The sequence below is a fragment of the Canis lupus genome, chromosome 5 (assembly GCF_048164855.1).
Source record: "Canis lupus baileyi chromosome 5, mCanLup2.hap1, whole genome shotgun sequence".
Lineage (NCBI taxonomy): Eukaryota > Metazoa > Chordata > Mammalia > Carnivora > Canidae > Canis > Canis lupus.
The window spans coordinates 56,349,997-56,565,327 of record NC_132842.1 but is presented as its reverse complement, the minus strand read 5'-3'; the positions used below and the strand labels follow the sequence as shown (position 1 = coordinate 56,565,327).

Here is a 215,331-nt window from a genome sequence, read left to right as displayed (position 1 = left end):
CTGATGTGGGACTCGATCCTGGGATTCCAAGATCAGGCCCTGGGCTGAAGGCACATGCTATACCTCTGAGCCACCAGGGCCGTCCTTAATATCTTTTAGGAAAAAAAAAAAAAAAAAAAAGAATGTCTTTTAGAAATATATAGGCTGTAACAATTTGCTTTAAAATAACCCCACCCCCACCCCCACCCTCCCTGGGCAGAGGAACAATGAGTAGGGGCATGGTAGGACTGACTATGAGCTAGTGATTGTTGGGAGCTGGGTTATGGAAACCTGGGTACAGTACTACACTCCCTTTGTGTATGCTTGATACTTCCTTTTCTCTAAAAAGTCTTCATAACACTGTCATTTACACCAAGTGTCGGGGGAAGGCTCAATCTGCTACAGTTCTCTGAACCATTAGTCTAGCGCTTTCTTCATCCTGAAAAAAAAAAAAAAACTTAAAAAAATACAGCCATCTAGATCTCTCTGCAAATAAGGTTGGCATTAAAATCCTAGTATCACCCAGCTGAGACGTAGGGAGGAGAAGCCTTATCCTAGACTCACGCTTAACAGGACCTCACATGTTACAAACACATTAATTTATTAAAAAAAAAAAAAAAAAAAAAAAGACAGGTAGATGTCTCAGGTAGATCCGGATCTGATGCTGAACTCTGGCCCATAACTGTATGTACCCTCTCCCATGACCAACCCCAGTCAGGCCCCTGGGAAAGACTTCTTCATTAGCTCTTGACCTCTGTCTTCAGAACAAAAGGTGTAACTCCAAGTGCAGAGAGAGCGGTGGGTGGGAGAGCTGCCCACATCAGAGACAGCCTCCTTGAGGGTCAGCAGTGTCTGAACAGCAGAAGTGCTTAAGCAAGTTAACTCGTCCAATTTTTCCCCCCAGCAGGAATGCAATAGATTCTTGCATAACAAAGTGCTGTTTTGCATAACAAAGTGGTGTCAAGCACAGACTCTCCTTTTTTTAGTGTTCTAACACTGACAGTTTAGCCTGGCACTCAAATAACTGCACAGGGAGCATTCCACTTGTACTCATACCTGTGGTCTCATCAATATATCAGAGGCGGGGTTACCAGAAAGACCAGTATTCCGCGTACTTTGGGGATTTACAAGACTCAGTAGGGCTGAAACCCCATATTCTGTAATTGCCTGATATTTAAATTGTGGGAATTTAGGGTAAACACTGATTAAGGTGTAAATTTCAGCCAAATAGAAGAAGAATGTGGGTTGTGTCCAGCGCATTCTGTTCTCTCAAGTGAGGTTTGCTGGGGTGCACAGACATGCTGGCAGAGCATAGATAAGGCCACCAGAGGGTAGCTCACTTTTGTGCCATTAAGTATTTGTGACCCACACACTTAGCCCTTGCTTATCCAAACACATTTTGAAATTACTAAGAACTGACACACATAACAACACTGTTCCACTCACTGCCTATAACACCTGGTACTTAATAGTCACTCAATAAACATGCGGTGAGACAGTGGATGAATGACTGCACCTATCATAGAAATGTCACGGTGGATGAGATTTTGATTATGCAGTGACTCCATTCTTTTACTCATACCCTTGGTGCTAGGTCTTAGAGTTTTATAAAAAAATGGCATTATTTACATTCTACTTGATATAATTTTCTCACATTGATTTTTTCGAAAGAATTCTTTGGGGCTTGAATATACTTTTTTTTAATTTCTTAAATGTTATTTATTTATTCATGAGATACAGAGAGAGAGAAAGAGAGAGAGGCAGAGACATAGGCAGACGGAGAGGCAGGTTCTCTGCAGGAGCCTGATAGGGGACTCGATCCCAGACCCTGGGATCATGCCCTAAGTCAAAGACAGACACTCAACCACTGAGCCACCCAGACATCCTTTGAATATACTTTTTTTAAGGGTTATTTATTTGCGAGAGAGAGAGAGAGAGAGAGAGAGAGAGAGAGCAGATGGAGGTACAGAGAGAATTCTCAAGCAGACTCCCCACTGAGCACAGAGCCTGACCCCAGAAGCCTGAGATCATGATGACCTGAGCCAAAATCAAGAGTTAGCCACCTAACCTACAGAGCCACCCAGGCACCCCAGCTTGAGTACGCTTCTTAAAGGATAAGCTGCCTTTTGTAATAAAAATTGAGATAATAATATTCAAAAACTGGCTTCCAGGGGTTGCTGCTGGTCCCCACTAAACTCTGCCCCAAGCATGTGCGTTACTACTAACGCGGTAACAAAACACCCACGACTTGACAAGTGGTAGCAAATAAGAGAGGAGAAATTAACACAAAATTACCTAAATCTACATTCTCTGGTTTTACAAAATATGGCTTGTCTCCCAGATTTGAGGACAAGATATCCGTTTTCATTCCTTAGTTTGATCTTGTACTTCCCATCTTGAGGTCACAGCTCACACCTCCTTAATCAACATTCAGTTACAAAGGCCATTTCCTCATTACTTCATTCGAAACCAGTTCTATTCCCGGAGAGTAGGCTACAAAATAAAACACATTTTTTCCCATTTATTTTCAATACAATTTTGCAAAGGTGCTTCTATGTGTTTCCAAGATGAGAGTGGAAGAGGAGAAGCTGCGCTAACCCTCTCCTACATCCTGCTGATCTCTTCAAGGGCAGCATCCAGTGCGGGATGCAGTAGACCCTGTATGCAACCCGCATCTTGTACTGGGCGAGAACAGGGGGCAAAAGAACTAAGCTCCATTGAAAGAAGAGAAAGAGGCAGATCCCTGGAGTCTGGCGCTCTCCTGTTTGTCCCCACTCAACAACAGCATATCGAAAGCCAGAGCTTTACGCAAAACAGAGAGAAAAGCAAAAGCTTAACAGATGGTGTGCAGCCAGACTGCTCTGCAAGGGCGGGGAGACACAGACACGCTCATCAAAGTGCAGACTGGAGCTAAATATCATCCTCCACGCGCTGGTCTGTGTCAGAGCAGCTTCTGGGCACACCCGGCTTCTGTCCTGAGTGCACCCGGGGTTCACTGGCTGTTCTTCGGTGTGGCGTCCTCTCTAAATCCAGAATGAGATGTGCTTTCTGATGGACTCTATCATCATGCTGTGAAACAAACACAGAACACCTGACAGGTTGTTCAGGGGTTTACAGTGCTGCTGACCACAGGAAACCCAACACAAGTTTCAAAAGTGGAAAAAAAAAAGAAAAAGATAGGGGCACCTGCCTGATTTGGCCGGCGGAGCACGCAACTCTTGATCTCAAGATCATGAGTTCCAGCCCCACGTTATGAGGGGCACTGAGATGACCTAAATTTTTTTTTTTTTAAAAAGTAAGAAAGGAGAGACACCTGGGTGGCTCAATGGTTGAGCACCTGCCTTCGGCTCAGGGCATGACCTCGGGGTCCTGGGATCGAGTCCTGCATCGGGGAGCATGGAGCCTGCTTCTCCCTCTGCCTGTGTCTCTGCCTCTGTGTGTGTGTGTGTCTCTCTCAGAATAAATAAATACAATCTTTAAAAAACAGGTAAGAAAGGAGAATTTGCTCAATTACAGAAAGTCAAAAATGTACGAATTACAGAAAGTCAAAAAGGTACAATACTGTAGACACATACAAAAATGTTAAGTGGAAAGAGAAGATGATAAGGAAGATACATTAAAATGATGAGTGTACAAATATGCATATAAATGGACAAAATCAAAAGAAAATGGAAAATGTATGCGTTCAGGTGTTGAGATTGTGACAATTACTAAACACCTAAAATGTATTCTAAAGTAGGATATAAAGAGCAATCACTGTCCTTTGTTTTGATTTGAGTATAAATGTCACTGGGCCAAAAAAAATAAAAAATAAATAAAAATAAATGTCACTGGGCCATATCTTCCTAGGTCTTTCATTAACTCTCTCCTCTCAGTCATTCAAACAATGAACAATTATTGGGCACTTAACACAATGAAAAGACTCTCTGCTCTTACAAAATTCACAATCTGGGCAGCCCAGGTGGCTCAGCGGTTTAGCACCGCCTTCAGCCCAGGGTGTGATACTGGAGACCCGGGATCGAGTCCCACGTTGGGCTCCCTGCATGGAGCCTGCTTCTCCCTCTGCCTGTGTCTCTGCCTCTCTCTCTCTGTGTCTTTCATGAATAAATAAATAAAATCTTAAAAAAAAATTCACAATCTGACATAGACTCATAAGAAATAAGACAATGGAGACAATGACAATCCAAAACAATGTGCCCAGAAGAGTGCCTGGTGTACAGTTGGCAATAAACATTTATTAAATGAAAAATGAACAAAATGAACAAGTCACTGTTTGTTCAGAAGGATAACCTCAAAGAAATTCAATTTGTCCCCTTTTGTTTTTCTCCCTCCCCACCTCTCTCTCTTTCTCTCTCTCCTTCTTTTCTTTCTTTTTTTTTTTTAAGATTTATTTATTTATTCATGATAGACATAGAGAGAGACAGAGACAGAGACACAGGCAGAGGGAGAAGCAGGCTCCATGCTGGGGACCCAACGTGGGACTCGATCCCGGGACTCCAGGATCGCACCCTGGACCAAGGGCAGGTGCTAAACCGCTGAGCCACCCAGGGATCCCTCTCCCTCTTTTTAAGAAAGTGACAGGAAATTGCCCTGGATTCACAGGGGCTTTCTTCCATTAGCCCAGAGGTCTCTAGTCCCTGGGACAGTGGGATCCAGAGCAACTTTTAAAACTCTGCGCTTCTGGGTTGGGCTAGCCTCCTAGGGGCTAACGGTATATGGGGCCTGGAAGGACAGAGCCCTAGGGATTATAACCATAGGAACCCACGGGAAGAGGCATCTTTGATCAGCTCCGAATAGAAGGAGTGGGCCTGGTCTCCCTTGAAGATTTGCTGCAGCCTGAGCAGAGAGCCGGAGCCCGTTGTACACGCCCCGTGGCACTGGATTTCAGGGGCAGCAGTGCGCCCGGGAGAAGGGTGGGCTCTGCGTCCAGGGAGGGGAAGCAGGGCGCCGCACCCCTCCGTTTGTGTAACAGACGTTTCGCGAACACCTATATTAAGCTAGACCCTCTTCTACACACTGGGAGGTCCACATAATTCACTCCTTCCCACTAAGTGTGGGAAGACAGTCCCTAAGGATGAGATCCTCTAGCATAGTGATTCACTTGGGATGGACTGTGGGAGGGAGGGTGACCTCTTCACCCACCGTAGCATCTCTAAGGAAGTGACGTTTGAGCCAGGACCTGAGTGAACCAAAGGCAACAGCCATGCCAACATCTGCCCAGAGGCCCCTCCAAGGATCCAACCACGTGAAGGCCCAGAGTTAGCAGTGAGCTCCCTGCGTCCGAAGGAGTGGAAAGGAGGCCGCAGGGCAGGAGCAGCAGGCCAACGGGGGAAGACGGGAGATGAAGCCGGAGAGGAAAGCAGACCCGAGGGTAGAGAGGCCAGCGCGTAGCCCAAGGGGCCTAGGAAGCCAGGGGAGGGCTTACGGCCTCAGAGATGCCTGCTTTATGCTGTGAAAGATCGCATGGACCGCGCCGTGCCAAGGGATGAGGAGGGAGGGTCGTGGCTGGTGACTCGGAGGCACCTGCAGGAGGGATGCAACAGTCAGGGCGGGAGAGGAGAGCAGCAGGCTCCTGCGGGCAATGGAGGGGATAGGGACGCAGCAGCCACCCCCAGATGCGCTTGGATTGTGAAGCGGACGGGATGTGCTGCTGGCGGGGTATGGGGCACGCGGGGAAGCAAGAAATCCAGGATGATACCAGAGGTAAGATGGTACCGATGGAAAAGACTCAAAAAGCAGCTGTTCCGGAGAAAGGGAGGAAGACCCAAGGCCTCTGATTGGCCGGGTTGGGTTCCAGGTGCCTGCCCGCTGGAAGTCCAAGTGGCAACGACTACCAGGCAACTGGGCGTGTGGTTCTGGAGCTCAGGACAGAGGCTGGATAGATGCCGCACCTTTCAGGGTCATGGACAAATACAGATGAGACCACAGAGAGAGACAGGAGAGGAGGGGGGACCTGAATAAAAAGGGAGGAGCTGAGCCAGCAAAGAGATTAAGGAAGAGTAGCAAAGTAGAAGGGTCAGGACCAAGGGGTAACGCTGAAGCCAAGAGAAGGTTGTAGGACTGGTCAGTGGGTGACAAACACGGGGAAATGCCCACCGCAGTCAGCCGGAGCGAGGGACGGGTCTGCACACGCCGCCTTCTCCGCGGCTGTGTGACTGTGATTCCAGTGGGTGGAAGAGGGAAGGGGAAGCAAAGACCACCAGGAAAGCCAACTTGTTCGAAAAGTTTTGCTGTGAAAGGGGAGGGCGAGGTAGGCGGCTCCTGAAAGGAGCAGGGACGGAAGGGGGAGAGCCTGAAGATGAGCTTGGACGCCAGAGGGGATGAGCCAGAGATGGAAGGGGGAGATAATTGTAGAAACGGGGTCCTTGAGTCAGAAGAAAGGACGTGGAATCCAGAGCAAAGTTGGAGCTTCAGGAGGGTGCTTCTAGCTTTATGGCCAATAAGGATTGTGATCACATAGTTGGAAAAAGTCGTCCTAATTGCATCGCGCAATTGTACTTCTGCACGGGCAGCGTCCCCTCCGTGTGTGACCTCCCCGAGTCCCCACACTGACCCTTTGAGGCCACACTGTTAGGATCCCAGGCTTACCGATGCTCCAGAAGATTAAATAAGTTGCCAAGGTCAAACGACTAACGGATGGCAAACTACTGCTGGCTTGTGGTAGACTTACTAACAGTGGTAAACGCGTGACCCAAGTATTATGAAGAAAGGTGGGCAAGTCCTCAAGAAACAGGTTAAAAAAAAAAAAATATATATATATATATATATATAACGGATCAAGGGTGAACGTTAAATTCATCCACCCAGGGCTTTTATTTATGTTTGTTTTTTTTTCTTTTTAACTCATGGCCTGGTGTTCATTCGACAGCTCCTTCGAACCTAGGTGCTCTGAGTGAACGTGAATGTGAACTAATGAGGATCCCATAAAAATTTCCAACAAATGTATTTACATCTTACTCTTTTTTTTTTTAAAGATTTTATTTATTTATCCATGAAAGCATGAAAGACACAGAGAGAGAGAGGCAGAGACAAAGGCAGAGGGAGAAGCAGGCTCCCTGCAGGGAGCCCAATGCGGGACTCGATCCCAGGACACCAGGATCATGACCTGGGCTGAAGCCAGGCGCCAAACCGCTGAGCCACCCAGGGATCCCAACATCTTTCTATTTTACTAAGTCTTTCCTCAGGGCTCCTGGGTGGCTCAGGGGGTTAAGCGTCTGCGTTCAGCTCAGGTCCTGATCCCGGGGTTTTGGGATTGAGCCCCGTGTCTGGTTCCCTGCTGGGTGGGGAGGCTGCTTCTTTCTCTCCCTGTGCGCCTCCTCCTCCCTGTGCTCATGCTCTCTCTTACTCAGCTTTCGCCCTCTCAAATAAATAAATTAAATTAAATCTTAAAATAAATAATTAAGTCTTTTCTCTCCACACCGTCAATTCTGAAACACGCAAAAAATGTAATTGTCCAAAACTCAGATTCCAATCAAAATCTAGGGCTGTCCCACCCTAAACAGGATGTCTGGTCATTGTACTAGAAACCAGTCACTTCTGACAAGCAGAGGGAACAAACAACCAAGTCCGTCTGTAGGCAGGACTGCGATGTTCCCTATCAAATCCTTAAGACCCGGGAATTCTGATGAGCTTGCAGGGAGGCAGCTGGTCTGGGCCAAACTGGCCAGATCCAAAGATGACCCAATAAAGCTTCATGTCTAGTTTTACAAGTCCACTGGATGACATCTGCCTTCATATGCTTTTTTAATATTGTTTCAAGAACAAACTGTCACCAATTAGTTATTTTTCTTTTCATTTAGGTCCAGAAGATGTATGTTATTTTTTTTCTTCCCACTTCCCACATACTAGCTAAAACCACTTCTTTCTTCAAGCTGTCTTCAAGGATAACTCCTCCAAAAAAAGAAACTGCCAAGCCATTACCTTCTGGGTAATCTCACTTATATTTCTTGTTTTCCCCATGTATTTACACATATAGCCTTTAGATTAAGGTTTTTTTTAAGATTTTATTTGTTTATTTTTAAGATTTTTATTTATTTATTCATGAGAGAGAAAGAGGGAGAGACACAAGCAGAGGGAGAAGCAGGCTCCATGTGGGGAGCCTGATGCAGGTCTCGATCCCAGGACCCCAGGGTCACAACCTGAGTCAAAGGCAGACGCGCAACCGCTGAGCCACCCGGGTGTCTCTAGATTATTAAGTAGTTTTTATCTTGACACAAACAGCTCTATGCTGTTCTATGTGGCATAATTATTGTTTTTCTTTTTCTCTTTTTTTTTTTTGCAGGTGCATGTGCTTGTATTGGTGGTTGTGGGGATTCGTCCTTCTTTGTTCACTCTTGAAAACACATCATCTCCTATTTCTCGATGTTTCCATATGGGCTCCCATATTGGGGGTGTGGATATATCTACAAGTACACATCCCCATTCACTCATTCAACAATTGTGTGTTGCGTGTTGGTACTGTTTTACGTGTATGACACACGGTAATGAAGAGAACAGGTAAATCCTGCTCTCAGAAATCTTACAGCACAGTAGGAATGCCAGGCAAAAATAAAATAAAATATGTAAGTAAATATAGAGTATAATGTCTGCACTATGTTAGGAGACACATAGTCTAGTGATAAGTATTACATTAAAAAAATAAGACAAAAAGAAATAAGAGAGATCAAGGGCCATAAAGTATTTTATGTTTTATATATTTTTTAAAGATTTTATTTATTAAAAAAAAAGATTTTATTTATTTATTTATTTATTTATTTATTTATTTATTTATTTATTCATGAGAGACACAGAGAGAGGGAGAGAGAGGCAGAGACACAGGCAGAGGGAGAAGCAGGCTCCAGGCAGGGAGCCCAATGTGGGACTCGATCCCAGGTCTCTAGGGTCAGGCCCTGGGCTGAAGATTTTGCTAAACCGCCGAGCACCCAGGCTGCCCTAATATTTTATTTTAAAATAGCAGATGAGAGAGGGACCTGGGTGGCTCCGTGGGTTGAGCGTCTGCCTTCAGCTCAGGTTGTGAGCCAAGGTCCTGGGATCGAGGCTCCCCAAAGGGAGCCTGCTTCTCCTTCTCCCCCTGCTGCTCCCCCTGCTTGTGCCCTTTGCTCTCTCTCTCAAATAAATAGATAAAATCTTAAAAAAAAAAAAAAAAAGCAATTGAGCGACTAAATAAAATATGGCTCTGGAACTAAGATTTTAATCCTGACGCTGATACTCGTGAGCTCTCTGATCTCGGGGAAGCTACTCAACTACTTGTGCGACCCAACCGCACGTCTGTAAAGTGCAGATAATACTAGCACCTGCCCCAGAGAGTTGCTGTAAGGACTTAATTCTTTAAAACATGGAAAATACTTAGAATAGTGTCCGGCATATAGGAAACGTGATAAATGCAAGCTGTGCATGTTATTAAGAGGCCCAGGGGTGACGGGGGCACTATTTCAGGGAGAATGTTGGAGGAAGGCCTCTCTGAGAAGGTGAGTGGAGTCACCGGCTGTCTGGGGGCATAGTCCCTCCAGGAAGAAGGAAAAGGGGTGCATAAAGCAATGAAGGTGGTGTGGCTTAAGCAGAACAAGCAGGTAGGAGCCGTAGAAAACGAGGAAAAACCAGAGACCAGGTCACCCAGAGCCTCGTAGGCCACAGAACAACTTCAGGTGTTGTTGGGAGAATCCTAAGAGGCCATCACAGGGCCTTCAGCAGAGGAGGATCACGACCCAGCAAGAGCACGCTGGCTGCTAGAACAAGCTACACAGGGGCAAGACAATGTGGTGCTAACTGTTCACCACCACACCTCTCCAGATATACTACCATGGTGTTCAAGGTGTGTGAATAAACAGAAGCAAGCAAGGTGCACAGCAAAACGTATGGCATGTCCCATTTGCATGAAAAGAAGAAAACTGTGGGAGCACCAGGCTGACTCAGTCAGCAGAGCAAGCGACTCTTGATCTCGGGGTTATAAGTTCAGGCCCCACATTGGGTGTACAGATTGCTTAAAAATAAGATCTTAAAAAAAGGATACTGTATATGTGTACACATATGCAAACGTATATGCTCACATGTATATATATATACACATAGACATTTTATACATATATATACACACACACACAATTTATGTATAGTGTGAGTATTTTCTTACGCGTTTACATCCTATCTTGGGAAGCATATATAAGAAACTGGTACCTAGGCTTGTCTTTGCATTTAGTCTGAGCCAAAAGACCCAGAAGCCTTTGTGATTATGTCCGAAGAGGGGAAGTAGATCATAGGACGGCTCTTCTTCACATAGGGATGCAGGGAGTCCAGCCGGATGCCTGGCTCTTTGGAAGAAGGGGAAAACAAATTTTGGTAGCTGGCAAGTAGATTTGGCCAACGATACGTTGTGTCTCTTCAATCCGTTAGGATAAGTCTTTTGTTACTGGAATATTCTTTTGAATTATATCTTAAATACTTCCTAAATGTTCATTTGAATGATACCTTCACTAGTTTATTTCAGTGTGTAAACTGACAGATACCAATCGTACATATATAGGTTTTCTTTTCCCTGTTTTCCAAAAATGATAATTTTGTTTTTTCATTTTGTTCTGTTTCTTTTTTTTTTTAAGTCCTCCTCTCCTTTGTGTGCCTACCTCATTGTGCTTTCAGCAACACCTATTTTCCATTGTGCTGCCTCTCATGTCAGGTTCCTATCTGCAAATGTTTTTTCTAGCTTTTTTTTTTTTTTTGAAAGATTTTATTTACTTATTCATTCATGAGAAACACAGAGGAGAGAGAGAGGCAGAGACCCAGGCAGAGGGAGGAGCAGGCTCCATGCAGGGACCCCAATGCGGGACTCGGTCCCAGGACCCCAGGGTTATGCCCCGGGTTGAAGCCACCTGGGCTGCCCTTTTCTAGAAAGCTTTTTAAAATGTGATCTCTACGCCCAACCTGGAGCTCAAACTCAGGACTCCGAGATTAACCGTCACATGCTCTACCGACCGAGCCAGCCAGGTGCCCCTCAACAATTTTTTTCTTTTCTTTCCATTTCTCCCTGAGCCCAACTATCTTGTGTCACAACACAAAGAAACACATGTCTTCATGTTATTACATGTTATTACATTCCTTTAAATATTTCTGCTTTGTGCTCTTATTTTACACAGATCAATTTAATAGAGATAAAAATTTAAAACTTAATGACAACTTGTTTTGTCTCAGTTTTTATCTGCTCCACGGTGAGACTTCTTCATCTGTCATTTGGTTTGCCTGCCCCCCCACCCCCCCATCAGCATTCTTTCTTCTCTCTTTCTATTGCTCCTATGATAGCACTTTTTTCTTTTTTTACTTATTTAGCTTTTTTATTTTCCTTTTCTTTCTTTCTTTCTCTCTCTCTCTCTTATTTTTTTTTTTTTTTTTTTTTTTTTTTTTTTTTTTTTTTTTTTTACTTATTCAGCTTTAAATAAGCTATTTGGATAGCCATTTACTGGAATTCCGTGTGACAAAGGCCAAGACGCCATTCAAGGTCAGAAGAAACTCTCCTCACAGCACATGGTGATGCGTGTGTATCAGTTCCTTTAGATTTTGCTCCTCCGTAGCCCACCAGCGTGGCCTCAAAGGGGTGACCCAAGGCAGTCTCTCTCCCTCTCCCCCCTCCCTCAACAACAGACGGCTTCCTGGAAAATATGATTACTCTATGATATTTTTTGCTTAAGTCAACTTCCTTAGCTTTTTCTCAGGAACAAACTGATGCCAGAGAAGTTCCCACCTCTTCATTACATTGTTGCAAAGGAGGGACTACCAATTGTCCCCTTAAGCCAAGCTCTCTACTTTGGAGGGATGGTCCCCACCGGCCTGTTCTCAGCTCTGCAGCTCTGGGCCCCATGCTCCCCTGCGTCCGTCTGACCTTTGCCAGGCTGGCAGGATTCCTTCCTATTTTAGCTACAGATGCCTTCTAGTTTCATCAGATATGGAGTTGGCGTTACTGCTTCTCATTCTTTGCATTACTCATGGGTGGTTTCTAAAATCAGAGACAGGGAATGACTTAACTTTTCTTTGTCAGGTTAATACGCAGATACCTTCAGAAGATAATATTGCTTTTACTCTGCCTGGCATTGAATAGGCCCCTTCTGTCCATGTCCCTCTTTAGTTCCAGGAAATGTTCTTTTCTTATTTCTTTGATAATTTCTTCCTTTTAATTCTCACAGTCCTATACCTATAGTTTTTGTTGTATTTATCTTCCATGTCTTTTAACATTATTTTTTTCTTTTCTCCTTCTTTCTCCCTCTCTTCTTTCTTTCTCCCTCTCTTCTTTCTTTCTCCCTCTCTTCTTTCTTTCTCCCTCTCTTTCTTTCTTTCTTTCTCTTTCTTTCTTTCTTTCTTTCTTTCTTTCTTTCTTTCTTTCTTTCTTCTTTCTTTCGTCTTTCTTTTCTTTCTTTCTTTCTTTCTTTCTTTCTTTCTTTCTTTCTTTCTTTTCCTTTCTCTCCATCCCATCCTTCCCTCCTTTTCTCCCTCTCTCTTTCTTCTTTTTTCTTCTTTTTTTTCTCCTTCTCCTTTGTCTTTTCTTACCATACCATTTTGGAAGAATTTTCTCTCCTTTTAATAAAGATTTTATTTATTTATTCATGAGAGACACACACAGAGAGAGGCAGAGACACAGGCAGAAGGAGAAGCAGGGTCCCCACAAGGAGCCCTGATGTGGGACTCAATCCCGGACCACAGGATCAGGACCCGAGCCGAAGGCAGACACCCAACCACTGAGCCAACCAGGCATCCCAGGAGAATTTTCTCAACTCAGTTTTCCAACTCATTTGTTGCATATTCGCTGCAATTATTAGGTTTAGCAATCATTTTAAAATTTTCTTCAGGGGATCCCTGGGTGGCTCAGCGGTTTAGCACCTGCCTCTGGCCCAGGGCGTGATCTTGGAGTCCCGGGATCAAGTCCAACATTGGGTTCCCTGAAGGAGCCTGCTTCTCCCTCTGCCTGTGTCTCTGCCTCTCTCTCTCTGTTTCTCATGAATAAATAAATAAAATCTTAAAAAAGAAGAATAAAAAGAAAAAGAAGAACTGTTTACATGGCAGCGAATGCATGTTTGGTTACAGGAATCGGCCTCATGGGAGAGGCTAAGTAGGTAAGTTCTCTTTTTCCCTCAGTCTCCCTGACCGCCGGGGCATTGTCCTTTCTCTGTGACCTTAGTCCCCCCCACACACACACACACTGTCATCTGCTGGTAAATGTTTAACCGCGGCTCTGGGAGGAGGGGAGCCCGCCTGGGTTTGCAGCAGCTGCTGATCGCTGTGTCCTGGTGCCTCCCTGGGCCCATATCAGGCCTCCCCGGGCCCTGTCAGGCCAGCAGCACCTCACTTGGGGGGTGCGTCGGAAAGACGTGCACGCCAGCCCCCAAGCCTGGGAGAGCGGCCAGCCGACAGAGCAGACTTCCCGGGACCAGGCCCTTGGCCTTGTGGAGCGCACCCCGCTGGGCGCGGCGGAGGCCTCCAGGCCGGAGCAGCTGGGCTCAACCGCTGCCTTGTTTCGTTAACTGCTCCGGGGCCCCGGCTCGGGAAGGGGTTCAGGTTCTGCTCCGCTAGGTTGGTCTGGCGGCCGATCCTCATTTCCTTTATCGCTTTCCTTACAACATGGCCTTTCTGGCTTTCCTGCGCCGCCTTGAATTTGTTTTTCTATTTCTTTGCTGTTTATGGGGATTTGGAGAAGGGGCGGCAAAGCAGAAGTTCTCCTGTTTCATGTCTTGACTTGTTTTCATTAGAAGTCACTTCCTCTTATTTCTCAAAGGCTGATTGTCCTCCTGTGACCGCTGGCCTTCCTGTGGGCTCATTGTCCTGCCCAGGCCCGGAGGCTCGAGCTGGCCGCTGGGAGGTTGCTGGGAAGCCTGGTGGCTGACGGGCTCTCTGCCTCTCCCCGTGGGCTCCCGATGGGGACACCTGCTGCGCTCCAGAGCCTCACTGGCCAGAGGGCAGCAGCCCAGCAGGTGCCCCCCTACGGGGTGGACACGGTGAGCGGCCCACGATGGCCAAAGCAGAAGGATCCAGGTGAGTCTCTTCCACGCTCACAGACCAGCATTTTCCACCCTCACGGACCAAATGAGATAACTACTCAGATTTTTTCAGAAACTAGTAGAAGGCGGTCAACCCCAGATCCCCTCCATGCAATTCTTTGGTTGACACAACTGGGACCATGACACTTGGAAGAGCCTCTCCAGCCAGGAGGAAATTTACTCCATCCTGGAAACATGGGGGGGCGGGAGCACAGGACCCAGTGAGTTTGTCCCTGGAGTAGACTCTCCTTCAGGTTAACTATATGGCAGACACTATTCTAAGCCTTTACACGAGTCAATTAACTTAATCATCATGACAACCTTCTAAAGCAGGCATCATTATTATCCCAAGTCTACAGATGGAGCAACTGAGACACAGAAAGGTCACACGGTCTTTAAGTGGTTGAGGCAGTATTCCAAACTGGGAAGTATTGTGAGGGTTGTCGTGAGTCAGTGCTGGTGGTAGATTCCAGGTGGGTGTGTGCCTAAGGTACGCAGTCGCTTCCTGTCAATGGCAAACTCCCAAAGCCCCATCAAATAATCGGGTAGCAGTAGTTTCAGGTCCTCGGGTGCACAGGCTCATCCATGAGCTCAGCGGCTACCTCCCGGGTCACGTTACAGAGGCAGGTTTACAGCCAGCTTATCTCCTTGTGAGAGAATGTATTTTCCAAAAATGGGCAAAACAGCATCTCCCATCCCATATGCTCTGCTATAATGTGCCTCTGACACTCTTGCAATTTAAAGGTGTGGCAGGGAGCGGCCTATGTTTTCTTTCCTTGAACCTGGGCAGGATTGTGACCTCGGTGTCATCATACCATGTGACTTTGGATGCTAGTTCATAAAAAAGCAACACAATGTCCATCTGGTTATCTTGGGACACCACACCTTGAAACCAAACCATCACACTGTGAGGAAGCCCACAGCCTGTGGGGAGGTCCGTACAGCCAGAAACTGAAACCCAGGGAACACATCCTCAGCTGAGAGGCCAGCCGACAGCCAGGACCAACTTGCCAGTCCTATGATGACACATCTTGAAAGTGGATCCTCCAGTCCTCAGGCAGGTCCCACCAGCCAATGAAATGTTGAGTAGAGATGGGCTTCCCTTCTTAGACCCACCCAAACTGCAGATTGATGAGCATAATAAAGGGCTGTTGTTTTAAGCCACCAGGTTTCTGAAGTGGTTTGTTTTGCAGCAGTAGCTACACTCCTGGATGCCACCTGCTTGACTCCATAAAATCCAAAACAACAGGCTCATCAGTGGGACTTGCCCCAAGAGCCCTAGAGTGACCAAGTTTGTCCCATTTCCGCCAAATCCTTGAGTTGCGTCAGAAGAAAAAGAATATAAAGAGTATATTTATAATCTTTCCCCGATTTCACTTTTCACCTTGAAGTCTTTAATCTCTCAAGAATACATCTTAAGGCACGATACAGGGATCTAACTGAATTTTCTTCAGGTTATCACACAAGTGTTTACCAACTTTTCATTCTGTTATTGAGGGATGCCTGAGTGGCTCAGTCGGTTAAGCGTGGGGCTCTTGATCTCCGCTGAGTTCTCCATGTCAGGGTCCTGAGTTCAAGCCTCGAGTTGGGCTCCAAGCTGGGCATGGAGCCTACTTATTTAAAAAAAAAAAAAGCGTAGAGTCATTCTGTTATTGATTTACAATGTCACCTTTGTCATAATTTAAGACATCAAAGGCAATGCCATCAAGGTGAAGGTGAACTAGAAACAAACCTACTGTGAAGAAGGGAAGAATGAAGAAACTTGCTAATCCTGAACTTCACACTGGATGGAGAAGGTAAATCTGCTAAAATAAACACAAGCTAGCACTTACATGAACTTGTCCTCTGGATTCATGCTACTTGAAAAAGCAAGCAAACAAACACCTCCAGCAGAACACTTATTTCAGGGGCCCTGGGCTACTCATATGGCAAGTAAGTAGTGGAGGGAAATAAAAATCCTCTCTGGAGGACAGTCCTTTAAACCCCAGCTCAAGAATTTCTGTGAATAAAATTTCAAGGAATATGAGAGCAAGGGTGAACATCACAGAACACAAGCCAACCAGGCACCCGCAGTGAGAGATATCAGAGATACCAGAGTCAGACACACAATACATTCAGATATCGAAATGATCGGACAGTGAAATGAGTATGTTGAAAGGCAAAAACAACAACAAAAAATGATTGAAAATAATGAGCAAGGAATTAGAGACTATGTGAAATGACCAGATTTGAAAAAGAGTCAAGTAGAATTTTGGTCAATGCTATAATTATTAAAGCTTAAAACTCAATTGGAGGCTGGGGCGGGCGCCTGGTGGCTCACTCAGCTGAGCATCCAACTCTTGGTTTTGGCTGAGGTCATGGTGTCAGGGTCATGAGGTGGAGCCTCACTTCGGGTTCCACGCTCAGCCTGGAGTCTTGCCCCCTCCCATCTTCATGTATGTGCTCTTTCTCTCTCTTTCTCTCTCTCTAAAATAAATAAATTAAACCTTTAAAAATATTTTAGAAAAATATCAATGGGAGAATTAAATGGCCAATTAGACAGAACCAAAGGTAGAATTAGTGAATTGAAAGCTAAAGCTCTGAAGACATTGAGAAAGAGCTAAAATCGTAAAAGAATATTAAACGATATAGATGATGGAGTACGTTCTGACAAACATTTATTTATTTTTTTTAATTTAAATTTTTATTTATTTATGATAGTCACACACACAGAGAGAGAGAGGCAGAGACACAGGCAGAGGGAGAAGCAGGCTCCATGCACCGGGAGCCTGACGTGGGATTTGATCCCGGGTCTCCAGGATTGCGCCCTGGGCCAAAGGCAGGCGCTAAACTGCTGTGCCACCCAGGGTTCCCTCTGACAAACATTTAATGGCAGTTCCAGAAGTGAATAAGAGCTTTAAAAAATGAAAGTGAAGTTTCAATAATTTTAAGAGAATGGATTGGAGGTGGGTGAATGGGCAACGTGGGTGAAGGGGACTGGGAGACCTACATTTCCAGTTATGGAATGACTAAGTCAGGAGGGTGAAATCCTCAGCATAGGGAAGAGAGTCGAAGGTAGGAGAATAGTGTTGTGTGGGGACGGATGGCCGCTGCACGTGGGGAGAGCACGGCATAGCATATAGGGAATCTGAACCACCATGTTGCACATTGTGTGCCAGCTCTACTTCAATAAAAATATAATAAAGTCATTCGTTTTAACAAAGAGAATGGATAAAAATTATTAGTAGATATTTATCTTCAGACCTAGCAAGTCCAGTGCATTACGAGCAGGATTCATTAAAAATATTTCCATGTGCAGATTCATCATGGTGAAAGGAGGCACCAAAGACAAAAAAAGACCTTAAAAACAGGAATAGATCACCTAGCCCACCACCCCTTTGCCTCAAAGGCAATTTATACTGAAGATTGATGTTTTAACAGCAACAATGTAAGGCTCAAGAGGGTGAAAAAATACCTTCAATGTACGAAGAGGAAATAAATGTCAGTCTATAATTATCTACCAGGCCAAAATATCCTTCAAGAAAAAAAAACAAAATTAAGAGGTTTTTTGTCTTTTTTTTTTTTTTTTTCAGACAAGCAAAAATAGAGCTACTACAACTAAAGGAAATTCTAAAATATATACTTCAGGCATGTAAAAACTGACTTTAGGCAAAAGATTGGAAATGATAAGGAAAGATGATAAACCCAAAGAAAAGTAAAATATAAAAGTAAATATAATGTATACTTTATAGAGTTTTTTTTTTTTAAAGAGCAAGAGCTTAAGTAATATTCAATAATTGCACATAAGTGGGAGATGGTGAGGGCCAGAGTGGGCAAGATCCTAAGATCCTGGCACTGTTCCCCTCCACCTCAAAAATACTAGTTAATTATAGACAGCCTTGGATGACATATTAGGTATGCACATTAAAATAGCTGAAATCACCGTAAAAGAATGCAACTTTCAAACTAATAGGGAAAAAAGGGATTAAAGAAAGAAGAAAAATGTCTAATCATTCCCCCCCCCCCAAAAAAAAAAGTCAAGGAGAGAAAGAGTTGAGACAGATATAGAGATAAATCCACACACAGCAGTAATCATAATATATGCAAAAGGATTAAACTCTCATGAGACGAAAACTGTCAGACTGGATTTTAAAAGCAAATCCAATATGCTTTCAGATTGCCATTTTCTTCCCCCCCCCCTTTTTTTTAAGGTTTTATTTATTTATTCATGAGAGAGAGAGACAGAGAGAGAGACAGAGACCCAGGCAGAGGGAGAAGCAGGTTCCATGCTCGATCCCAGGACCTGGGGTCACAACCTGGGCTGACGCTCAACCACTGAGCCACCAGGCATCCCTCAATTGCCATTTTCAAGTGGTTCATATAAAGATAAAGAAAAGATAAACAAAAGAAGTGGGATGCCTTCGTGGCTCAGCGATTGAGCGTCTGCCTTTGGCTCAGGGTGTGATCCTCCGCCTGGGTCTTTGTCTCTGTGTGTCTCTCATGAATAAATAAATAAAATCTTTAAAAAAATAAATAAAATAAACAAAAAAGAAACATAAGAAGAAAAAAGATGGAAAATATACATCAAGCCATACAAGCCAAAAGAAATGTAATTAATAAGTAAGTGTATTTACTTGTTTATTTAACAATTAAGTCAATCGTAATTTATTAATTCGTTAAAATCATAACATTTTAATGCCCCGGGCAATCCTGACGGTGTATGATTGACAGGACCTAAGGACCTAAGGGCCTTTCTCCGACGTGGGGCAGCACCGCCGGCTGAGCCGTAGGAGCCCCAGGAGGCCAGCGGCCATCGCAGGAGCCACGGTCCCCGGGGCTGTGACCCGGGCAAGCTCCCAGACGCGCACCGGAGGGCGGCAGCAGCACTCAGGGGGCCTGGGCCGGGGTCGCTCCCTGCTCCCGGGGCGCTGCTTCGGACCGTCGGGCCTACTGGGGACATCGTGTCCCTCCTTTGCCTGCGGGCCTAGGAGGAGGAGGTCGGGGTGACAGCAGCTTCTGAGCCGGGCGCGATCCGCCGCCATCCGTGCGACAGCGTCTGGGGAGGGGACATCCAGGTCCACGGAGCCCGGAACCTGGGAACCAGGAGCGCTGCCCTGGGGGCACCCGGCTGCTGGGGGACTGTCCCCGCGGGCACAGGCGAGTGGGGCTGGTGGACCGCCGCTGCAGGCACAGGAAGGCGGGGCTGGGGGACCGTCCCCACGGGCACAGACGGGCAGGGATGGGGGACCGTCCCCACGGGCACAGGCGAGCGGGGCTGGGGGACCGTCCCCACGGGCACAGGCGTGTGGGGCTGCGGGACTGTCCCCAAGGGGAACAGGAGGGTGGAGCTGGGGGGACTTCACTCCATGAGGAGGGCACCAGGTCGCTGAAGGGGGACGGCCGGGGCGGCCCGGCTCCTCCTGGTCTCCTTATTGATGTGCCGAGTGTAGGGCCCCACCTGCCCCCCTCTTCTGCGGCTCGTGGACCCAGGACACAGTAGCAGCGGTTACTTCCGACCTCAGGATGCAAGACAGCGGGTATGGATGACACTGGGGGTAAGAGAAAAAAATCTGTTCAGAAATCCACTCGGGAGACGCCTGGGGGGCTCAGCTGTTGGGCATCTGCCTTCAGCCCAGGGGGTGACCCCGGAGTCCCAGAATCAAGTCCCACATTGGGCCTCCTGCTCAGGGGACAGCCTGCTTCTCCCCTTCTCTCCCCACTGGCTCCCTCTCACTATCTCAAATAAATAAATAAATAAATAAAATATTTTTTAAAAAATCAATAAAATGGGACACCTGGGTGGCTCAGCAGTAGGCGTCTGCCTTCGGCCCGGGGCATCTGCTTCTCCCTCTGCCTGTGTCTCTGCCTCTGCCTCTGTGTGTCTCTCGTGAATAAATAAAGTCTTAAAAAAAAAAAGAATAATCAATAAATGCTGAGATGAAGGAGTGAATTCTCATTAAAACAGAATATGTGCATAATTTCGGGCTATCGGCCCACAAGATATTTATCAGTTACAAAGGGAAAAATAGTGACTTGATGGTTGAGAAATAGAGCAAACATCACCTTAATTAAGAGATCAAAGTTGGTGCCCCTGGGTGGCTCAGTCGATTAACCATGGGACTCTTGATTTCACCTCAGGCCATGGCCTCAGGGTTGTGGGGTCGAGCCCCTGGTCGCCTAGCATGGAGCCGGCTTCAGAGTCTCTCTCTCCCTCTGCCCCACCCCACCCACCCCCTGTCTCCACTCCCTCTCTCTCTCTAAAATATAAATAGATAGATAGATAGATAGATAGATAGATAGATAGATAGATATAGATAGTACAATTTTGTCGGCCACCAGTGATATATATAAAAGCACCCTAATGCTAAAAGTCCCAAATCTGAAAGCATCGTTTAAGCAAATCTGTAAGTTTCCTTAATGAGTTTGTGTGCTCTCTAAAAAGAGAGAGAGAGAGAGATCAAAGTTGACATCACTAATAGCAGCACAAACTGGCATCTGCCAAAAATGCATATTTCTGAGTCCAGTAGTAAGGAAGCAGTAAATAAACCCAAATTGTGGGACATTTTATAAAATAATTGGTTTATCCTCTTCAAAAATGTCAATATCATGAAAGACCATGACTGTGGAGTGGTTCTCGATTAAAAAGAGACACACACCTGCCTGACTATAAGGAGGGATACAGACATTTTATTTTGTTATAAATGACATTATTGGGACCATGGGTAAAACTGGAATCAGCATGCAAATTAGAATCTAATTTTGGTTACTTTTGTGTAAAAGTACGCTCAGGCAAGAGCGTATTTTATGGAATACCTGCTGAAGTATGGACAGATAAGGCGACACCTGCAACTTACTCTCAAGTGGTTCAGGGGAGAAAGAAAGTACCAGTTACCATCGCTGTGTAACCAATTACCCCTGCACCTAAAGACCCCAAACAACAATATTTCCCCAACGGAGTACCTTATGTTCACACAAAAACCTGTATGTGCAGGTTTAGAGCAGCCTCATTCGTCATTTCCAAAAATTGGAAATGACCAAGATGTTCCTCGACAAGGGAAGGAAAAAGTAAGCTGTCGCACATTCATACAGCGGAATAACCCCTAAAACAACAAGAAATGAGCCCCCGATTCATGCAGTGTGGATAAATCCTAGAAGCATTTATCCAAAGTAAAAGAAGCCAGACTCAAGAGCTCTCCACTGCATGACTCATTTATAGGATGGTGCCGAAGAGGCAAGACTGTAAGGATGGAAAACACCGGAGGCGGCCAAGGCCTGAAGCGACAGAGCGTAGCTGTTCACAGGGACAGTTTTTGGGGTATTGAACTGTCCTGTCCCGCATAGTACAGGGTGGCAGAGAAATGATGTGCTACATTTGTCAAAATCCATAGGATGTTTACTGGAGGCAGTTTTTTTTTTTTTTTAAGACATTTACTTATTTATTCATGAGAGAGAGAGAGAGGCAGAGACCCAGGTAGAGGGAGAAGCAGGTTCCCTGCGGGGAGCCCGATGCGGGACTCGATCCCGGGACCCCGGGGTCACGGCCTGGGCCCAAGGCAGATGCTCAACCACTGAGCCCCCCAGACGCCCCCCTGGAGGCAGGTTTTTTAAAAAAGAAATCAACCAAGAAGTTGGGGGGGGGGACGCAGATGGGCTCCCGGGTGCAGACGGACACACGTGGGCCTCCATGTCTAAGCAGTAGGGTGAGCACCAGGCAAGCTCGGGTGGGGTGAGGACATGGGCTCCCGCCGAGCCCAAGGCTGAGCCCGGAGAGCGGGGCAGGGAGTGCGAGCTGGTTTCTCGCCGTGGTCAGCAGTTCGGGTTACGGATCCTGGAACCACTTTACGGGGTCACTGGAGGTGAGGGAGCCAGTGAGTGCAGCCTGCGTGGGCCGTGAGGTTCGGGCTCTCAGGGCAGCAGGTGCGAGGTGAGCGAGGCAGGGGTGCAAGCGCAGGCGGGGGCTGGATCGGATTAGAGTTGGAGGGACCCCTATACACCTGTGTTGGTTTAGGGGCCCCTGGGGGGCTGAGGGGAGCGTGTGCCTTGGGCCCAGGCCGTGACCCCGGGGCCCCGGGATCGAGTCCCGTGTTGGGCCCCCCGCAGGAGCCTGCATCTTCCTCTGCCTCGGTCTCTGGTTCTCTCTCTCTGTGTGTTTCTCAGGAATAAATAAATATAATCTTTAAAAAAAATTGTTGATTTTTACATACTGGCACGGAAATAAATGCAGGTAGGCGCGTATGCGTGGGCTAGTGCGTATCCGTGGGTTCCTTGCCCTGCCCAGGGAGAGGACGCAGGGCACTCAGCACGCCCCGCACCCGGACCTGGGGGCTGAAGTCCCAATCGCCAATAAAAGGGGGGGGGGGCTCCTTGGGGAACCAGCTGAGCCTGGCGGGAGCAGGAAAACACAAGGTGAGCCCGGAGCATCACTTAGGGCCAGACGGGAGCAAGGGCTAAGGACAGAAACAAGAAAGGATGGGGGACACCTGTCAAAGCGTACAGACACCAAGCTGGCAGAGTTCCCGGACGTCAAAGCTGGAACAATCTGAGCAACAAGCGACGGTGGCACTGGGCTGGGCCCCGGAGAATGGATGAGCGTCTGGGGGTCCGTGCGGGTAGCAGCACACGGCCGAGCGAGGGGGGAGCACGCCTTGCGTGGGGGGCCTTCCCGGAGCACAGGGGGCTCCGCAGCCTCTGGGCCGTGAGGTGGGTTCCCTGGCTTGTGGACTCTGCACCCAGGCCCCGTCGGGCGGCTCCGTGTGGCCCGACATGGGAATGCTGCCGCTCACAAGCTCACGCTCAGGAAGGGCAGGCAGCCTTCCAGATTCTCTCCCTGGAGGAGGACTGGGGGTGAACCGCAGGGGCGGAAAGCTGCTCCTGCGCCACCGGCCTAGCATGGCCAGGCGCGGCCCCACCTGCTGGCAACCTCAGCCTCAAGCCTCCTCCGACGCACTTCAGGCCTAAAGGGACCTCAAGAGCATCGAAGTGTGTGTCCAGAACCTTCAAGAGAATGCACAAGGATTGACCAAAGGAGGAGGAGGCCTAACAAAAAGAAATTCTCCTAAAATCCTAAAGTTCAAGAAAAAAAAAAAAAAAAGAACCACATTAACTCCTTCCGCCCCTCGTGTCCACAGTGGGCCTTGGAAGGGGGGGCAGGGTTTGCGTGGGGTCCGGCTGCGGCAAGGGGGTCGCGGTAGGAGACCGCCAACTAGCGGGCCCCGTGTCCGGGCCGGGGGATGCTGACCCGGCCTCGTAGAAGATGTGAGGGCGCCGGGGCCAGGCCGCCAGTCCTCACAGCTCTTCGGTCCCTAAGGCCACGGCTCCAAGTGCCCCTGAAGCGCTGCCGGACACGTGGCTGCTTCCTCAGTGCCGGTCTGTTTCTGCTCTAAGAGGAGGACGCGCGGTGGGTGGCCTGGGACGTGTCCCTGAGCCTCATCCCCGGGCCCCCTGGAGAGCAGCCCCCGACCTGGCCTCCTGGCACCTGCCGTGGCTCTCTGGGACCCGTGCTCCTGTGCACCTGTGCTCCTGTGCTCCTGTGCACCTGTGCTCCTGTGCTCCTGTGCACCTGTGCTCCTGTGCACCTGTGCTCCTGTGCTCCTGTGCACCTGTGCTCCTGTGCTCCTGTGCATCTGTGCTCCTGTGCACCTGTGTTCCTGTGCTCCTGTAACAAATGTTGGCTGTTTCTGAGTTGTATGGAGATGGTTTTTCTGCAGGTGTCCTACTGCAACTGGCTTCCTGTGTTCAGGACTTTTTTTTTTTTTTTTTAGGTTTTAATATTTATTAAAGATTTTATTTATTTATTCATGAGAGACAGAGACAGAGGCAAAGACACAGGCAGATGGAGAAGCACATTCCATGCAGGGAGCCCGATGCGGGACTCGATCCCGGGACCCCGGGGTCACGGCCTGAGCCAAAAGCAGATGCTTAAGCAGTGAGCTACCCAGGTGCCCTCTTTTTTATGTTTTTATTTTTTAAAAAAAGATTTTATTTATTTATTCATGACAGACACAGAGAGAGAAAGAGAGGCAGAGACACAGGCAGAGGGAGAAGCAGGCTCCACGCAGGGAGCCCAACATGGGACTCCATCCCGGGACCCCAGGGTCACGCCCTGGGCCGAAGGCAGGTGCTCCACTGCTGAGCCCCCCGGGATCCCCTTTTCTGACATTCCCAGGTTGCCCTTCCCACTGGCGGTGTCCGGAGCTGGGCTCGCATCCCCAGGGAGGGCACGGGGCAGCCGTGGCCCCACACTCACCCACGTGAGCGCACCTGCACGGTGAGCGCCAGGTGCCGTGTGGAGCCCGTCTGCAGCTGGTTCATCCCGTGGACGCCTACCGCCCTCCGCCTGCTTCCCCGCTGGCACTGCCTGATGGGTCTTTAGAATTTAAGAAAAACTTTTTTTTCTGTGGAAGGAGCTGCAAAGTTTCTTCCAAGTTTTTACTTTGTCATGTAGAGACTTTAAGGCTTTTTAAACTAATCTTTGAGACTTTTAGGGAGTCCGACCTACAAACGCCTTCCCACACTAAGACTATATATAGTTGTTAGTCTCCGTTTTCTTATTAGTGTTTTTAATGTAGAGCTATCTAGAATTTTCTTACTCAATTTGAGGAAGGATTTTTTTTTGCAAATGTCTACCCAGTTTTGCTCAACAGTTGTCAAATAATCCATCTTTTTTTTTTTTTTTTTCACTTAAGTGTCATATACTAGTTTCATGTGTATTTAGAGGTTTCCAGATTTGGTTCTTTTGAGCTATTTTTTAAAGGTCTTATTTGAGAGAGTGAGAGAGCGCACGAGCTGCGGCAGAGGGAGAAGCAGGCTCCCCCTGAGCCTGGAGCCTGACGCAGGACTTGATCCCGGGACCCTAGGATCCTGACCTGAAGGTGAAGGCAGACGCTTAACCCCTGAGCCACTCGGCAGCGAGGCCTGAGCCGCCGTCCTTGAAGTTCCACCTCTGCAGGTGTCATTAAAAAAAAGAAGTGAGCGGCTTGGGACGGCCCAGCCTCCTGGCACGGCCTGGCCTTGCTGGCACCTCCTGCTCCTTCACAGCAGCCCTGGGACGCTCCTGCCTTGAGACAAACACCCGCTGCTCGTCTTTTGGGCCAGTTTCATCGTCGGGGAAGCCCTGTTACCTCTCTGCTCTTGGAAAGCTCCCACGATCCGTGAACGACATCAGGTTCCAAGAAGCGCAGCTGCTCGGGGACCAGGGCGGCCCAGGGCGCTCCCGCTCCACCACGGAGGACCTCGGCGTGGGGGTCTGGGGTCATCGCTGCCAGCTCTGCGCCTGCGGCCAGGTCGCCTCCCGGACCCCAGGGGCCTGCCCTCCACTCCCGCCCCCAGCCTCGCGTCCACAGGCCTGAGTTCCCCAAACCCAACCCGGTGGAGGAGCTCCCCCCGCCCGCCCCCCGTCCGCGGCCCGTCCGACCCCTCCCCTAAGGCACCTCTAGGAGCCCCGGCGGTCCCTGGGGCCTGTGCCCGGCCTGGCGACGTCGCGGGGACAGTCGCCCTCCACGTGCCCCGACCGCCGAGGCCCGGCTGCCGCTTCCCTTGGCTTGCGCTCGGCGGAGCGCCACGGGCTCCTCCTCCAGGCTCGGGCTCCACAGCCACCGTCTGCACTGTCCTCCCTGCCGCCGCCGCGGCCGCCCCCCGGCCCCCGCGTCACCCCGCGGCCCCCGCGTCACCCCTCGGCCCCGCGTCACCCCCCGGCCCCCGCGTCACCCCGCAGCCCCGCGTCACACCTCGGCCCCGCGTCACCCCGTGGCCCCCGCGTCACACCCCGGCCCCGTGTCACCCCCCGGCCCCCGCGTCACACCTCGGTCCCCGCGTCACCCCGCGGCCCCGTGTCACACCTCAGCCCCGCGTCACCCCGCGTCACACCTCAGCCCCGCATCACCCCGCGGCCCCGCGTCACACCTCAGCCCCGCGTCACCCCGCGGCCCCGCGTCACACCTCAGCCCCGCGTCACAGCTCGGCCCCCACGTCACACCTCAGTCCCGCGTCACCCCGCGGCCCCGCGTCACACCTCAGCCCCGCGTCACACCTCGGCCCCCACGTCACACCTCAGTCCCGCGTCACCGCGCGGCCCCGCGTCACACCTCAGTCCCGCGTCACCCCGCGGCCCCGCGTCACACCTCAGCCCCGCGTCACACCTCGGCCCCCACGTCACACCTCAGTCCCGCGTCACCCCGCGTCACACCTCAGCCCCGCGTCACACCTCGGCCCCCACGTCACACCTCAGTCCCGCGTCACCCCGCGGCCCCGCGTCACCCCTCAGTCCCGCGTCACCCCGCGGCCCCGCGTCACACCTCGGCCCCGCGTCACACCTCGGCCCCCGCGTCACCCCGCGGCCCCGCGTCACCCCGCGGCCCCGCGTCACACCTCAGCCCCGCGTCACACCTCGGCCCCCACGTCACACCTCAGTCCCGCGTCACCCCGCGGCCCCGCGTCACCCCGCGGCCCCCCGCGTCACACCTCAGCCCCGCGGCCCCTGCGTCACACCTCAGTCCCGCGTCACCCCGCGGCCCCGCGTCACACCTCAGCCCCGCGTCACCCCTCAGCCCCGCGTCACACCTCGGCCCCCACGTCACACCTCAGTCCCGCGTCACCCCGCGGCCCCCACGTCACACCTCAGTCCCGCGTCACCCCGCGGCCCCGCGTCACCCCGCGGCCCCGCGTCACACCTCAGCCCCGCGTCACCCTGTGGCCCTCGCGTCACCCCGCAGCCCCCAGCGCACGGAGGGCGCTGCCCTCGGCCCCCGGCCCCGCAGGTGCCCCGGAAGCCCCGGGGACCCGATGTCCCGCAGCAGGTGGCTGCCCGGCCGCGCCCGGTGTGCGTCGTCCTGGCGCCCAGGCCAGCGGCTCCCAGGAGGCGACGCGAACCCGGGGGGGGGGGGGGGGGGGGCGGGGGCGCGCCCGCGGCCCACGACCTGTGCACAGAGTGAAAACATCGACTGTATTTCAGTTTCCCTAAAATGTTAGAGACTTACCAAAAAAAGGTTTTGCTGTTTTTTTTTTTCAGCTTCGGGTACAACTTCTTTTGCGATTGATTGCCGCAAAAATGGGGATCCTGAGAAATAATTCGGCGGCTTCGGGGCATCTTCGCCCACAACCCACGTCCTAGATTCCGGAATCTTTCTTGAAGATGTGGTTTGTATTTTAGAGTAAGATACCACCCAAATTGCAAAGCTGTTTTTCTTTTTTCTTCTTCTCTGCAACACGACGGAGATTCTAATATTCCATGAGCAGGTAACAAAAGGAAAGAAATCGGAGGAGCCTCATTTCCCTTAACGTTTTTTTTTGTTGTTGTTGTTGCACTCATCTAATTTCAGGTTCCTCCCTTGTTCTGAGATGTCCTAAAATCTCAAAAAAGACCACTCAACAGCTGTGCACACATTTCCCCTGAAATGTATTAATATGTTTAATTTGAATTAGTCACATGCAACCGTAATAACTGGATTACAACCTGAAGAGAAGACGGTCATATTAACTTCCAAATTCACAAGCCTGAATTTTTTTGAAGGATAAATAGGGAGCCTTAATAGGACACACATTCATACACATTCATGCAATCTATCCGTACGTGGTTTTATTTATTCAGGACTTCGTCTTTCAATTCCTTTTACAGAGCAGTATTTTTCCCTCCTTGCCCACCAAGAAATGAACCTACAACCAGCTGTTTAGGAAACACACCACCGAAAGCAGTTAAAGTAAAACATGGGCAAATGTTCCTTCTTTTTTTTCTTTTTTTACTAAATTATACAAATAAAAAAATAATTTAAAAATGGTTGTCAAACAAGAGCGTTCTATGTGTAAGCTAAGGAAAAGAAAAAAAACCCCTCAAACAAAAACCCCAAACCCCAAGAACAACACAACAAGACTTATCAGGACCCAAAGTGGGGGGAGGAAAAGAAAGCTCATTTCCTTTCATTAAAAATCAGAGTGAAACATCTATAGTTAAACAACTTTATTAACATAGTCAAGCAGTGATTAACATTCACATCTATTATGTCACATCATACAAATGTAAATACAAAATTACTACAGTACAATATATATTCTCTGCATGATCCAAAATATTTGGTGGCCCCAAAAAACTCTCTTTAAAATTCAGCAGCTTATCAAAAATTAAAACCATATTCTATTTAAAATGAAGATCTGTTAGCACAGAGTTAGACTTCAAGAAATATCAATTTAGTACAGTTTGAGAAGTTGCAGGAGGATATATTTGAAGGACACATTCTAACATAGTGTGGCAGGTACAGGAAACATCAGATTTAAAGCTTTTAAGCATAACTCATACAACCTAAGTTGTCAGCAGAAAGATCCAGTTATTTATAACTAAAGCTAAAACTACTAAATTATTGCACCCAATGTTAACATGAATATTAATTGTAAAACTGCTTTAATAATATGAAGTGAAGTCATTAACCACGTTTAAACATCTCTTCTCACAGATGATAATCTATTAAGTAAAATTAATTACACAGTATTGTCTAATTATTATCTCCATAAAAATCATCCAATCTTAATTTGGTTATATATCCACATAGGAAAACATCAATAAGGTAATACGGGGAAAGTAGAGCAAAACCCCTTCAGGAGGCTGGTATTATTAGGAGGGGACAAACACTGCCTTATAGGCTAACCATGTTATAGTAGGCTTTGAGGAAGATAATTAGATTTGCAAAGTAGATAATTCTGCGTAATACCAAGCCATAGTAAAAGGGGACTCTAAGGTAGATGAACAAAAATTGTAATGAGAGGGAAAATACTATTTTCCTAATTAGCGATACAATGCTTGGCAAATAGATTTGGTATGGTTTTAAAATGTACAAGAGGTGAAAAAAAAATCACCATTTTAACTTCCCTCAAAATCATGCATACAGGTTTTTTTTTTTTAACACAATACATTCTGGGATACAAATCACAATAAACAGTTGCTATAATTTAAATGTATATCTTAAAATTAACATGTATAATAATTAGGCATAAAGATAAAGAATCCTCTACATATAAGTAATACCAATGGGGGAAAGGTCTACTTTAGACTGAAAAAATTAGTCACAAGTCACCTGGAAAGTGTACAAGTGAATGAAACTTTTATGCAAAATTTCAGAGGCATTAGAAATATCTCCGTATTTAATACAGTATGAAATGTACTAAGCAGGTATACAATGCTCTTGCACGGCATAATTACTAGATGATATTGTTACACAGCGCTTTACTGATCTGATTTTTCATCTAGATTATCCCTTAATCTGAAGACCACAGTTTTAAGATTCCAATGCCTACACTTCAGTAACAGTACTAGTAGCAAGTTAGTGTTTTCCCCCTTGTAATATTTGCAAAAGACAAAAACAAAAACTCAATAAGCAAAGCTGTGTGTTTTATTTAAAGTACTACTAAAGAAGGATTTAAGTTGCAGTTATGCATGGCACACTCTTCTCTTGGGAAGAGTGTCTTTTGCACCGTTATCTGTTAATACATTCAATATGAATAATATAGATTAATTATATGAAGCAAAAAACCCACTTTTTTTTTTCTTATGGCAAAGGGCTTAAGTTAAATTTAGACTAAAGGGCTTAAGAGATAATTAGTTTAATTCTGGCATTTCAGCTATGCAGGGTGATTTAATACAGGACAAAAAAAAAATCCATTTCCCTATCTTAAAGGTTTGGAGAAAAGGAGGACCAAATTGAGCTCACTTTCAAGGTAAACCTGCATGCAAAAGGCTTGCCAGGAGGGGTCTGTATCACCCTAGTCTGCTAGATAAGAACTGGAAAATCTGACTAAATGCAAAGATTCTTCATGAAATACACTAAGAAACAAAGGATGACGACCCCTTATAAGCATATGTCACCAAAGCAAAAAGGATACAAGAGTATTCACCTGAGATAAAACTTGTATCTGAATATTCCATAACTGAGTAGACAAAGCATTTCAATAGAGGAAAGTCAGTTGAAATTATTTTAAAATATACATCTGATCCTATTTTACAATATATGCAATTTAAGCAATTCAGATCAATGAAAAAGTCTTAACAAAAAATCACAGTGTTTATCAATATGTTAATTACAAAATGTATGCTACTTATTTCATTTTTAAGATGTAATGGCTTGGTTAAGTGTCTTAAAATCTATTCTTCTGAAACCTAACTTGCGTCACAAAATCAAGTAGCAATAATGTAAAGCATCAGAACTGGCTCTTAAAGATTATTTACATGTTGATTATTTGGGAAATAACCAACTTAAAAATATAAAAAAGTGATTTTTTTTTTACACAGTATGAAGTTATTAAAGAGATTAGACAATACAAAAAGCAAAATTCTTTCCTGAATAAATGAATTCTGTGTCACGTGCTAATGGACTGACTACAACACTGAACTGCCAAACATGCATTTAAATTATATTAAATACACTTTCTGTTTCCAACTTAGGTTGATCAGCAGCTTTTGTTCTGTTAGAATCCTTCAAAGAGAGAAGCTCGAACAGGAAAAAGAAGGCATATATAAAACAGTAAACACTGACCTCCTGAGGTTCCTACAACATAAAAATATTCAAGTAGAAAATCTACATCACTTAGCAGCGGCTATTTCTGTAGTTGAGCACACTAACAGCACTTTAGTGTGTAAGGAGCAGATGAAGTAAGCCGTGCTTTAAGCATGCCAAGAGGCAGAAAACACTGGAATGTAACAAAGACAAACACAAGTTCATAGACATTCAGTCAACATTCAAAACTAGTAAGACTACACCACAAGAATTAAGTTGCTTTATATATATATCCCATGATGTATTTAGTTTTATCAGAATAATAAACGCTAAATCAGAGCTTACCTCAAAAGATAACTCAAATGGCTTCTGCAAATTCCTATGCTATACTATGCATCTGAAATATAAATTAGGAAGAAACAATAACCTGGGGGGAGGGTGAGGGGAGAAACACAAAACATCCAACCCCAATTAGGTTGCCAGTCGTATTTACTTATTAGTTTTACCGTCTATTTTTAAATTAAATTCCTTTTAATTTAAAAACAGGTTAAGGGACAAAAATGGGCACATTCTTGTGTTACATATCTGCTTAATTGGAAACCAGTTCTTAACCGAATAGGTGACAAATTGCTTTTCAGTCAATATAAAATGGTCAATCACAGGTCCAGATACCTTTATTGAAGGTTGTTTTTATGTTTGTCTTAGTCAAGTGTTTAGAGAAGACTTTTGCCATTTCTTTCAACTTAAATTTTACTTATTCCAGAATACTAAGATATCTCTCATGTTAAATTCTAAAAAATATTTGAAAAACTACAGCATATCACTAGGATTTAAGGATAAAACAGCTACTCTCATCAGGTTTTCAAGACTATGAAGCAAATTTTGAGCTCCCAGTGAAGCAAGGTACTAGAAAGCAAAATGCTACATACCCTTTGGATCCAACTTATAATTAAAAAAAAAAATTGGACATTATAAAATAGGATTTGATTTCAGGCTCTACAGACTGAAATTTGCAAAGCCAAAGTAGAGGAAAAAAAGTGAAAGAACATGTTTAAAAAAATACACACACATATATACACACACACACACACAATAACAAAAACCTTTTCTGCATGCTACCATGCATCTGAAATTTTTTTGAAACGGTATTTTAAAATTCACACGCATACAGCTCAAACTTCGGTGCAATGGCTGTATCATTCAACACCTTTAGAAGAACAGAACCATGCAAAGAGGAGCAACTGCTTATAAAAATGGTTATTCAGGATTTATTCTGCAATGCAAAGGTGACAAACTAAAATATAAAAAGGTTGTTATGGCTTAACATTTTTGTTGCAGATTAAATATGCAGCATTGAAAAATGGAAAGGTGTGGCTTCATCTCTGACCAGCAGAGTTAAAAAGAAAAATCTCTCCATTTTCCTTCATCATCATGGGATACACTGTTCAGGCAATCCAAATTAATAAAGACTTGCACTTTCATATGGACACAAGATCAAGTGTACCAGTTAGGTTTTCACATTCACAGTATATAAGAAAATACACATGGAAGGAAAAGTAAAGGGTTAACTTAACAAGGATTTATTCACAGGAATACATGTAAGTAGAGAAAAATAACAGAAAAGCTAAACAAATGAAATGAAGAGGATCCAAACCAACTTTCACTCTGTAGCTTTTTACTTGCACCCTGTGTGCATATATATCTAGGGCACAGAGGGCCACCAACATGCGCCAATACAGTGTAGGAACCCTGCATTACATCCATTAACTTAAACATATCTTTAAGATCATGCTTTGAACAAAAAAAAGAAAGCTTAGAAGGCAATATGTTGAGTGGGAATAAACATTGAAATAGAGCAATCATGTCTTCAACTTCTACAATTGTCTTTATGTGCCAACTAACATTTATGCAGCCTCTTACAGATCTTTTACCATGTATTTTAAGGTTTAGAAGTTTCGATAAAATCACTAGTATATAACCATGCAGAAAGCACATCACACTGACAGCACAGAGGCAAGGATTTTGCACAGGTATATCAGCTTTCCACATTGTGCGGGTTACACACAATACAATATCAATCTTACTCCTAACAAGATCCTAAAAAGATATTTCAAGGCCTAGCTGTAAACTACAGTACTTTATATCTATATTCTTAATAAAAATAAAAAATCCACAAATCTTAAAAAGGAATTTTAAATGCAGGGCTATATTGAATTGGTAAACCGCAACACAAACTGGCGCAACAGAGGTAAATGAATACCAATCTCACTCTATGTGATGCAAGCATGCTACTTTCCCACTAATTTAAAGTACTTTCAATCACTATGAGCCAGAATGCATGCCTGAACCTTAAACTGCACTTTAAAAAAGAACATCTTGGCCTAGAAATTAAATCTAATGAAGTACAACCATCAAATTATATCCACTACATTAATGTTTTAATGCAAAATCAAGATGTCGATCTTTAGTCTGATACGCCCAACCCCATTTATTCCCTCCTCCCTGCCCACCCCACAAAGGTAAAAGGAGTGACTCATTTGGCATTTCACAGGGTGCTTCATTGTTTCAATTTGTTTTGTTTTATTTCCAACTTTTTTGGGGTACCTTAAATTGTAACTTCCAAGAACCTGCTTCTGCTATGGGTAGGCAAGCTGATTTTAATTCTATTAGCTTCATTTGTGTAGTTCTTCATCAGCATGCAAAAACAAGGCCCCAACATGTGGGAAAATTTATAAAAATTTTTAAATAATAATAATAAAAAAAGCTTCTTTACTGTTTGTAACCCCCATTCTTAGGTTTCCTTTATTGTGCGCTATAGAATTTTTCCTCTTTCTCATCCCTATGCATCATTTATGTGGTTCTTGTTTTGGTACAATTCCCCATAATATTGCAGGATGTACTGTTTTGTGAGTAGACTGAATAGGTTTTGTTTTTTTTTGTTTTTGTTTTGTTTTTTGCTTCTTCACATCCAGTGTGGAGTTGTAATTGGAGACAGATTTCCACCCACAAAGGCTCCAGATGTTAAAACATTTCCCAACATCGACTTAATACAGTGACGGCAACACCTCCCTCCCGCCCCTCCCAGTAGGGTTGGGATTGTACTGTATTCCCTACTGGTTTACCCTTCCCCCCTGTAAAGGGTAACATTTTCCCTGGGTGCAGAGGCTCCCTCATAGTCTCCAAGACTGAAGGACCTGTAAGAAAACAAAACAATTTTATATTTTAACATTTGTTTCTCTTAAAGCCAGTGAAACAGAAGACTAATTAAGAATGCTATCTCTAACTAAAGAAAATGAGAAACGGGACAAACTGCCTAAGATCATGCTGGCAGTCACTGATAACCCATTTGGTACCTTCCCCTATGGTTTTCTTTTCTTCCCCCCTTTTTTAAAAAAATATTTTATTTATTTATTCATGAGAAACACAGAGAAAGAGAGAGAGGCAGAGACACAGGCAGAGGGAGAAGCAGGCTCCATGCAGGGAGCCCGACATGGGACTTGATCCCGGGTCTCCAGGATCATGCCCTGGGTTGAAGGTGGCACCAAACCACTGAGCCACCCGGGCTGCCCTCCCCTATGGTTTTCAATGGCCATGGCATCAGATATGAAAAGTGACACCACGCTAGGGACATGCAGAGAGAGGTGTGGAGCTCTACATCATATAGATGCAATTCCGGTGGATGCCTTGTAGGATGCTATCCATCTCGTTTTTTTTCCCCCTTTGCATGAGGAGCCCCGAATAGAATTGGTTATTCCTCACTTATTTAACAAGTTGCCGTACTTTTATCAAAATCAAAGAATGTTTTCTTTTTTAAAATAATCCTTTACTTGGTGAGAATGAAAACATTACCTTTTGGGGGGGGGTTCACAATATGCCCAATATTAAGCAAACAAAGAATCTAATTCATCAAAAAATAAAGGAGCATTACTGTGTGTTGGCTGTCTGAGTTCTAGCTTAGGAGGCACTAAAGGTGTTCACACTGCACTAAGGTCACTACATTCAGCAAAAAGTGAATTTTAACACCTGCCTTCTTGATATTTATTAATAATTCTTCGGATCCTATCCTAGTCAGCCATTTCCTATGCTCTCAGACCCGATTTTCCTGTTGAGGACTTTTTCAACACTAGCAGTTTTAATGGTAAGAAACACATTAAGAAATAAGATTACTAGGATATTGTAATCAGTGCCCGATAGTGGTCCTTTCACAACAAAAATCTACTAACCACTCATGCCAAACAATGGACATTTATGAAGACTGATATGAATTCACAGAGGACGATTAGCCCATCTGTGGAAAAGTGCAAGCAGCAACTTTTCTCTGCCTCTGAAAAAAAGAGTATAAAAAAAGGAAGAGAAGATACTGATCCACTTTTATCTCTAATTAGCAAACTGGTAATTATTTTATACTTTGTCTTAGAACATGATCAACTTGGTACAGATCACGGAAGATAATAAATCTGAAAGTGCTAATTGAAGATTCCACTCACTGTTCTATCTTTCAGGCCTTGATGTTGAGTCATTCTCATCTATTCCACTTTCATGATTTAACATAAAGACAATGAAGCACTATTCCCAAACGCCAAAGCCACAAAGACTCAAAACTACAGGGAAAAAAACACATTCAGGGCTCTGAGATAGTCCAGAGGCTGCAAGTCCATTCCCACGGCCTTGTAGGTTACACAGCCTGGATGGGGAACTCTTTCCAGGGTTAAAAACTAGCTCTAAGTAAACAAGCAAGGCAGAGCCAACAAAAATTCCAACTGAGAAGATAATTAAGTTTGGGGGACATCTTCTGGATGCACACCGAGTACACTCTCTGGCCCTCCAGTCAAGTATGTCTCAGCTCATGTTCAGGACCTACAGAAGTGTATCCCTGTTCACTGTACTGATCCGTATTCCTAACTAACGTTTATTGAGCTTACTTTACTAAGCTCAATTTAGTAAAATAAATTTAGCAATATGCTAAATTCTGGCATCACATATAGTTCACTATTTACAAAATAGCTCAAAGAAGGAAGTGAAGCTAAGAGATCAGGACTGTTAGTTCGACTTCAGTACAGAAGAACTGAAGGAACAAGAGTCCATACGGACTTACCCCTCTACCACCCCAAATCCAAAAAGACTCATCCACTGTCCAATTTTAAAATACTGTGCTGGCCGCATGGTAGGTGCTCAATAACAGAAAAACTGAAAAAAAAAATGAGTATTAAATATTCCTATCTACTGAGCCCCAAAGTGTAACAATACTAGTGGGCTCTTCCCTAAAGCTCACAACACAGAAGTCCTTGATATATCAGGGACTATAAATTTTTCATGCTTCAAAATAATTTTTATCCCGCCAGTGAGTTTGGGTGAAATCTTACAGGAGGAAAAAAAAAAAAAAAAAAAAGGACTAGTTTGTTTAGTTTCTAAAAAAATTCTCTAGCCTTAAGTAATTTCAAATTTCAAGTCTAATATAGCATGAGATATATTTAATATCTGTGGAAAACACATAGCTTTTATGCTGCTCAGTGATTTTAGATTGTAGACCTAAATCTCTTCACCCTGAAAAACTCCACAAAATTCTTGCAACTTACCCCTAATTATGGGACTGCAGCTTAAGTGTATGACATTAAACACCATAAAAAGCTGCAAGACGCTCTTTTAAGGGAAGCGGAAACTGGTCAGAGAAACGCCTCCAATTTTCATCCCCAACTTGATTTTTAAATCCATGAAGGATCTGCAAAAAGTAAAAAGAAAAAATCGTTAATTTATCAGTAACAAGAGAAAAACAACAATTTGCATTGCTTCTTAAGTAAAACACTACTTATTGACTTTCTTTTTCTAAAGTTTATCTCTTTTGAAACAATGATTCTCAAACTTTGTTGGATTCTATAACATTCTGTCCGTGTCTTGCCTAAAAGCACCTCATAATATATTCTAAGCTTTGCTTTGAAAAGTTTAGAATTCAGCAAGGGTCCCACTAACAGATGTATGCTAAGCAAACTCTGACCTAATAGTAATGAACAATGAATAAAACACTACAGAATTCATCCAAGGCATAAAACTTCCATGCCACATTAAGTTTTTTCAAATTAGAAATATACAAAGCTTTAGGTACATGTCTGCAACCACAGCTGACTAACTTCAGTATCAGAGCATTCAAGTGATTCACTTGATTTCTTATTTTGTGATAGCTGAGTCCTGGTTGGAGTTAATCCAAAGGGACGTGACTAAAACAAAGAACTAAACAGATTTAATCCCTGTGGAAACCACTTCAGATTTACTTTGTTCAACAGTTTACATTATACTCCAAATCTGAGTCAGCTGTCATTGAAAATATGTGCTATTTTGTCTAAGGTGTGATAATGGGACCACACGAATCCGTGGTATTGCCCGAGAAAAGATTTTTGAGGTGTGTGTGCTGCCGATACTGAGTCACTGCCGTACCTTAAGATCAAGCCAACTTCTTTGCCAAAAACAAAGGTTATATAGTCTACCAATATTGATTTGGAGAGTCTAAGTTTCATATGAGCTTTAAAAATAATTTACACTTTCCAACTAGGATTGTAATAGTCCCAATATGTTCATCATAAAGACTTTCTAGTTACCTTACCTTACAGAACATGTCTCTCAGATCATCTTTTGGGTTAATCCACGATGCAACAGCATCACAAAAAAATATAAAATCCTGTAACAAGCAGGAAACACACCTTAGGTTGTTATTTGTCAAACACAGCAAAACGAATGAATTCATGACCGAATCCTGCCTCAAACAAACTTAAAAAAAAAAAAAAAAATCAACTATGCTTAAGGAATTTTAAAATAACGGTTGTCTTCATTGTTCCACCATCAAGGAACCTCTACTCATTCAGTTTATATTGGAATTTAATGCCCTTTTGTATTTCTTTTTACATCACAAAATGCCCATCTCGTAAGCATGTAGCACACCAGCAACGGACTGAAACTATCAAATGAGCAACCAACTTAAAAACCCTTCATATATTGAACACATAAATTCAATAATCTCACAGTTCTGACTGGCCTAGAAATAATTTAAAGCTACCTAAGTATATTCCAAATAAGCTTGATCTGAACTATGGGAATGAACAGATCTAAATTTCAAATGGAAACTTAAAAGGAAAAAAACTTAGAAGATTAATTATGTAGTTATAAATAATACCTAATTCAACCCAACCCAGTGCAAACAAACAGGAACAAAAAATCCAATGTTCAATTAGTAGAATAAATTGGGTTATTCTCACTACAAGAACAAGGAGACAACAGGTATATGCTTTAAATGTTTCGTTTAAGTATTTTTCAATCTTTTTTTTTTTTTTTTTTTTTATGATAGGCACACAGTGAGAGAGAGAGAGGCAGAGACACAGGCAGAGGGAGAAGCAGGTTCCAGGCACCGGGAGCCCGATGTGGGACTCGATCCCGGGTCTCCAGGATCGCGCCCTGGGCCAAAGGCAGGCGCCAAACCACTGCGCCACCCAGGGATCCCAGTATTTTTCAATCTTGACTATCATACTGAAACAGATCAATAGAGCATTGAAGACATCGCTTATGTTCTGATGTCAACTACTTAAGATTTTACAAATGTCAAAGCGCTTTCTTAATTTTGAAATTTAGTGACTGAAGTATGTGCATAAAATATTGAAGCAAATAAAATTCCATGTGCCTGAAGTTCATGGTTCATTTGAATTATGATTGTCTTTCAAACATCAAAGTCTGATGTTAAAAATTTAACATGTGTACACATACATCTATAATTTGTGATTAAAAACGTAACTAATAAAACTGAAGATATATATATATTTTTTATTTTTATTTATTTATGATAGTCACAGAGAGAGAGAGGCAGAGACACAGGCAGAGGGAGAAGCAGGCTCCATGCACCGGGAGCCCAACGTGGGATTCGATCCTGGGTCTCCAGGATCGCACCCTGGGCCAAAGGCAGGCGCTAAACCGCTGCGCCACCCAGGGATCCCAAGATATTTTCTTTTAACCACATTCAAATAAAAATATATAAAAAGCAGGGATTTCTAACCAACTCTTTAAGTTGGTAGTGATTTAATGACCACACCTATTATGTGTTCCTTTCACAGTCTTTTTTTTTTTTTTTTTTTTTATTTATGATAGTCACAGAGAGAGAGAGAGAGAGAGGCAGAGACATAGGCAGAGGGAGAAGCAGGCTCCATGCACTGAGAGCCCGACGTGGGATTCGATCCCGGGTCTCCAAGATCGCGCCCTGGGCCAAAGGCAGGCGCCAAACCGCTGCGCCACCCAGGGATCCCTCCTTTCACAGTCTTAATGTTAATTCAAAAACAAACAAAATAATAAAATCCTGATGGGAAAAGGATTCTTCTTAATATAGTATACATTGTATCAGACAACTCTAAAAAAAAACATTTAAGATGACAAAAAGTTCTTGAGTATTGAAAAAAACCAGAAAACTTAATGCCAGGAACGGGATTTTTGCAACTAGGGACTATTTCCAAAGATAGTTCCGGTTTAATACTAAGTTATTGTTTTACAAATGTGAAATCAGTCAAAAGATTTTTTTCCACTTCTGATTTATAAGTTTTCAATGCCTAACACCACATTAATTTGAATCTTACAAGCCAGTAATTAATAATGTTTCTAAACCTGAATTAACAAACAACACAGTCACATTAACAGAAGAGGGAAGGTATCAAAGGTATTAATTAAAAGATGTTTGTCTTGGAAATTAAAGGCTATTTTGCTGGAAACACCTCCCATACTTTCTTTTCCTTGCAATTCATCTGCTGAGCAACCTGGGATACTTTAACCTAGAGTTCCACGGCCTGCATTTTATTTTGTTGATCTCGTACACATGGCGCCAATCAAATGTTCCTCTGTTTTGTGTGTCTTGCAAATTTCGTATCTGATACTTTTGCCAAATAACTTTTTGAAACGCTAAAAATGTCTAGATATTATATGAACTAAGAAACGAGGAATAAATCGTAAGCTCTCCAAGTTAAAACAGTTTCAATGGCTAATTCAGTATTCTATTTTGTGCACTAATGAATTTCTAAGTAACAGAAAGTAACCTAACTACTTGGGTCACTCTCTTTAGTGTAGATATCTGCAAATTCAACAAACTAATATTCAATGGAAGGAGGCGTGTGCAAAGATAATGGGGATGAAATATGCTCTGGTTTAATTTGAGACAAGAATAATAACTTTAGTATCCCAGTGCTATTTATTTCATGACAAAAAGTTTCAGGAAATCATAAACAAGCATTATCATCTCAAACTATTAGAAAATATACAACTTTTTAAGAACTTAATGTTTTTGGTATCTTTGAAAAAATATGTAATATATGTGACATTTTCCTAATTAAAGTGTTTAAAAGTTCACACTTTAAAATTTCATTAATTATAACATTAAAAGTTAGAAAATCTTTGTGACATCTTACTTGGATTACTCCACTGGGATTCACACTGATCATGGTACAAATCCCACGAAATGCTGAATCCTTTTCCTCATTGTCCCTTATGTTTCTGAGAGAGGTGCACCTATTAAATTATAGAACTGAGTTTAGCATTTAAGTAAAAAGCAGGTTCAATCACAATACTAATGGACAGTATTTAATGGAATAAGCACCACAGTATAGATAATGTTTAGAGTCAAGGAATTTTTCATCAAGTTCACATTTCTCATTCTTCCTGCATGTCTGGCCCATCTAATCTCAATGTAGTGGAAGCCTTGAAATTCACATTTTCTTATTATAGAAAGATTGCATCTATAAAATGGACAGCTGATTTTAATCTATTTAAACTGTTAATGAGGCTGAGCCAAGAGTAAATTATGAATTTTTAAAACTGTATTATGACTTGTATTCCATTAAACACTACTAAAAATGACTTGAATTGAAAGATTATCAATTGAAAGAAGCAAAACATAGGATATACTGCCACAATATAAACTACTGTTATACAACTTATGGTGTAGATGTTTAACTTTACATTAACAAGCAAATAAGGTTTTTATACATAACGTAATTTAAACATGTATTTCTTAATGCAATCCAAGTTTTCAAATTAATTCTAAAAAAGAATGCAAAAACCTAAATTTATAGAATTTGCATGCATCTTTATTTTACTGGTGGATATTTAAATGCTTTTCATGTATAATCAAGCTTTTTAACACAGCAAGCATGTGACAATCTTATCCCATGCATCAATTAGTCGTTAGCCACAACATAAAATAAATATACATGACGATGCTACTGAAAAACCTCACAAACCTGATAGGACAAGATTAGTCACATGGTTGGCAATGATTAAGGATTGTGATTTTTGTAACCAACTGAAAATATATCTAAAAGTGAGATAGAAAGAGAAAGAAAGAGTGAAGAAAAATGAATTAAAAAAAAAAGATTGAATAATACACACCAGGGTCTTATAAACTGCTGTAGCATGGGGGCCACCTCTTGAGGACAAACGTAACCAAGACGACCAATTGTTATTGCTAAGGTAACGCAATCACGGTTATACACCACCAAACGCCAACCAAGACATGAGCAAATGAGGGGGAAGGAGAAAAAATAAAGAAAAAACAACAAATAACTCAGAAACAGAAACCAACAGAATTTGTGTATGATAATAAACATAAGATTTCACCAGTGCTGTTTATTACCACCCCCTAAAATAAGGGGCAGCAACATATATGGCATACTCTTGGAAAAAGGAAAACAAAAGGAATTAAAAAAACTTTAAAGATTGAGAGAACACCAAAAACCATGATGAATTGCTTTTCTCGCTCAATCTAATATGAAGATACTCTGTTATTAAAAAGATGAGCGATTAAATGCATGGATTTAGAGATTTTCCATTCAGAACCAGTTGAATTTTCAGAATTTAATAATGAAATCTATGTTTTTCCCCCAAGAAATATTAGTAAATGTGAATGATTACATTTCTGAATTGTTTACTCAAACACAATTCTCAGAAGTTAAAAGTTAAAATTTCTTTGCTTCTCTATGTCTTTTTAAATAAGTGATTTTCAATCTTTTAAAATCATCTAGGAATTTAATCCCAATTTAGGTTGTTTTGTTTGTTTGTTAACATTTCTAAAACAAACCAGTGGACTATCTGTTGCCTGATAGAAAAATCAACCATCAAATTTTAGGTGTTGCAGTATACACTGAATAAATCAATTGGTCAATCATTTGATGCTGTGTCAAATTCCGTTCCAATAAACCTCTGATGGTGATGACCAATGGTAACAACTCAAATAGCCCACTAATTTCAAACCGTATTTGACATGAAGGAAATTTACAGTCCACTGTAATGACGTGATATGTGGACGGAACAAATAATCTGTCTTTGCTATAAAAGGCATAGCACAAAATAGATAATAAGACATTATACTGATCACATGCTAGTACTTTACTTAAAAAGAATTTCAAAGTGGGAATTACTTAAAACATATTCACCATCAAAATTCAGGAAGTTTTTAAACTTACGAAGAGCTAAAAGAAGTTGCAACTCAGAACTGCATTCTGCAATTCAAAGGTACATACATATAAATACATTTATACACAACGGGAAAAAAAATACAAACAGAAAACAAACCATAAGGTGCTTTAATGGTGTTCTCTCAAAAACTTACAGGTTAACCTTTCATAAAAAAAGGGTGGGGGGGAGGGGTAAAGAAAAATGTTTTAAGGATTACTTGAAGCAAACTACACAGATAATACTAAAATCCAGCAGATTCATATGAAGCAAGAGAAAGAAAACCTATGTTCAAAAGACACAAACTATGCAACATTCTCATTAAACAGGCAAGTATGAACAATCCAATGAAACATGCGATAAAGCAGATGATGGTCCATTGAGAAAGTTCAGTGTAGGATATACTAATTGGAAAAAGAGCAAATAACCGCATACACTAAGGAATTGGCTTTATGAAATATTAAGAAAATGTAGAGCTGCTAAAATCTACAGACATTAGCCTCTGACAATGATCTTATTTTAGTAATTAACACCCACCCCGCCTTTTGGATAAGGAAAAATGGAAACATTTTCTGCAGCCACTTGTGATAAGATTAATCCAGTGAATCCCAAGTGTTTTTTCAATCATATCAATTTAATCTGTCAACCTGATGGGCGTTATCAACTACTTTTGATTTAGAGTAAAATCATACTTAGAATATAAACTTATAAATAAAGCCAATTTGTTAAAGGAACTATAACAAATTCACAAGCTGATATCCCACAAGAAACTTTAATATACATTACATTCAACATTTATTTGCAGTTATGCATTCACATTTAAAAATAAATAGGAAGTTTCTTTAGGTTCAACAGTAATTTTATAATGGCAAGTGTTCCAAATCTGAATGTCATGTATAGGTACTGCATTCTAAAGAGATAAAAACCTGACAAGATTTCATAACCATCCTAATACACAAATTTTTGTACTTTTCAGCAAGACAATCTAATTCACTTTATGATATAAACAGTACCCATACAGCCAAACAGCTATAAAACTGTTTTTTAATTCAAAGATTTCCTTCCATACCAATAAACATATCAACTTTAATCACATTAAAAAACTTTCTATATTCAAAAAATATAAAATTAAAATGGCTTTGAAAACAAATTTTCTTATTTAAGAAATCTTATTTTAAACTTTATCCAGTATTTCAGTAAATCCCTGACTATATTTACTGGAATTCTCTTATAGTTACATAAAGAAAAGGATGTGCCTGATTTGAAAACAAAATTCACATCTTTTATCCTTATTAACAAAATTCAGGGAGGGTGGGAAGAAATCACCCTGAAATGTGTTCTATAGTATGGAAGGTACTCTTTAATATCAACATGCTCTCTATAAATGCAAAAGAGAAACAAGCCTCCTGAATAAAAATCCCACAAAATACTGCCTAAGTTCTCAATTTGAAGGAAAATATACAGTAAAATATGAAATACACATGCATTGTTAACCAATTATAGCCCCTATACTGATGTCTATTTTTGGTCACATTTTTATAGATTAAAAAAATTACTTCCCAGCTGCCAGTTACTCTCTGAATTAACATAAAATTAAAATTCATATTGCTCAATAGTTATTTTAGCTGGGGTCCATTCTAGGGAGTATTAAAACACATAGAATAGAGGAACAGTGTTTTTTGAAAGTCTCTGACAATTGGTAATGCAATACAGTTAAAACAGTACATATCATTACTGAGAATCTCAAACAGCCGTTAATAATAAGCTGTGTTTCTATAGCTAGCTTTGCTTTGGTTTCTCTACGCATCTTAAACTTAAAAGGCAAATAGTTTTCTCTTCACCATAACAGTTCAGTCATGTGGTACCTGTATTCTCTAACAACGTCTTTGGTGTGTTGGGTCTGTTAATGATTTCTACAAGCTGGTGCAACACCATAGGAATATAAGGCTGCATCTCTATACCTAAATCACCCCCAAAAGAGAAAACAAAGAAAGAAAAATTTCAATGTTAAAATATATCAACATAAAATACTTTTGTTGCCTTTATTAACTGTGATATAAGTTTATAAACATATGTAAATAACTCATTTAAATTAAAAAGAAAAAGCAATTACAAAAATACTAAGGAGTCTAAAAAACTACAGTGCATTTAAAGGGGAAAAAGATCTTACCCATTTGAATGGAGATTTCTCCAATTGCCCATGTGGCATTATTGCAGACTGAAATGAACTCTGGATTTAGGTTGGTTCCCAATATAGGCATGAAATCAGCTAGAAAAAAAATTTTTTAACAACTATGTAGTAAACTTTTCAACAGCAGTGTATTGTGCTTTAAAGGAAATCTACTAGGTAGAAACTGAAATCTAGGCAAGAAATAGCAATTTTTAAAAGGTTTTCATAATATTTAAGAAAGTGAAAGAGGCCAATATCTGGCCACTGAACTTTTTATGAAGTAGACCAGGAAACATCAGCTTTGGTCTATTTTAGGTATCATTAAAACGAGTTGGTCAGAGTAATTACTCTTGTTTATCAGATGGAGAAAATTTAAATTAAAAATGAGGAAAACATGATACAACTTTCTTCAAAGCTAGTTTTTCACACACACAAATTTCTTAAAAAAAAAATAAATCCATGATTTTGGCTTTTAAAGTGACTTTTACCTTAGTGCTCAGATGGTGGTCTCTAAATATCATTTTCCACTTAAAAGGAATGAGGGCTTTCAGAGAAATGTCTCATTGCAGGCTCAAAGCAGGAAATGTACAAAACAAGCCTGGACTATTTTGTCATACCAGGAAGGACCAAGGAGCCAATTGGCTTAAGCTCCCACTGCCAGTGGTAGGACAATTTGAGCATCGTGAATTCATACTGACACTCAAAAAGAACCAAACACACAAAAAAACTAAACTCTGAAACACAATATAGATACCTGTGGAAGATGCTGGGTATCATTTCATTATTTTGAAAACTGGTAAACAAAGAGAAAGAATCAAGTAATTATCCTGCCTCCCCTATATGGTTTGTACCTCACGGTAATAATACTGGTATGAGAAAAGTCTTTATGTATGTATTCTCACTGTTAAGTCAAGAATTATCGTTTTTAAAAAACCCCCAATGTTAATAGACTTAAGCCAGGGTTTCTATATCTCAGCAATACTAATAATTTGGTCTAGATCGTTCTGCCATGGGGAAAGGGGGGCATATAGAGAGGGGAGGGTACTTTATCACTCATTGATGTTTAGCAACATTCTTTGCCTCCACCTACTAAATATGAGTAACACATCCCCAGGGTTAAGTAAAATGTCTCCAGACACTACCAATTGTTTGGGGTTGAAGGTATCAAAATTGTCCCTGGTTGAGAAACTCTGATCTAGAAAATAATAACCATGGTTGATAACAAAGAAAGAGAGAGAGAGAGAGAGAGAGAGAGAGAGAGAGAGAGGTAACTAGATAGTGTACCTCCTGAAAAAGATACACATGGTTTATGAAGTCTTAAAAAAAAAAAAAATCCCTTCATACAAGTTTAAATTCATAAAAACTAAATCATGTGGTAAATATTTGTAAAGTAGCTATTCATAAGAATTCATTAGTTTCACTCATAGTAGTACATTTAAACATGAGGGTTTAATATAGCATAATTAATGTTATTATCCAAAGTTCAGAAATACACTTGTTAACTGAGAACTGGGTGAAGTTGGTCAAAGTTGGTCAAAGGGTACAAACTTCCAATTATAAGTTTTGGAGATGCACTGTACGACATGATGATTGTAGTTAACGACATTTTATGTTTGAAAGTTGCTAAGAGAGATCTTAAAAGTTCTCTTAATAAGGAAAAAAAATTCTTTTAAGTACATGAATTGATGAATGTTAACTAAACTTACTGTCATTTTGCAATAGATACCTATATAAAATTATTATGTCATACACCCAAAACTTACACAATGTTGTATGTCAATCATATCTCAATAAAACTGGGGGCAGGGAGGGAAAGCTAAAACACCCAGAGTATACCTCTATCAAATGAAAAAACCATTTCAGGTCCGTGTTTTAAACCATGGTCCACTAAACTGTGTATTGTAAGAAACTATCATCCAAAACATTGGGATATAGAAGTGAAAGAAAACAAAAACCCATTTAAATCCATGATTCTGATAGCAATTCAGTTTATGTTATTCAAGGAATCCCTTAGTATCGTCACAAAAGGCTAAGACAAATGCTATACTATTAGAACAAAAACAAATCATTAAACTGTTTGAAGAGTTTCCTATGATGGCTGAAGAAGCACACTGGTTTATCATTAGAAAGACTATTATTACTTCTGGGTACCTCTAACCCCCCAAAAAGAGGCTACTCAAAAATTACCAGGAAACTAGCATAAAGGTACCAAGGTTTGATAGGTGGCTTGTCCTTCACACTAAAGTACTACTTTTCCAGCTTTTCTCCAGTCACATGAGTGAGTGCCTAATGAGCTGCTGGAGTGATAATGAATTCAGCAGAGCAAGGGGGTTCCCGTCCTACCTGCTTCACTCGGAGCAGCTTTAAGTAGTAAAATGTACATTTATAAATGTTGGGTTCCAGGACATTTCAGTCTAAGGATACAGAAATATAATTGATGTAAAACTAATTTAAAAAAGCGCATCATGGCAGTAGTAAATACTCATACCTATACAAGGCTTAACATGCTGAAAGCAAGCTTTCGTCAGGTCACCTAACAGGGCGAAGGAACTCTGTCGAACTTCTGGCATTTTATCCTACAAGGAATAAGAAGAAATTAACCCAATGTGACACAGAGAATCCCGTTTTAATACATTTTAATTTAACAAGTCTCACCTGCATGCACTGATACATTAGTGTTAGAATGTTACTTCGGGCTACTAGCTGTTCAATGTTGCCTCCAAGTCCTTCAGCCAGGCCACTCAGTAAATCAAGAGCCACTATCATAAAATCTTTATCAGGAGCCTCATATTGATCTGGTTGAGCATTGTTCAGCTGAAATTAGACAAAGGGTTTAAAAAAACTTACTTTGATCAGTTAAGTGAAAAGATTTGTATACATTATGTCTATCCTTAGAAAAATGTTTATGATGCCAAGGAGGGCAGGTATAAATAGTCTTTAAAAATACCATGGCTTGTGCAAGAGTCTTCTGTACTAGGTTTACGCAGCGCTGGTACACAGGTTCACAGTATGGAAGGAAACCAGACTGCAGGGCTGTGGCAACTGAAGATAGGCACTAGAAAAAAAAAATCAGGTACAAATGTAAATTTCTGGTTATACTTAAAATGATGATAAATGCTTAAGAGCGTACTCAGTAAAATTCTGGTCATTTATGAGTTCATTCTACTATTCTATAATAGGTCATCTTTGCAAACCTCTCCTCTTTGGATGCGACTCACTGTTGTTTAGTTTGCTGCTGGTAAGGGGAGATTTCCTCCAAGAAAAAAAAAGTTTCTGTAATGAATATTATCCTTAGAGAACCAGACTAAGTATTATGTATTCCTATTTTTTTCCCTCAAATATAAGAGGTATTTGTTTATACTCTCAACCTGCTCAATGATGTAGGCGGACTTTAATGGGCACCTTCTGAGCCCTGCCTGAAAATAAATCTATTTAATCAGAATGATCCTTGTTTTGTTGGGCCCAGAATTAGCCAAAGCTCTTAGTTATGGAAGTTTTTACTTTGGCTACGGACAAACCATGGCATAAGTGGTGACCACTGAAATGACAGGGGAAAGAAGAATGATAATGACTGAAATGGCTCTACCAACACCAATTCATTTAAGTTATTACATTTGATTATGTAATAACGTAACTGAATTACGTTCAGTTATTTGAATAACTTATCAAATATCAAGCCTCAACCTGGACAAAAAAGGGTAAGTCCCTCTTTATTAGCACCAAGGCTTGATGCTACTTCACATTTGACTATATGTGTGTATCTACACAATAGGTATGTAACACATAAAATAATTTGAACTATATTAATTATTGTGGCGTAGTTATGTTTCCATATAAAGAAATGCAATTAAATATAGGATATTAATAGGCTAATACAGAAAGATCTCCAAGATATTTGATTACCAGTGAAGCAAAGCAATCAAGAAAACATGTAATATAATCCTTTGATGACCTTAAAAATACAAACCCAACCTAACACATCCATTATGGTTTTTCTATTTTACAGTATTTCTTAGTATGGATGTACCATAATTATATTTTTAAAAAAGATTTTATTTATTTATTCATGAGAGACACAGAGAGAGAGGCAGAGACACAGGCAGAGGGAGAAGCAGGCTCCCTGTGGGGAGCCTGATGTGGGACTAGATCCCAGGACCCCGGGGTCACAACCTGAGTCAAAGGCGGATGCCCAACTGCTGAGCCACCCAGGCATCCCTGCATGTCCCATAAATAAGGAAGGGCAGTTAACATACTTATTCAGCATTTTAACAGGAATGGTTCAAAATGTACATCTATTAATATTTTACTTATCACATATACCCACATTTTATACTTACACAGGTGTTTCTGATTAAACACACTATTAGATTAATTAAAGGTTACCAGATTAGCATACCTCAAGTAAAGGGAAGAGATCTTTATCTTCATCCTTTAACATGTTCCATTTCTGGATCAGCGGAGGCATTAGCATCTGAATATATTCCTATTTATAATGATGAAAAAACACATAAAGCTCCACTATCATATGTAAATAATTCCATTTTGGGTCTATGAAAATTAAAATCCGTTTAAAGTAATTGTGTAAAATCATTATGGAATGCATTTTAAGTCTCAGTCTGCTCCACTTAACACCTTAAAAAATTTTTTTTCTGCTTTTCATTTATATAACCTTGTTCTATTTTTAAGTCATCTTATACCCTTTTTTGAAATAAAATGTATACAAATGTACCACTACACAAAAATTATTTGGTCATAATCAGGGATAATTTGCTTAAGTTTTACTCTGATTTTTTTCTGTCCTGGGGCTTAAAACATGTAGCATGGCCCTTGCTCTAGAATGTTATAAATGACAGATAAATTTAAAGAGACATTTACAGAAGATTCACAATCATTTAAGTGTTTTTATTTAAATTTTAAAATCCACAATATACTAAATAATAGTTGTGTAAACAAGAGGCACAGATTCCAAAGGGTCTAAGACATTCAGAAACACTCCTCACTCCCCTGCACACAATACAAAACCAACTAACATCAAAGCAAACCCACAAACCAAATGTCCTGTACCAAGTTTTAAGTATAACTTATAAACACAATTTCTTAAGAATTTTCATATAGCAATCACAAATATGTATCTATTCTTCTGTTGGGAATTTCGAACTATACTGAAATTCTATTATTTAAGTCCTATTTAGACAAATGCAATTCTATCCTCCTCTTAACCCTACAGGAAACAGAATTTGAATCTTTAGCCATACATACTTCTTCCATACCACTATTTAGCATTTTTAACTTATTATCCCGATTTCTAATTGTTTTATCTTAGTATATGTTCCCCATGCCTGTACATTCCAGTGACAAAACAAGTATGTCTAGATGTGGTATTCTAAAGCTTCAATATTTATGAAGTGGTAGATATAAAAATACTTGGAATTAAGTAAAAGCTGAAAGCCACAGTGTAAGACCTCAATCCTTTCCTAGATAGTGTTGGTGCACTCATGTGATATGATAGGATTTTCACACCAAGAACGTATTTACTTTTATTATTTATTTATTTTTTAAGATTTTATTTATTTATTCATGAGAGAGAGAGAGAGAGAGGCAGAGACACAGGCAGAGGGAGAGAAGCAGGCTCCATGCAGGGAGCCCAACGTGGGACTCGATCCCAGGTCTCCAGGATCACATCCCGGGCTGAAGGCGGCGCTAAACCACTGGGCCACCTGGGCTGCCCACCTATTTACTTTTAATACCATCTAGAAAGTAAATATACTTGCTGCCTTCTTCAGATACATTCTTAAAGTACAACACTAACTGTTCACATCTCCCCAATTTCATTTCCAGATATATGTTAATGTATTGATTTTAACTGTGGTACATATTTACTTTTTTTTTAAATAATCACAGATACTCACTGGTTTGTTTAAATGATGTCCTACTGAATCTGCTAAAGTTCCTATGGCATCATAAAGAATGAGCAAGTTCTTATGCTGGTATTTACTAAATGCGAAGACCAAGGTATCAAGTATATAAGCAAGGTAAGGAACAAGTTCCGTACAAGCCTCCTCTTCTAAGGTAGCAAAGGCACTACAGTTAAAAAAAAAAAAAAAAAAAAAAAAAGAGAGAGAGAGAAAGAGATTATTACTGTTGTAGTTTATATAATAGAGATAGAAAACTAAGTCTATAGTTTATAGAACATTTATTTACACTTTCCGTGCCTATCACTTTACTTCACCATACCAGAGGCTTATTTTTATTATTTCTTCCCCATTTCCTAACACTTCTTTCAAAAATGCTGGAACCTATGGGCATTTGCTTCACGGCAAAAGTAAAATCTGAAAGTGCTGTTGGTTCTTATGTCAGTCATTCAATTCATTTATTTGGTATTTACTTTTTATTTAGTCACTTAGTGCTGGGGCTATAGCAATGAGTGAAACAAGCTTAAAGGGAGCTTAAATTCTAGTGGCTGTTCCAAATTAATGAAAACAGAATTAAAACTTTAACTTCTAATCACCATTCAGATTACACTCTAAGGGTCACAAAAGGACACAGAAACATTTTTAATTGTGTTTAAACACAATTTAATTGTGTTTTAATTGTGTTTAATTGTGTATCAAACACAGTATCATGACCTCCTAAATGTTTGTTAGCAGGAGGGGGGAATGGGATGATGCAGGTGGTCAAAGGGCACAAGTTTTCAGTTACAAGAATAAATTCTGAGGATCTAATGTACAGCACGGTGATTATAAATAATAATAGTGTTGTATACTTGAAAGTTGCTGAGAGTAGACCTTAACCATTTTCACCACACAAAGAAGACTTATGTCAACTCTGTGAGGTAATGGATGTGTTATCCTGATCTTGCCAATTGTTCCATAATGTGCATGTTTAGCAAGTCATCGCGTAGTACACTTTAAATATATGGATTATTTTTGTCAGTTTTTCCTTGGTAAAGGTTAAAAAATGTTGGTCTGAGTCCTACACTATACATTAGAATGCACAGTGTGTTTGTGAGGACAAATCTGCCTCATTTATGGCTTATCTATTAAGACAAATATATATGAAAGGCAAACACTCCCGGGTCTGAGGAGTTAACTTCAATCTAGACCTAAATTTATCCGGACTCTAAGGTGTACCTGGCTCTTCATTTCTAAAATGAAGGTTTGTATTATTTTCTATTCTAACCACTCAGGAATTTTCTAAAATGATAGGCTTAAGCTATTTGTTAGTGAAAACCCTACCTTAAATTATAAACTATTTCCTTTACAGCACTTGCCATGAATTATAATTATATGGATGTTTGGTATTCTATACTAGCCTCAAAGTTTAAAGATGGCAGGGACTGTAAACTCAGCACTTAATATATCCCTAACAACTAATAGAGAGTTTAGAAAAACAAAAACAAAAACCAACAACAAATTTGCAGGAAACCAAACATAGTCTGTATCCTTCTCTCGTTAAAAAAAAAAAGAACAACAACAAAAGGTAGTACTATTAATCACCAGAGCCCCTTTAGTTCAACTTTCTTTTATTAAGAATGAGAATGCATCTAGGTATTTTTGCTTCACATCTGGTAAAGTACAATTCCACTTAAATTTATTCTCCTCTTTTTCAACTATTTCTTTTTTTTTTTTTTCAACTATTTCTTATTAACAAAGTCAACCATAAAGCAATTCTCGTTAGAAAGTTAAGAGCTGTAAGTGTGTCAGGACTTTTCAAAACAGAAAGGTTTGTTCCAGAAAACTGGAATATTTATAGTAATGAAACTAACTGCTGATCTGATACAAAAACACAGCAGCAAACCCAAATGACAGAACAGCTGCTGGAGCAGATTCACTAAGTGACGGAGGACAAGTACTGTAGGGCTTTCTAATGGAGTTGTGGTAGCTGGTTTTTACACTAATGATGTGAATCTGCTCAAACTTTGTTATCCCTTCAAAAGCGAGACGTCCACCGTCACGTCACCACTCCCGATGTCTGCAAGAATTAGGGTGGAAGAGAATTCTATTGTTACCATAGCCACTGAGAAAAAAAGAAATGAGTTGAAGGAACAGCAAACACTGATGCATAGTTGACTCACATTTTGATTTACAGAATCATCAGATTAAAAAATACAGGTAATAAAAGCTCCATTAATGGTTTAATACCAACATTCCTCCACAAAGCTGAAAATTAATTTCTCACGGAAAATGTCCCCTCCCTTCCCCGCCACAATTAACAATGTTATGGATTTGTCCCACCTGCAGGCAGCTTCTTGTACTCTCTTGTTGCTGTCCAGGATTCGCTTTAGCAACTCTGTCATTAATGGCTTCAGGTACGTATCGGGGGGCTGGCTGACTACCCAGTGTGCATAGCGGCTAAGAGTCCAGCACGTTATGGAACGCACAAGAGCCTTTTTATCAGAGAGGCACTGAATAAGGTGAGGAATGAGCTCAGGCAGGTATGGAATCATGCCTTGCATACAACCTGGAAAAAAGGTAACAAATCTCTCAGAAAGTACTAAAATTCGGTTAAAACAAAATTATTTCAGCTGAATACTAAATAAACATATCCATAAAAAATATCCAGTCATCTCCACTGCAATATAGTACAATAATCTGCTCCAAGTTAAAAACAAAACAAAACAAGCTAACTGCTCCTAAGTATCTTCTAGTAGGGTTAACAAAGTTCACTTTACATCTGTTACACAAATAATGGCTTTCAAAAGTACCTACCAAATACTTCGATTTCTTGTGTATACAAGCCTAACAGTCAAGACACATTAACCCTCTATAGAGGATGATGAGACTCTCCTACCAGGCTTTTATACTTAGCAAGGGAGAAAATTATTTTTCTAGCAATGGGGATGCTTCTGACATCAGTCCTCTCATTCTGTTCCCTTTATTGTAACAGGAGCATTTGTAAAATATCTGGGAGGGGTTATAAGTTAAGCCTATAGCTGTTTAATAAGAGTTAACTGGTTGAAGGTAAAAGCTTATCCTAAGATAGCTTTTGGATTCAAATATCTTTTTTTAAGGTTAGTGTAGATCATGGTGTCCTTTATTCCACATCAGCAACACCAAGAGAGCAAAAAAAGTATGTGAATTCCAGACTGAATGGTCTTTGCTTATCAGAATAACTACTCCTCAAAGCGGCCCATCTGCATTAGGGTCCATCAAGGAGTTCACAGTTTAATTTTGACTTAAGACTTACCTTCAGCAATTGCTCCTAAAACCAAGATGCCGGATTCTTTAACAACCCATTCGTGATGAAAAAGCAACTCTTTCAAAAGGGGCAAAATATGTGGCAAAAGCTCATCACGATACACATTTGCAAGAACGTCTAGGGCAGCAGCAGAACATTTTCCTAAAGAAACATTTAATTCAGGAATATTAGATTAAACTCTATTATCATGAGTATTTATTATATGTGTACCGCCTTAATCATACATCTAAAGTTTAAAATAATTAAATAGCAGGTAGTCTGTCTCTATTAACAAGAAATACTTTTTTATGACCAAGAATTAGCAAACTAATTACGAAGATCTTCTATTCTGTATATGACTGCCACACAGGATTTATCTATCCAGAAAAACCAAAACAAATACTGTTCCACTCAATTTCATGCTTCTACAATATGATGTCCAATTCTACAAATCTGCAGCAAAATGTGTACATTTATTATTTCTACTTAATATTTCTTAGTGGTAGATCATTCAGGATCAAATACATAATGATTCAGGAGGAAGTTAAGCAAATAAATCTCACCAAGTCACCAACACGTGAAGCATAAAATATGCCAGAAAATATTCTTTCCAGACAAAGGAACCTATTAGCCATGGAACTAGGTATCAATTCAGATTGCATTTAATAAAATAAATAAATAAATAAAACCAAAAATATAGTTAAGTATAAAAATTTTCCCCAATGTGATTAGGCATACTGAATAGTTGGTCATGAATTGTTCCACAGTATTAAAATTCATATTTAAAAAAATCCTTTTTGAAAAAAGGCTGTTAAACTAGAAGTGACACCTTACTCAAAGAAGGGTCTTTGTTGTACTGCATGGTAAATCCATACAAATGAGTATTACATCACCACAAAAGAGAAAGAAATCTTTTTTTTTTAATTTTTAAATTTTTTAAAAAATTAATTAATTTATTTATGATAGTCACAGAGAGAGAGAGAGAGAGGCAGAGGGAGAAGCAGGCTCCATGCACCGGGAGCCTGATGTGGGATTCGATCCTGGGTCTCCAGGATCGTGCCCTGGGCCAAAGGCAGGCGCTAAACCGCTGCGCCACCCAAGGATCCCCAAGAGAAAGAAATCTTTATGTACTAATACAGAAATGAGTTACATGATATATGGAAAACAACCAATAAGTACATTTAATCTCTAGAAAGTCAGTCTTTTCTCCAATAAAATAAAAACAAGGGTTTTTTTCCCCCTGCATGTTCATAGAGAAACTTCTGGAAAGATATAAAAATGGGATGTGAAGTAGTAGTTCCCTTCCCCAATTCAACATATGTTATATAGCTTGTGTAAAGTTAACTATATGTTATTATCTTTTTTAAAAAAAAGATATATTTGAGAGAGAGAGAGACAGAGCAGGAGGGGGAGGGGAGAGGCAGAGGGAGAACCAGACTCCCCGTCCAGCAGGGAGCCCAATGACACAGAGGCTTGATCCCAGGACCGCAGGATCATGACCTGAGCCCAAGGCAGACACTAAACCACGGGGCCGTCTGGGCGCTCCCTGTACTGTAATCTTAACCCATCCTGTCTCCAGCCTCAAAGTAGGGACACCCTGGGAGAAGGTCCAGTAGCCCCACACAGCGCAGTTTTGCTTTTGATGGCTTTAGTTACCTTTGGTTAAGTGCAGTCTGGAATGGATGATCCTCCTGATACACCACCCGAAGGCTAATAGTAGCCTAATGTTCTCATCATGTCTATCTCATACTGCCCCCCAGCTCATCATGCAGACATTTATTATCTCATAGCACCACAAGAAGGGTGAATGTTGCACAGGAAGAAATCCTGAGAGACCACATTACATAATGTTTACTATGGTATGTTCAATGCTCTACTTTATTATTAGTTATTGTTAATCTCTTACGGTACCTAGTTTATACATTAAATTTTATCATAGGTATGTGTAAGAAAAAAACCATATATACGGGGTTTGGTACTGTGTGTGATTTCAGGTACCCACTGTCTGCAGATAACAGGGGGCTGGCTCTGTGATAGCAGTGAAGAACTAGGGTTCTCTTACTGTGAGAGAGCTGGGATCCAAAGTTAAGTGTGCCATCAGTACTAGCCATGGTAACCAACCTTGGGCAAGTTTCTCTTTCTGCAGCTTCCTTACCAACCTAAGGCTGTTGTAAAGATTAAATGGGAGGTGCATGCCAAGTCCTTGGCTTAGTGCTAGGCACACTGGGCACTCTAAGGAACTGTTACAGGAAACTAAAGGGGCAAGAGGAATTAACGTTTAACCAAATGAATTACACAGTCCGGCCTGATGATTCATGTCCCTAACTGCTTTATCAGTTAACTAGGGGAATTCTGTTTCCCAGGGGACAACAGGCCATGTCTGAAAACACTGCTGGTTGTCACAACTGTGTGTGTGTGTGTGTGTGTGTGTGTGTATGGTGCTGCTGGCATCTACTATAGAGTCATGGCTGCTGCTCAACATCCTACAATGTACATGACAGCCACCACAACATAGAATTATGTAGCAAAAGGTCAACTGTTGAAGGTTGAGAAACCCTAAATAGAGCAGCAAAGCTTTAAAAATCAGCACACAAACAAAAACAAAACACGCGTCTCAGTTCCTCATCTCGTTAGACTGTGGCCTAGAATGCCAGTTCAACAGATATGATTTGCAGCTAAGGTTGAAAACAAGACATTTCTAAAAGCTTTTGAGTATGACAAAACAATTTATGTTATTTTAGATTTATCCTTGATGATCAACTAACACTCATGCAAATTATCATGAAAAATAAGTTTATGTTAAGAAAACAGGGGTAGCCTGTGTCCAGTGTTCCTGTTTCATAATGCCAAATAAAATGTATGGCCTTTTGAGAAATGGCAGTTTGAGGTAAGAATTCTTTAAGCAATAGAATGAACATTAAATATAAGAACAGGTCCACCAGGAAAATGCAAACCAAAACCACAAAAAGATAATTGTATCTACTAGAACTGCTATAATAAGATAACAGAAGTTGGCAGGCATATGGAGAAACTGGAACCCTAAGACAGTGTCGTAAGAACGTAAATGGTGGGGCCACTTTGGAAAACAGCCTAAACAGTTCCTCAAAAGTTTAAACAAAGACTTATCATATCCTACTCCTGTTTTATCTCCAAGAGAAGTGAAACCTATGTCCACACACAAACGTTACATAAATGTTCAAAGCATCATCACTCACAACAGCCAAAAGAGAGAAACAAATTGTTCACCAACTGATGAACGGATAAAAAACGTGTGGGATACCCATATAATGGATAATTTTTCCACACTACAAAGAAATGAAATATTGATAATATACCGTAACCTGGACAAACACTGAAAACCTGCTAAGTGAAACAACAGAGTCATGAAGGACCAGATATTGAAGGACTCCATGTACAGGTAATGTCCAGAATAGGCAAATCCAGAGAGACAGAACAGATATTGGTAGTTGCTTTGGGCTGAGGGATCGGAAGAAAATGGGGAGTGACTGCTAATAAAAACAGGATTTCTTCTTAAGGTGATGAAATGTTCCAAATTTTATTGTGGTGATGGTTGCGTGTAACTATGAATATATGAAAAACTACTGATTTGTGCCGTTTCACGAGGGTACTACATGATATGTGAGTTAGCTCTCAATAAAGCAGGCAACCGTATTTTTCCTTTTGACTTACTTAGATTCCAGTCAGAAATTGTATCATCATCATCAATTTCATCGTCGTCATCATCTTCCTCTTCAATTCCATCTTCATCATGCTGCTGAGCCACTGTCCTTGATCGATGAAAACGTGGCCTTATATCCTGTTCGCTATCAGGAATTGTTTCATCTTCTTCAACATCACCCTATTGTGTTTTTTTTTTTTAAAGAAAAGTTTTGATGGTATTAAAATGTTATAATAATATATACATGAATAAAAGAATCCAAATACTGAGAGATGATGCCATGCAGATGAAGGTATATACACCTCTTCATTAAGAACCACTCCCCTCTGCAGAAAACAGTTCTTTATTAAGAGGAGAAGAAACTATTCTGTAACCCATGGTAGGTATCAGGCCTTTTGACTGTGTTATATGGCCTCCCATCAGCTAGTATAACCCAGAGTACCTGAATAAAATTCAGACTATATTTAATAAATTTTAAAATAAACTATAAATTATTTGAATCAACAGGAAATTGATGCTAACTCTGCCAGTGTCACCAGCTGGTTCCAATGAAGTTAGAATACACTAGCACCCAAATTCATTGTGTACTTCTATCTTTGAACTCTGTAGCATATTTTTTATACACACACACACACACACACACACATATAAATAAAAACCTTACTTACACAGGGTCTATTTTAAATGAATATTCTGTTAATCAAAGATTCTCTAAAGTCTAAAAAACAACCTTGCCTATTCACCAGAATATAGTTTCCTTACCTTAAGTAGGATAATATCTATATCTGAGTACTTCATGCCATTCACTAATACAGGAATCAATCTATAAAAAAAATAAAACCATGAAATATATATTTAAAGATCTCCTAAGAATTATTAAAAAGTCTTAATGACCTTACGTATACTACTAACACCAAAGAGACAACCACCACTGCTACTCTGGTCTTAGACCATACCGTGTAATGTCTGCCCTTCTCAAATGACGAGTATTCCTAATACAAAGCTGAGGCCTTTTACATGCTCATGCATGGGATCTACTGTTGGAATCTTAGTAGCTTGTCAACACTTAGAAATAAAACCAGTAGCAAAAAATTTACAATTTCTCCTCTAAGAATTTATCCTGAATATGCTAACACACATTCCCAATTCTTAAAGATTAATAATGTTCCTTGTAACAAAACTGGAAACAATATGAATATCCATCATTTAGGGCTTCGTTAGAAATAGGTTAAAAATGAAACACATATAGCACGGTTCAATTGGAGTTAAACATGAGATTACCCATGTCATTACTTGTATAAACAGACTATATAGGAATGATACACAAAAAATGCACACAAAAAAAGGTATTTTTGGGGAGAGAACTGAATAGGCAAAAAAGGGATAAAATTAATCATGTATTTCTAAATATTGTGACATTTTTACAATGAGCCTACATTCAGTATTTGCACTCCTTTTAATGAGAGATGATAGTGTTTAAAATGCAAAATATATTAGGTCTAAAGTAATTTATCCTAAATAATAATGCAAAAATGAAAGAGCTTTATCAACAAAGGTTATTATAGTCTTCACTAAAGAACATAGGAAATTTTAATACATTAAGAAATAAAGAACTTAAATTTCCAATAAAAAATTATTGAAATTGGGATATCATATCCAATCTGAAGTATTAATGTAGTGATTAAGACACAATCAAGATGTCTGTAAACGTGGGATCCCAGGTATCTGGGATAGTTAAAAAAATTTACCAGTTCATGTAAGAAAAGGTCAAAATACTAACTTCGATTCCTTTTGTAGCTATGAGAATTTTAAGCTTTGACTAGTTTTTTTTTTTTTCTTTTTTAAAGATTTTATTTATTTATTCATGGAAGACACACAGAGAGAGGCAGAGGGAGAAGCAGACTCCATGCAGGGAGCCTGACGTGGGACTCGATCCTGGGTCTCCAGGATCATACGTCCTGGGCCGAAGGCGGCGCTAAACCGCTGTGCCACCGGGGCTGCCCCTGACTAGTTTCTTAAGTTTTGATGATTTCCTTTCTTACTGGCCCGTCACACACTTAAGAGTCTACTGGGGGGATCCCTGGGTGGCGCAGCGGTTTGGTGCCTGCCTTTGGCCCAGGGCGCGATCCTGGAGATCTGGGATCAAATCCCACGTCAGGCTCCCGGTGCATGGAGCCTGCTTCTCCCTCTGCCTGTGTCTCTGCCTCTCTCTCTCTCACTGTGTGCCTATCATGAATAAATAAAAATTAAAAAAAAAAAAAAAGGGGTCTACTGGGGATAAAAAGTTATGAAAACACTTGGGAAGCATTTAAAAAGTTCACAGTTCTAGGGACGCTTGGGTGGCTCAGTCAGTTGAACGTCCAATTCTTGGTTCAGGCTCAGTTTATGATCTCAGGGCCAGGAGATCAAGTCCATGTACACCTCTGTGCTCAGTGCTCAACCTGAGTATGCTTGGGATTCTTTTCTCTCCCACGCTTCTACCCTGCCTCCGAGGGTACATATGTGCTCACATGTGCGCTCTCTCAAAATAAATAAAATCTTAAAAAACAAAGTCCACAGTTCTCTGGCTTCTGAATTCTACCTTTCACTGTTCGTGGTGGCTTGCGAAGTGTGAATAGATAAAAGAAGTTCATACTCATGACCACCAGCAGTGGGCTTATTAATAAGCACTTCCCTTAAAACCTATTGAGAAAGGTATTATGATCACCATTTTACAGAGGAGTCAACTAATGCTTAGAGAGGTTACATTATTTTCACAAGGTCATTAATTTTAAATAATGGGAAAGTCAGAATTCAAAATCAGGCTGGCCTAACACCAAAAGTAATTTTCTTCCCCCATACCAGACATAAGAAACGCTCACTCTCTACATTCATGTGTTAGGCCTTTGTAGAGGCTTTATTCAAAGAATTAACTCCTTTAATGTCAATTAAATAAATATATGTGCAATACCAACTGTGAGTACAACTCTGTCATCAAGGAGAGAATATTATAAACCCTTGTTAACTAAAGGAATAGTAATAGGGAAAAGAAAGCAGTGGGGTTTAAAATTCCCTAGAGATATATACATAAAAAAGGGGGAGGGGGGACAGCCACACTTTGTTTAAAGTCCTTCTAAATTCTAAAATACAGATTAATAGTAATTTAACATTATAGCTAATATAACATGACTATATAAAATTTATAATAAAACCCAATTTCATAAGCTATAGGCATTTTGCAGCTGAGTCAGATTCATTTCCATCACCAATACAAAAAAATCATTCATCTTTGGGACGCCTGGGTGGCTCAGCGGTTGAGCGTCTGTCTTCAGCTCAGGAAGTGGCCCCGGGGTCCTGGGATGGAGTCCTGCATCGGCCTCCCTGCAGGGAGCCTGCTTCTCCCTCTGCCTGTTTCTCATGAATACCTACCTAAAATCTTTAAAGAAAAAATCATCTTTGGAACTTCAGGGAAATAGGGAGGACAGATGGCAGACTATAAAGACAGTGAGGCCCTCCGCCCCTTTTTAAGATTTTTATTTTATTTATTCACAAGAGACACACAGAGAGAGGCAGAGACACAGGCAGAGGGAGAAGCAGGCTCCATGCAGGGAGCCTGATGTGAGACTTGATCCCGGGACCCCGGGGTCATACCCTGAGACAAAGGCAGACACTTAACACTGAGCCACCCAGGCGCCTCACCCTTTATTCTTTTTAAGATGGAAAAAATGGTAAAGTTATGGAGAAAGAAGTAAAAGATCACGTTCAAAGAGAGAATGTATCTATATTTGATAGAGTGAGGTCCCTGAAGAAAAGATTATGCTATCCAAGACCATCAGGAGAAAGACTGGTTAGGTGAAGACAACCTATGTGAAAATCTATCTTTAAGTTGTGGGGCAAGATGAAGGGTCATTTATTTTCCCTATAAAGCAGAAGTGCTCAGGATGAAAGAAGAGAATTCAGAAGAACAATGAAGGTTTGAACAGTTGTTCTAGTGAATGGAAGATAAAAGAGGATCTGAAAAAAGAAAAGTTGGCAGCATGAAGAGTCCACGTGACAGTAAAAACCATGGATTTCTATAGCCATCAATTCTCCTGGTGGTGTAATTTTCCCAAAAACACAAGACAAGAAGCAAAGACAGTTTTTAGAGCAGAGCAGGGGAGATGCAGGGTAGCTGGAGGTTTATGGTCAGTAGAGTTGACCTGTGGATTATGATGTCTGTGCCAGAGAAAGAAAGAACGAAAAAATGTGCAGGAAATAAGGGAATGCTAAGCTGGTCAAGAAAATGAAGCTGGAAACTGAGATATGGAAATTAACTCTGACCATGCGGCAATGTGCCACGTGTCTGATGAATTCCAATCTTGTATGGCAGTTTATTATTTTTAGGTCTAATTGCCTCATGTAACCAATGGGAAAAAAAGAAATTTTTTCCCTTTCTTTTTAAAAGTAAGCTCTAGGACAGCCCAGGTGGCTCAGCGGTTTAGCGCCACCTTCAGCCCAGGGTGTGATCCTGGAGTCCTGGGATTGAGTCCCATGGCGGGCTCCCTGCATGGAGCCTGCTTCTCCCTCTGCCTGTGTCTCTGCCTCTCTCTGTGTGCCTCTCATGAATAAATAGATAAATCTTAAAAAAATAAATAAATAAAAGTAAGCTCTATGCCCAACATGGGGCTTGAACTCACAACCCTGAGATCAAGGGTCGCATGTTTTACCAAATGAGCCAGGTAGGAGTCCCAACAGAAAGAGAACTTTTAATGCAACATCATGGGAAGGCAATAATGTTAACTGCAACCATGAATGTATCCTGAGACCTAAAATATGGACTAGGCATTAGGTTACTTGTTTTATGTGGATTAATCCATTTAACAGTGTCAGGAGATATTACTGCATAAGAATAAAGGCGAGGAAAAGCCAAAATAACTGGGATAAAAAAAGAAATGAAGACTTGCTCTACCAGATAGGAAAATATATATGATTAAATATTTAATAATCAAAAGAGAATAGTGGCTAAAAAAGAAAAAAAAAAAGAAAAGACCAAGAGCCCAGAAACAAGTAAAAAAAAATTTTTTTAAAGATTTTATTCATTTATTTATGAGACAGAGAGAGAGGCAGAGACACAGGCAGAGGGAGAAGCAAGCAGGCTCCCTGCAGGGAGCCCAATGCTGGGATGCCAGGATTGTGCCCTGAGCCGAAGGCAGACATTCAACTGCTGTGCCATCGAGGTGCCCCCAGATAAAACTTACCGTCATCCCTTGTCACTTTGGTGCTTTGTGAGTTCACACTAATAAGAGAGTTCTCACTACATATACAATTTTTACTCCTAAGCAAATAGTTTTTGCTCATAATAAAAACGAGTCTAGTTAACAATGCTAGGAAAAACTAGTATCTTTTATTATATTTTCTATCTCAGCATCAGATCAATGTTGATATTCTCCAGTTCTCAAAATATATTATTCAAATGAAAAATAAAAGCCTTGTTTAATATAAAAATGGATCCCAAACCAATGGTTTGGAAGATGTATAAATAAAAGCCAGTTATCACGGACTTGGGTTATTTAATATCAGCAGTAATTAGCACAGCAAAATGATTGAGTTCTGCTCTTATAACCTGCTACCAAGTTCTTGCCTGCTTTAAAGATATTTAGGTTTTATTAGTATAATGACCGAGTAGGAGCATGAAGCTAAAATTGCACATTATCAAGTACTTCCTAATGTTATAGCTTGGGTTTAAATTAACAGAATTTCTTCAGTTTATGTGAATCAATGTTTATATGACTTTTGGAGTCATACAGTCCTATAGTAAGAATCCAGCATATAGGGGTGCCTGGATGGCTCAGTCAGTTAAGCGGCTGCCCTTAGCTCAGGTCATGCATGATCCCAGGGTCCTGGGGTCGAGTCCTGCATTGGGCTCCCTGCTCGATGGGCAAGCCTGCTTCTCCCTCTCCACCGCTGTGCTCTCTTGTGGATAGATATCCAGCATATTATAAAAGTGGCATCATAAGTAGGGAGAAAAAACATTAATATATGGATTTCCTAAAGAGAGAAAATCCATTTAGCACAACACCTGGCACTTTATTCCCAAATAAACTCCAGAGAGTAGAACAAAATAGAGGTGCAACTGCTGCTTTCTGGGTGGAAAAAGGATTTACTGAAAAAGAACTTTATGGACATGAAAATGAGATCATCCAAGCAATGTAAACATCTGGAAAAATGTGACCCCACCAATATTGTAACAAACTAAACAAGTGGCTTTGGTTTTTGCTCATCCAGATTGCTAAGACTGCATGCAATAGGCTGGGACACTGGTGCTGACTTTACCACACAACAGTTTGAAGTATTTATGCCCCTATGACCTTGGTAAAATTCACTTGTAAAGCTTTCTACCTGAGGGGCACCTGGGTGGTCATGGTCTCAGGGTTGTGAGGTTGAGCCCCGGGTCAGGCTCCACGCGGGCCATGAAGTCAGCCTCAGAGTCTCTCCCTCTCCCTCTGCCCTTCCCCACTGTCTTTCTCTTTCTTCCTCTCTATTTTTTTTTTTTAATTTTTTATTTATTTATGATAGTCACAGAGAGAGAGAGGCAGAGACATAGGCAGAGGGAGAAGCAGGCTCCATACACCGGGAGCCCGATGTGGGATTCGATCCCGGGTCTCCAGGATCGCGCCCTAGGCCAAAGGCAGGCGCTAAACCGCTGCGCCACCCAGGGATCCCTCTTCCTCTCTAATAAAAGATTTCTACCTGGAAGAAGTAACCACTTATGGACAAAGAAAGATGCTGACTCGGCCATTATTTATGATTTTAAAAAAAGGGCAAACAATTTAAATATTCAATAACAGAAGAGTCAATTAAATATACATACATAGTATACACACCATGAGGGAAAAGTACTCAAAATTTAAAAAATGATGATACAGAGGAAATTGCATAAAACAGAACTGAAAAGAATAAAAAAAATAGTATAATCAAAATTTTAAGCACTAAATATAGCTAGACACCACATGAAGTACTTTTTACAGACTAATACATTTAATTCCCTCCCCAATACCCTGAATAAATAGTATTTGGTGTATGGTACTAACACAGAAAAAAAAAAATCAAAGACAACATATCAAAACTACTCTTACTGATTACTCAGGGTGGTGAAAATTATTATTATTATTTTTTAAAGATTTTATTTATTTGAGAGAGAGCACAGTGGGGACAGAGGGAGAAGCAGACTGCCCACTGAACAGGCTGCCATGGGGCTCAATCCCAGGGTCATGACCTGAGTGAGCTAAAAGCAGACACTGAAACAACTCAGCCACCTGGGTACTCCTGAAAATTTCCAATTTTAATGTTTTTCTACGAGGCTGTATTTATTTTAAAAAGAAAAAAGCATTACTTTTAGAAGTAATTTTAATATATGTATCAAATCATTATGTTGTACACCTAAAACCAACACAATATTTTATGTCAATTATATCTCAATAAAATTGGAAAAAAGTATTTTTAAAAACCTGATGTAACAGCATTACAAATGGGCTTAATAACAGGCTAATAAAAAAACTAGAAAGCATCTATAACTATTGGAAAATCAGTTTTTGAGGGGAAAAAAAAAAAACCCCATCAGAGTCCAGTCAAATTGAAATAATTAAAAAAGAACTGTGCCATGAATTATCCAAAATTATGATTTAGAATAAACCATGTAGTTAAAAAAAAAAAAAAAAAAACTGAAAACAAAAAACAATGGCTTCCTGAAAAATCTCTTTAGTTATAACCAAGTTATGCCAAGTAAAATTAAGTCTGACTTTTTAGAACTTCATTCCCTGATGGCAGAAGAATGTCATCTAAAAAATGTAAAAATGAGGAATTACTGTTAATTTTTTTTAATATATTTTTTTAATTTTTATTTATTTATGATAGCTACAGAGAGAGAGAGAGAGGCAGAGGGAGAAGCAGGCTCCATGCATCGGGAGCCCGATGTGGGATTCGATCCCGGGTCTCCGGGATCGCGCCCTGGGCCAAAGGCAGGCGCCAAACCGCTGCGCCACCCAGGGATCCCCGAATTACTGTTAATTTTAAGAACAAGGTAGCATGCAAAAGAAGGAACACTTACTTAGGAAGATGCCTGACAAGTACATCTTTGCATATGGGTTGCTCAGCCAAAGTGAGCCAGAATTCACAAGCTTCTAAAGCCACATTTTCATCTTGATCTTGCGTCCTCTGTAGCATGTACTGAAAACAAAGCATTAATGTTAATCAATTTAAATTATAAAACTAAAATAAACCTAATTATTTTTTTAGCAAATTAAAGGTCCTCTGCTACTGCCTTAACTTTACAGTGATTCTCAACCCAGGGTTTGGATTTTTCAAAAAGTTTCCGAGTCAACTCGAAAATGCAGCCAAACTTAACCACCACTTTAGAATGCTGCCTAATGAAAAGTGTTCAAATCACGAATGGTGTATCTGCTTCTATACAGGTGTATTTTATGAAACCCTTGAGATTTTAAACCTGTATTAAAAATTGTCTTCTTAGATCAAAATAAAAAACTCCATTGTATCTTTCTTTAAAATGAAAAATCTTTTAATAACATCATAACTCAAGCTGTCTCTTGTATATATTTTCACATATGTAAAGTGATATACTATACAAATACAAAAGTAAATTTTTTAATATTTAGAAAGAAGTAGGGACATTTCCTAGTGCAACTGTAGTTTCCAACGCCAAACCAAATTCACTCTTAATTGTAGGAATAACTGATCTTAAATTTACCCAAAGGCAGCGCCTACCCCTCTTAAAAAAAAAAACAAAAACAAACTTTACGTGTTAAAACAAAATAAATCTAATCAAAGGCACACATATGTTTTTCCAATGTACCCAAGCCTGGAAATGAGGTCAAGTGTTGCATGAAGTCTTTGTATTTATCCTTTGCCTGATTAGAACATCTCATGTGGCAAAACGTGGCAACACAACAGTCGTGATAGGCCAGCCGCTATTACATTCCACATGGTGTCCTACTACCTAGCTGAGTATTGCTAACTAACTGTGGCCCTGTAAGTTAGGCTCCCAGCTGTGACTCGACCCCAGCAAATGCTAAAACTTTCTGGTTAGCTCCGACTTACACTGAACTTTCAACCAATTCAACCTGATTCTTTCTAAGCACTTCAGGGAGAACAGGTTCATCACTTATTCCCACCTAATCCTGCTGCCTATCTTTACCTCTACAATGATCTTTCCTTAGGTTTTGGAAAAGGAGTTGCTGTACGCTGTAGATGCTGGCCTTTTTCTTACAACTGTTAGACCCCCATTCTTTAAAAAAAGATCTTCCTTCTGCATACCATATCTCTGGAAGTGAAAAGAGGATCTACACCTTATTTAGGGGCTCCTGGGTGTCTCAGTTGGTTAAGTGTCTCCCTTCAGCTCAGGTCATGATCCCGAGTCCCAGGATCAAGCCCCACATTGGGCTCCCCGCTTAGTGGGGAGCTTGCTTCTCCCTCTGCCTCTCACCCTGCTCGTGCTCTCTCTCTCATAAATAAAATCTTAAAAAAAACAAACACCATATTATTTAATACACTTGCAAGCTATATACTAATGTACAACTATAGCCAGTAATATAAAAATTAGGTCATACAATTTGATTCTAGCAGGACTATTGTCCAAACAAGTTTTGTTCTAATAATAATTTTATTTTGTTACTATGTATTACTTCCTTTAAATATGGTTAACTCTTGATCAACGTATACTCAGAATTTCCTAGTAAAATTATTTTAATTGCAGAGGGATTGAAATAGTCTTTTAATATCTAAATGGTTTGCTGCAACTAACTATAACAATTATGTATTTTTGTCTCAGAAATTTCACTTTTACCATAAATCGTTAAGTGGGTCAGATCAATACTACCAGCAATGGATGGAAAGCAAACACTTAACTTTAATTCCAAACTCCAAAGACATAAGAATGTGCCACTTAACAGTTTTAGTGATCATTTGGTCTAACACATATCTAATTAACATAGAAATATTTAAATTATTTTGTGTTCTTCTGGTTAACAGCTCTTTTCCTTTAAGTAAATTTCTCTCTTTATAAACCTCTTTAATCTCACGAAAATCACCATAAGATATTTTTAAGACCATCATGAAGTGTTTTTCAGTTATTCGCCAGCAAATGTCTTAAATAAATCTAACATTATACATTTTGTTCCCAAGGTTTTTCTGGGGGGGGGAAATGGAGGAATGAGCTTTTAAGTCCCCTGTATTACCTCAACTATGTTATGCATGTGAGGAAGCAGGCGATCCATTCGAACTTCAAGCAACATCACAAGTGCCCGGCACACATTTTTCCGTACCTCTGGTTCTTCATCACCAGCCAAAGCAAAGAGATTCTATTGCATAAGAAACATCGTTTTCTAGTTAAGCATCCAATATATTAGAAAGGTTTATACATAACAACCAGTCATCTGTAAGTAACATTTAAAGAAACTCTAAGGTAAGGTACAAATAAAGACTGAATCAACTGAACTGCAATATTAAGTTGTAAAAACAATTAATTAAATGTAGGATGGTAATTGCCAGAAACTGTGATTTTGATAAAATGATCTAACGCCATGCTTTTGGAAACAATGATTGGCTGTGTTTTAAGTTAACTTTTAGTTTGTGAGAATAAAATCGTATCATTAGGACACGGGGCATTCATCTAGCTCACCCAGAGGATAATCTTTAAGACACAATTTGATTTTCCTTCAGAGGTACTGTCTGTCAAGAGATTATTTCTACCAATCCTGAGTCTTAAGGTAGTAACAGGTATAAGTTCTTAACAAGCATCAACAATGGAGAAATAGCCTTAACCCCAAACTGCTGCTGCTCACCAAGTCAACTACTGAGGAAACAGCAAAAGCAGCCACTGGTCTCAAGCTGTTCTTAACAAGCTTGTCACCAAGGTTATGGGGGAAAAAAGCCTGAATAAACAACAGGCTATTTCATTTCATCTTCAAGACATTATTATTCAATTTTACAGATAAAGTAAAAGTTTAGAAGTTATGTAACTTGCTAGGCAGGGGGAATCTGAATATGGTTTTCATGGAATTTTAGGTCCACACTCATTTCACTGTACCAACCAGCCTCCACTAGGAGAACAAGTTGTCTTTTGTACGGGTTGCAAAATGGACATGTGAGAAGAAAAAACAGCCTTCCCCCTCTCATTTCTGAATTTTTCTTTAACTGCACAGACTTCAAAGTAGTAAAAAGATCATTAAAAAGACAGGAAAAATCCAATGTGTCCCATCTTTTCTCAAAAATCACAGACACATCTCCAAATAGATGAACCTGAAATCTTATTACAAGGGGGGTAAGACAATGGAGAAATTCAAGTATCAAATGTGACAGCATGTGAAGTATTGTGGCAAAATTTTAAAAACTTCACTTCCCCAAGTCCTGCCTCTGCATTTGACACTCTGTACTTCCTTTTTAAATGTTTTACATGCACATTCTTTATTTAATCTGATATCTTTGTCTTAAGTACAATATCTATCTTTGCCAAGGTAGGTCTTAGCCACTGTTAGTAACCAATACACTTTTCATTCAATATTGTCAGACTCAGCAGACTTAATATTTGCCCCTGAGGAAAAAAAAAAAAAGAAATAAACGATTCTTTTAGCAAATGGTTTGAGGGCCTACGATGTGTCTGGTGGTTTACTCCTCCTATAGGATGGAAAACTGCTCGAATCTTTTAGGATTACCAAGAAGCAAAGAAATGTTAACATGGTATTTAACACCAATGGGAATATTTTAAAATGTTGGTAAACGTTTCTGCTCCACTTGCTAAGTGCTAAAGTTCATGTGGAATGCAAAAGCTTTCAGAAGAGAATTTTATTTCTTTTATTCTAAATTATATTTCTGTGTAAGATTTTGGTATATCTATCCTTGTTCCCTTTTTAAGCTGTGAAATACTAAGAAGAGCTACTACTAAAATTACGAATTCTAAAAATAATAATAGCTGTAGCTAACCTGTACGCTTGCTTATTCTGTAGCAGGCATTGTTCTAATTTAGTTACAGCAAATATCTTTTTAACAATCCAAGAGGTAGATCTATTATTAGCCTCATTTTACAGATGATGAAACTGAAAACATCAGTTAAATTATGTGCCCAAGGTTAACGGCTGTAGGGCTGAGCTTTATTTGAACTCAGGTAGTCTTATTCTAAGACCTCTAACATTATCCACTACCCTCTACACCAAAGTGTAGGCATAAAATTTATGTATCCCTAGCACCAAGCACAGAGTCTGATTCAGAGTATGACTCAGTAAATATACTGAAGACTCATGTTTTAGTTTCAGCTTTTAAATGGCGAGAGGATCTTTATGGCTACTACTCCTAGTCTACCAGTAAGAAATGATCAGAAAGAAGCTGGTCAATTTAAGTTTTGAGGAAAAATTATGACAGTATTCCCCCCCTTTTCTCTTAATTGTCCCAACAAGAATACTAGCAGGATGGCCTCCAAAATTTTTAAGAACTGGGGCTGGGGAGTGGGGAGTGTGTGCCTAGGATGGCTTAGTCAGTGAGACTATTGATTCTGGCTCATGTCATCATCTCATGGGTGTAAGATCAAGCCCTACATTGGGCTCCACACTCAGAGGAAGTTTGCTTGAGAAGTTTGCTCCCTCCTCCAACCCAAGCTGGCTCTCTAAACCTATGACAAGATGTTCAACATGACTAATGACAGAGAAGTAAACCACTGACTTAATAACAAAACACAATTTTTAATCTATTTGACTGGCAAAAACTAAAATATATGACAATACTAAAGGCTGAATGTGTGCATCCCGAGAATCTTGTGCTTTGTTAATAGTACTATTTGATGCAACCGCTCTGGACAATTCTGGTGGTTCTCTCCTTGTTATTTGCCTTATGTCCCAGAAGCTCCTCCCCCAAAATTTTATGTCTTCCTAGAGAAACTCTTGCAAATAGACCAAAGGAGACAACCAAAGCAACTCAGAGGAAGTTTGCTTGAGATTCTTGCCCCCTCCTCCAACCCAAGCTGGCTCTCTAAAAATAAATAGATAAGTCTTAAAAGAAAAAAAAAAAAGCTGAAGGAATAGACTTTCATTTAATGAAAATATAAGTGAAGTGCTTAGAGAATTTTAATGACTTGTTCACAGGACGCCTGGGTGGCTCAGTGGTTGAGCGTCTGCCTTCAGTTCAGGGCGTGACCCCGGGGTCCTGTGATCAAGTCCCACATCAGGCTCCCTGCATAGAGACTGCTCTCCCTCTGCCTATGGCTCTGCCTCTCTGTCTCTCTCATGAATAAATAAAATCTTAAACAACAACAACAAAACCAACCTGTTTACGATTGCTGTTACCAAGTAGTAGTAGTTCTGAAGAATTCTACTGCTTAGGGTTTATGGCCAGAAAAACATGCTTACGTTGTCTTTCTGCTTTTAGGTATAAAGTATAAGGTATAAAAGGGTCTTTAGAAACACTTGCTGAGATTTAAGAGTCAATTTTTTCCTGACACCTCTAATTCTACAATGGTTTAGTCTGTGCCTTCAAATTCTTTGTTAAGATTATTCAGATTCACTGATGTTTTATATTTCAAATACTAAAGTGAACTGGGAGATTCAATTTATATTTGGAATTTGAATAGTATATTCAAATAAAAAAATCTCTAGTCAAGATATTAAACACCCACATACCATAATCAATGTTTGTATTGTACATTAAAAAGTTTAACAGAAGGAAAATGCTTTAATATAAGTCAACAAAAGTCACAAAGTCTACACTATATCCAATTTTAATACTACCAGAAATAATTTAACATCTAACTTTGCTAAAACCAAAGGGGGTGGGGGGGAGAGGGAGACAAATCTTACCTCAATAAAAGAATCAATGTGCAACATCAGAGCTTGAGTCCTACTGATGATAAACTGATTGACACATGCAACAGCATGAGACCTAGAAACAAAATTTAAAATTTAACACATGCACACTGCAGCTTTTTTCTATTTACAGAAGACTGACAGGAACTTAAAATATTCCTCCATAAAATAATTATGGTGTACATATAGCTATAAATATATGTATTCATACATATGTACATATATACACAAATACATACTCTTAAAAGAATAAACTTTGTATATTCAACACAGAATATGAATATTAAGTGAAAAACACAGGTTCTAGAACATTGTTAGTACTTCTCTGAAAGTACAATGTGTCAGAAAGGACACTGCACATTTTTAATAGTGGATACCTCTGAAGAGTGGGAAGGCGGATGGAAACATAATGGAAATTTATTTTATATACGTACAGATTTTAAAATAGTGAGTTTATATTTATTCCTTTTAAAACTAAAAATGAGAAAAACTCTCCGATCTTTATGTTTAGATCTAGCCAATTCAACTCCACAGCAATTCCTAATGGCACCACCTTTAAAAACACACCCATAATCCAATCACTTCTTACCAACCTCACTTCTTCCCTAGTCCAAGCCATAATTTCCTACCAGGATTACTCCAACGGGCTCTAACTGGCTAACTTCTGCTATACCAAACCCTACCACAACCTTTTAGATACACATGAATATCACATCACACCGTTGTTCAGATTACTCCAAAAAACAAATAAAAAAACCCCACCATAATCTACTTTTCCTACAGAAACTCAGATGGCAAATATTCTAAGACCTCTGTGGCACTTCATCCCCCATTCCCCAAACACAACCTTTTAAAATATAAAATCACTCTTAGCTCCTATTATGGGCTGAATTTGGCCCCATGGGTCACAGTTTGCGGACTACAGACCTAGACATTCCATTATAATGTGGTTACTCTGCTCTCCTAAACTTCATTTCTTACTGTACTACACAAAGCTTTCTTCTTTTGTCACTGTAAAAGGCTTGTCCCCAACTCCAGAGCCTTTACACTTGCTGTTCCCTGTTTTAAATGTCCTTCTCCTTGACCTTTCGAAGATTTGCTACTTTACTTTGTTCAGAGTCTCTGCACATGCTACCTTTACAGAAAACGTATGTACGATACCTGTGAATCACAGTCTAACCCCTTAGTCTCATTACTTTTCCACAGTATTCATCATGGAATTTTATCGTCTGTCCTGTTTGCCTCTTCTGATAACCCAAGAGAAAAAGACAAAAAGGTACCACAGCCAGCCAATAAACCTATGACAAGATGTTCAACATGACTAATGACAGAGAATTAAACCACTGACTTAATAACAAAACACAATTTTTAATCTATTTGACTGGCAAAAACTAAAATATATGACAATACTAAAGGCTGAATGTGTGCATCCCGAGAATCTTGTGCTTTGTTAATAGTACTATTTGATGCAACCGCTCTGGACAATTCTGGTGGTTCTCTCCTTGTTATTTGCCTTATGTCCCAGAAGCTCCTCCCCCAAAATTTTAGGTCTTCCTAGAGAAACTCTTGCAAATAGACCAAAGGAGACAACCAAATAAATGCTTTCAGCACCACTATCCACAACAGCAAATACCTGGAAGCCACCCAAAGGCCAGAAGCGGAGAGGAGGGTTGAGGAAAGAGCATGAGTAAATAGTGTAATCGTCATGCCTAGTAGTATACCATAGTCAAAACAAATGAGCTATAACGACAAAATATGGATGAATCTTAGCAACATAATATTAAATTTAAGAAGTCAGATCAAATTCAGTACAATATTTTTATAAAGTTAAAAACAAAGACCTACATACCCTTTATATCTATACGCAGTAAACTTATTTTTTAGCAATGTAAGAGAAGGAAAAAGTTGGGATTAGATGTGGGTTATGGTCCTCAAGACCTCAGCTCTTGTTCAGGGTGGCAGATTTGAGTGCTTATTGTTAAAAATAATAAGTAATTGAAGACTAAATGGAAGTGGGCCATGATGACAATGTTATGAGCTAAAAATCATAACCCAGGCAGCCTGGGTGGCTCAACGGTTTAGCGCCTGCCTTCATCCCAGGGCATGACCCTGGTAACCCCGGATCAAGTCTTACGCCGGGCTCCCTGCATGCAGCCTGCTTCTCCCTCCACCTTTGCCTCTGTCTCTCTGTCTCCTCTCTGTGTACTCTCATGAATAAGTAATAAAATCTTTAAAAAAATAAAAAATAAAAATCATAACCCAACTTTGTGTACCTGTGGTACGATTTAAAAAATAAAATAGTTCTGATTTTTCAATAGCTCATTCCTTTGCCTCATTCTATATTCTTAAAATTCAGTAGTGAGCTATTCAACATAGTATTAGAAGTCCTAGCCTCAGCAATCAGGCAACAAAAAGAAATAAAAGGCATTCAAATTGGCAAAGAAGAAGTCGAACTGTCCCTCTTTGCAGATGACATGACACTGTACATAGAAAACCCAAAAGACTCCACCCCAAGATTGCTAGAACTCATACAGCAATTCAGCCGTGTGGCAGGATACAAAATCAATGCCCAGAAATCAGGGGCATTTCTATACACTAACAAGAAAGAGAAATTAAGGAGTCAATCCCATTTACAATTGGACCCAAAAGCATAAGATACCCAGGAATAAACCTAACCAAAGAGGTAAAGGATCTATACCCTAAAAACTACAGAACACTTGTGAAAGAAATGGAGGAAGACACAAAGAGATGGAAAAATATTCCATGCTCATGGATTGGAAGAATTAATATTGTGAAAATGTCAATGCTACCCAGGGCAATTTACACGTTTAATGCAATCCCTATCAAAATACCATGGACTTTCTTCAGAGAGTTGGAACAAATCATCTTAAGATTTGTGTGGAATCAGAAAAGACCCTGAATAGCCAGGGGAATATTAAAAAAGAAAACCATATCAGGGGGCATCACAATGCCAGATTTCAGGTTGTACTACAAAGCTGTGGTCATCAAGACAGTGTGGTCCTGGCACAGAAACAGACACAGAGATCAATGGAACAGAACAGAGAATCCAGAAATGGGCCCTCAACTCTATGGTCAACTAATATTCGACAAAGCAGGAAAGACTATCCACTGGAAAAAGGACAGTCTCTTCAATAAATGGTGCTGGGAAAAATGGACATCCACATGCAGAAGAATGAAACTAGACCATTCTCTTACACCAGACACAAAGATACACTCAAAATGGATGAAAGATCTAAATGTGAGACAAGATTCCATCAAAATCCTAGAGGAGAACACAGGCAACACCCTTTTTGAACTTGGCCACAGCAATTTCTTGCAAGATACATCCAGGAAGGCAAGCGAAACAAAAGCAAAAATGAACTACTGGGACTTCATCAGGATCAAAAGCTTCTGGACAGCAAAAGAAACAGTCAACAAAACTAAAAGACAACCTACAGATGGGAGATGATATTTGCAAATGACGTATCAGATAAACGGCTAGTTTCCAAGATCTATAAAGAACTTATTAAACTCAACAGCAAAGAAACAAACAACCCAATCATGAAATGGGGCAGAAGACATGAACAGAAATCTCAGAGGAAGACAGAGACATGGCCAACAAGCACAGGAGAACATGCTTCGCATCACTGGCCAACAGGGAAATACACATCAAAACCACAATGAGATACCACCTCACCCCAGTGAGAATGGGGAAAATTAACAAGGCAGGAAACCACAAATGTTGGAGAGGATGTGGAGAAAGGAGAACCCCTTGCACTGTTGGTGGGAATGTGAAGTGGTGCAGCCACTCTGGAAAACTGTGTGGAGGTTCCTCAAAGAGTTAAAAATAGATCTGCCCTACGACCCAGCAATTGCACTGCTGGGGATTTACCCCAAAGATACAGATGCAGGGAAACGCCGGGACACCTGCACCCCGATGTTTATAGCAGCAATGTCCACAATAGCCAAACTGTGGAAGGAGCCTCGGTGCCCATTGACAGATGATGGGTAAAGAAGCTGTGGTCTATGTATACAATGGAATATTCCCCAGCCATTAGAAACGACAAATCCCCACCATTTGCTTCGACTTTGATGGACTTGGAGGGTATTATGTGGAGTGAAATAAGTCAATCGGAAAGAGACAAACATCATATGTCTCATTCATTTGGGGAATATAAAAATTAGTGAAAGGGATTAAAGGGAAAGGAGAGAAAAATGAGTGAAAATATCAGTGAGGGTGACAAAACATGAGAGACTCCTAACTCTGGGAAACGAACAAGGGGTAGTGAAAGGGGAGGTGGGCAGGGGGGTTGGGGTGACTGGGTGATGGGCACTGAGGGGGGCACTTGGCGGGATAAGCACTGGGTGTCATGCTAAATGTTGGCAAATTGAACTCCAATAAAAAAAAAAAGTTCAGTAGTGATTTTGAGATGAAAGAACATGTTTACTTTTAATGCTAAGAACTGGTCACCAAAAATTGAGTTTCTTAGAAGTATGCAAATTACACTTTCTTTCATCACCTTAATTCAAAGATTAAATAACAACTTCCTAGGGAACATGAACTCTATCTAGTTAACTATTTTGGAAAGAGTAACATTTTATTTTGGGAATGTTACTATTTACTTCAATGACACTACCATAAATGACCAGCTATTAAGTTCCTTCTCTGAGAACCACACTGTATTAAGTACCACCTAAGATAAAAAGTAACTGAAATAAAATTGAGAAAAAAAAAAAAGAACTAAAGAGGATTTAAGCAAGAAAAAGATTCTTGATTACCCTCTGTTCACACTTTTGAAAACATAATCCTTTGAATACAGCTTGGAATCTGGGAGTAAGCTCCAAAGGACATCTAAACTAACAGTTAATGGCGTATGCATTTAGGTTCCTGCTGTTGGCTATCCTTAAATAACTGCCTCTAGGATTCTGCACAACTTCTATTTTAAATAGTAATATGGTTTTTGATTATTCTACACAAAAGCACGAAGCACTGACAACTGGAAACAACAAAATCAAAGCAACAATCAAGAGCAATGACTCAAAAAAAACAAAAGAGCAATGACTCTTACACAATAACAAACAAAAAAGACAAGTTAGATTAAAATATGTTAATTGGAGAGGAGGGAAAAAACATACGGCACAGTTGGGGGAACCTCTGGTGAAGTAACAGGAGTCTTACATACTTTGATAGTGCGAAAGCATCATCGTAATTATAGCTTGATAGGATAATAGATGATAATCAAATTGGCCAAAGGTTAATATTTAAATATTTAAATATTTTAACAACTATATGCTAGGCACTATGCAATAAACTATAAATATAGAGGAAAACAAAACAGGCCATGGTTAATTTCTGGCCAAGCAGGCCTACTGGTTTCAGAGTGTATTCAAAAATCGTCCACCTTCATGCTCAAAACATTAACTAGATGTAAGACTCTTAATCTAGGGCAGCCCTGGTGGCTCAGCAGTTTAGCACCACCTTCAGCCCATGGCGTGATCCTGGGGTCCCGGGATCAGGTCCCGCATTGGGCTCCCTGCATGGAGCCTGCTTCTCCCTCTGCCTGTGTCTCTGCTTCTGCCTCTCTCTCTCTCTCTCAGGCATAAATAAATAAAATCTTTTTTTTTTAATAAATAAAATCTTAAACAAAAACAAAAACCTCTTCATCTACAATTACTAAATAATCCAGATGTCATACTGGAGCAATTTTTAACACAGTTGCAAATGAAGGTACCTGTACATGGCAAGATCCATAAATTAAAAACAACACAACCACCACAAAACACTATGAATTTCAGCCTTGTTACATAAAGGACCTGAAACGCATGCCTGTTAATCATTAACAAATGTCATTAACCATCTAGAAGGTAGAGAACTACTGTATACAATGAAAATTTCATCAGAAAAAGTTAATGTTTCATGGTTTTGCTATGAAAAGAATAAATTTCAACTACTGAAGTTCACCTTTGTAGAATATCATTATCTTTTGCCAATCACAAATGTATTAGGTAATGCAAACTAAAGTGGTCAGGCTTAGAGTTTACAAATTAATTTAATATTGGCTACATAGATACCTTATTTTTGGACTACTGTGCTTGAAGAACTGCAAAAATTTGGGGATCATGATGTTGAGAGGACGATCTAACACATCACTATCTAAAATCTCAGCAGAATCTTCACAGATCTTCTGAAGGGCACCAAACGCTCCCTGTGGAAGACATTTATATTATTAGGATTAATTAAAAAAGAAACCATTTTAAAAGGAAATTGAGGAAATATTGACTCATTTGTATGAATTAATGTTCCCAGCCCACATAAAATACTGCCTCATAAAGTCCATAAATTTAGTCATCAATTTTAAGACAGAAATCATTATGCCACTGAGTTATCTAAAATCTCAGTTTATATATATTAGTACATTTTTAGCATTTAATGGCTTAAAATTAGAGAATATTCTGGTTGGCAGAGACTGCAATAAATATTATCTAATTCAAAAAGTTAACTTCTCCTGAAATATTCTTATCAATTTTAAGTCAGAAAGAAATCTTAAAATCATTTAAAAAATTCCTTATAGGGCAGCCCGGGTGGCCCAGTGGTTTAGCGCCACCTTCAACCCAGGGCCTGATCCTGGAGACCCAGGATCGAGTCCCACATCGGGCTCCCTGAGTGGAGCCTGCTTCTCCCTCTGCCTGTGTCTCTGCCTCTCTCTCTCTCTCCCTGTGTCTCTCATGAATAAATAAATAAAATCTTTAAAAAATAGAAAAAAAAAATTCCTTATATGTAAAACATTAGCTGGATAATGGTGACAAAATCCGTAAGAAGGGCAGAAAATTCAAATTACCAACTACTTCCCTACAACCATTTTTACACCAAAGGGGCCAACCCAGAGCTCCTATATATAATATGCAACCTACTAATTACCTCAAACATCTAATTTACTGTTTATAATTCCATCAGCAGCAGAAACCTAGGGCTTATTTTCATGGTACAGTTAGCTGAAGAATACTTTAAGATATAACTTATTAGAAGCTCCATAATTTCATGTTTACTGCAGTTTTAATTTTTTGTAATTCTTGATAAATGCTTGTTTTTTTAAAAAAATTTTGACCTCCTTTCATGTTATTACCACTATACCAAAGCACAATTTAAATTTTATTCAATTCTTACTTGATGGCCGAACAGATTATTTTAGTTTTTCTGTAATCTTAGTGTATTTCTAAAGGCATTATTGGAAAATGTATATATGAGAAAATAAGATTTTTTTTTTAGGGAAGGAGAAGTGTGATTTTATTTTTTTATTTATTTTTGTTTTTTTTTAAAAGATTATTTATTTATTCATAGAGACACACACAGAGAGAGAGAGAGAGAGAGAGAGAGAGAGGCAGAGACAAGGCAGAGGGAGAAGCAGGCTCCATGCAGGAAGGGTGGGACTTGATCCAGGGTCTCCAGGATCACGCCCTGGGCTGCAGGCGGCGCTAAACCGCTGCGCCACCGGGGCTGCCCGAGAAGTGTGATTTTAAAGACTACTTTTGGGGCAGCCTGGGTGGCCCAGTGGTTTAGTGCTGCCTTCGGCCCGGGGCCTGATCCTGGAGACCCGGGATCAAGTCCCGCATCAGGCTCCCTGCATGGAGCCTGCTTCTCCCTCTGCCTGTGTCTCTGACCCTCTCTGTCTCTCTCATGAATAAATAAAATCTTAAAAAAAAAAGAAAAGAAAAGAAAAGAAAAAGACCCATCTGATTTTTTTTGTTAGGTTATTTCTTTAAAGAGGCAAAAAATACTAAAATGGTTTCCATTCAAAACAGATTTCTAAACAAACTAGAGGCCTGCTAATCAAAGAGATTCTTAAAAATACTCAGTAGCAAGTGAGAACTCCATACAGACTCCCTTTTCCACATGGAAAGGTCACCACTTATCAGTGGCAAACAGAAGATCATAATTACTACATGATTAAAACTAGATTACATATACTTTAGCCATGTCATAAAGTATGAGGAACAAAAACAATTTAGGGAAGGCAAAAAAGTACTCATCGTTGGTAAATTTAAGCCTATCTTCGAAAAATACCACATTAATGGATTAACTGATTATAATTCTTTGTAGCAATTATAGTAAAGAGGTTTTATGAATTAACAATCCTTATAGAAAACAGGGAAGAAAAATGGTCACTAATGTAAATAAGAAGGACTTGAGGCTTCTGCTTCTAAGTTTTTAAGTTGTAGGTCTCAGAGGAATTATATTTTGGAAGGTTACAAATATACAACATGATGAGAAAAATAGAGAAGAGGAAGTATGTTAAAGAAGCAAATTTCTTTACCTCACAAGTGTTGTAATCTTCAGAATCCAATAGGCTACAGAGTTTTGGTAGGAGGTCAGGCCAATTCTGCAATTCTCCCTTGGAGGCTATGGTTGTAATCAAAATACCTTGAAAGAAAACACGTTATCTTTAGGAAATCTTATGTTAGAAACTATCACAGGAATGCACACACGTGCGTGCACACACATTCATTTAAATGGTCCAACAAATCAGCCCAGGACCTCCAAAACATGTAAATAAAAACATTCACCAAGGACCCCCTTTTGGCCATAGCACATTTGTTGAAAAAACCACAGCATAAATCAGGTTTCTAATCTTGTTTTCCAACATTTTAGAAATGTTGTATTTTTAACAATTATCTGTTTACAAAGACTACAACTTGCTCTTTCCCAACAACAATAATAACAATAGTCCCATTCATTAAAATTATAGCTGACCCTTGAATAATGGGGAGGGGGCATATAGAGGCTGGCCCCACCTCAGTTGAAAATCCACATGTTAACTGTTGACTCCTCAAAACTTTTTTTTTTTTTTTTAATGAGAGAGAGAGAGAGAGAGAGAGAGAAAGAGAGAGAGAGAGAGAGAGAAGCAGAGACATAGGCAGAGGGAGAAGCAGGCTCCATGCACCGGGAGCCCGATGTGGGATTCGATCCCGGGTCTCCAGGATCGCGCCCTGGGCCAAAGACAGGCGCCAAACCACTGCGCCACCCAGGGACCCCGACTCCTCAAAACTTAATAGCTGACTGGAAATCTTAGGGATAACATGGCCGATAAACATATTTTCGATTAACGTACACTTTATGTATTATATTTATATGGTTTTTACAGTAAAGCTAAAGAAAATGTTATATAAGCAGACCCACACGGTTCAAGGGTCAGAAGTGTCGTATACAGAAGAGAAGAAAGAAAATGGACCAAAACATTAACAGTGCTTACCACTGGGGGATGAGTAGGAGTCTGTCAGTTGCTAACAAAAATACATAAAGCTAAAATCAGCTGTCTGACCTAAGCTAGGATCACCGCCAAAACCATGGCAGGGAGAGTGAAAGCAAATGAGCCATTATCTGATGATAATTCCGTGTGCAACAATCCTTCTGGTGGTGGTGGTGGTGGTGGAAAGACCCACACAACTCCTCCACCAGTTCCCACTGACAGGATCAAGGATGAATCACTGGCAAGGTGATCTTGGATCCAAGAGGCTGAGGGGCACATGCTCACTGATCATGTCACACTCCCACTGGATTGTTTCAAGTGTGTTGTGTAGCTGAGTTGTGGCAGTTAATGAATTTGCTAATGTATGAATACATAACACAAAAGTTTTGCGTTTATACAAACAGTAATAACGCAAAGGGTTTGTGTTAATATTTTCCTCTGCCTTAGCAAATTCAACATGAGTAAAATAAAACAGTTTGATGATTACAGATCATTTAGTACCGTAATTAAGATCTATATAAACTCTTATATAGTAGGCAAATTATATGTACTCTAAAATACTAATTTGTAAAAGCGGGAAAAAAAAGTGTTCTCTTATTTTGAGAATTGTGAGATATCCAAACACAATGCTTGGCATATACTATACAGTAAATAATCAATGATTATTACTAAGCAGCGAATCCTGCTTATGTATAAATTACCTTAGAATTTTCCATAGTTAGTTTTGAGAAAGTTGCTCCCAGTGGCAAAGAACTAAAAAAATGTAAAGTTGTTGGCCAATGTGTACTATGCACTAGAAAAAAATCTTAACTATATGGTAAGGGTCAATGGACTGATAGCATTTTTAAGATATACCACTTAAAACAGTCTTCTAGTAAGATAAAAAAGCACTGATGCTAAAGGTAGAGCTACTCCTTCCTGCTAATTATTCTTTCCTAAAGTTAAAATTTCTAAGAATTGGGGGTGGAGGCGGGGAAGAAAGGTCTGGACTACCTAAAGAAAACAAAGAATGTCTTAAAATAAGCAGTAATAAAAATTAAATGCCAAGCTATAATTTGTCACTAACAGACTGATATTCTTCCGAAGAGCACTAGAGAATGTTAATAGACCAACAAATTCAAATGTAACTGTCCCATATAATTTCATCCACTCCAAAAAAATTTAAGATTTTATTTATTCAAGAGACAGAAGAGAGAGGGAGAGAGACAGAGAGAGAGGCAGAAACACAGGCAGAGGAGCCCGATGTGGGACTGGATCCTGGGACTCCAGGATCACGCCCTGGGCCAAAGGCAGGCGCTAAACCGCTGAGCCACCCAGGGATCCCTTTTTTTCTTTTTTTTTAAAAGGTAGGCTCCATGTCCAGGGAGCTCACAACCCTGAGATCAAAATCTGAACTGAAATCAAGAGTCAGATGCTTAACCAACTGAGCCTCCCAGGTGCCCCTCCCCAAAGACTTTCGACTACCTAATATACCTGCAAAAAGTGAAAAATTGTAATTCTGTGTACACAACAAAGATGAGAGTGAAAAATCAGTGTGCTCAGCAATACCCACTAAAATTTTAAATATTTAAACATAACACTCTGACCCAGTAATGTCACTTCTAGGAATTCCACAGCAGCTTTCCCTTATTATATAAACACACATAAAGGATAGTCACAAATAGTAAAATTACAAACCGACCATATATTCTTCAACAGGAGAATTTGTCTAATGGCTTACCACACAGTCAAGGAAATGTAGTCTTTTCAAATAAACTCCCTAATATGTACAGGTAAGATTAAAAATTTATATCGATGTGTCTGGCACACATTCACCATTCTTTCTCCCCACTGTCAAGATTGGCAGCGCATTAGGAAGGTATGTGCAGGTTCATCAGAATGAACCAGGAATAATTCCCTTTCCTTAAATCACAAATGACCTCCCCTCCGTTCATCCCATTTAAAATTGATGTTAGTGGGCAGCGCGGGTGGCTCAGTGGTTTAGCGCCGCCTTCAGCTTGGGGCATGATCCTGGGGACCCGGGACCGAGTCCCACGTTGGGTTTCCTGCATCGAGCCTGCTTCTCCCTCCACCTGTGTCTTTGACTCTCTCTGTGTATCTCTCAGGAGTAAGTAAATAAAATCTTAAAAAAAAAATAAATCAGTGTTAGTAACGGCAGTTTAAGACCTGTGTATTTTGAGAGATGTCATAGAGCCTTTACATGCCCTCCATGAGACAGAAAAATATAGAAGTGAGGAACTCTCAATGAAAATGACTGAATCCTTATGGATGTTCTTAACTGACTTCCACTCAACCAGCCTGCCAGATTAACACAAGTGTTCTGGGTCTCCATAAAATTTAGCTGCATAAAGTCCCATGGTGTACTGAAGGCTGTCCATTCGTAGGCCACTTGATTCCAACTGCCTATCTCTGCTTCCACAAAGAGAAATTAGCAACAGTCAGTTGTGTTGACTCCCAAAGCTATTTATACCAGCTATCATAATTAACCATTTTAATTCAATATTACATAAACCGATAGTAGTTTTTACTCAAGTTGAACACTGAAAAGTCTCAAAACTTGCTGTAATTAGATATAGACAAGGCAAATATTAAAAACAAGGGTAGGAGATAGTGAAACCTAAGATCCTATTCTCCAGTTGTTTTACAAAGTTTTCTTTCCACGTAAAGAAAGTGAAACTGGAAAATTATATCCCATGCATTACACAAGGAAGTCAGATAATGAGGAACTCAAAGAAAAGGCAGTAGTCCTAAATTAATATCATCTGTTAATGCCCCACTTTAATAAACTTTGATTAAGCTACTATCAGTGACTCTAGACTCACTAATTAAGGGATTTCACTACAATAACGAGTGTTATTTCCAAAGCATTTATTTAAAAGTGGCAATGAAAAAGTCCCCCCTTCAAAATCCAACATGAAAGGGATGACAAAAGTTCCTAGGAGAATAATCTATCATCTCAAAAAACCACCCAGTTAAAAACAGGATAAGCCATACCACTCTAACACTGTAACTTACCTACAGTGGCTCTAATCAGAGGAGAGGAGTCGCCAATATTGTTTAAACATTCACTCTTAATGAAGTCTGTTACACCATTTGGGAAGTTCTGAAAATGTGCTTTCACGTTATTCTTCAATATGAGACCACTCAATGATCTTGTGGGTTCATCTGTAATAAAATAATACTACTGAGTTTTAAAGTAGTTTTCATTTCAAAGTGTAGTTAATGTTTCAAATACTTCTATCAAAAAATTGATTGCAACATTCCAGTAATTTTGCGATAACCAGGAAAAAAAAAAGTATCACAAATGATTATCAAAAGATTAGCTCCATGATTTGTAGTTCAGGGTTTCTCAACCTTGGCTTTACTGACATTTTAGGTCAGATAATTCTGTTGGGTATTGTTCTGTGCGCGCCCTAAGATGTTTAGTAGTACCCCTGGCCATAGATGCCAGTATCACCTTCCCAAGTTGTGACAACAAAAATGTTTCTAGACAGTGTCCGGATTGCTGGAGGGGTGGGGCGGCTGGCAAGGGGAGGGGGGCCAAATTGCACCTGGTTGAGAACCACTGACTTAGTTTAAGAGTTAATTTAGTTTATATATGGCCACTGTACTCAAGCTTTATTGGAACCTGATATATACATCAAATTACAGATCTGAAAGTATTAGTGACTAAAAGTATCCTATTAAAAAATTAGGTGGACAAAGAATATACGGGATCACCTTCATATAAAAATAAATGGCGTTCATTTATATCATGTTTTTCACTTGACTCTGAGCTAAAAAAAAAAAAAAAGGGTAAAACAATTTTTAAATTTCCAGAAAAACAGAATTTACATAAAAAAATTCAGTCCACAGACGGGTGTTAACAAATTTTTAAGAAGAACTTTAATACCAGTAGAATGTAACTGATGCTTTACCGATTGATATCACCACCAATATAACAACAGTTAATATCTTCTGAATGTTTATTAGGTACTGAACACTGCTAAGTGCATTCTAACTAGTGTGCTTTTAATCTTCACAACCTCTTGAGACAGGAGTTATTATCCCCACTGCACAAATGAACAAACCGACGGGTCTGCCAAAGTCACACAAGGCTATTAAGTGGGGAAGCCAAAATATGAACCTCAGGAGTCTGGCTCAAGCCTACACTTGGTGCATTCTATAGTATTGCCACCTTCCACAAAGGACTAGAAGACATGAAGAGCTGGAGCGGTGAATGGAATAGGCTTTATAGCACTACTGGTTTTACAAACCCTATTTAAAAAAAAAAAAAAAAAAAAAAAGATACTACCAGCCTGCTGTAGTTTGCAGTATGTTCCCAGAATCTGATTGGTACTGAATCATTTAAGGGTGAAACATACAGAGACACAAGAGGATACCAAAGTTTCTCTGTACATAAACCCTACTGGGGCCACCACAACAACATACCCTAAAATCTTTTGTCACTGTCTAAAAACGGTTTCAATTACAACCCGTCCCAATGAGTAACTTAAAATGAAACAAAAACAGTTCTAAGTTCTCTTCCAAGTTTAAAACTACCATAAAATAAGTAACCAGTTATTTAAGTAATAATCCTATTTTCTTAAGTTAGCCTTTACTAATTCACTCATACAATTTTATTTTAAATGGTACGTGTTTAAAAGATACACACTTTTTACAATAAATGCTATGAGATGAAGACTTTTAATAAGTCACAATACAAAAGTGGCTTAAAATAAAAAATATCAATTATTTTATATTAAAATATTTGTTGTAGTTAAGAAATATCCTGCCGTAAATCCAAGAAGCCACCAGTCCACCATTTCTTTTTTTAAAAAAAGGTTAAGGCTAATTTACTTTATTGGACCTCAATTTGCTATTAGATGAGCTTATCTCTGAGATCTCTTCCAGATCTAAAATTTTATTCCATGATTCAGTGTAAACAAATTCATAAGAGGGGATGGCGAAGATATTACTAAATAAGCATTTCCATCTAAAGATGTCCTTTATGTTCCCACACTAATATGATGACCCCAATGCCAGTTTTAATAGAAAACTAGACACAGTAAATTTGTGTTCCAAATAAGACACAAGAATAAATATTAACTCTCATACTAATGCTAAGCTCCTACTATGTCCTTTGAGAAATAATGACTAATGCCTTAGAGGTAGTTACACCCAACCTCTTGCTATTTGAATTCAAAAATACTTCTGACTTACTCTGACATTCCCAAAATGCTTTAAGAAAGAATAAAGCAGTTTAACAATCTTTAACATTTGGAACTTAGGATGTGCACACTGACCACAGAATAGATGGGTTTGGTGGAAGTAAGTTTAAAATTTCCAAGTCAAACAATTAGGTTAGAAAAACTCATTTACTAAATATCAAAATTTTTAAAAAAAGGAGTAAACACTAATTTGATTATAAACTAGTATGTAGGAAAAATAATCTCCGTATTAAGAAACAAAGTATCAAGTATATTTAACAAACAAGGAATATTAATTGCTCAATTTAAATATATACTGAAGAAACTCCTCGTTTCTTAAAACCTAGATTTAGGTTTAATCCCGTCATCAAAAATTAAAATCCCTAAAATTAACTAGAATTTTAAAAATTAAAAACAAATCACAGTACTGTATAAATCACCAAAATCTGAATAAATACAAGATCAGTGAGGGGCGCCTGGGTGGTTCACTCAGTTGAGCTGCTGACTCTTGATTTTGGCTCGGGTCATTATCTCAGGGTCCTGGAATAGAGCCCTGGGTGGTCAGCTGAGAGCCTCCTTAAGGATTCTCTTTCCCCCTCCCATTTGCCCCTCCCTCCACTCATGTGCCTACAGTCTCTAAAATAAACAAAATAATCTTAAAAAAAAATTAGTGTGATTTTACTACACATGAAGGCCATTAACCCCCTAGAGCCTTGGAGTTGAACCCTTACGATGGTCTGGTAGTCTAATGCAGGCATTATGTAGCTGAAAAAAAGCAAGACAGTTGAATCAGCATCTGTGTCTAAGACTTACTTCCCAACTCCCAAGTGCCCTGATTTTTTTTTTTCTTCTTCTAAAAAAAAAAACCAAACAAACAAAAAACCAAACAAACAAACAAACAAAACTAATTGCCCCATGGCTTCTAAAACACCCATCACTGAACAGGGTATAGTGTTTTCATTTAGAGTCCAATCAATTGCTCAATCGTATTTTTGTGCCTTTTGGGTGTTTGACAATGTTCCAGGAAGGGAATCTTCAATACTCAAATAATACTATGAAGAACACCTCTCACTACAATATAAGTTCCATGAGGGCAAAGACTCTTATTTTGTTTACTTTTATTGTCCCTAAGCCTGGACACGAAGTGGTACTCAATGGTATTTGTGAAACGAATAAAGTCTACTGGGACACATGACCTGTATCAGAAACAATCAAATGACCATTATCATTTAAAAAAATAAAACTGATTTAAAAATAAATAAAATAAAACTAGTTTTCAGGCTCTGAATTGCCATAAAAGTAATTTAAACTTGACTCTGTTGTTTTCATTATACTGTTCAGTATACGGTTAGAAAGTTAAGTCACAAAAGTTTATGAAGAGAATGACTCCAGTTTTAGTTAGATTTTAAAAATAGTATACAGCCATAGAAGACTGTAGGATTAATCAAGAGTAATATAATAAATCTCTCTGGGTGATAGGACTGTAAGTCATTTTGGTTATATGAACTTTCGATGGTTTTCTAGGAATCCACATACATTCGGTTTTTAGCAAATCCTACATTCAATTGGTATATTAAAGTTATGACATTCATGTACAAGAATTCAAGCTAAAATACCAAAGCCAACTTTGCAACACCCTTTTCATTCACAAAATACGAGGGAACTTATTATAAAAACACCCACCTAACAACCTAATGCTTATTAAACATCTGAATACTTTGCTCATTCCACAATGTAAAGCAGTGGTTACTACAAAATGCAAGCCTTTGATATGAGTATCACTCAGCCTATTTTAACAGGTCTTGAAGATCTTTCCAAGTAGTTTTTAATCAATACAAACCTTACTTACCTTCAGACTTTAATTTTGTAAGAACAAAAATCAAGTAGTTGTTAAAATCTGGATATTGATTGAGTTGTTCCAGTTTCTAAAACAAACAGTAGTTAAGGAAACTTCTCATTGTAATCTAAGGAAAAAAAATCAAGCGTTTTTAATGTAAAATCAAGAATCTTCTTTTGTGTCATTTTTAACCTTGCACTTTCTTCTTCAGAAGAATAAAGTTATTAAAACCATCAATACATTATTCCAAGAACACACTAATGGTTATGTTAAATCTCTTAGGTGCTTTATGACTGAAAGAGTAAACTTAGTATCAATAATTATATTGATCAATATATCAATATTTATATTGATATAAATATAATATAAATATAATTATATTCAATAAAACATAAGTTTCACCTTCAGAAGGCTCAACATAGCAAAAAAATGATCAAAACAGAATTTGTGATTTGAACTTTAAAAACCTTAATCAGAAAGGTACTTAGATACAAAAATGATGACAAAAATGAAAAGCATTCCAAAGAAATGAAAACAGGTCTTTAAAAATTACTTAGGGAAATCAACTTTATAAAATGACTTTTTAAACTTAAACTGAATATAAAATGTCACTTATACACAAGTCTGTGTATCAAGTCCTATTACATAAGGTCAGTATGAAATTACTGAACTGCAATAGTTCTACAATTGTCCCCCCTCCCCAAGATCTAACATTTCTAGGGACTTAAGTCTGCAGGTATTTCATTCTGTTGGCAGTCAACAGTGACGTAGATGTTGTATCATATCTTTCTTCACGGCCTCTTAACCTCTAATACTCTTCTTAATAATACTCGTAATTGGGTTTTACTAGACAGAAGTATTCAAATGTCTTTACTCAGATCTAAGTTGTTTTGTTCTGAAATTAAAACCATGGTGCAAAACTCTTAGGTATCAGCTATTGCTCACTAGAATACCCTCAATAGTTAGTGGTGAGAAGGTAAATTAACTAGTTAAAAGGTGGTCTCTAAAAAATTTCCGAAGTCTTTCCTTGCTCAAGTAAAACCCAGCGGTCTCTTTCTTTAGTGAATGGCCAAGATCGAAAAGCCGATGCGCTAATTTTTCATCAACATCTCCTCGTAAGATTTACCTTCTTGCAACTTGGGCTGGATCTACCCTTATTATTAAGTCTCACGCCCATACAAAAACGACAATGCAATAAACGCTTTCCTTAGGACACACAAAAGAACAAGGTCATCCATCACCAGGCACTTTGAGAATATAAAGCAATGCTTATTATTTTTTTTTAAATACGGTTTGCCTACTGAAGTTTAATTTGTTCCTTATGCTCCAGGCACACAGAACGGACTGCAAACATGGATGGTCTGCCCCAGCGCAGTACGAGGCGTGTAAAAGGTATTTAATAAACACGTACCGAAACAGGGAATAATCCTCTATAGCGCTACGGATGGGACTACAAGGTTGGTCACGGGCTTGGCTAAGTGGAGAATTAACTGTGCCGTACGATCACCTGCGAGTCCACTAAGTACCATCAACTGGTCTCATCCCCTCGGCCACAGCCACCGCGGGCGAGGCCGGGTCGCAGCCGGGCGCTGGGGCCTGCACCCCGCGGGCTCGGAGGACGCTCGGAGCTCCTCGCCCCCGCTCCGAGGTCCTGCCCCCAGGGTGCTGCCCCCCGAAGTTCTGCACCCCGTGGTCCTGCCTGCCCCCGAGGTCTTGCACCCTCAGGTCCTGCACGCCGAGGTCCTGCCCCCCCCAGGTCTTGCCCCCGGGGTCCTGCTCCCCCCCCAGGTCTTGCCCCCGGGGTCCTGCCCCCCCCCAGGTCTTGCCCCCGGGGTCCTGCTCCCCCCCCAGGTCTTGCCCCCGGGGTCCTGCCCCCCGGAATTGCCCGCGCGGGGCGAGCCGAGCGGCCACGTGCCTCCGCCCCGGGCCGGGGTGCAGCAGGGCCGGGCCGCGCTCCCCGCCCCCCCCCCTCCTCTTCCTCGGCGGCTCCGCGGGCTGCCCGGCTCCTACCTACCGGCTCCGCGGGGTCGCTGGGGGCTAACAATAGAGACCACAGGGGTCTCTGCGAAAAACCGCAGGCGTTAAGTGTCTTGTTTTTGTCTTAAATTTCTGTAGCCGGGGCGCGGGGGCCGGGAGGGCGCGTGTCCTGCCGCCCGCGCCGCAACAGGTGCGAGGCCGGGCCCCCCGCCTCCGCGCCGCCGGGGCCCCGGGGACCTCGGGGGCCTCCGGGACCGGGCGGGGGCGGCGCGGGGCCGGCTCCACCCCGGGAGCCCCAGGCCGCCCCCCCCGCCCCGGGGCAGGCCGGCGGGCGCACGTGCGGCGGGGGGCGCGGGGGCGGCGGGGGCGCGGGCGGGCCGGCGGGGGCGCGGGGCGCGGGGCGCGGGCGGGCCGACGGGCCGCGTGCGCGGAGGGCGGAGGGCGGAGGGATCCGGGCGCGGCGGCGGCGGCGGCGGGAGGGCGGCGGGAGGGCGGCGGGAGGGCGGGGGGAGGGGCGGCGGCCGGGCGGCGGGGCCCGCGCGGGGCGGCGGCGGCGGGGAGGCCTCGCGAAGGATACTTGTTGCACGGTCCTCTGGATGGTGGTGTCCGGGGACTGCGACTCCTTGAGCAGCTGCAGGATCTGCTGCAGCCCCTGCTCGTCGGGCTTCCACTCGTACTCCATCTTGGTTTGCTGCAAAGAAAGCCAGACAGGAAGCGCCGGCGGCCGTGAGTCCCGCGCGCAGGCCCCGCGCCCCCCCGCGCCCCCGCCCCGCCGCGACCCCGCCGCGCCCCGCCGCCGCGCACCTGCCGGGGGCGCCCGGGGAGCCTCGGACGGCGAAGGCCGGGGACGGGCCCTCGCAGCTCGGCCGCCAACGTCCGCGTCCGCTGCCGCCGCGGCCGCCGAGCAGGAGCCGACCAGACTGAGTCACCGCGAATTTGCAATCTGGCCCCTAGATCCGCTCCCGGGAGCCCCCTGGGTCCTAGTGCCGCGCGGCTTCCGCCCGCCCGCCGCCCAGCGACGCAAGGGCGCGGGGCCAGGCCCGGCTGCTCGGCCCCCCCCGCCCCCCCCCGCCCCCCCCCCGCGGGACACCTGCAGAGGTCGGACTCGGGGCACTAGTCACTCCGAGTCCCCAGGGCGAGCAGTGGAGAACCACTGACATGGGGGGGGGGGCGGGGGAAGGCCTGATCACTACCCCCGACAGCTCCATACTAGGGGGAAAAAAAAATCATAAAGTTTACATTTCAGTTTTAGATAGAACCACTGACATGGGGAGGGGGAAAGCCTGATCATTCCCCGACAGCTCCAGACTAGGGGGAAAAAAATCATAAAGTATACATTTCAGTTTTAGATAGAACCACTGACATGGGGGGTGGGGGAGGCCTGATCACTCCCCCCCCCCCCACAGCTCCATACTAGGGAGAAAAAAATGATAAAGTTTACATTTCAGTTTTAGATAGAACCACTGACATGGGGAGGGGGAAAGCCTGATCATTCCCTGACAGCTCCATACTAGGGGGAAAAAAATCATAAAGTTTACTTTTCAGTTTTAGATGCATAGCTCCAATATTTAGTCTCCACTATCTTAAATGTATTTCAATCACAGTCCACACCGCAATAAACACGAAAGGTTGCATTTACGTCTGCACAACGGGACTGAAAAAAAAACTGCGTTCTCGTATACACTCCTGACTCCTGAACTTGTAAGTGAAATAGATTCCGTCTGAAATACCACATCTCACAACTGAAGACTTTGGGGTGAAGGAAAAGCAAGAAAAACGTGATTTTGTAAGTGGATCGTGCTGAATTCTATTAAAGCGCTGTCACAGACCTCTCCTGATTTCCCTCCAGGCCCCCAACCTGGGCAGGTGTTACCGGCCCCCATGTGTCAACCAGGGCTCAGAAAGATCGGAGCAAATTACCACCGTTAATTAGCCAAGGCTGGGCCCAGCGCAGGTTTCTCAGGCTACGAAGAGCTGCGTCGGCTACAATCAGTTCAAACTATTCTACCAATGACACAGTTTCAATAGAACTAGTGGCTGAAAACACAACTTCAGTATCAAGCATGAATTATTTGTAAAGATCAAATTGAGTACGATGAAAGACAGGATATTACACATGGCTTTATTCCTACCTGATGGTTTGACAGATGAAATTAGTCCCTTCCTAGTAGGAGGCACTTCCTAGCAGGGGTTAAAATTACCTGACCTTACCGCATGTCTCTAGTTAGCACTGTTTTTCTTTCTTTCCTTATTTTTAAACCTTTCCTCTCTCCTTCTTCCACCTTGTTTTCTGGGTAATACCCTGTAACGCAGCTTTGCTCACCACCTCTTACTTCCTAAATGACCCAAAGTGAATACCACCCCCCCCCACCAATAATTAGCTAGACGTATCTGTTAATATTGTAGCGTTTTTATTCCACTCTTCGTTCTGTGTGCTCATATGTACACTATATTTTATAATAATGGGATTGTCCTGTTTTTTTGCCCAACTTCAGGTATCATTATTTATTGAAAGTGTTTTTTAAAAACAGGATAATCTTCTCTTGTACTGCTGTGACAGAATTTAAATACACTTTGACATATACACAACCTGTACAAATCATATGCATGCGACTAAATGGATTTTCACAAACCGAAGATGCCTCTGTAACCAGTGCCCGCACCAAAATACAAATCATTACCAGTACACCAAGGTTTCCACTGTAACCACTTCTCAGTTATCCAAAGTAATCCCTCTTATTAATATCTATCATTACAGATCTCTCATTCCCTCTTAGTACTTCGGAAACTTGTCTAAAATTACAAAAGTTGTAACAAACCAAACAACATGGTTGTACACATAGAGTTAATTCAATCCTACCTCCAAGCTTATGTCCATCACAGAATGTTTTAAATTTGATAAGAATCTTGCTACACCTTTCTCTATTCTCAAACATACATATAGTTCTGGTTTGGTTTTGTTTAAGATCATACTATAAGCTACACTCTGTTAATGCTACAACCTGTAAACACATAATAGACCATCATTCCCAGCTAACATATGTATTTAAATCACTTTTCAATAGTCGCATATCCATCATTAGAATGGATAAAACATAGTTTGTTCAACCACTTCTTGATGGGCTTCTGGGATGCTTCCACTTTTCTTTTTTTTTTTTTTTACCACAACGAACAGGTCACAGAAAAACATTCTTGCACTAATGTGACTAATGTGTCTACAAAGTAGTAGCAACCCAGTGGGATTATTAGGCCAAAAGTATGCGCGCTTAAAACTTTCTAACAGTTATTACCAAATTACTTTCTAAAAACAGTTACGCAATTCACACTCACCAACAATATGAATGTTTCCTTTGCCAGCATATTCTTTTAATTTTTGTGACTCTAATGGGTAAAAATTTAATTGCTCCTAATACAAGAGTAGGGGACATGGGTGGTTAACAGGAGAGAACCCAAAAATCTGAACTTTAGTTACGAGTTGGAGCTGCTACCATGCACATCACACCAGTGGAAGTGCCATCTGGATAACCTACTTAACTCCTTAGCTGCCCTCTTGAATAAAGTGAAGTTGGTGCCAATAGCGGTCAGTCCCAAAGACATCTTCAACACACCTGTCCTGATGAGGAGTGCCCCATAATATCATTATCACACTTCTATCCCTGGACCCAAGTAAGTAGAATTTTTTTCCCCAAAGTTTAGTATTAAGAACATTTAATTTGATTAGCCTATGATGATGGGATAGATAGAACAAAGATAAACCATTCCCTTAGACCTCACTCAGGTTGTTGGGAACAGATTCTCAAAAATATTTGGTAACTGCTAGCTAAGAGATGTCAGGTCATTCTGAACTTCTAAATGCCGTTTTTTTCTTACTGTGGTAAAATATACATAATATAAAATTTAGCATTTTAACCATTTCAAGTGTACAGTTTAATGGCATTTCAGTACATCCTCATTGTGCAATCACCACCATCCCACTTCTCCAGAACTTACCACATTTTAACAGCCATTAAAATTAGGAGGAATCTTCTGCTAGGGTAGCCAGAGGGACCACAGGGTTATTTAGATAACATCTGAAGTACTGCAAGCTAACCAAAAACACCAGAATTCCGAGGCGGGACTCATTATTTAAATAGTAAACTACATCTATAATAAATAGAATATCAAGATTGACACTGGATGTTCTTGAAGTAATTACTATTCTTTTTACATGTGGAAGACTCAGATCTAAATGTTTCAAAAAAGGAAAGTAGTACTTCAAGTTTTTCTCTTTTAGAGTATGCAAATCATGCTGGTTGGTCCATGGCATTCCATGGTGAACACCCCTCAACCAAAGGCATTTCATCAGCCAAGACAGTTAATGTGAACTCGCTGAATAGAAGATGACACCAGGATAAAAAGTTGCCTGCTAAGTTACCGTACGGTACCATTTGGGGCCTTCAGCAAACTGAAGAGTTCCAAACTGTTAAGATTTTGCATGTCCATAAAAAGTTCGAATTTGCCAGAGTTAAAAATCGTGTGAGGTAAAGACACTAGTTGAAAAAAGTAAAAATAAATCTAGTTTCTTCCCTGTTGGAGGGGTTGTAATATTGTTTAAAAAGCAGATGGGAGGTCTGGACTCAACCAACCTAAGTTTAAGTCCTAATTCTTCCACTTGGTAGCTATGAAAACCTGGACAAGTTAATTCATCTCACTGAGCTTCAGTTTCTCGACTATAAAATGAGACCGTATCAGCTCTGTGGTAGGAGAGCTGCTGTACCTGCCTGGCATATGGTATGGTTGGAAATGTAGTAGTTTTAATTGTCACATTATTGGTTTCCTACTGCCTGCAAGATACAATCTAACTTCTTTTTCAAGGAAGAGGCCATTCACGACCTGGTCCATCACCTCTAGAAACAGCTCTTGTGATTTAACCTCAAACTTTATGCTCCACCAATACCGACTGAGCCTCTGAATAGGATTTCCTGACTGGAAGGTTCTCTACATGTGACCCTTTGGCAAACTCCTCACTCTTCAGAGCTACGCTCATAGATTCAATTTCTAAATATTTATTGAGAGTCTTCTTTGGCATCATTTTTGATACTGGATACTATTTTTCTTCCATGATATCCCCACAAGACTTTTTTTTTTTATCCCTACAAGACTTAAATGTTTTTTTTTTTCATTACAAATCTAAAGTTTATAGATATTTTCATTTCGGAAACTATCATAATTATTTCCAGCTCTTAGCAATATATCGTGTTCCCTGAGAAGACAGTGTCTTTCTGCCTTCTTTGCCTAGCAGAGTCTGATTCAATAAATATTTGTTGAATAAATATTATTGCTGCTGCCATTAATTCAACTGAATATTGAACTGAGCAACTACCATGTGCTCAATGAGCAACAAAGATTCAAAGATAAGTAAAATATTGTTCTTGCCCCCACTAAGCTCTCCTTTAATGAGAGAGACAGATGCGCGGTCTATGAATGAAGAATATGAAAAAGGTGCGATAGGAGGGGAGAGGAACACGAATATACTCTGCCAGGAAAGAGAAAAGTGCTTTATCCCTCTTTGGTTCAGAGCTTTTTCTTCCCCTTCTAATTTCAATTACATTAAAAAAAAAATTTACTGAGCAGTCAGCTGTTTCCACCTATAAAAGTAAGTTACTTTGATGTGAAAAATGTTGCCTTGCTTGACAGGGTTTCCCCAAATGGTGAACCACTCCAAACAAAACAAGGCATACTCTTCCTTCAATAGCAGTTTTATTCCTGGAAAACTCAACATTTAATTAAAATCCTGCAAAAAATTCCATGTGCATGTGTAAAATCATGTTAGGCTCTAGCTGACATTTTTTCACCCATGTGACCATCAAAAGTCACTCAGGGCTTAAGATGATTCTTACCGGTGACCACCCAGAACCCCTCAGCCCCGCCCACTAAATGCCAAGAGCACTTCGCCAATTCTAGCGCCCCCCCACCCGGGTCCAGATAGCAGCACTATGGTAGAACAAGTACAAGGGCTGGGGGGACATTAAACTTACCCATCTAGGAGGTCAGGAAAGAACCTCCTTGAAGAAGTGACTCTTTACCTGAGAATCTAACAGCAATTACCAAAAAGCGGAAGCGAGAGGAGTGCAGCGGCTAGGAGGACCCCGCAGACCCTGTTGGAATGCATCCTGAGGGTCACAGAAAGCTTGTGGAAGGGGTTATAAACTAATAGAGGACATGATCAAATAAAAGTATGGAAGAGACTTACTCTTCCTAGGAAGCAGAAATGAGAAAGGAGAGAATATTGTGCTGTTCAGTATTATGTTAATTTTCACAACAAGCATAATATTTTCATAACAAAAAAATGATTTATACATAAAACCCATCAGACTGCAATGTGGGAAATCAGTGGAGGGGCAGGAGGGCACAGAAGACCTAACTGTGCATTCTGAATTTAAAATGGAGTTCTAGAAGCCTGGGTGGCTCAGCTGACTCTTGATTTTGGCTCGGGTCAAGAGATCAAGCCCTGCATCAGGCCCCATGCTAGGTGTGGAGCCTGCTTAAGATTCTCTCTATCCCCTCCTTCTGCCCCTCCTCCTCCCCAGTCGAGCTCTCTCCCTCTCTATAGATAGATAAAATGGAGTTAAAATTTCAGAGTTGTGAGTTAGAGCCCCACATTGGGTGCAGAGACTACTTTAATAAATAAACTTAAAATAAAATGGAGTTCCAGTTAGGGGAAAGCCTGTCGTCTTTCACAGACAGCCAAAATACTATAAAAAACATCTGGTACTTAAATATTAAAGGGATAAACACATCTATTATTTGTCAATAGTAACAATAGCTAATGTTTTTGAGTCCCAGGCAGTGTCCTAAGCACTTACACAGGCTAACTAATTTATTCCTCAAAACTCTATGATGTATTAAGATTACCTATATTGGGGCACCTGGGTGGCTCAGTCAGTCAGTTAAGTGTCTGCCTTCATCTCAGGTCATGATCCCAGAGTCCTGGGATGGAGCCCCGCATCAGGCTCCTGCCTGTCTCAACGGGGAGCCTGTTTCTCCCTCACCCTCCGGCTCATGCTCTATCTCTTTCTCTCCCTATCTCTCTCTCTCTCTCTCTCTCAAATAAACAAATAAATAATAAAATAATCTATATTTTGCAGATAAGTATATTGAGGCACCAGGCAGTGAAGTTGCTTGCACAAGTTTACTTACATAACATAATAAACAAAGCCCTGATTCAAATCCAACTAATATGGCTCCAGAGTCCAACCTCTAAGCCTCTGATATACTGCTTTTTTCACAGAAATATCAATGTCTGTAAACTGGGAAACTAATCATAAATAAGACCATTTGTATTTTAAAGAAATAACAAGTATTTGTTACCTTTATAGTGAGGTAACAAAGTAAAAATCAAATTTCACTATTGTAAAATAAAGCAGTATGTATACTGGGAACATATAAAAATGAGATATTTCAATAGCTCTGAGTACATGCATTCAAGACATTCAAAATTGAATCTTTATAGCATTCCTTGTTGAAACTAGGTGGCAAGTATTATCTTCATTTGACAAACAGATAAAACAAAATACGGCTTTTGTCATTTGCTGAATGTGAATCAGATTTGTAGACTCTCAAAGTCAATGTCTCTTATACTGGCTTTTTACAAAAAGATGCTATGATGAACAGGGAAGAAAAAAAATCAGAGCTACACGAAGGGCTAAAAAGAGATTCTTATGTCTTTTAAAGTTACTTAATAAAACTTTTAGGAGAAATTGAATCAAAGTTCAGTTTGATGAGAAATAGAATGAAAAGAAAAAAGGCAAGGTTTAAAGGTAGCTGATTATTAAGAACTTAAAAAAATGAGGTATTTTAATGTCAAAGAATCAAAATGTCAACAGGCTTGTTAAATTATAGCTATCAGTGAAACTGGAAAGTCCTTTAAGAGATTCTATAAAGTAATCAGAGATTAAGGCTCAAGAACAAAAAGTAGGAAAAGCAAAACCCAACTGTTCAGCTCAACCTACTTGAACAGAGCTCAAATAGATTAAAGGGGAGGGATCACAGCATATGAACCCTCTGCTGTTACAAGGTGCGAGGCACATGATAGGTGATCAATCAATCTCTGATTGATTGATTAGGGTGAATGATTTAGTTCACCACTTGGAAGAATTATGCTAAGAGGTTAAAATTATAATCCTTAGGCATTACAATTTATTAATATCTAAAAGCAAAAAAGATTAACAACAACAACAAAAAGAAAATGGAAAAAGGGACTAAGGAAAATTTAAATAAATATATTCTTTCAGTGCTCTTCCAGGAGGACCTTCAAAGATGACTAGGCCTATGTGACTCAAATACTCAAGTATAGAAATATTCAAAAAAATTTTTAAAAAAGAGAGTCTAGTATCAAAGTGAGCAGTTTTGTCTTTTTAAAAAGATTTTACTTATTTATTCATGAGAGACACAGAGAGAGAGGCAGAAACATAGGCAGAAGGAGAAGCAGGTTCCCTGTAGGAGACCTGACGTGGGATGTGATGCCAGGACCCCAGGATCATGATCTGAACTGAAGGCAGATGCTCAACCACTGAGCCACCCAGGTGCCCCAAAGTGAGCAGGTTTTAAGAAGGAAAAGTTGATTTCACAACCCAATCCAACTACAACCAGGTACTTCCCATATACTACAGCTCATTTAATATTCAGTGCAGCAGTATGAGGTAGATATTAACTCTATTTTATATTAACTGAGGTTGAGAGAGGTTAAGTACTTTCCTGGCCAGTGTGGGGGCAGATGGGGCACTCAAAACCAAATCTGTGTGATTTCAGAGTCTGGACTGTGCCTAGTAATAACAGCAACCCTGTTATCATTTACGGAGTACTTCTATGTGCCAGTTACTACACTAAGTGCTTTAAATGCATGAGATCACTGAATTCCATGAGTAGGGACTATTATTATTTTATAGAAGAGAAACAGCCTTAAAACAAGTAGTGTGTCCAAAGTCACAGAGGTCATAATGAACAAAGGCAGGACCTAAGCCCAGATGTACCTGACTTCAGAGCCTGTCCACTGAACCATGCTGTTGTATTATTCTCATTGTGCCACTTTCATGAACATGTGACTAACCATTAACAGAACTCTTGGGTAGACTTCTTGAGTAGACTTCTTTTCCTCTCTATTCCATGCATGACCAAAATTTCAAAAGCTCTCTTGATGAGTATCTGCTTTCTTCAGTTCTGGTGTGATAACTGCACCTTGCTTTTCAGAGTTTAAACTTTTCTTATTTTTTAAAGTTTCATTTATTTAAGTAGTCTCTAAACCCAGCATGGGGCTTGAACTCATAATCATATGAGATCAAGTTAGACACTCTTCCAAATGAGCCAGTGAGTCACCCCAGAGAGTTTAAACTTTTCATTTCAATCAAATAAAAGACAGCAGTAATACTTTCCATACATTCCCTTAACTTTTGGTCACATTATTTTCATCAGCTTAAGATAGGATGTTATATTTTATGTGAGACTCATGGTAACCATAGAGGAAAAATCTGATAAGATTATGAGAAAGGAATTAAAGCATACCAATACAAAAAGCCATCAAATCATAAAGGAAGATAGCAAGATGAGAAGAAAAAAACAACCTTAAACCAGTCAAAAAAATATTGAAATGGCAATAATATGTCCTTACCTATCAGTAATTAATTTAAATATAAATGGATTACATTCTCTAAACAAAAGACAATGGGAGAAGAGAGTAAGAAACAAGATCCAACAATACGGTGCCTATTAGAGATTCACTTTAGCTTTAAGGACACACACAGATTGAGATCGAAGGGAGACCGCAAAGGGTATTTCAAGTAAACGGTAACAAAAACAAAGCAGGGTAGCAATACTTAGATCAGACAAAATAGACTTTAAACTAAAAATGGTCTAAACAGACCAAGAAGTTCACTATATTAATATAAAAAGGCCAATCCATTAAGAAGTTACATATTTACTGTAAATATTTATGCATCCAACATCAAAAGCACTTAAATATATAATGTAAATACTAACAGAAGTAGAAGGAGAAATGAACAGCAATACAAAAATAGTTGGGGACTGTTAACATCCCATTCCCAACAATGGATAGATCATCCAGACAGAAAATCAATAAGGAAGCAGTGGACTTGAACAATACGATAAAGCAAATGGACCCAACACACATTTCATCCAACAGAACAGAATACACATTTTCTCAAGAACACACTGAAAACTTTCTATGACAGATAATGTGTTAGTGAAATGAAATGTCTCAACAAATTCAAGATAGAAATTTTATCAAGTACCTTTTCTGACCACAATGGTGAAACTAGAAATTAGTAATAGGAAGAAAGATGGAAAATTCACAAGTCCATGGAAATTAAAGCAACACACACCTGAATAACCAATGGATCAAAGAAGAAAGCAAAAGAGAAATAAAAAATATCTTAAGACAAATGAAAAGGGAAATATAATATCTCAAAAGTTACAGAATGCAGCAAAAGCAGTTCTAAGAGGAAAGTTTATAGCCATAAGCACACTCATCTATCAAGAAAATATACAAACAACGTAACTTTATACTTCAAAGAAGTAGAAAAAGAACAAAGTAAGGCCAAAGTTAGAAAAAGGAAGGAAATAATAAAGAGGAAAGCAGAAATAAATGAAATAGAGATTAAGAAAACAATAGAAAAACCAACAAAACTAAGAGTGGATTCTTTGGAAAGAGAAAACTGACAAACCCTTAACTAGAGTAAGGAAAAAAAATAGAGGAACCAAATAAATAAAACTATAAATGAAAGAGGAGGTATTACAACCAATACTCCAGAAATTCAAAGCATCATAAGAGACTACCATGAATATTCTATACCAACAAGCTGGACAAGCTGGAAGTAATGGATAAATCCCTAGAAAATATAAACCTACCAAATTGAATCATGAAGAAAGAAAATCTACACAGACTTAATAGTGAGTAAGGATGAAATCAAGTTAAATTCCAATAAAGAAAAGCTTAGGACCAGATGGTTTCACTAGTGAAGTCTATCAGACATTTAAAGAAAAATTAACATCAATTCTTCTCAAAATCTTAACAAAAAATTGAAGAGAAGGGAACACTTTCAAACCCATTTTACAAGGCCAGCAATTCTGATAGTGAAGTCACATAAGGACACTAGAAGAAAACCACAGGCCTTTACCACTGATGCTATAGATGTAAACATTCTCAACCAATTACTAGCACAATGAATTCAACAGCATATTAAAAAATCTGACACTATTATCAAGAGGCATTAATCTCTGTGATGCAAGGACAATTCAACACACACAAATGAGTCAGTGTGATATAACATATTAATAGAGTGAAAGATACAAGTCATATGATCTCAAGACATGCAGAAAAACCATTTGACAAAATTCAATTTCCATTCATGATAACTCTCAACAAATTTGGTGTTAGAAGGAACATACCAAAAAAAAAAAAAAAAAAAAAAAAAAAGAAGGAACATACCTCAATATAATAAAGGTATGACAAACCTACATGTAACATCACACTGAATGGTGAATGGTTGAAAGGTTTTCCTTTAAAAAATCAGGAACAGGGGATCCCTGGGTGGCGCAGCAGTTTGGCGCTTGCCTTTGGCCCAGGGCGCGATCCTGGAGACCTGGGATCGAGTCCCACATCGGGTTCCCGGTGCATGGAGCCTGCTTCTCCCTCTGCCTGTGTCTCTGCCTCTCTCTCTCTCTCTCTCTCTCTCTGTGACTATCATAAATAAATAAAAATTAAAAAAAAAATTAAAAAGAAAATCAGGAACAAGGGCAGCCCCCGTGGCGTAGTGGTTTAGCGCCGCCTGCAGCCTAGGGTGTGATCCTGGGGACCCTGGATGAGTCCCACGTCAGGCTCCCTGCATGGAGCCTGCATCTCCCTCTGCCTGTGCCTCTGCCTCCCTCTCTCTCTGTGTCTCTATGAATGAATACAAAACAAAACAAAAAGATTAAAAAAAAATCAGGAACAAAATCGGGGCAATCATTCTCACCATTCCTATTAAACACAGTACTGGAAGTCTTAGCTAAAGCAATCGGGAAATAAAATAAATTAAAATAAAATAAAATAAAATAAAATAAAATAAAATAAAATAAAATAAAATAAAATAAAATAAAATACATCCAAGTCAGAGTGGAAGAAGTAAAATAGTCTCTATTCACAGAAGACATAATCTTATACTTAAAAAAAATCCTAAAAACTTTGTTAAAAAAACTAATAAATGAATTCAGGAAAGTTGCAGGATATAAAATCAAAATACAAAAAACAGCTGTATTTCTATACAAGAACACTAAATCATCTGAAAAAGAAATTAACAATTCCTTTTACAACATCAAAAAGAATAAAATTAGGAATAAACTTAATTAAGTGAAAAATCTGTACTCTGAAAAGAACCCTGATGCGCCCGAAGACACTGATGAACAAAACTGAAGAAGACATAAACAAATGGGAAGATATCCTAAGTTTATGGATTGGGAGAATTGATATTACTAAGGTGTTATGCCACCCAAAGCAATCCAGAGATGATGCAATCCCTATCAAGATTCTAATGGCATTTTTTTACAGAAATAGAAAAATGAATCCTAAAATTTGTATGGAATCAAAAAGACTTTGAATAGTCAAAGCAATCCTAAGAAAAAAGAACAAGCTAGAAGTATCATGCTTCCTGATTTCAAACTATACTACCAAGCTATAGCAATCCAAACAGTATGGAGCTGGCAGAAACACAGACTTTTGGAACAGAACTGAGAGCCTAGGAACAAACCTACCCATGTACAGTCAACTAATATTTGACAAGGAGGTCAAGAATACTCAATAGGTAAAAGACAGTCTCTTTAATAAATGGTGTTGGGATAACTGGGTATTTACAAGCAAAAGACTGATATTGGCCCCCTATCTTACACTACTAAAAAATTAACTCATTAAGGATCAAAGAAAGACTTGGACGTAAGACCTGAAACCAAGGAACTCCTAGAAGAAAAAACAGGGAAAAAGCTTCTTGACATTGGTCTTGGCAATGATCTCATGGGTATGACAACAAAAGCACAAGCACCAAAAACAAATATAAACAGTGGGACTACATCAAACTGCACAACTTCCACACAGCAAAGGAGATTGCCATCAAAATGAAAAAGCAAGCTACAGAATGGGAGAACGTTTTACAAACCATTATCTACCAAGCAGTTAATATCCAAAAGATAAAAGAAATTCATAACATCTTAACAGCAAAGAACCCAAATGATTTGATCAAAAAAATGGGCAAAGTACCTGAATATACATTTTTCCAAAGAAGATATTCAAATGGCCAATAAAAAGATGCCAACATCACTAACGCAAACCAAAATCACAATAACATAATGCCTCAAACCTGTTAGAATGGCTATTATCAAAAAGAACAGAGATAATAAGTGCTGGCAAGGATGTGGAGAAGAGGGAACTAATACTGATGGGAACGTAAATTGGCGCAGCCACTATGGAAAAACAGGATGGAAGTTCCTCAAAAGTTTAAAAATAGAACTACTATGTGATCCAGCAATTCCACTCCTGCATATTTATCAGAATGAAATTAAATCACTATGTTGAATAGATAACTGGGGCCTCATGTTCACTGCAGCATGATTTAGAATAGCCAACACATGGAAATACATTTATGTCCATCAACAGATATATGGATAAAGAAAATGTGATATACAGTTGACCCTTAAACAACACATTGGGTCTGAACTGAATGGGTTCACTTAGATGCAAAAATTTTTTTTTGATGCAAATACTAAAAATGTATTTTCTTAGTAACACTTTCTTTTCTCTAGATTTGAGGATAAAGTATGTAATATATAAGATATAAAATACGTATTAATTTTTTTTTCTGTAATTGGTAAGGCTTCTGGTCAACAGTAGGCAATTGGTAATTAAGTTTTAGGGGATTTAAAATTATATATGGAATTGGAACTGCACAGTGGTCAGTACGACTAACCTCCATGTTAACTGTATTTATATATATATATATAAAATGGAATATTATTTACTATTAAAAAAGAAGAAAATCCTGACATTTGTGACAATATGGATAAAACTTTGGGGCTTTATGTAAAGTGAAATAAATTAGAAAGACAAAAGCTTTATGAACCACATATTTGAGAAATAAAGAGAATTCCAAAGTCATAGAAAGGAGATTGGTAGTTGCTGGGGTAAAAATCAGGAGGGGAAATGGATGAAGAGAGTCAAAGGATAACAAACTTCCAGTTATAAGCTGATAAAGTTCTGGGATGTAATGTATAGAATGGTGACTATAGCTACAATATTGTATTGTATATTTGAAAGTTGCTAAAAGAGTATAAGAGAAAGTTTTACTAAAAGAGTAAATCTTAAAAATTCTCATAAAATAGTAATAATTTAAAAAAACTATATGTGAGATTATGGATATGTTAACTAACTTCACTGTGGTAATCATTTTACTATCTATACATTATATAAAATCATTATGTTGTACATCTTAAATTTCCACAATGTCCTATACGTCAATTATATCTCAATAGGTTAAAAAATTTTTTTAAATACCTAAGTGGATAAGAAAATTTTACTACTATTTCCTCCCCCCCGGCCCCCCAAGAAAGACCCGGGTTTGGAATGGAGGCCTTCCTATTCTTATTTATTTATTTATTTATTTATTTATTTATTTATTCATGAGCGACACACAGAGAGAGAGGGAGACAGGCAGAGACACAGGCAGAGGGCGAGGCAGGCTCCATGCAGGGAGCCGAAGTGGGACTCGATCCCAGGTCTCCAAAATCCCACCTTGGGCTGCAGGCGGCGCTAAACCGCTGCGCCACCGGGGCTGCCCTAGGCCTTTCTATTCTTGTTCCAATGTTTCTTCTACTCTAAACTGTTCCTTTTAATTCATGGCTCATAATATAAGTATGTATAATTAAAAGAGTAGCTTGTTTTTAAATAACAGTGTGAACATATATGCAAGATGGAAAAAAACCTGTACGCACTTTAGCAAGGCTATATGATAGCTCTCAGTAAAATCCTGGTATTGAACGATTTAAAATATATTAGCACCAGGCAAGTTACTGGTTGTAACTACATTTATTATATTTAAGGAACTGATAAAAAAAAAGGGGGGCTATGATGCAAACAAACATTCTTCTGTGTAACACATCTGAAATTATAAAGTCGATACAAGGTGTGAGTATTTTAGAATCTATGTATTTATAAAGTAAGACACTGATTGTACAATTGATAGAAATCTAAGTTGATAATTTTTAGGAAAATTAGCACCTTAGGACAACCATTACAGATCATTTTGGTAACTACAAGTATACCGTTTCACTGTGGTTAGACTGCTTCTGAAGTGACAGGGCCCTAAGATTTTCTCATTCATGTCTATATCCTTGATTGTTATGGTGAATGAACTGGCTCACTATTTCACATTTTCAAGTGTAAAGAGAAAAAGGAACAGAGCACTGTGCTCACTGGCCAGGGCTTAACTGGAAAAGGGTTAGAGTGCCTTCAACAATAAAATTTAGAAAGGTAATAAATGGTAAGCGGTTAGTAGGCTGATCTAATCATTAGTTTTTATCTAATCTTTGTTCATTGAAATCTTTCTCATACATAACGGGCACATATCATTCAGATTTCAATTATTTAAGGCAGAGACAGGAGAAATAATTTATGAAAGGAAATCAATTTTTGCAATTTTAGTTCCTAAGATGAATACTGTTCTATGCTATTTATTGTTAGTAAGCTGGAAGATAAAGGAAGCATGGGTTCCAGAATCATACGTACAAGAGTTCAAACCTCAGTTCTCTTAATTGTCTTTCTGAGAGAAGTAGCTGAACTTTCTAAGCCACAGTTTAGTTGTCTGTGAAACGGGCTGAAGAGAAGATTAAATGAGAATGCAAAATGCTGCAATAGTAGGTACTTAAGTATGAACACTGAGTAATGTTCATTCCTTTTGCACTTCACCTCCCATTAAAATTATCATTAAAACAGATTTACCGATAGCAGTTAGTGCCACCAGACACCATTAAGACGAGGATTAAATTATTATTATTTTTTTAAGATTTTATTTTTAAGTAATCTTCACACCCAACTCAGAGCCCAAACTCACAACTCTGACATCAAGAGTTGCATGTTCCACTGACTGAGCCAGCCAGGCACCCAAAGATGAGATTATTTTTGCGTGATCAAAGGATATGCAATGAAATAGGCTGCGTGACTTGCCATTTAAATGAGGTGATAGTCTAAAGAAATAAAAATCAAAACAGAAATATTGAAGGAATAAGAACAAAGTATCAGAAATCAAATGTTAAATAATTAAATTAGATATGAATGTAATCAATCTGAAAATTTTCTAAGGGCAAAAATTAAGTAGTTGACTGAGAGTAGTCTTCACAGTATGTAGAGATGGGAAAAGAACATCACAAAACAAATTCTGTAGAGGTAGTCCACAAATGGAAAAAAATATCAAGAAATAATGTATGACAGATGGTACAATACAACTAACCATTTAGCATAAAAAACAACAGCATATATTTTGTGAGTGTTCAAGTCTGTTTTTCTCTTACTATGACAAAGAGACTCAAGGCATAAGATTGAGGCATAAAAACATTAATGACTATGGGGATCCCTGGGTGGCTCAGTGGTTTAGCACCTGCCTTCAGCCCAGGGTGTGGTCCCGGGGTCCCGAGATTGAGTTCCGCGTCGGGCTCCCCGCACGGAGCCTGCTTCTCCCTCTGCCTGTATCTCTGCCTCTCTTTCTCTCTGTGTGTGTAGCTCATGAATAAATAAAATCTTAAAAAATATATCCTTTAAAAAACATTAATGACTATAAAACCTAGAATGAAATATGAGATGGTAAGGAACTCCCTGGACAAAAAGAATAATGCTAATCTACTATACGTACCAAGTGTTCAGCTTGTAAGAAATATACACTTAAAATGGAATCTTGGCTCAAAAAGTTCATTGTCCTCTTCCAAATAGAGATACTGAATTATTAGCCAACTGATTTATCATGTCCTTATCACCATTTCAACCCTTTCAGCCCATGAAACTGGAATTCATCAACTTTAACTGAACTTAGAGAATGGCAATTGTAACATCTTATCTTCAGAATGAAAACATTAGACAACATCTATCCAATCCTTCTATTTAAAAAAAGAAGGGGGGGGGATCAAGACTCAGAAACATTACAAATGAATTAAGTGGAAGAATCTGACTTCAACTTTTAAAACACAGAAGATTCAGTTCTATATTATTAAATTCTTTACCCCTTTCGTTTTTTCATAGTACACTAATTTTCTGAAATTTTCTACTAATAAACCCAAAAGCTTTTTCTACAGGGAACTGGGTAGTTCAGAGCCTATGCCTCAGTGTTCGGTCTAATGGCAAGGCCGATACTTTGTGAGTGCATCTCCTAACTGATGACACCAAGCTTGGGTGACCTGACCCTCCATATGATGAATCCTGGCATGAAAAAAATGAGCTGGGATCCCTGGGTGGCGCAGCGGTTTAGTGCCTGCCTTTGGCCCAGGGCGCGATCCTGGAGACCCGGGATCGAATCCCACGTCGGGCTCCCAGTGCATGGAGCCTGCTTCTCCCTCTGCCTATGTCTCTGCCTCTCTCTCTCTCTCTGTGACTATCATAAATAAATAAAAATTAAAAAAAAAAAGAAAAAAATGAGCTAAATCAACTGGATTTCCTTTCTCAGAAATATGAATAGAAAGTACTAGGACCGGGGATCCCTGGGTGGCTCAGCGGTTTAGTGCCTGCCTTTGGCCCAGGGCGCGATCCTGGAGTCCCGGGATCAAGTCCCACGTGGGGCTCCTGGCATGGAGCCTGCTTCTCCTTCCTCCTGTGTCTCTGCCTCTCTCTCTCTCTCTATGTCTATCATAAATAAATAAATAAATAAATAAATAAATAAATCTTAAAAAAAAAAGAAAAAACAATTAAAAAAAATAAAAAAAGAAAGTACTAGGATCATTTACCATTTGCCATTTCTCAAAGAAGATGCTAGAATGTGATGATGTGGCAGGCAGGGGGGTCATCATTAGATTGTCCATGCAAGACAAAGGCGTAGAGATTATAAGGGAGCAGAGAGGAGAATGGACGGCACCGAGAGAAGCAGGGAAGCACAGAGCAAGATTACATGGTCCACGAGATGGAGAGCAACTACTCCTGGGAGCAGCCTTGCTTCCTGATGGCCTTCTACTTCCACAAATGACTTAAGATAAACCTGTCCCTTTCTCTTAAGACAATCTGAATGTGTTCCTCTTCCTTGGAACCAAAAGAACTTAATTATAAAAGAAATATTAAGTGACTCATATAATCATGAGATTACATATGTTAAGTGTTATATCATAACAAACTATTCCCAAACTGTTTTTAAGCAGCAAGAAGTAAACTTTTTAGGGAGTTCTCTAGGAACAGTAAGGACTGGTACAATGAAGCTGATGACTTTTGTGGAAATCAACTTCCTTATTAGCCTGAACAACGAGAGTAAACCTGAACACTGACACGGAGGTCTCTGAGGGATATGGAGTATAATGAATATACCCAAATGGGTATAGAATAAATGGAGTAGAACAAGAGAGAAAACCAAGAATAAAGCCAGCTGCCAGTTCAGGTGTACATCCTCTTTACTCACCTACTTCTACCTTTCCCCTGCCTTTTCCGAATTATACCATTTTGATTTTGAACACTGGCAATCACTGTCTCTGCTGCCATCAAGGGGAAAAAAAAAGCCTCATAATATGTTTCGCTAACACCTCATGCCTGTGAGAGATGTACCCTTACTATGATGTTAGCTTTCAAGTGATACCGGCTTCCCCAGACTAGGGCAGTCCACATGTCAAAGAACCTACAATATCCCTTACACATTTCCAGGAGGCATCACAATGTATAAATATGTGATAAACACATGACTTATTTGAACAAATATAAAAGGGAGCTCCTAGCATATCACAACAATAGAAAGTTAGATGATGCAACAAGAGAGCAATATATTAATTATCTAGAAAACTATTTTAGAACCAATTGATAACACATGAAATGAAATTCACAAAATACAAGAGCAAACATGGGAAAATACTGAACCTTATTAGTAATCAAAAAATATAACAATGAAGTAATATTTTTAGACTAATTAGCAAAGATAATTTTATAACAATAATACCCTATGCGGCTGAAGATATATCTTTGAATCAACTACAACAAATTGCTGAAGGTAAACTAATACAACCCATCGGAAACCAACTCAGCAACTGTATCAAGAGCCATAAGCATTTTTATACCCTTTGTCCTCATGATTACACTTCTTAGACTGTATCCTAAGAATCCGAAGTAAAGGGGAAAAAACTGTTATTCTCAAAGATTTTAACCTGGGATTATTTCTAATACAGCAATAACTATATGGATAAACATTCAACTACTGGGTTACTATGCAGTCATTCAAAAAGATGGTTAATTTCTGTAATGACATGGAAAATGTTTATGGTTAGAAAGTGAAAAAAATGATAAAAAGTTGCATGTAGAGAACAATTACAGAGAAGTAAAACATATGTATAAAATAAAGACAGAATTGTTAAATGAAAGAGACTAGAAGGAAACAATGAAAAGCTAGCACTGGATTAGTGTTAAGATTATGGGACATTTTGGTTTTTAAAAATTTTTCAATACTGCAGTTATATTACCCTGAAAATAAAAATAAGTAATAAAAATCTCCAAAAGTGTAATTGTTTGAAGTCATAAATGGGACAGGGAAAAATACCTGAGAATGTTCATAATAATGACAGAATCATTAAAAAGTTTAAATTACACCTTTTTTACTTGTTAAAAAGGTGTGAAATATAGGTTAGAAAGTTTTATGTGAAAATGCTTAAAGGTTATGGCACTTAAAGGGTTAAATTTTAGTTATAGAAAATTGGAGTACTTGCAGAACTTTTTCCCAGATTATGCCATGAGTAAACACAATGATATAAAAGAGGATACTGGAAATAAAAAATCTTTATAGCAATGGAAAAAAAACTCAGTTTCTGCAAAGCAAAAGAATCATACCAAAGAAGGTGTTTTATACTCCCAGAGACCTAGTCTCAGAGAAAGAATGGAAGTTTTACTTTTACTTAGATAATGGGAATTACTATAGTTTCTATATTTGATTAGTTTTTTAGATTATAGTTTACCATAAGCATGGAAAAATTAATGCTATGATGACAAATTAATATTAGGATTTATTTAATGTTTAAATGAAATACTAAGTAAAGATATACAGAAAAGTTAGACTACTACAAAATTTAAAACAAGAATACCAAAATTTTGTTTAAAATAAAGGGAATGCCTGGGTGGCTCAGCGGTTTAGCGCCTGCCTTTGGATCAGGGCGTGATCCTGGAGTCTCAGGATCAAGTCCCACATCAGGCTCCCTGCATGGAGCCTGCTTCTTCCGCTGCCTGTGTCTCTGCCTCTCTTTCTGTGTCTCTCAGGAATAAATAAATAAAATCTTAAAAAAAAAAAATTCAGGGCTCCTGGCTGGCTCATTCAGTAGAGCATGCGATGCTTGATCTCAGGGTCATGAGTTCAAACCTCATGTTGGGCCTGGAGACTACTTAAAAAAAAAAAATTCAATCACCTCTCATTAAGTTCATAATTTTCCAAAACACTGGCACATAATTCCAGAAGTATCGTTTAAGAAAAAAAAAATCAATAAATAGCTTGATTAAATCCTATGCAGAATGAGAAGAAAAAAATTCCATGAAAATGTAAAAGCCAAAAGCAAATTAAAATAAATTTTAGCTTAGAAAAGAGGGTATATAATTCTTCTACAATAGTTGTTAAGACTTGTGGCAATACATTCTACAGATTTTCTCAGTAATCATAAGTACAAATATTAAAGCAAAACTTACTAATGTATGTTAAGAAAATTTCAACTGCAGAAATAAATGAGCACATACTACAAATAATTTAAATTTGCTATTTAATATATACTAAACAGATAAATGTTAGAGTTCTGGTTCTTTTCATTTTGCTAATCAATCATGACACATAAACTATTTTACTCTTTAAGAAAATAATTCATAAATCATTTAAAATGAAAACATTTAGAAAATAGTAAATAAAAACTAAGATAAAAAAACATTGTTAGAATCATCAGTGGAATCTTCTTAATATATTGTTCTGCCTAAGGAAGTCAGTGTAATAACTAAGAAGGGATGGAAAACAAATATGTTTATAAATCATCTTAACTTGAAGTCAATGGTATAGTTCTATGCACCTATGTGGTTTATGAGAGAGACATCGTCCACGAACATAACACTTGTAGTTGGTAGTCACAGGAGTCTAATGAAATGTCTCAAAAGCACCCATTATTTCTATTATACTAAACTGATTCTTAGAAAAATAAATAAATTCATTTATTATAAAAAAAAAGCTTTTCCTACCTTTTTTTCTTAGAGTCTGGTTGGATGCAAAGAAAGCAAATCTTTAAGTCACATGAAATATTTCAATTAAAAAAATTTCATACAGCAACTAATCCATATTGTTTACAGTTCATAAAAGACATATCTCCAGTCAACTCTTCATTATGCTTTCTTACAGGAATAGTACACATACTCTAGAAGGAAGGAACTCCAAAAATTAAATCCATAAGCAAACATTCATTAAGCACTGATACATGCAGGATTTTAGAGCTGGAAACTGCAAACACAAATTCCTAAGATTTCTTTATGTTATTTAGGCCAACAATTCAATGTGTTATGAGGCATTTGAGGAACATGACTGAAAACATCTGAGATGTCTAGGAGTTTGTATTTCCAAGATTCAGAAAATGTTCATTTCACCTGAAATCACAATTTTGCTCTGACTGCCAAGCAATTGAAACTCTACTAGGATCTCATGGGAGTATGAATGTTATCAGTCCTGTTTTACAAATAATTTTAAAATTGCCTGCTGTGTATGATCCGCAAGTCCCAACACCAAAACACAAGCCTCTAGCCGTCTAGGATGAAAGGGGAAAGTAAAGCTGGCATTTTCATTAGAGCTTTTTCCTCTTCATGCTTCAGCCTTGTACTCCTCTACTGGCTTGGTCGCTTCCCCATCAAATTCCTACACTTACTCTTCAACCACCCTACCATGCTCTTGAATCTGAGCTTATATTTGCTCTAAAACAAGACTCCTGAAAAACCTCTTCCCTTCACAGTTTTTCCAGTTTGATCCTTGACTTTAGGAAGGATGAAGTGTCATCCATCCCCATCCGGGAGGATGGGCGGCCTGACACTTGAACCACGGTCACAGCCTCTCTGGTGCCACCAACTCCGGGTAACTTCATGGAGCTTTTGGACAAACTGCTTCCAACCATGGGTCTTTAAGTCTTCGGTGTTGTGAAGAGCCAAAATAGCACCAGGACAAAAGGAGTGTCAGAGACCTGGGGTGCTTGTCCCAGTTCTCCTCTACAGGAAGACTGGCCGGCTGACAATCCTGCACAAATTGCTTAAGTCATTTGGCTCATTCCCTTAGCTATAAAGCAACCAACGACCCTGGTCTTCTCAGCTTCCAGAAGTGAACCATTTTGCTGATTATAAACAGTCTGGTCATATTCCACACACAAAAGCCAGCCTTTCCTCTTTACACTTGCTACTGGAGTTCTCCAAGCCTCCAGTGACTTGGATTCAATTCAACTGTTCTAATGTAGTTACAGGACCTACTAAGTTGCACGTCATTTGATTCTTTCTGCAAATGCAGAGCTCTTGTGCCGGGCTTAGGTCACTTCTTACAGAAGTCGCATTCAATAGCAAGAACAATCTTTTTTTTTTTTTTTTTTAAAGAGTTTATTTATTCATGAGAGAGACAGAGAGAGAGAGGCAGAGACACAGGCAGAGGGAGAAGCAGGCCTCCATGCAGGGTGCCCGATGAAGGACTTGATCCCAGGACCCGAGGATTATGCCCTGAGCAAAAACCAGACACCCAACCGCTGAGCCGCCCAGGCATCCCGAGCAAGAACAATCTTTAGTTGAAAACGTTATTTATCATAAGTTGGATTTCTATCCAACAAAAGTCTTTACCCATTATCCCTTTAAAATTATGTAAGAGAGGAGCACCTGGGGGCTCAGATGGTTGTGTGTCTGCCTTAGGCTCAGGTCATGAGCCTAGAGTCCTGGGATCCAGCCTCATGTAGGGCTTCCTGCTCAGTGGGGGGTCTGTTTCTCCCTCTCCTTCTGCCCCTCCCTCAGCTCGTACCCCCCCCATCTCTGTCTCAAATGAATAAATAAAAAATATTTTTTAAAGAATGGTGTAGGAGAAACTATGTAAAGCATTATTCAACTAAAAATCCAACGGAGTGGGGCTGCCTAGGTGGCTCAGTCAGCTGGGCTTCCAACTCTTGGTTTTGGCTCACGTCCTGATCTCAGGGTCATGAGATGGCCCTGTGATGGCTGGGCTCCGCACTCAGAGTAGGGTCTGCCTGGGATTCTTTCCCCCTCCTCCTCCATCCTCTTCTGCACCTCCTCCTACCCCCTTGCCCCTTCATGCTTGTGCTCTCTTTCAAACAAACAAACAAACAAACAAATAAATAAATAAAAATAAAAAAAGAAAAATCCAATGGATTTTTCCTATTCTGGTTTCAATGATTCACTGTTTAATGCTTTTTTTTTTTTTCCAAAATTAAGTCTCATAAGATTTTCTAATAAAGGTCTGACATGCAGCATTTTAGGAGCTTAAATAAACTCTTTTTTGAAAGACAGAGCCTAGAAAGTTACAATCATCCTTTCGTTATATGGATCATTGCTGGGCAGCCCGGGTGGCGCAGCGGTTTAGCATCGCCTTCAGCCAAGGGCCTGATCCTGGAGACACAGGATTGAGTCCCACATCGGGGTTCCTGCATGGAGCCTGCTTCTCCCTTTGTTCCTCCCACTGCTCATGCATGCTCTTTTGTTCTAAAATAATTAAAAAAAAAAATCTTTATTTAACAAAAAGAATGTTACTGAATGAGTGACAAAACTATAATATTGACTGTAAAAAATAGAAAATTTCTGAATTTGATAACTATATGTGGTTTCAGAAGATAATATCCTCGCTCTTAAGATACACATGTTAAAGTATTTAAGGGGTAAAGAGACAAGACTTAGGAAACCTACTCTCAAATGATCAAAAATATAACTGTGTGTAGGAGTAGGTGGAAAGAATGTGGCAAAATGTAAACAATTGGTGAATCCAAGTAAGGTATATATGGGAATTGTCTGAATTATTCTCACCATCTTCCTAAGTTTAAAATTATTTTAAAATATTATCTTAAAAAAAAAGCTTTGACTCCATTCCCTACTCAATTTCTGTACTTCCCTCCGTTCACAGAAACATCTTGAAAGTTGTATACAGTCACCACGTCCCCATCTTTACTGCACTCCAGTGAGACTGAGATTTCCTTGCTGCCAAACCGAATGATTTCTTCTTGGCCTTACCACAATTCCTCCAGAGTGCTGAACACAGGCAACCACTCTTTTCCTTTCTAGCCTCACATCTTCCTGGTTTTCTTTTTATTTCGCTGGCTGCTCTGCGTCAGTCTCCTCTGCTGGCTCTCCTGCCCCTACATATCCTAGCTCCCTTTCTTTTCTCGGTCTATATAATCTCATCTAGTCTGTGCCATTGAATAGCACTCTGAACTCCAGACTCAGGCACCAACATTTTATAAGACATATTCATTTGTTTGTGAAATGGGCATCTTAAACTTTGCTGGCTAAACCACAACCCTTGATACTTTTCCTCATCCCATTTTATCTGCTTCTCTTCCAATTGCCTAGGCCACTAAGGTTCACGTAGTTGTTCAGGGCAAAATGCTAAGGGGTCACCCTTGACCTCCTTTCTGTTCTACATCCAAAACACCAGCCAGTGCTATCAAAACATATCCTAAAACATACTCTGAATCTGACCAATTCTCATCCCTTCCAGCCTACCCTAGTCCAGGTATATAAAACATGCTAGCATGGCAATGGTCTACTACAATGGGTTCCCTTGCCTTTCTGTTTCATTCCCCTAACAGCCTATTCTCTGAGATGAAGTAGCAAAAATGATATTGAAGCTGCAATTAAATCAAGTCTTCTGACCATCAAAATTTTCCAATAGTTTCTCATCGCACTTAAAATAAAACCTCATATCCTTAGCACAGCCTACAAAATTGTACCTAATCTTAGCTCCCATCTCTCTCTGAACTAATCTCCTAGCAGTTTCAAATCCTTTTTCACTGTGTTCCATGCTGATTTTCTCACAGCTCCTTGATGTTATGCTTATTCCCACCTAAGACTCTTTACTTTTGCTTTCCTCAAATATTCATATTGCTCACTCCTTTTCTTCATTCAGATTGCTTGCCAAATACGGTATTTAAGAAAGGCAATGTTTTCTTCCCTTTCCCTACATCCCACTACTACTTCCTCTTACTGCTTTAGTTAGTGCCTATTTCTTTTCCCCAAATGAAAAAGTGACATGTGGCTGCTTCTCACTGTATAAAAAAAGGAAACAATATGGATGAAATTCTAGCTCCCTTCAAGTATCTCTCGTAATCCTGGTCTCCTCCCCAAAGGTACTCTAATACTGATTGGATATATAAGTTGATAGAGCAGTTTTTTTTTTTTTGTCTACATTTAAATAGTATGTTTCTGTAGAAACAATGTTTTATAAAAACTCTTTTCAGGTGTGCCTGGCTGGCTGGCTGGTTTACTAGGTAAGCGCATAGGACTCTTGATCTTGGGGTCATGAGTTCGAGCCCTGCATTGGGTACAGAGATTACTTAAAATAATTTTTTTAAAAAACTTCTTTCAAAATATGCCTTAGCTTTCCTATTCATTATATATAGTTCTATTTCATTATTTATTGCAGTATGAGTTATTGAATACTTAACTTATTTATAATTTTATACCATTACAAGCAATTCACTCATTTAACAAATATTTGCTGAATGCCTACTACATTCTAGTTCTAGTTGCTGCAGATAGAGCAGTAAACAAAAGAAAGATCTCTGCCCTCTTGGAGCTTACATTTGTGTGGGATGAGAAAGACAATAAACAGAATATACAATGCAAACTGTGTCTGCAAACAGCCAAATAGTAAGTATTCTATGTTTTGCAGACCACATGTCTCCTATATATTGTCTCTTTTTGTTTTACAATCCTTTAAAAGGTAAGAACTGCTCTTAGCTCACAGGCTGTACAAAAACAGGCCAGAAGGCAGTGGGGGCTCTAGCTTGCTGACCCTGATATAGCACTGTAGAAGGTGGTATGCACTATGCAAAAAATTAAAAAAGAATCCAGGATAAGGGGGATGGGAGAGGGTAGGATGCAGTATTAAGAAGGGTGGTTAGAGGAGGTAAGATCTGAACAAACATCAGAAGGTAAGGCCAGTGAGCCAACTAGATATTTGGAAAGTAGATTCCAGACAGCTGAACTAGCTGAAGCAAAGATCCTAAAGTAGGAGCATGACTGATGTTTCTGATACAAGGAGGACAGTGAGCAAGGAGGGAGGCGGTAGTAGGGAAGCAGAGGTTCCATATGGTAGTAGGAAATAAGGTCAAGGAGGTAAGGAGAAAGGGGAGTGGGGCTGGCACATTATATAGAGCCTAATGGGCCACTCATTGTAAGGACTAGATTTTCCCTGAATCAAAAGGAGAGCCAATGCAGTGCTCTGAACAAAGAAGTGGCAGGGACTGTCTTAATTTGTAAAAGGCTAGTTCTCACTACTACATGGAGAAAAGACTGTTGGGAAGGACTAGGGTAGAATGAGGAGACCAGACAGTAACCTATTTAAACAGTATTCATGACAGTAGTAGCTTGGCTCAAGATGGTAGTAGTGGAGAAGGTGAGGCACCCTATAATTCTGGATGTATTTTGATGTGTAGAAAAAATAGGTTGTCCTGAAAGCATGGATTTGAGGAATTGTTAAGAAAAAGCAAAGTTAGGGATAACTCTTAAGATTTTAGCCTGTGCCACTAGGAGAATGGAGTTGCCACTGACAGAAATGGGGTAAGTCTATGTGTAGAGTAGGTATTGGGGAGGAAGTTTAGGAGTTTAGTTTTGGTCATGCTGACTTTTATGTAAATCACTAGACATTCAGGCAGAGAGGTTGAGTGGACACTTGAACATATGAGACTGGAATTAGGGAGAAGAGCTGAAGATCTAAATTTGGGCACTGCTGGCATTTAGATGGTATTTAAAGCCACGAGACTGAATAAAATTACCTATCAAGTGAGTACTGTTAGGAAAAACAAAGAACAGAAAACAAAAAGCAAGGACTGTGAGAAAAGGAACACAGAATTACAAGAGGCCAGGACAGAGGTAGAAGATAAGCAAGGGTGTGTGGTGTACTGGAAAGCAAAGACGTGGTTCAAGGATAAGGGAATAAGCAGCTCTGTCAAATGCTGCTGATAGGCCAGTAAGATGAACAGAATCAATGGCATATGGCATTTGATGGGATGGAAGTTACTGGAGAACATGAGTTGCTTTGGTGGGATTGGTGCAGAGAAAAGCCTGATTGCAGTGGGTTTAGCACACTACATGGGAGGAAAAAAATTTGGCATTACCAAGTACAGACAAGTCTTTTGAGGAATAATGCTGCAAAAGGAAACCTAAAAAAACAAACAAAAACAAAACAAAACAAAACAAAAAAACAGGGAAAAGTTGATGAGAAGTGATTTGAGTTTTTTGTTTTAAATAATGGGAAAAATAATAGCACGTCTGTTTGCTGATGGAGATAATTCAATAAAGGAAAAAAATGATGTGGAAGGAGAGAAGCTGAATCAATGCCCTTGAGCCCAGGAGAGGATGGGATCTAGTACAAAAGCAGACACAAGAACATGAACAGTGAACCTAAGCAAGCAGGACGACAGCATGTGTTGACACAGAGGCTGGGAGATACACAAGATGCTGGGAATCTGTGGAAGTTCTCTGATTGCTTCCATTTTCTCAGCAAGGTCAGGAGCTAAAAGTGAGGATGGGAAAAGAGATACCAGAGGTTTGAAGAAGAGAAGATAGGAAGTAGTCACGCAGGAACGGGAGGATGAACAGATTAATACAGTACAACAACAGGCAGCACTTAAGGCCCCCTTGAGGAGTGTGGTCAGGCACGGGGGTGTGTTTGCCCGGCTATACCAAGTTACAGAAAAGCAAGTATGAAGCAGAGAATTGGTTTTAACTAGGGCTGTGCTTCTATCAAACAAGCAAAGGGCAAGGAAGTGGATCCAAAGGAGTTGATGAAAATGATTAACCATGAAATCTCAGCTGAGTTAGGAAAGGGAGTGAAAATATCAAGGTCAGTGGCAGGGAAACCAGAGCAGGATCAATGCATCGGAGATTCCACTGGGGTCAAAAGATGGTTGGTGCTGAGATCCTGGAAGGAGTGAACTACGAAAATAGAAAACGAGATCACAGAGTAGAACACACAAAACTGTAACTACAGCAGGACTGCAAGAGGGCAGGACTGTGGGAGTGAGGGCCTGAGACGGAGTAGACGGATGCCGGAGGCAAGGTCGAGGAGGCCAGGGCACTGAACACATCAGTTAGTGTCCTCCTTCCCTTCTGTTATAAAGACTGGGGTAGTACTGGAGACAGGGGCAATGGGCCTGGAGCTAAAGTAAGCACGGGGAACGAAGAGGAATGACCTGGAAGTCCCTGGTAGCAATTATGCTAGGACTAGTTGGTAACAAATGGATCACAGACGCTGAGGATTTTTGGGGCAGTGGGGGGTGGCGGGGTGGGGAGCGGTGGGAGAACAGTCCAAGAGCATCCAGGAGGTGACAACAGACGCTTTTCCCACCTCCAGGAAGAGTGACAAGGAGAGCTACAGAAAAAAAACAAGAGCGCAAAAGGCAGGTTTCCAGGAGAGCAAGCAAGTGAAGGGATGTTTACGAATAGGCTGAGGTCGGACTCTGCAGATGATGCCAATTCCAGCGGGCACAGTGGAAGGCTATGAAGAGTTAGAAGGGTTTTGGTTGCCTAAGATTCATTTATTTATTTGAGGGGGGACAGCGGCGAGGGACATAAAGAATCCTCAAGCCAGCCGACTCACTGCTGAGTGCGGAGCCCAACACAGGGCTCGATCTCAGGACCCTGAGATCACGACCTGAGTCGTAACCAAGAGTCAGACGCTTACCTGACTGAGCCACCCAGGAGCCTCTGTTTTTTGGTTTTGCTTTTTTTTTTTTTTAAGACAAATATGGACCCTTTTATGAACTGGAGTGTAGGCGATGAAAGGCGACCTGGAAGTCTGCCGACAGCCACCCCCGGACCCATAGGGCTCCTCGTACACCCACACGCTTCTCCAAGAAATGGAAATCGTGGGTCAAAAGGTTTTTGCTTTAAAATGAAAATGGCTCCACTGATTTATTCAATGTATGAGTTTCGGTACAACCTTGCCAACACTTGCTAGCAAAACTTTTCCACTTTTGCCAGGATGATGGGAAACAATATTTCACTGTTTTACTCTGCACTTCCCTACTGGCGGGGCAGTGCACTATTTCATGTCGGCTTTCCTCTTCTGTGAAATTGGTTGGCCATTTAAGAAATTGAGTTGTCTTTTCTTAATGGTTTATAGCACTTAGAAAGAAACTGTTTTTCTATTTTATTCCACTCGTAATGATTCACACAAATCAATGTCGTAAATTTCTTGTTTCCAGATCTTCCAACGGCTCGTGCTAGGCCCGGCAGGTTACCTCTCCCGCAAATCTCTACTATCTACTAGAGATAATTAAGGCCCACCCGTCCCATTGGTCAAACCCCTTAATTTCGATACTGTCCAGGACTACTTTTGACTGCATTTGAGATGTATGGCTCACAAAGCAGAAAATGTTTACTACCTTAATCCTTTACAGAAAAACTCTGTGGACCCGTACTCTGTACCTTTTAGGGCCCCTGAATTATTGGGAGATTAGGGACCACAGTAGGTCCTTATCTTTGCTGACATAGCTCTGAAGTGCTGCTCCTAATCCCCTGAAATGCTGGAGCCATTTCTCCCATTCTTTGTGTGGAACCTACTACTAGCCCCGCTGGATGCTCCACAGATGCAGATCGTAAAAGCTGTAACTACACTTTGTTGTACTGTTTTGTTTACTTCTCTCTCCAGTAGTATATACATTTCCTAATGAAAAGGGTCAGTTCCAGCACTAATGTTTAGTGAATGAACAAATGGCACCTAAAATAAATTCTTCATAATTTGCCATCTTTCTCATCATTTTCCTGTTTTCCTATGCTCCAGCCAAAACTATTGTTATTTTTACTTAAGTATTTTTCAAAATACTTACATTGTTTCATTGTTTTAAATAAATTGAGGAACAATGAAACAATTTATTTCAAAATACTTACATACAAAATACATTGTTTTTAATGGCAGCATATTATTTTTTTACTATTTACAGTTTGGGTAGGATACCATCTATTTCTAATCATTCATTTGCATCTATTTAGGATGTTCACAATTTGATGAAGTATTTCTCTGCTTTAATTTCTTCCTTAGTAAAGACAAAAGCAATGAAATCTTGGTCTTTCTGAGATGACCCTTTTTATCTATGGCAGCAACTTCTGCATCTGAGGATTAAGGGGCTCCGCCGAGTACTATTTTACTAGTGGCTTCAGAGTGCTTCAAAGTCAACTAAAAAATCCAATTGAATCTTTTCTCCTTTAGTTTTCAGTATATAATTAATTTCCCATAGCTTGTGGGTAGTCTTATTCTCCTTAACTGGTATATCTGTTAATTTTTTTGTTTGTTTGTTTTGGTTATTTCTCTATTAAGACCTTAGCTAACTTTGGCAGGGGTTTTACTAAATGTACTTTTCAATTTGGTTCTGTAATAGGCCATTGTCACTTCTTATACAGATCCCCCAAATTTGATGGATTTTTTTTTCTACCCTATCTGTGCTGAGGTAGTTACTAAGAGGGTTTTACCACAAATACTTTTTGCATTCATTTTAGAAACCAGTTTTATATATTCATTACTAATCACCTCTCATTCAGGTAAGGATATTGTATCCTTTTGTAAAATATATGCAGATACTTAAGCCCTGTCTGGTTTAACTCTGTAACTTACTCACTCATTACTTCCTGGTCAAGTTTTACTGTCTTCATAATGTGGTCTATGATCTACAATTAGTAGATCCACTAAATTACAGTAAACTATAAGATTCATTATAAGGTTCTGTATTTATTAGACGTATACGCATTCATTATAAGATTCTGACATGTATATTACATGAAATTTTACAAATAAGGATGTAAGCTTTGCTATCAGGCAATCTAGGTTCATGCAGAACACAGGGCTATGATAAAAAGCACAATGTATGTAAAAGTAACAATGTACGAAAATACCAGAAATCATGCCTTGTATATCATGCAGAAAAAATGTTAATTCACTCCTTCTTCCTTCCCATCTTGAGCAATAATAAGGGCAATAAATGCTGTGTTCCTCAATTTATTTTACACCCATTATTAAATTCCCTTAAGTAAAAGCAATATGGCAACATGTACCATGAGCTTTGATACTCCAACCTAATATTTCCACTTTGGAGAATCTATCCTAATAATCCAAAACACAGAAGTTGTTTCATCTACAAGGATGTTCACTATAGTGTTTCTTAGAACTGAAAAGAAAGAAAAAAGAAAGAAAGAAAGAAAGAAAGAAAGAAAGAAAGAAAGAGAAAGAAAGAAAGAAAGAAAGAAAGAAAGAAAGAAAAAGAAAGAAAGAAAGAAAGAAAGAAAGAAAGAAAGAAAGAAAGAAAGAAGAAAGAAAGAGAGAGAGAAAGAAAGAAAGGAACTTGCTAACTGTCCAATAGGAAAATGTTTAATTATGAGAAAGCCACATTATGTGGTCATTTTAAAAGATGCTGACCAAATAATTAATAGCATGAGAAAATGCTTATGATGTTAAGTGAAAAAAGCAGAATGTAAAGTTGTTTGTATAGCAAAATCTCAACTATGTAAAAATCAAATAAACTGAGAAAAAGTATCGTAAGGAAATGTATCAATGGGTTTACAGTAGTTACCTCATAGTGTCGATATTAGTGATTATAATTTTATGAGTTGTTTTCTAAAACATCAATGATCATGATGATGATGATCGCATTTATTATTTATGGAGTGTTTACTACATCAGGCTCCATTCTAAACATACTATATTAACTGATTTAATATATTTAATATCAATATCAAAAAACTGATATTTAATATCAATTTAATATCATTTAATATCAATTAACTCATTTAACTCAAAGAATTATGAGATGAGAAAATCTGAGGTACAGTGAGATTAAGTAACTTGCCCAAGTTCACACACTATTTCAGAAGGTACCATAATTTGAATCCAAGAAGTCTGGCTCGAGAGCTCCTATTCCCAACTGCAACATTCAATGATTTGCTTTGCTTTACAATTTTAACCATTAGCAAGACATATGTCAACTCAAATCTTGCTACCAGCTTTCTTTTAGCTTTAGGCATTCTTTCAGTGCTGAATTCAAGAATTTGCTTTGCCATCAGGGGCCATTTTGGAATAAGACATGGCCACCATTCCTCTATGGGTTGTATCTACTCTAGAAAATTCCAAGACAAATCTGCATCCCTATTTCCAGTTCCAGTATCTCATTTAACTATTCTTAGTCATTACACCTACTTTCAATAGTTCAAAGAATTCTAGTGAGGAGGTCCAGAGGTAACCAAAGGTGGCTTCTGGAAACTCTCCTACACCGACACCCATCCACATGACTACAAGTCTAGTTACCACCCTCACAAACATCCGTCCTCCATCATCAAGTCCACCCTGCAACCCAGGAGACACCTCTCACCTGCCAACTCTCAATGGCTATCTACCATGGCACTGGGTGAATGGGGCCAACTAAGAAAGACTTCCCAACATTTGGGGAATTTTTTTTCGCCTTTGATCCCTATTTTTGAAGATGGCATTATTCTCAATTGTTTTTGAAAACAATAATCAGTTAATCAATCACTTTGATTGTTTCAGCTTTCTCAACCTTTTGCTGGTAAACCAAATTGGTTTCTCTGGAACAAGACCTTTTTGGCACCAATATATATTCGACTTATTAATCCCAGGAAGGAATATTCACAACTTAGGCCCTGAGCAATAAAAGTAACTCCCACTTATTGGTCCGCTCCTCTCTGCGGTTCACACTTGATAAACTTCATGACATGTGTCACTTGTTTTGCCTTCCTTTATTAACCAGGTTTCTTAAAAACAGTATTTGCAGAATCCAACACAGATAAAAGTGATTCTTCTAAAGATAGTACATTTACATTTCAATGCAGTTCATTTACAGTATTTAGGAAAACTGAGTTCATGTGCAGGCTTTAAACATTATGTATAAAAAAGAAAAACTAGTCATAAAAACAATGAATACAGTGTCACTTGTTGATAATGGAAATATTTACAACTGGAATCATCTGTATCTTTACCAAAATCTTATCCTGCTCATAATATACAATGGTAGTAAGCTCGATTACTTTACAAGATTTTTATAGGTAGTTCAGTGGGAGGAATTTTAATAAGTCCCTGAAAACCTAGGGCAGAACTATAACCACATCAAGGCTGATGATCAAGGTGGGGGCCCCTTTTAGGAAAAAGAAAACTGGAGTACTAATAGTTCATCAGGCTAACATTAAATTAGGTGAAGTAAGAACTGGATTGTTGAACTGTGAGGCATTTATTACTACATATGCAGTAAGAGTAAAAAAGAAAATCTGTGCCTTCCAAGTAATATTCCCCCTTTTGCCGCTGCAAGTTTTCAACCTGGTGAAGCCGTCCTCTAAGACGGTGCGCAGACGGAGGGTGAAAGTAGAAAACAAAACTGCTTCCCCCCAAAACCGAAACACTTCTGTTTCACTAAGCATAACCTATTTGCCACTCTAATAGGAAAGGTCTCATGTAGCAGGGAAACTTGGAATCCAAAAGGAACTCCTGCTATCCTAAAAAAATGAGGAGGTCAGGACAGCCGACTTACAACCTCAGATTTCCAAAGAGCTGTTGGACCATACAACCTCTTTAAAAAGCAAAAACGAAAAAACCCCAAAACGAAACAAAACAAAACAACCAGCATCTATCTATCTTTCTTTCTTTCTTTCTTTCTTTCTTTCTTTCTTTCTTTCTTTCTTTCTTTCTTTCTTTCTTTCTTTCTTTTTAGGCTGAAAAATAAAGTCCCATTTATAAACTCATCATTGTTTCTAGGCAGGATTGTGGTTAAGCTTCTTAATGACACAACTGTCACAATCAATGTGTGGACAAGCTGCCAAGTTTAAATTCCTACGTCTGCTGATGGAGCCAACCGGTGCGCGGCTTGGTTAGGGTAACGGACTTAGGCTGCGAGCGCTCCCGGCCCAGGCGGGCTTCTGACTGGCAGGAGGCCAAGAGGCGGTCACTCCTAAGGGAAGGAAGCCGTTTCCGCGTGAGTGCGGGCTGGCCGGTCGGCTCGCAGCCGCGGCCCCGGGAAGCTCGCGTGGGAGGCGGTGCAGCCGGGAGCGCGCCGGCCGTGCAACTGCGCGTGGGGAGCCGCCGCCCGGTCCCCGGGGAGGCCCGCACCTGGGCCCAACAGGTGCGTGCTGGCCCTGGCCGCTCACCTAGCGGGGAGCCCCCGCCGCCCCCCGCGCCCCAGCCCTGACCCCAGGCCCGCCCCCGCCCCGCGACCCGACTCCGACCCCGGGCCTCCCGCGCCCCAGCCCCGACCTCGGACCCCCGCGCCCCAGCCCCGACCCCGGGCCCCCCGCGACCCGACCCCGGGCCCCCTGCGCCCCAGCCCCGACCTCGGGCCCCCTGGGCCCCAACCCTGACCCCGGGCCCCTGCGCCCCAGCCCCGACCCCGGGCCCCCCGCGACCCGACCCCGACCCCGGGCCCCCTGCGCCCCAGCCCCGACCCCGGGCCCCCCGCGACCCGACCCCGACCCCGGGCCCCCCGCGCCCCAGCCCCGACCTCGGACCCCCGCGCCCCAGCCCCGACCTCGGGCCCCCGCGCCCCAGCCCCGACCCCGGGCCCCCTGCGCCCCAGCCCCGACCTCGGACCCCCGCGCCCCAGCCCCGACCCCGGGCCCCCCGCGACCCGACCCCGACCCCGGGCCCCCCGCGACCCGACCCCGGGCCCCCTGCGCCCCAGCCCCGACCTCGGACCCCCTGCGCCCCAGCCCCGACCTCGGGCCCCCTGGGCCCCAACCCTGACCCCGGGCCCCTGCGCCCCAGCCCCCCCCCCCGTTGACCGCCCCCCCGCGACCCGGCCCCGACCCCGGGGCCCCCCGCGCCCCGCAGGCCCGCCCGCAGCTGTTGGCCGAGGAAGCGCGCCGCCGCCGGGCTCCAAACGGCCGGGAGGGCGGCGGGTCGGGCGCGTCTCCCCCGGGGCTCCGCCCGGGCCTCCGCCGCCGCCGCGCTCCCGCGGGGCCGCCTCCGCGTCGCCACCTACCCGGTCCCACACCATCCCAGAGGCCTCCGGCGCTCGGGCCCTCTGCCGAAGCCGCCGCCTCCCGTCCGGCCCGAGATGGCTGCGGAACAAAGGGAAGGTGGGCGCCGGCGAGCGCGGGGCCGATGGGCCGGGGGGCGGGGCCGCCTCGGGGACGGCGGAGGTCGCCTAGCAACGGCGGCGCGGCGCGGACGGCCGCGGGCCTGGGGACCTGCCCACCTGCCCACCTGCGGACCTGTGGGACCTGCGGGGCCTGCCCAGCTGCGGGGCCTAGACCGGCGGACCTGCCCACCTGCGGACCTCCTGACCTCCCGACCTGCGGGGCCTGGGGACCTGCCCACCTGCCCACCTGCCCACCTGCGGACCTGCGGGACCTGCGGGGCCTGCGGGGCCTGCCCACCTGCGGGGCCTAGACCTGCGGACCTGCGGACCCGCGGGACCTGCAGATCTGCTGACCTGCCAATCTGCGGACCTGCGAAGCCTGGACCTGCAGGGCCTGCTGACCTGCCCGGCCTGCGTACCTGCCGGGTCTGCTGACCTGCGGGCCTGGGCCTGCCGGGCCTGCGTACCTGCCGGGCCTGCGTACCTGCGGAGCCTGCTGACCTGCTGGGCCTGCTGACCTGCGGGCCTGGACCTGCCGGGCCTGCGTACCTGCGGGGCCAGGGCCTGCAGGGCCAGGGCCTGCTGACCTTGCCGGGCCTGCGCACCTGCGGGGCCTGCGTACCTGCGGGGCCAGGGCCTGCAGGGCCAGGGCCTGCTGACCTTGCCGGGCCTGCGCACCTGCGGGGCCTGCGTACCTGCGCCCAGCAGCACGCAACCTCGGTGGCTCGAGCCCCGCTGCCCCGCACTGCCCCCCGGGGGCCTCCCGCAAATGGCCCTGCGAGTGCGGGCGCTTCGGGGGCCGTGCAGGGCCTGCTGGGGTGACGCCCCTACCTCCCGAACCTCTGTTCCCCAGGTGACAGCCCGGCCCGGGAGCCTGCGAACCAAGCAGGCCGCGCGCCCCCGGAGCAGGTTCCCACGCCGCCCGCTGAGGCCGCCTGGAGCTGGGCCCTGTCTGGCGCCATCCGCTGTGTTGGGAAAACTGCAGCCCCGCTCAGGCTGCCTTGCACCTGTCCCGGTGTACAGGCACAGAGAACCAGCTGCTTGCTCTTAGAAGTAACAGGCCCTCCTCTCCGTTAGCTGCCATCGCGGCAAATTAAAACGCCTTCTGTTTTCTAAACAACATAATTCACAACGGGAGAGGTAGGTATTTTTATACTCAGGTATAGTAATGGTGAGGAATCATAAATAACAGTTCCCCTCTCCGCATTATTCTTACCCATAAGTTTACCATCGATGAATATTTTAAATTTGCATAGCTGGGTAATCATCACAGCCTATGGTGATGATGCCGCTTAGAATTCTCTTCCCCATAAGATCAGCGGGTGTAAAATGCCTGCAGTTTCAGCTATCCTACTGGCCCGTGCTGTATATATTATGTTTCAAAAATGTGTAGCAGTTGTTGCCTTCCAGGCTTATTCTAAGCAAGATTATAGTACCAATACTACAAAGTTTTGAAAATTTATATTGATATAGCTTCACTGTTAACAAACTTGCTAGTGATGTTCATTTGCAACAAGTTATTTTACAAAACAATTGATTTCACTTATATTTGAGTATAGTACTATATCATTAGGAAATGGAACATAATAAGAAAAATATTTTAAATAACTAGAATTCTCATCATTATGAACCCACCTACTACTGTTTGGTAGGTGTTTCCTACTGTTAATTTGATAGCACTTGGATACGGGAGCACACAGCAAGACGAGGTCTCCCAATAGGAAGAGATTACAAGAAAAAAAAACACTTAATGTAAACCTTCTGAAATGGTAGTTTAGTGTATCTGCAAGAACATTTGTTCAGAATCTGTATATTTACCCAAATAACAAAAAGGGCTTATTTCTGCATGTGAAAAGTCCCATTGTGGGACATTTTGAGGACATCGGGGGAGCCTGGATCTGTACAAATCAGGAGATGTGTGGTATCTGTATTTTACTTTGCTAAAGAAAAATAATAGGAATACCTTCTAAATGTAAAAGCTCAGCAAATAATGATGGATGTAAAGAACTCCTGACAAAGCAAATAGGAATTCACCTGAATAATATTTTATTATATATAGTAATTGAAATTAACTTTAAAAAGTGAAGTATTGTTTGGTGTATGTAAGAAGATTTATTGACCAAAATCTTTTGAATAAAAAAGTATTGATTCTCAAATGTTGTGAATTTGAGACTAAGCAAATTAATATCCATACTTCTGTGCAATTTAAATGAAAGTGAATTAAAAATTTAGTATGAAACAGTTCGGCTTTGAATGAAGAGATGCTTATACATATAGCCTTTTTGTTTCTACCTTCTAGGTTAAATTAAAAATACATGTTTTAAACAGTAGATCTTCTTACCATTAGCAAGGATTTATTAACATGGCTGGTTTTTACTTTTTCTGTTTTTGTTTACCCTTCACACAGTTTGCACATGACATAGTAGCTATCCAGTCATATTTTCTCTTTATACCCAAACACAAAACAGCAGAGCTCCTGTAATAAAACTTTGTCAGTATTTTTAATGTCATAGAGCTAAGTTAAAAATAGCAAATAACTTAGATTTTAACCCCCCAAACCTATTACAGATACCCTATATTTAAAATTTCTGTATTAATTCTTAGGTGAAAAAATTGAAGAAGATAAAAATGAAAGAATGGTAGAAATTACAAAATAGCATTAAGAGAGAAACATACCTCTAAGCCTTACCCTTGGAAGAAAAAGATGCTTACTTGCTCAGATGTAGCATTGTCAAAACAAACATGAAACTGGGAGGCATCTGTATGCAGATGCTAGCTTTACCTCTTATGAATGCTTCCCGTTCAGCCTTTCTAAGCTTCACTTGTCTTAAACGGGATTAAATAAGATAAAGTATATTAAGAGCTCATTAGCAGAGTGCCTGGCAGACAGAGGGCAATAAAATATAGTATTACTAGGTATTAATACATATAAAAGAACAGATGTTTAAGAAGGAGAAATGGCGATTGAAAAAAATTATAGGTTTGGAAACCTAAAAATTGTTAAATATTTTTATTAGGCAGTTGTTTGTGAATATATAGAAACACAGTAAAAGAAGTGAAATAATACAGGCAATCTTCTAAAATAGAGTACCTCTGAGAAATTGTCCCACTGTATACTTCTGGAAAGATGTGGGAATTCTCATTATAACTTTCAATACCAAACAATTTAAGGAATTGCCTTCCATTGAAATATCTTCAGATTGGCATTAAGGAAAAAAATTTCTAAAAGTAATTATTTAGGAGAATTTAATTCAAATTTTGAAAGAGGACAGTTATTGTCTATACTTAAAAGCGTGTAAATAATCTAGAGATACTTTTCATTTAAAGCAAACCACACTGTTTGAATATACAAAAAGGATAAATTAGAGAGTTATTATCATCTGGGAAAGGATTAACTTCTAAGTTCCTTTAACTATTAATGTCTCTGTGATTAAAACATGATTTTTTTTTAAACATGATTCTATTTATAAAAAAAGTCTACTTAGACTTCTACTTCTGGGAAGATAGAGTAGACCTACTTTTCCCTATTCTCCCAGTAAGTACAATTACAAGCCCCTAAACATTACATATAAAACAAACATAAGAAGACCCTGAAATATAGAGAAGACAGACCAGCAAGGATCTCAAGATCCAAGGAATGACAGGATAGTTAGTTCCCTGGGTTTTTGTTTGTTCTTTGTTTTTGTTTCTTTTTTTGCCTCCTATATCCCAAACTTGAAACTGAAGGATCTAGTAACCTGAAAATGCCAATGGTTCAGACAAAAAAATAATCCCCAACAAAATACCGCTCTGTTAAGTTGAAGAATCAGAAAAGAGGCAGTATAACAGACAGAAACCACCACCGACAACAACAGCAACAAACCATTTAGACAAAACTGATAAAACTAAAGAAAAGCAGAAACCACAGGAAAAAATTGTAACTGCTTCTCCTCATCCCCCACTCAAGTCAGCAAAGGCCTAGTGGAAGGCCTAGACCTCCACCCTCAGCAGACTGTAACAAGGTGCCCAACCCCATCTCCCATCCTATAAGGGTCAGAGAAGTTAAGTGGGGAGCCAAAACTTTCATCCCCACTGGCCAATGATGAGAGAAAGAGAGACTTTCATCTTCCGTGTCAATGGAGGCCAAGTGAGGAACTTAGACTACTCTCCAACCTGGCAGTAATGAGGTGGTGTCTGTTCCCAACCCCGACTTCCTCTAACAGCCAAAACAGAATATTTAAATAAGATCCAGTCTTGTAACATAATATCCCAAATGTTGAGGTTTCAGTTGAAAATTGCTCATCATATCAAAAACCAAAAAGATCTCAAACTGCACAAAAACAACTGATAGATGACAAACAACAAGACAACAGAGATGTTAGAATTATCTGACATTTCTTTAAAGCAAAAATAAAACGCTTAAAACAAAGGTTAAAAATAGAAAGTCTCAGCAAATATATAGAAGATGTAAAGAATAGCTGAATCAAATTTTAGAACTAAAACAATAATCAAAATAAAAAAACAGAGTGGATGGGTTCAACAACACAATGGAGAAGATAGGAAAGAGTCAGTGAAACTGTAGATAGAGCCATTAGAAATGACCCAATTTAACAATGGAGAGAAAATAAATTGAAAAAATAAATGAATAGAGTCTTATGGAATTAACAAAAGGTCAAACATGTCCTCAGAGTCCTGGAAGGAGAAAAGAAAGAGGGTGACACTAAAAAATAAAGAAATGATAGCTGAAAACTTCAGAAATTTGACAAAAGACGTAAACCTACAGACTTGAGAAGTTAAACAGAGTTCCAACAACGATGCCAAAACAATAAATGGGGAAAGATAGTTTTCTTTTTTTTTATTTATTTTTTATTGGTGTTCAATTTACTAACATACAGAATAACCCCCAGTGCCCGTCACCCATTCACTCCCACCCCCGCCCTCCTCCCCTTCTACCACCCCTAGTTCGTTTCCCAGAGTTAGCAGTCTTTACGTTCTGTCTCCCTTTCTGATATTTCCCACACATTTCTTCTCCCTTTCCTTATATTCCCTTTCACTATTATTTATATTCCCCAAATGAATGAGAACATATAATGTTTGTCCTTCTCCGACTGACTTACTTCACTCAGCATAATACCCTCCAGTTCCATCCACGTTGAAGCAAATGGTGGGTATTTGTCATTTCTAATAGCTGAGTAATATTCCATTGTATACATAAACCACATCTTCTTTATCCATTCATCTTTCGTTGGACACCGAGGCTCCTTCCACAGTTTGGCTATCGTGGCCATTGCTGCTATAAACATCGGGGTGCAGGTGTCCCGGCGTTTCATTGCATCTGAATCTTTGGGGTAAATCCCCAACAGTGCAATTGCTGGGTCGTAGGGCAGGTCTATTTTTAACTCTTTGAGGAACCTCCACACAGTTTTCCAGAGTGGCTGCACCAGTTCACATTCCCACCAACAGTGTAAGAGGGGTCCCTTTTCTCCGCATCCTCTCCAACATTTGTTGTTTCCTGCCTTGTTAATTTGCCCCATTCTCACTGGTGTGAGGTGGTATCTCATTGTGGTTTTGATTTGTATTTCCCTGATGGCAAGTGATGCGGAGCATTTTCTCATATGCATGTTGGCCATGTCTATGTCTTCCTCTGTGAGATTTCTCTTCATGTCTTTTCCCCATTTCATGATTGGATTGTTTCTTTGGTGTTGAGTTTAAGAAGTTCTTTATAGATCTTGGAAACTAGCCCTTTATCTGATAGGTCATTTGCAAATATCTTCTCCCATTCTGTAGGTTGTCTTTTAGTTTTGTTGACTGTATCCTTTGCTGTGCAAAAGCTTCTTATCTTGATGAAGTCCCAATAGTTCATTTTTGCTTTTGTTTCTTTTGCCTTCGTGGATGTATCTTGCAAGAAGTTACTGTGGCCGAGTTCAAAAAGGGTGTTGCCTGTGTTCTTCTCTAGGATTTTGATGGAATCTTGTCTCACATTTAGATCTTTCATCCATTTTGAGTTTATCTTTGTGTATGGTGAAAGAGAGTGGTCTAGTTTCATTCTTCTGCATGTGGATGTCCAATTTTCCCAGCACCATTTATTGAAGAGACTGTCTTTCTTCCAATGGATAGTCTTTCCTCCTTTATCGAATATTAGTTGACCATAAAGTTGAGGGTCCACTTCTGGGTTCTCTATTCTGTTCCATTGATCTATGTGTCTGTTTTTGTGCCAGTACCACACTGTCTTGATGACCACAGCTTTGTAGTACAACCTGAAATCTGGCATTGTGATGCCCCCAGATATGGATTTCTTTTTAAAAATTCCCCTGGCTATTCGGGGTCTTTTCTGATTCCACACAAATCTTAAAATAATTTGTTCTAACTCTCTGAAGAAAGTCCATGGTATTTTGATAGGGATTGCATTAAACGTGTATATTGCCCTGGGTAACATTGACATTTTCACAATATTAATTCTGCCAATCCATGAGCATGGAATATTTTTCCATCTCTTTGTGTCTTCCTCAATTTCTTTCAGAAGTGTTCTATAGTTTTGAGGGTATAGATCCTTTACATCTTTGGTTAGGTTTATTCCTAGGTATCTTATGCTTTTGGGTGCAATTGTAAATGGGATTGACTCCTTAATTTCTCTTTCTTCAGTCTCATTGTTAGTGTATAGAAATGCCACTGATTTCTGGGCATTGATTTTGTATCCTGCCACGCTACCGAATTGCTGTATGAGTTCTAGCAATCTGGGGGTGGAGGCTTTTGGGTTTTCTATGTAGAGTATCATGTCATCGGCGAAGAGGGAGAGTTTGACTTCTTCTTTGCCAATTTGAATGCCTTTAATGTCTTTTGGTTGTCTGATTCCTGAGGCTAGGACTTCCAGTACTATGTTGAATAGCAGTGGTGAGAGTGGACATCCCTGTCTTGTTCCTGATCTCAGGGGAAAGGCTCCCAGTGCTTCCCCATTGAGAATGATATTTGCTGTGGGCTTTTCATAAATGGCTTTTAAGATGTTGAGGAATGTTCCCTCTATCCCTACACTCTGAAGAGTTTTGATCAGGAATGGATGCTGTATTTTGTCAAATGCTTTCTCTGCATCCAATGAGAGGATCATATGGTTCTTGGTTTTTCTCTTGCTGATATGATGAATCACATTGATTGTTTTACGGGTGTTGAACCAGCCTCGTGTCCAGGGGATAAATCCTACTTGGTCATAGTGAATAATTTTCTTAATGTACTGTTGGATCCTATTGGCCAGTATCTTGTTGAGAATTTTTGCATCCATGTTCATCAGGGATATTGGTCTGTAATTCTACTTTTTGGTGGGGTCTTTGTCTGGTTTTGGAATTAAGGTGATGCTGGCCTCATAGAACGAATTTGGAAGTACTCCATCTCTTTCTATCTTTCCAAACAGCTTTAGGAGAATAGGTATGGTTTCTTCTTTAAACGTCTGATAAAATTCCCCTGGGAAGCCATCTGGCCCTGGACTCTTGTGTCTTGGGAGGTTTTTGATGACTGCTTCAATTTCCTCCCTGGTTATTGGCCTGTTCAGGTTTTCTATTTCTTCCTGTTCCAGTTTTGGTAGTTTGTGGCTTTCCAGGAATGCGTCCATTTCTTCTAGATTGCCTAATTTATTGGCGTATAGCTGTTCATAATATGTTTTTAAAATCGTTTGTATTTCCTTGTGTTGGTAGTGATCTCTCCTTTCTCATTCATGATTTTATTAATTTGAGTCTTCTCTCTCTTCTTTTTAATAAGGCTGGCTAATGGTTTATCTATCTTATTAATTCTTTCAAAGAACCAACTCCTGGTTCTGTTGATCCACAGTTCTTCTGGTCTCGATTTCGTTGAGTTCTGCTCGAATCTTTATTAACTCCCTTCTTCTCTTGGGTGTAGGATCTATTTGCTGTTTTTTCTCTAGCTCCTTTATGTGTAAGGTTAGCTTTTGTATTTGAGTTCTTTCCAGTTTTTGAATGGATGCTTGTATTGCGATGTATTTCCCCCTTAGGACTGCTTTTGATGCATCCCAAAGATTTTGAACGGTTGTATCTTCATTCTCATTAGTTTCCATGAATCTTTTTAATTCTTCCTTAATTTCCTGGTTGACACTTTCATCTTTTAGCAGGATGGTCCTTAACCTCCACGTGTTTGAGGTCCTTCCAAACTTCTTGTTGTGATTTAGTTCTAATTTCAAGGCATTATGGTCTGAGAATATGCAGGGGACGATCCCAATCTTTTGGTATCGGTTCAGACCCGATTTGTGACCCAATATGTGGTCTATTCTGGAGAAAGTTTCATGTGCACTTGAGAAGAATGTGTATTCAGTTGAGTTTGGATGTAAAGTTCTGTAGATATCTGTGAAATCCATCTGGTCCAGTGTATCATTTAAAGCTCTCGTTTCTTTGGGGATGTTGTGCTTAGAAGACCTATCGAGTATAGAAAGAGCTAGATTGAAGTGACCAAGTATAAGTGTATTATTATCTAAGTATTTCTTCATTTTGGTTAATAATTGATTTATATATTTGGCAGCTCCCACATTCGGGGCATATATATTGAGGATTGTTAAGTCTTCTTGTTGAATAGATCCTTTAAGTATGATATAGTGTCCCTCTTCATCTCTCGCTACAGTCTTCGGGGTAAATTTTAGTTTATCTGATATAAGGATGGCTACCCCTGCTTTCTTTTGAGGACCATTCGAATGGTAAATGGTTCTCCAACCTTTTATTTTCAGGCTGTAGGTGTCCTTCTGTCTAAAATGAGTCTCTTGTAGACAGCAAATAGATGGGTCCTGCTTTTTTATCCAGTCTGAAACCCTGAGCCTTTTGATGGGGTCATTAAGCCCGTTCACATTCAGAGTTACTATTGAGAGATATGAGTTTAGTGTCATCATGATATCTATTCAGTCCTTGTTTTTGTTGAATGTTCCACTGAACTTCTTCTTAAAGGGGAATGTTAAGAGTCTCCCTTAAAATTTCTTGCAGAGCTGGTTTGGAGGTCACATATTCTTTTAGTTGCTCCCTGTCTTGGAAGCTCTTTATCTCTCCTTCCATTTTGAATGAGAGCCTTGCTGGATAAAGTATTCTTGGTTGCATGTTCTTCTCATTTAGGACCCTGAATATATCCTGCTAGCCCTTTCTGGCCTGCCAGGTCTCTGTGGAGAGGTCTGCTGTTACCCTAATACTCCTCCCCATAAAAGTCAGGGATTTCTTGTCTCTTGCTGCTTTAAGGATCTTCTCTTTATCTTTGGAATTTGCAAGCTTCACTATTAAATGTCGAGGTGTTGAACGGTTTTTATTGATTTTAGGGTGGGATCTCTCTATTTCCTGGATCTGAATGCTTGTTTCCCTTCCCAGATTAGGAAAGTTTTCAGCTAGAATTTGTTCAAATACATATTCTGGCCCTCTGTCCCTTTCGGCACCCTCGGGAACACCAATTAAACGTAAGTTTTTCTTCCTCAGGCTGTCGTTTATTTCCCTTAATCTATCTTCATGGTCTTTTAATTGTTTGTCTCTTTTTTCCTCAGTTTCCCTCTTTGCTATCAACTTGTCTTCTATGTCACTCACTCGTTCTTCCACCTCGTTAACCCTCTGTCGTTAGGACTTCTAGTTTGGATTGCATCTCATTCAATTGATTTTTAATTTCTGCCTGATTAGCTCTAAATTCTGCAGTCATGAAGTCTCTTGAGTCGTTTATGCTTTTTTCTAGAGCCACCAGTAGCTGTATAATAGTGCTTCTGAATTGGCTTTCTGACATTGAATTGTAATCCAGATTTTGTAACTCTGTGGGAGAGAGGACTGTTTCTGATTCTTTCTTTTGAGGTGAGGTTTTCCTTCTAGTCATTTTGCTCAGTTCAGAGTGGCCAAAAGCAAGTTGTATTGGGAAAAGGAGAAAAAGAGAGGAGAGAAAGAAGGAAAGAAAAAGAGAAAGAGAAAAAAAAAAGGAAGAAAAAAAGAAGAAAAAAAGAAAGGAAAAAAGGGGTGGGGGAAGGAAACAAATCAAAAAGCAAAGCAAAACAAAACAAAACAAAACAACAACAAAAAAAAAAAAAAAAAAAGAAAAGAAAAGAAAAAAAAAGAACCATGGGGGAGTATCTTCTGATTCTGTATATACTTTAAGTCCCTTGGCTTCCCCTGGAAATTGTCCGTCTAGCTGGTCTTCTGGGGGAGGGGCCTGTTGTGCTGATTTTCAGGTGTTAGCACTTGGGGGAGCTGCTCTGCCCCCTGCCTGGTGCAGGGCTCAGTGGGGGTTGTTTACCCCGTGAGGCCCCAGGAGGAACAACCCTAGTGGCGGGGCCAGCTCTGGAAACCTGGATTCAGCCCCCGCAGGAACTCCCGAGCTCTCCGTCTGCAGGGCCTGGAGGCTCCGGGGCGGGGCCGCTGATCTGCTCAGCTTGGGGCAGGAGCGTCCTTGCTGTCCTGGGCCCTCCCGGCCTCTGCCTGTCCCGGGGGGAGGCTGGATCCTGGGCTGTGTCCCGGCGCCCTGTGCTCCCGGCCTGCGCTGTTGGATTCGCGCTCCCGGCCGCGCAGCCGCCTCCGCGGAGCCTCTTCCTCCGCCCGAGCCCCTCCGAGCTGCTCCGGTCCCGCCGTGCGCGCTGCAGCCCTTAGGGAGCTCGGTGCACTCTCCCCGGGGCGCAGGTGTCTGTTAGTGTCCCAGGGAGCCCGAGGGCATCCCCGCCCTCCTGGGGTCCTGCTCTAACTCCCTGTGGGCTCCTTTCCGCGGGGGGGGGAAAGGCGCCTCCCCCACCGGCCTTGGTGCAGCTCCTGCTTTTCCGGGACGGGGCTCTCCTGTCCTGCGGACACTCGCCCCGGCCTCAGCCCGGCTCCTCGCGGGCCCCTCCCCCTTGGAGACCTTTGTTTCTTTATTTCTTTTTCCCCGTCTTCCTACCTTGATAGAAGCGCAAACTCTTCTCACTGTAGCATTCCAGGTGTTCTCTCTTTAATTCTCAGGCCGAATTCATAGATTTTCAGGATAATTTAAAGGTTTTCTAGGTAATTTGGTGGAGACAGGTGATTTGGGGACCCTACTCTCTTCCATCTTGCCCCTCCTCCCGAAAGATAGTTTTCAACAAATAGTCCTAAGACAAGTGAGTATCCACATGCAAAAGGATAAAGTTGGCTCTCTACCTCATATAATACACAAAAATGAACTCACAGTGAATTATAGAACTAAATGTAAGAGCTAAAACTGTAAAATTCTTAGAAGAAAACATGAAAGTAAGTATTTCCTTCAGTTAGGAAAACCAAAGACAAGTTAGATATAACACCAAGAGCACATACAGCAAAAGAAAAAACTAGATAATTGGACTTTGTCAAAATTTAAAATGTTTGTGCTTCAAAGGATACCATCAAGAAAGGAAGTAAAAAGGCTATCCACGGAATGAGAAAAAAATATTTGCAAATAATCTATCAGATAAGGGACTTGTGTCTGGAGTAAAGAATTTTTACATCTCAGTAATAAAAAAGATTAATAACCAAATTAAAAAATGGGCAAAGGATCTGTATTTCTCCAAAGAAGATATACAAATGGCTGATAAATATGGGAAAAGAGGCTCAAAATAAGTAGCTTTTAGGGATATGCAAGTTAAAATAATGAGGTACCACTTCACACCCACTACGGTAGCTATAATAAGAGGGACAGCTTATACCACGTATTGCCAAAACTGTGGAGAAATTGGAAGTCTCACACATTGCTGGTGGGGATGTAAATGTTCCAGCTGCTATGGAAAACAGTTCGGCATTTCTTCAAACAATTAAACATAGCAATTCCACTCCTAATGGAAATGAAAACAGATATCTACACAAAACTTGTGCACAAATATTCACAGTAGCATTATTTATAGGAGCCAAAAAGTGGAAACAACTCAAATGTCCATCAATGGATGAATGAATAGATGAAATATATCCATATATGGAATATCAATTGGTACTGAAAAGGAATAAAGTACTAATACAATACATGCTACCTTGAAAACATGTCTAGTGAAAAGATCCATACAAAAGACCATATCTATCTATCTATCTATCTATCTATCTATCTATCTATCTATTTATCTATCATCTATCTATCATCTATCTAGAATAGGCAAATCTACAGAGACAGAAAGTAGATGTGTGGTTTCCAAATAATAGAAGAGAGAAAATAGTGACTACCAATAGATATAGATTTTCTGTTAGGGGTGATGAAAGCAGTTTATTTATTTATTATTTATTTATTTATTTATTTATTTAATAAATTTATTTTTTATTGGTGTTCAATTTGCCAACATATAGCATAACACCCAGTGCTCATCCCGTCAAGTGCCCCCCTCAGTGTCCGTCACCCAGTCACCCCCACCCCTTGCCCACCTCCCCTTCCACCACCCCTAGTTCGTTTCCCAGAGTTAGGAGTCTTTCATGTTCTGTCTCCCTTTCTGATATTTCCCACTCATTTTTCTCCTTTCCCCTTTATTCCCTTTCACTATTTTTTATATACCCCAAATGAATGAGACCATATAATGTTTGTCCTTCTCCGATTGACTTATTTCACTCCACATAATACCCTCCAGTTCCATCCACGTCGAAACAAATGGTGGGCATTTGTCGTTTCTAATGGCTGAGGAATATTCCATTGTATACATAGACCACGTCTTCTTTATCCATTCATCTGTCGATGGAAACGAGGCTCCTTCCACAGTGTGGCTGTTGTGGACATTGCTGCTATGAACAGTGGGGTGTCCCGGCGTTTCCCTGCATCTGTATCTTTGGGGTAAATCCCCAGCAGTGCAATTGCTGGGTCGTAGGGCAGATCTATTTTTAACTCTTTAGGAACCTCCACACAGTTTTCCAGAGTGGCTGCACCAATTCACAATCCCACCCACAGTGCAGAGGGTTCCCCTTTCTCCACATCCTCTCCAACATTTGTGGTTTCCTGCCTTGTTAATTTTCCCCTTTCTCACTGGGGTGAGGTGGGATCTCATTGTGGTTTTGATGTGTATTTCCCTGATGGCCGGTGATGCGGAGCATTTGCTCATGTGCTTGTTTGCTTGTTGGCCATGTCTATGTCTTCCTCTGTGAGATTTCTGTTCATGTCTTTTGCCCATTTCATGACTGGATAGTTTGTTTCTTTGCTGTTGAGTTTAATAAGTTCTTTATAGATTTTGGAAACTAGCCCTTGATCTGATATGTCATTTGCAAATATCCTCTCCCATCTGTAGGTTGTCTTTTAGTTTTGTTGACTGTATCCTTTGCTGTGCAGAAGCTTCTTATCTTGATGAAGTCCCAATAGTTCATTTTTGCTTTTGTTTCTCTTGCCTTCATGGATGTATCTTGTAAGAAGTTACTATGGCCGAGTTCAAAAAGGGTGTTGCCTGTGTTCTTCTCTAGGATTTTGATGGAATCTTGTCTCACATTTAGATCTTTCATCCATTTTGAGTTTATCTTTGTGTCTGGTGCAAGAGAGTGGTCCAGTTTCATTCTTCTGCATGTGGATGTCCAATTTTCCCAGCACCATTTATTGAAGAGACTGTCTTTTTTCCAGTGGATAGTCGATGAAAGCAGTTTAAAATTAGATAGTGGAGGTTGTTCTAGCTTGTGAATATACTGAAGACCACTTTCTGGTACATTTTAAATGGGCAAATTTTATAGTACATAAATTATATCTCAATGCAATTATTATTTTAAAAAATAAACAAATGAAATCCATGGCAAGACCCACTGTTCAACTTCTGAAAACTAAAAATAAAGGAAAAAAGCTTTAAAGACAAGGAATAAGAAATGACATTTTACCTATAAGGGAAAAGCCATTTGAATGACAATGATTTCACAACAGAAATCATGGGGTCCTGGGGCACCTGGGTGGCTCAGTTGGTTAAGCATCTGCCTTTAATTCAGGTCATGACCTCAGGGTACTGTGATTAGAGCCCCATGTGGGCTCCACCCTCACTGGGGAGTCTGCTTCTCTCTCTTCCTCAGCTCCCCCCCATTCATGCTCACACACTCTCTCTCATATAAATAAAATCTGTAAAAAAAAAAAATCATGGAGTCCAAAAGGAAATAACAATATGTTTTTCAAGTGTGGAGATGAAGGAACTATCAACCCAGAATCCTATATCTGGCAAAAATATCCTTTGGGATTGAAAAGGAAATCATAACATATTCAGAAGAAGGAAAAGTAAAAGATTTTTGTACCTAGCTGACTTTTCATAAAAGAATGGCTAAAGGAAGGTCTCTAAACAAAAGGGAAATTATAAAATAAAGAATACAGGGACACTAGGAAGGAAGACTAAGGTAAACAAAAATATGAGTAAATATTACAGGTTTCCCTTCTCTGTTTTTTTAAAGACTTATTTTTATTTTATAGAAAGAAAAAGAGCATGCGAGTCAGGGGAGGGAGAGGGAGAAAAGCAGACTCCCTACCGAGCTCGGAGTTCCATGTGGGCTGGATGCAAGGCACAGTCTCCCAGACCTGAGATCATGACCTGAGTGTAAATCAAGAGTCCAGCACTTAACTGACTGTGCCACCCAGGCACCCCTTCCTTTTCCTCTTGAGTTTTCCAAATTACGTATGATAAATATGGTAAAAGATGCTCAAAATAAGTAGCTTTTAGGGAAATGCAAGTTAAAGCAAAAATAATGTCTAATGTGATTCTAAATGTATGAAGAGGAAATATTTAATACAATTATAGTATTAAGTGGAGAAGGTAAAGAGACGTAAAAGGAGTTGAGGGTCCTACACTTTACTTGAACTGGTAAAATGACACTACCAGTATATTGGGATAACATACATTCATAATATTTATTATGTATAACACATAGAGTATATATAACTTTAACTATATATGTACATATATATAATGTATTATCTAGGGCAACTAGTCAAAAAAGTGATGTAGAGATACACTAAAAAACATAGATAAATCAATATGGAGTTCAAAAATTGTGCAAATAACCCATAGAAAGGCAGAAGAACAAAAATAAAAAATAGAACAAGCAGAAAACAGAAGGTAAAGGAACATACTTAAAGCCCTTACACAGCAATAATTACATTAAACATAAATGGTGTATAAATGTCATTGTATTTTGGTTGACAGAATGGATCAAAATTTGAGCCACGTATATGTTGTCTACAAGAGACTCATTTCAAATATATCAATAAGAACAGGCTGAAAGTAGCTGGAAATAATAAAGAGCAGAAGTCACTGAAATTGAAAACAAAAACGACAGAAAAATCAATGAAATAAAATGCTTCTTGGGGGAAAAATCAGTAAAACTGATAAAACTCTAGCAAGACTGAGAGAAAAGAAAAAAGACACAAAGAGTACGCGCTCCCTCTCTCTCTCAAATAAAAAAATAAAATCTTTAAAAACATACATACAAAAATTAAAAACTAGTCAACATCATCAGCCACCAGAGAAACGCAAATTAAACCACAAGAGATGAGCTATCCCTATCCACCTATCTGAATGGCCAGTGAAAAAAGAAAAAGAAGGCAACACTACCCAAATTTGGTGAAGATTCAAAGAAACTCACTCACCCGTTGCTGCTAGGAATGTAAAGTGGAATAGCCACCCTGGAAAATAGTTTTGCACTTTCCTAAAAAAACTAAACATGCAATTACCATACAATCCAGCAATTGCACTTTTGAGTATTTCTTCCAGAAAAATGAAACCTTATTTTGACACAAAGCCTGTATGTTTACAGCAGCTTTATTTGTAACAGCCCCAAACTAGAACCAACGCAGATGTTCTTCAGTGGACAAACGGTTACCACGGGATACCTCTCAGCAATAAAAAGAAACAGACCATTGACACACACACCAACCTGGATGGATTTCCAGAGAACACTGAGTGAAGCAGGCCTACACCCCGGGTGTCTTCGGCAAAGGCCACTCAAGCCTTCTCTCTCTCTCTCTCCTCCATTGGATCCAAAACGTTTCCTAATTTAAATGGGCGATGGTTTTCCTAGGTGTCAGCGTGGTGGGGTCCTACATTAAGAGAAAATGCAAAATTCCATCAATTCAAAAGTAATTCTAGGGTTGGAGAGAGAGTGCATTTGCCTATCTTTCGTCAGAGAAACACAGCCTTCGGTCGGGTGGTCCCGGAAAGGAGACGCAGACGCTGGACAGACCGGGTGCTCCCTCCGTACAGCTGGGTGCCGCAGGGCGCCACTGTCCAGCTCCGACCTCCCTATGATAAACTAGGAGTAGGGTTCAGGGTGTCGCATCGTGTTGCTGGGAAGGCGCCTGTAAGTGTCCTGACCCCAGATTTCTGGTCATTCTGCAGTCTTACGCAAGCGATGACCAAGTGTGTTCGGATTCGAGTCAGTAGCCAGCGACAGAAAACTCGCAACAAGGTAGAAACGCGTCTCTGGAGTAAACCGTCAGCAGTTCGCCGCTGGTCTGGAAGGTTCAGAAGGATCAGGGACGGAGGCTCTTGCGTCCCACTGCTTTTCCATCCTCGGCATGAAGCTCTCTTCTCGTGGTCCAGTGTGAGCTCCCAGGTTTTGCCTTAGGGATTTACAGTCACATCCCGGCCACTGGGAAGGAGGGAAAAAATAAGGTGTGGTGCAAGGGCCTTCTTTTGGGAAAGCTGCACACACCACTTTCAATTATCATCAGCTAGAATTTTGTCACTCGTCCCATGTCACTCGCCTAACTTAGCGGCTAGGCCTCACGCCACTCCCAAAGGAAAGTCCAAGTTTGCCCCTCACTCCGCTCCAAGGCGCATCTCTCAGAAACTGCCTTCTGTCATTTTTACTGGGACCTCCCAATGGCCTCCATAGCTCCCGGGATGGAATCCTTACCATAGCTCCGACACCCTACACCATCTGGCCTTGGCCTGCTTCCCGATCCATCACAGCTCCCACGGCTCGCTCCCGCCGACCTGACTGCAGCCACGCTGCCCCCGCCTCTGGCTCTCCACCCTGCTGTGTTCTCCGCTGGATTTCGCTGTCCCCCAGGACCTACCAGTGGTCTCTCTCTCACCTATTCAGTTCGCAAACATCTGGCTGGAGATTTCTTAACCAACCCATCAGTGCTCTATCTGCTGGCCATGAAATCTCATCCATTGCGCTTACCGGTATCTAACGTCAGGCCCCGCATTTGCTCGAGGAGGTCCATCTCTGCACTAAAATGCAGACTTCATTAGAACAGGAACGTCGACGTCTCTCGTATCAACAAGCACATCCTCAGCATTAAAATCAAGTACTAAATAAACAGTATTAAGCGAGTGGATGAAGGGATGACTAGCTCGGCCCAGGAGCGCTGGCAGTACCATCTCCGGCGTTGGCCCTCCGTCTTACTCATGTCCTTGCCACGACCTCCTGCGAGGGGCTGCACGTTCCAGGCCCTTGGAGGTTAATGCCTGCCCCAAGCAGAACGCAGGGCGGCTTGCTCCCACCTTCCCTAATGTTGTTTGGATAACTTGGAGAGCTAGCCTCCCCTCCCTCTCCTCTGGCACATGGATGATGCCACCTTAGAGAACCACATCCTTTTGCTCTATAAATTTGTGGATTAAGGTCAGAACTTGGCAGAGAATAGCTGTGTAGCAGCAGATCATGCTCTCCAGGAGTAAATTTCCTTGAGCAGGACTCTACGCGATGTATGGAGGGGCTTGCTTCATTTCTCCACCTCAAGGTGCCTTCTCATCTTTGCTGTACCTCCTCTACCTTCTAACGCCTGCCGAAGCTAGCTAGCTGTGAAGAGACTCCAACTCCCTGGCTTTATTTCCATGCTCCCTAAGCAACTTTCTGATCATAAATTAGCTTTCCACGCAAATTTGATTAATGGAGAAAAAAAAAAACCATTCTGGGCATGTTGGGACATTCACTGACATTCTGATTCTTAATGCATATGTCTCCCTGCATTTGGTTAATGGGAGCTTGCTCCTGAGAAGCAGACCTACCGCTGGATTGAGAGTTTTGCCAGGTGACCCCTGACCTTGCTGGGCACCTTTTCTTAGAAGAGCAGTCACAACTCCTAACTTTGGGCCATGGTAACCCTATCAATACCCGGTCAAGATAAAGGGCCTGTGTGAGGCCCTGTCTAGGAGAACAGCTCTGCTTCCTCTGTAACATTTTTAGGCTTATTCAGAAGCAGATTTCCTACTGAGTGTGGAGGCCGACACAGGGTTTGCTCCCAGAGCCCTGAGATCATGACGTGAGCAGAAGTCAGACACTTAGCCGACTGAGCCACCCAGGTGCCCCCAACTTGTAAGACTTTTGAGGAATACGTCTATCAGATGACATATATCACCAACTGACCATGTAATCCCCTTCCTTTTGCACCCTCATGATACAACTTTGATTCCTCTTCCTTCTTTAAGAAGCAGTGAATGTGGAGGTTCAAGGCAAAGCTTTAGTGCCGGGTGCAGGTAGATTCAAATCCTTTGCCATCTTGGAGATGTTGAGTGACCTTTAGGATCCTTGGTTTCTGCACCTGTAGGATGAGAATAATAGCAGGGCCCACCTCCTAGGGCTGTGAACAGCACATAGTAGGCCCAGCACTCAACACGTGCCAGCTCTCTTCCTCCTCCTCCTCATTATTATTATTATTACTGCTTGGAACAGGGAATGATTTTTGCTAAGTGAACTGAAAATAATCCTCATTGCTCTAATATTATTAACCATATAATGGAGCGATGCAAACTTTTTTTTTTCCTGTGAAAATGTCTCTGTCTTGATAAATGCTTTGAGGAATTGTGTTATACTCTACTAAAGATAAAGATGAGTTGGGGAGGTTGCCTCGTCCCAACAAAGCAGAAATAGTGGCAAACAGTGGCAGAACTTAGGGAGAGTGGCACCTACAGGAATCCCAAATCCAGCTCTTTTTGGAGAGCATGGCAGGAGACCTTCTGGGCTAGTCTTCTGTCTTGGAGGATTTTGATCAAAGGTTAAAAATGAAGTTTTCTTCTACTGCCTGCATTCTCCCCTTTGCCCCCAAATTCTTTTTATTTTTGTCTCTTTCATCTTTTCATTTTGGAGCTTTCCTTAAATGTCTGGTGAGACTTTGCTCACCCTTCAAGCATGTTTAAGAGTAGGGCACTGAAAAGCACACTGGAGGCTCTGTTGTGATGGAGAAATTATGGACAAGTGGGCGTCTTCATTGTGTGATGGGTATTGAGACAACTTTCAAGTGGGCAAGAGTTCTGATGTCTTGACTGGGAGGGCCAAGCGGCCTTCTGGGGTTCCGCGGTTTGGAAAGGGCTCCAGGGATGCAGGGGGAGCTCGCATTGGTCCTTATGCCTAACTCTGATTAATTTTCATTTTGGTGCCTCATCCCTGCCCTAGGGCCTCTCTAGTTCAATTAGTAGAGAGACTAGACTTCCCATTTTTCTAAGGCAAGCCAAGAGTCGTTACCTGGCTTCACAGGTACAGGCAGGGTTCCAGGGTTCACTTCAGCGCCGTCTCCTGTTGTCGGATTCTGCGTCTCCCCCTGTTTCAGTCCCTGCACTTCCCGAGCCCTTGCTTGGTTCCAGGGAGAGAATCAGCAGGCTTCAGTTCTGCATTAGGCACTTAGATTTCAGTTTTATCTGTTCTTCTAAGCCAGTTTCCACTTCTTCACTTGCTTTCCATCTTCACGGATTTGTTAACATTCCTTGTCTGCCAGTGGTGTCTTTGCAGCCCTCTTTGTGCTCGTGGATTTACACCTTTTAGAAAATTTCCTTTACTGCCATTTTCAGGGGATTTCATACAAGAGAGGAGAGAAAAATACATCTAACAGGTTAAGCCAGAATTTCTGATCCTGCTTTTAAAAAATAAATGTTAGATAATACACTGGACATGGTTTCACTTTAAATTTTGAGTAAGAAATTAAAATTTTCAATGCATGTAATTTGAGTCGGTAGATTAGGTTAGCAACTAGAAATTAAGTATTAAAAAAAATTAGGCTGAATTCCAGATACCTTAGGAGTCCTGTTATGATTCTATTATAGCCCACAGGGGATAACGTTAAATCATTCCAAATAAACTACCTTATAATTTTCATGTTTTGTGTGTCATGAAAATTCCTTACAAAATCAATTTACAAGTGAATCCTTACCTTTCATATAAGGAAGATATTCTGTCCAGAAAGATTTATGTTTTTATATTTTATTTTATTTTATTTTTAAGATTTTATTTTATTTATTCATGAGAGACAGAGAGAGAGAGAGAGAGAGAGGCAGAGACATAGGCAGAGGGAGAAGCAGGCTCCACACAGGAAGCCCGATGGGGGACTCGATCCTGGACCCTAGGAACACTCCCTGAGCCAAAGGCAGATGCTCAACCACTGAGCCACCCAGGCATCCCAAGATTTATGTTTTTAGATGTAGAATGTCATAGCACAACTTACAAACTAAATATATATGCACATCTTTTCAAATAAATCATCCCTGGAGACAGAAAATAGGAAAATCTTTTTTTTAACTTTTAATTTCTGCACCAGAAATTCTGGGGTTATAATATTGAAGCATTCTACCAAACCACAGGGACTTTATGCTATATTTATTCATAAATCTTAAAGCAATAAAAGATTTCCTTATGAAGTTTTCCTTTGGGGCTCTGAAGTTACTTATAGGCTGGACTGGCTTCTTTCTGCTCCGACCCTTCTCTGCATTTTTAGTTCAATTTTCAGCTGCATCTCTCAGCTACTACTCTTGTCTTGTCCTTGGTGCTCACTGTTGGCCTTCCTTTAAGACTCACTAGATTGGCAGTTTGTCAAAAGACCAATTTGTGATTCCATATGTTATGCTTTTCCTCGTACTCCTGTCAGGGAAAATTTAAAGAAATCTAAAATGAAGGCTATCTCTTCTCTAGTTGGCCTAAAGTGGAAGTAGTAATTTGGATTTGCTTTGCCTACACTGGTCATGATTGTACATTCAGATAAGCGAATTTCAAGATATAAAAGCTCCACTTCCATCTCACAGGACTTGTGTTGCCTGTGGGGGAAAATCTATCTCATGGTCTCTAAGGACGAAACAGAAGGAAAGCTTTCTAACTTAGAATCAGATTTTTCTGAGGGGATGCATATTTACAGAAATTAGAAAGAAAAACCATTCAGGAATTTTATCTTGAGGAACATATAAGCTGATAAGACATTTAAAAATCAAAACAAAGGAAAATTTCAATAATAGTTGTGGATAAGCCGTTAATTTATATCCCTTAACACCTTTCCTATTTCCTCATTAACCATTTTTTTCTATGCCTGTTAGTAATAATTCTGCTCAAATACTTTGTGTTCCTTCCTCAGAACTGTGTTCCAGTATACGGAGTACATAATTACGCCGTTAAAAATGTATGTAATGCTGGAATTTGGGTTGCTGAGGCAGGATGCCATCTCACTGCCATTTGGATGATTTATCACGATTCTAATACATCTTGAGTTGTTTTGCTCAAATGATTATTTCTCACGTGTCTTTTAGTTTTTTCTTTCACATCAAGATCTGAGCAAATAAAATTAAGGTGCTTCTTAAAGGTGCAAGGGAAGTATATAGATTGACAGATATAGAGGTCACCTACTGATCTGTGTGTATCATATTGTCTTTTACAGGAAGCTGTAGTGCTCTGTGCAACAGAATCTGAAGGAGAAGGGCTCAGAAGTGAAAGAAACAGGGTGAAAATATCTCTAAGTCATACAGGTCATTTTAGCTGCACTTTAGAAAGCACATCTTTTACTAGTTAAGCTAATGGAGATTTTCAATTTAAAAGAAGTAATATGAACAGATCACTCAAGACGGTATAGAAGTCACAGAGATAAACAGGGCTATGAGAAGAGTAGTCAACCTTGGCAGGGAGATTATCTGAAGACAAGAGACTGATAGAAATTGTGTTATTTTACATTTCTGAGGGGTGGGGGAGGCTTCAAAACCAGATTTTGGCTAATGAAGGCAAAAATAACTTATTGAATGTATACTGAGGTATTTCTCAAGAAGAGTTAAATCTCTCCTCTCCTCTAGGGACCGTAATATAGTTTGTCCTTGGACCAGCAATGTCAGATCCTCCGCTTGCCTCCCGTTTCTGTAAATCATCTTTTTTCATGGGGAACATGGCTGCCTGGTATACCCAACCTTTACTTTTTATGCCTTCAAACATTAGGGACCAGCTCTCCATTTCTCTCCTCCCTAAGACCCAAATTCATTAGGATGGGCTTACTGGTCCTTAAGGAATGAGGTGTCTAACTTGGACCATGGGTAATTAACTGTGGCCAGAAGAGTTGAGTTACAGTAAGGGCTGCCCTGCTGTGGGTCCACTGCAATGAGAGGGGGAAAAAGAGAGGGAGGAGCAGTTTCTAGATGAAGCAGTGGGGCCCAGGAGAGTACCTCAGAGTTTTCCACTGCAGAAGTCTCTCTCTAAATCATTTGATTCATGTGATTTAATTTGAAGAGGTAATTTGATGTTTGGGGAAAATAATCCCACTAAGCTACCATCATATTCTGGTAGAACGACAGTACCTGAAGTCTCACCAAGGTTTATTTTAACTACTTAGATATAAAAAGAGTAGTGTATTAATATTAATTTTATAAATTCCCTCTAATAAATTATTCATTTTCAATTGCAGCTGGAAGGCATTGATAAATCTAATGCAGTTCCCTCATTCTACAGAGGAGAAATATAAGGGGATGAATAACTTGACCAAGGTCACATGGTAAATAAATGAAAATATCTGGGCTGGAGTCCAAGTGTTATTTCTTATCCAGTGTTGATATCTTGATCTTATTACTTGCTCAGAAATGGTTTTTATTTTGCTAAAAAATTTTAAGGATGATGTGTTCTTATTTGTACAATCTCTGAATAAAAGTATATATAAATCCCTGATGTTGCTGTGTCCAGTGGCAGCAAGACTTAACAGCAGCTTAGAACTTGAGCTCAGAAATGGAAAACCATCAGTTCCATGCAGCGCTCTCTGCTCAGTGAAAGGCCACTTCTACACAGAGATGACTTGCAAACAGATCTGTCGGAAAAGCTAGGATTTATGAAACAGCTTTGGATTTCATCAGCTCCATGATCTCACTGCAATGCTAAATCAGGGTATATGACAATGTAATATGGCAATGATGATGTGACCAGTAGGGATTTCAAAGTAACAATACAAGTAAGGGCCCAATGCATAGGGGACAGATGATAAATACATAAACAAATAAACAAGATAATTTCAGATAGAAGTAACTGCCATGAAGAGAATAAAATGAGAAATGTGACAGAGAGATGGAAGCCTACTCAAGACTGAGGAATCAAAGGAACTCTGTTTGAATCAATAAATGATTCAATCAAAGGGAAATTATCAAAACAAAAGGCACATATCAATAATTTCAATAATAAAACCATAAAGTCTTATCAATAAAAGCCCCAAACGGTATTTGATAAATTTCAATATCCAGTCTTAAACACCTTAAAAGTGAAATAAAACCTTGTTCTTTCTTTACATAAAAAAGGAAAAACTAAGAATTTAAAATGGTGTTGATTTTACAAATGATAGAGCAAATCCAGCAATATTTCCCTTAAAAAATGAACAAAGCAAAGGTGCTCTGTCACCAGTATTTTCCAATATAATGTTAAAAATTAACATTATATTTTAACATTAATGTTAAAAATTAACATCCAATATAATGTTAAAAAAATATATATATATATACACCTATATTTTTTTTGTAATCTCTATGCCCAACGTGGGGCTTGAACTCATAACCCCGAGATCAAGAGTGGCTCCACCGACTGACCCAGCCATGGACTCCTGAAAATTATTTTTATAGGATCTTCAAAAGAAATGAGAACTAAAAAAAAAAAAAAAAAGAAAAAAAAGAAATGAGAACTAAATATTGTTGGGGTGGGGGAGGGGCAACAAATATTACTTGAATAAATAGAAGACCTAAATTAAGCCATTCCCACCCTAAACAAAAAACTATTTGAGATGTTAAAAGTGTTCAGTGACATGGACAAAGAGAAGATAAATTTATAAATGCACATATCTTTGTTATATATCAGTAAAAACCAACTAGAAAAGATAACTAGAAAGATCATATAAAGAATGTCAGTAAATTATAAAATACATGGCTATTAATGTGGAAAGTGTAAGGCACAAAAACGTAAACTCTAAAAAGATTTTAATGAAAGAATTCAAAAAACCAAATGAATGTAGAGACATACCATGACTGGGGATAGCAGAGATGATATTTCCCAAATTAATATATATATTCAACATATTCTCATTAAAAACTAAAGAATACTTTATAGAGCTCAATAAAATGACTCCAAAACTGTTTTGGTAAAATGAATGGACAGAATTATTAAATACCCTTAACTTTTGAGCAACACAGATTTGAACTGGATGGGTCCACTTACACATGGATTTTTTAAAAAAATAAATAAGCAAATACAGTACACATATTGTACCCCTGAAACTAATATTATACTATATGTTAATTAACTAGAATTTAAATAAAAACTTAAAAAATAAACATAGTACAGTTCTGCAAATGTATTCTCTCTCCCTTACGATTTTCTTAAAAGCATTTTCTTTTCTCTAGCCTACTTTATTGTAAGAATGCAGTACAAAATACATATAACATACAAAATATGTGTTAATCAACTGTTTATGTTATGGGTAAGGCTTCCAGTCAACCATAGGATACCAGTGGTTGAGTTTTTGGGAATCCAAAAGTTACAGGTGAATTTTCAACTGTGCAGGGAGTCAGTGACCCTAATCCCTCAAGGGTCAACTGTAGCACTCTCTAGAAGAAAAAAAAAAAAAAGGAACAATAAGGAGGAACCATATTTGGTAGATACTAAACTTCTAAAGGAAATGAATGGAAATGGTATTAGTTCAAAAATGAAGGAAAGGGTAATCAAAAGGAAGAGAAAACCTAGTTTATATAAATGTTTAACATATAAATTCAGTCTACCCAAATGATGGAGATGATTTAAGAGCTAGTAAGAATACCAGATATTAATATATAAAGAAAAGTCATCTTAGGCCTTCACCTCACCCTGCCTTTTTATCCCTTCCTCAAGAGGCTGCCCATCAGGATTTTACTGTTTCTGAAAGCTGGCATTATTTAAAAGCTTCCAGTTTTCTTCTTGTACAAATGGAGTCATCAATTCATCCTTGGAGAACACTCCTTTAGTTTTGAGAAAAGCACCAAAATAGACCCTTGTAATTACATGAATGTAGAACAAGTACTCAATTGTTGCTTTTGGAGGAGACTGAAGTCACCACTAAGCTGACAAGTTTGAATTCGAAGCATAAATTGTTTTTATTGACTGGTGTATGTCCTTTTGAAATCAGAGGGGGGAAAAACATGATAGCCGGGTGACTTAGGCTGTTCAGGTTGCCATAACAAACTACCAGACTGGGTAGTTTATAAACAATAACAGTTTATTTCTCACGGTTTTGGGGGCTGAAAGTCCCAGACCAGGGTGCCAGCCTTGTCTGATGAGGGCCCTCCTCCTGGGGGCAGACCTCCCATTGTATCTTTACACAACAGCAAGGCCGCTGCAGCCTCTGTTTATAAGGTACTAATCCCACTCACGAGGGCTCCACCTTCTCATTTATGCCCTTTCCCAAAGGCCCCACCTGCTCTATACCATTGTGTTGGGTATTAGGAATTCAACATGTGAATTTTGGGCAGATGCAAACATTCAAATTAGAGTGCTCCAGAATATGAGTTTAGGCTGAACTGTCTTTGCAAAGTACTGTTTATTTTTTTAGAAGAGGCAGATGGATAAATAAATAGATAGGGCGTAGGTGTTTCATTCACTTAATTCCTTACAGGAGATTGTCATACTGGACCATTCAAAGAAGGTTGGGTAGGCCTGGTCTTTTTATGCTAGAGATAAAAAGTATGAAAGGGGAAATCAGCCAGACTGGAGTTGGTCAACAAGAATACTTGGTTTGGACCACTGGTGACTTTCACAGAGTATTATTTAAAACAGAATATCTCTGACCTGAGAAATGCACTACTGACTTTTATCACTGCCTTGAAGGAGCCATGGGAGCCAGATCCCACTCTGAATGTGTGGGTATTCCCACTTTCAACTGTTTAATTTGTTTAACTCCATCTTCACAACAGCCATAGAAGGCAGGGCATGGATTTGAAGCGGAGACCTCTCTCTCACTGAATATCTCTGTCTCTATCTCTCTTTCTCTTATGTGTGCATATACCCACGTGCACACACACACATGGATGAACACAAACACAGTCACACCCATTCCCACCATAGGGGTTCTCAGTGCCGTATTCCAGTATGTGGCAATGGCTGGAGATTTTCTGTTGGGGGTGGAGGTGAGTGGCTACTGCCACACTGGGTGTTCTAAAAGTAACATCTTCTAGCAGTGCCTATAATCTATCCTGTACATCATTATTGCTTACCTGAATCCATAACATATATATTTTTTTTAACTGTTTGACTCTTGTCCTGGCCATCCCTTGGTGAATAAAGGGAGAAATAAGAGCTCATCCTGGGAGAGAAACTGGTTGGGGAGAAGGGCATTCTGGAGAAGTTGGTCATCAGATGGTTGGACACTCTGGACTTCAACAGTGGTGATAAATGATCCCGAGGACTGATTTAGGGGACCATGTAATAGATCTGTGGGAGAGAAATCCCAAAGAAGAATGGGTTTCTGACAGACTATGAAATGGTTCATGGTTATTGTCATTTGGCTACTAAAGGAAATGTGACCTTAGTATGTAGTCCTAGATTTATGTGTTCTGTGAACTACTATGGCCAATTTACATGACCCTTCATTTCTTCATTCAGTCCACAAATATTTAAGGGTTGTGCACCATGTGCTGGGACTGGGCTAGGCATGTAGATACCATGATGACTAACCGAGTCTCTACCTTTTGGGAGAAAACTCAAGAAGTTAAATATTAACAAATCAAAGTGTAAGAAAATAAGAAAAACAGGAGAGGAAACAGAAATGAAAAAATAGAAGATGGATCTATATGACTATATAAATATTTTAGATCTCTATAGAATGAAAATTTGTAAAGGAAGCCAAAAAAGAAAACAGGGAATTGCTTGTGCTAAATATGACAGATAAGCTAATAAAATGTTATATAGATCAGGCTTTAGTCAAAGCTAAAGCCTAACACTGAATCCCTAATAGTACAAAAGGGCACTGACACATTCAAACAAGAGAAACTTAAAAAAGTACCTTCAGTAGCAAATACATTTGCATTAAAAACAACAATAAGGTAATATCTCACAATTAATGAACTTTAAAGTATAAGAAGTAATTATAAAACTATGAACAGACTGTAGAAAAATAATAATGCAGACATTCCTATTGTCAGTATAAACTGATGGAATAACCATAATTCTTGAAAAGTGACATAGCATTAAATAGTGAGAGCATAAAAATATAAATGCCTTTACAACCAAAGATTCATCCTAAGACAAAATCTCACCATGAATACTAATTACCATCTAGAATGTTATTTTGTGCCAGGGACGTTTCTAAGTGCTTCACATAAATTAACTCACTTAGTCCTCATAGTAGCCCCATGGAGTAGCTACTTCTATTATTCCCTATTTTACAGATGAGGAAACCAAGAGATGCCCAAATTGCTTAAGATCACATGGTTGGCTACTGGCAGAGCTTGAGATTTGAAGCTCCCAGGTTTGGACTCATAATGGCTGCACCATGATGCTTCAGCGGAAGAAAAAAAGTTCTATATATAAAGATGTTTGTGGCATCCTCTTTCACATTATAAAAAAAAGTGAGGGAAAACTACACGTTCCACGAGGGAAATGGTTAAACGTGTTATAGTACATTCCTTCAATGGATACTTATTCAACCAGAGTTGGTCAGAACTTTGGTTTTCCTAGGGTGCAATGGAATGAGCCACCAACATCACAAGAGCTCTTCTTGGCCTTTGCAAACCTTCTCTCTGTCCCTGTATCTTTGAGCCATTCCTAAGGATCCAGAGGCCCTGTCCTAATCCGGCGCTCTGTGATTTTCTCCTGCAGCTGCCCATGGCTCCATTTATTATATCATTATATGGGCCGAGTGTGGCTGGAGTGAAAGTTCTTTAGGAGGATAAATTACCATCTTCCCTGGACATGCCAGCCACATTTAATGAACTCATACATTTCTTTGGCCTCATACTCTAACCCTTGTTACCTTACCCGAGTAAAGCTCTTTCCTACTATCAATATCCTAACATAGTCATCAACATATTTCTTACCTTAAAGGGCTGTGGAGATCTAAGTAGGGTTTTGTGTTGTACATGTTAGAAAAAGAGTTTCAAAATACTACAAGGTATTTTTACTTGTAAAAACACACAACATTGAAACAAGAAGAGAAAAACACAAAAATGATCTATTTTAGCACGGTTCTTCATGTGTTTCCCTATTAATTACAAAACTAATATATCCCACCTGTTAGATGTTTACCATGTGCCAGGAACTATGCTAAACTCTCTACATAATTTACTGCTTTTAATCCTCTCAATAGCCATACAAAGTAGGTGTTATTTATTATCACCATTTTACAGATGAGAACACAAAGCTTGCAGAAGTTGAGTAACATGCCCCAGGTCATACGATTCATAAATAGAAGCGTCGGGACTTATATCAGTTCTGTCTGAAACTAGAGATTAAGCTGCTAATCATACTGATTTTGCCTTTTCTTCCTCTTCTTTTCCAAAAATAAATGTAGAGTTTCCTTCTCTGTTGTTTACCTCTATGATCAAGTTCTCTCTGATTACAGATAACATTATAACCGGTTGCCTGGGAAATGAAGAGGGTATCATAAATTAAAACTAGAAGTGGCTTACGATATTAATATTGAATATTAAAAAAATGTGAAGTTACGAAGTTCTCTGAAGAGAATCTTGCCATAATGTTGAAATAAAGAAGAAAAACCAAGTAAGAGAATCCAAAAGCAAAATACAGAACATCCTCTCAACAAATTTACATGTATGTTTTACAAATATATTTAATTAAGAAGACTATTGTGTACAATAAAGATTGATGACAGTAGGGAATTAAAATTTGAAATCATGTTAATATGTACTGACTGAAATCACAACTCTTTTTTCCAGAATCATCCCTTATTCCCTTCTTCTGCTGGTCAATCATATAAAGTGTAACCATACGCACAGAAGTATCACTCATACCAGACTCCACTATTGAACTCAAGCACCTGTTCCACAGTGGAAAATTGCACCATTTTTGATATCATGAGTAGCTTCCAATATAGCTCTTACTTTTTCTTCCTTCTTTTATCTCATCTTTGAACTTGAGGATAAAAAATTTCTTACAAATGTTGGAAAAGATCGCTTATTCTAAAGTCATGTAACAACAACAACAACAATAAGTCATGTAACAAGTGACCACCGTACTCCTTTTAACCTGTTAGGTCAAACAACAACAACTCACCTTGGTTAACACAGTTCCAGAAGCCAACCACTCCGTCCATGTCTCCTGAAACTCAGCCGGTCAAGGACAGACTCACTCCAGCGGCTCACCTCTGAGTGGTACCTAACCCGCAATAGTCTCACTTGCATAACCGAGCTTCTACAGATGACGTCTACCCACTTATGCCGCTGGGACTCCACCGACTCCCGAACGTCATGCTTCCCCCTACACCTTGCCTGAGACTGGCAATTTGTCCCACTTGAGTACATGTGTCTGACGGGCACCTCTTACCATAACATGCAGTGAGGTAGTTTTGCCTTTATATTTCAGGTGTTGCATGATGGTCTCATCGGAGATTTTTGGAGGTTCCACCACAATCATCCTGAAGACTCTCACTTGGTGGCATTCTAGGCAATCCCGGATTCTAGCCTTCCCATGCATTCACTGGCATCTTGTGCCAAGTTTCTCTTTACTTTTCAGATATGTTTTCAAGTAAGTCAGTTTCCATAACAATCTGGTCTCTCCCAGCTTCAGTGAGTTCATCCTGCTAACCTTATTTTGTTAGTCTAGGATTTGTAACCAGATGGGTCTTTGTGTAGGCCTGGATCTTTGTGTGCGGCAATTAGACCTCATGGTTTAGAGGTACACCCTTTGGTAAATGATTAGACCCATGTCTTTGTACAAGAGTCTTAGACCTTTGCTTTGGAGGTGTGCCATTTGAGAAATGTTTTTGCCATTAACCTGTGTATTCTCCTGCTGATTGCCTTGTTTTTTTGCTGCTGCTCATCTATACGTGCAAAGTCTTGTTTTTGTTTTGTTCTGTCTTGGTTTATTTCTTTCGAATGTATAAGGGAACAGCTGAAACATAAGCCTGCTAAGTTTCCAGGTCAGGCAGGTCAGTGTTGAGGGCTCATGATTGGAAAGGTCTGTTGGGTCAGCATCAAGGTGTGAAAAAAGGGTTTGTCAAACATTTTCTAGGGTCCCCCACAAAAACTTCATGAGGTTACCCCCTTTCTTGTTGGTTTGTGAAAGCGGCTCACTTTGTTTTGCCCATACTCAAGCATCAGGGGTTGTCCGATTATCCACTATACAGCCTCTCGCTCGTCTCTGCCTGCCTACGGAGCCCAAAACCCTTCAAAAGTCCAAAAGTACCATCCAAAAGGCTTGTCTTTCTTGTGGGTTATGGGTTTATCCTTGCCAATGTCTCATCCTCTTCCTGGAAGGATTCCATTTCCTTTAACAAGTGTTGCAAATCTAACTTTTGCACTTTTCTCAGGAAACGTCCAAATCTCTAAATTAATATTGTTAAGAGAAACTCTAAAAATTATAGGAGCCAAACTAAATAATCAGTAGTCAATTCCTTCCACTGATATGTTAAGGCTTAAGAAAGCAAAAACAAAACAAAACAGAAACCAAAAAAACCCCTTTAACTCAAGACAGTTTCTCTCGAAGACTTTTTAATCTTTTGAAAACTCTGCATTTTTTAAAAAAGTGCAGAGCTTGACCTTCTAAATGAGCTATTCATTTTTCAGGGTTTTCTTGAGAGAACAATTATATTGTAAAATTTCTAGACCAGAAAGTTGAATTAGAATTTTTGTCTAGAGCCAAGTTAAGGAACATAATTAAAGATTTTCTTAAACTTTCAGAATTCAGGCAGAAGTTTGTTGCAGAATTTAATATTTTGTTGTATATTTCATTTCCTCTACTGCAGATCTGTTCGGCTAACACTTAGCTTCTCATATAGGAAAAATCATTAATAAGCAGAAAGATAGGAAAGAAAAGATTTAAATCATTCAGTTAAATGAACTCTTAAAAAAACTGACCTAAGGGAGCAATAAAAATAAATTTACTATGGTAAGATAATTTCAGAGGTGATTTTTTGAATGGAAAGATGGTGAAAAGTTTCAGATTATAGGTAAAAGATGAGAAATTGAGCTCAGGAAATATTCTAGAGCCTGGAATAAACCCACAGCTAAAGTAGAGATGTGTTTTACACTCTTGCAAACAGGATCAAATCAGAGATAGAAAATTTGATAATAAAAAAGAAACTGAAATGTAAAATTACCAATCTAAAAAATATCCAACTTGTGGCTAGACATTTCCAGAGACTTTGGAAGTAAATAAGCTGAAACTCAATAGAGTGTTTGGCAACTGGTTTAAAAAATCACTAAAAAAGACTGTCCTCTAAAAATTGGGAGACTACGGATAAGGATACATGTAGATATTGTAAATACAATGATCATCGAAAGAACCAATGTTCCATACCGGCTAAGAAACAGGACAGTTATCCACATGTGTCTATTGATGCTGCTCCAATGGTGACATTAAGCCCAAATACTTCCTTTTTCTCCTTCTACACTTTCAGAGGGACAAATGCAGTTTAATCGCCACTATGGGAGTCACTCATCTACCATTAATCTCTTTACTATGGAACATCAGATCTGTCAGAGTAAAATTTTAAAGTTGTTTAAAAACTGAGAAAGATTTTCAATAAGAAAGAAACAGAAATTTTATCCTAAGTAAAACTGACTGGTTGTGCCAGATGGTAAAAGAAGATAACAAAAGACAGATTTGAGGATATACAGTGCGTTGCGTAAGGCGTCAGGAAAAACAAGTCGCCTTGTTTCCTGGAAGTACTAAAATAATGAAAATTTCTAAAAATCCCAATTGTTTCTGAGGTCCCGACCTGTAATTGACACTTCAAAATCATTATCAGGACATTCTTTTCATTTCTGTGAAACAATTCCTACAAATTTAATGGCTAGGAATTTACTTTGCAAATGGAACTGCAAAAAGAGGACTTTTTAAACTCTCATACATTTTCTCACACACAATAAAAGTATAGCTGATGTGGCTCATAATAGATCTACACTATGCATGATTTGAAAAATCACTCAAGAAATAACTGTGTTCTAGAATTCCGCTGGGCAAAACGTTCCCTGAACATAGGTAGAATAATTAGAACAGAGTCCTTAAACGTATTTCTGGATTATATAAGCTCTTCATTTTCTGTACAAATATGAGAAAGTTAGGCCATGCTCTAAAGGTCTTCACTCACCTACCTGGCACTGTTAAGACCTATTGTGTATTAAAGCTGATCCCTTAAGGAGCCACGATGTCCTTCGACAGATGACTGGATCAAGAAGACGTGGTCTATATGGACAATGGGATATTCCTCAGCATCAGAAAAGACGAATCCCCACCGTTTGCTTTGACGTGGATGGAACTGGGGGGGATCATGCTGAGTGAAGTAAGTCAGTCCGAGAAAGACAATCACCATATAGTTTCACTCATATGTGCAATATAAGGAGTAGGAATATAAGGGAAGAGGGGGGAACTGAGTGGGGAAAAATTAGGGAGGGAGACAAACCATCAGAGACTCCTGACTCTGGGAAACACACCAAGGGTTGCAGAAGGGGAGGAGGGTGAGCAGATGGGGGACTGGGTGATGGGCCCTGAGGAGGGCACTTGATGGGATGAGTACTGGGGGTTATACTGTATGCTGGCAAATTGAGTTTAAATAAAGTATTTTTAAAAAGCTGATCCCTTAATTCAGTAGCCAAAGCTTAGCTTAGTTCCTCAAACAATTATGGGTATCAACTAAATAAGTTAAAATATCCTCAGAGAGGGACGCCTGGGTGACTCAGTTGGTAAAGGGTTTAACTCTTGAGTTTGGCTCAGGTCATGATCTTGGGCTGGTGAGATGAGGCCCTGTGCAGGGCTCGCCAGCAAAGCATCTGCCTATCTCTCTCCTTCCACCCCTCTCATGCACGTGTGCTCTCTCTCTTTCTCTCTCCTTTCTATCTCTTCTCAAATAAAGACAACAGACAGAAAGAAACAAATAAATCTTAAAAAAAAAACCTTCATGACGGGCACTGAGGGGGGCACTTGATGGATGAGCACTGGGTGTTATTCTGTATGTTGGTAAATTGAACAGCAATAAAAAATAAATTTATTATAAAAAAATCCTTCAGATCATATACTGTGATCATCTTTAAATCTCATATTATACATAGTAAATATTGCTAGTGAAAAACAGCATTTTTATGCTGGCCAATTAACTAATTATAAAATATGGATGCTTCCTTTTTCTCCTGTTGTCATCCACCAATGGCATACTCTTATTTTGGTACCTCTCTTACCCTTTTCCAATAGAGGATAATTAATTTCATGCTTAGAATAGAATATTTGGACCCTCCAGTACTAACTGCTGACTTAATATTCTTTGTTGCTCTAAAACTAAATGCTAGAGGATCCCTGGGTGGCTCAGTGGTTTAGCGTCTGCCTTCAGCCCAGGGCGTGATGCTGGAGTCCTGGGATCAAGTACCACATCAGGCTCCCTGCAAGAGCCTGCTTCTCCCTCCACCTGTGTGTGTCTCTCTCTGTGTGTCTCTCATGAATAAATAAATAAATAAAATCTTTATAAAAAGTAATACTAAATGCTTACCATACTGTTTGTTGATGGGTCTAAAAAAGAAGACCTGCAAGCAGACCAATGGACTAGAATAGAGACGCCAGAAATAGACCTTCATGTATATGGTCAAATGATACTCAACAAGGGTGCCCAGACCACTCGATAAGGAAAGCACAGTCTCTTCAACAAATGGTGATGGGAAAACTGAATATCCACATGCAAAAGAATGAAGCCTAAAACCATACACAAAAATTAACACAAAATGGATTAATGATTTCATTGTAAGACCTAAGACTATAAAACTCTTGGAAGAAAACACAGGGAGAAACTTCATGACATTGGATCTGGCAATGGTTTCTTGGGTCTGACACAAGGAAAAAAGCACAGGAAACAAAAGAAAACATAGACAAATGACCTATATCAAACTTGAAAACTTCTATGCACCAAAGAACACAGAGTGAAAAGGGATAAAAGATTTGCAAATTGTATATCTGATGAGTTAATATATAATATGATATTTAAAAATAGAATATATGTAAATGATGTATATATAAAAACCAGTGTCGGTGAGAATGCGTAGAAAGTGAAACCCTTGTGCATTGTTGGTGGGATTGTAAAATGGTACAATTGCTAAGGAAAACAGTATGGAGATTTCTCAGAAAATCAAAAATAGACCTACCATATGATCCTGCAGTCCCGCTCTGGGTACATATCCCAAAGCGCTGCAAGCAGGAGCACAGAGAGGTATTTGCATCCTCATGTTCATGGCTGTGTTAATCACAAGAGCCAAAAGGTGGAAACAACCCGAGTGTCCACTGATGGATGAATGAATAAACACACTGTGGTGTGTACGCACAATGGAATATTATTCAGTCTTGAGGGGAAGTAGATCCTATCAGATGCTACGACATGGACGAACGTTGAGGACCTTACGTTAAATGAAATAAGCCGGACACCAAGAGACAAAGACGCATGATTCCCCTCGTATGAGATCTAAAGTAGCCAGGTTCACAGAAACAGAAAGTGGGATGGTGGCTACCAGACCCTGGGGGACAGGGCAAGGGGAATTGTTGTTTAATGGGATAGAGTCTCAGATGTGCAACATGAGAAGGTTCTAGCATCTGTTTCACAACAATGGGAATACACATAAGACTAGTCAACTATCCATTTAAAGAAGGTTACGATGGTAAGTTATGTTTCTTTTCTCCCTCCCCTTCCCTTCCCTTCCCTTCCCTTCCCTTCCCTTCCCTTCCCTTCCCTTCCCTTCCCTTCCCTTCCCTTCCCTTCCTTTCCTTTCCTTTCCTTTCCTTTCCTTTCCTTTCCTTTCCTTTCCTTTCCTTTCCTTTCCTTTCCTTTCCTTTCTTTTCCACAAAGAAAAAGACCAGGCTTCCTTTACAACAAGTAGACCACTCTCTCTTATAAAGACCATTCCTTACCAGTTGTTCAAATTATGCAAACGATTAAAGTATGGTCTTTTCTAGGGCATTTCAAATAACTAAAATATAATAGTAAGTAATAGAATAGTATTCTTTTAAAATAGTTTACTTTGAAATATTGCTATAAAAAGAGGTTTTAAGATCTTAGGTACTCTTTAAAAATAAACAACAAATAAGCAATAAATACATTAGTTATGAGATGCCTTCGTGATATCTAAAATAACTGCTGTAATAAAAGTAGGGCCTCATGGTAAAAGAGGTACCACAGAGGCTTGTACATCGTGCCACAGATACTACATAAATGCTTTCCAGATACTATTGAAATATTTTAATAAAATGCCCACTTAACAGGTTAACTAAAGTCCTTATACAGGGACCTCACGTAAACAATAACAACAACAAAATAATAATAATTCCGTGAGGAAGTTCAAGAATTCTGCGATGGATCAGAAAAACCTGTATCCTCAAATTCTTAAAATTTGTTCCTTAAAAGAAACATCTGTTTCTTTTAGCAATCTGCTATGGGATCCATGAAAATAAGATCTGGCAAAGACTTTATCAGGAATGATGCTATTTGCATCATGGGGGATGGGGGGAGGAGGAGGAGGATGAGGATGGGGGAGGAGGAGGACGAGGACTGAGGACGGAGATGGGGAGGAGGAGGGGGACGGGGATGGGGGAAGGAGGAGGGGGATGGGGATGGGGAGGAGAAGGGGGAGGGGGACAGGGATGGGGAGGAGGAGAAGGAGGGGGACGGAGATAGGGGGCAGGAGGAGGAGGATGGGGACGGGAGGGGGAAGTGAAGGGGGACAGGGAGGGGGATGGGAGGGGGGCGGGGACCGGGAGGGGGATGGGGACCGGGAGGGGGATGGGGATGGTAGGGGGAGGAGGAAGGGGACGGGGACAGGAGGCGGACAGGGACGAGGAGGGGGACGGGAGGAGGGGGACAGGGAGGAGGACGGAGAGGAGGAGGAAGACGAGGATGGGGAGGCCTGGGGGTCCTGGGATCCTGGGGTTCTGGGGTCCTGGGGTCCTGAGGTCCTGGGGGTCCAGGGGTCTTGGGGTCCTGAGGTTCTGGGGTCCTGAGGTCCTGGGGTCCGGGGGTTCTGGGGTCCTGGGGGTCCTGGGGGTCCTGGGGTTGGGGGTCCTGGGGTCCTGGGGTCTGGGGGTCCTGAGGTCCTGGGGTCCTGGGGTTGAGGGTCCTGGGGTCTGGGGGTCCCGGTCGGGGTCTGCCTAGTACCGCTCCCTTTGAGCTTCGGGACGCGGTCGCTGGCGGATTCCCGGGCCCTGGGGACACTTCGGAAGCGCCGGGGGCGCTGGAGACTTCCAGGTCTGCTTCTACCGCACCTGGGACCTCCTGCAGCCGTGGTTGCATGCAGGGGAACTGCTGATGGCTAAGGCCCCGCCCGACCTAGAAGCTTCTGTCCCCCGGGGCTGGGCGAGCGTTGGCCCCGGGGGCACCTGCTGCCGACAGCTGCTCCCCCAGAGGAGACCTGTAAGATCAGGTTTTTTTTTTTTTTTTTTTTTTTTTTAAGATCAGGCCTTTTTATGAACAGGGCAGCTTCATAGTTGGAGGAGCGCGGTGCAGAATGCAAAAGCAGGAAAGAAGTGCCATTAAAAGTATTAGATATGAAGCTTCTCCTTTAAAAGTATTTTACTTATAACAACCAAAAAGAAGAGATAAAAATATTTTGCTTGTAAAATACAGCAGAGGTAATAGTGATTTACCTATAAATCTAACCTATGAGTTACACTATAACTCACAAAGTAAAAAAATATTTTTGGTGTCAAGACTTTATGCAATACAATAAGTAACACATTATTAATGTGATATCTTGATTAGTCAACACCATTCTGTGGCTTGTTTTTCTGTGAATTTACGCACTGGATCATTAAAGTAGGCATGGTTAGCAACTTTATTTTTAGTTGATACAGTTGAAGGAGACAGTTGCTCTTGAGGCATGAAGGATTGCAAATAATTTTTGGTCATTTTAAATTCTGACAAGGATTCTTCTGCTGAGGCAATTGTCGTTGGAAGCTGTTAAGAGCATTTTACCAGTTGTGGCAACATTTCAGATATATTTCTGATAAATTATTTTGAAATAAAAATTGTAATACATGTAGAGCACATAATTCCCATGGAACAATTTTTTTTTCTCAAAATACTTAATTCTTCATACAAATCGTTTCGTGTAAGTTAAACTTTAATTTTACATGTAAATTTATGCAATAGTATTTTAATGTTTCCTCTGACATTTTCCGTAACTTGTGGAGGTTGTACAAGAAATCAAATGTGGCTTCATGATTTATATAGAATTCAAAACTCTGGTTTCTGCACTCTGTCAGTGCATTTTCAGCTACCAGGAAAAAGTTATTTTAAAATGATCATGCTTCATTAATAATTGGTAAGATGAGTGCAGTATGCTTTATGGTCAAATGTCCTAAAATTTCTGAGTCTTTACATGTCTTTTCTGTGTCTGAGTCTGTGGCTATGTGCTTGGCAATGTGGAAGCAGTTTTTAAAACGGAGATTCTAAACTCTCCAAAGGATTGTGAAGACTCCTTGACATGTTTTCTTGCAGTGTCAATGTGTAAACCCTTATTTTGTAATAATTTACTGACCAAATGTACTGCCTCTGTTCCGGTAGTTCCTTCTCATCCTCTGGCCAGAGTTGGTATTTGTGCAGAACCGCGGCCAGGCTCCAGGGGCCAGGGGCAAGCCAGCCTCCCCGGGGCCCCATGGGGCCTCCTGCACAGCCCCCCTTTCAGCCCGGGCCACCCCTGGGGCTGCTCCCCTGCTTCTGCGCTGTGTCCCCGTCGCTGCTGCCAATTTGGGCCAATGTGCTGGCCAAACAGCCTCCATCAGGTAAATACAGTAATTTTGTTTGCCTACAGCCTTGAAAAAATGAGCAAAATCCTGGCGAAGAGGATCCGGGGATGTTTATCTTCTTTATAAGATCATGTAAGGGATATTTGTGGCCTCAACTGGGAGGGACCTGGGTATGTTTAAACTTGAGAGGCCCAGACAGGGCTACCGATGCCCAGAAAAAACCTTAGTAGTGCCAGGAGACCCATGATGGTTTCTGAGATGTTCCAGACATGGTTAGTTTATCATAGAATCTTCTGGAAGTGACGATGCACAAAAATTTGGTGGGTTTGGAGCCAAATCCATCCAAAGATGCCTTTCTTGGATAAAAAGTAGAGCTGAATGAGTTTATGTGGATCTAAACGTGGACTTCGTTCAGACTATGGTGTCCTGTGTCTCGAAATATCTGACCACCTCGAAGAAACAGGACTTTACGTATATGGACGCGTGCCATCTCTAGTACTTCTTGACGATTCTACAGGATTCATTCACCTGAGGTGTGAAATGACTTTTTATGGTGGTACATTAAAACCTTTTCTCGTTATGGAACATTTCAGACCTATTTGAAAGTGGAGAGAATGGTCTAAGGAACCTCTCCTTATGGACCCATTACTCAGCTTCAATAATTTCACTACTGAGTTTTATCTGTATCTCCACTCAACGTTCCTCTGTCATACATTCTTTTAAAACAAATCCCAGACCAATGTCATTTTATCTGCAAATATTTCAATATGAATCTTTAAAACATTAGGTACCATTCTTTTACCTAAAAATTTAGCAACAATTCTTAACATTATAAAATAGTTATTTCAACTTCTCTGTCTCAATTTTTCTTTCTTTCTTTCTTTCTTTCTTTCTTTCTTTCTTTCTTTCTTTCTTTCTTTTTCTTTCTTTCTTTCTTTCTTTCTTTCTTTCTTTCTTTCTTTCTTTCTTTCTTTTTTTCTTTCTTTCTTTCTTCTTTCCTTTTTTTTTTTTTTTTTTTTTAGAATTTGTTTGAATCCCCATCCAAGCAAGGTCTCCATACTGCTTGCTAGTATGGCAAGTCTCTTTTAATGTATAATTGCCCCACCTCCCTTTTTTTCCTTAACAATTGACTTGTTGGAGAAATTGGGTCTTTACGTCCTGTAGAATTATCCATGGTCTGGATTTTGCTACTTGCATCCCTAGGCTTTGTTCAACATGTTCTACTGTTCTTCCTATTCCTGTAACTTGGTATTTAAACATCAAGGCTGGAGAGATTTATGTTTGATTATTGGGTATGTGGCTACTTCGTAAGTGCTCTTAGGTACTTCCATCTGGATAGAGTAATGTCTCTTTTTTGTGTGATGTTAGCAGTTATTAATACTCTTTTTTCTAGACCCATTATTTCATGACGTTTTATGAAATGGTTATATTTAAATTATATCATTCTTTACTTATTACCTGGACTATTTCTAGAAGAAGAAACTTCTTTATGTAAAAGATGTTTGTTGTAGTCTGAGGTATGATCTGCATAAAATAGATGAAATGGATGCTTCTTTCCCTGTATTTGTCTGTTTTCAAAATAATGAATCGTTTAGCCAGCATCCTTCAAATGTGACCAGCAAGGATTTTTTTTTAAGTATTATGAATTTCTGGATTCAAACTTATTTGATGGGTTTCCATCAAATTACTTACTGATGCCCAAATCGTCCCCTCTCTGGCCAGTGGGAGAACCTTGAAGTTGGTCCCGCATCTTTGGACAACAACCTGTTACTCTTTTATAACCTCCTCGCTCGTGGTATGATGTGATCGTCCAGCCTCATCTGGTGCATTTTCTGCCCCAGACCTGGAGTCAACCATTTCTCCAAGAAGCTCTGCATTTTCAAGTAAAAATGTCACGTTGAAACTACAATCGGGTTTCCTGTCTTTTTCAGGGGCCAGAGCCAGGAAAAAAGTTTTAAGATAAAATGCATGACGAATTCACACTGATAACTTCCCATTCAAACTCAGGATTACAGAGTTGTTATTTACCATTATCAGTCTTACATCACCTTCATCTCTTTTCTCCCTTGCCAGAGTTGATGACTTCCCAATGACATCAGCATCATTACTCATTTGCTCTGTCCCACAAAACATGCCCAGCACAATAACAGTATCAACATCATACCGACATTATAGTTACTGAAAACGATTTTACAGTTGTCTGTGTCATTTAATCCTACTAGAATTGTACAGTCTAATTATTTGTTGTGAAATCACTTGGAATACTTTTTAATTAACTTTTCGATTTTGTCTTTGTTTTTAGGAATTTTAAATGTAATTTTTTTAAAGATTTATTTATTTGAGAGAGAGAGAGAAAAAGAGAGAGCGCACGTGTGTGAGAGTTGAGGGGGGGTAGAGGGCGAGAGGGAATCTCAAGCAGACTCCATGCTGAGCATGGAGCCCAACACAGGGTTCAATTCCAGGACCCTGAGATCATGACCTGAGCCTAAACCAAGAGTCAGATGTTTAATTGACTAAGCCATCCAGGCACCCTTAAATTTAATTTTGTCTTATAGTTACATAAAATATTTATGTGGCCTCAAATTCCAATATACAAAATAAAATATATTTGGAGTAACGTAACTTTTTTCTCTGTCTCAGGCCATTTTCTCCCTTTCCCACAGATAATTTTAAAAAATTGTACTTTTGGGTTTATTATTCCATTTTTCTAGTTATTATAATATTTTATTTACTTATAATTATTTATTATTTATTTTTAAAGATTTTATTTATCCACTCATGAGAGACACAGAAGCAGAGACACAGGCAGAGGGAGAAGCAGGCTCCCTGTGGGGAGCCCAATGCAGGACTCGATCCCGGGACCCCAGGATCATGCTCTGGGCCAAGGAGAGGTGCTAAACTGCTGAGCCACCCAGGGATCCCTATTATAATATTTTTAAAAGATATATGTCTTTTTTCCATATATCTCTATCGATCTATCATCTATCATCCATCTATACATGGCTTGGTTAGGGTCATTAGCAAAATTTATAAGCAGCTGTGTCAGCCTGGAGCTGTAGCACTGGAGGGCGAGAGGGAACAAAAAGAGGACTGTGGACAGGTGTCAGGCTCTGACAGTCACAGCGACAGTGGTCATGATGTGGAGATTAAAGAAAGGCAGCTGTTTTCTGCTTGAGTAGACAAAAGGAAAATGTTATAACTCCCTAGAAGAATATTTGGAAAAATAGGATGATCGTGAGAAGCAAGGCAGAGTAGATGTTCCTTCATTCAATATTTATGGAGGATCTAGGGTTTTCTGGGAATAGTCTTGCATGTAAGACCAACCGAGTTTCAGGGAAGGTCCAGTTCCTTAATCAGGACCCATATTCATTTGTGATTATGTGGGTTCTCTGATGTTATCCATATTATAACAGTACTGACAGAGTCCATTGTATTTGGTGAAAAGCACTTATACATAAGTCTCGCTTAATTCAGTACATTTCAGCTAAGCTAGAACAATGACTGTATTTCAGGTACTTTGTAAGGTGCTGTGGGGATGCAGATAAGCCAAAGATAAGGCCCTGCCCTTCAGGACTCTGAAAGCCAATGAGGAGAAGCGAAAAGAGACAGAGACTCCCTAAAACCATAATTGTGGCAGATAAGTACTGGAATGGAAATAAGGCTGAAGGATTATGGAAACCCAACAGAGGAGCAGTTGATTCTGAGTTGGGGGTATCTGGGAATGCTTCAGTTAAGCTCGAAGGATCTATGGTTTCTTGCTTCATTAGTTGGCTCTTGGATAAGAATTCAGCAGATGGAGAGGCAAGGAGAAAGGGCATTCCAGGAAGAAAGGAACCAGTGACCGATGAGAGAGTAGGTGTGTTTGTGGGGCTCATTCACTTATGGCTGTCTTCATATGAATCGGTTTTAGAACCAGGACTTGGACCCAAACAATTCAATCTGTTTAGAAATGTTTGGTGATTTGGCGGATCCAACCAGTAGGGTCTCAGTGCAACATTTTTTTTTTTTTTTCAGTGCAACATTTTTAAACAAGAAGAACATATTTCCTCTGACAGAGCTGCATTATCTAGAATTAGCAATTATTGTTTTTTGGAAAAACAAGGCCTGTCCATGGAAAATGCAAAAATGAAGAACCCTCTTTAAAGATCCTGTTATTTCACAAAGATCTCAGTGTTCCTTTCACAGCCCTATGCGTGGAATTGTCAGGGGAAATAGGGAAAATTGTTCTCAATTGTTCTAAATGGTTATAAGGCATCATCCATTACAGTGCTGTGTGACTTGTCAGGTTTGGGAAGGAATAAAGTAAGGTCTTGGAGACCACAGTGGCAAGAGAAAGATAGTACGGATCTTCCTTGACTTAAGATGGGGTTATATCCTGATACACCCAACGTTAAGTTGAAAATATCTTAAGTTGAAAATACATTGAATACACGTATCCGGTGGAACATCATAGTTTAACCCGGCCTGCCGTAAACGTGCTCAGAACACTTACGCTAGCCTACAGTTAGGCAAGTCATCCAACACAAAGTGCATTTTATTTATTTGTTTATTTTAAATATTTATTTATATTTGAGAGAGAGAGCAAGAGTGAGCGTGCACAATAGTGGGGCAAGGGGCGGAAGGAGAGAGAACCCCAAGGAGACTCCCCGCTGAGCACGGAGCTCCACTTGAGGCTCCATCCCATGACCCATGAGGTCATGACTTGAGCGGAAACCAAGTGTCTGGCACTCAACTGACTGAGCCACCCAGGCTTCCCAAGCCTATTTCGTATTTAAGTTTGGCTCCGATGTAACTTATTGAATACTGTGCTGGAAGTGAGAAACAGAGTGCTTGTCGGTGTATGGGTTGTTCATGGTCATGCATACGTGGCTGATGGATCCGCTGCCCAGTATCATGGAGAGTATCTACTGCGCATTGCCAGCTGGAGAAAAGATCCAAATTCAGAATGTGAAGTACAGCTTCTACTGGGCGCATGTCACTCTCACACCACGATGAAGTAAAAAAAAAAAAAAAAAAATTGTAAGTTGAGCCGTGGTAAGTTGGGGACCATCTGGACCGCATTTCATTGAACTTAAGTCGCCACTGATTCTAAGATGTACTGTTATTTTATGTCCATTAAAAAAGAAGAAAAAAAATATCTGTTGATGAAACTGTGACACAATATAAGATTCCTTCCAATTTCAGAGTGTTAAAATGTGAAAACAAACGTGCATCTTAGGATCAATTATATACAGCATTTGCTACATGTCTACTATTACCAGGCTCTGTTCCTGATCCTTGACAAACATCATCTCAACTAATTCTTATAAAAACCTAGTGACACAGGTATCCTTGCCCTTATGTTATAGATGAGCAAAGTGAGGCACAGTGACACTATGGACGGAGGCCAAAGATCGCAGAGCTAGTAAGTGGAGCAAACTCCTCATGCCTACGTCTTCTCAAACTTCTGTTCTTAATCTGTAACTCTCCAGTCAGGCCATGTCTTGGTGGATTGTGACACTCTTGGGTGGTTGCGGCATGTTGCCCATTTTCAGCTCAGGCATTTTTCACTTAACGGCAAACCGTTCGTGATGAGGCAAAGCCTCGCTCTGCCCTAACTCAGATGGCTTAGCCATGAGGCACACCAAGACGTCACAAGCTTGGGCAGAGAGTAAAGGAAGGGCAGGGGGTTAGTCTGGATCCAAAGGCGTTAGCTGTTAGCCAACATGCAACATCTCAAAAGCCAAAGCAAATAATGCAGAAGTGACGTAGCCAGGAATCCTGGCCCGAGGAGATCGTCTCATGGATGGGACAGCATAACAGGAGTTCCTGGTTGTAATACTAAAAATCTGATGAGGGACAATGCATGGGTTCAAGATGGCCTATCTGCTTGTCTTAGAGTCCAAGGGGCAAGTTCAACCCCCTGGGAGAAGTTAGTGTCCTGAAACTCAGGATAGGCCTGCAACCCCAGCATGGAAATGGGAAGGGTGGAAAGCCCCGAAGAATCCCAGTTCTACAACCTGGGCAATATGGTGGAGGCAGGAGAGAGCTAGAGCTCCGTGGGTCTCTGGATGCGCAGGGCTTCCGGGCAGGTTCACCAGCCGCTCTACACAGCAACTCCATGTGCGTGTCCTCTTCTCGCTGTTGGCTGGCCAGGGTCCAGCCTGGTTGGGTGATCTTGGGGGCTGAGGCTGAGCAGGAAGGGATGGAGGAAGAGGGTGGTCACATTCCTCACTGGCAAGGGGAACCAGGTGAGGCTGGGCCGGGCAACAGTGAGATGCACGTTAGACAGTCCCATTCTTGCTATTCTTCTGCTAACACTTTGTGAGCCCTCCCCTTTGAGTCTGAGTCCCATTCAGGCTCTTATGAGTCATGGGGCCATAGGACAAGTCCCTTAACCCCTCCTGTCCTCTGTTTCCTTTTTTAGTAAAATAGAAATATCTAATTCATAGGTTAGAAATGAAGGATTAAGGCAGACTAAGCGATTACAGAATTGGTCTCGTATGAGTTAGCCCCTCTTGCTTCCAGCGCCCCAGGCCGGGTATTAAAGCCATGTGTACAATAAACACTTATCCACCTTCCTCTGATTTTAACAAAGCAATGATGATAATAATTCATACATGGTCTACAGTTTCCTAAAAGTTGTTCTACGCGTCACCCTATTACCCCAGCTGGTTTTTCCAACAATCCATTGAAGTACCTGGCAAAAACTATTTTTAACATTTCAGTTATTTAGTAACAATAGCAACAAAAGTATTTTCTGAAATTCCCTACCACAGAGAGGAAACTTGACTTATTGGTGGGAAAGTCTGAACTTGTCTAAACTTGCCCATGTAAAGCAGAGGAGAGATGTGTTGGTTGGTTGGTTGGTTGGATGGTTGAGTTCAAGTCTTTATTTAAATCCTAGTTAATTGGGACAGCTGGGTGGCTCAGTGGTTGAACATCTGCCTTCCGCTCAGGTCGTGACCCCCGGGGTCCTGGGATAGAGTCCCTCATCGGGCTCCCCACAGGGAGCCTGCTTCTCCCTCTGCTTGTGTTTCTGCCTCTCTCTGTGTGTCTCATGAATAAATAAATAAAATCTTAAAAAAATAAATTCTAGTTAGTTAGCATATAGTGTAATATTGGTTTCTGGGGTAGAATTCAGTGATTCATCACTTGTGTACAACACCCAGGGCTCATCACAAGCGCTCTCCTCAATTCCCATCCCCCATCTAGCCCATCCCCGCCCACCTCCCTCCATCAACCCTCCTTTTGTTCTCTATCGTTTAAGAGTGTCTCATGATTTACCTCTCTCTCTCTCTCTCTCTCTCTCTCCCCCATTCCCCAATGTCCATCTGTTTTGTTTCTATGTCGGAGTGAAATCATTTGGTACTTGTCTTTCTCTGACTGTTTTGCCTAGCACAATACACTCCAGCTAATGATTCTAGGAATGTAAAAGTCACTAACTCTTAAACGATCGCTTGAGTAATATTAATACAAATCGTTTTGGGTCCGTGTCCAAATGCTGAATGATTCTCGACTATTTAAAAAGTGGTTCTCCTTGGTTTCCAGATGGGGACTTTACCTTATACGCCTAATGTCCCTGAAAGAGTTTCTGGCCAAGAAGTAATATTGTGTTCCCTAGTAATAGAATACTAAAATGCCTTTTAACAAGAAAGTTCTTTATTGCTTGTAAAGTGCTCTGGGCTATCTCTGTTCTAAACGACTGAAGCATACACTTATGGAAAAGCAAAATATACCTAACATAAAATCTGTCTGTGAGCAGAGCTCTGAGGAAATGAGACATTTGACAGGTAAACATTTGTCTTTGGGGTGAGACTTCCATTTGTTTGAGGATGGACCACTTGAATGAATTCTTTTTAGTAAATGCATCTGTAAGGCAAACACTGATCCATTTATCTTAGGGAAGCCCAGAAAGTAGGATAATAACCCCAAATGCAAAAACCTTCAGAGTAACCTCTTGTGTTTTTTCTTTCTTTCTTTTTTTTTTTTTTTTTTTTTTTTAGATTTTATTTATTCATTTGACAGAGTGAGAGAGAGCACAAGGGTGGGGGGCGGGAGAGGCAGAGGGAGAAGCAGACTCCCCGTTGAGCTTGGAGCCCACGTGGGGCCCGATCCCAGAACCCTGAGATCATGACTTGAGCCCAAAGAACAAGGCAGACAGCTCAACCGACTGAGCCACCCACGTGCTCCTATTATGTTCTGTTTAATAATGTAAAGCAAATTAATGAAAGCGGATTTTCCTAAATCTGGATTTACAGTGTCCTTTTTGCCTGGAGGGATGTGTTGGTAGAGTTGGGTGTAGTGCTGTCCAAGCCGCGTGTGTACAAGGCAAGGAGCTACCAAGTTCATGCAGGCCTGGGCCTCCTTTCGTCTCGAGGCCACCTCTGTGATGTGGACCCAGATCACCTCGAGACAGCACCGGATGGACCGAACCGCTGATCTCCTGTCTAGGAGCGAAGATGGATAATGTCGATTTGGGGGCAATGTTTGTGGGTTCACCTGACTGTGCAGCTGTGACCCTGAGTGGACGGCCACGCACCCTGAAGAAATTGGATGCCCATGCACCTGCCACCCTGAGGTGGGAGACAGAAGGGCCTCAGCCTCAGGGGAGAGAGGCTTTCCATCTTCCCTGGCACCAAAAGGGAGACGGAGCTTGGATGCTGGAATATAGAGGTGCTGAGAGGTCCTGTGCACGGGGTGCAGCGGCTGCTACCCCCACTGGGAAAGACCAGAGCCCCGGCCTGTGGGTCCTCCCCACTGTTGCAGCAGAGCCTTGTTCAAAGGGACGGCGTCTCCTGGGTGAGCCCTGAAGCCTCGACGGAGGAGGTTCTGTGCCTGCTTGGGGCCGGGAGCGGGGCCAGGGGAGCAGAGACAGCCGGGGGACAGGGGACCGGCCTGCACAGAGTGGAGCCATCGTGTAGAGGGGGCGTCTGGCGGGGCCCAGGGGCCTCTGAAACAGCTCCAGGCCTCGGGTTTTGGCTGCGATCCTGGGGGGCGGCCTGTGGAGAGAGGAGACTTTGTGCTTTTAGGGGTGCGGGCGTCAGGACGACTTGGGCATGAGAGACAGGGCTGCCCCCTGAGGGCTGAGAATTTAGGATGATGTCTGGGGTGTGCGTCTTAGACCCTCGCCTTGGGTGTTGTCGTTAGGCCTCGTGGCCCGGTGGCCGAGCTCAGCCTCGCGCCTTCCGTTAGCACCCTGGGTGCCGTGACCCTAAGGAGCCATCACCACGGACACCTACTGGGTGCCTACCGCGCCCAGCAGGGAGTTAGGGCTGCTGCGGCTGGTCTCGTGGGGTCCTCTGCTAGTCCCATTTTTCAGATGGGGAAACGGGAACTTGGGGAAGTCAGGAGATTTGCCGCGAGCCCCTCGGCTAGGCGTTCAGAGTCAGGATGTGAACCCGAAGGCCTGTTCGGGAAAGCCAAGCGGGCAGGGATTGAAATGTATTCCTTTTATTTCTCCTTTTGTTCATTTGGAAAAAGAAAAAAAAAGCAGATGTCCTTAGATTAATTAAAAAATTCTGTTTTTTAAAAATCTCTGTCTCTATCTTCCAGCGTAGTGCTAGGTGCATAATAAACGTCTGGCAAATGTTTATGGAAGGATGAACGAACAGCAGAGCCTGTGGAGCAAAAATTTAAGAAGACAGACTTGAGGCTCTTCTTACAGTTTATGAATGAATAGAGCAACATGCTCTCCTTTGCTCTCCACACATAGTAACCACTCAATAAATGCTCGCTACTATTATCATTTATTAGAAATTAAAAGAACATTCAATTTTGCACAGGAACGCATCAGATGCCTTGTTTTTCCCACAATTTCCTTCCCGTTAATGGCTTATTTCTATACCATTTTAGAAAGAGGTGAGCATTCAGCTTCTCCGCAGTGTTTTGAATGCAGAAGGGTGGAATATCATTTCTGATAGAGTTTTCCCCTGAAATGTGAGCTGTGTTGGCTTGAAATATGAATACAGTTAAGTAGAAAAGAAGGCGGCTGCAAGTTCGACTCGAGCAATCGGCAGCACAACAACGCACGCATACAGATGACATTGACCATAAAAGGCTTCTTATCACAGGCTGCCAGCCACCACAGCCCGAGAACAAAAGCCAACTGCCAGATTAGAGGAAAACTGTGATTTTAGAATAATGCAAAACTCAAGTTTTCTCACTTTTGGCTTTATAATCAATCCATCCCCACCAAGCTTGCTTCAGACGGATCTAAATTGATTTCACTTTAAAGGTTTTGTAAATAGAAAATGGTACCGTGGTGCCAGTTTACGTTTGGCATTGGAGTGTCCTGTCGTGGACGTGTCTGAGGAGGCCGGGAGGTGGGCTGAGTTTTATTATTTTTGTTGTTACTATTATTATTATTGCTAATCCTTTAACTCATTTGTAGCAGAATCCGCTAGTTGCACACCTCAAGATCCCTTCTCTCTCCTCAGTAACATGACCCTGCATTTATTTATTTATTTATTTTTAAAGATTTAATTTATTTATTCATGAGGGACACAGAGAGAGAGAGGCAGAGACCCAGGCAGAGGGAGAAGCAGGCTCCCTGCGGGGAACCCGATGGATGGGGGACTCGATCCCGGGACCCCGGGGTCACGCCCTGAGCGGAAGGCAGATGCTCCACCGCTGAGCCCCAGGCGCCCCTTTAACCTGCATTTCGGTGGGGACAATATACTCAGCACAAGGACAGCCTTCTTTGCAATGAGGTGTCCACTGTGCTCAGTGATATATGAGAGGAAGTGGGGAGTTATTTCTGGAAAATGTCATTAGAAGGGGGGGGAGGAGACCCTTCTCTTCCCCCTCTTTCCTCCTGTGGCCTGAAGTGTCAGGCTGGAACCCCAGCAGCCAGCCCAGGCCACAAGGTGCCTGTGCACACGGAAGCCTCGAGTCACCGAGCTGCTGCCGGGGAGGTTACCGGGTCTCTAACACCGTGTAGACTCCATACCAGCCTCGAATGGCCAATTTCTAGTCGCTGCGTGAGAGATGCAAACTTTTTATCTTATTTCCAGTGTTGTTTGGATCTGTTTGATGCGGCCAAGCCCAGTTCTAATAAATATTCGAAGAAAGTAACAAACTTTTCACGAAAACTTTCTCTGTGTGCCTCTCAGTCCATTCAAGTGCTTGGATGGCGTGGTTTCGTCGCTGCTCATCTCCAGCATCCGAGTTCTATCTCCCCTCCTCCCACAGTCGCCCAGGTCTCCTGCTAAGCCGGCAGCCGCTCTGGGGATCCGGGCTGCCATCCCCCCACGTTCAGCGTCTCTGGATGGGTCCCATCATTTCCTCCACTCTCATCGCCCTCTTCTCTCCAATCCTCACGAGGGCCGCACATAAAATCCCACTTATCTCAATGAACATGGAGGTTTCTCATCAATTCAGAGTAGGAACTTGTGAAGCCAATTGCTTTAAGTGATTTTTTTTTTAATTTAACAGGATTTTGTGGAAACAAATATTTAGGTAGCGTGTCCATGATGATAGATCAACAAACACTGAGTGGAACACAGACAGTCGGGGTTTCAACCAAGCATTTGGTAGTTTCTGGGGAGAGGCAGAGATTGAAAAACAAAACCAAAAACCAACTATCCAGCTAAGCTTCAACTCCTAGCGCTGACAGTTCATAGCTGTGTGAACCTGGAAAAGGTATCCTGACGTCTTGAGCCTCAATTTCCTTATCCAGAAAGTAAGTCATGATTAGGATGAAAAGAGCTAGTGCGTGTGTGAAAAAAACATGGTTTTGTCAGGTTTTTATTTTTTTGTTTTTGTCAGCTTTAATGTACTTTGGCAATACAAGGAGTTTGGGTCAGTGGAAAGAAATCTGGGTCCAGAATGAAGGGTGCACTTGCTAGCTGTGTAATTTTGGCCAAATTAGTTAATATCTGAGCCTCGAAGTTTTCTTATCTGTAAAATGGGGAAAAAAATAACACTGCCTTTGCAGGCAGTGAGAATTATAGGAAATAATGTAAATGAAGACTCTGAGACAGTAGCTGGTACTCAGAAAATGATAAATATTAGTATTCTTGTGGTTGTGATTGCTGTGCATTCAAGAAGCTTCTATCCACTACCATTGGCTAACATTGGCTATCCCGTATGCATTTGTGCAGCTCACCTGACCCCCAATGCCTCAGGGCTGTGGATCTTCCCTGTAGCCGCTGTGGGGAAGGACTCTCTGTGGGTCCCTGCACTTCTCTGACCTGAGAGGAATGCCTAGGACCTCTGGTCGCTCTGACCTTTCCAGATTGGTTGTTGCCCTACTGGTGGCTGAAGGGGCCGCAACCTGGGTGTTCACGGAAATAAGCTCTTCGTGGAATGAACTTTGATTAGTGAAAAGTAGAAGTCAGGATGGAGCTTGCAGATAAATTCTTTCTCTATTTTTTCCCCCCAACCATAGACTGTTCTGAGTCATGGTTTTCCACTGCATCTGTCCAGGCGTGCCCCGCAGGGCCAAATGGCAACACCAGCCAAGCAGCTGCTTGTTATAGACCAGTCTCCAGCGTGGTCAGTGCATCAGTGCACGTCTTCTTCCCACCCTCCTGACTTGTCTGCCTTTACTTTCACTCTGGCTGTCCTGTGATTGCACCTGCCAAGAAAGTCTTGCTTCGGAATCATCTTTTCTAGGGAACCCAGACTAACACACTAACTACAGGTAGTGACTTGAGACAGATGCCGAGTCCCATTGTTCTAGGAGCTTGTGCTTTTAGGCCAAGTGACAGATACGTAAAGCATGAGCCACGGTGCAAAGCCATGCACTAGGACAACCGACAATCTCATCTTTGAGATCCTTCCAAACTTGAGTAGTTGTCTCTAGTTCTGCTTATTATTATTTTTTGTGCCAACTGAAACATCTTGATTTTTTTTTTTTTTGGCTTGAATTTATTCACAATGTTGCTCCTAGTCTGAGACCTCTTCAAGCCCCTCCCCTCATGCAGAGGCCAGCATTTTCCTTGGAATGTCAATAACAGATTGTTTTTTAAAAGATTTCTTTTAAAGATTTTTAAAAAAGATTTTATTTATTTATTCATGAGAGATGAGAGAGAGGGAGAGAAAGAAAGAGAGAGAGGCCAAGGGAGAAGCAGGCTCCATGCAGAGAGCCCGATGTGGGACTCAATCCTGGGTCTCCAGAATCTGGCCCTGGGCTGAGGTGGCACTAAACCGCTGAGCCACCCGGGCTGCCCTCAATAACAGATTTTGAATGTGTTCATGCTGCCCTAGGCATTTTGCTTTGGAAAATATACCACTTGGTTTTTCCTTAACAATAGCATTTTATCATAGTTCCCTTTTCCTAAAATCAAATTACTGTCAGAATTTTATTTTTTGCCTTCTCTCTCTGGTCCGATAATTGAATGTAATGATGTTGTTTACCCATAGAGACTGTCTAGACTAATTTTTTGCCTGCTTTTTTGAAATTAATTTAGCAGACTCTGGAGCCTAGCTTGCTACCTACATGGTTGTTTTGGATTTAGGCTTTAATATTTCTGAACATTATTATCTCTAAGTGAGGACAAAAACATGATTGAATTTGAAAAGTGCCAGAAATACACTTTCGTTGACTAGAAGTAGAAGATAAAACCTGTTATGGGGCGATCTCTGTGTTTTGGGGGGATTACATGGGTCCGTGGTCTTGTTCATGTGGATATAAACTAAGTATATGAGTTCATTAAATATTGCCACTTAACAAATTATCCTGAACTTGAAGCAATAGTACTTTTATTGTTTTTAGACATTTTTATTTATTTATTCATGAGAGACACACAGAGAGAGGCAGAGACACAGGCAGAGGGAGAAGCAGGCTCCTGCAGGGACCGCGATGCAGGACTCAGTCCCAGGACCCCAGGTCATGGCCTGAGCCACAGGCAGCCCCCAACTGCCTAGCCACCCGGGTGCCCCACTAATTTTTATTTCATAACATTTTTTGAGCATCAGGAATTCAGAGCAGCTCAGTTGAGTGGTTGTAACCCAGAGTCTCTTGGACGTTTTTGGTTAAGATGTTGGCCCGGCTTGCGGCCCTCGGCAGGCCCGACTGCAGCTGGAAGAGTCACTTCCAAGGCGGCTGGCAAGCGGCTGCTGGCTGCTGGCAGCAGACCTGAGTTCCTCATCTCTTGCACCTTTCCGTGGGGTGGCTTTGATGTCCTCACGACCCGGTGGCTGGTTTCCCCAGAACGAGTCATCCAAGAGGAAATACAGAAGTGGCATTGCTTTTTTTTCCTAAATGGGGCAGGCTTGAAAGCCACACGCTGTCCGTCGTCCTGTGTGGTGACCCAGCGCGCCCCCCATGTACCCTGGAGGGGCCAGACGGGGCGCAGGGCCGGGAGTAGGCCAGCCGGAAGCCCTCCTGTAGGCAGCCTGCGGGTTACACGGTCCTGTTCATTTTTCTGGAAAGCTGTTAACTATACCGTCGCCCTGATGAAAATGTGTCCGACTGGGCCCAGGACTACGTGCTTCGGCGACCGTGTCCTGAAACGGTCCCTGGAGCGGGGCCTGCGTGCGCCTAGGCGGAGCGGGACCCGACAGCAGGTGATGCTCGCGCCCTCGGGCTGCAGGAGCCCCGGCTCGTTGGGGGACGGATGGTGTGGGGCCAACCCCGAAGTCCTCTTCAGTTAAAGACTTAGCTGTGGGGGATCCCGGGGGGCTCGGCGGTTTAGCGCCGCCTTCAGCCCAGGGCGGGGTCCTGGAGACCCGGGATCGAGTCCCACGTCGGGCTCCACGTCGGGCTCCACGTCGGGCTTCTCCCTGCCTGGGTTTCTGCATCTCTCTTCTCTCTCTCTCTCTGTGTCTCATGAATAAATAAAATCTTAAAAAAAATAAAATAAAATCTTAGCTGGGATTCACCCAAAGCTCCCCGCAGCAGTATCCCCGGTGGTCCCAAGAGGCCTGGCTTCACAGGGCCCCCAGAGCGGCCCGGGAGCTCGGGTCCTTGGCGGCCTGGGCTCGGGCCTGCAGGTGCAGGGCAGGGGAAGGAGGGGCGGCCCAGGCCCACCTCTGGGTCCCGGACCCTGTCACTGGCGCTCAGGTGGTCTTCCACCGCCCCGCCCAGGGTTCCCCGCCCCCGGGGTCCCCACCTCCCCACCCCTGGGATGCCAGGCACCCCCCGGGGTCCCTGCTCCCCTGGGATCCCCGACCCTCCATCCCCGCGATCCCCGCCCTCCCATCCCCGAGATCTCCGCCTCCCCGGGGGTACCCGCCCCCCATCTCCGGGTCCCCGCCCCCCCGGGGTCCCCCCATCCCTGGAGTCCCCCATCCCCAGGATCCCAGCCCCCCCCGGGGTCCCCGCCCCCCCGGGGTCCCGCCCCCATCCCCCGGATTCCAGGCCCCCCCCCGGGGTCCCTGCCCCCTTGGGATTCCCGACCCTCCATCCCGGCGATCCCTGCCCTCCCATCCCCGAGATCTCCGCCTCCCCGGGGGTCCCCGCCCCCCATCCCCGGGATCCCCGCCCCCCAGGGTCCCCCCCATCCCCGGGGTCCCTGCCCCCCTGGGATCCCCGCCCCCCCGGGGTCCCGCCCCCCCATGCCGGGAGTCCCCCGCCCCGGCGGAGTCACATGCGCGCACACCCGGCGGGGGGTGGACCGCTGCCAGCCCCTGGGCAGCCCCGCTCGGCCGCTCGGCCGCAGCCACAGCCACTGCCCCACAGCCATGGCCGGTCCGCGCGGGCTTGGCCAGGTGTGGGGCCGCCGCCCCGGGGAGCCCCTCCCAGCGCGGGGACCGGCCTCCCGGCGCCGCCCGCTCACTGCCGCCGCTCCTCCAGCCCGCGGCCCCGGGTGGGGGTGGTGGGGCCCGCGCGTCCCCCGTGGTCGCCGGGCCAGCCCGCGCACCTGTCCCCGCCGTGAGACGACCTTCCTGGAGCCAAACGACAGCACGTGCTTCTGCCGCGGAAGGTGCCCTCGGGGTCCCGCCCGGGGCTCGAGCCGCTCCGGAGCATCCACGCCTCCGCCCCCGCCGCCTTTGCTCGTCCTCCCCGGACCCGGGGGGCCGTCGCCCCTGCAGGACCCCTGGCTCGGCCTGGGCGCCCTCCCGGCCTTCGCACAACCCGTTACCAGCTGTGCCAGCTGCGGCCGGCTTCCCTGCTCTTGGAGGCCTCGGTTTGCCCGACTGTGAAACGGGAACAGTGCCTCGTGTGGCCGCCCCGGGCCTTGGGGTCACGCCGGCACCGGTGGAGCGCGCGGGCAGTGCCTGGCTGGCAGCGGCATTCAAGGCTCTCCGCGGCTCTCAACAGCTTACTCCACTTTCCGTTTCTTCACGCGGTTCTAAGCGTTTCAAGACCTTGCCTTTGCTCAGCATCTATCACGAAGGCAGCGTTTCCGTGACCTATAAACGCCACGTGCAAGGTATCACACTTAATGGGATACTTTTCTGTTCTCCAGCAGCTCCCAACATACTTAGTCCGTAGAGGAACAAGCTCCAGGGTGCACACCAAGACCTTAACGGGTCCTGGTGACAGCATAGGTTTATGTGAGGTTACATTAGTCAATTCCAAAACAAGGTTTCTAAACTCAGAAATAAGTTCAGATATCTCACCTAAGGACAAGGGTATCTAAGGATAATCTAGAAAGAGAATCTAAATTTGTTAGATTTTTTTTTTAACTTGGGATCATTTGTATTACGAAATCGGCCCTATTCTTTCTCAGTGGTGCAGGACCTCGTTTATGATACTGTGTATCACTAGCTTCCAATTACCATAGAATTGGCATGTTGGTCACATTGGCTTAGTTGGAAGTTCTCTCTCCTATCTTCTTTGAATCTCTTACTATTTCTGTATTTTAAGTAGTGTCTCCAGAGCCGTCGTGTGTCCGGTAGACTAACAACAGTTAAGCTCCAGCATTATGCATCTCTGAGAAAGGGCTGCTAAGTAGTACGAGATTTCATTTCACAAAAGTATCTCCTGGTAAATACACAGAACGTTCATCATCCTCTATTTATAGATTATTATGTTTTTATTTAATAAGTGTGCAATCATTTTTGAGACTAACCACATTGTTTAGCCATCAGTAATCTTCTGTAAGGCTACATTAGAATTAGGTTTGACTATGAATGAGAGAAACTCAAAATAATACTGGCTGAAACAAGTCAGAAATTTATTTCCCTCTCACGTACACGTCGGCAGTCCTGGGTCGCATGGCAGTTTAGTCATCAGAGACCAGAGCCCTTTGACTTTGCTGCTCTATCAGCCTCGGTGTACAGGTTTCAACTCCTGGGTGAAGGTGGCTGCTCCAGCTTCAGCCCCAGCTTTCACATCCTCAGTCCAGTCAGTAAGAAAGAGGAAAAAGGAAAAGAGCACTTTGCTGGTATTTAAGGAAACTTTTCAGAAGGTGTAAACACCTTCCCATTCATCGGCCCTTGGCCATGTGGAACAACCAGTCAAGGGAAGGGTTGGAAGAGAGCCTTTGACCTGGGTGGCCATGAGCTCAGCTAAAAATTGGGGTCCTATTTCTGAGAAGAAGGAGTAAATACATTTGAGACGACTACGAGCAGTGTGTACTATTTTTTTGTCTTCCTGTCATTTAACTGTCTCAGGTAACTAGGATCCAAGACTGAAAAAATGGTTACATGGCCCTACTGATGTCAAAATTATGCACTGAGATATTTTGATAATGCATTGGCTAGTGTGAGACTATTTGCAAATTTTAGAAGCTATGTTGTCTTTGGGAATTGATTCCCAAATTAAAAAAATATATTAATGTTGCAAATAATTTACTCATAAAGGAGCAATAAAAATATTAATTGGCATAGGACACAAAATGAAAAAGTAGACAAATTGGATTTTATAAAAATTAAGAACTTCTGTGTATCAAAGGATACTATCAACAGGCTGAAGAGACAACCCATGGAAGAGGAGAAAATTATTTATAAATCTTATATCGAGGAATAAATTAATATAGAATATAAAAAGAACTCCTTCAACTCAGCAATAACAAAAGCCAATTTAAAAATGAGCAAAGGACATTCATTTAAAGAAAAGTACAGGGCAACTGAGTAGCTTGGTTGGTTAAGTGTCTGCTTTTTGGTCGGGTCATGATCCTGGAGCCTGGGATCGAGCCCCATGTCATCAGGCTCCTGGCTCAGTGGGGAGTCTGCTTCTTGTTCTCCCTCAGCCTCTGCCCTGCTTGTGCTGTGTCTCTCTCAAATAAATAAAACCCTAAAAAAAGAAAAAGATAAAGTACAAATGGCCAGTGAGCATGCGAAAAGATGCTCAACATCATTCATCATTAGGGAAATGCAAATCAAAACCACTTTCTCTCCATTAGGATGACTCGAATATACAATATATAAAACAGAAGACCGAAACTAGCAAGTGTTGGTGAGGATGTGGAGACGTTGGAGCTCTTGTGCATTGCTTGTGAGACTCTGGGAAAATGACACGGTGGTTTCTCAAAAAAGTAAAAATAGAATTAGCACATGATCCAGCAATTTCCCACCTGGGTATATACCTGAAAGAACTGAAAGCAGGGACTCCAAGAGATGTTGGTACACCCCTGTTCAGAGTGGTGGTATTTTCAGTAGCTAAAAGGTAGAAGCAACCCAAGTGACCATAAATGGATGAATGGATAAATGGAATCTGATAAACACACACACTGGAATAGTATTCGCTCTTAAAAGAAAGATAATTCTGACGTGTGTTACAATGGATGAACCTCGAAGACGTGCAAGTGAGACACCGGTCACAAAAGGACAAATGCCCGTGTGCTCCCCTTATACCGAGTCCCTGGAGTCAGCAGATTCCTGGAGAGGGCAGATGGTACTTGTAAGGGGCTGGGGGCGGGTGGGGTGAAGTTTGGGAAGATGAAAAAGTACTAGAGATGCTTGGTGGCGCTGGTCACGTAACAGGGTGAATGCTCTTACTGTGCCTGGGCGCTTTAAAGTGGCTAAAATAGCAGGGTTTATGTTATTTATCTTGGACCACGGTAAAAGAAAGGTTAAAATTCTTTGAAAATGTGGGTAGTTTTACATACATGCGCTTATAGAATCAGACTTGAATCCATTGCCAGAGGGTTTTGGCTAAGAATCTTGATCCTATTTTGAAAGAAATTCTTTTTTTTTTTTTTTTTAAAGATGTTATTTATTCATGAGAGACACACAGAGAGAGGCAGAGACCCAGGCAGAGGGAGGAGCAGGCTCCATGCCCGATCCTGGGACTCGATCCTGGGACCCCGGGGGTCACGCCCTGGGCCGAAGGCAGACGCTCAACCAGTGAGCCACTGAGGTGCCCCCTATTTTGAAATGCTATTAAAATATCTCAAAAACATATACAGAAATAGAGAGAATAACGTGTAAAGAACATTCCACTTCCCTTAACCCGTCTTTAACACCTCAATTTATAATAAGACTGTTTTTGTGAATGGTTATTCCACTGCCCCTATTGTTGAGCACCATTTGTAGGTACTGCCCTTATTGCAAGGATTTGCAGAGCCAACGATGAACTTTTCACATCAGTAAGCTTTTTATACCAACATGCGTGTCCCAAGAAAAGCCTTAGAAAACCTGCCTCATCACAATCTCTGCAAAAGCAGCAGCACTGTATAGACCACAGGCGGAGACTTTTTCTGTTAAGAGCCAGACAATAAATATTTTAGGCTTTGTGGGGTCACATTGTTGAATAATTACTTTTTTCTTCAAATATCCCCATAAAAATTTAAAAACCTTCTTAGCTTGTGGGGCCATACAAAAAAGAGCTGTTTCTAGACTTGGCCCAGTGGCTGTAGTTTCCTGACCCTTAGTAGACCTTTGAGGTCCTTCTGGGGCCAACCCCCAGCAGGGGGGCAGTTGTGGGCAACTATGTAATCACGGTCAACCAATCTTTGGCACGGCTGGCAACCTCTGTGTGGGCTCAAATCAAATAAGCTAATTTCGAGCCTGATCATATAAATGCATGTGTATGAAATACTCACTTAAAAATGTTTAAACCATTTTCTGCTGTGGTAAAATCTTACTGTGGCACTCATTTAGGTGGGATCCGATGTTGGCATTGGATTCCTGTTGGCAACTCTGAGAAGGAAGCATTTAGAAGGGAGCAACTGAGGAGAAACACAGTGGGTCCTAAGAGCGAGACACCTAGAATAATCTCGGTTCCTATCCTAGTATTTATGTACAAGGAACCCTCTTTTCTCAAAGAACTGTAAGTGATATGTTCCTCGTAACCAAAAGAATCCACATCGCTCTCACTTACTGCAAATGTAAATTGGTACAAACACTTTGGAAGACAGTCTGGTAATATCTACAGTTGAATACGAGCACATCAATGACCTGGCAATTCCATGGTGTGCTATTTTATCTAGAGAAATTCTTGTGTGTTTGTACTGGAAGCTACACATAGAAGAATGCTCACAGCTGTGCCCCGGCGGGTGCTATGGACCTGGTCAGATCTCAGCTCTGCCACTTACACAGGTGTGTGACCACAGACGGAGAGCTTAGTTCTCTGTGCCTCATTGTCCTCATCTGTAGGAGGGGAAAATTATTTAATTATCACAAGGTTGTAGGGATTCAGCAAGTTAATTTATGTGAAATGCTGGGCATAAGTATAGCAAATGCTCTGCTAGTCTTAGCTGTTGTTGGAATTCATTGTTTGTAATAGGAAAAATTGAAAACAAACAAAAACATGTCCATCCAGAGAGGATGGATAAACAAACTCTGGTATATTCGCACTAAGGAATATTATACAGCCTAGGAGTGAAAAGAATGTATATATCTCAACAGGTATAACAACTTTAAGAGAAAGAGGCAGGCACAGAAGAGCACCAATCGCATACCCTCATGTTACAAAATAAGCAAAATTCAACTTACTATGTAGAGATATTTGCAAAAAAATACACAGAGAAGCAAGGGAATGGGAAAGAAATGAGACTTAAGACAGTGGATAGGGAAACGGGACTTGGAAACACCTCCAGTATTTTGTAGACAAAACAGTGACATTTGTGGGAAATAAAAAAGGTTTATCAATTGAGTAGTAGGGTCCTGGGTATTGGTCTTATTATGCTACAAGTGGAGAGCAACAAATGTGAAGATGTGAACAAATGTGAAGATCAGTTTTAAATGTAAAGATAAGGGGCCCCTGGGTGGCTCAGTGGTTGAGCATCTGCCTTTGGCACAGGTCATGATCCTGGGGTCCTAGGATCGAGTCCCACATCAGGCTCCCCAGAGGGAGTCTGCTTCTCTCTCTGCCTGTGTCTCTGCCTCTCTCTCTCTCATGAATAAATAAATAAAATCTTAAAAAAATAAATGTAAAGATAAAATGTACATGGATATGGACAGAACTTGTTGAAAATCAGGAACTAAGAAACAAAACGAAGGAAATCACTGACACACTGTAGAGAGATTCGTTAAGGAACTGAATTGGTTGAATATAGTTTGCTTTAGAAAACAGTTTGTTGATTAAAAAAATCTTCAGTGCCGGCATACTCCTGATTAAAATGTCTTCATAAACCCATAAGCTCAAAGTCAGTGTGACCCGGGGATTGGAATAACCAGCTTGAGCCATCCTGTACATGGTTAACGATACCAATACAACAAGCACTGAATTTATATGAGATTTACACACTCCCAGGAAAAACAAGCGTTCTGGGTAGAACTTGGGCAGGGAGCAGGTGTCAGAAAAACCTAACTAGCCAAATCGTTACAAGGTAAAATCACAAGAGAATAATTCTTCTCTAGAGACAAGGGTCGGGGACAGGTAGGGGGGGTTATACCAGGAAATACCGCTATGATATAAAAAAAGGAAGAATGAATTCTGGAGTGGAGTGATTATTTGGGTAGTAAGTTCGATTTACTTTCCCCAAGATTTAATTAAGCTGGTATATGGAGTTTAGGAGTGGACATATCTTTGGACAGCTTCACTTCCAAAAGCCACCGCATACTTAGCTAGTTTCGTGGGCAACACCAAGTACACTGCCTTCTCTAGATCTTCCGGGGTGAGGGTACAGCGATTTCTGAAGCACATCAGGCTGCAGGCTTCCATAGAAATGAGCTCAAAGATGTCATTGATCAGGGTGTTCATGATGTCCAAGGTGCGAGATGATATGCCCCTCTGGGGAACCACTTCCTTTAGGACCCTGTTTACATAGAGTGAATAATTTCTATGGCCAAAATTGGTGCTGGAATGTGATTTCTTTCTGGAGATTGGGCTTTGACGTCCTCTGGTTTTTCTGGTGATGGATCTGGCCATTGCAGATGTTGTTCCCCTTGGCAGTTACGAGTGGAGAGGAGAAGGGCCTAACAGTGGTGGCGGGGAGCTCTCATATTTATATTGGCATGCCACAATCAGCCTTTTGGGGCTTCTCTTTGATTGGAGGTTACCGTTCCTATGTCACAATCACCTAGCAACAGCACTCATTTGTTGTCAAGGGAAAATCTGGTTCTTGGCCAACCTAAAGCTTTCCTAAGAGGATAGAGTGTTGTAGAAGGATCGAGTTGGCTTCAGGGCAGAAGAGAGTGCTCATTTCTCCTACTCTATCTCTTGGCAGTTTTTGTAAGCATAACATACGATATTTTCAGAATTGGACAGATCTCATCAAATTGGCGAGTTGGTGGCGGGAACACAAAGGAAAATGTACCATGAGCCTTTTATGGGGGAACCTCTGTCTCTAAAAGTTTCATGAAGTCATTTTATAAGCTTAGGAGCAATAAGCCATTAAAAAACTTGCAGTGATTATTTTATAATACAAGTAAATATAGTTCATCGGCTTTTACAAATTAATTTAGAAATGAATCCTATTTAAAATAAATCTGAACCCCCAACTCCATATAAGCAACTATGTACAAAAGGAGAGTAAAACAAAAAAAAAAAAAAAAAAAAAAAGGAGACTAAAACAAAAACTGTCCGACTTTGCTGTCTAAATTAATATATGTGAGTCACGTGCATTAAGTTTTTAAGACGATATTAATACCATTCTTGAAAATTTCACGTATTTCATTACATGGTTTGCTTTTTACGTGATACCATAGCTCATCTGTCACTATTAACCAGAAATGTGGGGTCACTCTTGCTCATGTGTTGATATTCATGCTGAAAAAAACCAAAAAAACAAAAAATTAACTCCATTATCTTCTTAATCAAATTCTGTCCCTGGATAAAAATAAAAATAAACAGGAGTAACTAGAAAAATCCCAACTCCCAGGTATTTCAATAGTGCACAACTGCCACAGCTATGAATGCTACGGGGAAAAATTCTTCCCTGCAGGTGGCTTCACAGATAAGATAGGCCGGGCTGTGTGTCATTTCTGGAATGCTACATGTAATTACTCCCCCTTTTCCGTAACTCCAGAAAGTAGATCTGAAATAAGGTGAGTAGGAAAAATGCTATTACAGGGAAAACTTTGAACAGGTTCTGATTTCTAAAGAGCACAGGCATCATTGGTGAATGTCCGGACTTTATTTATTCCTAGCCACACGCCTCAAACTCTGCGTCATCCTGAGTTGGAGGCTGCTGCTTCTAAGCACGCTTTGTGGTGATGGATCTTCAGTCAGCCCTTGCTAATTTTGCTTTCAGGATTTCTCCAGATATAATTACTTCGTTAGCTTAATTACAGCATAGTTTTATTTGTGATCATTTAGCAGAAGCTATCAGGTGGAGAAGGTTCACTCCCTGTTCTTCACGTACCCAAGCTGAGGAGTGTAGTGTTCTTGGCCTGTGCTCCTGGGACAACCCTCCCTGGGGTCGCTGAGGTAGGGAGAAGGTAGGTAAGCCTGTGGCAGCCCCTTCTGGACTCTTGTTGAGACCTTGGCCGTGGGCAGCTCTGCTCCTGGGGTCGGGCCACCCTCACTAGCCGGCCTTAATGGAGGAGGTCATTTTGCTTACCTCAGAGGTGCTCTAAAAGAAAGCCTGTTGTTGCCCCACACATAGGGCTCTCCTCCAAAAGCTCAGCGGTCATAAAACCGACATTTCGATCCTTGTCTTTCTAATCCCTATGACTCTCGATCGGTTGAGACTGCGTGGGGGAGAAGGGAGGGTGTGATGATACATTACAGAAGTTAAATGCAAAAGGCTTTCAAGACAAAATAAGCTGTATGCTAAGATACTGATGGTCAGGAAGTTGGGAAAATGAGGAATACTGATTCTACAAAATTTCTGGCTACTTTTGGGTTAACCCAAATTCCCCTTTTAAAATTTAATGATTCATTCTAAAATATGCATGAGCTCACCGCTGATATGTGGGTTTTTCTCTTCCTTCCCCCTCCCTCCTCCTCCAGACAGTCTGGAACAAGGGACAGACACTGTTTAGCATAATGACCTTCAGGAGATGCCTGTTGGATTATCAGTTTGGACAATGGAGCAAATCTGATTATTTTGCATCCATCTACCCTGGGAATGAGCACTGGGAAGTCCTCCATCTGTCCTCTCTTCTCCTCTGCCCTGCCCCTCAAGGTCGTTGCCTTAGAACAAAACCTGATGTCCTTAGCAGGGGACACAGGAGAGTGAAAGGAGTGAGGACCAATGTGCCAGAGGCCTGAGGTCTGTGGTCTCTGACCTGCTCTAGTGTAGCTGGAATTGAAAGTTAACAACTGGGGATCCCTGGGTGGCTCAGTGGTTTAGCGCCTGCCTTTGGCCCAGGGCGTGATCCTGGAGTCCCAGGATCGAGTCCCGCGTCGGGCTCCCTGCATGGAGCCTGCTTCTCCCTCCTCCTGTGTCTCTGCTTCTCTCTCTCTCTCTCTATGTTTATCATAAATAAATCTTAAAAAAAAAGTTAACAACCATTTCATGAATTTTTCCCAGCTCTTGTTTTGTGCTTGATCACATTGTCCATCTGGGGCATGGATTGTATGTCTCCCATGAAAAAACACGCGCACTCCTGGTAGGTCTGCAAGTACGTATACTGTGTTACAATTGCTTATTCTTCCCTTTATGGCTGAAGGCCTAGTCATGACTCAAGGTCATCACCAAGACTCTCAGTGATTATTCCTCAGGAGCTGTAGCAGAGGTGACACTAACTTGAAGCCAAAAACACGCCCTGGCAGGTGTGAGTGTACTCTGGGAACATTTTTACCGCCACTGTGTTAGTTTTCTGCTGCAGCTGTAACAAATTACCATAAATTGAATGGCTTCAAACAACACAAACGACCTTACAATTCTAGTGGTGGAATCAGTCTGAGTGGGTTTCACTGGGCTAACATCGAGAGTCAGCAGGGCTGGATTCCTTCTGAAGGCTCTAGGGGAAAATCTGTTTCCTTACCTCTTCCATCTCCTGGAGGCTACCTGTGTTTCTTGGCTTCTCCTCTACCTTGGAAGCCAGCAATAGATGATCAAGTTAACTCATGGTGTATCACTGACACAGAGTCCTGCCTCCCTCTCCACTTATAGGGACCCTTGTGATTACGTTGGGTCCACCTGGATAATCCAGGCTCTTCTCCACATCTCAATATCCTTAGTTTCATCTGCACATCCCATGTCGCTAGGTAAGGAATCTGGGAAATGCACAACTTTGAGGGCCACCATCAATAGGATGACATTGTCAGGGAAGCTCTGGGTCGCTGATCATACAGATATTAGAGACGAATAATATTGCCCTTAGGAGATGGACCAAACATATGTTTTTAAAGATTTTATTTCTTCCTTCCTGAGAGTCACAGAGAGAGAGGCAGAGACCCAGGCAGAGGGAGAAGCAGACTCTCTGTGGGGAGCCCAATGTGAGATTCAATCCCAGGACCCCGGGGTCACACCTGGAGCCGAAGGCAGGCGCTCAACTGCTGAGCCCCCCAGGAATCCCCATGAGAAATATATTAAAAATACTGTCGGGATGCCTGGGTGAGTAAAGATATGATTTTTTTGGTTTTGCTTTGTTCTTACATGAGAATGGGAGACTATGGTCTCGAAGAGCCTGAGCTTGATTAGCTTGGCTTGGCTGATGGTTTTCAGGCATGGGAGGATGTGTATTCTCCAGCAAGAGGCAAAGGAAACTTGTTGGTCAGGGGAGAACCAGGTTTCAGGTAAGGCTGTTGTTTTCAAGCTTGGATGCACACTGAAGTCACCTGGGGAGATTATAACCAACGAGCCAAACATTCCAGGTCTAGACCCCAGTCCAAATGAAGCAGCTTCTACAGGGGTGAAGCTCAGACATTTTTTTTTTTAAGTTCTTTTAATGTACGGCCAGGGTTGAAACTCATACAATTCAACACCCCCCTACCCCTGAAACAATCACAATAAAAAATGGGTAGAGGACCTGGAAAGACATTTTTCCAAAGAAGATATCCAGATGGCCACCAGACATGTGCAAAGACGTTCATCATCAACAATGACCAGGGAAATGCAAATCAAAACCAAAATGAGGTGAGACCTCCCACCTGTCAGTATCAAAAAAGGTAAGGAATAACAAGTGTGGGGGAAGATGAGGAGAAGGGTCAATCCTTGTGCACTGTTTGTGGGAATTCTACAGCCACAGTAGAATGCAGTATGGAGGTTCCTCAGAAAACTAAAAAGTACCACATGATCCAGCAATTTCACTTCTAGGTATTTACCTGGGGAAAACAAAAATACTAATTCAAAAGGATATATGCATCCCTATTTTTAAGCACAACATTGTTTATAATAGCCGAGTTATGGAAGGAACTCAAGTGTCCAGTGATAGATGCGTGGATAAAGAAGATGTGAGAGAGAGACATGAGATATTATGTATGTGGGATATATACATATCTCTCTCTCACACACACACCCACACAGATATAGGGGATATTATTCAGCCATAGAAAATGAGATCTTGCCATTCGCAACAACATGGATGGACTAGAGTATATTATGATAAGTGAACTAAGTCAGAGAAAGACAAAAATATGGTTTCGCTTATATGTGGAATGTAGAAAACAAAATGAATGAACAAACACAAAACAGAAACAGGCTCGTAAATGCAGAGGACTGGTGGTTCCCAGAAGGGAAGCGGGTGGGAGAGGGGTCAAGTGGATGAGGGCGGCTCAGAGATACGAAGCTCCGGTTCCATCCATGGAGAGGCACAGGGGACACAGCATCGTGATAACGTTGTGTGGACACACATGGTGTGGCGACACGTGCTGTGTGTGACGACACGTGCTGTGGCGAGTATTTGATAATGCGGAGGATTGCCAGGTCGCTGTGTTGTAGCCGGAACCTAACAACCGTATACCAACTGGAAGGAAAGGTGGAGCAGGTGGGAGGAAGAGGCTGGAGGGGGACAGGTGAGTAGCGGGGGGAGTGGCAGAGAGAGGGTGGGCCGTGCTCTCTGGCCAAGGGGACCCCAGGTTCAAGGACATGAAGAGATGCAGACTTTGGTGTAAACGTGTTTCTGTGCATTTAAACTGAGGCTAACTTTGCCAAAAAGCTTTTTCAGTGCTTCCAAGGAGCAGACGGGGGGTACGGAGGAGATGGGGGAACGAGGCTGGGCCCACTGTGCTTTGGTGTCTTACCCGCCTCGTGGTTCCGGGTGTGGGGGTGGGTGGGTAAAGCGCACTTCCCACGCTCCCCTTGGCTGCCTTGCTGGCAACGCTCTGGCTCTGGCCTGGGTCGTTTCTCTTCGACTTTATCCTCGCTTTCCTGCTGGGTTCCTGAGGCCGACACTGCTAAGCTCTGCAGGCGGAGGCCTGGCCTTCGGTAGTGGAGCCGCCTGCATCCTGCTTTGGCTAATCTCAAAGCTGGGTCATTGTTCTCAGGTGACCCCAGAAGGAGTAATGAGATTAGCTTTGTGCAGAGTAAGAACCTGAAGGAATTAGCTTGGGAGTGAAGAGCAGGTGGTCAGCCCCCGAGGAAGTTCCCCGTGAGTCTGAGGTCGTCAACAACGACAACACAGAACGTGTGTTGGGACAACAGGCATAAGAAAAATGTCACTTCTGTCTTGAGTTCTGGTTCACACACTATGGTAGGCCCTGTGGTAGGACCGCTTCGCCCAACGGTCATGAAACGCCGCCCGAATCAATCGAGGAGCATCGTTAAACGGGTTTTCCTCTTAGGTTGGGTAATAAGGGGGAGAGCTTGCCAAACACGGGGTGGGACTAACAGCTGCTCGCGGGCCCCTGGCCAGGAGGCTGGGGGCCAGGAGGTTAGTGGAGGCCGGTTAGACACCCAGGCACCCGGTCCCTCGTTAGTGGGCCCGGGGCGGGGGGGCTGTTCCATGCAGGAGAAAGGGGGTGAGCGGCAGCACCGGCGGACCCACAGCTCCGCTGGAAGGTTGTATCCCGGGGGCAGGGGGTGGCTGGGTGGCCACGGTGTCCTGGGTCGTAGCCTGCGGTGAGTTACTCTACTCGAGAGTCACGAGAACTCGAAGCATGGACTAATGGGCTCCAAGTGACGCTGGAGAGAGGTGGTCTCGGGCTGGGCCCAAGAGGGATTAGAACAGGGTGGCACTGTCATTGCCCAGTGGCCCCCAAGTGACCCACGACAGGTCTGACCCGGGCAGGGGGGCTGTGGGGGGAGGAACTGTCTTCGAGAGAATGGGCCAGATCCCACGATGGATTTGGGGCCTGGCCAAGAGGCACAGGACGTCTCTGGTTTGACGCTGACCTTTACTGAGCGCGGACTCGGGGTGTAGACGCTGTCCAAGTGCTTCCCAGCGTCAACCCGGTGGGGTCGTGCAGCAACCAGGTGACACGGGTCCTGCCCACGGCAGCCGTTCTTTTGGGGGGTGCGAGGGGGAACAGAGGTGATTTGCCTCAGACTGTAGAGCAGGTGGCAGCGCAATGGGACCTGAACCCCCCATCGGGGTGCGGGCGCCCTGGGGCGCTGCTGCTGCGCCACCTGCTGCGGGTCCCACCGCACCTGCTGCGGCATCCCCACACCTTGGGGGGGACAGGGGGGCCTCCTGCCTCACAGCTGCCAGCTGGGCCTGCTCCACAAGGGACGTGCAGGAGGAAGCAGGGGGGCAAACTAAAGCCACAGAGTGTACTTCACACCCACTGACGCACAGCAGTGAATTCCCGCGCTAACGGTGGACACGGGAGACGGCGGGAGCAGCTGACAGTTATTGGCGGTCACACCGTGAGCAGAGTGTCAGGTGCTAGGTCACCTGGCGGCGACTCTGGCCACGGCCCAGCCGGTAAAGATGCTCAGCCCGGGGATCCCGGGGGGCTCAGCGGTTGAGTGTCTGCCTTGGCCCAGGGCGTGACCCCGGGGTCCTGGGATCGAGTCCCACATCGGGCTCCCTGCATGGAGCCTGCTTTTCCCTCTGCCTGTGTCTCTGCCTCTCCTCTCTCTCTCTCTGTCCCTCGTGAATAAATAAATTATATATATATATATATATATATATATATATATATATATATATATATATATATAAGACGCTTACGTCCTACAGCTCAGCACCCGTGATCCAGGGCTGCTCTAGAAGAATGCATGCACATGTGCGTGCAGAGGCAAGTGCACGGATGTCCCCTGGAGTGACGCTTGGACAGAAAAGGAGGTGGAACAAGCTGTCCCTCAGTAGGGAAATGGCTGAATAAACTATGATTTTTCATATGGTGGAATAATCTGAAGCAATTGTAACAAATGAACCGGGGTCTATGCACAAAACTTAGATCCTGGTGAGAAAAAAGCCAGTTGCAAAATGATATGTAAGGTATGATATCCCTTATGTAAAAAGTGAAGCATAAAACAATAGCATAGACCGTTTATAGACTTAGACATGTGCAGCGTGACTATGAAAAACACATGGGAAGCATTCCTATTGCCCAGCGGTAGGCTGGTTACCTCTTGTGGGGAGAAAGGGAGGGATGGAGAAGGATCAGAGTGGGGCTTTCATGGTATCTGTAATGTTTTATTTAATTGTTTTTAAAAAGAGAAATAGGGGACGCTCGGGTGGCTCAGTGGTTTAGCACCTCCCTTTGGCCCAGGGCAGTGATCCTGGAGTCCCGGGATCGAGTCCCACATGGAGCTCCCTGCATGGAGCCTGCTTCTCCCTCTGCTTGTGTCTCTGCCTCTGTCTCTGTGTCTCTCATGAATAAATAAATAAAATCTTAAAAAAATAAAAAGAAATCTATTGCAAATATGACAAAAAAATGTTACAGATGTCCATTACATTCTTTTTTCTTTTCTTTAAAATATTATTTTCTTTTTAAAAAATGTATTTATTTTCTAGAGAGAGTGAGCATGTGGGGGGGGGGAGGTCAGGGGTAGGAGGGAGAGAATCCCAAGCGGACTCCCCACTGAGAGTGGAGCCCGATCTCATGACCCTGAGATCATGACCTGCGTAGAAATCAAGAGTCAGCCGCCCAACCAACTGAGCCACCCAGGTGCTCCTGTTGTATTGTTTTCTTTAATTTTTTTCTTTTTGGTATTTAATAATAAAAAAAAAATCTCAGATGAGTTGTGTTGGCTTTATGTCTGAAGATGCCTTGTGCCAAGACAAAATTTAAGTGGCGCTCACTATGACTTAACTGCGTGTGCTATAGAGTAGTCAGTAAAAATTCCAAGGGGGTACACAAACGCAGGGTACCCCCACGATGGAAGGTTAGAAGCTAAATGGTGAGATATTTACCTAATGTTGCTTAATATTACACATGTATTGGGACCCCTGGGGCTCAGCAGTTGAGCGTCTGCCTTTGGCCCAAGGCGTGACCCCAGGGTCCCGGGATCGAGTCCCGCATCGGGCTCCCTGCACGGAGCCTGCTTCTCCCTCTGCCTGGGTCTCTGCCTCTCTCTGGGTCTCTCATGAATAAAAAAATAAAATCTTAAAAAAAATATTACACATGTATTGTCTTCTTTACTGAACTGTAGGTGACTTGATCAAAAAGAATCTCTTATCACAGTGGTCTGAAAAAAGTATTTTAAATAGAATGAATAAATAAATAAATACTGGTCCAAAAATATGTATAGAATAGAATGAATAAACAAAAGAATAGATGGATATTCTTTGGAATACAATGACTATTTTATACCTGGTCACGGTTTGCTTGTGTCTCCTAGCGACTTCATTTACAATAAAAGTTTTGGGGTTTATCTTTCCGTATTTCGTATAAGTGTTCATAGAAACGTAGGTAACTATTTTATCCCATGTAAATCTCCAACAGAAGTTCACATTTTTCTTCATAATGTGGTTGTGGGTTTCTTTAGAAACCAGGAGTATGTCAGAGCCAGAGTAATGCTACATGGAGAAATAAGATAAAGTTCTAAATGGAAAAGATTCTATAAGGACCTAAGTTTTCTCAGCTGTAATATAAACAGAAAATAGATACGGACTCATAGTCCATAGTCCATGAATTAATAGAATTAATAGAAAAATAGAAAAATAATTTCCTGGAGACTGGGAGAAAGTGCTCTGTGTGGAGCATTCACCATCTTCTTGGAGCAGCTCCCACTGGTGTGAGTGGTGGCCAGGGTCCTCAGACACAGTGACCATGAGTAGTGAGGTCATGTCACTCTTCTTTTATGAAAAAAGAACAGAAATCACCAAAATTGATGAATAATTCATGTTAACAAAACAGGAACAAATTATTGAGTACTGACTGTGTGCCAAGCACCATGCTAAAGGCTCATTGTTCCGTTTTAGCCCCTCAACAGCTCTATGAGGAAAGTATTAGTGATTTCATGGTTATCCCTATAATTGTGATCATTCTCTTGTGTTCTCATATACCACCTTGAATGAGAAAATAATACAGTGTTGCTCCAGATTTTCTGTTAGAAGTTCAGGCGCTCATGCAGGAGGATGGTGGCCTTGTGAATAGCACCCATGGACATCTTGGTGGAGGAAAAAAATGAAGAGTAGCTAGGCTATAGCTTGAATTTTAACCCTGGGTAGAATTTCCACTACTGGGGGAAATCCTGGGGAGCACGTTCATATATCTTTTTTATTTTTAAAATTACGGATTTAATTTAAAAAAGAAAAAAACGTGACCAGCATATAAAGCCCTAATTTCTCATTACATATGAGTAGTATAAGCGAAATTCAGAGGTTTACTTAAAGACAACGTAAAGACAAATGTTAAGCAAATGAATATGAATCTTAAGAAGAGGAATCGGGGTTATAAAGATAAGACAAAACCTTGAAGATGATGCGTGAGCAACTGGCTTTGGAGAGAGACAGGGTCCCCGTGGGGCCTGGGCTGGGCGGCTGAGAGCAGGGCTGAGCGCTGGCCGGGGACCGGGGACTGGGGACCGGGGACCGGGGTGGCTGGACCCGCACTCAGGCCCTCGCCGACCCTCGCAGTCTCCCTGCCCCTGTAGCTCCTGTGGGTTGCACTGCTCAGGGGTGAAAGTTCAACCTGAACCGGACAACGGGGCCCTGGTCAGTTCTCCGAGCTCAGGGCCCGCAGGCATCCCTCCTCAGCGGGACGTCGGGGCTCTGCAGCCAACTTGCTCTGGCGGAGGCCGGAGCTCAACCCATTTCTCTCTGGTATCGCTGATGTTTCCACAAACCATATTTTATTTTATTGCAGTGGTTTTCTTTACTTCTCAGAGTTGAAGGCTGTTCTGAGGCTCTTTGTCAAGTACAATCTGTGCTGGGCACAGGGTGGGCCAGGGATACAGAGAGAAATACGGGCTCTTGCTCTTGGAGTTCCATGGGAACCTTTTTTTTTTTTTTTAAATTTTATTTATTTATTCATGAGAGACACAGAGGCAGAGGCAGAGGCAGAGGGAGCAGCGGGCTCCATGCAGGGAGCCTGACACGGGACTCGATCCTGGGACCCCTGGGTCACGCCCTGGGCCCAAGGCAGGTGCTCAACCACTGAGCCACCCAAGCGTCCCTGGGAAACATTTTAAAGGAAAATTCAAGGTGCAGGTCAGAGAGGTGGACCAGATTTAGAAGCTGACTCAGATACACTCAGAAAACAGCAAAGACTTCTGAAGGAATCTCCTATGTTCTACCACACACGGTAAAGAAGGAATTGGACTGGAGAAAACTTCATGGAGAGTCATAGTTGCATATGGATGGAGGGACCTTTGAAAGCTCAGTTTTGTCCTGAAGCCACGACTACAAGACAGTGGCCACTCTTATTAATGCCTAACATCCTCAGAGCTGGAGTTTCCACATTTTTCTCACAACACTTATACCTGGGTATTTTCTAATGTCTATCCTAAATCCCTCCTATTGAAGGTTAAGCCCATCCTCTCCTGGAGAACAGCTGTCTGCTGTTTCCTTCAATATCACAAACGATTGGAAAGAATTTCTTTTGAGGCTGCCCTTCCCATCCCTAAATCTGTAAAATCCTGCTATTCTCAGCACCTTGAGCTATGATTTCTATCATCCTCATTCTTCCAGGTTGTATATTTTTTTTAAGCTCCCAAACAGCTACCCATCATCTTCAGTTTCCTTCTAGTATGTAAACATATTATCTCTTTCGGTTCATTGTCCCTTCTCTCATATTTCACATTTCTAAGGTCTTACATTCTCCTTTCTTGTATTTTTTTTTTTTTGTTTTTTCAAATCTTCCTTCTTCTAAATCCTAAATTTATTTTTATTATTTATTTTAATTTTTATTTATTTATGATAGTCACACAGAGAAAGAGAGAGAGAGGCAGAGACACAGGCAGAGGGAGAAGCAGGCTCCATGCACCGGGAGCCCGACGTGGGATTCGATGCCGGGTCTCCAGGATCGCGCCCTGAGCCAAAGGCAGGCGCCAAACCGCTGCGCCACCCAGGGATCCCTAAATCCTAAATTTAAATTTTATTTCAAGTCTGAACTTTTTTTTTTAAACCTTTGAGTTGGATTTAACTTTCTTCTCAGAGAATCAGTATTATCCCCCTTTTGCACATATGCACCTGAGCAAGAAAAGTTTGCCCAGTGGTTTAAGGTAGTTTTTCCTGGGCTCTGAGGACTGGAGTCACACCGTTCAGTGTGTGAGAACACAAGGGAGAAAATTATCCCTCTACTACTTTGAGTGCTTTTTTGGGCGGTAATTTCCAGGACTTGGCTCTTTAGAGGCACCGTAAATGCTGTTGCTAACAGGGAAAGAGCGGATGGAAAAGAAATATACTCAAGGGTTTGGAGGCTATTACTGATGCTGGAGGCAAGTAGTCAGGCAACAGGAAGTAAATACAGCAAAACAGTAGGAAAAAGATATTTACCTTTGGTCCCTTGAGCAATGCAAGTCAGGAGCTTGGGGAAGATTGTCCCAGGGCTTCTGCATCCAGCAGCCTTAACAGGTGGCTTGTAGAATCTTCTGGCTGTACAGCGATTGATTCTGAGCAGCTGCATCTTACAGACCTGAAAATAGCCCGAAAATGAGTTTTCTCTGTCCCAGGAGCTTCATAAAGCAGAGCTGGTGGGAAAGACGACAGCTGGACATCAGTGATATTTGAACAGCTCTTTACAAAAGGTTTTCTGTGCCCATTGCTGGAAGGGGACCCCACAACCACCCCATGAGGACAAGGGGCAGGTATTACTAATACCCCGTTACACAGAAAGTGAGCTCAAGGGACTTAAATAAATTGCCCAAGCTGTGTACTTACTTGTAATGTTATCTCATGCTTCCCAGAGCACAAGAGCTTGAGGGGAGAGCTGGATCCTAATAATAGTTTTTAAGTAGTATTAATTTAATCTATACTAACCAGCTTTTGGGTATTTCAGGTTTCCTAAAATTTAATAATAATAATACTAATAGTAATTATAATAAAAACAGTTGCCATTGTTCAAACACCACATGCTTTTCACTTACTTTTACTTTTTAAGATTTTAAAAATTACGTTTAAGTCATCTCTACAACCAACATGGGGCTTGAACTTATGACCCTGAGCTCAAGAATCATCTGCTCTACTGACTGAGCCAGTCAGACACTCCAACCACATGCTCTTAAAACCTCATAGCAATCCTAACACCTAACAGTGATATTATTATCCCTATTTAACAATGAAAAAATGAGGTCCAGAGATGTTTAGCAATTTGCCCAAGAAAACACAGCTAATAATTGGCTGTTTTAAGATTATAACTAAAGTATTTATAACCCCAAGGTCACACATTTGCATCAGAAAAAAATCCAGGGACTAATTTAAGGAATCCTCAGGAGTTTTCTCTTGTGCTTTTAAGCACAGCCCTACTGGCTACCAAGGCATTTCCTCTACCACTGGTGGCCCCATGGGGCTGCTCTGACTCTTGGCCTTGGCTGGTGTGGGTCTCTGTCCATGGTGTTCTGGCTGCTTCATCCCTGTCCCTGTTTCTCCAGCAGCTACTCCAGTGAAGGGGGTTCAATATGAACTATTCCTCAAGCAGCATGGCTTGGTGCTCTGGTTTCTTATACAGATTTCGACAATGAAGCCCTTTACCTCTCTTCTAAAGAACTTGAGCATGGACCCAGAGAGGCAGGGCCAAAGGGCTCTGACAAGTAGGCCCTTTGCTCTGATTAACATAGCACTTCCCTTTGAATAGTTGCTTCTCATCTTTACACAGAGCATGTCCCCCAAATCTCTGATCCCTTCATGAATATAGGGCCCAGCGGGCCAATCGCACATGGCCAAGTAGGCCAATCTCTTACAATTAGTATACCCTTCCAGCTGTTAAACTTGAAGCCTCACTATACCCATTATTATGACCATTCTTGTTTATGTACCAGATTCTCTCCCATTAAGTAGTGTTTATGTTTTATTTTATGCAGCTCATCCTTGCATTCACACATACAGCGAATGCATACGCAGTTGATATGTAGTTTACATATATAAGTGAATGAATGGACGTAGTTCAACGAAACCAAATGGTTCCTTGTTAGTGCTAATTTCGGATCAGACTCCTACCAGAATCCTTCAATCAGCTCACCTCATTTGGACCTCAGAGTATTTGCATTTGTCCCCTTTCTCCAGAATATTTTCTAGAGTTTTGCATGGTGTCCTCTCTTACTTCATTCAAAGTCAATGTGACCTTCTCAGAGAGGTCTTCCCTGACAGCTCAGTCTAAAATTGAAGTTCGCTAGCCCCTTTTTCTGATTACATTTTTTTCTCAGTAGAACCATTTTATGTTGGTTTATTGTCTGTTTCATCTACTAAGTTCCACAAAGGTTTAGGCCTTTGTTTTGTTCCCTACTGTATCTTCATGGACTTGAAAAGTTGCTGGCAGACAGCAGGAACTCAGTAAATATACTTTGAATAGGTGAATTAAACTGAAAGTCTCCCCACAAGGGGTGTGTGGCCACACGCAGAGGCTTCCTTCCTGTTTGTTGGGTCCCACTCTAGTGAAGATGTTCAAAGCTCAACAGTCTGGTAACATCTAAAAGGTTGACTTCTCAAATAAGTTAATTGTTTATTGATCTCTTCTTGTTGCTCCTTGAAAATGTGCATCAAGATCTATAAAACTCTTAGTGCAAAGTCCATTATTTTCCAGTGTTTACAGCTGAACAATTTCATGATGAATGACAACTTATATTGAAATCTTGTTTATTTGCTATCAGTGAGGAAAAAGTAGATGTTTAGGTAATTTAAGTTTATTTTTAAATACCTTAACTAAAAAAAAACTATTTGGCTGATATTACAATGCTTAACTATTTTTCAGACCTTTGTTTCTGGCCATAATGGAGTAATAATGAAAAGATTTGCCTTCTTGTCTGAAATAAATGAAAAGCAGGACAAAATATAAGAAATAATGATTATCAAGATCCTGGACATTAGATAATGAAAAACAGTGATCTTTGAGAGATGATACACAAGCAACATGAGTCTTGTAATTGCCCCAAATTTACTGTCTTGAGGTGGTTTCTAGATTATGGTGCAGGGAGGAGAACCCAGGCTAGAGCTCAGCATTCTCCTGAGTATAAGGGGGTGAAGCCAGAAGTCTAGGAAGGCCAGATGGTTAAGAATTCATGGGACAGAGTACCAGAAAGGAGAGAGATGCACACAGAAATTCAGAGGTCTGCTTAGGGTCCCCTTGAGGATTCAGCTGGGTACTGATCCACTTATGCAGATATACAAACCAATTACAAAGGAGGGAAGAATCATTCAAAATAGGCAGAGGGAGTAATCTCTCTGGCTCACGCACACAGGGAAAAGTGCCTGTTTTCACCAGGAGGGGTAGAAAATGTAATTCCTGGGTCATGAGGTGAAGTACTCAGGAGCATTTTCTCTCAGTAGCAGAACAAAATTAGTTTTATTTTAATGCTGGTCTGGTCCTGTCTAACAAAGCCTCAAAGTAAGACCTGGAGTGTATACACAACTTGACTACACTCCAGAACAAAGCGAAACAACATGGTAAATACTTAGCATCTGGTAACAAAACCAGCAAAGAAACAGGGAAATAAAACCCATAATAGGTTGAAAAAATTATCAATAGAAATAAAAATGACACAAATGATGGAATTAGTAAAAAAGGACATTAAAACAGTAATGGCTAGATGGTATATTTTGAAAAGGCTAAATGAAAGATTGAACATATTGAGGAGAGACATGAAATATATTTAAAAAGATCCAAATTAAGATGAAACCAACAATAAGTTGAAAAACACAGAGATCATATTAATAGCAGATTAGATATTACAGAAAAGTAGTGAATTTGAAGGCACAACAATAAAAACTATCCAGACATGGAGAGAAAAAAAGAATAAATAGAAAAATCCACAGTATAATTAGAGGTTGCAATAGCTATCTCTCAAAAATTGCTAGAATAAGTAGACCACAATTCAGTAAAAATATAGAAGACCTGAACAACACTATCAACCAGCTTGGCCTATTAATATTTATAGAACACTCTAGTTAAATACTCCATTCTTTTTAAGAGCACAGAAAACACTTGCCAAGACAGACCATATAACAAATCTCAATATATCTAAAATAATTTGAGTCACATAAAATATGGTGTCTGACCACAAGTGATTTAAACTAGCAATCAAGAGAATCATATCTCTTAAAACCCCCAAATTTTTAGAAAATAAAGAAGCATAATTCCAACCTATAGGTCCGAGAAGAAATTTAAAAAGAAACTACAGAGTATTTTAAGCTGAAGAAAATGAAAGCACAACATATCAAAATTTGTGGGATGAAATTTAAGCAGGATTTAGAAGGGAAGTACTAACGAACTACGTAAGAGCAGAAGAAAGGTCTCAAATCAATGACTTTAGTTTTTACCTCAAGAGACTTGTAAAAGAAGAGTAAATGAAACCCAAATAGATAGAATAAGGAAATAATACTGATCAGATTACAACTCAATGACGCAGAAAAGAGAAAAACAGTAGAGAAAAATTAATGAGTTAAAAAACTGATTGAGATCAATAGAATTGATAACTGCCTAGCCAGAGTGATCAGGACTGAGAGAGGTAATATCACTACAGATTATAGAAACAGTAAAAGGATAAATGAGAAGCTCGAACAGCTTTTTGACAATAAAGTCCACAACATAGATTAAATGGACAAATTTCTGGAAAGACACAAATTATCAAAGCCCCCCCTCAGGAAAAATAGATAATCTAAATATCCTCATAAATTAACTAAATTCAGGTTTGTAGTACCTCTCACAAAGAAAAATCCAGGCCCAGATAACTTTACTGGTAAATTCCAGCAAATAAACATTAAGAAACAATCCAAATCTACACAAACTATTCCAGAAAATTGAAAAGGAGAGAGAACATTTCCATCATTTCGTGGGGCCAGCATTACTCTGACACCAAAATCTAACAAAAGTATTACAAGAACCCCTCCCCCCCCAACTTAAGGTCTGGCTCCTGGCCAATTTTCGATGTGTGATCTTCCAGGCCTGAACACAGATAGTTACAAAGGCTTACCCTACTGGGTGTCCTAGGAACAAGCTGCCCCTTCCACAGCAGACTTGCCTGGAGGAAGTTGCAGTCAAGAGCTCAGGCTCCCCGGCTGGCCAAGCTCTTGTGCATAGATGCATTCCTAGCCCAGGTGCCTCCTCTTAGGGCCTCTTTATTGGAAGCCTTTGGCCAAGGCCTTCTTCAGGCATCTCTGCCAACATCTCTCTTTTTACTGGAATGGAAAGAGGAAGGGGGATGACTTAAAGACGTTTTTCTCCACTCTGACTTAATACTCAGTACTTTTCCATTCCTGGTTCTTTCCTTCTCCCTCAGCTCTACTCGCTGGGTCCATAAAATGGCAGGAGTCTTTTGTATGGGGCTCCCTCAGCAGTGAGACAGGTACCCCAACTCATGCTGCTATATCTGACCCTCACTTGCCTTGTTCCTGGGAAAAAAACGTGGAGCATTGAAGGAGCTGGCATTTTCTCACAGTAATTGATTACAAGCTTGACTATGACTTTCATTCTGGCTTTTCTTAGTTGACACCTGGCAGCTAAGCTCCCTCCAGTTCAGCTCAGCTCTTAAACTAATATCCTTCGTGAACATAGATGCAAATGCTTAACAGAATTTTAGCAAATCAAACCCTACAATATAAAAAAAAGATGATATATGATATCAAGTGAGGTTTATCCCAGGAGTGCAAAGCAAGCTTAATATGTGAACATCAATATAATAAAATAGATTTCATTATAGTAACAAACTTAAAAATAACCCAATGATCGTTTCAAAAGATGCAGAAAAATCTTTGATAAAGTTCAATGTCCATTCCTGATTTAAACAACTATAGCAACAACAACAACAACAAACCTGTTAGCAAACTAGGAATTAAAAGGGAACTTCCTCAACCCAGTTAAGGGTATTTATGAACAACATGGAGCTAACATCATACTTAAAGAAAAAATTATTTTTTTCTAAGATCAGGAACAAAACAAAGCTTTTTTTTTTTTTTTTTAATTTAAATCACACTTCTGTTTAACTAGATGTTCCAGTCAGTGCAAGAAGGCAAGAGAAAGAAAGAAAAAGTATCTAGATTACAAAAGGGGAAGTAAAACTGTCTTTATTCCCAGATCTATGTCTTATGAAAAATCCTATGGACCGTACAAAAAAAGCTGCTAAAACTAGTGAGTTTGCAAGGTTGCAGGTAATAGGATCAACATACAAATAGAACTGTATTTCTATCTACCAGCAACAAGCAATGTGAAATTGAATTTAAAAAATATCACTTACAATAGCATCAAAAGTATTCAACATTTAGGGATAAATCTGACAAAAGATGAGTGAGCCCTCTGCATTGAAAACTACAAAATACTGTGAGGGAGATTAAAGATGACCTGAACAATGGAGAGATATACTGTCTTCGTGGGATGGAAAACTCAAAAATGTAAAGACTTCAATTCTCCCCAAATTGACTCATAGATTCAATGAAATCCAAATCCAAATTCCTGAGGTTTTAAAATAGAAATTGATAAACTGATTCTGAAATTCATATGAAAATGCAAAGGGACTAGAGCAACTTCCAAAAGAACAAAGTTGGAGGCTAATGCTACTTCATTTTAAGACTTACTACACAACTACAGTAATCAGATCAGTGTGGTATTGGCATAAAAATGGACAAATAATCAATGGAACAGAATAGAGACCTATACATATAGTCTACTGATTTTCGACAAGGGAGCAAAGACAATTCAATGGAGAAAGGGACTCCTTTTAACAAATAATGTTGTTACAACAGGATATTAAAAAAAGCCCCTCGCATCATATACAAAAAATTAATTTAATTACTTGGGTCAATATGGACAGCAGACATTAACATAAAACCTAAAACTAAAAAATTTCTGGAAGAAAATATGGGAGAAAAATCTTTCTGGCTTTAAATTAGGTAGGCAAAGAAAAACTTCTTAGATATGCCATTAAAAATATGATTCATAAAAGAGCAAATTAAAATGAATTCCATTACAAGTAAGAACTTCTGCTCTACAGAAGATAATGTTAAGAGAATGAAAAGATAAACTACATATTGGGAGAAAATATTTGCAAATTAAATATCTGATAAAGCATTCATACGTATCATGAATGTACAGATGGCCCCAAACTTAGGATGGTTTTGAATTTCAATTTTTCGACTTTACAATGGTATGAGAGAGATATACATTTAGTAGAGGTTGTACTTCAAATTTTGAGTTCTGACCTTTTCCTGGCCAGCAATGAAACTCACTCCTGATACTGGGCAGTGCAGTGAGCCGCAGCTCTGTCAGCCACCAGATTAGGAGGGTCAACAACTGATACATGTACAACCATTCTGCATCCATACAACAACTCTACTTTTCACTTTCAGTACAGTATTTAATGAATTATAGGAGATTAAACACTTTATTATAAAATAGTCTTTGTGTTTGATGATTTTGCTCAACTGAACACTTCTCAACAGTATTTTCAATTCAGGATGGGTTTATGAGACCATAACCGCATTGTAGGTTGAGGAAGATCTGTTTAAAAAACTCCTCTAACTTAGTGATAAGAAAAACTTATTAAGAAAACAAACAACCCAATTAAAAAATGAGTAAAAGATTTGGACAGATGTTTCACCAAAAAAAGATACATGGATGACATACAAGCACCTGACAATATGCTCAACACCATTAGTTATTAGGAAAATACAAATTAAAATTACATTGTGATAGCGCTACACACTTTATTAGAATGTCTACATTTAAAATGACTGATTCTACCTTGTGTTGGTATGAATGTGGAACAATCATAACTCTCAGGCGCTGCTGGTAGAAAAGCAAGATGGTACAAGTACTTAAAAAAACCAGTTTGGTAGTTTCTTGAAATGTTAAACATACACCTACTGTATGATCCAGTCATTCCAATGTTAGGTACTAACACAAAAGAAGTAAAATCATATGTTCATACAAAGACTTATACACAAATACATATTTTTATTTTTAGTAGCCCCAATTGGAAACAACTTAAGTATTCATCAACAAGTGAAAAGAGAAACAAATTGTGGTATATTCATATGATGGAATCCTATTCAGTAATTTTATTTTATTTATTATTATTATTTATTTAATTTAGCAATTTCAAAAGAATGAACTATTGATACACACAATATATATGAATTTCAAAATATTTATGCTGAGTAAAAGAAATCAAACAAAAAAGGGTGTATAATGTATGATTTCATTTATATAAAATCATAGAAAATGCAAACTAATCTACTGTAATAGAAAGCAGATCTGTAGTTGTCTAGGAATTGGTTGTGGAGACAGAGATACAGGAAGGTGGCATTCTAAAGGGGCATTCTTAATCTTTCATAGTTAATGAGTATTTTCACTACCTTAATTGTAATGGTTTCACAGATATATAGTTAAATCAAAACTCCCCAAAGTGTACACTTTAAATAAGTATATTTTATTACATATAAATTACATACCTCAATAAAGTTTTTAAAAATTTGTAACAGTTTTTTCATGAAAATCTTTCAAGAAAGAAGCTCCTTTGTCTTGCATTTCTTTAAAGAGCTAAATGAATATGATTAATACTTTATGAGTGACTCTGGGGTCACCATTATGAATGTGAATTATTATTAGACAGGCTCAAAAATGAACTCAGACAAATATAAATGATTGAGTCTGGACCTGGGATTTGGTCTGTTCTTCAAGTTGTTCTGGCCCCTTTCTGCTATCAGCTTCCATGGCCTCCTGTCAACAGCATATCCTCCTCTGCTCTGAAACCTTCTTTGATGCACCATTGGCCTCAGGTGTTTTGCCAAACTCTTCTACAGGAAAGAGCTCACAGGCCATCTCTGCAGAGGCTCTCATTTTTCCCTTTCCAGCACTAATGAGCCCTCACTCACTCAACTTCCTTGGCTTCACTCAGCCTTCTCCTTTATTTTCAAGGTGAATCCCAGCTGGTGGGCCATGTATTCCCTTTCAAAGACTTGGCCAGTAAGCATCCTCAGTTTAGTAAATGAATGAATGAAATAATGATGAAATAGTTCTAAAACCTCAGACACACTATCTTCTTTTTTTGTCCCTCTATTTGAGTGGCTGATCTTTTGATGCTATTTTTTAGAGTGCTGCTGTGTGGGACCTCACTGTTGCTCATGGTGATGGGGACATTAAAGACCAGGGCTTTACGGTGTTAGTCACATTACATCCTAAGCACCTAAGTCACAGGGGTGAAAGGAACAGCCTCATGATTGCTGTGGAAAATGACAGCTCTAGGCATATGAAAATTGAAATAATTTTTGTTTGCCTAGCAGAGAGCTAGATATTTTCAGATTACTTTTTCTTCTCTTTATTATCCTAAAAGTTTTAAGTTATTTCTGGCTCCTCTTTTATCATTTATTTTGAATGCAGTAAGGCTTTCTCTGCAGGTTTGTTGACAGCTTCTCATTGAACTTTTCTGAGAGCAAGCATGTTAATGGCATATTTAATATCAGTATAAGCCATTGATTTGGGTTTGTGATATTTGCTGGAACACTGTGTCCTGAATAAAACATAAAAACACACTAAAATGTAACCTCAGAAACAGAATATTTAAATAGTCATGAATGAGAAAGCATAATCCAATTATTTTTTCCCCTGGAGTACACAGAATGTAGACATTTAAATCTATTGGATCAGGACTTGATTTTAAGAAGTGTTATGTTTCAGGAAAATTCCTTTTAAGAACAAATAGAGAATATAAATGAAGGCATCTGAAAAGTTTCTTACTAAAACAGCTATAAAAGGTGTAACATATATGATAGTAAAAGTCATTTATTGGCATTCATCATTGAAATGTTGGTCTCTAGAAATGAATTGCTTTAATATAGGTAAATTTGGTATTGCTGCCTGTTTAATAAAAATACACTGAAATAATAAATCCTCTGAGGTTGATGGCTTATTTAATCTTTTTCTGCATCGTTGAAAATTATGATTCTATTATAGTCATTCATTTAACTTGAAGATCTGTGTTCAGAAATCTTAATTTGTGGAGTAGCTTGGGAAGATGGTGGAGTAGGAGGACGCTGAGCTCACATTTACAACTAGATATCATCCACATCCAACTCAATGAACTAAAAGCAATTGGAAAATTGGCAGAACAAATTATGCAACTAACTAGGGAGGAGAAGTTGCATCTGAAAGATTGGAAGGTTCAGAAAGGTGGAGGGAGGCTGCCTGGAGGAGGGAGGGAGCTGTGCACATAGAGAGGGCAAAGAAATAGGTCCTTACACCAGGGAGCTCACAGGGGGAAGACTAATACCCTTAACATTTGGCTTTAAAAACCACAGGGGCTGAGCCCAACATGGGACTTGAACTCACGACCTTGAGATCAAGACCTGGGCTGAGATCAAGAGTTGGGTGTTTAACTGAGTGAGCCACCCAGGCGCCCCTAAATTCTGTAAGTTAGTAAAACCAGTGGGACTTGGAGCCTAGAGCTTTAAAATTCAGCTAACTCAGCATTGGATGAGCCAGGAGGGGAGAAGATAGTTGGGCCACTGCCCTCAAAGAGACAGCAACCTGTGCAAAGAGGCAACATCAAAATGACAGTTTACACAATGCTAGGAGAAGTGGGAGACAGATCTGTTCTTCCTGATTTTGGAGCATGTTGGGGGACTTCTCCACAAGGGAGCTGGCAGTCATTATTTTCCTCCCGTGCCCACCAGCATAAACACAGACACACTTGTGGGAGGTGGCACTGTATAGGCACTTGCTACCTAACCAGCCAGCAGGATGTTGGTCCCATGAGTTCTCCTGTGGACCTGCCCACTCCATACCTGTAGCTTTGGTACTGGGCTGAAGGCAAATTTTGTTACCTTGTGTGTCATGCCCAGCTTTGCACCTACAGCCACCCCAGCTCACAAATCCCATCCATTGCAATGGTTCAGGGAATCTAGCATAGGACTAGTGGCCCAGCACAAATCTTGTTATAACTCTAACCCTGCCCCCAACTTCCCTGGTGGGCCTGCGCCCTCAGAGTTGGCCTGCCTGCATCCCTCTAACACCGTAGAGAGCAAACACAGTCCATAACAGGCAGAGAGTCAGTGTAGACACTGCACTGAAAGGAAACGTGACTCAGTGATAACAGCAGGGCGTAAGCAGCACACACTGAATACTCTTCTGAAGTGCCGGGTTCTAGTGAACAAGGGACACTGCACTGCTGGGCACTCTAGGACCTCTCTTTCATAGTCACTACTTTCAAGAACAGAAGACATAGCTGACTTTCTTAATACATAGAAACAGATACAGGGAGGTAAACAAATGAGGAGACAGAGACCTCTATCCTAAATGAAACAACAGGATGAGATCATGACAAAACAGATGTAAGTAACATGCCTGGTAAGAATTTCAAGCAATGATTAAAAGGATACTTTCTGGACTTGAGAAAAGATTGGAAGATATGAATGAGAGCCTCAACCCAGAGACAAGGAATGACATAGCAGAAATAAAGGACTTAAAAAACCAAAATGAGAAATGTGCTTGCTGGAATGAATAGCAGGATGAAAGACACAGAGAATGAATTAGTGATGTAGAAGACAGAGTAATGGAAAATAATCAAACTGAACAAAAAGAACAAAGAATTATGCAAAATAAGAATACACTTAGGGAGCTCAATGACTCCATCAAATGCAATAACATTCGTATTATAGGAGTCTCAGAAGAAGTAGAGAGAGAAAAGAGGGCAGAAAATTTATTTGAAGAAATAAGAGCTGAAGGGGCACCTGGGTGGCTTAGTCAGTTAAGTGTCTGCCTTTGGCTCAGGACATGATCCCAGGGTCCTGCAACTAAGTCCCACAGGGAACTCCCTGCTTAGTGTAGAGCCTGCTTCTCCCTCTCCCTCTGCCTGCTCCTCCCCCTACTTGTGCTCCCTTTCTCTCTCTCTCTCTCTCTGTCAAATAAATAATAAAATCTTAAAAAAAACCCAAGAAATAATAGCTGCAAATTTCACTAATCTGAGGAAAGAAAGAGAAAATGAGATCCAGGAGGCACAGAGAACTTCCATTAAAATCAACAAAAGCTGACCCACACTAAGACGCATTGTAATCAAATTTGCAAAATATAGTGATACAATTTTTTTTTAAAGGAATAAGATCAAAGAAGCAAGTAACTTACAAGGGAAAACCATAAGGCTAGCAGGAGCTTTTTCAAAAGAAACTTTGCAAGCCAGTAGAGAGTGGCATGATATATTCCAAGTGCTAAATGGGAAAAATCTGCAGCCAAGAACACTCTAGCCAGCAAGGCTGTCATTCAGAATAGAAGGAGAGATAAAGAGTTTCCCAGACAAACAAACACTAAATGAGTTCATGACCACTAAACCAGCCCTGCAAGAAATATTAAAGGAGACTCTTTGAGTAGAAAGGAGAGGCCAAAAGTGACAATATAAAGGTAGCACACACAAAAGCAGTAAAAATGAGTATTTTTCTTAAAAAAATCAGTCAAGGAACTCACACACACAAAAAGGATATGAAATATAATAACATATACCTAAAATGTGAGGGGGAGAGGAAAGGATAGATTCAAACTTAAACAACCATCAACCATAGGCTGCTCTATGTGGAAGAGGTTATATACAAACATATTGGTAACCATATATCAAAAACCATTAATAAATATGCAAAGAATAAAAAGCAAGAAATCCAAATATATCACTAAAGAGAATCAATAAAACATGTGAGAAAGACGAGAAAGAATCAGACAAAATCTTCAGAAACAACCACAAAACAAGTAATAAAATGGCAATACATACATATCTATCAATAATTACTTTGAATGTAAATGGACTAAGTGCTCTGATTAAAAGACATAGGGTAATAGAATGGATAAAAAAATAAAAACCAAGAACCATCTATATGCTGTCTACAAGAGACTCATTTTAGACCCAAAGACACCTACAGTCCCCTTTGAAAGTGAGGAGCTGGAAAAATATCTACCATGCAAATGGATGACAAAAGAAAGCCAGAGTAGCAATACTTATATCAGACAAAATAGACTTTAGGACAAAGACTATAACAAGAGACAAAGAAGGATGCTATATAACAATAAGGGGGACAATCCAACAAGTAGTTATAACAATTTTAAGTATTTATGCACCCAACATGGGAACACCCTAATTCATAAAACAGTTAATAAGAAACACAAACGAACTTATTGAGAATGATGTGATAACAGCAGGGGATTTTAACAGCCCACTTACATCAAATGACAGATCACCTAAGCAGAAAACCCACAAGGAAATAAGTATTTTGAATGACACACTTGACCAGAAGGATTAAACATATATTCAGAATGTTCCATCTTATTTTTTAAAAGATTTTATTTATTTATTTCTGAGACACACACACACACACATACACACACACACACAGAGATAGAGAGAGAGAGAGAGAGAGAGAGGCAGAGACACAGGCAGAGGGAGAAGCAGGCTCCATGTAGGGAGCCCGATGTGGGACTCGATCCCGGGACTCCAGGATTGGCCCTGGGCCAAAGGCAGGCACTAAACTGCTGAGCCACCCAGGGATCCCGGGAATGTTCCATCTTAAAATAGCAGAATGCACATGGAACTGTCTGCAGAATCATCACCTAATAGCCCATAAAATTTTTTCCAAAAGTTAAAGATCTGTTAAAGTCCCTTAGAAACATGTAAACTACCAAAATTGAGCCAGGAAGAAAAGAAAGAGAAAACTGGAACAGACCAATAACCAGCAAATAAATTGAATCAGAAATCAAAAAACTCCCAACAAACAAAAGTCCAGGACCAGATAGGTTGGCAGGTAAATTCTACCAAACATTTAAAGAAGAGTTAATATCTATTCTTCTCAAACTATTCCAAAGAATAGAAAAAGAAGGAAAACTTCCAAATTCATTCTAAAAGACCAACATTATTGTGATATGAAAACTGGATAAAACTGGATAAAGACACCACTAAAAAAGAGAACTGCAGGCCTGTATCCCTGATGAACATAGATGCAAAAATCCTCACTATGATACTAGCAAACTGAACTCAACAATACATTAAAAAAAAAAAATCATTCACCAGGATCAAGTGGGAATTATTCCTGAGTTGCAAGATGAGACTGAAGTCATACCATGCATTTTTTTCTGATCACTACACTATGAAACTAGAAGTCAATCACAAGAAAAAAAACCTGGAAAAAACCCACAAATACAAGAAGGTTAAATAACAGGCTACTAGGTAATGAATGGATCAACCAGGAAATAAGAGAAGAAATAAAAGTACATAGAATTAATTGAACATGAAAGCACAATGGTCCCAAACCTGTGGGATACAGCGAAAGTGACTCTAAGAGGAAAGTTTATAGCAATACAGGCCTACCTCAAGAAGCATGAAAAATCTCAAATAAATAACCTAAACTTACACCTAAAGGAGCAAGAAAAAGAACAATAAAGAAAATCTAAAACCAGTAGAAGAAGGAAATAATAAACATTAGAGAAGAACTAAATGATATAGAAACTTAAAAAAAAATCTCAACAGAATAGATCAATAAAACCAGGAGCTGTTTCCTTGAGAAAAAAAAAAATCAATAACATTGATTAACTTCTAGCCAGGTTTACCAAGAAAAAAAGAGAAAGGACTCAAATAAATAAAATCACAAATGAAAGGGTAGAAATAACAACCAACACCACAGAAATATAATCAATTAGAATAAAATATTGTGAAAACCGTACACCAAAAGTTAGACGTATCTAGAAGAAATGGGTAAGTTCCTAGAAACATATAAACTACCGAAACTGAGACAGGAAGAAAGAAAAAATTGGAACCGACCAATAACCAGCAAAGAAATTGAATCAGAAATAAAAAAACTCCCAACAAACAAAAGTCCAGGACCAGATGGCTTGGCCAGTAAATTCTACCAAACATTTAAAGAAGAGTTAATAACAAGAGAGACACACAGATATCCAAAATAAATAAATAAATAAATGAATGAATGAATAAATAAATAAATAAATAAATAAGAGTTAATTAATACCTATTCTTCTCAAATTATTTCAAAAAGTAGAAAAGGAAGGAAATCTTCCAAATTCATTCTAAGAGACCAGCATTATCCTGATATGAAAATCGGACAGAGATCCCACTAAAAAAAAAGAACTACAGGCCAATGTCCCTGATGAACATAGATGCAAAATCCTCACTAAAATACTAGCAAACTGGATTCAACAATACATTAAAAAAATCATTCATCAGGATTAAGTGGGATTTATTCCCGAGTTGCACGTTTGGTTTAACATTCACAAATCAATCAGTGTGTACATCACATCAATAAGAGAAAGGACAAGAACCATATGATCATTTCAGTAGATGCAGAAAAAGCATTTGACAAAGTACAACATCTGCTCATGATTAAAAAAAAAAAAAAGCACCTCAACAAAGTGAGGGCTTTTTCCCTTTTGAGTGTTGAGTTTTATAAGTTCTTTCTGTATTTTGGATACTAACCTTTTATCGGGCACATGATTTGCGAATATCTTCTCCCATTCTATAGGTGGCCTTCTAGTTTTGTTGACTATTTCCTTCGCTGTGTGGAAGATTTTATTTTGATGTAGTTCCAGTTGTTTATTTTTGCTTTGGTTTCCCTTGTCTCAAGTGGGTATGGCCGATGTCAAAGAGGCTACTGGCTGTGTTTTCTTCTAGGATTTATATGGTTTCAGGTCTCACAGTTAGATCTTTAAACATTTTGAATTTATTTTTGTGTATGGTTTAATAAATTGTCCAGTTTCTTTCTTTTGTGTATTGCTGTCCAGTTTTCCCAACACCTTTTGTTGAAAAGACTGTCCTCTTTCCATTGGACATTCTATCCTATTTTGTCAAAGATAAATTGACCATATAGTTTCACTTTTTTTTTTTTTCTTCTGGGTTTTCTATTCTGTTCTACTATTTATAGATGACATGATACTATATAGATATTTCTCCAAAGAAGATATCCAGATGGCTGACAGACATGTGAAAAGAGGCTCATCATCTCTTATCAGGGAAATGCAAATCAAAACTGCAATGAGAGATCACCTCACACTTATTAGAATGGCTAAAATCAACAACACCGGAAAAAAAAAAAAAAAAGGCCCCGGGGAGGATATGGAAAAAAAGGAACCCTGCTGGTGGCAGTGCACACTGGTGCAGCTGCTGTGGAAAAGTGTGGAGGTTCCTCAAAAAGTTAAAAATAGAGCTACCCTATGATCCAGCAATTGCATTACTGGGGATTTGCTCCAAAAATACAAGAACGCTAATTCAGAGGGATGCCTGCACCCCTGTGTTTAAAGCAGCATTATTTACAACAGCCAAGACAGGGAGGCAGCCCCAGCGGCCGTCAGTGGACAAGTGGATAAACAAGGTGTATTTGCACATATGTACAGCTGAAGAGTTCCTCAGCTGTAAAAAGGAACGAATAATTATTCAGCCATAAAACAATGAAATCTCGCCATTTGCAACGATGTGGATGGAGCTAGAGGGTATTGTGCTCAGCGAAGGAAGTTAGTCGGAGAAAGACGAGTATCCTGTGACTTCCCTCCTACGTGGGATGTAAGAAACAAAACAGATGAGCCAAAGGATCCGAGAGAGAGACAAACCAAGAAACACAGTTATGGGGACCGAGGGTCACCGGCCGCAGGGCAGGGACGGCTGAAGCAGGTGGTGGGTGAAGGAGGTGCCCTGGCATGAGGAGCTCGGGGGGTAGGGGCCTGCGCCCTGGCTCTCCTGTGGGCCCGACACTGATCCAACCCTGGACGTTAACTGGAATTGACATGAAAACTTGAAAGAAAAGAAATCTTAACTTAGAAATCATAAAACAAGGCTTTTTTCCTCCGCTGTGGTAAATTGTAACCTAGGCCCTGATTCTTGAACTGTCCCTCGGCCACGTCCTGGGCTGTGTGCACATGTCAGGCAGGTGGAAGGAGCAGAGCCACCGCCCAGCGAGTCAAGCCACAGTGACATGAGAGCAATGACCCGGGGGGCGTACCTGCGGGGCCGAGAGCCTGCTACCCGGCCCATGACTTCACGGGCGTGCGACGGGGACCTGGGCAAAGAATGAGGGCGTGAGGAAGGAGAGCTGCTTTCCTTTCCTTTAATGGTCTTTATTTTTTTCTCTTATTGGTTAACGCCAAAAAGGCCAACATTTAAAGACGAGTCTTCAAACAACAAACGAGCCAATCGGCAATGCGATAGTTGATTGCTTTAGGTCATTGGACACTTGGAAACGTCTAGAGACATATTTGGTTGTCACAGCTGCTAGTGGGGGAGTTGACATGCTAATCGCATCTACGAGGTACAGGGTCCTGCCAAATACCCTGCAATGTTCGGAAGAGACCCCACTATACTTCAGTAAGGAAAAAAAATATTTGGCCCAAATAGTGTTTGTGTTTATTTTATTTTATATTTTACATTTTATTTTATTTTAATTTTGGTTTTCTTTGTCTTGACAGATCCCGAGTCTTTGAATCTTTCTCCCATGTTTCTTTTTGCCTTCTCTAGGAAGTATCCAAAGATTGCCTCGACTTTTCCATCCGTTTCTTCCCCAGCCTTTCCAGAACGGCTTTTTCGAATCTCACATCACTCTGCAGTTTCTGTACCACAGTCAGTGCTCCTAGATACCAGAACGCATTCAATATCTTCACACCCAAGATGGCCTTTATCTTTCTGAGAGCTGTCTTCACTTCCTTCCCTCTCCGCTCTTCCACGTAGATTTTCCGGAGATGCCCTCCCAGGTCTCTGCAAAACTTGTGGTGGCAGGTCCAGGTCTCGTGCTGCTGTAAATTGATGTGTTTTTTCTGAATTACAGATAATATGAAGTTTGTAGTGTTATTGGGATTTCTAGTTAAGATGAAAGTATGAGATGTGTGTGTGTGTGTGTGTGTGTGTGTGTGTGTGTGTTTCTTTTTGTTGACCTGTACAGTTGTTTGGAGGGTGTGCAGGGAGATTCAGATTTAGGTGGCCACCATTATCTCCGCTCTTTGGAAATGTCATTTATCTTCTAATTTTGCTTATAGTATCCTTGCAGTATGGAAGTGTTGCGATTTTATACAGTGAAATCTGTTTTTATGTTTTATGGACTTGGGTCGTGCTTGAGAAAGACGTCCTCTCCCCATCACTGTTAAAACGGAAATCTCACATTTTCCTCAGTACGATTTTCTGAAATAATAAAAAAAAAATTAAAAACCTGGGCGTAATTATATTTTGGAAGATAGGAATCTAACTTTATAGGATGTGATGACTACCGTCGGTTGGAAGTGGGGTGGGGTGGAGGTATTGTGAATGCAGCATGTCCGCTACTCCCATAAGCACTTTTGTTGTGACCATCATTACCTATCATGGTGTCTACACATGACAGAGCTTGGACACAGGGGCTAAGTTATCTGAGTTTTAATTCTGGCTTGACCAAGATTAGCTGGATTAATCTGTTTGGGGCTGGTATAACAAAATAACATAGACTGTGTGAGTTTTAAGCAAGAGAAATTCATTCCTCACAGTTCTGGAGGCCGGGAAGTCCAAGATCAAGGAGAACAGCATGGCAAGTTCTAGAAGAGCCCTCTTACCCTCACCTCTTGCAAACATGGGGCCATTTCTACAAAACACTAATCTCATTCATGAGGTCTATCCTCATGACCTGAGCATCTTCCAAGGGCCCCGCCTCCTAACACCATCATCTTTGGGGGTTAGGATTTCAACACATGAATTCTGGGAGGGCACAAACATTCAGACCATAGCAGCCACTTACGAGCTTTATAACTTTGGGTAAAGTTTTGACCTTTCAGTGTTTCACTGTCTTTATCTGTGAAATGGGGATTAACATCAGTATCTACTCTGTAAGTTGTTGTAAGGAAGACTGATTTATATGTAAAGTGCTTAAAATAGTCTCTAGTTTATTATAAGCGCTTATTATTAATTATCATTAGTATTACTATTATAGATGCTAAATAAATATCTGTGCAGTGAGCACATTTAGCTGTGTTATTACAATGTTCTTCTTGGGCATAGGAAATCGTGCTAGTACCCGTGAATCCATTAACCCTGCTTTTGGAAAACTGAGTTAGGCTCAGTAAGAGAATCACCTCTAAGGTATTACTATGTTCTGCTTAATATCTATTTACCCAGAGACACAAAAATTAAATAGTCCTTGGGTATTAGCTTTGCAAATCCAGATCTATAAAAAGAACACATTTCTTTACCAAGCTCAGGAAAGGTTAGTGGGAGGATAAATATGAGGTATTATGAGCTCCTCAGAAGAAAGTAGTTATTAAGCACAGGGCCCTAATATTATTAA

General features: G+C 41.0%; 3 protein-coding genes and 2 long non-coding RNA genes across 13 annotated transcripts; 2 read left to right on the top strand and 3 right to left on the bottom strand.

Moving 5' to 3' along the window:
- Positions 1-18,583: 18,583 nt before the first annotated feature.
- Positions 18,584-25,332, bottom strand: LOC140633769 (uncharacterized). 5 transcript variants are annotated; one of them, XM_072826772.1, is made up of 4 exons: positions 25,091-25,332; positions 24,217-24,336; positions 19,429-19,519; positions 18,584-19,151 (listed from the first exon to the last, which is right to left on the bottom strand). In XM_072826772.1, exons 1-4 carry the CDS (start codon positions 25,223-25,225, stop codon positions 18,955-18,957), a joined length of 543 nt encoding a protein of 180 aa, XP_072682873.1. In that variant the 5' UTR covers positions 25,226-25,332; the 3' UTR covers positions 18,584-18,954. The 5 variants fall into 5 exon arrangements, 4 of the variants coding, with proteins under 4 accessions (XP_072682873.1, XP_072682872.1, XP_072682871.1 ...); XM_072826771.1 differs by having other exon boundaries at positions 18,584-19,026; XM_072826770.1 differs by having other exon boundaries at positions 24,231-24,336.
- A 2,574-nt stretch (positions 25,333-27,906) lies between these two features.
- Positions 27,907-124,573, bottom strand: TNPO1 (transportin 1). Of its 4 annotated transcripts, none has more exons than XM_072826766.1 (25): positions 124,430-124,572; positions 89,583-89,696; positions 87,041-87,116; positions 83,018-83,167; positions 79,070-79,176; positions 76,830-76,963; positions 70,752-70,833; positions 67,146-67,268; positions 65,003-65,121; positions 57,700-57,760; positions 56,949-57,117; positions 53,268-53,420; positions 52,316-52,541; positions 49,991-50,162; positions 48,478-48,564; positions 47,029-47,136; positions 46,737-46,895; positions 46,570-46,657; positions 44,082-44,180; positions 43,777-43,872; positions 40,850-40,925; positions 39,871-39,970; positions 37,041-37,115; positions 36,022-36,164; positions 27,907-33,639 (listed from the first exon to the last, which is right to left on the bottom strand). In XM_072826766.1, the coding sequence occupies exons 1-24, from the start codon at positions 124,442-124,444 to the stop codon at positions 36,057-36,059; spliced, it is 2,697 nt and encodes an 898-aa protein (XP_072682867.1). In that variant the 5' UTR covers positions 124,445-124,572; the 3' UTR covers positions 27,907-33,639; positions 36,022-36,056. The 4 variants fall into 4 exon arrangements, 3 of the variants coding, with proteins under 3 accessions (XP_072682867.1, XP_072682869.1, XP_072682868.1); XM_072826768.1 differs by lacking the exon at positions 124,430-124,572 and adding an exon at positions 89,810-89,951; XM_072826767.1 differs by lacking the exon at positions 27,907-33,639 and adding an exon at positions 33,829-35,046 and having other exon boundaries at positions 124,430-124,573.
- Positions 124,574-125,137: 564 nt separating this feature from the next.
- Positions 125,138-153,365, top strand: LOC140633767 (uncharacterized). 2 transcript variants are annotated; one of them, XR_012031364.1, is made up of 4 exons: positions 125,138-125,668; positions 145,997-146,084; positions 147,005-147,091; positions 153,158-153,365. It is a non-coding gene; the product is annotated as an uncharacterized lncRNA (long non-coding RNA). The 2 variants fall into 2 exon arrangements; XR_012031363.1 differs by lacking the exon at positions 153,158-153,365 and having other exon boundaries at positions 125,152-125,668; positions 147,005-147,119.
- A 30,890-nt stretch (positions 153,366-184,255) lies between these two features.
- LOC140634482 (histone H2B subacrosomal variant-like) lies at positions 184,256-184,615 on the bottom strand. The gene has a single exon (XM_072828444.1). The coding sequence runs from the start codon at positions 184,613-184,615 to the stop codon at positions 184,256-184,258; it is 360 nt and encodes a 119-aa protein (XP_072684545.1).
- A 120-nt stretch (positions 184,616-184,735) lies between these two features.
- Positions 184,736-190,494, top strand: LOC140633766 (uncharacterized). The gene is made up of 4 exons (XR_012031362.1): positions 184,736-184,918; positions 186,005-186,126; positions 187,164-187,242; positions 188,010-190,494. It is a non-coding gene; the product is annotated as an uncharacterized lncRNA (long non-coding RNA).
- Positions 190,495-215,331: the final 24,837 nt, after the last annotated feature.

Bases quoted from the DNA above. Each gene is read 5' to 3' on its own strand.
- LOC140633769 (XM_072826769.1), bottom strand. From the start codon at position 25,225: ATGACCCCAGACCCCCACGCCGAGGTCCTCCGTGGTGGAGCGGGAGCG. The intron at 19,520-19,763 runs GTCCCATTTTAT...TCTTACCCCCAG, and splicing joins TACTGCTGAGCCACCCAGGT to TGTCATCCATACCCGCTGTC. The intron at 19,152-19,428 runs GTGGGGCCCTAC...CTGTGCCTGCAG, and splicing joins GCCGCAGAAGAGGGGGGCAG to CGGCGGTCCACCAGCCCCAC.
- TNPO1 (XM_072826767.1), bottom strand. The intron at 46,896-47,028 runs GTATTTTTAAAG...GTCTAATTTCAG, and splicing joins AGACTCTTGCACAAGCCATG to CTGAACAATGCTCAACCAGA. The intron at 39,971-40,849 runs GTGTGTATTATT...ATAATTTAATAG, and splicing joins CAGCAGTTTATAAGACCCTG to GTGCACCTCTCTCAGAAACA.
- LOC140634482 (XM_072828444.1), bottom strand. From the start codon at position 184,615: ATGGCCAGATCCATCACCAGAAAAACCAGAGGACGTCAAAGCCCAATC.